This window comes from Telmatherina bonti (genome assembly GCF_933228915.1).
Source record: "Telmatherina bonti genome assembly, chromosome: 15".
NCBI lineage: Eukaryota > Metazoa > Chordata > Actinopteri > Atheriniformes > Telmatherinidae > Telmatherina > Telmatherina bonti.
The window spans coordinates 33452120-33740477 of NC_136613.1; the positions used below are offsets into that span (position 1 = coordinate 33452120).

At 45.4% G+C, this 288358-nt stretch overlaps 7 protein-coding genes across 7 annotated transcripts in view; 2 read left to right on the top strand and 5 right to left on the bottom strand.

Moving 5' to 3' along the window:
• Positions 1-1990: 1990 nt before the first annotated feature.
• gpr39 (G protein-coupled receptor 39) lies at positions 1991-30330 on the top strand (the record flags this gene model as incomplete). Its single annotated transcript, XM_079254777.1, has 2 exons — positions 1991-2756; positions 29831-30330. The coding sequence occupies 2 exons, from the start codon at positions 1991-1993 to the stop codon at positions 30328-30330; spliced, it is 1266 nt and encodes a 421-aa protein (XP_079110903.1).
• A 2441-nt stretch (positions 30331-32771) lies between these two features.
• On the bottom strand, positions 32772-55777 carry LOC306766920 (ly6/PLAUR domain-containing protein 1-like; the record flags this gene model as incomplete). Its single annotated transcript, XM_079254778.1, has 3 exons — positions 32772-33013; positions 55542-55673; positions 55747-55777. 3 exons carry the CDS (start codon positions 55775-55777, stop codon positions 32772-32774), a joined length of 405 nt encoding a protein of 134 aa, XP_079110904.1.
• Positions 55778-58924: 3147 nt separating this feature from the next.
• Positions 58925-201410, bottom strand: LOC306766921 (nck-associated protein 5-like; the record flags this gene model as incomplete). The annotated part of the gene is made up of 15 exons (XM_079254779.1): positions 201350-201410; positions 192288-192378; positions 187667-187822; positions 183121-183189; positions 180485-180523; positions 178995-179114; positions 160698-160877; positions 157710-160591; positions 157310-157424; positions 156205-156280; positions 87646-88032; positions 83141-83243; positions 69843-70040; positions 59431-59559; positions 58925-59240 (listed from the first exon to the last, which is right to left on the bottom strand). Exons 1-15 carry the CDS (start codon positions 201376-201378, stop codon positions 58925-58927), a joined length of 4890 nt encoding a protein of 1629 aa, XP_079110905.1. The 5' UTR covers positions 201379-201410.
• A 30963-nt stretch (positions 201411-232373) lies between these two features.
• Positions 232374-248216, bottom strand: ftcdnl1 (formiminotransferase cyclodeaminase N-terminal like 1). The gene is made up of 5 exons (XM_079254446.1): positions 248084-248216; positions 247828-247923; positions 247400-247555; positions 234262-234450; positions 232374-232821 (listed from the first exon to the last, which is right to left on the bottom strand). The coding sequence occupies exons 1-5, from the start codon at positions 248196-248198 to the stop codon at positions 232388-232390; spliced, it is 990 nt and encodes a 329-aa protein (XP_079110572.1). The 5' UTR covers positions 248199-248216; the 3' UTR covers positions 232374-232387.
• A 5487-nt stretch (positions 248217-253703) lies between these two features.
• On the top strand, positions 253704-266569 carry cUnh2orf69 (chromosome Un C2orf69 homolog). Its single transcript, XM_079254390.1, has 3 exons — positions 253704-254259; positions 257892-258130; positions 266084-266569. The coding sequence occupies exons 1-3, from the start codon at positions 254017-254019 to the stop codon at positions 266559-266561; spliced, it is 960 nt and encodes a 319-aa protein (XP_079110516.1). The 5' UTR covers positions 253704-254016; the 3' UTR covers positions 266562-266569.
• A 3974-nt stretch (positions 266570-270543) lies between these two features.
• On the bottom strand, positions 270544-282602 carry stk17b (serine/threonine kinase 17b (apoptosis-inducing)). The gene is made up of 7 exons (XM_079254389.1): positions 282186-282602; positions 276567-276779; positions 275798-275936; positions 273963-274089; positions 273653-273701; positions 273121-273300; positions 270544-270799 (listed from the first exon to the last, which is right to left on the bottom strand). The coding sequence occupies exons 1-7, from the start codon at positions 282305-282307 to the stop codon at positions 270562-270564; spliced, it is 1068 nt and encodes a 355-aa protein (XP_079110515.1). The 5' UTR covers positions 282308-282602; the 3' UTR covers positions 270544-270561.
• A 5526-nt stretch (positions 282603-288128) lies between these two features.
• The window catches only part of hecw2a (HECT, C2 and WW domain containing E3 ubiquitin protein ligase 2a), a gene marked incomplete at both ends in the record, with an annotated part of 45592 nt that continues 45362 nt past the window's right edge, over positions 288129-288358 (bottom strand). The window contains one exon of the mRNA XM_079254794.1: positions 288129-288240. Within this exon, the coding sequence (XP_079110920.1) occupies positions 288129-288240 (112 nt within the window). The remainder of the gene's footprint in view (positions 288241-288358) is intronic.

Here is a 288358-nt window from a genome sequence, read left to right on the forward strand (position 1 = left end):
CTCTGTTTTCAAGACCTCGTTCGTCTTCAAATACAGAAATGTAGACATGCGCCCCTTGTGGTCACAATTGTGATGGGTCACAGATGTTCTCAGCTCATGATGTCAGTCTACTTACATATGTCCTACATGAGTTACGTAAAACATCCACTGAGTAATCTGAGTCCTTTATGTCCCTTTTCTGACCCACTAAATAGCTGCATTACTTGGACTACGAGCATCGCTACATGCTCTGTTGTGCATTGATTGGTTGAGGAGCCATATGAGCTGGAGGTCCAGCAGCAGGATCTGTGTCATGATAGTGACTGACCATAAAATAATGAAGTTCTTCTACATTTAGGAACTGTTTGAGTCATTTAGCATGGTTCATCATACAGAAGGTTACATTATCATAAACGTATGAAAATGATTATATGTCTGGCAAGATGCAGCATAAAGACATTGCAAATGCACTTTTTGCAGCTAAAAACTTCTAAGTTGACTCCACAAAACTAGAAAAACATCTCTGCTGGTTCAGCTGCTGCCACTGAGTGGTTTCCTGTTTGCAATCTTTTCCCCACCACAACCCCACCGTGTTACTTCTGCCTCATTTCTTCCTAAATGTCTTTCCGGAACTTGTAATACTGTTTCAGTAAACTTGTAAAAGTGTTTTGCATCCATGTAAAGTTGCTTTGTCCTTGGCAAAAGTGGTTTAGCATCGTATTTTGGTTTTGTATAAAAAAAGTTTATATGATGTAAAAGTGCATCACAACAACGTTAAATTGTTGCAGTAGATGTAAATGCTTATTATTATTATTATTATTATTATTATTATTATTATTATTATTATTATTATTATCATTATTATTATTATTATTATTATTATTATTATTATTAATAATAATAATAACAATTTCATTTTAGTTTATTTTATTTTAATGTTAAAAACACGTTATAATTAAAATAAACAAAACAAAGTAAACAAATGCAAAACAAAATTAAAATTAAACAAGTAAAGTGCAATACAAACACTAAGAACAGATAAAACTGGTAAAAATAAAAAGCAATAAATAAGCAGCTGAACAGATGATTTAATAAGGTCAGATGTTGTAGGCAGGTTAGATCAGGTGAGCTTTGAGGTAAAAAGATGTCTTCGCTACATATTGGAAACCCTTTGTTTAGTTTAGTGAAACAAACATGTCTTCATCATCATGAAAATCTTTTTAAAACAACAACTACATTATTAAAATTTCCCTCTGGGGAAAAATAAAGTATTTTCCTTTTATTTTCATTTCTTTTCCTGTAGTACTCCTGGTATAATTACCAGAAACTAAAACTACACTACGCTTGTTGAACCTTTACAACACTTTCATGATCTCATGTTTATTTTTTCTTATTTTTTATTAATCTCTAACACGATGGTCCAACTGGCCTATTAGTATTTTATTTGTCTCTCATTTACAGCCACATCTGTAATCTCTGAAAGAAAATGTGATTGTAAACACGAGGCACATTAGTGCTGATAAGAAGCGAAACCTGGCCTCACTGCTCGCTGCTTGTGGAAGTGTTTAATGTTTAACCGCCCTGCCCACGCAGCAGGGAGGAGGAACTTTGACTTACATGTTGGCGAACACTTTGCTCAGACTGGGGTGAAACCAACTGAATCTGCAGAAGGATCAGTGAGGGCTCTGGAAGATCGCACGTCTCAGGACTGTGAGGAGATGGAGCAGGCGAGGGGCCGCTGGTCTTCTTCATTTGTTCAGACTGTGAGTAAGAAGTCATTGTAGAAAGAGGCGGAACAGGTGATCCTTACTGTGATTGATTTTTCTCATCTGCTGGGACACACCCTTCACATAATCAGGAGCAGTTTGATTCAAAGACAACGTCTCCAGTATAAACAGTAGTCCTGGAATAAACGGCCACCACTGGGTTGGTTGCAGTGTCAGAGACGGTGCTCGGCAGAACTGATAAGACAATCGTTCCCGGAGAAATCTCGACTCACCACTCTGTAACTATGGAGGAGGAAACAGACTGGAGTAAACTTGAACCAAACTATGGCATCAAAATCTTCCTGACCGTTCTCTACAGCCTCATGCTGGTGACTGGGATTGTGGGTAATTCAGTCACTATCAGAGTGACACAAGTGCTAAAGCAAAATGGCTACCTGCAGAAGAATGTGACCGACCACATGGTCAGCCTGGCCTGCTCCGACCTGCTGGTGCTGCTCATCGGCATGCCAGTGGAGCTCTACAGCGCCATCTGGTTCCCCTTCACCTCTGCATCGGGAAACGTTTCCTGCAAGATCTACAACTTCCTGTTTGAGGCTTGCAGTTATGCCACAATCCTCAATGTCGCCACGTTTAGCTACGAGCGCTACGTCGCCATCTGCCACCCTTTCCGATTCAAAGCCTTGGTGGGGAAACGTACATCAGCCCTCATCACCTTTGCGTGGTTGGTGTCCGTGCTCGTTGCCCTACCACTGCTGATTGCCACAGGAACCGAGGGGTACATACCCCTCCGGCAGGACACACCGGTCCAGAATCTGACTTTCTGCACCAATCTGAGGGAGCACTGGGTGATGTACAGGATCAGCCTCTTCACGGCTTTCATCGTCTACATGATTGTGCTGATCTGCGTGGCCTTCATGTGCCGCTCTATGATCTTAGTCCTGAAGAAACCTTTGGGATCCGTAGATAAAGGAATCAATGACACGCTAAGAGCACGCAAGCATGAAAGTTCAACTGCAAAGACAGCAAGAAAGCAGACCATCATATTTCTGGGTAAGTTGGAAACACACACAGTCATGAAAAACCACAAGACACACACAGGCAGGCTTGTTTCAGCCTGAGATGTCTCAGTTTGGGATCTACAGTTTGGGATCTGTCTGATGTAACCAGACCTGTGAGAAGCTGTTTGGAGCCTGATGTTTTTCACTTAAGTCACTTAAGTTGCTTAAATCCACAACTTGAACACTATGCTGTAAGTAGAAGCGATAAAGATAAGTTAAAGTAATACTTTCAGCATCATGAACACTCAGATTGTTGCTGTTATAGAAAGAAACACACAAGCTGTCAGAAATACCTACTATGCTTATGTTTGGTGCTGAAAATGAAGGAATACACCATCCATCTGTAAAACTGTGATGACTGAGGACAGGTGCATGACGATATTCTGATGATAGTACAGAACAAATCTCCTCACCTGAACTGTCTCTGATTTTCTTCTGCTTCATTTTATCAGTTAGTCTTTGCAGAAATAAAGTTCACATGAAGTGTAGAGATACATCTGCATCATGTCAAAGGACATTCACATTCATCCTGAAAGTGCTTGTTTGTTCAGTCAAGCCTGAAACTTTTTTTTATTTGTGTTGTGTCGTCCTCATTTTTATACTCCTCCTATACCAATATTTACACACCTCAGTAACGTTCTCTTTACTATGACTGCAAAAGTATTCAGATGGACCTGGTAGCAGAGATACACTCATTTTATTACAGGGAGGCAATTTTCAAGGTTTAAAAGTTAAACTATCTCAATGCAGTAAGCAGCAGTTGTCTGGACCAGAGTGTCTGGTTGATGTCAGAGGTCAGAGGAGAATGGACAGACTGGTTGGAGATGACAGAAAGACAACAGGAAGTCCAGTAAGCACTGGTTCCAACCAACATGTGCAGAACATCATCTCTGAACCTGTCCAGCCTGGAAGCAGATGGTCTCCAGCAGCAGAAGACCACAGCGGGTTCCCTCCTGTCAGTAAGAACAGGAAACTGAGGCTACAATTCACACAGACTCACCAGAACTGGACAATAGAAGATGGAGAAACGTTGCTGGTCTGATGAGTCTCCAGTTCAGCTCCACATTCACATGGTAGGATCAGAATCTGCTGGAAACATCATGACATCATGGATCCATCCTGCCGTCAGGATCAACGCTTCAGGCTGCTGGTAAAGTTTGGAGGAAGATATTTCCCAACATGACCTGGTTTAACCTCCACAGCCTGCCTGAGTCCTGCTGCTGACCATGTCCATCCCTTTCTGAGCACAGTGCAGCATCTTCTGATGGAAACTTCCAGCAGGATGATGCACCATGTCACAAAGCTCACATCATCTCCACCATGACGATGAGTTCACTGTCCTCCAACGGCCTCCACAGTCACCAGATCTCAGTCCAGCAGAGCAGCTTTGGGATGTGGTGGAACGGGAGATTCTCATCATGATGTGCAGCGACTGTGTGATGCTTCATGTCAACATCGAGCCTCTGAGGAACGTTTCCAACACCATGTTGGATCTCTGACACTCGGAACAGCTGATCCGTACAAACATCTGGAATATAAAAGTTGATGTGAGTCACTGTGAAGGTGTGCACGTTTACAGCTGTTTGAAAGATACTTTTCTATGTTGTGGTCTGTGTGTGTGTGTGTGTGTGTGTGTTTCCAGTCACATAAAAAGTGTATTAAATGGTAGAATGATCCTTTATGTAGTGCTCGAGTTCCTATGGCCAAGTGTTTCACCGTCTGGGATAAATAGTATAAACAATGTTGAGATTTCAGATGTTATTTACTCATATTTATGCAAAACACCAGCAGACTGAGACCCAACAGCAGTATCAACATTCCTGTAACGTCTCTCTTTCAGTGTCGTTCACAAGTACTCACTCAGCTATGACTGGTTAGGAGCCAATAACACATGAATATAAATTAGGTGTGGACATTACAACGCACTGCACATGGCTAGGATTAAAATAATATACATGTTTTATATCCATGGATCCTTGTTACAAAACTTTAACCTGAATCTTTAATTTGAACTTTTTTTTATCTGTTAAAAAGAAAGAAAAAGTTGTTTGTGTGTCTTAAACATGATAATATGAGTCAGTTTGGGAGGGTTTATACACACCATCATCTAATGTTCCTTTTTATTCCTTCTATTGTACACAATCATACGTGGAAGAATAAACTAAGTAAAAACAGATAGAGAGAAACATTAATAATACACTGTAGTGTATTTCAGTAGAATAATTCTTTATTTTCTGGGATGTTTTTAATGGGAGTCAGGAATGAGTGTAGAGGATACACAAGGGCAGAAAAGAGTGTTTGTACTTTACCATAACTGGAAACACGTTACGAGGAGTGGTTTTCTAACAGAAAGACAGAAAATATTGCTGTAATTTGTCATGAAGAATTTCCCTGTGTGACTGATGAGATGAGTGTTTCTTGTGGGAAACATCTGCTTCAGTCTGTCGTCGGATTTTTCTTCAATGACGTCACAGAAACAAATCAGTCTTTGTCTGAATTCAGTGATCAATCACATGTTTGGTCCTTCTTGAGTTCAGTGGAAGCCAAATATTAGCTGTAACAGCAGTCTGAATCACAGTGCTGGAATTTACAGTTTGCTGTTAAAGTTTAGCTCAACGATTCAGCTTATTGGTTTGATCACATCACTGTTTGTTGATGGAGCTGCAAACACAAGAACAGATGTGCTTGTGTCTGACTTTATTTTCTAAACTTTCCTTTGTGACACGTGTAGCCAACTAGTGAAGGCTACATCTATCTATCTGTCTGTCTGTGTATATATATATATATATATATATATATATATATTAAAAATGTGACAATTTTCTAATAATACATGCTGGAACCCACCAGAGTCAGACTCAGACAAGCTCTGCATCTGTCTGCTAAATACACATTGATTTGAATCAAGTGTGTTGCAGCAGGGACTATTGGAAAACTTGCATGACACTGGTCCTCGAGGACCTGGTTTGAGGATCCGTGGTCTACCCCACCCCATGCAACCTTGAGCTAAATTAACATCTTTGCCAGGGGCGGTGCTAGACAGTTTAATCATGGGGGGCTTAGCCCACAGAATAATTCATCATCATAGGGGTGACTCGGCACACCAATAACGTAATAAATAATTTAATCTGCTGGTGTGGTTAAATTCAATATTTGCCTTTACTTATCTTAAAATTAAACTTGCCCATATTTTTTAATAATCGTAACAGTATAATAACAGTATATTAATATGTCCTCATTTTATTGTAGTAATAGATAACCACTAATCTAAAAACTCAGTCTTGGTGTCATCCATCTTAATGAAAGTACACAACTGAGTCCTGTACGCCACCTATGTATTTTGATTTATTGCACAATTATTCCCTATTTGCAATTCAACTTTGCTAAGGAAAACATTAGGAATAAAACTGAGTTGCCTGGGAGGACGTAGGTAGGATGCTGGCCTGACTGTGGCCCTCTTCTGCAGGAGAAGTTTATTAACACAACTGCAGGACCCGGAAACATTGTCTATAAATAAATCCAGAACTAGATAACACCTGTTGTAGCCCAGGACTCATTCATGCTTTGTTCTGGAGTTAAAAACAGAATTTTTACCCCATGGGGTGGTTAGAGCCACATCTGAATCTGTGCATATTGCAGAGGTCTGAAACAACAATACCACCAGGTAATCTTTTTGCCATTACTGTTAGAAGAACAGTTTTAGCATGAATTAAAATCAATTTTGCTCAATCGTCATAAGTTTCACTTCAAAAACACAAGATACGGTGTGTTCTAACATCATGTGACATCCGTTTGAACCCTGTCACACAGATCGATAAACCCAAATCCCTTCTCCTAGGTTGGTGCTTGCTTGAGAACCAGCAATCCAAACCAAGCGGCAATCTCTGGTGGTTAAAAGTGAAGCCTATGCGGAAGTGCCAAATATTACAGTTCCCCCTTCATCCACTAGGGGCTCCAAAACAGAGCAAATCCCCATAGACTCCCATGTTATTTCACAGCAGAAATAAACATGTTTACAGACTGGTACAAAAATCCATTTTAGGTTTAATAGGTCAGGTTTACCTTCATGACAACTTTGGGGGGAGTGAATTTTTTTCTAACTCGCCCGTTTAAAAGTAATTTAATCTCAAAATTGAGCAAATTTAGGGGCGTGTCCTTTTGATTGACAGGTACCCAATCTCAAGTAAGAAGAACGTAGAACAACTGCGGTTTTTAGCTGCTTAACGGCATGACATAGGTTTAGCCCAGTTACCTCCGTTAGCTGGTTAGCTCCTGTTAGCTCTGGGTTAGCTTGGTTAGCTCTTAGCTACAGGCAGGTGGGAGTTCGCTAGATGTCAATCATCCACTCCCACGCTCACAGCCCCCCTCTCAGCTCCACCTCTTTACCCATATTTGTATTTTCCGGGCGAGACGACACGTATGATGCTGTTAAGATGGCGATGGTAGGAACCGTCCATCGGGCTTCAATTCAGCTCCTCGGAAAACCAAAACAAGTCGCTAGCAGCAGGTCTTGTCTGCACCATTTTTTACCAGGTTCCACCACCATCTCTGTGTTTTCCTTCCCATTCGAGCACTGGGATGGACACCCCTGCTCCTGGAGGGCAGAAGTTCTCCCAGTGTTAGGAGTTTCCCTGCTGCAACACTGCTGACTCAAATCAATAGGTAATTAGCACACTGGTGCAGAGTTTGATGTCAGGTTCTGCACTAGTCTGAAAATTAAGTCTGAGACCAGGATGTGCAGCAGGGAAACTCTGAACACTTGCAGGACTGCGACCCTTCAGGACCGGAGTTACCCACGCCTGTTCTGGCATTCCTTTCCCTCCCTGCTGTATCTCCCTGTTTGTGCCAGATTCATATGTCAACCACAGCAAATTATTATTATCCACAGCTATATGACATGATATCAACGTAAAAATGTCTTTAGTTCTCTCACCTGAGCTGTTCTTTTCTTATAGGACAGAGGCAAGGGCGGATTATCCAATGGGCATTATGGGCATGGGCCCAGGGGCCGATGCCCATTGGGGGCCCATGTGGGGCCCACGTAGGGAAAATACCAGCAGTTTGGACATGAAACAAAATGTATATAAAAGCCAAATAGTTACACCACGGTGTCCAGTGTATTGCTACTGGTATCATTGGCTGAGCGATGTTAGAAATGTCGTTTCACAGTGTTTCATTCACAATTTTTACAATGTTATGATGTGGAACGGGGCCCCTGGAACACTCTGGGCCCAGAGACCTGTGTACTTTTAATCCAGCCCTGGACAGAGGTCTTTGTCTATGGTTGCAAATAACTAAAAACGTGCTTACATAGACAGTTTCTCGCTTGGCTGAGACCTGGATGGGACTGTGGATCTACAGTCCTGGTGTCTCAGACTGTAAATCCACAGTCCCATTCTTCCTCGGGGGGTCGGATCTGCAAGCTCTATCTTCTCTAAATGTTTTCATGTCTGATTTACAGAGCTTTTGGCTTGCACTGTTTGCCTTGTGATGTTGTGTTTCTTGCTTTATTTCCTTCAATTCTTTCAAAAAAGCTTTTTCCACCTTTTTTTTTTTGTACCTGCACTGTGTGGTGTTTCTACTCTTCAGAGAGCCACATTTCACACAGTTTGCTTCTAATGATGTTTTTTCTTTTTGTCAACCTGTTTATAATGTGAAGCACTTTGTAAGTCAGGTTGTAAAGAGTGATACAAACAAATTCTACTCAGGCATAAATTACTCCACAACCATATATAATGCTTTTATGTTTTACATTCAATGACTTTCAGAGACCGTTTCAGATGACACCGTTGTGGATTTTATTTCATTATTATTATCAAACTAGTGTTTTTAAAAAAGCTGTAAGATGATTGGGAACTAAACAATCCTGAACTGAGTTTTGAAAGTTTTTCTCACCAAGCAAAAGAAACAAAACTAAAACAGAAAAGGACAAAAACTTGTGTTTCAGTATGAACTGACTACACGAACTGTAAAGCTGTCTGACAACATCGAATATGCAACACAAGTTGACTAAACAGGAAACCAGTCGACTCCCTTAACCCCACCACGAACACATACTCACAATCACAGACTTGATAAACAGCCAAGTTTTACTGTTTGCATGAGACATTAAATTAGATCACTGATTTCAGTGTTTTCACTGGAGTGGACGTGGAAGAGATGACGAGTCTCTGCTGAGGCTGGAAGATTTACAGAGGAGGGGACGGCCGGTGCTGTAATGCAGGGATCCCCAACCCGGGTCCTCAAGGACCGGTGTCCTGCAGGCTTTCCAAGTGTCCCTGCTGCAACACACCTGATTCAAATCAATGTGTATTCAGCAGACATGTGCAGAGCTTGTCTGAGTCTGAGACAGGTGTGTTCCGAGCTGTCCAGGGTGTCCCCCGCCTCTCACCCGATGATTGCTGGGAGAGACTGCAGCTTCCCCACAACCCTTAAAGTATCTGTTTAACATCTGATGCATGTAAACACACGTCATGATCAGAAGAACTATTCGGGATCATGTAACCATGGCTGCTGACATGAACACCCGACAGGCCTTCATGAAGCACATTGACCAGTCTCTTCCTCACAAACCTCCCACCATGACAGCTTTTACCGCTGATCAAACAGATTTAACCTTATTAAAACCTTAAGTAAATATTTAGAGTCTGCATTTTAAGTTGAAAGTTGACAGCGAAGTGATGAGAAATTATTAAAAACATCCAGGATTTAAACCAATGATCCTGCATTTCACAGTGAAGGTCTTCCTCGTCCACCCAGATGCTCCATTTTAACTCAATTTGGTACATTATGTGGGTAGACATTTAATAACTATAATGAGTTCAGATTTATTTGATAAGGTCATGTGAACAACTATTTGTCAAACAGATGTTGTAAAGTTTAAGGATGACTGGATGTGAGAAGAACTCTGCTGATCTGAGGAACGTAAAGGACTTTACCTGGAAAATCCCTCCTTAGTTTTCCACCTTTCAGCTCAGATGCTCTGTAAAATACACTTTGCATTTATCAGCAGACAACTACTGCTGCTTTGCATTTCTACATCTTATCTTTAGCAACACTGTAGTGATACTGCAGCATCGCGGAGAGAGAAAAAAAGTATATTGTTTGAAGGAAAAGTCATTCAAAACAAAATCAGTATGCATTAAACCTGCTGTTTGTTTTGAATCAGGCTTTATTACTTTTTCCACTTCTGTTTATTGGAAGTTTACAGCCTTCAGCGATGCCACCACTATTACCAGCACATGTGAAGTGACTTAGCGGGTTGGAGGTTTACTTGTTAAATCTTTGCAGTAATCACTCCATCATGAAGGTTGTATCTTCCAGGATGAATCCAGACTGCGTTTAGGGAAGGGAACTCTGAAGCAAGCGGCACGGTTTCACACATAAAGGGATACTCATTCATGCAAACAGAGTTTGTGCTAATCTCAGCATGAATGACGTGCCAGACACTTCGTCCTCAAGCTCTTCTAACTAACACACAGAATATTGATGTACACATAAATATTGATGAGGACGGATATAAAATGGATTGTCTTACGGTATGCATGATTTATTTATTGATATCTCAACATGTATTGCACCTTAATCAAAACAATGGAGCCTGGCTAGTGATCATCAAGGTATTTGGAGTCTTATTTTCAATTCTCTAACAACCACCTGTCGCATCTTTATTACCTCGCTCGCTTTTTTCTTCGGCTTAGAATTTCATAACACCTTGAAAATCCAAGCAGCAACGCACCGCAAACAATTTCTTAATAATGAAAAGTTTCACTGGACTGAATATTAACTGGAGGGTTGTGACATTGACAAGCGCGACCATCAGTTTGATATGAAAACGAACCGTGCAGAGACGGAGTTTCACTCTGAGTTTCAGCCACACCGCTCAGCGTGGGGGTTCCTGTCACTGCTAAACCTTGAGCTAACTTTTAATCCTGGTTAGGCTTTGTGACTTTAGAAAGTAATTAAGAGCAGATAGCCTTCTAGTTAAGTTGCCCACACATCACGTTCAGGACAGAAGGTTAATGGCTTTAGATAGTTGTGTCAGTCTCAGGAATCCAGCATTTGTGAAGCGAATATTAATTCTGTTTTTGGCTTTTGGTCGGTGAACGGGGGCTTTTGTCAGCAGTGTGTGATGGGAACACTAAGGGCGGCAAGGTGGAGGCCTAAAGACGGAATAATTGGTCAAGAAGCAGATTTTCATGTTTTTCCTGTTTAACACAAATAATACTGGCTCAGTGTGCGGCAAACTCGGTGTCCCTAAGTAGACCAAATAACTCAGTGAGAACCCTTTAAGCTTTTAAAAAACAATAGAAGTTTTGTTTGATTGGAGCTAGAGCCCTGTTTGTGTTAAGTAACGCCTTTAAAGGACAACAGAAGAACACAGTAAACATGTAAACAATGATGCAGTAGTTGTCTGTAGTGAAGTGACCTGATGTCGCTGGATCTGCTCCACCTTTACCACCACATTCTTACACATTGCAGCTTTTAACTCTGAGAGCAGTGAAGTAAAGCGGATCTTTGATCCTGAAAGATTGCGAAGGAAACGAGAACATTTCAGCTAAAATTCTGATCAGGCTGGTAAACTTATAACAACAGACAAGCTGCTGTGTCACCACAGATCTAATCATTGATCTAAACTGAGGAACTGTCTGCAAAAAACATTTGACTAGCAAAACATCTTTTAATATCCAAAAGTAGTTGTAAAAACCTGCACACTTCTCAATAACTGACATTAACGTTTATATTATAGATGTATGTATGAATTATGGACAAGTCTCGATGGATTTCTTCCTGATAAAGCACCTTCATGTATACTGTTAGCTGCTTCATCAGGATTAGTTAAAAATCCTCTTTTGATGTAAAGTACTGCGTATTAGAGCCATGTACATCCTCACTTTATCAGGTTCACATAGTTCCAGGTTGGTTGGACCCCATTTTTTCCTTTAGAACTGCCTTCATTCTTGGTGTCAAGGTGTTGGGAACGTTCCTCAGAGGTTTTCCTCCATGTTGACATGAAGCATCACACAGTTGCTGCACATCATGATGAGAATCTCCCGTTCCACCACATCCCAAAGCTGCTCTGCTGGATGTAGATCTGGTGACTGTGGAGCCGTTGGAGGACAGTGAACTCATCGTCATGGTGGAGATGATGTGAGCTTTGTGACATGGTGCATCATCCTGCTGGAAGTTTCCATCAGAAGATGCTACACTGTGCTCAGAAAGGGATGGACATGGTCAGCAGCAGGACTCAGGTAGGCTGTGGAGGTTAAACCAGGTCATGTTGGTACTAAGGGGAACAAAGTGGGACCAGAAAACCTCCCCCCACCGTTCCACCAGCAGCAGCCTGAAGCGTTGATCCTGACGGCAGGATGGATCCATGTTGTCATGATGTTTCCAGCAGATTCTGATCCTACCATGTGAATGTGGAGCTGAACTGGAGACTCATCAGACCAGCAACGTTTCTCCATCTTCTATTGTCCAGTTCTGGTGAGTCTGTGTGAATTGTAGCCTCAGTTTCCTGTTCTTACTGACAGGAGGGAACCTGGTGTGGTCTTCTGCTGCTGGAGACCATCTGCTTCCAGGCTGGACGGATTGAGTGTTTAGAGATGATGTTCTGCAGATCTTAGATGGAACCAGTGCTTACTGGTCTTCCTGTTGTCTTTCTATCATCTCCAACCAGTCTGTCCATTCTCCTCTGACATCAACCAGACGTTCTGGTCCAGACAACTGCTGGATATTTTCTCTTCTTCAGACCTTCTCTGTAAACCCTGTAGATGTTTGTGTGTCTAAAATATTCCACATTCAAAGTCACTTTAATCCATTTTCTCAGTCATTGTGATACTCACTCTGAACGTCATTAAATGTCATGTCTACATGTATTGACTTGCTGCCGTGTGATTGGCTAACATGCAGTACAACAGGTGAAGCTAATTAAGTGGCAGATAAGTTTATGTTGCATGTAGAGACTTAGGTCTTTTGACTTAAACAGTCTGGTGAGTAGGAACAGCTTCATTTCCCACAGTTCAACCCCTCTGTACGTTATTTTCCACTATAGATGACGTCTCATCTATAGATGATGTGTGGAATACGCTGCTTTCATTGTGGTGCACTGCGAAAGGAAAAGGACACTCTATATATAACCACATGTATGACTGGATGTATAAATCATACATGATAAGCATCCATTGCTGAAGTACTGCCAGTCTGTTTCTGATGCAAATCAGATGCATTGCTTTAATGTTTGCCTCTTTTTGTTTGTGTTTAGATCAAATTAACCATCTGATTAGATTTAACAGGGAAGAGTGTTCTTGGCTGTGGACTCTCTAAGCTATTCCAGTCAGTAGAACCTGTTTCTCTGCTCCACCTTTCAGGGGTAATAGATCATGAAGTACAGCTACAACCTAATTGCCACCCTCAAACTTCTCTTGTTCGGATCGATGAGGCTTATTTACTGTGTTTGGCTTGAGCCTGGTCGGGAGCTCTAGCTCTGATGGCCTTATTCAAACCCCTTTGCCAACTACATTACTGTGTTATTAGACTCTGAGCAGGTCAGTGACTGCACCTCATCCCCTTCTTTGTGCCTCCTTGGAGTCATTATTGCCTCTGAGTGACAGCTGTATAGTTGAAGATGATCTCCAGAGCCCTGTGGCCGTGTGTCAGCTGAAGGCAAGCCGAAGGCAAGCTAAAGGCTAGCCTTCCGATGAGTGATAGCAGCTCAATAAGAGAGCCATATGGGAGGTAAACCTGCACATGGCTGAAAAGGCAACAGCTGGATGCTTTGTCATCACAGTGTGGGCATCTCAACAACTCATCATCAATCGGACCTTCATGGTATTGTTAAGGTCTGTGTCGATGCATGGTGGTGGTAGAATGGTGTTATGGAGACGTTGCTTAGAAGCAGGAACAGAGAAACTGGTCATAACTGAGAGATGGATGAAATCACTTGAGGAGCTTGGCCAGAGCTTGCCCCAGAGTGCCGAGACCGTAGTCTGAGACAGTCTTCTACTTGTCATTACAACAGTGACTCATAGTAAGCAGCTTCAGTCCTGGAGCTGTTTCAGGGAAAGTGGGGTAAGCGTACTGTCAATAAAAATAAACAAACGTGAGTAAAATCACCTGTAAAAAGATCATTGCATATCATATTTGTGAGAAAATAATTTTATAACAAGAAAGCAACAATACACAACTTTATAATCATATACCTGTCAAGTTCTGGCTTTTAAAATAAGGGAGGTTCTCTGGCAAGGGTTGTGGTGGAAGTAGGAGAGGTGTCGGTCACCAGTTCCTGTCCAGATCGTCTGGGGTGTGTGTGGTTCTTTGCATGTGCGAAATGGAAGTTATATGGTTTCTGCATGCTTATTCTTCGCAGGGGTGGGGGGGTTTGTCTCGTCATATTGGTGTATTTTCTCCCCAAATCATAATCCGGGAGATTTACGGAAAAATAACAATCCGGGAAAGGCAGGTAAAAAATGGCATTTTTCCATCCAAAACGGCATATTGACAGGTATGTAACCCTGAAACTCTGCTTCTGACTCATTTTAATAGCACAGTAACATTTTTCAGGAGCAGAGGTGGCAATTCCTGCTCCAGCAAGTCAAAGTCCAGTCCGGCAGCTGTTCTGACCAGTCACCAAACCAGCTGAACTTAATGAGCAGAGTTTATTTGCCAAGTAAGCAAGCCTGTTAGTGAAAACACTTGTTCTAAATGTACAGGTAGATCCAAAACCATGGCAGGACTTTTACTTTATGGACCAGGAATTGCCACCTCTGCTCAGGAGCTTTGCCCTGCAACATCACAAGAATGAGAAACCACAATTCACAAGTTTTTTCCAGCCCGTAGAATCCCATTATAGCAGCATTTCACCATACAGCACCATGTCAAATGCTACAAACTGGATATAAACACCCTGGCTGTTTCTGACGCGCACTGTGGATGATTCTACAAGATGACACTATCAGAAGATGAGAGGAAGAGAGAGAGAGAGAAATGAAGGAAGGAAAAGACAAGGGTGAACATCAGACTGACTTTTACTGGTTGGAGAGAGCTCCGAGAAGAGACAAGATGTAGGACAGATGCTGAGCAGTTGAGCTGTTGTTAGGCGGTGCCATGGAGGGAAAATTTCCCAAAATTTAGTAATGTTGTTTAAGAGAATACAAACTTACGGTGAAGTTTTACAGTCATGGTTTATTCATTACGAGTACAACACGCCTGAGTCCCGAGTGGAACAATGGAGAGGGAGATTAATGGACTTCACAAACTGCATTTAAAGTCTGCTTGACTTAATGTTGACAAGATGGAGAACGTTAATGCAGATATGGAACAAAATTTATTTAATGTACTTCATTTAAATAGTTGAGTTTCATGCGAGGATGCCTTTGGGAACTGATGGTAACTTTGCTGATTCAAATGAACGTCCGTCTTGAAGCTTTTATCAGGTTCTGCAGAAGTCTCATTGTTTATACTAGAAAAATGTATAAAACGTATCAAGCCTTGGTGTCCTTGGTGACTGAGACTGAATTAACCCGGTTTCTTGCCTAATCTTGACATTTTCAAACTAATGCAATTGTTAAAAATAGGAATGTTTGTTTATTTGCAACATTGTAAGAATCTCAGTGTATAATATCAATAATCTACCAAACTTTCTTTTTCTAATTAATGAACTTTATATTAGATGATTTTATTCAACTAATAAAGTTTATCCATTCATTATTTTAGAAATGATTCATCCATTCACGCAAAGTTTCAAGTGACATAAATTCTGTGTCATGAAAATATCTTTTTAAAAAAAAAAAAAAAATCATACTCACAGTGAAGAAACCAGAACGGTCAAATTTGACGTTTTTAGGCTGTAACCTTGTCATGGATGGAAAAAGTCCAAATCAGAAGGATAAACACATGAAACCAAACCAAACTCATTACTGAGTGTTCTTAGTTTATTGCTACACACACAAAGCTTTTTACTTTCTCCAAACAAGCGGACTTGTTAATTCAGGATGTTGCTGAGAGTGAAGCGGCAGGTACTAGAGAGAGGAAATAGGCTTGGAGAAGCTCTTTAGTGTCCTGTGGGATGCAGCACTGCCGAGTTGTATCCTCCTCATATCCACTGTTAAAAGCAAGGGATAAGAGTATTAGTGGGCCCACGTGGACCATGCCATTTTTCCTGAGGATAAATATTTTCTGTTTTAGCATTGCTCTCATGTTGTCATAATGTTGTGATGAATTATGGCAGCGATATTAAATTTATTGTAGTTAAAGCACCAAGTAGGCCAGTCCAGTGATAGAAAAATATCCTATAAATGACAAAAAAACAATCAGCATTTTCTCTTTACTTTAGCAAAAACAACACTATAGCAACAATAGCATTTAATAAACTATCCTTTCATAAACATATTAGAAAGCTTGAATTTTCTTGATTAAAAAAATAGAAAATTTAACAATACTTTGCCTCATGTACGCGTGCTGTGTGACTTACTTAAAAGGTTCTAACATGACACAAAATATTTAATCCCATGTATCTAGAACTGAAGGTTTCTGTCCTTCACTTTGTCATTAGAAAAATAAGTTTTACATGAACACACATGTACACATCTGCATAGTAACCCTGAGCACCTGCGCTCGCCTCATCATACAAACTGAAGTTAAATCTGTTTCAAAAGGCAGGATTATTACACTGCTTTTTAATTATGTTTACACAAAACTAAAACTTCAATGGACAAACTAGGATTTAAAGCTTCTTTTATAAAAAGAAATATCTGTTAATACTTCTACGTAGTTTTGGATTGGACCCTCTGGCAGCCGGATGTTTGACGCCTCTGAAAGATCACGTTACCTTCCAACATTAGCTGCATTAGCTATGTTCAATCCAGGTTTTTATTATTTAATATTAACTGAACGTTTAATCCCTGAACAAACACTGGCTAACAGAAAGGAGATAAGAGGAAATAACAAAGATTTACAAGCGGTTGTTCATTCACTGTGAGATATTAACTACACACACTCACACACACCCTGTTCAGTGTTAGCTAACATCATGTTAGCTAGCATAGCAACGTACACATGCAGTAACTTTTCCATTCAGTGTTCAGTAACTTAGAAAAGCACATTCACACACTTGTCATCAGTTTGTCTGTCATGTCTTTACTTTGCAGAATAGCTGTGTCCATTGTAGTTTTATTTATTTGCTTTTTTTATTTGGTTTAATTATTTAATTATAGTTGTGGTGAGGGCTAGCTAGGTGACCTCACAGTCTGTGGTTTAAGTTCTGCTCCCCTTTGCTGATGCGGCCCCCGAGGCAGTGATGTTTGCTCTCTTAGGACCGGTCCCAAGCCCGGATAAACACTGAGGGTTGTGTCAGGAAGGGCATCTGGAGTAAAACCTGTACAGCCGAGCAAACAGGGTTTCTATACCGGCTCAGTAGTTGGAAGTTGATTATTCACTGTGGCAACCTCGAGGGGGGCAAAGCCAGAATATTATTATTATTATTATTATTATTATTATTATTATTATTATTATTATTATTAATAATAATAATAATAATAATAATAATAATAATAATAATAATAATAAAGGCATCTTTAAAAACCTTTAGATACAGAACAGTCAGGTCTACCACCTGAGCCACTGCCACCCCACAATGACAAGAAGAAGATTCATAAATTCATAAATGTTATTGAGGTAAATTCATTTAGAATTAAATTTCCAAATTGGGAAGTAAAACAAAGCTGGAAAGAAGTCTTTATGTGTGTGCTGAGTGTTTAATTACACACACACACACACACACACACACACACACACACATTTTCTAAATGAATCTTTCTTTCTGAATTAATCATGAAAGTAACTTTTGAACAACTGCAGCACCAAAAACCACATTTATTCATTCATGACTTATTGTCTAAACTAGTCATAAAACCGCAGCAGTAAAAATGAGTTATGTTCATATTCAGATTCCCTCTGCCTTTGATGATAAAACAAACTGTGAGTGAAGAAAGAAAGTCCTTCACCGAAGCCAGAAGGCACTGGAACGTTATCAGTGGACAAAGGTAACAGATGGCCGACTGCACTCATGAAAAAACAAGCCTGGCCCCGGTAAACCTCCTCTGTGATCCATCATTAAGTGTAGACCCGGGGGACAAGCAGTTCTATAACATGTTAAATTATGCCATAGTGATATGGTAATGAGCACTCATTCAGTGGAACCACTTCGACTGAAAATCTCCACAAACAAAAGTATAAAAGGCAGTTTTCACTCAGAGAAAGTTCAAAGTTTTTAAATCTGGTTTTTAGAAAAGCAGATGAAAAAATGGGGAGAAGGTTGGATGTGTTTCTGAACCAAAAACACAACCCAGAACCTGGACAGAAAACCACCATCAGAACCAGAACCAGGATAGAAAACCTCAGTCAGAACCAGAACCAGGATAGAGAACCTCAATCAGAACCAGAACCAGGACAGAACACCTCTATCAGAACCAGAACCAGGATAGAGAACCTCAATCAGAACCAGAACCAGGACAGAACACCTCTATCAGAACCAGAACCAGGAATGAAAACCTCCACCAGAACCAGAACCAGGATGGAAAACCACCATCAGAACCAGAACCAGGATAAAGCCAGAACCTCCTTATGTGGCACTACAGAGATAATGGTCCCATTTCTCCTTCCATGGATCCTAAACATGCTTGTGTTTGTGACAGGGTGGGAGTAACAAGGCTACCCAGCAACTGGATTTCAGAGAGGAGCTTTCACAAACTCTGGGTTGAATCAGAACTCTGAGGACCGGTTCAGAGCTGTCAGACTGGGTTTTTGCTTTCAGAACAACCAGTAACAACCAGTTTATTTAAGCAACTCTGGGTTGAGCGTCGATGTAAAGACTCCATCAGTCGAACACAGAAAAGTAGCTGCATAAAACATTTCTTTTGTTCCTCACGGCAACTAATCAATAGGCTCATGCGCACCCGGAGCAAAAAGTATTCTGTTTAACTGTACTACACATACACTTACTTTATACTAAACCTGAGGAAGTATGCTGAAGGTGGCAGATCGCTGTGTGGTCCAGGTGTGTGTAAAGACGACTGAGCAGCTGGTACATGGTCTAACCAGTACTTTTTATGTACTGTAATTTCTTTACTTTAGGATAGTATAGTGAAATATATTTGGCTTGTTTTAAAATTAATTGAAAACATTAATACTATATAATGCTTATACATTATACTTTTTACTTGTGCTACAAAGTACTAATACTTAGGATGTCTTGATCTGAGTACGCAGCATGATGTCTGTTTGCAGACGGCCATGCATCAGTGAGAAAAGGATGAGATGTGTTCCACTGTGAATAATCTGAGTCTGTGATTTCCAGTAATGATACTGGTTTAATGACTAAACATCTCCAGTTATCCCAACATTCCACTAACCGTCATTATTCCTCCACTTGCTGCGAAGGAGGAAATCTTTCTGTTTCTACTCGACAAACCCGTAAACGGCTCGGTCTGGGAAGCTTTTAACACACCAGCTGTAACGACTTCACCGCTCATGTTACAAAGCTTTCAGTCAAAGTATTTAGTAAAAGTCTTCTGGGTTTAAGTTGTCATGAGGAAAACCTGAACCAGTCAGACAGTCCATCTATTCATTATCTAATCTTGCTTTACTGCTTCACTATTTTATTTGATCTATTTTAAAAACAGTAAAAACAATCCAAAACAAAAAAAAACCAAGCAGCTGCTGCGACTGACAGGTGACCCGTCCATGATGTACCCTGCCTCTCGCCTGCTACTTGCTGGGATGGTCTGCAGTTCCCCGGCCACCCTGACCCTAATGAGACATAAAAGACGACTGAATGAAAATGCAACTGATGCCAAAATTGCTGTCCTGTAAAAACTCCACAGCTGGTTCTGTGGGTGTGAATCTTTCCGTGTGACCGTTTCTGGGAACATCCTCATCCCACCAGATCAATGAAATTCTCGCTGAATTATGTATTCATTGTGGTGTTGCTCAAGATGTTGATCTTTTATTTTCACGTCTTTCAGCACTCAGAGGTTCTTACTAGATTTATAATCTCACATTTATATCATGTGATTTATCAGGGATTATTATGTCCAAAAGAATAGCAATGAAAATATAAAGTTATAATTAAATGACAGCATTACAGTGTATATTTAATAACCAGGGCTGCTGTTAGTGTTTGGGACGTCTGCTGGCCGAGGTGCTTTCTATACCCCTGTAGACCTCTTGCCGACTGTAGGAGCAGGAGGTTTATATGACTGCTTCTCTATCTCACTGTGAGCAGCTTCACGTCTGTTTATCAGTTCAGCATGTGATGTTGCAACAACGTAAACTGGACGCTAAAGGCCACTGCGTGTGTTTATCTTGTCACACTAATTAATGAGATGTTTTTTTCCAAAGTACTTAGAGTGATGAGTAAACAGACACAGACTGGCTATAAGACTGAGTCTGCAACAGACTTCAGGTCAGTTTAGAGGTCGGTGATCCACTAAACAGCTGAGATGCAGAGCTCAGCGCCGTCAAAGTTAAAAAAAATCTGTCTGGAAATCCATACTGGTCTTACCCACTATGACTATATTTGATTCTTAGTCTCCAAACCGAGCATGAACAGCTGACTGCAGGTCTGCTCATAAGCGCGCAGCACATTGGACCATAACTGAAGTCTGAGACCAAGATACAAGAACTGGTTTATCCTTTTCTGGGTTAAGTTTGAAGGAAATGTACTGCAGTGTCCTGAGCTAACACAGCCGCAAAGGCTCATGGGTATGGAGGTTATAATTCATGCTTTTATTCATGGTTAGGTTCATACTTGTTTCTGCTTTCAGTTTCTGGGAGATTGTACTTGGAGAGATGTCCCCTTCAGCTGTTCTGTAAAAATAAATGATTCTTGAACTAAACCATCTTTTTGTGGTTGAGCTGTTCAGTACAGCAAAACACCATGAAAAAACCATGAAAAAGTGTTTGTGTTTTTAGGTTTTATTGGACAATATTAATAATAAGAGCAAATATCTTTTTTTAACAAATGGTTGAGATCATATAGAAGCAATAGTTAGACAGAGTATTGGAATTACAATCACTTACTTATGGCATTACATTACCAAGTGGTAGAGATGGCTCAAGTAAGTTAATTTACACTATTTTTTAATAAGATTAATTAAAGTCACTGACAAATTTGCTCTTCAAAATAGCTCTTATAAAATCTTATAAATAAAATGCTAAGGGATCAGACTGATTGTTAGGAAAACAGAAACTCTTACAAACACCAGTTTCAAAATTTACATGCAGCTCTCACAACATCAGAGGTCAAATTTTAATAGAACATACTTTACACTCCATGAACACACACCATCTCTTGTTACAGGAAGAGGAGAGTCTTTTGTAATGACATAAGGACACAAGTTGCATTTCTGAAGTCTTTCCCCACAGACCACAATTACGGAAAACAATCTTTATATTCTAAAGGTTTTCTATTTGTACAAAAAAATCTGCCATAAAATATTTGGCTTTGAATGGAGCAACTTGAATGTATCTCCATCCATCTATCCATCCATCCATAAATCCATCTATCTTCTGCTGCTTATCCGGGGTCGGGTCGCGGGGGCAGCAGCCTAAGCAGGGAAGCCCAGACTTCCCTCTCCCCAGCCACATTTGCCAACTCTGGGGGATCCTGAGGCGTTCCCAGGCCAGCCAAGATAATCCCTCCAGCGTGTCCTGGTCTTCCCCGGGGTCTCCTCCCAGAGGGACGTGCCCGGAACAACTCACCAGGGAAGTCCAGGAGGCATCCTGACCAGATGCCCGACCCACCTCAACTGGTTCCTCTCGATGCGGAGGAGCAGCGGCTCTACTCTGATCTACTCCCGGATGACCGAGCTCCTCACCCTATCTCTAAGGGTGAGCCCGGCCACCCTGCGGAGGAAGCTCATTTCAGCTGCCTGTATACGAGATCTCGTTCTTTTGGTCACGACCCACAGCTTATGACCATAGGTGAGGGTAGGAACGTAGATCGACTGGTAAATCCAGTCTGCCAGTCCAGAGGGACTGTCCCCGATGTCCACGCGATGCTGCAGAGGTGTGTCAGCCAGGACAGCCCCACAGCATCTAGAGCCTTCAGGAACTCCGGGCGGATCTCCACCCCCGGGGCCTTGCCACCAAGGAGCTCTTGACCACTTCAGCGACCTCAGAACCAGACATGGGAGAGTCCACCCCCGAGTCCACCAGCTCTGCTTCCTCATCAGAAGACGTGTTGGTAGGATTGAGGAGGTCTTCGAAGTATTCCTTCCACCGACCCACTACGTCCTGAGTTGAGGTCAGCAGCTCCCAACCTCCACTGTACACAGTGTTGATGGAGCACTGCTTCCCCTTTCTGAGCTGCTGGATGGTGGACCAGAATCTCCTCGAAGCCGTCTGGAAGTCTTTCTCCATGGCCTCGCCAAACTCCTCCCATGCCCGAGTTTTTGCCTCTGCGACAGCCGAAGCTGCATGCCGCTTAGCCCGCCGGTACCCATCAGCTGCCTCCAGAGTCCCACAGGCCAAGAAGGCCCGATAGGACTCCTTCTTCAGCTTGACGGCATCCCTCACTGTTGGTGTCCACCAACGAGTCCTGGGATTACCGCCACGACAGGCACCAACGACCTTACAGCCACAGCTCCGGCCGGCCGCCTCAGCAATAGAGGCACGGAACACAGCCCATTCGGACTCAATGTCCCCCGCCTCACATGTTCGAAGCTCTGCTGAAGGTGGGAGTTGAAGCTCGCTCTGCCGGGGGACTCAGCCAGACGTTCCCAGCAGACCCTTGCAACATGTTTGGGCCTGCCAGCTCTGACCGGCTTCCTCCCCCACCACCTGAGCCAACTCACCACCAGGTGGTGATCAGTTGAAGTTCCTCCCCCCTCTTCACCCGAGTGTCCAAGGCATGTGGCCGCAGGTCCGACGATACGACTACAAAATCGATCATCGAACTGCGGCCCAGGGAGTCCTGATGCCAGGTGTACATATAAGTTCCCTGGCAGAACAAGGGAGTCCCCAGAGGGAGCATCCTCCAACCCTCCCTCCAAGGACTCCAGAAAGAGTGGGTACTCTGAGCTGCTGTTTGGTGCATAAGCACAGACAACAGTCAGAGCCTGTCCCCCCAGCCGGAGGCAGAGGGAAGCAGCTCAGCCTACCTGAGTCCTGCTGCTGACCATGTCCATCCCTTTCTGAGCACAGTGCAGCATCTTCTGATGGAAACTTCCAGCAGGATGATGCACCATGTCACAAAGCTCACATCATCTCCACCATGACGATGAGTTCACTGTCCTCCAACGGCCTCCACAGTCACCAGATCTCAGTCCAGCAGAGCAGCTTTGGGATGTGGTGGAACGGGAGATTCTCATCATGATGAGCAGCAACTGTGTGATGCTTCATGTCAACATCGAGCCTCTGAGGAACGTTTCCAACATCTTGTTGGATCTATTTCATACAGAATGAATGCAGTTCTGAAGGGAAAAGGAGGTCTGATCTGGTACTAGCTATGTGGACCCGATGAAGTGGCTGGTAAGTGTATAATAAAGATTTTAGTAGGGTTTTTTCTATTCAGAAGTTGATTCAGTTGAAGCAGTGATTCAGTTTAATCTGCTCTCTGCTGCTGAGCAACAAGAAACTAAGAGTTTAAATCAAACTCTCTCCAATTAGAACAATGACAGACAATTAATTGTTCCAATATCCTGCTTTAATTGCGCTCTAATTAGTAAATACTTTTGTTTTGCTCCAGGCAAGAAACCATGTGCTCTGGCAGAGAGTGTGTGTGTCAAAGAAATCCCTGATGAGACTGTTGGCTTAGACTGCAGTTTCAGGAAGTCGAGCATGGCAAAGTAATAACAGTATTAAAGATTTATCACCAAAATATGAGGGCTCAGATACATATGAATGGAAGTGACATACTTTCATATCTTCAGCTGCATGCAAACTATCCTGCAGGGACTTTGCTGATCTGAGCTGAGTCAGGGCAATTTTCCACACAAACACTTAGACAGTGATCAACGGGCCAAAGTGTCGGGTAGAACAGAAAGAAAAAAAATCATCTTTTATAGGGAGACGAAGCATCTGCATCTGCTGCTTGATCAGAGAATGAGCACAAGCAGTTTGACCAGCCTTGTAGGATGCAGTATCATTTACAACCCGTATCACTTCTCTGAACAGCTCCAGAGCAAACGGCCAAAATGCATCAGTGTTTAAAAGAACTGCTCCACTAGAGTGTATGATACTGATATTAGCTTCATTTGGGAAGTTGTTATCATTTGTAAAAATGGCAGAATAAAGAATAGCAAATCTCTGCCACATGGGGTTAAAGGAGGACAGTAGAGGCTTTAGACGCTGCAATGTTTCCTCCATTAGAGGAGAAACCCACACACCCCTAACCCCAACAAAGAACCCCCCAAAATAAATATAAATAAATAATAAATAATAGAATAAAGTGGTTCCACATACTACCAATGTGTCTGGATTTCTGTTAATATAGAGGTCCACCTAAGAACAGGAAACTGAGGCTTCAAGTTGGACTCACCAGAACTGGACAATAGAAGATGGAGAAACGTTGCTGGTCTGATGAGTCTCCAGTTCAGCTCCACATTCACATGGTAGGATCAGAATCTGCTGGAAACATCATGACAACATGGATCCAGGATCCAACATGGATCCAGGATCCAACAAGGATCCAGGATCCAACATGGATCCAGGATCAACGCTTCAGGCGGCTGCTGGTGGAATGGTCGGGGGGGGGCACAGTGTAGCATCTTCTGATGGAAACTTCCAACAGGATGATGCACTGTGTTGCTTTCTTCATCTGACTGCTACACTAGCACTCAGTGCACGATATAATAAGTGTTTAAAATGAAACCTAAACATGAGAAGACATGTTGCTTTACTGCTGAGGATATTCATACTTTTCAGCCTCATCATTATACAATCAAATTTGCTGTCGATTTATTTGGTTTATATACATGTTGAAGTACAAAACTGAGGTTTAGGTCGAAGCTACGCCCACTGTCTACACCTGAACGGACATAGGATGCTCAACATGCTAGCAACATATACATATGAAGCAATTCCACTGTCTTTCCACCGTGCCATGGTCAGGATTGGAACCAGTTTTTTCTGTATTTAGTCAGATTAGTTACTGACACAACAAACTTTTCTGCATTTAGGTTGTGTTTTATTAGAAATAACCACTGATTTTAGAGAGTTTGACCATGATGAGCCCATGAAGTTTTTCATCCGACTGCAGCAGCTCCATCATCATTTGTTAATAACTGCAACAATTTTATGTTACATAACAAGAAATGAAGGCTTAGGAGGAAAATGGGATGAAGATGTATTATTTTCCCAGATTTTTCAGTGCTGTCTGGAGATGGCAGCTTTATACCTACATTGATTTTTAGGAATTCAACGATAAAAATTTTGAAATCTGTCTGATTTTAATTGTTGAGCCCTGATTTTATCATTATAATTTTGGTAATAATTTATGGAAAAGCAGTTTCTGATTGTCCCAATATTTTTGCTTGAGCTCTAAACATTCCTGAAGACCATTTTCCATGAAGAGAATCTGCATTTCTGCTCTACAGCTCATTATTCCTGTGATTGCATTGAACGGTTATCAAACAGAGAGAATGAACTAAAGCACATTTAAAATCAGGATTTTCTATTCTAATAATACATTCTTTCATCAATTTAATTGCCTGTGGAGTTTTACACAGCATCTTGCTGACCAGTAGGTGTTCATATGATGTAAAATAATGTGGTGTGGAAAAGACATTGGTCCATCCAATCTGCTCCCATCCTGAGCTCAGTCTGCACCGGTCTCATTCTGTTTCTGCTTTCTTGTTTCTGTTTTGTTTTCTTTCGTGGTGCATTTATATTCCACCGTCGTTCTTCTCTTTATTTTATCTTCTTCTCTTCATGACTCATTTTCATCTCAATTTTCTCTCAATTTTCACACACTTTATCTGGCTTTCCACTTCAAATCTTGCCCCTTTCTCCTACCAGGGAGCATAACTCACATTGTTTTCACCTTGTGGCTGTGTGTGTGTGTGTCTACTGAGTTTTGTTAAATGCTCAGACCTTCATCTTCACACAGGCAACCTTGGCATGATAAGTAGCTGTAATGAGACCCAAAGGCAACTCATTTCAACTCAAAGCATCACGTCTGATCTGGTGTCCTGGTTAGTGTTGCAGGTATTGAAGGCTAGAGCGGAGACCCTGGTTCAGGTTGAAGTACCAGTTCAGGTTTTAGTTTGCCTTTCCACTCTAAACTTAAGGGTGCATTCACATCAGGATAGTCCGCCAGACTCTGTCCGGTTGGGGACTCGGCTCAGCTGTAGGGGGGTGTATCCATGAGGACTGAGATCGTGTTCATGCTGCACTTTGGTTAAACCAGTCAAACCATTAGAATAATATATCCCCATTCCCACCAGAGGTAGCGCTGCACTAGTATTTAGCAGAAGAGAGGACAAGACCCACATGAAGAAGAAAACTCTGTTTCCTCCACCTGTTAGTTAAATATGGAGACGAAACTATGGCTGTTTTGGGTTTTTATTGTGTCTTATGCAAGTATCCAGCAGAAATCCACTGCAACAATGGACGCAGTATGAACACCAGACGAGGCAGAGGACCCTTAACACCGTTGCTACATATTTACCCACAATGCAATGCTACGCCACATGCAGGAAGTGACTTCTTTTTATAGTCTTTCTTTGTTCTGAATCAGAATTCATTTGGCGTGTTCACATTTCCCCAAACAAAGCGGACTCTCCGAATAACGGACTCGGATTCGGATCAAAAAGGCTGATGTGAACGTGTCCTAAAACAACAGCAGCAGAAATCATGTTTGCATTTACTTTTTACTGTGTACTACACCTGCTTTCTCAACTATTTGGTATTTTACTGAAATGTAAGTACTATTTATATCCTTTCAGTCCGACCGATGTATGAGCTTGGATTTACACCATATTGCCAAAGATATAGGGACACTCCTCTCCAGATGATTTCATCCAGGCACTCCAGTCACATCCATTAGTTTAGTGTTGAGGAACTTGACTGACCCGCCAGAGTCTTGAGCTCAACCTGATGCGTTTGGAACGAATCAGAGCAGAAACAGTGAAGCAGGCCATCTCATCCAATGCCAGTGTCTGACTCCAAAAGAATGGTCCTAAAGGGAACATCAGTTTATATATAATTGTCTCCTGGTGAAATATGTAAAAAAAAAAAAAAAAAAAAAGAATATTTGCTTGTTACAGCGTCATTATGCTTCACGCATCATATACGTTTTTGTGTAGTTTGGGGATATATGATACATAGAAGTGACCTTGCAATGTTTGTCCAGGTGGTTTGCGTAGGAAGGGAGGGATGAAGTCTCCTGGATTCTCAAGAGCAGGAGTGGGCAACTCTGGTCATCGAGGGCCCCTGTCCTGCAGCTGTTAGGAGCTTCGCTGCTGCAACACACCTGACTCACATCAGACTTAATTAGCAGACTTGTACAGAGCTTGAAGTTTGCTAATTAACCTCTGATTTGCATCAGGTGTGTTGCAGCAGGCGAACGCCTGACACTTGCAGGGCTGAGTTTCCCACTGTCGCCACTGAACGGCTGTTCAGAATGACCTCGCTCAATGATTCAACACTGATTCAACTTTTTTGAGTGGTGGGAAAAACATCTGACGTTCATCCTCACCAGCTCTCCAAGTTGCAGGAAGTAATTTTGATGTATAATTTGTTTACACTGGCTTTTTATACTCAATGATAAGTTGACATTTTTATCAGATTTTATTTTCATTGTTTTTTTAGTTGTAGTATTTTACATTTTAATTGTCCTCTTGTATGTTTTTTATTCTGTTTTTAGTTTTAACCCCCACAATGTGGCACTTTGTTTAATGCTCTTGTTTTTAAAGTGTGTTATGAATAAAATTTCATTAAATAGCATAAAAACCTTTAGAACACATGTGACCATCAGTGACACAATGGTTTCTGTGGTAAATGTAAAACTTTTGAGCAGTTGCAGCTTTTAAACTCTATTTTCTGACTTGTTTTCATGGCACACTGATTTCATAATGTACATTGTTATCCTGCAGCATACGGAGGCCAAGAAACTAGACTTCCCTACCAGGGATCATCCTGTAATAGATGTGTTTCGCTACTATGTCACACACTATCTACTGGTAACACTGGTCGTTTTGAATGGTGCACCATGGCTGATTTTTGAAGGGTGAACTCAAAACTAACCTTTATCAGCTGGAGAGAGCTCAGAGAAAAGACAGGATGCAAGATGGATGCTGAATAAGTGGAATCAAAGTGGAAAAGTCTGCAAAAGTTCCCTCGTGTTGCTTCAGCATCAAAGCATATGAGGATCAAATTTGGGTTTTTCCAGAGTGCAGCCACACAGTGCTTTACTGAAGTCCAACATGTTTGAAGTGCTGTTTTTCCACCAGATCTGTTCTTCACTTCTTGTTGTGTAAAAGCCATTTGAGGAAAAACAAACCTGCGATGATGTGCTTTGTGACTGTGCTAGGTAACGGCGTGCTCTGGGGCTGATCTTTCCTGACAGCAATTAGGTTCCAATCACATCAGCCGGCTGATAACCCGGGCAACAGTAACACTGTGTTTACACATGCTGGGATATGTTGTCCACTGCATTGTGAAGAGTGAGGGGTGAGAGGAAAAGAACAAAACAACATCTGCACTTTTAAAGAACCTGCAGAATTGTTGATGAGAGTCCACAATGATTGGAGTTTCAGCATTTACAGCATTTTATTCTGAAAGTGTACAACACATTTATCAAGCTGTGATTAAAAAAATGTGCTTTTCAGTTTGTCTTTTTCAGCCAGCAGATCTCTTAAAAGCATATCTCTTAAAATAACTGATGTTTCAGCCTGGTTGAATGCTTCTTCTGAACAGTATGATCAATGTTCACTTTTTACCAGCATTCGTTGGTCTTTCAGGCCATAAAATAAAGTCAATAAACCAAATAAAACCCCAGAAAATGGGACTAAGTGCATAGAAATCTACAGACTTACTAAAAATCATGACGTTTGTGTTGTCATTTGTTTTTCTGCGTACTCTTTCCCCCTGTAAGGAGGCTGGCATGGCGGCAGACATGAACACTTGGCTTTCAGACTGATAGTAGCAACTAAATCTTACCTTTATGTTTTGTATGTGCTCGTCACTAAAAACAAATACCAGTAAGTACATTTATCTCTAAATGTAAACAAACATAAAGAGCCTCTGTTTAACCTTTGGATGGATAACTGTTTCAGCCTCTCCTGGACACAGAGTTGTAAATAAACGTGTTTGCAGCTGTGTTTCTCAGCAGGAAGAGTTGTCAGAAGGCAGTTAGTGTGTGTGCGAGGTGGAGCTGTGTGGTCTCAGTGTAATTCCGATTAGCTACACTGCAGGGAAACTGATGAACACCAGATTAAAGAATGAGGATGTGCAAGTCTCTACAAACATTAAATAAATGACATGGATGTGCTGGCAGCTTTAGCTTCATGAATGTACAGAAGAACAATACAAAACACACAGCTTAACATGTTAGTGTCATGTCATGCCATGAAGAAGTTATCTTCAATTTTTCTGCAGCAGAAGTCTTTTCAGTATGAACTAATACATTTATCTGTTATTATAAAGTAAGTGATGCTTTAACATATGAGCAGCTACTAAACCTGAGCAATATTCAGAGTGGAGTGTTTTAAATGGATTTTTTTTTTTTTAATCATAATAACAACAATAAATACAAAAGAACTTGGTTAAATGTGTGTTATAGTCCATGTTATAGTCTATGTGCATCTAGCTATCTATCTACTGTATTATACTCCAGATCCCAAGTTTAATCGAAGTGTTTGTCTCATTAGGATGTCTGAAAATCATGTTAACTTGAGAAAATGGGCATATTTTTATAGGTTTAATGTTTATTCTGTCCGGAGATGCATGCATGGTAATTATGTTCAGTGTACACTGGTGCATTCTGATCTAAGTCTGTATCTGTCATCTAATTAAACGGTTTCTTAGCCTTTTTAAATAATTTGGTGTGTTTCTGGCATTTCACAGGTCTCATTGTGGGATCGTTGACAGTGTGCTGGTTTCCCAACCAGATTCGTCGTCTTATGATGGCTGCTGTTCCCAAGTCCGAGTGGAGCTCTTCCTACTTCTGGAGCTACGTCATTCTCCATCCTGTGGCTGACACCTTCTTCTACGTCAGCTCTGTCCTCAACCCTTTCCTCTACAACCTCTCATCCAGACAGTTCAGGGAGGTGTTTGTCCAAGTGTTGCGGTGCCATCTCACCATCGAACACGCCAACAAGCGAACTCTGCAGAACTCCCACCCTGCCTCTGAACGCTCGCTTCGGCCTTTACTGCTGAAGTCACTGCATCGCCACAGGACAAACCGTTCCACTTTCACACAAGAGAAAGCACCCCCCTCCTTGACAACGTTTCAGCCGCAAAGTGATTCAGGAATAGCTCTGAATACTCCGTCCGTCAGTCACACAGAAGAGCAGGATATAGTCATCAAAATACAGAGAAATGTGCCATCGGAGACTGAAATATAGTGTGCTGTTTATTTTAAAGCAACAGTTATTAGTTACAACAAAGTCGCTGAAACTGCTTTGTAAATACTATTTTGTGTTGTGCCATCACAAAATATACATCATAGTTATTCACAGTGAACACATTACAAGTTGCTCTCATTTCAGACAGATAATTATTTGAGAGGTTCCTGCAATACAAAGCTTGGTGGAAGAGTTTTAACTGTCTTCAAGTCATAAAACAGTTATCTCAAAGGTTAAATGTTATGTTACAATATGAACCCCCTAAAGTTAAGGATGCACAGTGGAGTGTTTGACTATTGGCTGTTTCAGTGGCTGTGCAGTGTTTCTATCTTGTGTTTTATCATGAAGCTCCAAGAAACGTCGCTTAGTTTCTGGTAGAGTGGCCACAGCTGAAACCTAAGGTCATATGATAATCACTGGCCCCAAATAAATAACTTTATCTCTAAATATAGTAAACAAGCTGCAGTAAAACTATATCAAAGAAACATACTGAAGAAGCACAAACTTTAACTAATTAAACAGGGAAAAGGCTACCATTGAGAAATGGAGCTAGCTATTGCTAGCTAGCTCCCAGCTGGACAACTAAGTTATGCAATGACTGGTTCCTCCATATTTAGACAAATTTGTCTGCAAACACATCATTTGGTTGAGGAATAGTTGTTAGTTACAATATTTAAGAAGTGAAAAAGAACTGGTCTGTATTAAACAAACATAACTGAGGAACTAGTTATAGCTAGCTTTCAGCTGCAGACAGCTAGCTTAGCTAGCTGCTGACATGCGTAAAACTGGAAGCAGTGCAGTAAATTTCATTTGAACCTACAAGGAAAGTGTGAACCATCATCTTTGAGGAGGATCATTGGTGACAGTGAATTATAAATCTTAAAAGAAAATCCAAACTAAAACAAAGCAACATTAAAACACAAAAGTATGAGGAGTTCTACACCAACAATGTGAAAATAAACTCAAGGTATTTGAGCTGCATGGCTAAGAAAACTGCTCATCAGTGTGCATGTGGCTCTTAATCAAAGCTAAAAGTGGTTCTGTGTGTGTCTGTGTGTGTGTAAGTTTGTTTACAAGACATTTACACAGTAATAATGTACAGCAGTTACTTATCTTTTCACATAAGTCTCTTCAACAACATCTGAGTACTGCTTGAAAAGAGCGTAATTTCCACCATAATAGCTGCTCTTTGGAAATGGGCAGAAAATGGACACGTTTGCTCTTCGTGTCATATTTCTATCACTGGTGACTGAAACTGAAGCTGATAAACAACTTCTGCAACCATACAATGAGCATCAATTACAGTCCAAATAACAACTTATTTCTAATCTGTTTTTTTCTTGAGATTACTGTGGAAGTTGATTTATGTGGGTTTACAAATACCCCACATTTCTTTCCTAGTTTTATCTGTTTAGCTCACCAGTAATCTGCCCAGTTCTTGTCAAGATGAAGAAAGTCATCCCTATGAGTACAGACATCACTGCAGTCAGTAAACAGAAGCAGCACAATCAGCTCTGTGTTAACTGCATTCACTTATTTATTTCAAATTGACAACTTGATGAGATTATTTGGCACTGGAAGAAATAAAACAACATAGAGCTGTGCTGAAGTGTATTTTTTACCAGAACTGTGATGAACTAATGGTGTTAGCAAAGAGGCAGTTGTGCCACGTTGGGAACTGATTGGACCGCATCTCTCCATCCTCACGACTTTGAACTCCCATGTTGAGCCTGGATTACTCTGAATTGATGGAAGCTCCATGTTTCCCTTTTTTCTTAGGAAGCTGCGTCAGATCTTTAAGGTGGTGACAGAGTAAAAAAACACGATCCTTTCCTTCTGCAAACTGGTGTAATTCCAGTCATGACAGGACAGCGTACTGAACAGCCAGAAGGATAAACAAGCTCCTATAACTCTCTGAACATTTGCACAAACAGTGTAATGACAAATGAAGAAAGTCTTTTGTTCTTTTCCACCCTAAAATAACTAAACATGCCATTTTCTTTCCTAATCTATAAAGCTGTAAACCAACTGAAAAATAAACAATAAACCAGATAATAGTATTAATACAGTAAAATATTTGTATTTGAAGATATTTTCTCTTCTTATTTTTCTTTAGTGATTTTGGGAGGTGACTAAATAAGACCTGGGGGTCAGTAATTACTGTAAAATCCACTTTAAGCTACCGTCTTACACCTAATCTCACCCAGCTACATCTACGGTGGCACCATCACCTGATGAATGATGATACTATGTTCCTGTTTCAGTTTGAACTCCAGAGGCAATGTGCAATAAAAAGCCAAAAACTCAAACACAGACACTGCCTAAAGCTTGTTCACAAATTTACATTTGAAAGCATAACTCTCCGCTGACACAGTTCGGGTTGTGACTGTCTCAGTTTGTGAACATTTTCTGGACACGTCGTCACTCGTTGAGGTGGTCTGTCAGCACAGGATAGAGGACAGCAGGAGGAGGGTGTGCAGAAAGAACCCAGGAAGCTGCAGAGTGTGCAGGTTGATTGCAGAGGATGGCTGGGGTCGTCTCTTCTGCCGCGGCCCATTACACAGCGGTGTGTTGCAGCAGGTGATGCACACTGAGTGGAGCTTGCCGGTGCAGAACTGTTGGTAGCCAGAGGAGGCGATAAGACAGGCTCCTGACGAGGCGCAGGACTTACGGTAGAGTATCCCTGCAGTTAGAAATGGACGCATTAGGATTGTAATGAGACAACGGGCTGAAAGGTGTGTGTGTGTGTGAGAATGTGTGTGTTCATGTGGGAGAGGGATCAGGGAGAGAAACAGATGGGAGTGTGTAATATGCGATAAAGAGGCTCTTCTTCTTCATCTTTTGGACCTGAACTTGAAGGAAAGCATGATTTCACATGTTTTAAAAACTGCTTTAATTTCCTCCGTGCAGCAAGTCGTTACAGTTATCTGGTATTTGTGCTTCGCAGGTCAGAGGAAGGATTAAGAGAAACACAGTTTGTCCATGCATGAGGAATATTATGGTACCAGCACGCAGTTTTCTGGCAGCCCTGCGCTCTATGAGCATGTAGTTAATGATGCGCAGCAACAAGTGAGTCAGACGACGGTAAATCTAAATCTACGCATATAATTCTACATAACGGTGTAAATGTACATTATGTAGTTTCTCATTAAAGCCTGACGATGCATCGGATCAATGAGGCAGCAGCTTGTGACCTAAGCTAAGCTGCATTTTGAAAGAAAGACTTTTCCAATCCAACTGAACACCTAATATTAATAAAATATTAAATTGTACATGTAATTTTATAAAGATATTTGTATGTTAACGTGTAACTTTAGCTATAAAACTTCCTCTGTGCTTTGATATGCTAGTGGACGTTAAAACAAACCCAGGGCCAGATGTGTTTGTAATTTACGTTGTTTATAATTATTTGCAAATGAGGCTTTTTTTAGGTTTCTTAAGGCCACGTGATGAACTAGCTCATCAGTTTACTATGCGTCATCTGTACTTTTGTTTTATTCTTCACACAAGGCAGCGTACTTTACAACCATGTTGCAGTTAAGCAGGGTTGTGTTGCATCAATCAGCCATGGTGTGAAGAGCAACTCCATCAGGGAAACTTTTATTTAAAAATAATTACAGTAAAACATCACATAAAAACACAAATGATTACCACAAGACGTAGTCTCTGAAAAAAGGTGGTAAATGTTTACAGAAACCAACAGATTTCTGCCTTTTAGACCCCTTGAAGACCATATATTTATTAAAATAGGCAATAAACATCAACAGCGCACTGACATATTCTGTCACACGGATGACTGAAATCAGCTTCATGTCAAGATGCCACCTGTTTGTTTAAAACCATGTAAACAGGCTGAAATGAGGACGTCCACCAGCAAGAGAAGAGCGTCTCCTTCTGAGTGTAATCAACAGTGGTGTGGTGGTGGCGCTGGTTCAAACGTGGCAGGTTTAAACGATGGTGACAGCGGTGACCCTGAGCAAAGCCCCCAACAAATCCAACCCGGCAGCCAACTGCTCCTCATGTAAACGTATGGAAGCAGTTTCCCAGCTGGCATTAATGCAGCTTTTCTTTACTTTCAACCAGCTTCCAGCGACGGACTGGCGACCTACCTAGTGTGTACGATGCCTGATGGGGCTCCAGCTTCCCTGTGACTTTAACTGGACTTAAGAAAATGGATGGATGGATGGATAGTCCCAACGTCTTTCTGGTTCTGTTCTTACTGTCAGAGTAAATGCAGTTTACAGCAAAGATTGCACCCAATCAGCATGGAAGATGTCTGCTACTGCACTGTGCGGCGCTGCCAGATGAGACGGCGCTAAAATGCAATCTCCTCCTCAGTCACTTCATCAGAGCAACCAGAGGTTGTCCTTCTAATGACCCTTGTTTCAGCCGTATTCATCAGCTGCACAGCTGTCCGCTAATGACCAGTTTGTTCGCTTATCGTTCTCACAACCTCTTTTTGCACTTAATTTATCGAGCCCCACCCTCCCGTAACAACGGCGAGCTCCATCTTTCCAAACAGTTCTGAATGTCTGAAACCTTTAGAAGACCAACCCATCCCTGAAAAAGTAAATCTCTCCAGTTCCAGTAAGTGCACAAGCTTCTCCAAACTCTTCTGAAAGGCGTTGCCAGAGTTTGTCCATTTCCAGCAACTATTACACACATAAATAATAAAGTCTATCCAGTTGGTGGAAAACTTTGACAGGATTATTTATCCACATATTTTACACTCCACACATGGTTTATGCTGAAGCAGCTTGGAGTTTGTCTCAGGTTGTTTGGAAGATGCCTGGAGGGAGTCTTTAACATTTGGATGACATTTTATTTCATGGGCACATAACCTTCCAATAACCCATAAACTATTTAACTTTTTCCCAACGGAAGTCAACACCCAGAGAACTGCAGACTCATTTAGGTCTGTATCCTCGCTTATCATGCATACTGCTAATCCTGGCAGAGGTTCCAGAAGATGTGGAGTAATTCTAAAGAAACATGGTGAAAAAAAAGACAACGTCCTGGCTTCTCTTAAGGTCTGCATTAAAACCCCTGAAAGTCTGGCACTGCTGAAGAGTTCTGCCCAGATGGGACAAAGATTAGTAGCAGGATATCAAAAAGGCAAAAAAGGAAACAAATGTCGACATTTATCCATTTTCGTAACTGGCTGTTGCAACAAAGTGTCACCAGGAAGCTGGCGTCTATCCCAGCAATCATCAAGCGAGAAGCAGGTACACCTGGACAGGTCAAAAGTCCTTCACAGGTCCAACACAGAGAGACAAACAACCATTCACGTCCACACTCACTTCTATTTAGAGTAACTAAACAATCTAACATGCATGTTTTGGACGGTGGGAGGAAGCCGGAGTCAAATCTAGAGAAAAATCCTAAAACGTCCCATAAGAAATGTTGGCTTTTTCAACATATTGGACAGTCAAACATTGGGTTATTCTGAAAAATGTGCAGTACTTAAATACTTGTACATGTAAACAATGCGGTGGTTTACAAACATCAATAAACATTTTATTACCAACATACAAAAGATGATGAAACCGAGACATTTTACCACTTCATGGAAAACAGAAGCTGGTTTTAAATCTGACCAACAGAGCTTCACCAGTCTGAGACAAACTGGGTCTGAAAATGATGGAACAATTCCAGAGAAGAGATCCTCGATGTAAACAGCAAAGACATTTCCAGTGTATAGTTTCATAATGGAGTTTCTGTGTGCATGGGACCAGAAAGGAGGTCTAAACTGGTGATGTTGGGGTTCTCAGGCATTAAAAACAACTTTATGCTTTGCTGGAAACCAGTGCATGGACTCGGGGAGACTTCCAGAAATCACTGAACTCAGTTCACCCTGAAATCCACACATGCAGGTTGAAGCTTCCTTATTATACATTGTTTAACAATTTAATCTGGGTGTTAAAAGTCCAACAATATTGTTTTCAAAATGTTTTCCCCCAAATTCAGCCTTGGTCCTTCATTTCAGCCTGCAGTGAGCTCTATGGAGAGCAGGCTGTTCCTGTGTCCGAACCTTCACATGTCCGTGAGGGGTGCCGGTCCACATCCACCCCACACCGCTCTCGAGGAGAAGCTGCAGCTTTCGCCGGCGTCTGTTCGGTGATTTTAGAGAGCATGCTCAGCTAGCTGGGGGTGCGGGTCAACAGACGTGTCCACTCCCGGGATGAGAAGTTATTTCCTTTCATATATATATATATATATATATATATATATATATATATATATATATATATATATATATATATATATATAAAGATGTGACAATGTTCGAATAATACATGCTGGAACCCACCAGAGTCAGACTCAGACAAGCTCTGCATCTGTCTGCTAAATACACATTGATTTGAATCAAAAAATCAAATTCACTTTATTTATCCGTTAGGAACTTCATTTGACACCAATTGACAATAATTGACACCAATATGTCATACACAGTCATAAATATAACGGTCTGCAATAGCCATCAACCATTTAACAGACGGATAGAGGTGGGAAGGAAGGTGGAAGTGGCCCTCTTTGTTCTCAGAGGGAGGGACCTGTACCTGCGCCCTGAAGGTAACAGGGTGTAGTGAGAGTGCAGGGTGTGCGAGGGGTCAGTGGAGATCTGGGTGCCTTTTCTCAAGACTCTGGTGTTATAGATGGTACTGAGTGACTGCTGCTCCTGACCTATGATTTTACTACTGATTTTAACAATCTTATTGAGCATGTTGTGATGAGTGAGAGTGAGTAAACCAAACCAGGCAGTGATGTTGAATGTGAGAATGGATTCAATGAAACATTTATAGAAGGCAGTGAGAATGGACTGGTGAACCTGAAGTTTGCGGAGCTTACGGAGAAAGAAGAGGCGCTGTTGACATTTTGAAAAGATCTGTTCAGTGTTGAGTTGGAATGTGAGTTTATGGTCAATTATGGAGCCAAGATATTTGTATGAATGAACCTTTTCAATTATTTCATAGTTTACTGTGAGTGAGGAGGTGGAACACTGGCCATGGTGGAAATAAATGACCATTTCTTTGGTCTTGGATACATTTAGATCCAGACAGTTGTCCTTACACCACAGTGAGAATGAGTCCAGTTCTGATTGCAGAAGTTTATCGGTATTTGTGGTGTCAATGATCACGGTGTCATCTGAGTACTTGATATATGTTATTCCTGGGGTTGAGCTCCTACAGTCATTTGTGTATAGTGTGAAGAGAAGTGGAGAGATGACTGAACCTTGAGGAGAACCGGTAGATATTGTCCTGGCAGTACTGAGGTGACCATTCACCCTGACCCTCTGATCCCTCCTGGAGAGAAAGGAGAGGACCCAGAGGATGAGGTGGGGGTTGGCATCCATCCGGAGCAGCTTACGTCCCACGAGGTGTGGTTGCACGGTGTTAAATGCACTTGAGAAATCCACAAAAACCAACCTGACATGGGACTTGGGCTTCTCCAGGTGGGTGATGGCACCATGCAGCAAGGTGAGCACAGCATCATCCACCCCTCTGCGCGTCTGGTACGCAAACTGCAGTGGGTCGGAGAGCATCCCCACATCAGCCTGCAGCTGGGCCATGACGAGCCTCTCAAAGCTCTTCATGACCAGAGATGTTAAAGCCACAGGCCGATAGTCGTTGTTGGTGCTGGGATTGCTCTTCTTTGCCACAGGGCAGATGATGGAGGACTTCCAGATGGAGGGGACGATGTGCTCAGCCAGGGAACGGTTGAACAGTGAGCAGAAGACACCAGCCAGCTGACTGCTGCAAACCTTCAGCAGGCGCCCGCAGACCTGGTCTGGTCCAGGAGCCTTGTTGGGTTTAATCCTCTTCAGAGTGCGCTCCACATCCACAGGCAGCAGCTGCAGGTTCTCAGTGGGCTGAAGCCTGGAGACGAGCTCTGCAGAGAGCTCCTCCCTCTCCTGGGTGTAATCACACTGGTCGAACCTGCAGTAGAAGGTGTTTAGATCTTCAGCCATGTGGACACACTCCTCTGCTGAGAGCCCAGACAAGGCAGAGATGGAGGGGAGGCCAGCCAGGGTTTTAACGCCCTGCCAGGCATTTCTGGGCTTACCGTTGTTGAAAAGCCTTTCAACCCTGTCTTTATAAGCTCTCTGTGCTGTTTTAATCTCTTTATTCAATCTATTTTGAATGAGTTTGCCTTCAACTTTATTTCCTGAATTAAATGCTATTTTCTTCTCATTTAAATCATCTCATTTGAATCAAGTGTGTTGCAGCAGGGACTATTGGAAAACTTGCATGACACTGGTCCTCGAGGACCTGGTTTGAGGATCCGTGGTCTACCCCACCCCATGCAACCTTGAGCTAAATTAACATCTTTGCCAGGGGCGGTGCTAGACAGTTTAATCATCGGGGGGCTTAGCCCACAGAATAATTCATCATCATAGGGGTGACTCGGCACACCAATAACGTAATAAATAATTTAATCTGCTGGTGTGGTTAAATTCAATATTTGCCTTTACTTATCTTAAAATTAAACTTGCCCATATTTTTTAATAATCATAACAGTATAATAATAGTATATTAATATGTCCTCATTTTATTGTAGTAATAGATAACCACTAATCTAAAAACTCAGTCTTGGTGTCATCCATCTTAATGAAAGTACACAACTGAGTCCTGTACGCCACCTATGTATTTTGATTTATTGCACAATTATTCCCTATTTGCAATTCAACTTTGCTAAGGAAAACATTAGGAATAAAACTGAGTTGCCTGGGAGGACGTAGGTAGGATGCTGGCCTGACTGTGGCCCTCTTCTGCAGGAGAAGTTTATTAACACAACTGCAGGACCCGGAAACATTGTCTATAAATAAATCCAGAACTAGATAACACCTGTTGTAGCCCAGGACTCATTCATGCTTTGTTCTGGAGTTAAAAACAGAATTTTTACCCCATGGGGTGGTTAGAGCCACATCTGAATCTGTGCATATTGCAGAGGTCTGAAACAACAATACCACCAGGTAATCTTTTTGCCATTACTGTTAGAAGAACAGTTTTAGCATGAATTAAAATCAATTTTGCTCAATCGTCATAAGTTTCACTTCAAAAACACAAGATACGGTGTGTTCTAACATCATGTGACATCCGTTTGAACCCTGTCACACAGATCGATAAACCCAAATCCCTTCTCCTAGGTTGGTGCTTGCTTGAGAACCAGCAATCCAAACCACTTGCAGGACTGCGACCCTTCAGGACCGGAGTTACCCACGCCTGTTCTGGCATTCCTTTCCCTCCCTGCTGTATCTCCCTGTTTGTGCCAGATTCATATGTCAACCACAGCAAATTATTATTATCCACAGCTATATGACATGATATCAACGTAAAAATGTCTTTAGTTCTCTCACCTGAGCTGTTCTTTTCTTATAGGACGGAGGCAAGGGCGGATTATCCAATGGGCATTATGGGCATGGGCCCAGGGGCCGATGCCCATTGGGGGCCCATGTGGGGCCCACGTAGGGAAAATACCAGCAGTTTGGACATGAAACAAAATGTATATAAAAGCCAGGTAGGTACATCTTCTCCATCTTCTATTGTCCAGTTCTGGTGAGTCTGTGTGAATTGTAGCCTCAGTTTCCTGTTCTTACTGACAGGAGGGAACCCGCTGTGGTCTTCTACTGCTGGAGACCATCTGCTGTGAGTTGGCAAATGTGGCTGGGGAGAGGGAAGTCTGGGCTTCCCTGCTTAGGCTGCTGCCCCCGCGACCCGACCCCGGATAAGCGGCAGAAGATGGATGGATGGATGGATGGTATTCTAATATGCAAGGCCAGAAGGGCAAGAAATAATCAAGCATTTTTCACAAACCCCTTCATTCATGTTGTATTGATCCTCTCAGATCAGCCTCTGCCAGAAACAAGCGGACAGAGAAAGCTCCGCCCTCTGTCCTGCCTGCGGCTGCGTCTGATTGGTCAACTGCTAGCAGTAGTTATACTGAGCAGTGAAGGTTGGTGTGGCTTTCCTCTTGTGAACGACCACAACCTTAGAGGAGATGACCAATCACTGAGTCCCTCCCACGGGACGTCACTAAAATTGTGAAGTAGAAAAAACTTTCTTAAACCAAAGGTTTCTGTTGCCATGGAAACCAAACGTAGACAGTGCTGGAAAACTCAAACATGCGTTTAGGTGATAAAAAAAAAAAACGGCACCGCTCATATGTCTGATGAGTATTCAACGCTATAACACTGCAGAAAGCTCAAAAAACTAGAATTAGCATCATAGAGCCGCTTTAAAAAGATCCTCTCGGTGGTGTAGGTGACTTTAACATAGACGCATGGGACATGCTTGCACAGTTTACTATCCATCTAAATCCATTTAAGTAGGCCATTAAATTACATGACACTTTTTTATAGGAACTGGCAGGAAGAAATTATTTGCATAAATGTTCCAAAGGACAGAATCAGGACATAAAGCAGTAAAAATGGGCAGAGACTTAAAAAGCTTTAAAAGCAGCTAAACCGTGACCTCAGGTCAAGATCAACTAAAGTAGTCAAAGGGAAGTGAGCGGGTGATCCTCTTTCAGGGCTGTGGGGCAGCTCCAAGTGCTCGGGAGTTTGACCAAAATGATAAATTACTGTGCTGTTAATGGCAAGACTGGGAGATAACCACATTTTCAACTGATGGGAACATTACTGCAGCAGACTGGCTAAGAACAGACCATTGTGCTCATGACCCTGAATATGTGTTTGTCTGCAGAACTTATCAGGACCTGTCAGGATTCTGACGCATCTTGATCCACCTGTTGCTCTTTTGGTTACAGTCTCTGACAGTGGTTCTCAGATTGTTTAACATCAAGTACCATCTCGGAAAATCACTCTGATCCACGAATTATTAAAGAAAGAAGCCAAATTTTTCACATGCAGTATTTTACTCTACAGACAGAAGCACTTCTCTAAGTCTTTAATTTTATTTGACTTTTTATTTAGTTATTTTATCTATGATAAAGAAGTATTTATAAAATAATACATTTCATTTTTACATGATAGAAATGTTCTATAAAAACAGGCTTGTATAATGTTCTTATTCTAATGGTATTTACATGTACGTGTATATATGTAAGGCTGCGCATCGTGGTGTGCTAGACCCCGCGTTGTGCATTATAACCGTCCAATTAATGGATCCCAGTTGTTTAATCCAATTATACCATGGTCCCACACAGTGAACATTTTATAATAAATGTTTATTTATCTAAAGATGCTATACTATACAAACTATTTTATGTTGTCGATGTGCTTTTTATGCTAAGCAACCACAGTCAAGCTACAGCACATTTCTATAATTCACCGGTTAAATGCCAGCTGATCTGAACCAGCTGATTAATGCGTTGCTATGGTGACGCCTGTAACGGAGGGATATTACAGTGATTTAACATGCTGACTACATGTGCGTATACACAAAAATAATGCAGCCAGTTTAAGAATGATCACTGACCATGGTATAAGACATTTTATCCCATATGTCTGTATGCTTCAGTGAATGGCAGTGTGTTGGGTGACTCTCCTAATGTCCACTTAAGCGACAAAATTGCAAATACACCATCCTGACTTGAATACTAGAAAACAGCTTTTAAATAAGTGTCCACTGTTGTAGACATGATGCATTAAAGGGTTAAATCAGGCTCTCAAAGTACCACCTTTATGACAGACCCTTTGTTTATCAGACACACTTCACACAGACATTTGTTAGTTCCAGTATAAATATGTTGTGATGACAGCTTTCCTTGTAAAAGTTTGATCATGCGACATCTTCCCAGCAGCATTACATGAGTTTTCCATGGTTTACTTCGACAACCATAAAAAACAAGGATGATGGTGTGGATTTGATAATAATATGAACATATATATATATATTATGTATTACCCAACTTCATTTAACAGTTGATTAATAATGGAAAATTGTTCCGCACACCACTGGGAGTTCTGGTTGCCTATCATGATTTGGAGTTTGTTTTGTCTTTTTAGTTCCGGTTTCATGTTTTATTAAGTAGTTTTTCTTGTTTGGTTCCCTCATGTCTTGGTTCCTGTTTTGCCTTCCCGTTCATTTCGTTCACCTGGACTCTATTAGTTTATTTAAAAACACCTTTGTCTTGCTCTGTTTCCCAGTATTTATACCCCTGTTCCCACTTGCTGGTTCATTGTGTTGCATTAGCTTATCTGTAGCTTCCTCTTTTGTCTCCATCCTGTTTTCTGTTTAGTTTGAAGATTAAAACCTTCTTCCTGCATTTGGGTCCACACCTCCACAAACCTTGACAGTTACCACCCAGTAAACACGTCTATAAGTGACGTCTAACTCAGTGTCATCTTTTCAGTTTTACTGTCTTTGTTTCACACATTGTTAATGTGGCAGCGCAACGAAAGGCTCATGCTGTTGCTTCTGGACATCATTTACAAAGACTAGCTGTTTAATCCACGTCCACGCGACAGATACATCTGCTTCTTCCTGTGCCACCATGGCCATCCATCCATCCTCCCAATCACACCGCTCCAGGTCTCTGAAGCGTCCCAGCAGAATGAGGGAGTCCCTGGAGGCAGTGCCCTCCAACACTTCATCCAAGGACTCCAGAAAGCCTGGGTACTCTAAGCTGCTGTTTGTTGCATAAGCACCACCCGAAGGCGGAGGATGACTACACCCTCATCCATTGGTGTGAACCCCAAAGAACAGGCACTGATAAGCCTGCTGGGCGCCTCTCACTGAGTCCCTCCAGAGAAGAAGAGGGTCCAACCACTCATTATTGGTAACTTATTTGTTGTATCGGATGAAACTGAAGAGAAGCCTACAACTCAGTACAATCCAGAATCTATGGGACATCGCTGCATACTTTGCCAGAAACCAAGAGAAATCGCTTAAATGGCTTGCAGCTCTTCAAAATGTGTCTCCCTGTATTCAGAGCTGCAACATAAAAGATCTGCTTTGAGTTAAACCTCAGGAGATGGACGACTGAAACATCATAAAACACAAGAAGTCAATAAAACACATTTCCCTGCTGAGAATGAAAATATACTTAAAAGTGGAACTATTATGTGCATTTCAGGCTAATTTATTTTTATTTCTGAGCCCAGAAGGGCTGGGATTGATGGAGTTATTGTCACAAATGGCTTTATTTACTTCAGACCGACCCTCTCCGTAGGCTGTCAGATCAGCCTGCGGGCAAAACGAGTGGATTAAGACTCTTCCGCATTAAGCCCCGCCTCCCGCCACTGCACTACATCGGGAGCGCGCACCGCACCTGCTTTCACCGTCATTGTAACGTCTCATAAACAGAAGGATTAGGCTAATATGAACTCAATAAAAAAAAAAAAAACTACAATGTCAACACATAGCATCCAGCCCTACATGTTGGAACCTGAATCAGAGCCTGAAAACGAAGTGGAAAACAGCAACCCACAGCAACGAATGCAGCAGGATGTCTCTCTTTGGTAAACTCACCAGCCATCGTTGGAAATAACTTTATCCCACGTTTTCCACCCGCCTGATGTATTTGTACATGCCCTTGTTAACCAGTAGAAGGTAACCAATCACCGAACCTTATCCCCCGGGACGTCACAAGGATTTCCAAGTAGAAAAAACTCTCTAAAACGATGCGTTTTTTGTCACCATGGAAACCGAACGGAGAGCGTGCTGGAACTCAAACTAAAACTCAAACATGTGTTTAGGTGATAAGAAACAGTGCCGTTCACATGTCTGATGAGGATTCAACACTGTAACACTGTAGAAAGCTCAGAAAACTCCAAATACCATCATAGCACCCCTTCAAAATCTAACCATGTGGTTTCAATAAACTCTTGTCTTTGAACAGTGAGCATCCATCACATCCTGCGTCAGTTTCTGTAATTAACCAAATGAATGTAAATGACTGACAAACCTCACTCTCATTTTCTTTTTCCTGATACAGTGAATTAACCTCTTAGAATAGCAAAAGTTAATTTAGATAAGCTGTGACCTCGGGGAGACACGGCTGCGGTTGTCCATTCTGTGTTGCTCTCGTATCTAGATTGAAGACTGAAAAAGGGTAATTTTTTCTTCTATATTCTGCATTGTCTGAAAAAAATGTGTATTAATCTGAAATAACAAGTTAAATACATGGCGTGTGATCCAAACTCGATTCTGAGGGATTCTGTCTGGAGCTGCTTCTGGACTGCAGACGGCATCATTATTCCTTCCTGTAGCCAAATGTCCCATCGTGCCGCTGTCTGAGTTTCACTTTCACAAACAAGATGAGGGATAAAATTAGAAAAATAAGAACGAGAGAACTAGCGGACAATCTGATCACAGCCAAGGTGAGCATTTCTCCTTTTAAAACAGATGAAACTATTTGTATGACAGGAAGGCCAAAGTACCCTGCTTTTTGTTGTAATTAATATGCTTCTGACCAGTGGTGTAGTCCAGGTTGCGTGGGTATACGGAGTATTCCTGCTGCTAAACTCCCTGTGATGCAGCTTATACAATTACAAACCCAGTAGAGTATGAGTACCACATGTACCTGCATCACCCAGCAGCTCAGGTTAGCCTTAACCAGTTAGCCATCAGCTGCGTTAACTTTAGCCTAAACATAGACATAATAAAACTATATGTCTATGAGCCTGTCTCTCACCAGTCTGTGTCCCAGGACTGGTTTAGTCATTTCATAACTCTTCCTCCCTGAAACTGAAGAGCAGAAACTGTGACAAGGAGCAGATATACTGATGGATTTTTGGGGTAAACTAAATAGAGTTTTACTTGTCACTTTTTCTGAAACAGCGTTTTTCTGGGCGACTTTTTTCTGTTTCGTGAAAAAAAAGGTAAAAAAAAAATTGGGAGTATACCCACTTCTTGAGGGTCCACTACACCATGGCCACTTCTACATCTATGTACTTAGACATTTCCTAAAAAAGGGCATCAGTTCATTCAGAAAATAAATCCAAACCAGAATTCTTCTAGCAGATCTGATGTGAGAAGAGCTGCTGAAGCTGTGTTTGAAAGCAGGGACAGGTCCCATGTCATGGAGCCAGTTTATGTTTTATCTGCAGAGGATTTTACTGTAAACCAAATTCTCCCACAAAAGGAGGCTTATTAAAACTTTAAATAAGAGAAACATTCTGCCAATTATTGTCATAAATCAAAGCAAAAATCTTTTGTGATTGGAACCACTAAAGTTTAGTGTGTAGTCCTAATCAGACCTCTCACACACACGTTTTAACGGTAACCTTTCTAATGAAGACAGAAACTATTCAGTAGGAGAGTCGCCTGATAAACAATACATGCAAACTATATATCGTGACTGTTAACATTCGTTTTAGTAACATGTTGAGAGGAAAGGCCTGTTTGTGCTTCATGCAGAAGGAAGACAAAGCATCCAGACGTCTCTTTCAGGGAAGACCTTGCAGGTTCCACCATGCTGGACCACATCCTGCATCATCCCAGCAGCATGGTGGAACAGGAGAACTGGTCTGCTGCAGTCCAGTTCCACCAGTACCAAACATCTGGAGCATCATGGAAGCAGCTGGAATCCTGCATCAGACCAGAACGGGACGACATTCCTCTCCTGAAACTCCAGCAGCTGCTCTCCTCACTTCCCAGATGTTTCCAGATGTTAGAAGAAGAGGAGATGCTAACGATGCTAAACATCGTCCTGGAACGACTTTTTACAGACGTGTTGCTGCTTCAGATTCACAATCAGCTCAGATTTTCCATGAAATGATTAAATGTCTCAGTTTTAATGTCTGACATGATGTTTATGTTCTACTGGGAATAAAATGTGACTCATGAAATTTGTAAATCCTGGAATTATGTTTTCATTTACATTGCAGCGGTGTTGTATTAAAATAATGTGTAGTTTGGTAACTGCCAAAAAAAGGAAGAAGCTAAAACAAACCATGAAAAGATGAGACATGAGTTTTAAAAGTTTATACAGAAGAACTCTCATTTGTCTTGTAGTTTCCAAATTTCACTTGCTGGACTCGTTAGACTAGAGACCTTGCTAGCTTTTAGGTCATAAATCTGAAGCTTGGCAGTGGGTGAAACTGGTGACCTTCAGGATATGACAAGTTTTTAGTGAACCATCACTGGTACAGTGGGTGAAACACCAGCTTAGGGAGCTGATAATGCTTTTTGTTTCCACATTTATTCACTGAGCAACTGCAAATATCCATTACTGCTTTCAGAACTGCTCAGAAACAGAGTTACTCGTGCAAACAACAACAATCTGCATTGTTGCAGACACACGCGTCACAAAGCTACTGTGTACAAAGAAAAGTAATTAGCGAAATTAGCATTGGGCGCTAATGGGACTTGTGTTTACATCATTTCCTTTTTAGATCTTGCCAGCATAAATTTTCTGCCTCATTTGGTATTTTACCACAATCTACTCTAACAAACCTTCCAACCAACTTTTGTCTTCTACTACAATTTCTCAGAGAATAATGGAAAGTGAAGCACACTCGCTGCTTGTGTCTATATGGACTCTGTGGATTAATAAGGCTGTCCACCCTGGTAGTAAGTTCTAGTTGGATCTTCTCTCAACTTTTAGGCAAATAAGGATATAATAGGATTGCATAACACTTTTTAGATGAAGACTAATCTCTGAACAAGAAGAAAGAAAATCGCTGCATAAAGGATGTGCTTCTGCACCTCTGTCTCTCTGCATTGCAGAGTTGTATGCAAAGTTACAGGCTTGTCCAGACAATCGCAGGATACTTAGTGCGAATCATTGAGCTTGACTGATTTTATTCTTATTGCTGAAGCACACTGCAATGAAGAGGCCGGGCATGTGTGAACGTATCTACTGCATTTCAAACTGCTTTAAGGCGCGGCCAGTTGAATTTAGAAGTCGTCGTTTTATGCAGAGCAGCAGTAATGATAATAGATAAAGGCTTGGATGTGCATGAGCATTCATGCAGAAATTTTCTTATTAAAGAGCTGTCGACACTACAGTGGGGTGCGCCTGCCCTTTGAATTGGGATCCACTTTTCTGAAGACAGGACCCTATTGAGTTTGCTCATCAGCAAGAAAAGGAGAGCGAGAGAGAAGAGACAGAAAGACAGAATTTAACAGGAGAAAAAGAGAAAACAGCCCTTCAACTGGGTGTATAAATGAAGGAGTCTTTACACAGGACAAATGACCTTTAGTGCCTGGTTAATAACAATTCATTCATTCATTCATTTTCCGAACTGCTTATTCCAATTCAGGGTCGCGGGGAAGCTGGAGCCTATCCCAGCTGGCTTTGGGCGACAGGCAGGGTACACCCTGGACAGCTCGCCAGTCCATCGCAGGGCCACACAGAGAGACGAACAACCACACTCACGCTCACACTCACTCCTAGGGGCAATTTAGAGTGACCAATTAACCTAACATGCATGTCTTTGGTTAATAACAAGATGGAGTAAAACACAGCAACGCCATGTTTTTCCACCAGTAACGAAGAAGCAACACGCTGACGCCCACCTAGCTCAAGAACCCAGACTAATTAATACCTTCAACCAGCGGTGCCCGGAATATGAATATTTAGTAAATAATCATTTAACCGCCTAAAACACTCACAGGTTTCACTTACAGCAAATATAACATGAGAATGAGTCTGAAAAGAGCAAAACATTGAAGCACAATGACGTCCACATGCAATGGGTTTCTAGATGGGATAATGGTGAATGAACAGAGATTTCCTCTGTGAACGCCTTGATGGGAAACCATTTCATATCTGTGTGCACAGTGAGTCATCTGAAGAGTGATAACAACCATTCGACTGAACCATTCTGCACCATGTTAGAGGTGCGACAGGACAAAGAACATCCATCATTACTGTTGGTGCAAAATTCATCCTCTGCACCTTCATTCAGGAAAATGAACTTTAATTATGATATCAATTAATTAGAAATTTAAAAATAAAACACAAAAGGTTTGAGAACTTTTGCACGGCGCCCACTCTGGAGCAGAACCAGCGTGAATGGCGCCGTTTAACCCCCCCAGTTTGACACCACTGCATGTAAGACGGCAGAAATCTGCATTTCATTCAATCAGTTGAATGAAATGCAGAGATAATTTCCACTCATGCTCTCCGTCTTTGACATGTCTACATGCAATAAGAAGAAACAAACGCGGCGGTGTGATTGGAGGCTGGCTTGATTCTCTGGGCTGAGAGTTTACATCTGTAGCTGTGGTAACAGAAAACACTAAACGTAGCATTCTCATTAATTGTTTTGCTCTCCTCTAAGTCATAAAGAGCGATGCGGTGCATTGTTTGTTTGTTGCTGGTGGATGCAGGGCTTTTATTAAAGTTTCAGCCGGCTGAGCAAACTGCTGGCAGTAAAGGCCTTCAGTCACCAACACCGTGTGCTCAGTCATGTTTCAATGTTGTGCAGACTTTACAAGTGAACATTTCCACCTATTTCATTCATAATCCTGGGAATAATTGAGCTGTACACTGACAACGACATCATGGAGCCTGTTGGATGAGATCAGAGGAGAATATTTTATTGTGTGGATGTGGATTACCCTGCCCGCCGTCTGCCTGGTTTTAATTCAAATTGTGCATCTCAAAGCAGCCCTATCGAACACACAGATTTTCTGTCACTTCTTATTTAAAGAAGAAATAATTATTATATTGATCTGTAAAAAATTCTTTTAAGTTTAAGTGTTTTAAAGGGATGGAGTCGTTCAACTGAACAGATTTAATAGTAATCAAATGTATTTCGGACTTTGAGACAAGTTTGTTTAATGTGGCTAGATTCTTGTTGACATGGAAACGTCATTACCCATGATGCATTGGACTGAGACACCCCCCCCCCCCCCACCACCACCACCAACACACACACACACACACACACACACACGGCTTGGTTGGAAAAGGGTTACGTTCAGAAGCAAAACTAACAGTAAGAGCGTCAAGGTTTGTGTCTTTTTGGCTTCGGTTTCATGTTTTATTTTGTAGTTTTCCCAGTTTAGTTCCCTCTTGTCTTGTTTCCTGTGTTGCCTGCTGTTGATTAGGTACACCTGGACTCAATCCATCCAACCTGTGTCTTTTTCTGTTTCTCAGTATTTGTAGTGCTTGGTTTCTGTTCCCACTTGCTGCTTCATTGTGTTTGCTTCAATGTGTTAGTTTGTCTATCATCGTCTGTGTGTTCTCCGTTCTGTTCCACTTGGTTTAAAGATTAAACCTTTTCCTGCATTTGGTCTTCCTCCTGCCTCTCTGTCCTGCAACTGGTTCCCCACACCACCGACAACCAGCCCGACTGGACCCAGTGGACAATGGAATGACTATTCTGGAGTATTGGTGCAGAGAAGCTGCATAGAACCTCCCAACTTATTACGGTCCACGTCATGGGCGTGGTCTCCTGCTCCACGGCCCACTTCGTGGGCGTGGTCTCCTGCTCCACGGTCCACTTCGTGGGTGTGGTCTCCTGCTCCACGGTCCACGTCATGGGGGTGGTCTCCTGCTCCACGGTCCACTTCGTGGGTGTGGTCTCCTGCTCCACGGTCCACGTCATGGGCGTGGTCTCCTGCTCCACGGTCCACGTCATGGGCGTGGTCTCCTGCTCCACGGTCCACGTCATGGGCGTGGTCTCCTGGTCCACGGTCCACGTCATGGGCGTGGTCTCCTGGTCCACGGTCCACGTCATGGGCGTGGTCTCCTGGTCCACGGTCCACGTCATGGGCGTCGCCACCTGCTCCACGGTCCACGTCATGGGCGTGGTCTCCTGCTCCATGGTCCACGTCATGGGTGTGGTCTCCTGCTCTACGGTCCACGTCATGGGTGTCGCCACCTGCTCCATGGTCCACGTCATGGGCGTGGTCACCTGCTCTACGGTCCACGTCATGGGCGTCGCCACCTGCTCCACGGTCCACGTCATGGGCGTGGTCTCCTGCTCCACGGTCCACGTCATGGGCGTGGTCTCCTGCTCTACGGTCCACGTCATGGGTGTCGCCACCTGCTCCATGGTCCACGTCATGGGCGTGGTCACCTGCTCTACGGTCCACGTCATGGGCGTCGCCACCTGCTCCACGGTCCACGTCATGGGCGTGGTCTCCTGCTCCACGGTCCACGTCATGGGCGTGGTCTCCTGCTCTACTGTCCACGTCATGGGCGTCGCCACCTGCTCCATGGTCCACGTCATGGGCGTGGTCTCCTGCTCTACGGTCCACGTCATGGGCGTCGCCACCTGCTCCACGGTCCACGTCATGGGGGTGGTCTCTTGGTCCACGGTCCACGTCATGGGCGTGGTCTCCTGCTCCACGTCATGGGCGTGGTCTCCTGCTCCACGGTCCACTTCATGGGCGTGGTCTCCTGCTCCACGGTCCACGTCATGGGCGTGGTCTCCTGCTCTACGGTCCACGTCATGGGCGTCGCCACCTGCTCCACGGTCCACGTCATGGGCGTGGTCTCCTGCTCCACGGTCCACGTCATGGGCGTCGCCACCTGCTCCACGGTCCACGTCATGGGCGTCGCCACCTGCTCCACGGTCCACGTCATGCACGTGGTCTCCTGCTCTACGGTCCACGTCATGGGCATGGTCTCCTGCTCCACGGTCCACGTCATGGGCGTGGTCTCCTGGTCCACGGTCCACGTCATGGGCTTCGCCACCTGCTCGACGGTCCACCTCATGCACGTGGTCTCCTGCTCTACGGTCCACGTCATGGGAATGGTCTCCTGGTCCACGGTCCACGTCATGGGCGTCGCCACCTGCTCGACGGTCCACCCCATGCACGTGGTCTCCTGCTCTACGGTCCACGTCATGGGCGTGGTCTCCTGCTCTACGGTCCACGTCATGTGCGTCGCCACCTGCTCCACGGTCCACGTCATGTGCGTCGCCACCTGCTCCACGGTCCACGTCATGGGCGTGGTCTCCTGCTCCACGGTCCACGTCAGGGCCGTGGTCTCCTGCTCCACGGTCCACGTCCATGGGCATGGTCTCCTGCTCCACGGTCCACATCATGGGCATCGTCTCCTGCTCTACGGTCCACATCATGGGCGTGGTCTCCTGGTCCACGGTCCACGTCATGGGCCACCTGCTCCACGGTCCACGTCATGCACGTGGTCTCCTGCTCTACGGTCCACGTCATGGGCATGGTCTCCTGCTCCACGGTCCACGTCATGGGCGTGGTCTCCTGCTCCACGGTCCACTTCGTGGGCATGGTCTCCTGCTCTACGGTCCACGTCATGGGCGTGGTCTCCTGCTCTACGGTCCACGTCATGGGCGTCGCCACCTGCTCCACGGTCCACGTCATGGGCGTGGTCTCCTGCTCTATGGTCCACTTCATGGGCGTGGTCTCCTGCTCCACGGTCCACGTCATGGGCGTGGTCTCCTGCTCCACGGTCCACGTCATGCACGTGGTCTCCTGCTCTACGGTCCACGTCATGGGCGTGGTCTCCTGGTCCACGGTCCACGTCATGGGCGTCGCCACCTGCTCCACGGTCCACGTCATGCACGTGGTCTCCTGCTCTACGGTCCACGTCATGGGCATGGTCTCCTGGTCCACGGTCCACGTCATGGGCGTGGTCTCCTGCTCCACGGTCCACTTCGTGGGCATGGTCTCCTGCTCTACGGTCCACGTCATGGGCGTGGTCTCCTGGTCCACGGTCCACGTCATGCACGTGGTCTCCTGCTCTACGGTCCACGTCATGGGCATGGTCTCCTGCTCCACGGTCCACGTCATGGGCGTGGTCTCCTGGTCCACGGTCCACGTCATGGGCTTCGCCACCTGCTCCACGGTCCACGTCATGCACGTGGTCTCCTGCTCTACGGTCCACGTCATGGGAATGGTCTCCTGGTCCACGGTCCACGTCATGGGCGTCGCCACCTGCTCGACGGTCCACCCCATGCACGTGGTCTCCTGCTCTACGGTCCACGTCATGGGTGTGGTCTCCTGCTCTACGGTCCACGTCATGTGCGTCGCCACCTGCTCCACGGTCCACGTCATGTGCGTCGCCACCTGCTCCACGGTCCACGTCATGGGCGTGGTCACCTGCTCCACGGTCCACGTCAGGGCCGTGGTCTCCTGCTCCACGGTCCACGTCCATGGGCGTGGTCTCCTGCTCTACGGTCCACGTCATGTGCGTCGCCACCTGCTCCACGGTCCACGTCATGGGCGTGGTCTCCTGCTCCACGGTCCACGTCAGGGCCGTGGTCTCCTGCTCCACGGTCCACATCATGGGCATCGTCTCCTGCTCTACGGTCCACATCATGGGCGTGGTCTCCTGGTCCACGGTCCACGTCATGCACGTGGTCTCCTGCTCTACGGTCCACATCATGGGCGTGGTCTCCTGGTCCACGGTCCACGTCATGGGCCACCTGCTCCACGGTCCACGTCATGCACGTGGTCTCCTGCTCTACGGTCCACGTCATGGGCATGGTCTCCTGCTCCACGGTCCACGTCATGGGCGTGGTCTCCTGCTCCACGGTCCACTTCGTGGGCATGGTCTCCTGCTCTACGGTCCACGTCATGGGCGTGGTCTCCTGCTCTACGGTCCACGTCATGGGCGTCGCCACCTGCTCCACGGTCCACGTCATGGGCGTGGTCTCCTGCTCTATGGTCCACTTCATGGGCGTGGTCTCCTGCTCCACGGTCCACGTCATGGGCGTGGTCTCCTGCTCCACGGTCCACGTCATGCACGTGGTCTCCTGCTCTACGGTCCACGTCATGGGCGTGGTCTCCTGGTCCACGGTCCACGTCATGGGCGTCGCCACCTGCTCCACGGTCCACGTCATGCACGTGGTCTCCTGCTCTACGGTCCACGTCATGGGCGTGGTCTCCTGGTCCACGGTCCACGTCATGGGCGTGGTCTCCTGCTCCACGTCATGGGCGTGGTCTCCTGCTCCACAGTCCACGTCATGGGCGTGGTCTCCTGCTCTACGGTCCACGTCATGGGCGTGGTCTCCTGCTCCACGGTCCACTTCGTGGGCGTGGTCTCCTGCTCTACGGTCCACTTCGTGGGCGTGGTCTCCTGCTCCAGTGTCGCCACCAAGTCAATGGCCCACGCCAGCGGAGTCCTGTCCTGGTCCATACCTGCATCTGAGGGGGTCCCAGAAAAGGACGCTCCTCCTCTGACCCCTGTGCCCGAGGGGGTCATGCCTCCCGGTCCTCCAGACCTGCTGCTGCCGTTGCCTCTGGGCCGTCCCCCTGAGCTGGGCCCTCTGGACTCTAGTCTCGGTCTCTGGACTTTGCATGGTTACAGGCTGCAGCTCACACTTCCCTGACTGTTAGGAAAACCATTTGGTGACACTTTCATAATTCATCCGAAGATTAAAATAAAGTAAAATTAAATAAAAATTAACCATGATTATATCATTATGAAGGAATGTGCACTTTATTTTGTGGTCACAGACTCATTGTCGTTTCCCGTGCATCACTATGGCAACAAACGGAGTCTCATTAGCACACATGGGGTGTCGCAATTACTTAACTTCACAATTAGTTAAATAAACACCATGATTAATTTAATATCAATATCATCACTTCTAAAGAAGATCAGAACAATCACCAGCATTTTAAATCAAAGTAAAGATAAATGAGAAATACTGGATGTTGGGTTTATTGTTTACTGTGCAGAGCGGTTTTGTCTAAATGTGACATTTTGGTAACTTTGCATTGATTCTGTAAGATTTTGTTATGTTGGCACCAACATATTAAAATAAAATAAGTGTTCAGTTTAATTTTATACATTTCTAGTGATTGGAAATGACTGTGGAGTGATAATGATAATGATAAAATTGGTGTTTCTCTGATAATCGTGTCTATACAAGCTATGATGGCAACATTCCTGCTTCGAACCGAGTATCCGGATGAGAAGAAAGAAGCGACTTTAAACATGACATGGTCTGAGTATTTCACAAACTGCTGATTGACTGGGATTTTCGCACAACCATCTCCAGGGTTTACAGAGAAGCTCTAAAAAAGAGAAAATAACCAGTTGATGTCAGAGGAGAATGGACAGACTGGTTGGAGATGACAGAAAGACAACAGGAAGACCAGTAAGCACTGGTTCCATCTAAGATCTGCAGAACATCATCTCTGAACACGCAACCCGTCCAGCCTGGAAGCAGATGTTCTCCAGCAGCAGAAGACCACAGCGGGTTCCCTCCTGTCAGTAAGAACAGGAAACTGAGGCTACAATTCACACAGACTCACCAGAACTGGACAATAGAAGATGGAGAAACGTTGCTGGTCTGATGAGTCTCCAGTTCAGCTCCACATTCACATGGTAGGATCAGAATCTGCTGGAAACATCATGACAACATGGATCCATCCTGCCGTCAGGATCAACGCTTCAGGCTGCTGCTGGTGGAATGGTGGGGGGAGGTTTTCTGGTCCCACTTTGGTCCTCTTAGTACCAACATGACCTGGTTTAACCTCCACAGCCTACCTGAGTCCTGCTGCTGATCATGTCCATCCCTTTCTGAGCACAGTGCAGCATCTTCTGATGGAAACTTCCAGCAGGATGATGCACCATGTCACAAAGCTCACATCATCTCCACCATGACGATGAGTTCACTGTCCTCCAACGGCTCCACAGTCACCAGATCTCAGTCCAGCAGAGCAGCTTTGGGATGTGGTGGAACGGGAGATTCTCATCATGATGAGCAGCAACTGTGTGATGCTTCATGTCAACATGGAGGAAAACCTCTGAGGAGTGTTTCCAACACCTTGTTGGATCTATGAGACCAAGACTTAAAGCAGTTCTGAAAGGGTTCGACCTGGTACTGGCAACGTGAATCTGATGAACCGGCTGGTGAGTGACACAATCTGGAAAATCTCCCTCTGAGATGAAAATATATTTCATATCCATCAGCGCGATCTGACATGCTGACCTACAGACCCTGCGGTGCGTTGGCGACCCTGGCTCTTCTGGCTCTGATCGCCACCAGCTGAGCACCCTGAAGAGGTCTTTTTCTTTGAGCTGTTTTACATAAAGCATGCCAGAAATATCAACAGATTTTCCTGACATCATCTCACAACTCCCAACATTTCCACCAGCTGAGGAGAGAATGACTGTGTGAGCAGTAACCAATGCAAACAAACTGATCCTGCTCAGGAAGAGGCAGCAACTTCCCACAAAAGCTGCCACTTCAGGATTAAGATTTATTCCTCATTACAGTAAAAAGTACTTTTACATTTCTGATTGAGGTGCCAGAATAAGACGTCAGCGCTCTGTGAAGCAGAATCTCATGATGTTTTTGCAGTTTTACGGACACACACCAGCAGGTGGAAGAGCCACGCTCCACAAGGATGACTTACCATTATCCTTCACTAAAACCTCCTTCTGGCACATGTTCTGCATGTTGACGGTGCAGTTGACGATGAACTCCGGCGTGGAGCAGTCATGTGTCATCTCCTCACACTGGTAACACTGAATCTGAAGAGCCAACCCTGCAACACACACACACACACACACATTCAGTCCAGTCTCATCACGTCACCTCCACCTCCACCGTCACCCCACCTGCGGCCACAACACTTCTTTTCCTTTCCATGCTGATTTCTGTCTATAGGAAATGACAGTGAATGATCCATCTGACTGTTAAACGGAGAAAACTCCGACACGACTTCGTCTGACTCAACCGCTTTGAATCAATGTGACAGACGTGTCCCTTTATTTTAATCATGTCTCACAACGACAGCTCATATTTGTGTATTTCTGTTTATAGATGCCCCCCCTTTACCGATGTCCTTTATTTACGAAGAAGCCAAAAGAGTTTTCTGAACCCCTGAAATACACTGCAGAGTATCAGCATCTACATGTTAGTGTGCTCTGTCACCGCATGCAGAACACGGATCACTTTCTATCGTCTGTACTACAGCTTCAAACTTTCAGGCTTTCAGGCTTTTCATAACTTATAATACTCTGCAGGACGTCAGGCTCATTTATTATGCAACACATTATCTAACCTTGTATTGTGCTTTCGATGAACCGCTACCGTTCAGTCATCTGATGCTAACCGATTACTTTATTACCTCCACCAGTTTGCAGTTGTTAATCTGGTCGTTTTAAACACATCCCGTTTATGTTTGGAGTACAGTAAACGGTAGCTTTCTGTTCTTCTTGCACCAGGTCTCAGTTGTTGAATCTGGTTGAATTCTCGTCTATCCTGTCCTGCTTTGTCAACTTGCCGGTTCTAGTACTTTATTAATCCTGCGTTTGGTTTATTAATATCAAGTCTTCATTAAATCTGCTTGATAGTCTTCAGTAGGAGTTGGAAAATCGCATCGAAAAATTGAAAATTGGGATTTTTTTGCTTCACAATTTTAAAATTGATTTTTTGTTAAAAAAAATCTTTTTTTCAAATAAAATAATAATCATTCATAATTATTTTCTAATATTTAATGGATTATTTTATTATATACAAATAAAAATAATCCCTTAAAATTTTTTTTTGGGTCAATTTTATTAATCTTTTTACTTGTCTTCTTTGGCATTATAGCAGCAGAATGATGGTCTGGCTGCTGTGTTGTTTTCTCCTGACTGAAATAAAGAAAAATGACATGGGAAAAAGTTTTATACATTTATTTTGTTTTTAATCTACAATAATCAGCAATATTGAAGAATTGTGAGGATCACAATTTAAATCGAATCGGCACTCAAAAAATTGAAATCGAATCGAAACGGGACAAAAGTGTCACAGCTCCAGTCTTCAGCCAACAGTCCTGCATCATCCGGTTCTCCCGGCTCATAACAAATTGGTTTTATGTAGAAATGCCTGAAGTCCAATTAAAAAACTCTGGAATAAATAATAAACACTAATAATTTCCATGTAATCCATGAACATGGAAAAACAGGGACTGTTTGGACAAACTATGGATGAAATCTGGATGCTGAGGAGAGATGTCTGGTTTAGTATCACGTTCAATGATTTATATTTATCTTATTATATAGAGATGCACCGATCCTCTTTTTGGGAGTTCTGATCCGATACAGATATCTGAAACTTGAATATCAGCCGATACCAGATGTGTTTATGTGAACATTATTGTGACTATATATCTGTTATAACTGTGTAATATTTCATCAGGTTGTAATAAATGACCCATCCTTTCTGAAGTTACCTCACTAATACAAATATAATAACCTTACAGAACAATTTCAACAGGTTTTATTCTGATTTGGCACATTTTGTCTAAATACAACTATAAATGTGTGGTTTTGGAACAAAGATCTGGCTTTTAGTTTAAAACAAAAAATGTCACATTTTAACATTCAAGACATTTATTTCTTTTAAAACATATCCGAAGCATTTCATCAAACACATCTGCGCTGGCTTGACTAGTATGGTATCAATATCGGTTGTGGTATCGGTACACTTTTATTAATACCAAGTACAAGGACACAAGCTTGGTATTGAGCCGATACCAATGCATCCCTACTTATTATATGGATTTATTTTTTTACCACAAACACCAGTTTAAAAACCATTAGCGATGCTGAGAACATTGTGCAGTTGTAAACTGTTTCAGGAGGGACCTTATTCACTGCTGCACCACCAAACATGCAGCAGAGCAGCTGTTATTGGAGGCGATGAGCAGTGAAAATGAGTGACAGACGGTCATGTTTTAGCAGACGATGAAGTTGAAAATGACTCAAAGGCAAAAGAATCTGCTTCTGTTTGCTCTGAAAAGTGGGACGTGGACCAAACAGACAGACATTGTGGGAAACACGATCAGTTTGGGAATGAAACTAAGATCAGCATCCTTCCAAACATCTGGAGAATGATGCCACTTGGTGGAGCGTTTGTGATGTGAATGAAGATGAACAACCACACCAGTCCATTCAGCCCAACAGCTGCTTCGAAAGGAGAACTCAGAGCTGTGATCCGGACTCTGGAAATAAAATGTTTTTCTGTTTTTATTGTCTGAAGTTCTCATGACAATAAAATAGTTCGCAGATCTGCAGTCATTCGTCTCTGTAAGCCAACAGTCAGTCATGCATAAAGCATTCAGAGAAAACACACCGATACTGAGAAAAATACTTCAGTTTCTACTTGCAGTCATGCTGCCTTGTTGCTCCTCCCAGGTTTCAGCATCTCTGCTGTTCACTACAAAGTTGGTCCAAGTGTTCACTTTCTGTGTTTGCTTAATGTGCAGCTCCATGATGATCTGATTCACACAGTCTGTAAAAACTGGATCTGAACTCAAACATCAGAAGACTGGAGGGACGTGCACGCCCAAGCTGCTGCTCGACCTCATTAAACCACTAAAAATCTACTGAGAGAGTTTTATTCCTCCGGCAGAGTTAAGCAGACTAGTGGGAATCATGTTGACATCCTATTTAGAACATAAAACACATTTCATCTCCTGATACTCAGAAAATGTTTAAAGTAACAGAAACTCAGAGATTTAAGGCTGTTTTCATATTTCTGGATACACAGAAAATGTTTAAAATAACATTAAATCTTAATATTTCTGGATTTTTACTGTAATTTCAGGATTTTAATCCTTCTGTTGGTTCAGATAAACCTGACCAGCTTACTTACAGAGAATTTACCACTCCAGCACCTGGATGTGGAATAAAATCTGGTTGTTGCTTTGCGCTCTCCATCAAGGCCCCGCGCGCAGCAGCGCACAGCCACGCGGACTAAAACAAAGCTACGTTTCTGTGTACTTGTGTGAAAGTTAATCCAAATAGTTTAAACATCCCCAATCTGCTGAAAGAAGCGCAGCTGGATGCGCGCGGATCCCTCCGAGCTGTGCGCGCGGAACCCCCCCTGCAGAAAGCATCCCGCACCTGCGCGCGCCTGGAGCCAAACTGCAGCGCGTGCAGGTGGCGGAACATGAAGCTGGGGTCCATACCTGAGCTGAAGCAGGACAGGAGCAGAGCGGAGACCGCAAACAGCCGCATCCTCCGCTCCCTGGGACCGCGAGGTGCACACGCGCGCGGCGGCCGGCAGCCTGGCATGCTGAGCTCGCTCACACCTCCTGCGACTCCTCACCTCCTCGCTCCAGCTGACGCACGCGTGCGTGCGCGGACAGGCTGCGATCTGAGGAAAGTTGAAGGTGGCAGCTTCCATCCATCCATCTGCTGTGATGCGGAGACTGCTGCAGCTTCCTGATCACTTCCATCAATCCCACAACATCTGGCTGCTCTCACACTGCTCAGGAAATCCCGCCGGCGCGTGCAACACGCGTTTCTTACAGGAGGAAGAAACCTCTCTGAGAGCTCAGTGCACTGTCAGCCTCCACGCAGAGCTGACTGTCTCTGGGCTGAGACGCCTTAGTTTGCACCCCCAGCTGCACCGTGAGGGGTTTTAATGTTGTGGCTGATCTGTGAAAAGAGAGAAACTGGCGGGAACAGAATGTTGTGGGAATCCTGCGTGAAGCATCAGCAAACCATGAAACTGCATATCAGGACATTTTAATATGACAATAATCCTGATTTAAGATTTAATAATGATTAAAAGGTAAAAGGGATAAATATGACTTACATGCGGATCCAGATATGAATATTTTATCAGGAACTTATACTGTACCATCTTGCAATCACATGAAAGAAACACAGTTCAATCATCCTTTAGATGCTCTGTTCCAGGGGGAACTCCGGTCCTGAGTGCCACAATCCTGCAAATGTTAGGAGTTTCTCTGCTGCAACACACCTGGCACACATCAGACCAAATCAGCAGAATTGTGCAGAACTTGACATCAAACTCTGTACAAGTCGGCTGATTAGCCATTGGTTTGAATCAGGTGCGTTGCAGCAGGGAAACTCCTAACATTTGCAGGACTGTGGCACTCGAGGACCGGAGTTGCCGACCCATGTTCTACTCCATCACAGTTATGTTCTTTTTCAACTCTCCATATGATCAGTTATTTCATTATCTGTCAGCTCTTGAGCATACTTCTCCAGTTATAGCACTCACAGAAACTTGGCTTACAGAAAACATCAGCAGCTTCCTCAGTACAATTCAGCTCACTCCTATAAAGGCAACAAAGTTGGGGGTGGTTTATCATTTTTTCTCCATCATGCTGATTTCATTCATTCATCATCCTTAGTCCAATGAAGAGTCGCGGGGAAGCTGGAGCCTATCCCAGCAGTGTTTGGGCGAAAGGCAGGGTACACCCTGGACAGCTCGCCAGTCCATTACAGGGCCACACAGAGAGGAACAACCACTCACACTCACTCTTATAATCTGACAACCCTGGGGGCAATTTGGAGTAATTAATTAACCTAACATGCATGTCTTTGGATGGTGGGAGGAAGCAGCACATGGGAAGAACCATAGACCGTATATGAAAGATGGATGGAGCGTCTGGCGGTTAAAAGTGAAGCCTATGCGGAAGTGCATAAAACTGCAGTTCCCCCTTCATCCACTAGGGGCTGCAAAACAGAGCAAATCCCCATAGACTCCCATGTTAAAAAGACCAACTTCACGGCAGAAATAAACATGTTTACAGCAGAAATAAACACGTTTACAGCAGAAATAAACATGTTTACTTCTGCTGTATATATGTTTACAGCATATATATATATATATATATATATATATATATATATATATATATATATATATATATATATATATATATATATATATATATATATATATATATATATGTGTGTGTGTGTGTGTGTGTGTGTGTGTGTGTGTACAGTCTTTGGGAAGAACATGTAAACTCCACACAGAAAGGCCACGGTCCAAGCCACGCCCCAGTTGAGGATTGGATTGAACCAATGACCTTCTTACTAAGGTCCACTATTCTAGCCACTCTGCCACCTTGCACCATGATTATGAATTCAAAATAAGACAAGATTTACATCTGAATTCAGAAACTGTGGATGTTGAATCAATTTTCATAGAAATGCTTGTTGAAGCCAAAAAGATTATTATTGGTTGTGTAGATCGTCCACCAAACACTGTAAATAGTGAATTCAATGATTGTGTGGTTAATGCTATGGATGTTATTAATAAGGAGAGGAAATTGTTGTTTATCATGGGGGATTTTAATATTGATCTCCTCAAGATGGAAACTCATTTAGAAACAAAAGACTTTTCAAGACTTTCTTAAAGATGTTTCTGGCCATTTTCCGATATTTCAATTTACTAAGCTGAATGTAAAATTTAGCAAGCAACAAAGACATAAATCAGCTCATTGTAATTTCAATAAACATAACATTTCAAAGTTTAAGAAACGTGTTGAGGAAACTTCCTGGAGTGAAGTACATAAATGTTTATATGCTAAATCAGCTTACCAGAGTTTTTCTCACTCTCTGAACACAGAGTTCAATAAATGTTTTCCACTTGTGTTATCTGCTAGACCAAAATGTGATGGAGAGAACAGCACACAGAACCTTGGTTTACCATAGGACTATACAAATCGTTCAAGAAAAAAAAAAACAAATTAAACAAGAAATATTTGTCATCACCTATACCAGGGGTGTCCAAAGTCGGTCCTCGAGGGCCGCTGTCCTGCAGGTTTCCCATGTATTCCTGTTCCAACACATCTAGCTTCCACTAAATAGATCAAACAGCCAATGACGTGCACAACTGATTAAGCTCTACTACTAATTAATTTGAATCAGGTGTGTCTGAGCAGGGATACATAGAAAACCTGCAGGATTCTGGCCCTAGAGGACCGGAGCTGGACACCTCTGACCTATACCTTTAACTCTAGCTTTATGTAAAAATTACAAAAATAGATTGCAATAACCTTTTAAAATGGGTAAAAAGAACTATTATTCACAACAACTAAAGAAAATCGCCAAATATCATCAAACAATCTTAAGATTTTAAGTCAGTTGTTGCAAAAAACAAAGAAAAAGTTGAGTTTTCTTCAACCTTTTCTGATAGCGATGAAACATATTCCAATCCATATGATATGGCATGTAAATTTCATGAATATTTAGTAAACATTGGTTCTTCACTTGCAAAAAAAGATTCCCAATGTAGATGTAATCCCACTAATTATATTCCTGGTTTCCACTCATGTCTAACTTTACTAAACCTGAACCAGAGGAAATCAGAACTAATTGCAAGATTAAACAATACTGCACTGGGACACGACAAAATACGTGCTTTTCTTATCAAAGAAGTTAAAGAGTGTCTCCCAGATCCTTTAACTAATCTTGAACTGAATAATATATTATACACACATCGGTATTCTTCCTATACGGCCCTGCTCCAGCTTGTAAACTAAATCATATCAGCACAAGAACACAATGAATATAAGTTTTTTTTTTTTTTTGGATCTGTCAAAAGCATTTGACTCTGTAAATTATATTTTGCAATCAAAATGAGATAAATATGGTTTTGAAGGCCATGTTCTGGCTAGGTGATCACCTAAATAATAGACAGCAAAATTGTGTTTCTTGTAAAGCTACCATTCTATGTGGGGTCCCTCAAGGTTCGATTCTTGGACCATCTTCTTATTTATGTTAATGATTTGGCTAATGTATCTCAAGATATTCTACCCATTCTTTTTGCAGAATGTACTAATTTATTGATATCAAATAAAAGCTTTGATTGTTTAATAAATGAAGAAATAAACAAGGGTCTTAAGGATTCCTGTAACTGGTTTAAAATTAATAATCTGTCTTTGAATGTAAAGAAATCTAATTTTATGATCTTCAGTGGCAAGAGAAAATATAATGTAGGAAGTGCCTCCCTACTTGTTGATGAAAATGCGGTTAAGTGGGCACAAGTTGGAAAATTTCTAGGAAATCACATATTAACCACGTTTACATAAAGATCATGAAATCATCTGGTATTGTAACTTTTTAAATATGTCTTGTCTTATGACCTCATATTATAGTATTATTTTCCATATTAGCTACTGTAATGTTGTATGGGGTTCTACCTACTTTACTAACCTGAAGAAAATGTATACTTTACAAAAAAGATTAGTCACATTCTGAAATGCATGTGTTCGTTCTTCGCCTATATTTTTATAAACTTAACCTATTAAAAAGTTATGACGTGAACACAATTCAAATTAAAAAAAGTAGATTTAGGAGAGATATTTTACCCAGGTGTTACACACACTCCTCACACACTCACACTTCTTGTTGTTGTCTTTTTTCTCTCTTCTTACATCCATTGTTTTTATATTGTGGAAATAAAATTAAATAAATAGAAAAAAGAACACAAACATTTCATTGAGGAATTTTAATAGAAATGGTAATACATACATAAACTATATCAATTCACCATTTTAATGATGGTTACGAGCCACTTTGAAGCTGTTCAGTAGTGGGAAGTTGTGCTGTTGCCTAATTTTCAGTCAGAAACAAATTCAGGGCAACAATCAAATAAATATTAAAGTGAGTTAGGTAATACACAACAGCAATACATTTCATTAATTTGCTTCTGATGTGGTAAAACCCAGAGCCACAGCGACCAGCTGCAACTGCATGAATGTGTGTGTGACAAAGTATAAAAGCAGCAATAAAAGTTAAACACTGCTGATACTGAGGTGGTCTGAGGGTCCCGTCAAAACTAATTCTGCTCGAGGCCCCATAAAAGCTCCAGCCAACCCTGGAAACTGTGACAGGAACAAAAAAAGCTTTGGGATTTGAGGGAACAGCGGCAATAAAGAGACGCTGTTTGTTTGCTTTGGCAGGAAACTGTAGCAGTTTGTCTGATGTGGTCTGTACTGAGTCTGACAACAGCCAATCATTCATTTTTAATGTTTGTTTTGCCTCATTTATTTATTCTGAGATCATTAAACTGAGAAACATTTTAGTTTAGCTTGTTGTCTCCAGAAATCAGCCTGTTTGTCTGTAAATAACAGCCTGCTATTACTGCTCGTCAGAAGATGATAAGCTTTGTTTTCTACAGCTCATATCATGACAAACCGATGTGGTCACATCTCATGTTCAGGGTTCATTGTCTCGAGTCATATTTGTGTTATTTTATTACCTGATGTCATGGTTTCAGGTTGGTGTGTTGTCATTGCCATGTCTTGGTATGGATTAATTTCCTGCGTCCCGCCTTCCTCCTGCCTCACAGGGTCCCGCGCCGCGCTCCAACCTGACCCCTGAACTCTAACAAAGACCTCTTTGTATGTAAGTTTTATTTATAATGCACATTTAAACACAGTATAAACTGACCAAAGTTTACAGAGTTAAAAATACCATAAAGGAAAGAAAAAGAGCAAAGCAAAAACAACAACAACAAAAAAACTACATGTGATTAATGTGTGGAGAAGGTCAGCGAGGAGAGGGGACGTCTTTGCTTTATTGTAGTTTTTTTTTCTGTTTTGTTGCGATGATTAAACCATGATCTCCTTTTTGTTTTGTCAGCATAATTAAGTTGTTGTTGTTGTTTACCTCTCGGCTCGTCCCTCTGAAGGGGTCGCCACAGCGGATCATTACACAGATCATTTACGCCGGATGTTCTTGATGACACTACTGTCTGCGTTCACTTGTAACTAACTTGTGATTATCCAAGTAACCCAGTTGTTTAATCAAAATGCACATTTTTACAGCCGTGCTGAGTTTCTTAGACGTTTTCATCTCCATCATCCTTTTGAACGGAAAAATGGGACAATCCGAGATGTTGTTCTCTAGGAAATCACCTTCATGTCACTCCTTCTGCTGGTTTTGTTGGAACAAAGTGTGGCTGCTACCACAAAAGTTATCTTTGACTAATAAGGTAAAGGACATTTCATACAAACTATTGCACAGGTTTTATCCAACAAATCGTCACTTTCACAGATTTAGAGATGATATAAGTACTAACAGCTCCTTTGGTGACGTCCAAAGAGAAACCATCCAACCATCTTCTGCCGCTTATCCGGGGTCGGGTCGCGGGGGCAGCAGGCTCAGCAGGGAAGCCCAGACTTCCCTCTCCCCAGCCACATTTGCCAACTCTGCGGGGGGGATCCCGAGGCGTTCCCAGGCCAGCCGAGAGATATAATCCCTCCAGCGTGTCCTGGGTCTTCCCCGGGGTCTCCTCCCAGAGGGACGTGCCAGGAACACCTCACCAGGGAGGTCCAGGAGGCATCCTGACCAGATGCCCGAGCCACCTCAACTGGTTCCTCTCGATGCGGAGGAGCAGCGGCTCTACTCTGATCTCCTCCCGGATGACCGAGCTCCTCACCCTATCTCTAAGGGAGAGCCCGGCCACCCTGCGGAGGAAACTCATTTCAGCTGCCTGTATACGAGTTCTCGTTCTTTCGGTCACGACCCACAGCTCATGACCATAGGTGAGGGTAGGAACGTCGATCGACTGGTAAATCGAGAGCTTCACCTTCTGGCTCAGCTCCTTCTTCACCACGACAGACCGGTGCAGAGTCCGCATTACTGCAGACGCCGCACCGATCCGTCTGTCGATCTTGCGCTCCATCCTTCCCTCACTCGTGAACAAGACCCCGAGATATTTAAACTCCTCCACTTGAGGCAGGACCTGACTCCCGACCCGGAGAGGGCAATCCACCCTATTCCGGCTGAGGACCATGGTCTCAGATTTGGAGGTGCTGATTCTCATCCCAGCCGCTTCACACTCGGCCGCGAATCGCTCAAGCGAGAGCTGGAGATCACGGCCAGATGAAGCCAACAGGACCACGTCATCTGCAAAAAGCAGGGACCCAATCCTGAGGCCACCAAGTCGGATCCCCTCAACACCTCGGCTGCGCCTAGAAATTCTGTCCATATAAGTTATGAACAGAATCGGTGATAAAGGGCAGCCTTGGCGGAGTCCAACCCTCACCGGAAACGAATCCGACTTACTACCGGTAATGTGGACCAAGCTCTGACACCTGTCGTACAGGGACCAGACAGCCCTTACAAGGGGGTCCGGTACCCCATACTCCCGGAGTATCCCCCACAGGAGCGGGGGCTCCTGTGGGGGGACACGGTCGAATGCCTTCTCCAGGTCCACAAAACACATGTAGACTGGTTGGGCAAACTCCCATGCCCCCTCCAGGACCCCAGAGAGGGTATAGAGCTGGTCCACTGTTCCGCGACCAGGATGAAAACCACACTGCTCCTCCTCAATCCGGGATTCGACTATCCGGCGGACCCTCCTCTCCAGGACCCCTGAATAGACCTTACCAGGGAGGCTGAGGAGTGTGATTCCCCTGTAATTGAAACACACCCTCCGGTCCCCCTTCTTAAAAAGGGGGACCACCACCCCAGTCTGCCAATCCAGCGGTATTGCCCCCGATGTCCACGCAATGCTGCAGAGGCGTGTCAGCCAGGACAGCCCCACAGCATCCAGAGCCTTAAGGAACTCCGGGCGGATCTCATCCACCCCCGGGGCCTTGCCGCCAAGGAGCTTTTTGACCACCTCGGCGACTTCAGCCCCAGAGATAGGAGAGTCCACCCCTGAGTCCACCAGCTCTGCTCCCTCATGGGAAGACGTGTTGGTAGGATTGAGGAGGTCTTCGAAGTATTCCCTCCACCGACCCACAACGTCCTGAGTTGAGGTCAGCAGCTCCCCATCTCCACTGTACACAGTGTTGATGGAGCACTGCTTCCTCCCCCGAGCCGCCGGATGGTGGACCAGAATCTCCTGGAATTCGTCCTGCAGCGTCGTCTTCCAGCTTCGTCCCGCAGACTCAGCATCATCAGCTTGGTTTAGTCAGAGGCTGATATCTGCCTGTGATTTACTGTGCTAATCAACTCAATGGAACTTGTTTAATTACACATTAAGAATCCATTACATAAGATGATTCTACTTTGGTTGAACTTTAGATTAGCAGTCGTTTATGCTTCGTTTTAATCAATGAGAAGATTTGCACCAGCAAGGAAGAAGCTTTTTCACAGCAGAATGAGAAGTTCAGGAAGTCTCACCTCGCTGTGACGATAAAAAAACCTGCCAATGATTTAAAGGAAATGATGTTTTCCTTCATCTACTTCAGCTTCATTTTGTCATCCTTCCCTCCTTTGTCAGGGGTCAGATACTGGTTCCTCACCATTACAGCCACTGGCATGACGACATGACTGCTGACACACTGGGAAGCTTTACGGGAAGCTTTTTAGATCAATGCTGATCAATCTATCAGATTCTGCATCATCAGTCAGAAGCATAAATAAATAAAATGTCCAGACATTCAGTTTTCCACTGAAACAAAAACCTCTTTCCTCCCTGGGAAATGTGAGTGAACTGATGCTTACATAAAAAGGAAGTTATTACATCATTAAACAGTCAGGTTTTTAATGAAAGTGCACAAGGTGCCACGCTTCCGCAGAGGCTCTGCGCTCTCCTGAAATATTACAGTTTACAACATGGACTGGCTGAACCGAGTCCAAGCTGGACACATTTGTTCTGACGTTGAGCTGATGGGACGCTCACACAAATTATTACATAAGAAAATGTCAGAAGAGTCACTGATTCAGATGCACCATCTTAAAAGTTGTAAGTTAATGTTTATTTTCAAGGCAAAAATCACATAAATGCTTCATGATGAAACACAAAAATACAAAGAATCTAGAAAAATAAAGGTGAAAGCAGGTTAAAAGATGTGTTTTAGCTGCTTTTAAAAGAGACAGATGTCAGGAGTTCCAGAGGAAAGGAGCTGCTGCTGCAAACGCTCTTCACCTTTCAGCTTCACACCCAGCAGAGCCTGGTCGCGGGATCTCAGGGTCCTGCTGGGAATGTAGGGCTGTCGAGGGTCTCTGGTATGATCTGGTGTCACATACAACCTCATATGTTAAAGCAGAATGTTAAAATGCACTTTGTGACAGATGGGAAGCTGGATGAGTCGTGAGGTGACCGGAGGGAAATTTGGAGGATTTTGTGAGCAGCGTTCAGGACGACCGGAGTCGGTCACATAGAATCATAATCAGATTAAAAAATGGAAACAATTTCTTTACTTTTTTTGTTTCACACCTTAATTAATAAAGTAAAATGAGTTTTAGTGTAGTTATTGATTACATTTATTGTTTGGAGAAGTTGGCACGGCATATACAAGTTAATGGTACAAGTTTCAGCTGGCTAGGAGTCTTTGTTTTTCAGTCGGATTCCAGTCTTGATATGGCACTGGGAGATGGATCTGGACTGCTGACCAGCCAGTCAAGCGACCAGTTGTGCATCACAGTGTTGGAGATTATGGTCTGGTGTCATCCTGCTTTAATAAACACTGACCTCTCGAGGGGAAAAAAGCTGCTTTTAGAGAGGCATGTGTGTGAAAGTTGCAGTTTAAATGACACGCAGGAAGTTGTCCATTTGACCGAGGCGCCATCATACCAGCACAGGCTGGGAGGATAAATACATATAATAATTAAATAACGTTCAATAAAAGTAGGGAGTCAAACGCTGCGCAGGGTGTCTGTTGTTTATAGTACAGGATAGATGGATTTTTTACTTTATCAGCATCAAAAGAAAAGTCAAACTTTTTTTGTCCATGAAAAATGGCCACCCGCCCAGTTCATGTCTACAACCAGGTTTGTAGGGAAGTAGTAGGACACAGCCTGGACAGGTATGGAAACACCTGAAGCTTCACCGACTTGTTCTATAAAGTTCATTCATCTCTGAGTTACGAGATATTTTCATTTTAAAAAGCAAAATTCTGTGATAATGATCACATATCTAAACAAGTGATGAAGTAACAAACGATAAAGACTCGGCTGTATTCTGACTTGGAACATTCTGTAGTTTAGGAGGCAGTAAGTGAATAATAAGCTTCATTAGTGTGTGAATACGGAGAGGATATGTACCTGAAACAAACTGAACTGCTGTTATCTTGCACTGGATTTGCTTTTAGTGGAGTTTTAGAGGATGTCAAAGCTTCACGGCTGAGTTTTGGCACATTGGTGCCTGAAAATGAAGGTTAACTAAATAGCCATTCATCCTGTCTCTACTCTGAGAGCTCTCTGGCCAGTAAAAGTCAGTCTGATGTTGCCTTATCTCTTGCTCTGTCGCTTCCTCTCTTTTCTTCTTTTCCTCTGCTGATGTCCTGATGTGTTTCTTTGATGAATCAGCCATGTTGCTAGCATGACGCGGTGTTGCAGCTGTCACTCCAGCTGAGACTAAAAGTTGCAAAGTGGAGTTGCTCAGCCTTAGCATGCAGCAGTTCAATGTCAGCTTCAAGAATGGATTTAAAGTATGTCAGAGTGCCGTCAAAATGAGTCCGAAGGGATGATGTGTTGCTTTATATCCACTGCGGTGCAGTTATGGTCGTTTCTCCCAGTTTTAGGAGATTTTAGTTTCACACAACCTGTTTTCTGCTTTTAATGTCAGCAAGATCTCATGTCTCATGTCGTTTAATCCAAATATTGTCACATATTTTCCAAATCCATCGCTGTGGAAACAACTTTTTATTTGACTGAAACTCAAACCTTGTTACAACTAAATGAAATAAGAACAAAGATCAATCAAAACAACTTTTCATTGTTATAAAACTACTTTTCTGTTCCTTTAACTATCCACTTTGACCAGCTGAGGGTTGTGTGGAGGACTGGAGGTTAACCCAACTCCTACGGGAGGAAACCAGTATACCTGTCTACATAAAACCCTCCGGCTGGGAGGAAGCCTTGTCCCATGAGGAGACCAACCACCTCACCAATGTGCAGCCTCCTATGGCATGACTTCAGATGGGCAGACGACTCGAGGCTGATTCCAGGAATGGCTTCTTAGCAGAGTCCAAACGATGAAGTCCAGTCAGAACCACTGGGAGCTGTCCAGCTGGTGGTCTGGCACAGACTGGCTGGAGCGACTGGGTTGTAATCTGGAGGGTGTGATGAGGTGATAAGACACAGGTGTGCCGTCGGTGTAGCCGCAGGCAGGGAGGGAGGAGAAGCCGAGCAGGAGTGCAGGGAACGCCAGGGAGGCAGGTCGTTTCCTGACTGAAACTGTCCCAGCGTCTCTGCTGTGGAGAACATGGACGTGGCACATCAGGGAGTTAAATTAGATGCCAGAATGACAGAAGTGAAGCTAAAGCTCTTGGTTTGAGAGCAGCTCAGAGGAAAAGGGTGAATCCTGTAAGGTCATGCCCTCCTTCACATCCAGTCACAGATGCAATGATGTCAGCACCAGCACAGATATTTAAAGCAAATTATTTTACACCTTTAAAGCAAAATATGATCCTTACATCATCACTTTTACAATCACTTGACAATTCTGCTTATTTCTTTACAGGAGTGACGATACAGACAACCAGTCATCAGCTTTTCCAGCCAGTCCTCACAAGGCATCAGTCAGCCTGTAATGAGTTACCCTGAGGAGCCTTAATACAGCCACACACGGAGTTCTGGACAAATGACCAGTTTATTGGTGGAGGAGTATGAACAGAAGATCAGTCCGGGGGAATGGTCTGCAGAAGAAACCAGGCAACAGCTGGGAGGTAAACAGGATGGCAAAATACTCGTCCAGGCAACGACAAGGCTCAGAGATCCAAAGACAGGCAGGGTCGGTAACCAGAAGATCCGAAAAGTTGCGGTGTCCGTCGGGGGCAAGGCAAGGAGGGTAATCCAGGGGCATGAAGCAGAAGGTCGGCAACTGAGGATCAATCCGTAGAACGCTGGAACAAAACTAGACATAGGTCTGATTATTATCTGGCAGAGAAGGAGGGATTGGAGGGAGCTTAAGTAGGCAGTGAGAGAAAATGAAACCAGGTGAACTGAATGAGGTAGCAGAGGCAATTAGGAAGCCAGCAGGTGGATCGAGTAATCAATGATGAGCGCCAGGAGATCAGGGTGGCAAAAACATGACACAGCCCACGTTTCTGGCTGTCTCAGTCTGTGGTGGTTCGTCAATGCCTCATGCAGGTCTCCACTTCTTCCATCAACCTTCCTCAGCTCATATGTTCCTCTGATGTATCAGCATCACACATTTAATGCTTCTCAGTCTTCAGGCACATTCCAGAGAATCATCTCAGCTTTTTTCTCACAGCTCTTCTCTGTCACGTTGACTCCTTCTGTTTCTGCCCGAAACATCAGACTTCTTCTCAACAACCTGCTTCTGAAAGCTGCTGGTGGGTAAATCCAATGTGTTGTTTAAGCAACATTCATCCATACAGGAAATATAAAATGGAACAAATCAGTTCCAGATATATCTGTAAATACATCTGGTTCATTATCAGACTCTTATAATAAACATGAGTATGTTGCTCTGACTGCAGGAGGCTGAAGACTCTCTGCATGTTGCAGAAGATGTGCAGTGTTTTCTGTTCAGCTGAGAGAAGCTCCAGAAGAGTCTAAAAAGTCTCGGAGCCGGCCTTCTTTCCAGTGGTTTTAATCATCTCTGCATACTGTGGGAAAGAAAAACATGGAGAGGAAATGTGATGCAGCACCGAAGGTTTCTGGTAAAGATGCTGCATTTCCATCTCATCATGTGGATTATGTAAAAATCTGTTGATCTGAAATTACATGTGATGAAGATCGTCGTTCAGAGTGCAGAACTCAGCGTCATGGTGAAGAAAGCAGAAGGAGATGATGATCCTGCTGGAAGCAGCAATACTCAGCTGTGCTGGTCATGTCAGTTGTCACCATGTCATGGTGGGAAATACCTCCAACACCGTTCCACCAGCAGCAGCCTGAAGCGTTGATCCTGACGGCAGGATGGATCCATGTTGTCATGATGTTTCCAGCAGATTCTGATCCTACCATGTGAATGTGGAGCTGAACTGGAGACTCATCAGACCAGCAACGTTTCTCCATCTTCTATTGTCCAGTTCTGGTGAGTCTGTGTGAATTGTAGCCTCAGTTTCCTGTTCTTACTGACAGGAGGGAACCCGCTGTGGTCTTCTGCTGCTGGAGACCATCTGCTTCCAGGCTGGACGGGTTCAGACATGATGTTCTGCAGATCCTGGTTGCAGCGTTGTGTCCAAAGCACTTAAAGATCATGGAACGGGTTCATTTTTCTGTGAGCCCTGAAGTGAACATATTTGCAAATAAAAGAACATGAACTTAAACTGGTTCAGATTGTGTAACATTCTGCAACAGTTCGTTTTGAACCCGGAAATAACAAAGTTGGGTGCCTGCTTCTCATCATAACGTGTAAAAACAGAAACACAGACCACCGAACACGGGAGGCAAAACAACGCGCGTCATCGGGACAGGACAAGGTAACGAGCATGCTCAGAACGACCGAAGTTAACTTAGAGCAACTTAACTTAGTAATTGTGAGCCTCTGTAGACGTCAGATGGTCAGAAGAATAATGTTTGTAGAGAAGTTCTTATCTACTTCAAAGTGTCTCTGTAATGCAAACATCTAGCGGACATTCACCCCCTGCTGGAGATTGGCATCGAAAACATCACTCTGGGGGTCGTACACCAAGAACTGTGATGATGATGTTCCCAGAGGGGGGTTGGGGGAAGAAGAGTATATAAGAGTCATTCTAAGCTGATTTTTAGTTCACCTTGTCCACTGGCTTGGGCCACTTTCGCTACGTTTACATGGGAGTTTTAATTCCCGTTTAATTCTAAATAAAAGTCCACTTTAAACTGATTAAAACCGACCATGTAAACACTTAATGCCTAATGCTAATTTCTATTCAGAATTAAACTTAATTCCGATGTAAGTGTCTGGTTTATTCACATTTTAATTCTGAACTATTTAATTCCTCCGTCATGTAAACCATTCTGGTCGTTCTGAGCATGCTCGTTACCTCGTCCTGTCCCGATGACGCGCGTTGTTTTACCTCCCGTGTTCGGTGCTCTATCTTTCTTCTCCTTCTCAGTTGCTGCAGAAAGTGAAGTAGTCTGCTGGTGTTGAGCTGCTACTTCACATTTATAATAAAAATAAACTGGTTCTTATTATGTAGTTTTTACAAGTTACGACTGAAAAGACGAGAAGCAGGGAGCCAACTTTGTTTATTTCCGGCATACGTAAGATAAGAGAAACTTTATTTATATAGCGCTTTTCATAGACACAAGGTCACAAAGTGCTTCACAACAAGAAAAACATAGAAAACCTGCAACGTCACGTGCCCCTCTGTCCAATCAGAACCCTTCCCAACCCGCCGCTCTGAAGAGGAATTAAGTCAGGACGTGTTTCATGTAAACCTTCATTCAGAATGATCTTCTCGTAGGAGAATACGTTAATTCTGAATTAATAAATTCCAAATTAAAAAACATCATGTAACCGCAGCTTTTGTCTGCTGGCTTGTGTGAAATCCTTGCTAGTAAAACTTTTGTACCTTCTCGCTGATCTGAGCGTCTGTCGTTCATCGGGAGATTTTTCTCCGACAGAGATTCACCTTCGCCTGCTTCAGTCCACTCACTACCAAGCGGTACAACACCAGCCAAATACACACATGGTTCTACTGACACACATCAGACGTAATTAGCAGACATTTGCAGAGCTTGACATCAAACTATTCGCACTAGTCTGCGAATTACCCGTTGATTTGAGTCAGGTGTGTTGCAGCAGGGAAACTCCTAACATGGACTGCAGCCGTCGAGGACCGGAGGTACCTACCCCTGTTGTAAAGATGAAATCCCTGCAGACTGGAAGAAGACGCCGCTCGCCGTGCCCTGAACCTGGTTACTTCAGGATTCTCCTTCACTGAATAAACATTTGTTCTTTCTTTACTTACCTGCTGTCTGTTCCTTCCAGTCGTCCCACTAACCCCATCAGACTGGGCGGCTCCGCCTCACGCATGAAATCTCATCTGGAGCCAAAGTCACACACAACACACCACAATGCAGTATATGTACTGAAATAGTTTATTTTTCTTTCTTTGACATAAAGCCAAGTAAACAACTCTGCAGAAGTGACTGTCACACAGGAACATCACTGTAATTATTGGTTTCTGAAAACAAAGAAAACATTAGGAGGGAGTGTTACTGTAACAGTGAGACACATCTTGTGCAATAAATGTTAAACTACGCTCATAAGTGCCGAGTCCAAACAGACAACATAAGATTACATGTTAGAAAAATACAAAGCTCTGGAGAGTGATGTTCTCGGTTACATGCCGTGCTCCGTCTACCCGTATCCGCCAGGCGTCCGCTACATATGTCACTTATTACACACGTGTTGCTACTGATGTGAACACAGCTGCACGTTTCCAAACACCTCCTTCAGCATAAACATGGTGCAGAAAACAAATGATTTGTGTCACATGGCGGTGTTTCATGGAGAAACTGTAAACTCTTTCCAGTGTGAAGGACTATGGCTGTGACAAGTCTGATATGTAGGTTCAGTTGCATTCACGTTGTTTCTCTTTTATTCTTCTTTTAGCTCAGAGGAGTGTTTGGCAAGATGCATTTTGGCAAATATTTACACATGAAAAGCAGGGAGAGGACGGGGACAGGGGAAGCTGCTAAAACTGTTAAACATGTCAGAGTGCAACCATTACACCAAAAACAGGAATATAAAGAACACAGCATACATAATAAAGAGATCAAGTGACTGAGGTGAGATATCTTACAGCTAATGATCAACAAGAACTGACAAGAGGAGTGAAAGCTACTCTAAACTGGAACCAGTACGCTGACAACTGGCACATTCACTGCGTTTAATGAAGTCCTTATACATAATAAAAGTGAGGTTTTCTCATTAAATCCACAGCATCTATCAGAGACAATGAATAATATTTCCCTGAGCTAGTAAAACCATGTCCACTACGTGCCAACTAGGTGTCTTTTTAAACTAAAGTTACATGCAAACGAATCAGCGCCTTGTCTCGATGTCATCGCTGTGAAACACATAGAAGTGAAAAAAAGCTTCATTTTAATGTGAGATATGTCTGAAAAATGCACACAAAGCAGTGAGAGCTCCTAAATATCTAACAGAGATTCAAGATTTCTTTGTTGGAATAAAGGTCTTCATATGATGGACATCAGAATCATACATATGTGTGGTTATTATAAGTCCCAAGGTGCTAGCATGCAAGTAGATATCAACACTGACGATAATAGTAAAGAGGATCTGAAACATGAAAGAGTCCCTCTGCCCCGCCAGGCAGAGCTCTAGCCAGGAGTTAGAGCTGTACAGAAGATCCTTTTTCTCTGATCTGTAGAGTTCCCATCTGATATGTTGCTCAAAAATATATTACTGACTTACTTTGCCCTTCATTAAATCTAGATTACAATTAGATCTTTAAACAAATGTTAATCAGCATAGTGAGAAACTGCAAATAATCAGCTTCTGCAGGATTTTCTGTCATGTTAGTGATGCTACGCTGCAGCAGTGACCACAGCTGGTGCCATTCTGAAGGTCTGCTCAGGAGGTGTTTGTATTGTTTAATATTAATCTATTCATATAAGACTGAATATTTTTGTCTCAGATGACTATCAGAGATAATCCAGGCTGCTTTATTCATTACAGAAGACAAATATTTTGCTTAACAGAGTTAAAATATGTCTTTTAGGTTAGGGTTAGGTGTCTGGAAGTAAAAAGTAGACAAAATCACTGGAAGCAGTTTTAACCAAGTGTCGCTTCACTGCTAGAAACCTCCTGCTTTGAAAGGCTGAAGACGTTCTGTGTGGAGTTCCACAGGTTCCACACATGTACCAGCAGAACACGCTGAACATGCTGAGTTCATGTTCTGCTTGGACATGCGTGGAACCTCCTGGTTCTCTGCCTTCTTCCTGCAGTCCAGAAACATGCATTTTAGCAGGTGACTATGAAGGGTTGCTTGTATCGCTGCGTTGTCCCAGTAACGGCCAGGTGACCTGATCAGACTGCGTCCTGCCAGGAGAAGCTGAAGACCCCTCCGTGACTCTGCGCTGGAATAAGTGGGTACGATGAAGAGATGAAGTGCTTCTGCTCATTGCTTTGAGCAACCCAGACAGCAGACATATTTGTGCCTAATCCAGGCTATTTTTGGTACCTATGTCTCAGTTACGTTGGGCGTTGGGAAGTGTTGTGTGGGCGAGATGTGCTCCAGATGTCACTGGCTGGCCGAGTCGTCAGTTACAACAAGCGGCAACCTCCAGCTGTCAAAAGTGAAGCCTATGCGGATGTGCATAAAACTGCAGTTCTCCCTTCATCCACTAGGGGCTGCAAAAACAGAGCAAATCCCCATAGACTCCCATGTTAAAAAGACCAACTTCACAGCAGAAATAAACATGTTTACAGGAGGAATAAACATGTTTACAGACTGGTTCAAAATCCATTTTCGGTTTAATAGGTCAGGTTTACCTTCATGACAACTGTGGGGGGAGTGAATTTTTTTCTAACTCGCCCGTTTAAAAGTAATTTAATCTCGAAATTCGGCATATTAAGTGGCGTGTCCTTTTGATTGACAGGTACTCGATCTCCCGCTTTGAGTAAAAATGTAGAACAACCCTAACCCTAGCCCGTTAGCTGGTTAGCTCCTGTTATCTCCGGGTTAGCTCGGTTAGCTCTTAGCTATAAGCAGCTCAGAGTTCGCTTGATGTCAATCATCCACCATGACGCTCACAGCCCCCCTCTCAGCTCCACCTCTTTGCCCATATTCGTATTTTCCAGGTGAGATGGCACGCATCCCCCTGCCAAGATGGCGATGGTAGGAACCGCCCACCGAGCTTCAGTTCAGCTCTTCAGAAACCTACGGGTGATGTCACGGAGGCTCCGCCCAGCTCTTTATATACAGTCTAAGGCTACAACAAGTGATAACAGCCACATATGACATCAAACCCTGCACAAGCCTGCTCATTAGCCATTGATTTGAATCAGGTGTGTTGCAGCAGAGAAACTCCTAACATTTGCAGGACTGCGGCACTCAAGGACTGGAGTTGCCAACCCCCGATCTACAACAACACCACCACCAAGCTCATGCAGTCCTGGGGTTTCTGTTTTTACTTTGTGTCAGTTTTCTGACCACCATGTGTCCAAAGGGGAGACAGCAGGATATCCAACATGTCCCTCTACAACACGTCCCACGTCACGTCCTGTCTGGTTCACTGGAGGGTCGGTTTGCTTTCACACTGGACACAAACCACTCCACAGTTCACCTGCAAGTGAACCGAGGCCCCTGTTTTAAGCAGACCAGATTTGCATGTTTGGTCCGAACGTGTACAAAGTAGTGAGAACACAAACTGAACTATCTGCGGAACCGGACCTGGGCTCGTTCAAAGCGGAAACTGATTAAAGTTTTTATTAACCTGCAGGGACAGGACCAAAATGTTGTTTGTATGTTCAACCCCCTCCCAACTGGTTGCAGGCAGTTGAATTCTTTGACATGTCTGGTGAAAACTGACATTTAGTTGGGTAAACGTCAGAGTGCAAGCGAACGCAGCACATAATGTACTCAGAGAGCATGTTTCCTTTCTGTTGCATAAAACATGGCAGAGAGAGGAAAGTGTCTTTATAACATAAAGATGAAATTAAATGTCCAGTAAAGTAAAATTATGATGGATTGCAGGTCATGAGGCTTCATGATTTGGGGAAAAAAATGCTATTTAGGGTTTTAAAACAGGACTTTGGTATAGTCAGAAAAATGCTTATGGAAGTTTTAACCAGTGAACTGAGCAGAATGCAGGTGATCAGTGTCACCATGACACCATATTTCATCATGACTTTTTTCTTTGTTACTCCTACATCAATACAATCACATTCTTGATCATAATGCACCATCTGCATACAGAGCATCACCTTGGTAACTGCGACCATAAAATGATAAAGAGCCACTGTGCAAATTTAATAATTAACTCTGATAAAACTCCTGATTGAGCTCAAAGCTGTTGGTTTACCTAAAACCAATCTCAACTCTTTGACTAGTAGAGATTAGTGGCATTCAGGGAAATCTTAAAAAAAGCTAAAAACAATCATTGATGACAAACACCACGACTGTTTACTTTTATAGATTTAGCCTTACTTTACACTGCATATGGCCTTTTAAGTCGTAATAATCACATAATTACTTTATTTTTAAGGCTTTGCATGCCATTTACATGTCCCACACCGTCCAGCACAATGATCAGTGTCTTCTAAAAGCATCCCTGGTCACTTGTGCATGACCCCAAAAGCTAGTAGTTTTGCTGTAGTTGTCAGAACTCTTATGGTTAATATGTATGAGTATTTTGTCCTGTGTATTGATGGTAAGTCACATGGTGATAGTAAACATGTTACAGTAACTACACATGTTGCAGATAAGCGAGAAAATGCGAGAAATGATGTGCTACCATGATAGGTTTAGCTAGCATTGCATTAGGTATGATAAGTTTAGCTAGCATTGCATTAGCTATGATAAGTTTAGCTAGCATTGCATTAGCTTGGTAACTAGGAAACTAATTAATGTATGTTCTGCAGAACACGTTGCCTCATGAAGAGGGAAAAAACTGGACCATATGTGCGTGTGTGTGTGTGTGTGTGTGTGTGTGTGTGTAGGTGGGACATTCAGAGATTCAATCTGCTTCTAACAGCTAATGCCAACATGTTGCAGACCTCCAGAATGGCTGCCAGAGGGTTAGCTGCGACACCTGAAAGACTTTCTGCATGTTCACACACTATACTGTGCCCTGGTGGAAGCCAACGATGGCGAACGCTGCTGTGGTCCAGCTCCAAGTGTTTCACGCCGACACACACACACACACTGTTCAAAGGGTGGGATTTCAGGGATCTTCCACATGTGGTAGCGTGTAAATCCCAACCAGCAGCTGTGCCTCGCCTCAGGTCGAGTCGTTCAGCTTCAGGCTCTCTGAAACGGAAGATGCAGAGCAGAGTGAGACACCGCAGCACACACACGACACACACAAGCAACACTTTCACTTGTTTTCTTTAACAAATCCTGTATTTCACTCATTTCTGGCCAACAAAACTGAAGCCAGCTAAGTTAGTTTAAAACTGAAGCGGTGGTGAACACATTTTAAACTGGGAGAACTGAACTATGAACTGGTTCATGAGAAGCCACAACACCGGCTAACTGGGATTTCTCTCCAGTTATCTGATTATTCAGCCGACCTCAGTCTTTATTTATTTATCTCAACGACTACCAGTCAGAAATATCTCATGTAAGATTGTATACTAAAGGAGTGTAGCTGCTGGCAGAAATGGCTGGAAGACAACGAGGCTTCGTGAGCAGTAGATGGATAAAGTAAAGAGCATTCCAAACTCTTTCTCTTTTAGTGGTTTTACTGGTTTCGACATTGTCATGCTGATAAAGGCCAAGATCTACTCTGATAATGCACAAAATACTATTTCATGCCTTTCAAATTGTGTCTTCTTTATTAATCGTTTAAAGGATTTCTCACACTTGTGGGATTTATTTGAATGGCACTGATGAGCTTTTGCTTCTGCAGCTGTTAGCTGAAGCAGTTAAGCTAGCAGAGGCAGTATAGTACTTTTCCTTGTTGCAACTGAAAAAAGAAAAAAATTATGTCTTTTCCAGACATCAAGAAGCAAAATGCCTAAATGAACTATGTAGATCTGGTTCTTTGTTACTTTGTGTGCTATGTGTTTGATGCTTTTTTCTGCTTGAATGGTTCATTGAAGCTTAAACAAAGAAAGAAATAAAAAAATGTTTAATTTCTCTGAAAACTGTCAGATACAAGGACTGAAAAATGAGTGAAGATTGTCCAAGAAAAACTCTGAAATTACTTCATAAAGTTGGAGAATTAAACTTAAAATCACAGAAAAAGATAGTTAATGGAAAGTCCAGCTGCTGTGAAGCAAAAAATAAAGATATTAGACGTGAGCAAAGCGTTGCATTTTCTGTTGTTCAGCCGGTCATCTGGGATGCTGAGCCTCTTCCAGGTGGGTCGACGTGTTCTTTTGGGCCAATGAAGCTTATTTACTCGTTTACTGGTCCATCAAGTTCCCCCCAGCTACCAGCGGAGATCAGATATCTAAACACCACTGCCTTTCATAACCCTGACACCTGAGTAATTCATTAATCCAAATGTTCAGCGCAGAACTCTGACAGCTGATGATGATGATGATGATGATGATGATGATGATGTTAGAAGCTGTGGTTCTGCTTTTGGACCAAAATGCAATAGCTACTATTGTTCTGGTGTTTATGGACAATATCCAGTAATAAAACACTTTCAGAAGAGTGTTTATATAAATTTCTGTCGATATGTTATACTGATGCAGCTGTTTGTGTTTTTATCATACAATCCAGTAATTCTAGGTCTGACTGTATTATTACGTTTTTAAAAATGCTCTATGATTATCTGAACCTGGCTGAGGCAACATCTCCAGAGTAGAAGAGACACGCAGAAACTGTTACACTTTGTTCATGCTGGATACTACAATCCAGAACAGGAACATTCTGGATACTACCATCCAGAACAGGAACAACATTCTGGATACTACCATCCAGAACAGGAACAACATTCTGGATACTACCATCCAGAACAGGAACATTCTGGATACTACCATCCAGAACAGGAACAACATTCTGGATACTACCATCCAGAACAGGAACAACATTCTGGATACTACCATCCAGAACAGGAACATTCTGGATACTACCATCCAGAACAGGAACAACATTCTGGATACTACCATCCAGAACAGGAACATTCTGGATACTACCATCCAGAACAGGAACATTCTGGATACTACCATCCAGAACAGGAACATTCTGGATACTACCATCCAGAACAGGAACATTCTGGATACTACCATCCAGAACAGGAACAACATTCTGGATACTACCATCCAGAACAGGAACATTCTGGATACTACCATCCAGAACAGGAACATTCTGGATACTACCATCCAGAACAGGAACATTCTGGATACTACCATCCAGAACAGGAACAACATTCTGGATACTACCATCCAGAACAGGAACATTCTGGATACTACCATCAGGAACAGAAAAAACATTCTGGATGCTACCATCCAGAACAGGAACATTCTGGATACCACCATCCAGAACAGGAACATTCTGGATACTACCATCCAGAACAGGAACAACATTCTGGATACTACCATCCAGAACAGGAACAACATTCTGGATGCTACCATCCAGAACAGGAACATTCTGGATGCTACCATCCAGAACAGGAACAACATTCTGGATACTACCATCCAGAACAGGAACAACATTCTGGATACTACCATCCAGAACAGGAACATTCTGGATACTACCATCCAGAACAGGAACATTCTGGATACTACCATCCAGAACAGGAACAACATTCTGGATACTACCATCCAGAACAGGAACATTCTGGATACTACCATCTGGAACAGAAAAAACATTCTGGATGCTACCATCCAGAACAGGAACATTCTGGATACTACCATCCAGAACAGGAACATTCTGGATACTACCATCCGGAACAGGAACATTCTGGATACTACCATCTGGAACAGAAAAAACATTCTGGATGCTACCATCCAGAACAGGAACATTCTGGATGCTACCATCCAGAACAGGAACAACATTCTGGATACTACCATCCAGAACAGGAACATTCTGGATACTACCATCTGGAACAGAAAAAACATTCCGGATACTACCATCCAGAACAGGAACAACATTCTGGATGCTACCATCCAGAACAGGATCGTTCTGGATACTACCATCCAAAACAGGAACATTCTGGATACTACCATCCAGAACAGGAACATTCTGGATACTACCATCTGGAACAGAAAAAACATTCTGGATGCTACCATCCAGAACAGGAACATTCTGGATGCTACCATCCAGAACAGGAACAACATTCTGGATGCTACCATCCAGAACAGGAACATTCTGAATACTACCATCCAAAACAGGAACATTCTGGATACTACCATCCAGAACAGGAACAACATTCTGGATACTACCATCCAGAACAGGATCATTCTGGATACTACCATCCAGAACAGGAACAACATTCTGGATACTACCATCCAGAACAGGAACAACATTCTGGATACTACCATCCAGAACAGGAACATTCTGGATACTACCATCCAGAACAGGAACAACATTCTGGATGCTACCATCCAGAACAGGAACATTCTGAATACTACCATCCAAAACAGGAACATTCTGGATACTACCATCCAGAACAGGAACAACATTCTGGATACTACCATCCAGAACAGGAACAACATTCTGGATACTACCATCCAGAACAGGATCATTCTGGATACTACCATCCAGAACAGGAACAACATTCTGGATACTACCATCCAGAACAGGAACATTCTGGATACTACTATCCAGAACAGGAACAACATTCTGGATACTACCATCCAGAACAGGATCATTCTGGATACTACCATCTGGAACAGGAACATTCTGAATACTACCATCCAGAACAGGAACAACATTGATTGATGATGTGTGAGTGAGTCCAGATGTTGATGCTACGGACAATTTTTGTCCTTGATTGTAGCTGCTTTTCATTAACCCACTGGAATATCTTAAAACCTACTACACACATCAACATACACACATATTCTTCCTCCAATTCCAGAATCAGTGTGCTGTAGTGAGGTCCAACCATAATTTGTTCCTTGCTGCAGGTTTGTCTTTGTCAGATGTTTAGTTCCTACCAGGAAAACTGTTTTCTGCTCAGTGAGGATGGATATTTCATAGAGATGGATTTTATTTTTCTTTTTTGCTTCACGGAGTGTAAAACTTGTGTGTGATGCAGCTTCATCAGGTCTGAGAGTTCCTACAAAGACGACTAAACGTTCACAGAATCTAAACTTCTGAGAAAATCCAATTTTATATATAAAAAAACTCAGTTACTTATCAGTGTGAGTAAAACAACGTTTTAATGTTTTTTAATGTTTTTTAACATTTTAATTTAAAACAACGTCTGTTTTCCTGAACTCACATCCTTGTAATTCTTTAGCTACTTGGAAACTTGTCTGTATGCTTGTGAAAGCAGTCTGAATCTGCTCTCCACCTCATTCCAGCGTCTGTTTATGGTTAAACAGCCAAAGAAAGATAAGAATTTAGTGGTTGTGTTTTCTGCTGTATTAATGCCTCTTGTTGTATGTATATTCTTTTAAAGTAAAGTGTAAATTGAAGTCTATTATTTGCTTTTAAATGGAGCCACAGTTAACGGGGAAATACATCTTTGGGACGAGCTTGTTGAGTTTATATCAGATTATAATGAAAGAGTTTCTATATGTGCTGACTTCTTACAGTTGGCAAGCTGAAGCCTTGTCTGTTCTTTCTGTTGGCCTGCAGTAGCTTGCGTGTTCGGTTTGATTTGAGTCAACATCTCTGATTCCATTCCACCTAAAAAACAAGATAAAGAAGTAGAAAATTAGACTTATTTCCTGCTAAATCCGACTTCCTTCTCCCTCCCTTTGAGACTAAAATGTGGCGAAAGATCCACAGTGGAAACTGCAGGAGCTACAGGAGCTGCAGGACCTGCAGGAGCTGCAGGAGCTGCAGAAGCTGCAGGAGCTACAGGAGCTGCAGGAGCTACAGGAGCTGTAGGAGCTACAGGAGCTGCAGAAGCTACAGCTAATATCCCAACTTTCAGCAGTTCAACTACTGGACCACCGAACTCATGTTCAGAGTTTAGAGTGTTTGAATAAACCAAAATAAGAACAAACCTGATTTTACTGGTCAGACTGGAGGCCAGTTTGGCCATTAGAAGTCGTCAGGATCTCTGAATTGAGTTTATCCAAGATAAAACTTTCCCTACAGCTGCAGCAAAACCTTTACAGACAGCTGGGAGCCTATACATCAGGAACATCCAGCGCCTTTTTCAGGAGTTTTTAATGCATAAAGATTCAGATTGTTGTGACCCTAACCCCAAAGTCGTTCTCATCTACGCTGAGACAGAATGCTGTTAAACTGTTGCTGCACAAGCAGCCAAAAGTCGGCCTTGAAACGAGTTTGCAGCTGTCAGTCAAAGCAATCAGTCGTCATCTCAGCAGACAAGATCAATGATGACGGGCCAGAAGTGTGTGCCTACATGAGTGTTTCTCTTGGGGCACAATGTGTGTTTAGCATTCTGAGCAGGTCATGTCTACAAGGTGTCCAATAAGAGAGCTATCAGAGCAGCAATACATGCCCTGTCAGTTGGAACGAGTCCAGATGTGATCAGATCAGAGTTAGAGGAGGCGTAAACGGTCGCATCATTTTCATGTTATGGCTGCACGTCCTTCCTCCACACCATGACATGCACAGCTGCAGTCATAACATGATACAGGACTGCTTATTAGTGCACTGTTTTAACAGTAACAATAGAAAATACATGAATAAATAAAGAAAAACACACTTTTAAGCTACTGTTTCATAATAAAAGAATAAAATACTTTGTCAAAGTTCAGTTTGAATATTAAAACACGACCAAAGCCATTCAGCAGGTGATAAATATATTTATGGACGAAGCGGTTAGGGTTATGAATGAATGAATGAATATATTTATATATTGGAAGAGACTCATAGAGGTTGAAATGTGTTTAGAATAAATCTGATTTCTCAGATCTTTGGCCACATGGTCTGGATGCGTCCACACACACCGAGGGTAGGGCTGGGTTCGGAAACCAGATCATACGTGATTATCAGCCACTGGTTTGACCTTTCAAAGCCTCAACTGGGAGATGTTGGGAACAGATGTGCTACGAACCATCTTCATTTATTCTCCACCAGTAACACACACGCTGATACACACCTCCTGCCTAGACACACACACACACACACACACACACACACACACGTTGCATCTGGTGCCGGAAGTGACGCCGTCTGCACACTCAGCATGCGAGACGGAACCAAAGTCCAGATTTTACTGTTTTTATTTTCATATGAAACAACAGATTTTACATCCTGCTACACTGACCTTTGACCTGAACTTGTTGCATTTTTCTGTAAAGGAGCTGACTTTTGGTTTGAATTGGCGCTAAATGCAAAAATGCTTGAAATTAATCAAAATTTCTGTTCCACGGAGTTTTACTCCCCACAAATCCAGGTTTATTACTGTTTACTGTTTATTTCTGACCCTCGTTAGCTGCAGCTCGTCGCTGCTGCTGTTGATCTCGCTACGGTCCAACCACACAGAACCTATACCAATAATGTGAAATATATCAAAAAACCATCAACGTAAACTCCTTCACACACACACACACACACACACACACACACACACACACACACACACACACACACACACACACACACACACGAACACAACCAGTAAAATAACCAACAGAAGCATGTGTTGTAGACAGAGGTGGAAATTAAGGAATTGTAGGCATGAAAGCGTGTAGGCATGAACACGCTTTCATGCCTACACGCCCTACTGCCTGCACTACTACACGCCTACATGCCTACACGCCTACACACCTGCACACCTACATGCCTGCACACCTACACACCTGCACACCTACATGCCTGCACACCTACACGCTTTCATGCCTACACGCCCTACTGCCTGCACTACTACACGCCTACATGCCTACACGCCTACACACCTGCACACCTACACGCCTGCATGCCTACACGCCTGCACACCTGCACGCCTACACACCTGCATACCTACATACCTACATGCCTGCACGCCTGCAGGCGTGTACACCTACACGTCTACACACCTGCACACCTACATGCCTACACGCCTACACACCTGCATGCCTACACGCCTGCACGCCTACACACCTGCATGCCTACAGGCCCTACTGCCTACACTACTACACGCCTGCACGCCTACACACCTGCATACCTACATGCCTACACGCCTACACGCCTTCATGCCTGCACGCCCTACTGCCTACACTACTACACGCCTACACGCCTGCACGCCTACACACCTGCATACCTACATGCCTACACGCCTGCACACCTACACGCCTGCACACCAACACACCTGCACACCTGTACACCTACACGCCTACACACCTGCACACCTACATGCCTACACGCCTACACACCTGCACGCCTACACGCCTGCAGGCGTGTACACCTACACACCTACACACCTGCATACCTACATGCCTACACGCCTGCACGCCTACACGCCTACACACCTGCATACCTGCATGCCTACACACCTGCATACCTGCACGCCTACACTACTACACGCCTGCACGCCTACACACCTGCATACCTACATGCCTACACGCCTGCACACCTACACGCCTGCACGCCTACACGCCTTCATGCCTACACGCCCTACTGCCTACACTACTACACGCCTACACACCTGCACGCCTACACGCCTTCATGCCTACACACCTGCATGCCTACACTACTACACACCTACACGCCTACACGCCTGCACGCCTACACACCTGCATACCTACATGCCTACACGCCTACACACCTGCACGCCTACACAACTACACGCCTGCACGCCTACACACCTGCACGCCTACACGCCTTCATGCCTACACGCCCTACTGCCTACACTACTACACGCCTACACACCTGCACGCCTACACGCCTTCATGCCTACACGCCCTACTGCCTACACTACTACACGCCTACACACCTACACGCCTACACGCCTGCACGCCTGCACGCCTACACACCTGCACGCCTACACAACTACACGCCTGCACACCTGCACGCCTACATGCCTACACGCCCTACTGCCTACAATACTACACACCTACATGCCTACACGCCCTACTGCCTACAATACTACACACCTACATGCCTACACGCCTGCACACCTGCACGCCTACACGCCTTCATGCCTACATGCCCTACTGCCTACACTACTACACGCCTACACGCCTACACGCCTGCACACCTACACACCTGCATGCCTACACGCCTGCACACCTACACGCCTGCACACCTACACACCTGCATGCCTACACGCCTGCACACCTGCACGCCTACACGCGTGTACACCTACACACCTACACACCTGCACACCTACATGCCTACACGCCTACACACCTGCACGCCTACACGCCTAAACGCCTGCACGCCTACACACCTGCATACCTACATTCCTACATGCCTGCACACCTGCATGCCTACACGCCTACACACCTGCATACCTGCATACCTACACGCCTACACACCTGCACACCTGCACACCTGCACACCTACACGCCTGCACACCTACACGCCTGCATGCCTACACGCCTGCACACCTGCACGCCTACACGCCTACACACCTGCATACCTACACACCTGCACACCTACACGCCTGCACACCTACACGCCTGCATGCCTACACGCCTGCACACCTGCACGCCTACACGCCTACACACCTGCATACCTACATACCTACATGCCTGCACGCCTGCAGGCGTGTACACCTACACGTCTACACACCTGCACACCTACATGCCTACACGCCTACACGCCTGCATGCCTACAGGCCCTACTGCCTACACTACTACACGCCTACACGCCTGCACGCCTACACACCTGCATACCTACATGCCTACACGCCTACATGCCTGCACGCCTACACATCTTCACGCCTACACACCTGCACACCTGTATGTAGAGCAGCCCATAGGAAAGTTCTCTGACTCTGAGTCTCCCCAGAACTTGAAAAGCCTGAGAACAACGCGCCAGCAGCAGGATTCCATTTGAACAAATACAAGAAACCTTTAAAAAAAAAAAACGCGTTATTTAATCTCACAAAAGCTGAGAGGTTAAGTGAGTTAACACGACTATCGTTGCAACTGCAGCAGCCTGTGGTCAAAGTGGAAGTGTACCATACCTGGTGGCGGTCTGGGCAGCCTGCTCTGGGTATCACCCCTACTGGCAGAGGTCAGGATGGGTTCAGACGGGGGTTGGATGGGCTGGAGGAAGGCCACAGTGGGGAAAGGCACTGATGGGATATGGGTCATGGAGGAGTCGGACAGGGAGTTCGGCACCCCTGCGTGACAGCTGTCCTTAAAGCCGGATGGTATTCTCCACCGGGGTAATGGGGAAGGAGACATGTCCTCGCTGGAGGAACCAGGAACACTGGGAGGACTGAGGGACTGTTCTGGGGTTGAGGAGGATTTGGGGAGGAGGTGCAGAATGGAGGAGAAGAAGGAACAGGATTCTGGGAGAGGAATGGTCCCGATTCCACTGTCCAATGTTCGCATCTTGCAGCCGGAGCCTGCGGCACAAGGAGAACAGCTGAAGTGGTTCAGGCAGCAGGAGGGAAGGGGACAACAGGAATGAAACAACAGGACAAACATGGCTGAAGTGGTGATACGGTACCTTCACAACAGTAATACAGCCGTTATTGACTGATGCAAGCCAAGCTAACTTTGTGTCTCTGAGGGAAATCTGAGAAGCTGACAGTCACTTACATGCTGGAAATGATAAGTGAGAATGTAAAATGATAAGTCATCACTGTTCCATGAGGACAGCTTTATCAGGCGTTAGTCCTGATCCACATGTTCCTCTCTTTCTGACGTAATGCAGTTTCTCTCTGCAAAAAAACTTGCAAAGGCTTTTTTTGTTGCAGCCACGTTAAAACACAATGATTTTAAGAGAAAAAAGTTTCAGTACAATCCAGTGACGTACTTATCAGACTGGACGAGCCAACTGATCCAAATAAAGCCCACTTGAACCACTGCTTTGTATTGCAGATGTTTGATGGCTGTGTGACTGCTTGCATGCATCGGCCACATTGGGAAAATGAAATGTACATAATGGCTTCGTGTATGGCGTGAAATCCAGACAAACTGCTGTGTGTTTAGTCTGTAATCAGCTCACCGCAGATGTTAATGCTGGAATATGGAAACCTACCTACACTGCAACTCTGTGTGTCCCAGATAGCGTTTATATTCTGTTTTTACACTGCAATACTGTGATGTTACACTCAGCAGCTGTTTTATCACGTCCACCTGTTCAACTGCTTGTTAATGCAAATATCTAATCAGCCAATCACACGGCAGCAGCTCATTGCATTTAATCATGTAGACGTGGTGAAGACGACCTGCTGAAGTTCAATCTGAGCACCAGAACGACTATTTACTGGGATTTTCACAAACAAACCATCTCCAGGGTTTACAGAGGTCTGGAGAGGAGAAAATATCCAGTTGTTGATGTCAGAGGAGAATGGACAGACTGGTTGGAGATGACAGAAAGACAACAGGAAGACCAGTAAGCACTGGTTCCAACCAGGATATGGAGAACGTCATCTCTGAACACACAACATGTCCAGCCTGGAAATCTTCTCATCAACTCAGTTAAATTCTGAGCATGCAGGAGTAAGCAGAACCTCCAGCTGGACCAGAACCAGCAAGCAGAACCTCCAGCAGTATCAGAAACCAGGAAGCAGAACCTCCAGCTGGACCAGAACCAGCAAGCAGAACCTCCAGCAGGATCAGAAACCAGGAAGCAGAACCTCCAGCTGGACCAGAACCAGCAAGCAGAACCTCCAGCAGGATCAGAAACCAGGAAGCAGAACCTCCAGCTGGACCAGAACCAGCAAGCAGAACCTCCAGCAGGATCAGAAACCAGGAAGCAGAACCTCCAGCTGGACCAGAACCAGTAAGCAGAACCTCCAGCTGGACCAGAACCAGCAAGCAGAACCTCCAGCTGGACCAGAACCAGCAAGCAGAACCTCCAGAAGGATCAGAAACCAGGAAGCAGAACCTCCAGCTGGACCAGAACCAGCAAGCAGAACCTCCAGCAGGATCAGAAACCAGGAAGCAGAACCTCCAGCTGAACCAGAACCAGTAAGCAGAACCTCCAGCTGGACCAGAACCAGCAAGCAGAACCTCCAGCAGGAACAGAAACCAGGAAGCAGAACCTCCAGCTGGACCAGAACCAGCAAGCAGAACCTCCAGCAGGATCAGAAACCAGGAAGCAGAACCTCCAGCTGGACCAGAACCAGCGAGCAGAACCTCCAGCAGGATCAGAAACCAGGAAGCAGAACCTCCAGCTGGACCAGAACCAGGAAGCAGAACCTCCAGCTGGACCAGAACCAGCAAGCAGAACCTCCAGCAGGAACAGAAACCAGGAAGCAGAACCTCCAGCAGGATCAGAACCAGCAAGCAGAACCTCCAGCAGGATCAGAAACCTGGAAGCAGAACCTCCAGCAGGATCAGAAACCAGGAAGCAGAACCTCCAGCAGGAACAGAAACCAGGAAGCAGAACCTCCAGCTGGACCAGAAACCAGCAAGCAGAACCTCCAGCAGGATCAGAAACCACGAAGCAGAACCTCCAGCTGGACCAGAACCAGTAAGCAGAACCTCCATCTGGACCAGAACCAGCAAGCAGAACCTCCAGCAGGAACAGAAACCAGGAAGCAGAACCTCCAGCTGGACCAGAACCAGTAAGCAGAACCTCCAGCTGGACCAGAACCAGCAAGCAGAACCTCCAGAAGGATCAGAAACCAGGAAGCAGAACCTCCAGCTGGACCAGAACCAGCAAGCAGAACCTCCAGCAGGATCAGAAACCAGGAAGCAGAACCTCCAGCAGGACCAGAACCAGCAAGCAGAACCTCCAGCAGGATCAGAAACCAGGAATAAAAACCTCCAGCAGGATCAGAAACCAGGAAGCAGAACCTCCAGCTGGACCAGAACCAGCAAGCAGAACCTCCAGCAGGATCAGAAACCAGGAAGCAGAACCTCCAGCTGGACCAGAACCAGCAAGCAGAACCTCCAGCAGGATCAGAAACCAGGAAGCAGAACCTCCAGCTGGACCAGAACCTGCAAGCAGAACCTACAGCAGGATCAGAAACCAGGAAGCAGAACCTCCAGCTGGACCAGAACCAGCAAGCAGAACCTCCAGCAGGATCAGAAACCAGGAAGCAGAACCTCCAGCTGGACCAGAACCAGCAAGCAGAACCTCCAGCAGGATCAGAAACCAGGAAGCAGAACCTCCAGCTGGACCAGAACCAGTAAGCAGAACCTCCAGCTGGACCAGAACCAGCAAGCAGAACCTCCAGCAGGATCAGAAACCAGGAAGCAGAACCTCCAGCTGGACCAGAACCAGTAAGCAGAACCTCCAGCTGGACCAGAACCAGCAAGCAGAACCTCCAGCTGGACCAGAACCAGCAAGCAGAACCTCCAGAAGGATCAGAAACCAGGAAGCAGAACCTCCAGCTGGACCAGAACCAGCAAGCAGAACCTCCAGCAGGATCAGAAACCAGGAAGCAGAACCTCCAGCTGAACCAGAACCAGTAAGCAGAACCTCCAGCTGGACCAGAACCAGCAAGCAGAACCTCCAGCAGGAACAGAAACCAGGAAGCAGAACCTCCAGCTGGACCAGAACCAGCAAGCAGAACCTCCAGCAGGATCAGAAACCAGGAAGCAGAACCTCCAGCTGGACCAGAACCAGCAAGCAGAACCTCCAGCAGGATCAGAAACCAGGAAGCAGAACCTCCAGCTGGACCAGAACCAGCAAGCAGAACCTCCAGCAGGATCAGAAACCAGGAAGCAGAACCTCCAGCTGGACCAGAACCAGCAAGCAGAACCTCCAGCAGGATCAGAAACCAGCAAGCAGAACCTCCAGCTGGACCAGAACCAGCAAGCAGAACCTCCAGCAGGATCAGAAACCAGGAAGCAGAACCTCCAGCTGGACCAGAAACCAGGAAGCAGAACCTCCAGCAGGATCAGAAACCAGGAAGCAGAACCTCCAGTTGGAACAGAAACCAGCAAGCAAAACCTCCAGCTGGACCAGAACCACCAAGCAGAACCTCCAGCAGGATCAGAAACCAGGAAGCAGAACCTCCAGCTGGACCAGAACCAGCAAGCAGAACCTCCAGCAGGATCAGAAACCAGGAAGCAGAACCTCCAGCTGGACCAGAACCTGCAAGCAAAACCTACAGCAGGATCAGAAACCAGGAAGCAGAACCTCCAGCAGGATCAGAAACCAGGAAGCAGAACCTCCAGATGGACCAGAACCAGCAAGCAGAACCTCCAGCAGGATCAGAAACCAGGAAGCAGAACCTCCAGCAGGATCAGAAACCAGCAAGCAGAACCTCCAGCAGGACCAGAACCAGCAAGCAGAACCTCCAGCAGGATCAGAAACCAGGAAGCAGAACCTCCAGCTGGACCAGAACCTGCAAGCAGAACCTCCAGCAGGATCAGAAACCAGCAAGCAGAACTTCCAGCAGGATCAGAAACCAGCAAGCAGAACCTCCAGCTGGACCAGAACCACCAAGCAGAACCTCCAGCAGGATCAGAAAAAAGGAAGCAGAACCTCCAGCTGGACCAGAACCAGCAAGCAGAACCTCCAGCAGGATCAGAAACCAGCAAGCAGAACCTCCAGCAGGATCAGAAACCAGGAAGCAGAACCTCCAGCTGGACCAGAACCTGCAAGCAGAACCTCCAGCAGGATAAGAAACCAGGAAGCAGAACCTCCAGCTGGACCAGAACCAGCAAGCAGAACCTCCAGCACGATCAGAAACCAGGAAGCAGAACCTCCAGCAGGATCAGAACCAGCAAGCAGAACCTCCAGCTGGACCAGAACCAGCAAGCAGAACCTCCAGCAGGATCAGAGACCAGGAAGCAGAACCTCCAGCAGGATCAGAAACCAGGAAGCAGAACCTCCAGCAGGATCAGGACCAGGAATAAAAACCTCCAGCAGGACCAGGACCAGGAAACAAAACCTCCAGCAGGACCAGGACCAGGAATAAAAACCTCCAGCAGGACCAGGACCAGGAATAAAAACCTCCAGCAGGACCAGGACCAGGAAACAAAACCTCCAGCAGGACCAGGACCAGGAATAAAAACCTCCAGCAGGATCAGGACCAGGAAACAAAACCTCCAGCAGGATCAGAACCAGGAATAAAAACCTCCAGCAAGACCAGGACCAGGAAACAAAACCTCCAGCAGGATCAGGACCAGGTAACAAAACCTCCAACAGGATCAGAACCAGGAAACAAAACCTCCAGCAGGACCAGGACCAGGAAACAAAACCTCCAGCAGGACCAGGAAACAAAACCTCCAGCAGGACCAGGACCAGGAAACAAAACCTCCAGCAGGATCAGGACCAGGTAACAAAACCTCCAACAGGATCAGAACCAGGAAACAAAACCTCCAGCAGGACCAGGACCAGGAAACAAAACCTCCAGCAGGACCAGAAACCAGGAAGCAGAACCTCCAGCAGGACCAGAACCAGCAAGCAGAACCTCCAGAAGGATCAGAAACCAGCAAGCAGAACCTCCAGCAGGATCAGAAACCAGGAAGCAGAACCTCCAGCTGGACCAGAACCACCAAGCAGAACCTCCAGCAGGATCAGAAACCAGCAAGCAGAACCTCCAGCAGGATCAGAAACCAGCAAGCAGAACCTCCAGCTGGACCAGAACCACCAAGCAGAACCTCCAGCAGGATCAGAAACCAGCAAGCAGAACCTCCAGCTGGACCAGAACCACCAAGCAGAACCTCCAGCAGGATCAGAAACCAGGAAGCAGAACCTCCAGCTGGACCAGAACCAGCAAGCAGAACCTCCAGCAGGATAAGAAACCAGGAAGCAGAACCTCCAGCAGGATCAGAAACCAGGAAGCAGAACCTCCAGCTGGACCAGAACCTGCAAGCAGAACCTCCAGCAGGATCAGAAACCATGAAGCAGAACCTCCAGCTGGACCAGAACCAGCAAGCAGAACTTCCAGCACGATCAGAAACCAGCAAGCAGAACCTCCAGGTGGACCAGAACCAGCAAGCAGAACCTCCAGCTGGACCAGAACCACCAAGCAGAACCTCCAGCAGGATCAGAAACCAGCAAGCAGAACCTCCAGCAGGATCAGAAACCAGGAAGCAGAACCTCCAGCTGGACCAGAACCACCAAGCAGAACCTCCAGCAGGATCAGAAACCAGGAAGCAGAACCTCCAGCAGGACCAGGACCAGGAATAAAAACCTCCAGCAGGACCAGGACCAGGAAACAAAACCTCCAGCAGGACCAGGACCAGGAAACAAAACCTCCAGCAGGACCAGGACCAGGAAACAAAACCTCCAGCAGGACCAGGACCAGGAAACAAAACCTCCAGCAGGACCAGGACCAGGAAGCAGAACCTCCAGCAGGACCAGGACCAGGAAACAAAACCTCCAGCAGGACCAGGACCAGGAAACAAAACCTCCAATAGGACCAGGACCAGGAAACAAAACCTCCAGCAGGATCAGAACCAGGAAACAAAACCTCCAGCAGGACCAGGACCAGGAATAAAAACCTCCAGCAGGACCAGGACCAGGAAACAAAACCTCCAGCAGGACCAGGACCAGGAATAAAAACCTCCAGCAGGATCAGAACCAGGAAACAAAACCTCCAGCAGGACCAGGACCAGGAATAAAAACCTCCAGCAGGACCAGGACCAGGAAACAAAACCTCCAGCAAGACCAGGACCAGGAAACAAAACCTCCAGCAGGATCAGAACCAGGAAACAAAACCTCCAGCAGGACCAGGACTAGGAATAAAAACCTCCAGCAGGACCAGGACCAGGAAACAAAACCTCCAGCAGGACCAGGACCAGGAAACAAAACCTCCAGCAGGATCAGAACCAGGAAACAAAACCTCCAGCAAGACCAGGACCAGGAAACAAAACCTCCAGCAGGATCAGGACCAGGAAACAAAACCTCCAGCAGGACCAGGACTAGGAATAAAAACCTCAAGCAGGATCAGAACCAGGAAACAAAACCTCCAGCAAGACCAGGACCAGGAAACAAAACCTCCAGCAGGATCAGGACCAGGAAACAAAACGTCCAGCAGGACCAGGACCAGGAAACAAAACCTCCAGCAGGATCAGGACCAGGTAACAAAACCTCCAGCAGGACCAGGACCAGGAAACAAAACCTCCAGCAGGACCAAGACCAGGAAACAAAACCTCCAGCAAGACCAGAAACCAGGAAGCAGAACCTCCAGCAGGACCAGAAACCAGGAAGCAGAACCTCCAGCAGGACCAGGACCAAGAATAAAAACCTCCAGCAGGACCAGGACCAGGAAACAAAACCTCCAGCAAGACCAGGACCAGGAAACAAAACCTCCAGCAGGACCAGAACCAGGAAATAAAACCTCCAGCAGGACCAGGACCAGGAAACAAAACCTCCAGCAGGACCAGGACCAGGACACAAAACCTCCAGCAGGACCAGGACCAGGAAACAAAACCTCCAGCAGGACCAGGACCAGGAAACAAAACCTCCAGCAGGATCAGAACCAGGAAACAAAACCTCCAGCAGGATCAGAACCAGGAAACAAAACCTCCAGCAGGATCAGGACCAAGAAACAAAACCTCCAGCAGGACCAGGAAACAAAACCTCCAGCAGGACCAGGACCAGGAAACAAAACCTCCAGCAGGACCAGGACCAGGAAACAAAACCTCCAGCAGGACCAGGACCAGGAAGCAGAACCTCCAGCAGGACCAGGACCAGGAAAAAAAACCTCCAGCAGGACCAGGACCAGGAAAAAAAACCTCCAGCAGGATCAGAACCAGGAAACAAAACCTCCAGCAGGACCAGGACAAGTAAAAAAAACCTCCAGCAGGACCAGGACCAGGAAACAAAACCTCCAGCAGGATCAGAGCCAGGAAACAAAACCTCCAGCAGGACCAGGACCAGGAAACAAAACCTCCAGCAGGACCAGGACCAGGAAACAAAACCTCCAGCAGGACCAGAACCAGGAAACAAAACCTCCAGCAGGACCAGGACTAGGAATAAAAACCTCCAGCAGGATCAGAACCAGGAAACAAAACCTCCAGCAGGACCAGGACTAGGAATAAAAACCTCCAGCAGGACCAGGACTAGGAAACAAAACCTCCAGCAGGACCAGGACCAGGAAACAAAACCTCCAGCAGGACCAGGACCAGGAAACAAAACCTCCAGCAGGACCAGGACCAGGAAACAAAACCTCCAGCAAGACCAGGACCAGGAAACAAAACCTCCAGCAGGACCAGAACCAGGAAACAAAACCTCCAGCAGGACCAGGACCAGGAATAAAAACCTCCAGCAGGACCAGGACCAGGGAACAAAACCTCCAGCAGGACCAGGAATCAGAACCTCCAGCAGGACCAGGACCAGGAAACAAAACCTCCAGCAGGACCAGGACCAGGAAACAATACCTCCAGCAGGACCAGAACCAGGAAACAAAACCTCCAGCAGGATCAGAACCAGGAAACAAAACCTCCAGCAGGACCAGGACTAGGAATAAAAACCTCCAGCAGGACCAGAACCAGGAAACAAAACCTCCAGCAGGACCAGGACTAGGAATAAAAACCTCCAGCAGGATCAGAACCAGGAAACAAAACCTCCAGCAGGACCAGGAAACAAAACCTCCAGCAGGATCAGAACCAGGAAACAAAACCTCCAGCAGGATCAGGACCAGGAAACAAAACCTCCAGCAGGACCAGGAAACAAAACCTCCAGCAGGATCAGAACCAGGAAACAAAACCTCCAGCAGGATCAGGACCAGGAAACAAAACCTCCAGCAGGACCAGGAAACAAAACCTCCAGCAGGATCAGAACCAGGAAACAAAACCTCCAGCAGGACCAGGAAACAAAACCTCCAGCAGGATCAGAACCAGGAAACAAAACCTCCAGCAGGATCAGGACCAGGAAACAAAACCTCCAGCAGGACCAGGACTAGGAAACAAAACCTCCAGCAGGACCAGGACCAGGAAACAAAACCTCCAGCAGGACCAGGACCAGGAAACAAAACCTCCAGCAGGACCAGGACCAGGAAACAAAACCTCCAGCAAGACCAGGACCAGGAATAAAAACCTCCAGCAGGACCAGAACCAGGAAACAAAACCTCCAGCAGGACCAGGACCAGGAAACAAAACCTCCAGCAGGACCAGGACCAGGAAAAAAAACCTCCAGCAGGACCAGGACCAGGAATAAAAACCTCCAGCAGGACCAGGACCAGGAAACAAAACCTCCAGCAAGACCAGGACCAGGAAGCAAAACTTCCAGCAGGACCAGAACCAGGAAACAAAACCTCCAGCAGGACCAGAACCAGGAATAAAAACCTCCAGCAGGACCAGGACCAGGAAACAAAACCTCCAGCAGGACCAGGAATCAGAACCTCCAGCAGGGCCAGTACTAGGAAACAAAACCTCCAGCAGGACCAGGACCAGGGAACCAAACATCCAGCAGGACCAGGACCAGGAAACAAAACCTCCAGCAGGACCAGGATTGGAATAAAAACCTCCAGCAGGACCAGAACCAGGAAACAAAACCTCCAGCAGGACCAGGACTAGGAATAAAAACCTCCGGCAGGACCAGAACCAGGAAACAAAACCTCCAGCAGGACCAGAAACCAGGAAACAAAACCTCCAGCAGGACCAGGACCAGGAAACAAAACCTCCAGCAGGACCAGAACCAGGAAATAAAACCTCCAGCAGGCCCAGGACTAGGAATAAAAACCTCCAGCAGGACCAGGACCAGGAAACAAAACCTCCAGCAGGATCAGAACCAGGAAACAAAACCTCAAGCAGGATCAGGACCAGGAAACAAAACCTCCAGCAGGACCAGGACTAGGAAACAAAACCTCCAGCAGGACCAGGACCAGGAAACAAAACCTCCAGCAGGACCAGGACCAGGAAACAAAACCTCCAGCAGGATCAGAACCAGGAAACAAAACCTCCAGCAGGATCAGGACCAGGAAACAAAACCTCCAGCAGGACCAGGACTAGGAAACAAAACCTCCAGCAGGACCAGGACCAGGAAACAAAACCTCCAGCAGGACCAGGACCAGGAAACAAAACCTCCAGCAAGACCAGAAACCAGGAAGCAGAACCTCCAGCAGGACCAGAAACCAGGAAGCAGAACCTCCAGCAGGACCAAGACCAGGAATAAAAACCTCCAGCAGGATCAGAACCAGGAAACAAAACCTCCAGCAGGACCAGGACCAGGAAAAAAAACCTCCAGCAAGACCAGGACCAGGAAACCAAACCTCCAGCAGGACCAGAACCAGGAATAAAAACCTCCAGCAGGACCAGGACCAGGAATAAAAACCTCCAGCAGGACCAGGACCAGGAATAAAAACCTCCAGCAGGACCAGGACCAGGAATAAAAACCTCCAGCAGGACCAGGACCAGGAAACAAAACCTCCAGCAGGACCAGGACTAGGAAACAAAACATCCAGCAGGACCAGAACCAGGAAACAAAACCTCCAGCAGGACCAGGACCAGGAATAAAAACCTCCAGAGGGATCAGGACCAGGAAACAAAACCTCCAGCAGGACCAGGACCAGGAAACAAAACCTCCAGCAGGACCAGGTCCAGGAAACAAAACCTCCAGCAGGACCAGGACCAGGAATAAAAACCTCCAGCAGGACCAGGACCAGGAAACAAAACCTCCAGCAGGACCAGGATCAGGAATAAAAACCTCCAGCAGGAACAGGACCAGGAAACAAAACCTCCAGCAGGACCAGGACCAGGAATAAAAACCTCCAGAGGGATCAGGACCAGGAAACAAAACCTCCAGCAGGACCAGGACCAGGAAACAAAACCTCCAGCAGGACCAGGTCCAGGAAACAAAACCTCCAGCAGGACCAGGACCAGGAAAGAAAACCTCCAGCAGGATCAGGACCAGGAAACAAAACCTCCAGCAGGACCAGGACTAGGAATAAAAACCTCAAGCAGGATCAGAACCAGGAAACAAAACCTCCAGCAAGACCAGGACCAGGAAACAAAACCTCCAGCAGGATCAGGACCAGGAAACAAAACGTCCAGCAGGACCAGGACCAGGAAACAAAACCTCCAGCAGGATCAGGACCAGGTAACAAAACCTCCAGCAGGACCAGGACCAGGAAACAAAACCTCCAGCAGGACCAAGACCAGGAAACAAAACCTCCAGCAAGACCAGAAACCAGGAAGCAGAACCTCCAGCAGGACCAGAAACCAGGAAGCAGAACCTCCAGCAGGACCAGGACCAAGAATAAAAACCTCCAGCAGGACCAGGACCAGGAAACAAAACCTCCAGCAAGACCAGGACCAGGAAACAAAACCTCCAGCAGGACCAGAACCAGGAAACAAAACCTCCAGCAGGACCAGGACCAGGACACAAAACCTCCAGCAGGACCAGGACCAGGAAACAAAACCTCCAGCAGGACCAGGACCAGGAAACAAAACCTCCAGCAGGATCAGAACCAGGAAACAAAACCTCCAGCAGGATCAGAACCAGGAAACAAAACCTCCAGCAGGATCAGGACCAAGAAACAAAACCTCCAGCAGGACCAGGAAACAAAACCTCCAGCAGGACCAGGACCAGGAAACAAAACCTCCAGCAGGACCAGGACCAGGAAACAAAACCTCCAGCAGGACCAGGACCAGGAAGCAGAACCTCCAGCAGGACCAGGACCAGGAAAAAAAACCTCCAGCAGGACCAGGACCAGGAAAAAAAACCTCCAGCAGGATCAGAACCAGGAAACAAAACCTCCAGCAGGACCAGGACAAGTAAACAAAACCTCCAGCAGGACCAGGACCAGGAAACAAAACCTCCAGCAGGATCAGAGCCAGGAAACAAAACCTCCAGCAGGACCAGGACCAGGAAACAAAACCTCCAGCAGGACCAGGACCAGGAAACAAAACCTCCAGCAGGACCAGAACCAGGAAACAAAACCTCCAGCAGGACCAGGACTAGGAATAAAAACCTCCAGCAGGATCAGAACCAGGAAACAAAACCTCCAGCAGGACCAGGACTAGGAATAAAAACCTCCAGCAGGACCAGGACTAGGAAACAAAACCTCCAGCAGGACCAGGACCAGGAAACAAAACCTCCAGCAGGACCAGGACCAGGAAACAAAACCTCCAGCAGGACCAGGACCAGGAAACAAAACCTCCAGCAAGACCAGGACCAGGAAACAAAACCTCCAGCAGGACCAGAACCAGGAAACAAAACCTCCAGCAGGACCAGGACTAGGAATAAAAACCTCCAGCAGGACCAGGACCAGGGAACAAAACCTCCAGCAGGACCAGGAATCAGAACCTCCAGCAGGACCAGGACCAGGAAACAAAACCTCCAGCAGGACCAGGACCAGGAAACAAAACCTCCAGCAGGACCAGAACCAGGAAACAAAACCTCCAGCAGGATCAGAACCAGGAAACAAAACCTCCAGCAGGACCAGGACTAGGAATAAAAACCTCCAGCAGGACCAGAACCAGGAAACAAAACCTCCAGCAGGACCAGGACTAGGAATAAAAACCTCCAGCAGGATCAGAACCAGGAAACAAAACCTCCAGCAGGACCAGGAAACAAAACCTCCAGCAGGATCAGAACCAGGAAACAAAACCTCCAGCAGGATCAGGACCAGGAAACAAAACCTCCAGCTGGACCAGGAAACAAAACCTCCAGCAGGATCAGAACCAGGAAACAAAACCTCCAGCAGGATCAGGACCAGGAAACAAAACCTCCAGCAGGACCAGGAAACAAAACCTCCAGCAGGATCAGAACCAGGAAACAAAACCTCCAGCAGGACCAGGAAACAAAACCTCCAGCAGGATCAGAACCAGGAAACAAAACCTCCAGCAGGATCAGGACCAGGAAACAAAACCTCCAGCAGGACCAGGACTAGGAAACAAAACCTCCAGCAGGACCAGGACCAGGAAACAAAACCTCCAGCAGGACCAGGACCAGGAAACAAAACCTCCAGCAGGACCAGGACCAGGAAACAAAACCTCCAGCAAGACCAGGACCAGGAATAAAAACCTCCAGCAGGACCAGAACCAGGAAACAAAACCTCCAGCAGGACCAGGACCAGGAAACAAAACCTCCAGCAGGACCAGGACCAGGAAACAAAACCTCCAGCAGGACCAGGACCAGGAATAAAAACCTCCAGCAGGACCAGGACCAGGAAACAAAACCTCCAGCAAGACCAGGACCAGGAAGCAAAACTTCCAGCAGGACCAGAACCAGGAAACAAAACCTCCAGCAGGACCAGAACCAGGAATAAAAACCTCCAGCAGGACCAGGACCAGGAAACAAAACCTCCAGCAGGACCAGGAATCAGAACCTCCAGCAGGGCCAGTACTAGGAAACAAAACCTCCAGCAGGACCAGGACCAGGGAACCAAACATCCAGCAGGACCAGGACCAGGAAACAAAACCTCCAGCAGGACCAGGATTGGAATAAAAACCTCCAGCAGGACCAGAACCAGGAAACAAAACCTCCAGCAGGACCAGGACTAGGAATAAAAACCTCCAGCAGGACCAGAACCAGGAAACAAAACCTCCAGCAGGACCAGAAACCAGGAAACAAAACCTCCAGCAGGACCAGGACCAGGAAACAAAACCTCCAGCAGGACCAGGACCAGGAAATAAAACCTCCAGCAGGACCAGGACTAGGAATAAAAACCTCCAGCAGGACCAGGACCAGGAAACAAAACCTCCAGCAGGATCAGAACCAGGAAACAAAACCTCAAGCAGGATCAGGACCAGGAAACAAAACCTCCAGCAGGACCAGGACTAGGAAACAAAACCTCCAGCAGGACCAGGAAACAAAACCTCCAGCAGGATCAGAACCAGGAAACAAAACCTCCAGCAGGATCAGGACCAGGAAACAAAACCTCCAGCAGGACCAGGACTAGGAAACAAAACCTCCAGCAGGACCAGGACCAGGAAACAAAACCTCCAGCAGGACCAGGACCAGGAAACAAAACCTCCAGCAGGACCAGGACCAGGAAACAAAACCTCCAGCAAGACCAGGACCAGGAATAAAAACCTCCAGCAGGACCAGAACCAGGAAACAAAACCTCCAGCAGGACCAGGACCAGGAAACAAAACCTCCAGCAGGACCAGGACCAGGAAACAAAACCTCCAGCAGGACCAGGACCAGGAATAAAAACCTCCAGCAGGACCAGGACCAGGAAACAAAACCTCCAGCAAGACCAGGACCAGGAAGCAAAACTTCCAGCAGGACCAGAACCAGGAAACAAAACCTCCAGCAGGACCAGAACCAGGAATAAAAACCTCCAGCAGGACCAGGACCAGGAAACAAAACCTCCAGCAGGACCAGGAATCAGAACCTCCAGCAGGGCCAGTACTAGGAAACAAAACCTCCAGCAGGACCAGGACCAGGGAACCAAACATCCAGCAGGACCAGGACCAGGAAACAAAACCTCCAGCAGGACCAGGATTGGAATAAAAACCTCCAGCAGGACCAGAACCAGGAAACAAAACCTCCAGCAGGACCAGGACTAGGAATAAAAACCTCCAGCAGGACCAGAACCAGGAAACAAAACCTCCAGCAGGACCAGAAACCAGGAAACAAAACCTCCAGCAGGACCAGGACCAGGAAACAAAACCTCCAGCAGGACCAGGACCAGGAAATAAAACCTCCAGCAGGACCAGGACTAGGAATAAAAACCTCCAGCAGGACCAGGACCAGGAAACAAAACCTCCAGCAGGATCAGAACCAGGAAACAAAACCTCAAGCAGGATCAGGACCAGGAAACAAAACCTCCAGCAGGACCAGGACTAGGAAACAAAACCTCCAGCAGGACCAGGACCAGGAAACAAAACCTCCAGCAGGACCAGGACCAGGAAACAAAACCTCCAGCAGGATCAGAACCAGGAAACAAAACCTCCAGCAGGATCAGGACCAGGAAACAAAACCTCCAGCAGGACCAGGACTAGGAAACAAAACCTCCAGCAGGACCAGGACCAGGAAACAAAACCTCCAGCAGGACCAGGACCAGGAAACAAAACCTCCAGCAAGACCAGAAACCAGGAAGCAGAACCTCCAGCAGGACCAGAAACCAGGAAGCAGAACCTCCAGCAGGACCAAGACCAGGAATAAAAACCTCCAGCAGGATCAGAACCAGGAAACAAAACCTCCAGCAGGACCAGGACCAGGAAAAAAAACCTCCAGCAAGACCAGGACCAGGAAACCAAACCTCCAGCAGGACCAGAACCAGGAATAAAAACCTCCAGCAGGACCAGGACCAGGAATAAAAACCTCCAGCAGGACCAGGACCAGGAATAAAAACCTCCAGCAGGACCAGGACCAGGAATAAAAACCTCCAGCAGGACCAGGACCAGGAAACAAAACCTCCAGCAGGACCAGGACTAGGAAACAAAACATCCAGCAGGACCAGAACCAGGAAACAAAACCTCCAGCAGGACCAGGACCAGGAATAAAAACCTCCAGAGGGATCAGGACCAGGAAACAAAACCTCCAGCAGGACCAGGACCAGGAAACAAAACCTCCAGCAGGACCAGGTCAAGGAAACAAAACCTCCAGCAGGACCAGGACCAGGAATAAAAACCTCCAGCAGGACCAGGACCAGGAAACAAAACCTCCAGCAGGACCAGGATCAGGAATAAAAACCTCCAGCAGGAACAGGACCAGGAAACAAAACCTCCAGCAGGACCAGGACCAGGAATAAAAACCTCCAGAGGGATCAGGACCAGGAAACAAAACCTCCAGCAGGACCAGGACCAGGAAACAAAACCTCCAGCAGGACCAGGTCCAGGAAACAAAACCTCCAGCAGGACCAAGACCAGGAAACAAAACCTCCAGCAGGACCAGGACCAGGAAACAAAACCTCCAGCAGGACCAGGACCAGGAAACAAAACCTCCAGCAGGACCAGGACCAGGAAACAAAACCTCCAGCAGGACCAGGACCAGGAATAAAAACCTCCAGCAGGACCAGGACCAGGAAACAAAACCTCCAGGAGGACCAGGACCAGGAAACAAAACCTCCAGCAAGACCAGGACCAGGAAATAAAACCTCCAGCAGGACCAGGACCAGGAAACAAAACCTCCAGCAAGACCAGGACCAGGAAACAAAACCTCCAGCAGGACCAGAAACCAGGAAACAAAACCTCCAGCAGGACCAGAAACCAGGAAACAAAACCTCCAGCAGGACCAGGACCAGGAAACAAAACCTCCAGCAGGACCAGGACCAGGAAACAAAACCTCCAGCAGGACCAGGACCAGGAAACAAAACCTCCAGCAGGACCAGGACCAGGAAACAAAACCTCCAGCAGGACCAGGACCAGGAAACAAAACCTCCAGCAAGACCAGGACCAGGAAACAAAACCTCCAGCAGGACCAGGACCAGGAAACAAAACCTCCAGCAGGACCAGGACCAGGAAACAAAACCTCCAGCAGGACCAGGACCAGGAAACAAAACCTCCAGCAAGACCAGGACCAGGAATAAAAACCTCCAGCAGGACCAGGACCAGGAAACAAAACCTCCAGCAAGACCAGGACCAGGAAACAAAACCTCCAGCAGGACCAGGACCAGGAATAAAAACTTCCAGCAGGACCAGAAACCAGGAAACAAAACCTCCAGCAGGACCAGGAAGCAGAACCTCCAGCAGGACCAGGACCAGGAAACAAAAGCTCCAGCAAGACCAGGACCAGGAATAAAAACCTCCAGCAGGACCAGAACTAGGAAACAAAACCTCCAGCAGGACCAGGACCAGGAAACAAAACCTCCAGCAGGACCAGGACCAGGAAACAAAACCTCCAGCAGGACCAGGACCAGGAAACAAAACCTCCAGCAGGACCAGGACCAGGAATAAAAACCTCCAGCAGGACCAGGACCAGGAAACAAAACCTCCAGCAGGACCAGGACCAGGAAACAAAACCTCCAGCAAGACCAGGACCAGGAAATAAAACCTCCAGCAGGACCAGGACCAGGAAACAAAACCTCCAGCAAGACCAGGACCAGGAAACAAAACCTCCAGCAGGACCAGAAACCAGGAAACAAAACCTCCAGCAGGACCAGAAACCAGGAAACAAAACCTCCAGCAAGACCAGGACCAGGAAACAAAACCTCCAGCAGGACCAGAACCAGGAAACAAAACCTCCAGCAGGACCAGAACCAGGAAACAAAACCTCCAGCAGGACCAGGACTAGGAATAAAAACCTCCAGCAGGATCAGAACCAGGAAACAAAACCTCCAGCAGGACCAGGACCAGGAAATGAAACCTCCAGCAGGATCAGAACCAGGAAACAAAACCTCCAGCAGGATCAGGACCAGGAAACAAAACCTCCAGCAGGACCAGGACTAGGAAACAAAACCTCCAGCAGGACCAGGACCAGGAAACAAAACCTCCAGCAGGACCAGGACCAGGAAACAAAACCTCCAGCAGGACCAGGACCAGGAAACAAAACCTCCAGCAAGACCAGGACCAGGAATAAAAACCTCCAGCAGGACCAGGACCAGGAAACAAAACCTCCAGCAAGACCAGGACCAGGAAACAAAACCTCCAGCAGGACCAGGACCAGGAATAAAAACTTCCAGCAGGACCAGAAACCAGGAAACAAAACCTCCAGCAGGACCAGGAAGCAGAACCTCCAGCAGGACCAGGACCAGGAAACAAAAGCTCCAGCAAGACCAGGACCAGGAATTAAAACCTCCAGCAGGACCAGAAACAGGAAACAAAACCTCCAGCAGGACCAGGACCAGGAAACAAAACCTCCAGCAGGACCAGGACTAGGAATAAAAACCTCCAGCAGGATCAGAACCAGGAAACAAAACCTCCAGCAGGACCAGGACTAGGAATAAAAACCTCCAGCAGGACCAGGACTAGGAAACAAAACCTCCAGCAGGACCAGGACCAGGAAACAAAACCTCCAGCAGGACCAGGACCAGGAAACAAAACCTCCAGCAGGACCAGGACCAGGAAACAAAACCTCCAGCAGGACCAGGACCAGGAAACAAAACCTCCAGCAGGACCAGGACCAGGAAACAAAACCTCCAGCAGGACCAGGACCAGGAAACAAAACCTCCAACAAGACCAGGACCAGGAAACAAAACCTCCAGCAGGACCAGAACCAGGAAACAAAACCTCCAGCAGGACCAGGACCAGGAATAAAAACCTCCAGCAGGACCAGGACCAGGGAACAAAACCTCCAGCAGGACCAGGAATCAGAACCTCCAGCAGGACCAGGACCAGGAAACAAAACCTCCAGCAGGACCAGGACCAGGAAACAAAACCTCCAGCAGGACCAGAACCAGGAAACAAAACCTCCAGCAGGATCAGAACCAGGACACAAAACCTCCAGCAGGACCAGGACTAGGAATAAAAACCTCCAGCAGGACCAGAACCAGGAAACAAAACCTCCAGCAGGACCAGGACTAGGAATAAAAACCTCCAGCAGGACCAGGACCAGGAAACAAAACATCCAGCAGGACCAGAACCAGGAAACAAAACCTCCAGCAGGACCAGGACTAGGAATAAAAACCTCCAGCAGGACCAGGACTAGGAATGAAAACCTCCAGCAGGACCAGAACCAGGAAACAAAACCTCCAGCAGGACCAGAAACCAGGAAACAAAACCTCCAGCAGGATCAGGACCAGGAAACAAAACCTCCAGCAGGACCAGGACCAGGAAACAAAACCTCCAGCAGGACCAGGATCAGGAATAAAAACCTCCAGCAGGACCAGGACCAGGAAACAAAACCTCCAGCAGGACCAGGACCAGGAAACAAAACCTCCAGCAAGACCAGGACCAGGAATAAAAACCTCCAGAGGGATCAGGACCAGGAAACAAAACCTCCAGCAGGACCAGGACCAGGAAACAAAACCTCCAGCAGGACCAGGTCCAGGAAACAAAACCTCCAGCAGGACCAAGACCAGGAAACAAAACCTCCAGCAGGACCAGGACCAGGAAACAAAACCTCCAGCAGGACCAGGACCAGGAAACAAAACCTCCAGCAGGACCAGGACCAGGAAACAAAACCTCCAGCAGGACCAGGACCAGGAAACAAAACCTCCAGCAGGACCAGGACCAGGAATAAAAACCTCCAGCAGGACCAGGACCAGGAAACAAAACCTCCAGCAGGACCAGGACCAGGAAACAAAACCTCCAGCAAGACCAGGACCAGGAAATAAAACCTCCAGCAGGACCAGGACCAGGAAACAAAACCTCCAGCAAGACCAGGACCAGGAAACAAAACCTCCAGCAGGACCAGAAACCAGGAAACAAAACCTCCAGCAGGACCAGAAACCAGGAAACAAAACCTCCAGCAAGACCAGGACCAGGAAACAAAACCTCCAGCAGGACCAGAACCAGGAAACAAAACCTCCAGCAGGACCAGAACCAGGAAACAAAACCTCCAGCAGGACCAGGACCAGGAATAAAAACCTCCAGCAGGATCAGAACCAGGAAACAAAACCTCCAGCAGGACCAGGACCAGGAAACAAAACCTCCAGCAGGACCAGGACCAGGAATAAAAACCTCCAGCAGGATCAGAACCAGGAAACAAAACCTCCAGCAGGACCAGGACCAGGAAACAAAACCTCCAGCAGGATCAGAACCAGGAAACAAAACCTCCAGCAGGATCAGGACCAGGAAACAAAACCTCCAGCAGGACCAGGACTAGGAAACAAAACCTCCAGCAGGACCAGGACCAGGAAACAAAACCTCCAGCAGGACCAGAACCAGGAAACAAAACCTCCAGCAGGACCAGAACCAGGAAACAAAACCTCCAGCAGGACCAGGACTAGGAATAAAAACCTCCAGCAGGATCAGAACCAGGAAACAAAACCTCCAGCAGGACCAGGACCAGGAAATGAAACCTCCAGCAGGATCAGAACCAGGAAACAAAACCTCCAGCAGGATCAGGACCAGGAAACAAAACCTCCAGCAGGACCAGGACTAGGAAACAAAACCTCCAGCAGGACCAGGACCAGGAAACAAAACCTCCAGCAGGACCAGGACCAGGAAACAAAACCTCCAGCAGGACCAGGACCAGGAAACAAAACCTCCAGCAAGACCAGGACCAGGAATAAAAACCTCCAGCAGGACCAGGACCAGGAAACAAAACCTCCAGCAAGACCAGGACCAGGAAACAAAACCTCCAGCAGGACCAGGACCAGGAATAAAAACTTCCAGCAGGACCAGAAACCAGGAAACAAAACCTCCAGCAGGACCAGGAAGCAGAACCTCCAGCAGGACCAGGACCAGGAAACAAAAGCTCCAGCAAGACCAGGACCAGGAATTAAAACCTCCAGCAGGACCAGAAACAGGAAACAAAACCTCCAGCAGGACCAGGACCAGGAAACAAAACCTCCAGCAGGACCAGGACTAGGAATAAAAACCTCCAGCAGGATCAGAACCAGGAAACAAAACCTCCAGCAGGACCAGGACTAGGAATAAAAACCTCCAGCAGGACCAGGACTAGGAAACAAAACCTCCAGCAGGACCAGGACCAGGAAACAAAACCTCCAGCAGGACCAGGACCAGGAAACAAAACCTCCAGCAGGACCAGGACCAGGAAACAAAACCTCCAGCAGGACCAGGACCAGGAAACAAAACCTCCAGCAGGACCAGGACCAGGAAACAAAACCTCCAGCAGGACCAGGACCAGGAAACAAAACCTCCAACAAGACCAAGGACCAGGAAACAAAACCTCCAGCAGGACCAAAACCAGGAAACAAAACCTCCAGCAGGACCAGGACCAGGAATAAAAACCTCCAGCAGGACCAGGACCAGGGAACAAAACCTCCAGCAGGACCAGGAATCAGAACCTCCAGCAGGACCAGGACCAGGAAACAAAACCTCCAGCAGGACCAGGACCAGGAAACAAAACCTCCAGCAGGACCAGAACCAGGAAACTAAACCTCCAGCAGGATCAGAACCAGGAAACAAAACCTCCAGCAGGACCAGGACTAGGAATAAAAACCTCCAGCAGGACCAGAACCAGGAAACAAAACCTCCAGCAGGACCAGGACTAGGAATAAAAACCTCCAGCAGGACCAGGACCAGGAAACAAAACATCCAGCAGGACCAGAACCAGGAAACAAAACCTCCAGCAGGACCAGGACTAGGAATAAAAACCTCCAGCAGGACCAGGACTAGGAATGAAAACCTCCAGCAGGACCAGAACCAGGAAACAAAACCTCCAGCAGGACCAGAAACCAGGAAACAAAACCTCCAGCAGGATCAGGACCAGGAAACAAAACCTCCAGCAGGACCAGGACCAGGAAACAAAACCTCCAGCAGGACCAGGATCAGGAATAAAAACCTCCAGCAGGACCAGGACCAGGAAACAAAACCTCCAGCAGGACCAGGACCAGGAAACAAAACCTCCAGCAAGACCAGGACCAGGAATAAAAACCTCCAGAGGGATCAGGACCAGGAAACAAAACCTCCAGCAGGACCAGGACCAGGAAACAAAACCTCCAGCAGGACCAGGTCCAGGAAACAAAACCTCCAGCAGGACCAAGACCAGGAAACAAAACCTCCAGCAGGACCAGGACCAGGAAACAAAACCTCCAGCAGGACCAGGACCAGGAAACAAAACCTCCAGCAGGACCAGGACCAGGAAACAAAACCTCCAGCAGGACCAGGACCAGGAATAAAAACCTCCAGCAGGACCAGGACCAGGAAACAAAACCTCCAGCAGGACCAGGACCAGGAAACAAAACCTCCAGCAAGACCAGGACCAGGAAATAAAACCTCCAGCAGGACCAGGACCAGGAAACAAAACCTCCAGCAAGACCAGGACCAGGAAACAAAACCTCCAGCAGGACCAGAAACCAGGAAACAAAACCTCCAGCAGGACCAGAAACCAGGAAACAAAACCTCCAGCAAGACCAGGACCAGGAAACAAAACCTCCAGCAGGACCAGAACCAGGAAACAAAACCTCCAGCAGGACCGGGACCAGGAATAAAAACCTCCAGCAGGACCAGGACCAGGAAACAAAACCTCCAGCAGGACCAGGACCAGGAAACAAAACCTCCAGCAAGACCAGGACCAGGAAATAAAACCTCCAGCAGGACCAGGACCAGGAAACAAAACCTCCAGCAAGACCAGGACCAGGAAACAAAACCTCCAGCAGGACCAGAAACCAGGAAACAAAACCTCCAGCAGGACCAGAAACCAGGAAACAAAACCTCCAGCAAGACCAGGACCAGGAAACAAAACCTCCAGCAGGACCAGAACCAGGAAACAAAACCTCCAGCAGGACCAGAACCAGGAAACAAAACCTCCAGCAGGACCAGGACCAGGAATAAAAACCTCCAGCAGGATCAGAACCAGGAAACAAAACCTCCAGCAGGACCAGGACCAGGAATAAAAACCTCCAGCAGGACCAGGACCAGGGAACAAAACCTCCAGCAGGACCAGGAATCAGAACCTCCAGCAGGACCAGGACCAGGAAACAAAACCTCCAGCAGGACCAGGACCAGGAAACAAAACCTCCAGCAGGACCAGGACCAGGAAACAAAACCTCCAGCAGGACCAGGATCAGGAATAAAAACCTCCAGCAGGACCAGGACCAGGAAACAAAACCTCCAGCAGGACCAGGACCAGGAAACAAAACCTCCAGCAAGACCAGGACCAGGAATAAAAACCTCCAGAGGGATCAGGACCAGGAAACAAAACCTCCAGCAGGACCAGGACCAGGAAACAAAACCTCCAGCAGGACCAGGTCCAGGAAACAAAACCTCCAGCAGGACCAAGACCAGGAAACAAAACCTCCAGCAGGACCAGGACCAGGAAACAAAACCTCCAGCAGGACCAGGACCAGGAAACAAAACCTCCAGCAGGACCAGGACCAGGAAACAAAACCTCCAGCAGGACCAGGACCAGGAATAAAAACCTCCAGCAGGACCAGGACCAGGAAACAAAACCTCCAGCAGGACCAGGACCAGGAAACAAAACCTCCAGCAAGACCAGGACCAGGAAATAAAACCTCCAGCAGGACCAGGACCAGGAAACAAAACCTCCAGCAAGACCAGGACCAGGAAACAAAACCTCCAGCAGGACCAGAAACCAGGAAACAAAACCTCCAGCAGGACCAGAAACCAGGAAACAAAACCTCCAGCAAGACCAGGACCAGGAAACAAAACCTCCAGCAGGACCAGAACCAGGAAACAAAACCTCCAGCAGGACCGGGACCAGGAATAAAAACCTCCAGCAGGACCAGGACCAGGAAACAAAACCTCCAGCAGGACCAGGACCAGGAAACAAAACCTCCAGCAAGACCAGGACCAGGAAATAAAACCTCCAGCAGGACCAGGACCAGGAAACAAAACCTCCAGCAAGACCAGGACCAGGAAACAAAACCTCCAGCAGGACCAGAAACCAGGAAACAAAACCTCCAGCAGGACCAGAAACCAGGAAACAAAACCTCCAGCAAGACCAGGACCAGGAAACAAAACCTCCAGCAGGACCAGAACCAGGAAACAAAACCTCCAGCAGGACCAGAACCAGGAAACAAAACCTCCAGCAGGACCAGGACCAGGAATAAAAACCTCCAGCAGGATCAGAACCAGGAAACAAAACCTCCAGCAGGACCAGGACCAGGAAACAAAACCTCCAGCAGGACCAGGACCAGGAATAAAAACCTCCAGCAGGATCAGAACCAGGAAACAAAACCTCCAGCAGGACCAGGACCAGGAAACAAAACCTCCAGCAGGATCAGAACCAGGAAACAAAACCTCCAGCAGGATCAGGACCAGGAAACAAAACCTCCAGCAGGACCAGGACTAGGAAACAAAACCTCCAGCAGGACCAGGACCAGGAAACAAAACCTCCAGCAGGACCAGGACCAGGAATAAAAACCTCCAGCAGGATCAGAACCAGGAAACAAAACCTCCAGCAGGACCAGGACCAGGAAACAAAACCTCCAGCAGGATCAGAACCAGGAAACAAAACCTCCAGCAGGATCAGGACCAGGAAACAAAACCTCCAGCAGGACCAGGACTAGGAAACAAAACCTCCAGCAGGACCAGGACCAGGAAACAAAACCTCCAGCAGGACCAGGACCAGGAAACAAAACCTCCAGCAGGACCAGGACCAGGAAACAAAACCTCCAGCAAGACCAGGACCAGGAATAAAAACCTCCAGCAGGACCAGGACCAGGAAACAAAACCTCCAGCAAGACCAGGACCAGGAAACAAAACCTCCAGCAGGACCAGGACCAGGAATAAAAACTTCCAGCAGGACCAGAAACCAGGAAACAAAACCTCCAGCAGGACCAGGAAGCAGAACCTCCAGCAGGACCAGGACCAGGAAACAAAAGCTCCAGCAAGACCAGGACCAGGAATAAAAACCTCCAGCAGGACCAGAACCAGGAAACAAAACCTCCAGCAGGACCAGGACCAGGAAACAAAACCTCCAGCAGGACCAGGACTAGGAATAAAAACCTCCAGCAGGATCAGAACCAGGAAACAAAACCTCCAGCAGGACCAGGACTAGGAATAAAAACCTCCAGCAGGACCAGGACTAGGAAACAAAACCTCCAGCAGGAGCAGGACCAGGAAACAAAACCTCCAGCAGGACCAGGACCAGGAAACAAAACCTCCAGCAGGACCAGGACCAGGAAACAAAACCTCCAACAAGACCAGGACCAGGAAACAAAACCTCCAGCAGGACCAGAACCAGGAAACAAAACCTCCAGCAGGACCAGGACCAGGAAACAAAACCTCCAGCAGGACCAGGACCAGGGAACAAAACCTCCAGCAGGACCAGGAATCAGAACCTCCAGCAGGACCAGGACCAGGAAACAAAACCTCCAGCAGGACCAGGACCAGGAAACAAAACCTCCAGCAGGACCAGAACCAGGAAACAAAACCTCCAGCAGGATCAGAACCAGGAAACAAAACCTCCAGCAGGACAAGGACTAGGAATAAAAACCTCCAGCAGGACCAGAACCAGGAAACAAAACCTCCAGCAGGACCAGGACTAGGAATAAAAACTTCCAGCAGGATCAGAACCAGGAAACAAAACCTCCAGCAGGACCAGGAAACAAAACCTCCAGCAGGATCAGGACCAGGAAACAAAACCTCCAGCAGGATCAGGACCAGGAAACAAAACCTCCAGCAGGACCAGGACTAGGAAACAAAACCTCCAGCAGGACCAGGACCAGGAAACAAAACCTCCAGCAGGACCAGGACCAGGAAACAAAACCTCCAGCAGGACCAGGACCAGGAAACAAAACCTCCAGCAAGACCAGGACAAGGAATAAAAACCTCCAGCAGGACCAGAACCAGGAAACAAAACCTCCAGCAGGACCAGGACCAGGAAACAAAACCTCCAGCAGGACCAGGACCAGGAAACAAAACCTCCAGCAGGACCAGGACCAGGAAACAAAACCTCCAGCAGGACCAGGACCAGGAAACAAAACCTCCAGCAAGACCAGGACCAGGATTAAAAACCTCCAGCAGGACCAGGACCAGGAAACAAAACCTCCAGCAAGACCAGGACCAGGAAGCAAAACCTCCAGCAGGACCAGAACCAGGAAACAAAACCTCCAGCAGGACCAGAACCAGGAATAAAAACCTCCAGCAGGACCAGGACCAGGAAACAAAACCTCCAGCAGGACCAGGAATAAAAACCTCCAGCAGGACCAGGACCAGGAAACAAAACCTCCAGCAGGATCAGAACCAGGAAACAAAACCTCAAGCAGGATCAGGACCAGGAAACAAAACCTCCAGCAGGACCAGGACTAGGAATAAAAACCTCCAGCAGGACCAGGACCAGGAAACAAAACCTGCAGCAGGACCAGGACCAGGAAACAAAACCTCCAGCAGGATCAGAACCAGGAAACAAAACCTCCAGCAGGATCAGGACCAGGAAACAAAACCTCCAGCAGGACCAGGACTAGGAAACAAAACCTCCAGCAGGACCAGGACCAGGAAACAAAACCTCCAGCAGGACCAGGACCAGGAAACAAAACCTCCAGCAGGACCAGGACCAGGAAACAAAAGCTCCAGAAAGACCAGGACTAGGAATAAAAACCTCCAGCAGGATCAGAACCAGGAAACAAAACCTCCAGCAGGACCAGGACTAGGAATAAAAACCTCCAGCAGGACCAGGACTAGGAAACAAAACCTCCAGCAGGACCAGGACCAGGAAACAAAACCTCCAGCAGGACCAGGACCAGGAAACAAAACCTCCAGCAGGACCAGGACCAGGAAACAAAACCTCCAACAAGACCAGGACCAGGAAACAAAACCTCCAGCAGGACCAGAACCAGGAAACAAAACCTCCAGCAGGACCAGGACCAGGAATAAAAACCTCCAGCAGGACCAGGACCAGGGAACAAAACCTCCAGCAGGACCAGGAATGAGAACCTCCAGCAGGACCAGGACCAGGAAACAAAACCTCCAGCAGGACCCGGACCAGGAAACAAAACCTCCAGCAGGACCAGAACCAGGAAACAAAACCTCCAGCAGGATCAGAACCAGGAAACAAAACCTCCAGCAGGACCAGGACTAGGAATAAAAACCTCCAGCAGGACCAGAACCAGGAAACAAAACCTCCAGCAGGACCAGGACTAGGAATAAAAACCTCCAGCAGGACCAGGACCAGGAAACAAAACATCCAGCAGGACCAGAACCAGGAAACAAAACCTCCAGCAGGACCAGGACCAGGAAACAAAACCTCCAGCAGGACCAGGACTAGGAATGAAAACCTCCAGCAGGACCAGAACCAGGAAACAAAACCTCCAGCAGGACCAGAAACCAGGAAACAAAACCTCCAGCAGGATCAGGACCAGGAAACAAAACCTCCAGCAGGACCAGGACCAGGAAACAAAACCTCCAGCAGGACCAGGACCAGGAAACAAAACCTCCAGCAGGACCAGGACCAGGAATAAAAACCTCCAGAGGGATCAGGACCAGGAAACAAAACCTCCAGCAGGACCAGGACCAGGAAACAAAACCTCCAGCAGGACCAGGTCCAGGAAACAAAACCTCCAGCAGGACCAAGACCAGGAAACAAAACCTCCAGCAGGACCAGGACCAGGAAACAAAACCTCCAGCAGGACCAGGACCAGGAAACAAAACCTCCAGCAGGACCAGGACCAGGAAACAAAACCTCCAGCAGGACCAGGACCAGGAAACAAAACCTCCAGCAGGACCAGGACCAGGAATAAAAACCTCCAGCAGGACCAGGACCAGGAAACAAAACCTCCAGCAGGACCAGGACCAGGAAACAAAACCTCCAGCAAGACCAGGACCAGGAAATAAAACCTCCAGCAGGATCAGGACCAGGAAACAAAACCTCCAGCAAGACCAGGACCAGGAAACAAAACCTCCAGCAGGACCAGAAACCAGGAAACAAAACCTCCAGCAGGACCAGGACCAGGAAACAAAACCTCCAGCAGGACCAGGACCAGGAAACAAAACCTCCAGCAGGACCAGGACCAGGAAACAAAACCTCCAGCAGGACCAGGACCAGGAAACAAAACCTCCAGCAGGACCAGGACCAGGAATAAAAACCTCCAGCAGGACCAGGACCAGGAAACAAAACCTCCAGCAGGACCAGGACCAGGAAACAAAACCTCCAGCAAGACCAGGACCAGGAAATAAAACCTCCAGCAGGACCAGCACCAGGAAACAAAACCTCCAGCAAGACCAGGACCAGGAAACAAAACCTCCAGCAGGACCAGAAACCAGGAAACAAAACCTCCAGCAGGACCAGAAACCAGGAAACAAAACCTCCAGCAAGACCAGGACCAGGAAACAAAACCTCCAGCAGGACCAGAACCAGGAAACAAAACCTCCAGCAGGACCAGAACCAGGAAACAAAACCTCCAGCAGGATCAGGACCAGGAATAAAAACCTCCAGCAGGATCAGAACCAGGAAACAAAACCTCCAGCAGGACCAGGACCAGGAAACAAAACCTCCAGCAGGACCAGGACCAGGAATAAAAACCTCCAGCAGGATCAGAACCAGGAAACAAAACCTCCAGCAGGACCAGGACCAGGAAACAAAACCTCCAGCAGGACCAGAACCAGGGAACAAAACCTCCAGCAAGACCAGGACCAGGAATAAAAACCTCCAGCAGGACCAGGACCAGGAAACAAAACCTCCAGCAAGACCAGGACCAGGAAACAAAACCTCCAGCAGGACCAGGACCAGGAATAAAAACTTCCAGCAGGACCAGAAACCAGGAAACAAAACCTCCAGCAGGACCAGGACCAGGAAACAAAACCTCCAGCAAGACCAGGACCAGGAAATAAAACCTCCAGCAGGACCAGGACCAGGAAACAAAACCTCCAGCAAGACCAGGACCAGGAATAAAAACCTCCAGCAGGATCAGAACCAGGAAACAAAACCTCCAGCAGGACCAGGACCAGGAAACAAAACCTCCAGCAGGACCAGGACCAGGAATAAAAACCTCCAGCAGGATCAGAACCAGGAAACAAAACCTCCAGCAGGACCAGGACCAGGAAACAAAACCTCCAGCAGGACCAGAACCAGGGAACAAAACCTCCAGCAAGACCAGGACCAGGAATAAAAACCTCCAGCAGGACCAGGACCAGGAAACAAAACCTCCAGCAAGACCAGGACCAGGAAACAAAACCTCCAGCAGGACCAGGACCAGGAAAAAAAACTTCCAGCAGGACCAGAAACCAGGAAACAAAACCTCCAGCAGGACCAGGAAGCAGAACCTCCAGCAGGACCAGGACCAGGAAACAAAAGCTCCAGCAAGACCAGGACCAGGAATAAAAACCTCCAGCAGGACCAGAACCAGTAAAACAAAACCTCCAGCACGACCAGGACCAGGAAACAAAACCTCCAGCAGGACCAGGACTAGGAATAAAAACCTCCAGCAGGATCAGAACCAGGAAACAAAACCTCCAGCAGGACCAGGACCAGGAAACAAAACCTCCAGCAGGACCAGGACCAGGAAACAAAACCTCCAGCAGGACCAGGACCAGGAAACAAAACCTCCAGCAGGACCAGGACCAGGAATAAAAACCTCCAGCAGGATCAGAACCAGGAAACAAAACCTCCAGCAGGATCAGGACCAGGAAACAAAACCTCCAGCAGGACCAGGACTAGGAAACAAAACCTCCAGCAGGACAAGGACCAGGAAACAAAACCTCCAGCAGGACCAGGACCAGGAAACAAAACCTCCAGCAGGACCAGGACCAGGAAACAAAACCTCCAGCAAGACCAGGACCAGGAATAAAAACCTCCAGCAGGACCAGGACCAGGAAACAAAACCTCCAGCAAGACCAGGACCAGGAAACAAAACCTCCAGCAGGACCAGGACCAGGAATAAAAACTTCCAGCAGGACCAGAAACCAGGAAACAAAACCTCCAGCAGGACCAGGAAGCAGAACCTCCAGCAGGACCAGGACCAGGAAACAAAAGCTCCAGCAAGACCAGGACCAGGAATAAAAACCTCCAGCAGGACCAGAACCAGGAAACAAAACCTCCAGCACGACCAGGACCAGGAAACAAAACCTCCAGCAGGACCAGGACTAGGAATAAAAACCTCCAGCAGGATCAGAACCAGGAAACAAAACCTCCAGCAGGACCAGGACTAGGAATAAAAACCTCCAGCAGGACCAGGACTAGGAAACAAAACCTCCAGCAGGACCAGGACCAGGTAACAAAACCTCCAGCAGGACCAGGACCAGGAAACAAAACCTCCAGCAGGACCAGGACCAGGAAACAAAACCTCCAACAAGACCAGGACCAGGAAACAAAACCTCCAGCAGGACCAGAACCAGGAAACAAAACCTCCAGCAGGACCAGGACCAGGAATAAAAACCTCCAGCAGGACCAGGACCAGGGAACAAAACCTCCAGCAGGACCAGGAATCAGAACCTCCAGCAGGACCAGGACCAGGAAACAAAACCTCCAGCAGGACCAGGACCAGGAAACAAAACCTCCAGCAGGACCAGAACCAGGAAACAAAACCTCCAGCAGGATCAGAACCAGGAAACAAAACCTCCAGCAGGACCAGGACTAGGAATAAAAACCTCCAGCAGGACCAGAACCAGGAAACAAAACCTCCAGCAGGACCAGGACTAGGAATAAAAACCTCCAGCAGGATCAGAACCAGGAAACAAAACCTCCAGCAGGACCAGGAAACAAAACCTCCAGCAGGATCAGAACCAGGAAACAAAACCTCCAGCAGGATCAGGACCAGGAAACAAAACCTCCAGCAGGACCAGGACTAGGAAACAAAACCTCCAGCAGGACCAGGACCAGGAAACAAAACCTCCAGCAGGACCAGGACCAGGAAACAAAACCTCCAGCAGGACCAGGACCAGGAAACAAAACCTCCAGCAAGACCAGGACAAGGAATAAAAACCTCCAGCAGGACCAGAACCAGGAAACAAAACCTCCAGCAGGACCAGGACCAGGAAACAAAACCTCCAGCAGGACCAGGACCAGGAAACAAAACCTCCAGCAGGACCAGGACCAGGAATAAAAACCTCCAGCAGGACCAGGACCAGGAAACAAAACCTCCAGCAAGACCAGGACCAGGAATAAAAACCTCCAGCAGGACCAGGACCAGGAAACAAAACCTCCAGCAAGACCAGGACCAGGAAGCAAAACCTCCAGCAGGACCAGAACCAGGAAACAAAACCTCCAGCAGGACCAGAACCAGGAATAAAAACCTCCAGCAGGACCAGGACCAGGAAACAAAACCTCCAGCAGGACCAGGAATAAAAACCTCCAGCAGGACCAGGACCAGGAAACAAAACCTCCAGCAGGATCAGAACCAGGAAACAAAACCTCAAGCAGGATAAGGACCAGGAAACAAAACCTCCAGCAGGACCAGGACTAGGAAACAAAACCTCCAGCAGGACCAGGACCAGGAAACAAAACCTCCAGCAGGACCAGGACCAGGAAACAAAACCTCCAGCAGGATCAGAACCAGGGAACAAAACCTCCAGCAGGATCAGGACCAGGAAACAAAACCTCCAGCAGGACCAGGACTAGGAAACAAAACCTCCAGCAGGACCAGGACCAGGAAACAAAACCTCCAGCAGGACCAGGACCAGGAAACAAAACCTCCAGCAGGACCAGGACCAGGAAACAAAAGCTCCAGCAAGACCAGGACTAGGAATAAAAACCTCCAGCAGGACCAGAACCAGGAAACAAAACCTCCAGCAGGACCAGGACTAGGAATAAAAACCTCCAGCAGGACCAGGACTAGGAAACAAAACCTCCAGCAGGACCAGGACCAGGAAACAAAACCTCCAGCAAGACCAGAAACCAGGAAGCAGAACCTCCAGCAGGACCAGAAACCAGGAAGCAGAACCTCCAGCAGGACCAAGACCAGGAATAAAAACCTCCAGCAGGATCAGAACCAGGAAACAAAACCTCCAGCAGTACCAGGACCAGGAAACAAAAGCTCCAGCAAGACCAGGACCAGGAATAAAAACCTCCAGCAGGACCAGAACCAGGAAACAAAACCTCCAGCAGGACCAGGACCAGGAAACAAAACCTCCAGCAGGACCAGGACCAGGAAACAAAACCTCCAGCAGGACCAGGACCAGGAAACAAAACCTCCAGCAAGACCAGAAACCAGGAAGCAGAACCTCCAGCAGGACCAGAAACCAGGAAGCAGAACCTCCAGCAGGACCAAGACCAGGAATAAAAACCTCCAGCAGGATCAGGACCAGGAAAAAAAACCTCCAGCAAGACCAGGACCAGGAAACCAAACCTCCAGCAGGACCAGGACCAGGAATAAAAACCTCCAGCAGGACCAGGACCAGGAATAAAAACCTCCAGCAGGACCAGGACCAGGAAACAAAACCTCCAGCAGGACCAGGACTAGGAAACAAAACATCCAGCAGGACCAGAACCAGGAAACAAAACCTCCAGCAGGACCAGGACCAGGAATAAAAACCTCCAGCAGGACCAGGACCAGGAAACAAAACATCCAGCAGGACCAGAACCAGGAAACAAAACCTCCAGCAGGACCAGAACCAGGGAACAAAACCTCCAGCAGGACCAGGACCAGGAAACAAAACCTCCAGCAGGACCAGGACCAGGAAACAAAACCTCCAGCAGGACCAGGACCAGGAAACAAAACCTCCAGCAGGACCAGGACCAGGAAAAAAAACTTCCAGCAGGACCAGGACCAGGAAACAAAACCTCCAGCAGGACCAGGACCAGGAAACAAAACCTCCAGCAAGACCAGGACCAGGAAATAAAACCTCCAGCAGGACCAGGACCAGGAAACAAAACCTCCAGCAAGACCAGGACCAGGAAACAAAACCTCCAGCAGGACCAGAAACCAGGAAACAAAACCTCCAGCAGGACCAGAAACCAGGAAACAAAACCTCCAGCAAGACCAGGACCAGGAAACAAAACCTCCAGCAGGACCAGAACCAGGAAACAAAACCTCCAGCAGGACCAGAACCAGGAAACAAAACCTCCAGCAGGACCAGGACCAGGAATAAAAACCTCCAGCAGGATCAGAACCAGGAAACAAAACCTCCAGCAGGACCAGGACCAGGAAACAAAACCTCCAGCAGGACCAGAACCAGGGAACAAAACCTCCAGCAAGACCAGGACCAGGAAACAAAACCTCCAGCAGGACCAGGACCAGGAAACAAAACCTCCAGCAGGATCAGAACCAGGAAACAAAACCTCCAGCAGGATCAGGACCAGGAAACAAAACCTCCAGCAGGACCAGGACTAGGAAACAAAACCTCCAGCAGGACCAGGACCAGGAAACAAAACCTCCAGCAGGACCAGAACCAGGAAACAAAACCTCCAGCAGGACCAGAACCAGGAAACAAAACCTCCAGCAGGACCAGGACTAGGAATAAAAACCTCCAGCAGGATCAGAACCAGGAAACAAAACCTCCAGCAGGACCAGGACCAGGAAATGAAACCTCCAGCAGGATCAGAACCAGGAAACAAAACCTCCAGCAGGATCAGGACCAGGAAACAAAACCTCCAGCAGGACCAGGACTAGGAAACAAAACCTCCAGCAGGACCAGGACCAGGAAACAAAACCTCCAGCAGGACCAGGACCAGGAAACAAAACCTCCAGCAGGACCAGGACCAGGAAACAAAACCTCCAGCAAGACCAGGACCAGGAATAAAAACCTCCAGCAGGACCAGGACCAGGAAACAAAACCTCCAGCAAGACCAGGACCAGGAAACAAAACCTCCAGCAGGACCAGGACCAGGAATAAAAACTTCCAGCAGGACCAGAAACCAGGAAACAAAACCTCCAGCAGGACCAGGAAGCAGAACCTCCAGCAGGACCAGGACCAGGAAACAAAAGCTCCAGCAAGACCAGGACCAGGAATTAAAACCTCCAGCAGGACCAGAAACAGGAAACAAAACCTCCAGCAGGACCAGGACCAGGAAACAAAACCTCCAGCAGGACCAGGACTAGGAATAAAAACCTCCAGCAGGATCAGAACCAGGAAACAAAACCTCCAGCAGGACCAGGACTAGGAATAAAAACCTCCAGCAGGACCAGGACTAGGAAACAAAACCTCCAGCAGGACCAGGACCAGGAAACAAAACCTCCAGCAGGACCAGGACCAGGAAACAAAACCTCCAGCAGGACCAGGACCAGGAAACAAAACCTCCAGCAGGACCAGGACCAGGAAACAAAACCTCCAGCAGGACCAGGACCAGGAAACAAAACCTCCAGCAGGACCAGGACCAGGAAACAAAACCTCCAACAAGACCAAGGACCAGGAAACAAAACCTCCAGCAGGACCAGAACCAGGAAACAAAACCTCCAGCAGGACCAGGACCAGGAATAAAAACCTCCAGCAGGACCAGGACCAGGGAACAAAACCTCCAGCAGGACCAGGAATCAGAACCTCCAGCAGGACCAGGACCAGGAAACAAAACCTCCAGCAGGACCAGGACCAGGAAACAAAACCTCCAGCAGGACCAGAACCAGGAAACTAAACCTCCAGCAGGATCAGAACCAGGAAACAAAACCTCCAGCAGGACCAGGACTAGGAATAAAAACCTCCAGCAGGACCAGAACCAGGAAACAAAACCTCCAGCAGGACCAGGACTAGGAATAAAAACCTCCAGCAGGACCAGGACCAGGAAACAAAACATCCAGCAGGACCAGAACCAGGAAACAAAACCTCCAGCAGGACCAGGACTAGGAATAAAAACCTCCAGCAGGACCAGGACTAGGAATGAAAACCTCCAGCAGGACCAGAACCAGGAAACAAAACCTCCAGCAGGACCAGAAACCAGGAAACAAAACCTCCAGCAGGATCAGGACCAGGAAACAAAACCTCCAGCAGGACCAGGACCAGGAAACAAAACCTCCAGCAGGACCAGGATCAGGAATAAAAACCTCCAGCAGGACCAGGACCAGGAAACAAAACCTCCAGCAGGACCAGGACCAGGAAACAAAACCTCCAGCAAGACCAGGACCAGGAATAAAAACCTCCAGAGGGATCAGGACCAGGAAACAAAACCTCCAGCAGGACCAGGACCAGGAAACAAAACCTCCAGCAGGACCAGGTCCAGGAAACAAAACCTCCAGCAGGACCAAGACCAGGAAACAAAACCTCCAGCAGGACCAGGACCAGGAAACAAAACCTCCAGCAGGACCAGGACCAGGAAACAAAACCTCCAGCAGGACCAGGACCAGGAAACAAAACCTCCAGCAGGACCAGGACCAGGAATAAAAACCTCCAGCAGGACCAGGACCAGGAAACAAAACCTCCAGCAGGACCAGGACCAGGAAACAAAACCTCCAGCAAGACCAGGACCAGGAAATAAAACCTCCAGCAGGACCAGGACCAGGAAACAAAACCTCCAGCAAGACCAGGACCAGGAAACAAAACCTCCAGCAGGACCAGAAACCAGGAAACAAAACCTCCAGCAGGACCAGAAACCAGGAAACAAAACCTCCAGCAAGACCAGGACCAGGAAACAAAACCTCCAGCAGGACCAGAACCAGGAAACAAAACCTCCAGCAGGACCGGGACCAGGAATAAAAACCTCCAGCAGGACCAGGACCAGGAAACAAAACCTCCAGCAGGACCAGGACCAGGAAACAAAACCTCCAGCAAGACCAGGACCAGGAAATAAAACCTCCAGCAGGACCAGGACCAGGAAACAAAACCTCCAGCAAGACCAGGACCAGGAAACAAAACCTCCAGCAGGACCAGAAACCAGGAAACAAAACCTCCAGCAGGACCAGAAACCAGGAAACAAAACCTCCAGCAAGACCAGGACCAGGAAACAAAACCTCCAGCAGGACCAGAACCAGGAAACAAAACCTCCAGCAGGACCAGAACCAGGAAACAAAACCTCCAGCAGGACCAGGACCAGGAATAAAAACCTCCAGCAGGATCAGAACCAGGAAACAAAACCTCCAGCAGGACCAGGACCAGGAAACAAAACCTCCAGCAGGACCAGGACCAGGAATAAAAACCTCCAGCAGGATCAGAACCAGGAAACAAAACCTCCAGCAGGACCAGGACCAGGAAACAAAACCTCCAGCAGGATCAGAACCAGGAAACAAAACCTCCAGCAGGATCAGGACCAGGAAACAAAACCTCCAGCAGGACCAGGACTAGGAAACAAAACCTCCAGCAGGACCAGGACCAGGAAACAAAACCTCCAGCAGGACCAGGACCAGGAATAAAAACCTCCAGCAGGATCAGAACCAGGAAACAAAACCTCCAGCAGGACCAGGACCAGGAAACAAAACCTCCAGCAGGATCAGAACCAGGAAACAAAACCTCCAGCAGGATCAGGACCAGGAAACAAAACCTCCAGCAGGACCAGGACTAGGAAACAAAACCTCCAGCAGGACCAGGACCAGGAAACAAAACCTCCAGCAGGACCAGGACCAGGAAACAAAACCTCCAGCAGGACCAGGACCAGGAAACAAAACCTCCAGCAAGACCAGGACCAGGAATAAAAACCTCCAGCAGGACCAGGACCAGGAAACAAAACCTCCAGCAAGACCAGGACCAGGAAACAAAACCTCCAGCAGGACCAGGACCAGGAATAAAAACTTCCAGCAGGACCAGAAACCAGGAAACAAAACCTCCAACAGGACCAGGAAGCAGAACCTCCAGCAGGACCAGGACCAGGAAACAAAAGCTCCAGCAAGACCAGGACCAGGAATAAAAACCTCCAGCAGGACCAGAACCAGGAAACAAAACCTCCAGCAGGACCAGGACCAGGAAACAAAACCTCCAGCAGGACCAGGACTAGGAATAAAAACCTCCAGCAGGATCAGAACCAGGAAACAAAACCTCCAGCAGGACCAGGACTAGGAATAAAAACCTCCAGCAGGACCAGGACTAGGAAACAAAACCTCCAGCAGGAGCAGGACCAGGAAACAAAACCTCCAGCAGGACCAGGACCAGGAAACAAAACCTCCAGCAGGACCAGGACCAGGAAACAAAACCTCCAACAAGACCAGGACCAGGAAACAAAACCTCCAGCAGGACCAGAACCAGGAAACAAAACCTCCAGCAGGACCAGGACCAGGAAACAAAACCTCCAGCAGGACCAGGACCAGGGAACAAAACCTCCAGCAGGACCAGGAATCAGAACCTCCAGCAGGACCAGGACCAGGAAACAAAACCTCCAGCAGGACCAGGACCAGGAAACAAAACCTCCAGCAGGACCAGAACCAGGAAACAAAACCTCCAGCAGGATCAGAACCAGGAAACAAAACCTCCAGCAGGACAAGGACTAGGAATAAAAACCTCCAGCAGGACCAGAACCAGGAAACAAAACCTCCAGCAGGACCAGGACTAGGAATAAAAACTTCCAGCAGGATCAGAACCAGGAAACAAAACCTCCAGCAGGACCAGGAAACAAAACCTCCAGCAGGATCAGGACCAGGAAACAAAACCTCCAGCAGGATCAGGACCAGGAAACAAAACCTCCAGCAGGACCAGGACTAGGAAACAAAACCTCCAGCAGGACCAGGACCAGGAAACAAAACCTCCAGCAGGACCAGGACCAGGAAACAAAACCTCCAGCAGGACCAGGACCAGGAAACAAAACCTCCAGCAAGACCAGGACAAGGAATAAAAACCTCCAGCAGGACCAGAACCAGGAAACAAAACCTCCAGCAGGACCAGGACCAGGAAACAAAACCTCCAGCAGGACCAGGACCAGGAAACAAAACCTCCAGCAGGACCAGGACCAGGAAACAAAACCTCCAGCAGGACCAGGACCAGGAAACAAAACCTCCAGCAAGACCAGGACCAGGATTAAAAACCTCCAGCAGGACCAGGACCAGGAAACAAAACCTCCAGCAAGACCAGGACCAGGAAGCAAAACCTCCAGCAGGACCAGGAATAAAAACCTCCAGCAGGACCAGGACCAGGAAACAAAACCTCCAGCAGGATCAGAACCAGGAAACAAAACCTCAAGCAGGATCAGGACCAGGAAACAAAACCTCCAGCAGGACCAGGACTAGGAATAAAAACCTCCAGCAGGACCAGGACCAGGAAACAAAACCTGCAGCAGGACCAGGACCAGGAAACAAAACCTCCAGCAGGATCAGAACCAGGAAACAAAACCTCCAGCAGGATCAGGACCAGGAAACAAAACCTCCAGCAGGACCAGGACTAGGAAACAAAACCTCCAGCAGGACCAGGACCAGGAAACAAAACCTCCAGCAGGACCAGGACCAGGAAACAAAACCTCCAGCAGGACCAGGACCAGGAAACAAAAGCTCCAGAAAGACCAGGACTAGGAATAAAAACCTCCAGCAGGATCAGAACCAGGAAACAAAACCTCCAGCAGGACCAGGACTAGGAATAAAAACCTCCAGCAGGACCAGGACTAGGAAACAAAACCTCCAGCAGGACCAGGACCAGGAAACAAAACCTCCAGCAGGACCAGGACCAGGAAACAAAACCTCCAGCAGGACCAGGACCAGGAAACAAAACCTCCAACAAGACCAGGACCAGGAAACAAAACCTCCAGCAGGACCAGAACCAGGAAACAAAACCTCCAGCAGGACCAGGACCAGGAATAAAAACCTCCAGCAGGACCAGGACCAGGGAACAAAACCTCCAGCAGGACCAGGAATGAGAACCTCCAGCAGGACCAGGACCAGGAAACAAAACCTCCAGCAGGACCCGGACCAGGAAACAAAACCTCCAGCAGGACCAGAACCAGGAAACAAAACCTCCAGCAGGATCAGAACCAGGAAACAAAACCTCCAGCAGGACCAGGACTAGGAATAAAAACCTCCAGCAGGACCAGAACCAGGAAACAAAACCTCCAGCAGGACCAGGACTAGGAATAAAAACCTCCAGCAGGACCAGGACCAGGAAACAAAACATCCAGCAGGACCAGAACCAGGAAACAAAACCTCCAGCAGGACCAGGACCAGGAAACAAAACCTCCAGCAGGACCAGGACTAGGAATGAAAACCTCCAGCAGGACCAGAACCAGGAAACAAAACCTCCAGCAGGACCAGAAACCAGGAAACAAAACCTCCAGCAGGATCAGGACCAGGAAACAAAACCTCCAGCAGGACCAGGACCAGGAAACAAAACCTCCAGCAGGACCAGGACCAGGAAACAAAACCTCCAGCAGGACCAGGACCAGGAATAAAAACCTCCAGAGGGATCAGGACCAGGAAACAAAACCTCCAGCAGGACCAGGACCAGGAAACAAAACCTCCAGCAGGACCAGGTCCAGGAAACAAAACCTCCAGCAGGACCAAGACCAGGAAACAAAACCTCCAGCAGGACCAGGACCAGGAAACAAAACCTCCAGCAGGACCAGGACCAGGAAACAAAACCTCCAGCAGGACCAGGACCAGGAAACAAAACCTCCAGCAGGACCAGGACCAGGAAACAAAACCTCCAGCAGGACCAGGACCAGGAATAAAAACCTCCAGCAGGACCAGGACCAGGAAACAAAACCTCCAGCAGGACCAGGACCAGGAAACAAAACCTCCAGCAAGACCAGGACCAGGAAATAAAACCTCCAGCAGGATCAGGACCAGGAAACAAAACCTCCAGCAAGACCAGGACCAGGAAACAAAACCTCCAGCAGGACCAGAAACCAGGAAACAAAACCTCCAGCAGGACCAGGACCAGGAAACAAAACCTCCAGCAGGACCAGGACCAGGAAACAAAACCTCCAGCAGGACCAGGACCAGGAAACAAAACCTCCAGCAGGACCAGGACCAGGAAACAAAACCTCCAGCAGGACCAGGACCAGGAATAAAAACCTCCAGCAGGACCAGGACCAGGAAACAAAACCTCCAGCAGGACCAGGACCAGGAAACAAAACCTCCAGCAAGACCAGGACCAGGAAATAAAACCTCCAGCAGGACCAGCACCAGGAAACAAAACCTCCAGCAAGACCAGGACCAGGAAACAAAACCTCCAGCAGGACCAGAAACCAGGAAACAAAACCTCCAGCAGGACCAGAAACCAGGAAACAAAACCTCCAGCAAGACCAGGACCAGGAAACAAAACCTCCAGCAGGACCAGAACCAGGAAACAAAACCTCCAGCAGGACCAGAACCAGGAAACAAAACCTCCAGCAGGATCAGGACCAGGAATAAAAACCTCCAGCAGGATCAGAACCAGGAAACAAAACCTCCAGCAGGACCAGGACCAGGAAACAAAACCTCCAGCAGGACCAGGACCAGGAATAAAAACCTCCAGCAGGATCAGAACCAGGAAACAAAACCTCCAGCAGGACCAGGACCAGGAAACAAAACCTCCAGCAGGACCAGAACCAGGGAACAAAACCTCCAGCAAGACCAGGACCAGGAATAAAAACCTCCAGCAGGACCAGGACCAGGAAACAAAACCTCCAGCAAGACCAGGACCAGGAAACAAAACCTCCAGCAGGACCAGGACCAGGAATAAAAACTTCCAGCAGGACCAGAAACCAGGAAACAAAACCTCCAGCAGGACCAGGACCAGGAAACAAAACCTCCAGCAAGACCAGGACCAGGAAATAAAACCTCCAGCAGGACCAGGACCAGGAAACAAAACCTCCAGCAAGACCAGGACCAGGAATAAAAACCTCCAGCAGGATCAGAACCAGGAAACAAAACCTCCAGCAGGACCAGGACCAGGAAACAAAACCTCCAGCAGGACCAGGACCAGGAATAAAAACCTCCAGCAGGATCAGAACCAGGAAACAAAACCTCCAGCAGGACCAGGACCAGGAAACAAAACCTCCAGCAGGACCAGAACCAGGGAACAAAACCTCCAGCAAGACCAGGACCAGGAATAAAAACCTCCAGCAGGACCAGGACCAGGAAACAAAACCTCCAGCAAGACCAGGACCAGGAAACAAAACCTCCAGCAGGACCAGGACCAGGAAAAAAAACTTCCAGCAGGACCAGAAACCAGGAAACAAAACCTCCAGCAGGACCAGGAAGCAGAACCTCCAGCAGGACCAGGACCAGGAAACAAAAGCTCCAGCAAGACCAGGACCAGGAATAAAAACCTCCAGCAGGACCAGAACCAGTAAAACAAAACCTCCAGCACGACCAGGACCAGGAAACAAAACCTCCAGCAGGACCAGGACTAGGAATAAAAACCTCCAGCAGGATCAGAACCAGGAAACAAAACCTCCAGCAGGACCAGGACCAGGAAACAAAACCTCCAGCAGGACCAGGACCAGGAAACAAAACCTCCAGCAGGACCAGGACCAGGAAACAAAACCTCCAGCAGGACCAGGACCAGGAATAAAAACCTCCAGCAGGATCAGAACCAGGAAACAAAACCTCCAGCAGGATCAGGACCAGGAAACAAAACCTCCAGCAGGACCAGGACTAGGAAACAAAACCTCCAGCAGGACAAGGACCAGGAAACAAAACCTCCAGCAGGACCAGGACCAGGAAACAAAACCTCCAGCAGGACCAGGACCAGGAAACAAAACCTCCAGCAAGACCAGGACCAGGAATAAAAACCTCCAGCAGGACCAGGACCAGGAAACAAAACCTCCAGCAAGACCAGGACCAGGAAACAAAACCTCCAGCAGGACCAGGACCAGGAATAAAAACTTCCAGCAGGACCAGAAACCAGGAAACAAAACCTCCAGCAGGACCAGGAAGCAGAACCTCCAGCAGGACCAGGACCAGGAAACAAAAGCTCCAGCAAGACCAGGACCAGGAATAAAAACCTCCAGCAGGACCAGAACCAGGAAACAAAACCTCCAGCACGACCAGGACCAGGAAACAAAACCTCCAGCAGGACCAGGACTAGGAATAAAAACCTCCAGCAGGATCAGAACCAGGAAACAAAACCTCCAGCAGGACCAGGACTAGGAATAAAAACCTCCAGCAGGACCAGGACTAGGAAACAAAACCTCCAGCAGGACCAGGACCAGGTAACAAAACCTCCAGCAGGACCAGGACCAGGAAACAAAACCTCCAGCAGGACCAGGACCAGGAAACAAAACCTCCAACAAGACCAGGACCAGGAAACAAAACCTCCAGCAGGACCAGAACCAGGAAACAAAACCTCCAGCAGGACCAGGACCAGGAATAAAAACCTCCAGCAGGACCAGGACCAGGGAACAAAACCTCCAGCAGGACCAGGAATCAGAACCTCCAGCAGGACCAGGACCAGGAAACAAAACCTCCAGCAGGACCAGGACCAGGAAACAAAACCTCCAGCAGGACCAGAACCAGGAAACAAAACCTCCAGCAGGATCAGAACCAGGAAACAAAACCTCCAGCAGGACCAGGACTAGGAATAAAAACCTCCAGCAGGACCAGAACCAGGAAACAAAACCTCCAGCAGGACCAGGACTAGGAATAAAAACCTCCAGCAGGATCAGAACCAGGAAACAAAACCTCCAGCAGGACCAGGAAACAAAACCTCCAGCAGGATCAGAACCAGGAAACAAAACCTCCAGCAGGATCAGGACCAGGAAACAAAACCTCCAGCAGGACCAGGACTAGGAAACAAAACCTCCAGCAGGACCAGGACCAGGAAACAAAACCTCCAGCAGGACCAGGACCAGGAAACAAAACCTCCAGCAGGACCAGGACCAGGAAACAAAACCTCCAGCAAGACCAGGACAAGGAATAAAAACCTCCAGCAGGACCAGAACCAGGAAACAAAACCTCCAGCAGGACCAGGACCAGGAAACAAAACCTCCAGCAGGACCAGGACCAGGAAACAAAACCTCCAGCAGGACCAGGACCAGGAATAAAAACCTCCAGCAGGACCAGGACCAGGAAACAAAACCTCCAGCAAGACCAGGACCAGGAATAAAAACCTCCAGCAGGACCAGGACCAGGAAACAAAACCTCCAGCAAGACCAGGACCAGGAAGCAAAACCTCCAGCAGGACCAGAACCAGGAAACAAAACCTCCAGCAGGACCAGAACCAGGAATAAAAACCTCCAGCAGGACCAGGACCAGGAAACAAAACCTCCAGCAGGACCAGGAATAAAAACCTCCAGCAGGACCAGGACCAGGAAACAAAACCTCCAGCAGGATCAGAACCAGGAAACAAAACCTCAAGCAGGATAAGGACCAGGAAACAAAACCTCCAGCAGGACCAGGACTAGGAAACAAAACCTCCAGCAGGACCAGGACCAGGAAACAAAACCTCCAGCAGGACCAGGACCAGGAAACAAAACCTCCAGCAGGATCAGAACCAGGGAACAAAACCTCCAGCAGGATCAGGACCAGGAAACAAAACCTCCAGCAGGACCAGGACTAGGAAACAAAACCTCCAGCAGGACCAGGACCAGGAAACAAAACCTCCAGCAGGACCAGGACCAGGAAACAAAACCTCCAGCAGGACCAGGACCAGGAAACAAAAGCTCCAGCAAGACCAGGACTAGGAATAAAAACCTCCAGCAGGACCAGAACCAGGAAACAAAACCTCCAGCAGGACCAGGACTAGGAATAAAAACCTCCAGCAGGACCAGGACTAGGAAACAAAACCTCCAGCAGGACCAGGACCAGGAAACAAAACCTCCAGCAAGACCAGAAACCAGGAAGCAGAACCTCCAGCAGGACCAGAAACCAGGAAGCAGAACCTCCAGCAGGACCAAGACCAGGAATAAAAACCTCCAGCAGGATCAGAACCAGGAAACAAAACCTCCAGCAGTACCAGGACCAGGAAACAAAAGCTCCAGCAAGACCAGGACCAGGAATAAAAACCTCCAGCAGGACCAGAACCAGGAAACAAAACCTCCAGCAGGACCAGGACCAGGAAACAAAACCTCCAGCAGGACCAGGACCAGGAAACAAAACCTCCAGCAGGACCAGGACCAGGAAACAAAACCTCCAGCAAGACCAGAAACCAGGAAGCAGAACCTCCAGCAGGACCAGAAACCAGGAAGCAGAACCTCCAGCAGGACCAAGACCAGGAATAAAAACCTCCAGCAGGATCAGGACCAGGAAAAAAAACCTCCAGCAAGACCAGGACCAGGAAACCAAACCTCCAGCAGGACCAGGACCAGGAATAAAAACCTCCAGCAGGACCAGGACCAGGAATAAAAACCTCCAGCAGGACCAGGACCAGGAAACAAAACCTCCAGCAGGACCAGGACTAGGAAACAAAACATCCAGCAGGACCAGAACCAGGAAACAAAACCTCCAGCAGGACCAGGACCAGGAATAAAAACCTCCAGCAGGACCAGGACCAGGAAACAAAACATCCAGCAGGACCAGAACCAGGAAACAAAACCTCCAGCAGGACCAGGACCAGGAAACAAAACCTCCAGCAGGACCAGGACTAGGAATGAAAACCTCCAGCAGGACCAGAACCAGGAAACAAAACCTCCAGCAGGACCAGAAACCAGGAAACAAAACCTCCAGCAGGATCAGGACCAGGAAACAAAACCTCCAGCAGGACCAGGACCAGGAAACAAAACCTCCAGCAGGACCAGGATCAGGAATAAAAACCTCCAGCAGGACCAGGACCAGGAAACAAAACCTCCAGCAGGACCAGGACCAGGAAACAAAACCTCCAGCAGGACCAGGACCAGGAATAAAAACCTCCAGAGGGATCAGGACCAGGAAACAAAACCTCCAGCAGGACCAGGACCAGGAAACAAAACCTCCAGCAGGACCAGGTCCAGGAAACAAAACCTCCAGCAGGACCAAGACCAGGAAACAAAACCTCCAGCAGGACCAGGACCAGGAAACAAAACCTCCAGCAGGACCAGGACCAGGAAACAAAACCTCCAGCAGGACCAGGACCAGGAAACAAAACCTCCAGCAGGACCAGGACCAGGAAACAAAACCTCCAGCAGGACCAGGACCAGGAATAAAAACCTCCAGCAGGACCAGGACCAGGAAACAAAACCTCCAGCAGGACCAGGACCAGGAAACAAAACCTCCAGCAGGACCAGGACCAGGAATAAAAATCTCCAGCAGGACCAGGACCAGGAAACAAAACCTCCAGCAAGACCAGGACCAGGAAACAAAACCTCCAGCAGGACCAGAACCAGGAAACAAAACCTCCAGCAGGATCAGGACCAGGAATAAAAACCTCCAGCAGGATCAGAACCAGGAAACAAAACCTCCAGCAGGACCAGGACCAGGAAACAAAACCTCCAGCAGGACCAGGACCAGGAATAAAAACCTCCAGCAGGATCAGAACCAGGAAACAAAACCTCCAGCAGGACCAGGACCAGGAAACAAAACCTCCAGCAGGACCAGAACCAGGGAACAAAACCTCCAGCAAGACCAGGACCAGGAATAAAAACCTCCAGCAGGACCAGGACCAGGAAACAAAACCTCCAGCAAGACCAGGACCAGGAAACAAAACCTCCAGCAGGACCAGGACCAGGAATAAAAACTTCCAGCAGGACCAGAAACCAGGAAACAAAACCTCCAGCAGGACCAGGACCAGGAAACAAAACCTCCAGCAAGACCAGGACCAGGAAATAAAACCTCCAGCAGGACCAGGACCAGGAAACAAAACCTCCAGCAAGACCAGGACCAGGAATAAAAACCTCCAGCAGGATCAGAACCAGGAAACAAAACCTCCAGCAGGACCAGGACCAGGAAACAAAACCTCCAGCAGGACCAGGACCAGGAATAAAAACCTCCAGCAGGATCAGAACCAGGAAACAAAACCTCCAGCAGGACCAGGACCAGGAAACAAAACCTCCAGCAGGACCAGAACCAGGGAACAAAACCTCCAGCAAGACCAGGACCAGGAATAAAAACCTCCAGCAGGACCAGGACCAGGAAACAAAACCTCCAGCAAGACCAGGACCAGGAAACAAAACCTCCAGCAGGACCAGGACCAGGAAAAAAAACTTCCAGCAGGACCAGAAACCAGGAAACAAAACCTCCAGCAGGACCAGGAAGCAGAACCTCCAGCAGGACCAGGACCAGGAAACAAAAGCTCCAGCAAGACCAGGACCAGGAATAAAAACCTCCAGCAGGACCAGAACCAGTAAAACAAAACCTCCAGCACGACCAGGACCAGGAAACAAAACCTCCAGCAGGACCAGGACTAGGAATAAAAACCTCCAGCAGGATCAGAACCAGGAAACAAAACCTCCAGCAGGACCAGGACCAGGAAACAAAACCTCCAGCAGGACCAGGACCAGGAAACAAAACCTCCAGCAGGACCAGGACCAGGAAACAAAACCTCCAGCAGGACCAGGACCAGGAATAAAAACCTCCAGCAGGATCAGAACCAGGAAACAAAACCTCCAGCAGGATCAGGACCAGGAAACAAAACCTCCAGCAGGACCAGGACTAGGAAACAAAACCTCCAGCAGGACAAGGACCAGGAAACAAAACCTCCAGCAGGACCAGGACCAGGAAACAAAACCTCCAGCAGGACCAGGACCAGGAAACAAAACCTCCAGCAAGACCAGGACCAGGAATAAAAACCTCCAGCAGGACCAGGACCAGGAAACAAAACCTCCAGCAAGACCAGGACCAGGAAACAAAACCTCCAGCAGGACCAGGACCAGGAATAAAAACTTCCAGCAGGACCAGAAACCAGGAAACAAAACCTCCAGCAGGACCAGGAAGCAGAACCTCCAGCAGGACCAGGACCAGGAAACAAAAGCTCCAGCAAGACCAGGACCAGGAATAAAAACCTCCAGCAGGACCAGAACCAGGAAACAAAACCTCCAGCACGACCAGGACCAGGAAACAAAACCTCCAGCAGGACCAGGACTAGGAATAAAAACCTCCAGCAGGATCAGAACCAGGAAACAAAACCTCCAGCAGGACCAGGACTAGGAATAAAAACCTCCAGCAGGACCAGGACTAGGAAACAAAACCTCCAGCAGGACCAGGACCAGGTAACAAAACCTCCAGCAGGACCAGGACCAGGAAACAAAACCTCCAGCAGGACCAGGACCAGGAAACAAAACCTCCAACAAGACCAGGACCAGGAAACAAAACCTCCAGCAGGACCAGAACCAGGAAACAAAACCTCCAGCAGGACCAGGACCAGGAATAAAAACCTCCAGCAGGACCAGGACCAGGGAACAAAACCTCCAGCAGGACCAGGAATCAGAACCTCCAGCAGGACCAGGACCAGGAAACAAAACCTCCAGCAGGACCAGGACCAGGAAACAAAACCTCCAGCAGGACCAGAACCAGGAAACAAAACCTCCAGCAGGATCAGAACCAGGAAACAAAACCTCCAGCAGGACCAGGACTAGGAATAAAAACCTCCAGCAGGACCAGAACCAGGAAACAAAACCTCCAGCAGGACCAGGACTAGGAATAAAAACCTCCAGCAGGATCAGAACCAGGAAACAAAACCTCCAGCAGGACCAGGAAACAAAACCTCCAGCAGGATCAGAACCAGGAAACAAAACCTCCAGCAGGATCAGGACCAGGAAACAAAACCTCCAGCAGGACCAGGACTAGGAAACAAAACCTCCAGCAGGACCAGGACCAGGAAACAAAACCTCCAGCAGGACCAGGACCAGGAAACAAAACCTCCAGCAGGACCAGGACCAGGAAACAAAACCTCCAGCAAGACCAGGACAAGGAATAAAAACCTCCAGCAGGACCAGAACCAGGAAACAAAACCTCCAGCAGGACCAGGACCAGGAAACAAAACCTCCAGCAGGACCAGGACCAGGAAACAAAACCTCCAGCAGGACCAGGACCAGGAATAAAAACCTCCAGCAGGACCAGGACCAGGAAACAAAACCTCCAGCAAGACCAGGACCAGGAATAAAAACCTCCAGCAGGACCAGGACCAGGAAACAAAACCTCCAGCAAGACCAGGACCAGGAAGCAAAACCTCCAGCAGGACCAGAACCAGGAAACAAAACCTCCAGCAGGACCAGAACCAGGAATAAAAACCTCCAGCAGGACCAGGACCAGGAAACAAAACCTCCAGCAGGACCAGGAATAAAAACCTCCAGCAGGACCAGGACCAGGAAACAAAACCTCCAGCAGGATCAGGACCAGGAAACAAAACCTCCAGCAGGACCAGGACTAGGAAACAAAACCTCCAGCAGGACCAGGACCAGGAAACAAAACCTCCAGCAGGACCAGGACCAGGAAACAAAACCTCCAGCAGGACCAGGACCAGGAAACAAAACCTCCAGCAGGACCAGGACCAGGAAACAAAACCTCCAGCAGGATCAGAACCAGGGAACAAAACCTCCAGCAGGATCAGGACCAGGAAACAAAACCTCCAGCAGGACCAGGACTAGGAAACAAAACCTCCAGCAGGACCAGGACCAGGAAACAAAACCTCCAGCAGGACCAGGACCAGGAAACAAAACCTCCAGCAGGACCAGGACCAGGAAACAAAAGCTCCAGCAAGACCAGGACTAGGAATAAAAACCTCCAGCAGGACCAGAACCAGGAAACAAAACCTCCAGCAGGACCAGGACTAGGAATAAAAACCTCCAGCAGGACCAGGACTAGGAAACAAAACCTCCAGCAGGACCAGGACCAGGAAACAAAACCTCCAGCAAGACCAGAAACCAGGAAGCAGAACCTCCAGCAGGACCAGAAACCAGGAAGCAGAACCTCCAGCAGGACCAAGACCAGGAATAAAAACCTCCAGCAGGATCAGAACCAGGAAACAAAACCTCCAGCAGTACCAGGACCAGGAAACAAAAGCTCCAGCAAGACCAGGACCAGGAATAAAAACCTCCAGCAGGACCAGAACCAGGAAACAAAACCTCCAGCAGGACCAGGACCAGGAAACAAAACCTCCAGCAGGACCAGGACCAGGAAACAAAACCTCCAGCAGGACCAGGACCAGGAAACAAAACCTCCAGCAAGACCAGAAACCAGGAAGCAGAACCTCCAGCAGGACCAGAAACCAGGAAGCAGAACCTCCAGCAGGACCAAGACCAGGAATAAAAACCTCCAGCAGGATCAGGACCAGGAAAAAAAACCTCCAGCAAGACCAGGACCAGGAAACCAAACCTCCAGCAGGACCAGGACCAGGAATAAAAACCTCCAGCAGGACCAGGACCAGGAATAAAAACCTCCAGCAGGACCAGGACCAGGAAACAAAACCTCCAGCAGGACCAGGACTAGGAAACAAAACATCCAGCAGGACCAGAACCAGGAAACAAAACCTCCAGCAGGACCAGGACCAGGAATAAAAACCTCCAGCAGGACCAGGACCAGGAAACAAAACATCCAGCAGGACCAGAACCAGGAAACAAAACCTCCAGCAGGACCAGGACCAGGAAACAAAACCTCCAGCAGGACCAGGACTAGGAATGAAAACCTCCAGCAGGACCAGAACCAGGAAACAATACCTCCAGCAGGACCAGAAACCAGGAAACAAAACCTCCAGCAGGATCAGGACCAGGAAACAAAACCTCCAGCAGGACCAGGACCAGGAAACAAAACCTCCAGCAGGACCAGGATCAGGAATAAAAACCTCCAGCAGGACCAGGACCAGGAAACAAAACCTCCAGCAGGACCAGGACCAGGAAACAAAACCTCCAGCAGGACCAGGACCAGGAATAAAAACCTCCAGAGGGATCAGGACCAGGAAACAAAACCTCCAGCAGGACCAGGACCAGGAAACAAAACCTCCAGCAGGACCAGGTCCAGGAAACAAAACCTCCAGCAGGACCAAGACCAGGAAACAAAACCTCCAGCAGGACCAGGACCAGGAAACAAAACCTCCAGCAGGACCAGGACCAGGAAACAAAACCTCCAGCAGGACCAGGACCAGGAAACAAAACCTCCAGCAGGACCAGGACCAGGAAACAAAACCTCCAGCAAGACCAGGACCAGGAATAAAAACCTCCAGCAGGACCAGGACCAGGAAACAAAACCTCCAGCAGGACCAGGACCAGGAAACAAAACCTCCAGCAGGACCAGGACCAGGAATAAAAATCTCCAGCAGGACCAGGACCAGGAAACAAAACCTCCAGCAAGACCAGGACCAGGAAACAAAACCTCCAGAAGGACCAGAAACCAGGAAACAAAACCTCCAGCAGGACCAGAAACCAGGAAACAAAACCTCCAGCAAGACCAGGACCAGGAAACAAAACCTCCAGCAGGACCAGAACCAGGAAACAAAACCTCCAGCAGGACCAGAACCAGGAAACAAAACCTCCAGCAGGACCAGGACTAGGAATAAAAACCTCCAGCAGGATCAGAACCAGGAAACAAAACCTCCAGCAGGACCAGGACCAGGAAACAAAACCTCCAGCAGGATTAGAACCAGGAAACAAAACCTCCAGCAGGATCAGGACCAGGAAACAAAACCTCCAGCAGGACCAGGACTAGGAAACAAAACCTCCAGCAGGACCAGGACCAGGAAACAAAACCTCCAGCAATACCAGGACCAGGAAACAAAACCTCCAGCAGGACCAGGACCAGGAAACAAAACCTCCAGCAAGACCAGGACTAGGAATAAAAACCTCCAGCAGGACCAGGACCAGGAAACAAAACCTCCAGCAAGACCAGGACCAGGAAACAAAACCTCCAGCAGGACCAGGACCAGGAATAAAAACTTCCAGCAGGACCAGAAACCAGGAAACAAAACCTCCAGCAGTACCAGGAAGCAGAACCTCCAGCAGGACCAGGACCTGGAAACAAAACCTCCAGCAGGACCAGGACCAGGAAACAAAACCTCCAGCAGGACCAGGACCAGGAAACCAAACCTCCAGCAGGATCAGAACCAGGAAACAAAACCTCCAGCAGGACCAGGACTAGGAATAAAAACCTCCAGCAGGACCAGAACCAGGAAACAAAACCTCCAGCAGGACCAGGAAGCAGAACCTCCAGCAGGACCAGGACCAGGAAACAAAACCTCCAGCAGGACCAGGACCAGGAAACAAAACCTCCAGCAGGACCAGGAAACAAAACCTCCAGCAGGACCAGGACCAGGAATAAAAACCTCCAGCAGGACCAGAACCAGGAAACAAAACCTCCAGCAGGACCAGGACTAGGAATAAAAACCTCCAGCAGGACCAGAACCAGGAAACAAAACCTCCAGCAGGACCAGAAACCAGGAAACAAAACCTCCAGCAGGACCAGGACCAGGAAACAAAACCTCCAGCAGGATCAGAGCCAGGAAACAAAACCTCCAGCAGGACCAGGACCAGGAAACAAAACCTCCAGCAGGATCAGGACCAGGAAACAAAACCTCCAGAAGGACCAGGACCAGGAAACAAAACCTTCAGCAAGACCAGAAACCAGCAAGCAAAATCTCTAGTAGGACAATAAACCAGGAAACAAAACCTCCAGCAAGACCAGGACCAGGAAACAAAACCTCCAGCAGGACCAGGACCAGGAATAAAAACCTCCAGCAGGACCAGGACCAGGAAACAAAACCTCCAGCAAGACCAGGACCAGGAAAAAAAACCTCCAGCAGGACCAGGACCAGCAAACAAAACCTCCAGCAGGACCAGGACCAGGAAACAAAACCTCCAGCAGGACCAGGACTAGGAATAAAAACTTCCAGCAGGACCAGGACCAGGAAACAAAACCTCCAGCAAGACCAGGACCAGGAAACAAAACCTCCAGCAGGATCAGAACCAGGAAACAAAACCTCCAGCAGGACCAGGACTAGGAATAAAAACCTCCAGCAGGACCAGAACCAGGAAACAAAACCTCCAGAAGGACCAGGAAGCAGAACCTCCAGCAGGACCAGGACCAGGAAACAAAACCTCCAGCAGGACCAGGACCAGGAAACAAAACCTCCAGCAGGACCAGGACCAGGAAACAAAACCTCCAGCAGGATCAGAACCAGGAAACAAAACCTCCAGCAGGACCAGGACTAGGAATAAAAACCTCCAGCAGGACCAGAACCAGGAAACAAAACCTCCAGCAGGACCAGGACCAGGAAACAAAACCTCCAGCAGGACCAGGACTAGGAAACAAAACCTCCAGCAGGACCAGAACCAGGAAACAAAACCTCCAGCAGGACCAGAAACCAGGAAACAAAACCTCCAGCAGGACCAGGACCAGGAAACAAAACCTCCAGCAGGATCAGAACCAGGAAACAAAACCTCCAGCAGGACCAGGACCAGGAAACAAAACCTCCAGCAGGACCAGGACTAGGAATAAAAACCTCCAGCAGGACCAGAACCAGGAAACAAAACCTCCAGCAGGACCAGGACCAGGAAACAAAACCTCCAGCAGGACCAGGACTAGGAAACAAAACCTCCAGCAGGACCAGAACCAGGAAACAAAACCTCCAGCAGGACCAGAAACCAGGAAACAAAACCTCCAGCAGGACCAGGACCAGGAAACAAAACCTCCAGCAGGATCAGAACCAGGAAACAAAACTTCCAGCAGGACCAGGACCAGGAAACAAAACCTCCAGCAAGAGCAGAAACCAGGAAGCAGAACCTCCAGCAGGACCAGGACCAGGAAAAAAAACCTCCAGCAAGACCAGGACCAGGAAAAAAAACCTCCAGCAGGACCAGGACCAGGAAACAAAACCTCCAGCAGGACCAGGACCAGGAAACAAAACCTCCAGCAGGACCAGGACCAGGAAACAAAACCTCCAGCAGGATCAGAACCAGGAAACAAAACTTCCAGCAGGACCAGGACCAGGAAACAAAACCTCCAGCAGGATCAGAACCAGGAAACAAAACCTCCAGCAGGACCAGGACCAGGAATAAAAACCTCCAGCAGGACCAGGACCAGGAAACAAAACCTCCAGCAGGACCAGGACCAGGAAACAAAACCTCCAGCAGGACCAGGACCAGGAAACAAAACCTCCAGCAGGACCAGGTCCAGGAAACAAAACCTCCAGCAGGACCAGGACCAGGAAACAAAACCTCCAGCAGGACCAGGACCAGGAAACAAAACATCCAGTAGGACCAGAACCAGGAAACAAAACCTCCAGCAGCACCAGGAGCAGGAATAAAAACCTCCAGCAGGACCAGGACCAGGAAACAAAACCTCCAGCAGGACCAGGACTAGGAAACAAAACATCCAGCAGGACCAGAACCAGGAAACAAAACCTCCAGCAGGATCAGGACCAGGAATAAAAACCTCCAGCAGGACCAGGACCAGGAAACAAAACATCCAGCAGGACCAGGACCAGGAATAAAAACCTCCAGCAGGACCAGGACCAGGAATAAAAACCTCCAGCAGGACCAAGACCAGGAAACAAAACCTCCAGCAGGACCAGGACCAGGAATAAAAACCTCCAGCAGGACCAGGACCAGGAAACAAAACATCCAGTAGGACCAGAACCAGGAAACAAAACCTCCAGCAGGACCAGGACCAGGAATAAAAACCTCCAGCAGGACCAGGACCAGGAAACAAAACATCCAGCAGGACCAGGACCAGGAAACAAAACCTCCAGCAGGACCAGGACCAGGAAACAAAACCTCCAGCAGGACCAGGACCAGGAAACAAACCTCCAGCAGGACCAGAACCAGGAAAAAAAACCTCCAGCAGGACCAGGACCAGGAAACAAAACCTCCAGCAGGACCAGGACTAGGAATGAAAACCTCCAGCAGGACAAGAACCAGGAAACAAAACCTCCAGCAGGACCAGGACCAGGAAACAAACCTCCAGCAGGACCAGAACCAGGAAAAAAAACCTCCAGCAGGACCAGGACCAGGAAACAAAACCTCCAGCAGGACCAGGACTAGGAATGAAAACCTCCAGCAGGACAAGAACCAGGAAACAAAACCTCCAGCAGGACCAGAAACCAGGAAAAAAAACCTCCAGCAGGACCAGGACCAGGAAACAAAACCTCCAGCAGGACCAGGACCAGGAAACAAAACCTCCAGCAGGATCAGAACCAGGAAACAAAACTTCCAGCAGGACCAGGACCAGGAAACAAAACCTCCAGCAAGAGCAGAAACCAGGAAGCAGAACCTCCAGCAGGACCAGGACCAGGAAAAAAAACCTCCAGCAAGACCAGGACCAGGAAAAAAAACCTCCAGCAGGACCAGGACCAGGAAACAAAACCTCCAGCAGGACCAGGACCAGGAAACAAAACCTCCAGCAGGACCAGGACCAGGAAACAAAACCTCCAGCAGGATCAGAACCAGGAAACAAAACTTCCAGCAGGACCAGGACCAGGAAACAAAACCTCCAGCAGGATCAGAACCAGGAAACAAAACCTCCAGCAGGACCAGGACCAGGAATAAAAACCTCCAGCAGGACCAGGACCAGGAAACAAAACCTCCAGCAGGACCAGGACCAGGAAACAAAACCTCCAGCAGGACCAGGACCAGGAAACAAAACCTCCAGCAGGACCAGGTCCAGGAAACAAAACCTCCAGCAGGACCAGGACCAGGAAACAAAACCTCCAGCAGGACCAGGACCAGGAAACAAAACATCCAGTAGGACCAGAACCAGGAAACAAAACCTCCAGCAGCACCAGGAGCAGGAATAAAAACCTCCAGCAGGACCAGGACCAGGAAACAAAACCTCCAGCAGGACCAGGACTAGGAAACAAAACATCCAGCAGGACCAGAACCAGGAAACAAAACCTCCAGCAGGATCAGGACCAGGAATAAAAACCTCCAGCAGGACCAGGACCAGGAAACAAAACATCCAGCAGGACCAGGACCAGGAATAAAAACCTCCAGCAGGACCAGGACCAGGAATAAAAACCTCCAGCAGGACCAAGACCAGGAAACAAAACCTCCAGCAGGACCAGGACCAGGAATAAAAACCTCCAGCAGGACCAGGACCAGGAAACAAAACATCCAGTAGGACCAGAACCAGGAAACAAAACCTCCAGCAGGACCAGGACCAGGAATAAAAACCTCCAGCAGGACCAGGACCAGGAAACAAAACATCCAGCAGGACCAGGACCAGGAAACAAAACCTCCAGCAGGACCAGGACCAGGAAACAAAACCTCCAGCAGGACCAGGACCAGGAAACAAACCTCCAGCAGGACCAGAACCAGGAAAAAAAACCTCCAGCAGGACCAGGACCAGGAAACAAAACCTCCAGCAGGACCAGGACTAGGAATGAAAACCTCCAGCAGGACAAGAACCAGGAAACAAAACCTCCAGCAGGACCAGAAACCAGGAAACAAAACCTCCAGCAGGATCAGGACCAGGAAACAAAACTTCCAGCAGGACCAGGACCAGGAAACAAAACCTCCAGCAAGAGCAGAAACCAGGAAGCAGAACCTCCAGCAGGACCAGGACCAGGAAAAAAAACCTCCAGCAAGACCAGGACCAGGAAAAAAAACCTCCAGCAGGACCAGGACCAGGAAACAAAACCTCCAGCAGGACCAGGACCAGGAAACAAAACCTCCAGCAGGACCAGGACCAGGAAACAAAACCTCCAGCAGGATCAGAACCAGGAAACAAAACTTCCAGCAGGACCAGGACCAGGAAACAAAACCTCCAGCAGGATCAGAACCAGGAAACAAAACCTCCAGCAGGACCAGGACCAGGAATAAAAACCTCCAGCAGGACCAGGACCAGGAAACAAAACCTCCAGCAGGACCAGGACCAGGAAACAAAACCTCCAGCAGGACCAGGACCAGGAAACAAAACCTCCAGCAGGATCAGAACCAGGAAACAAAACTTCCAGCAGGACCAGGACCAGGAAACAAAACCTCCAGCAGGACCAGGACCAGGAAACAAAACCTCCAGCAGGACCAGGACCAGGAAACAAAACCTCCAGCAGGATCAGAACCAGGAAACAAAACTTCCAGCAGGACCAGGACCAGGAAACAAAACCTCCAGCAGGATCAGAACCAGGAAACAAAACCTCCAGCAGGACCAGGACCAGGAATAAAAACCTCCAGCAGGACCAGGACCAGGAAACAAAACCTCCAGCAGGACCAGGACCAGGAAACAAAACCTCCAGCAGGACCAGGACCAGGAAACAAAACCTCCAGCAGGACCAGGTCCAGGAAACAAAACCTCCAGCAGGACCAGGACCAGGAAACAAAACCTCCAGCAGGACCAGGACCAGGAAACAAAACATCCAGTAGGACCAGAACCAGGAAACAAAACCTCCAGCAGCACCAGGAGCAGGAATAAAAACCTCCAGCAGGACCAGGACCAGGAAACAAAACCTCCAGCAGGACCAGGACTAGGAAACAAAACATCCAGCAGGACCAGAACCAGGAAACAAAACCTCCAGCAGGATCAGGACCAGGAATAAAAACCTCCAGCAGGACCAGGACCAGGAAACAAAACATCCAGCAGGACCAGGACCAGGAATAAAAACCTCCAGCAGGACCAGGACCAGGAATAAAAACCTCCAGCAGGACCAAGACCAGGAAACAAAACCTCCAGCAGGACCAGGACCAGGAATAAAAACCTCCAGCAGGACCAGGACCAGGAAACAAAACATCCAGTAGGACCAGAACCAGGAAACAAAACCTCCAGCAGGACCAGGACCAGGAATAAAAACCTCCAGCAGGACCAGGACCAGGAAACAAAACATCCAGCAGGACCAGGACCAGGAAACAAAACCTCCAGCAGGACCAGGACCAGGAAACAAAACCTCCAGCAGGACCAGGACCAGGAAACAAACCTCCAGCAGGACCAGAACCAGGAAAAAAAACCTCCAGCAGGACCAGGAAACAAAACCTCCAGCAGGACCAGGACTAGGAATGAAAACCTCCAGCAGGACAAGAACCAGGAAACAAAACCTCCAGCAGGACCAGAAACCAGGAAACAAAACCTCCAGCAGGATCAGGACCAGGAAACAAAACCTCCAGCAGGACCAGGACCAGGAAACAAAACCTCCAGCAGGACCAGGACCAGGAATAAAAACCTCCAGCAGGACCAGGACCAGGAAACAAAACCTCCAGCAGGACCAGGACCAGGAAACAAAACCTCCAGCAGGACCAGGACCAGGAATAAAAACCTCCAGAGGGATCAGGACCAGGAAACAAAACCTCCAGCAGGACCAGGACCAGGAAACAAAACCTCCAGCAGGACCAGGTCCAGGAAATTAAACCTCCAGCAGGACCAAGACCAGGAAACAAAACCTCCAGCAGGACCAGGACCAGGAAACAAAACCTCCAGCAGGACCAGGACCAGGAAACAAAACCTCCAGCAGGACCAGGACCAGGAAACAAAACCTCCAGCAGGACCAGGACCAGGAAACAAAACCTCCAGCAGGACCAGGACCAGGAATAAAAACCTCCAGCAGGACCAGGACCAGGAAACAAAACCTCCAGCAGGACCAGGACCAGGAATAAAAATCTCCGGCAGGACCAGGACCAGGAAACAAAACCTCCAGCAAGACCAGGACCAGGAAACAAAACCTCCAGCAGGACCAGAAACCTGGAAACAAAACCTCCAGCAGGACCCGGACCAGGAAACAGAACCTCCAGCAGGACCAGAACCAGGAAACAAAACCTCCAGCAGGACCAGAACCAGGAAACAAAACCTCCAGCAGGACCAGGACTAGGAATAAAAACCTCCAGCAGGATCAGAACCAGGAAACAAAACCTCCAGCAGGACCAGGACCAGGAAACCAAACCTCCAGCAAGATCAGAACCAGGAAACAAAACCTCCAGCAGGATCAGGACCAGGAATAAAAACCTCCAGCAGGACCAGGACTAGGAAACAAAACCTCCAGCAGGACCAGGACCAGGAAACAAAACCTCCAGCAGGACCAGGACCAGGAAACAAAACCTCCAGCAGGACCAGGACCAGGAATAAAAACCTCCAGCAGGACCAGGACCAGGAAACAAAACCTCCAGCAAGACCAGGACCAGGAAACAAAACCTCCAGCAGGACCAGGACCAGGAATAAAAACCTCCAGCAGGACCAGGACCAGGAAACAAAACCTCCAGCAAGACCAGGACCAGGAAACAAAACCTCCAGCAAGACCAGGACCAGGAATAAAAACCTCCAGCAGGACCAGGACCAGGAAACAAAACCTCCAGCAAGACCAGGACCAGGAAACAAAACCTCCAGCAGGACCAGGACCAGGAAACAAAACCTCCAGCAAGACCAGGACCAGGAAACAAAACCTCCAGCAGGACCAGGAATAAAAACTTCCAGCAGGACCAGAAACCAGGAAACAAAACCTCCAGCAGGACCAGGAAGCAGAACCTCCAGCAGGACCAGGACAAGGAAACAAAACCTCCAGCAGGACCAGGACCAGGAAACAAAACCTCCAGCAGGACCAGGACCAGGAAACAAAACCTCCAGCAGGATCAGAACCAGGAAACAAAACCTCCAGCAGGACCAGGACTAGGAATAAAAACCTCCAGCAGGACCAGAACCAGGAAACAAAACCTCCAGCAGGACCAGGAAGCAGAACCTCCAGCAGGACCAGGACCAGGAAACAAAACCTCCAGCAGGACCAGGACCAGGAAACAAAACCTCCAGCAGGACCAGGACTAGGAATAAAAACCTCCAGCAGGACCAGAACCAGGAAACAAAACCTCCAGCAGGACCAGGACTAGGAATAAAAACCTCCAGCAGGACCAGAACCAGGAAACAAAACCTCCAGCAGGACCAGAAACCAGGAAACAAAACCTCCAGCAGGACCAGGACCAGGAAACAAAACCTCCAGCAGGATCAGAGCCAGGAAACAAAACCTCCAGCAGGACCAGGACCAGGAAACAAAACCTCCAGCAGGATCAGGACCAGGAAACAAAACCTCCAGCAGGATCAGGACCAGGAAACAAAACCTCCAGCAGGACCAGGACAAGGAAACAAAACCTCCAGCAGGACCAGGACCAGGAAACAAAACCTCCAGCAGGACCAGGACCAGGAATAAAAACCTCCAGCAGGACCAGGACCAGGAAACAAACCTCCAGCAGGACCAGAACCAGGAAAAAAAACCTCCAGCAGGACCAGGACCAGGAATAAAAACCTCCAGCAGGACCAGGACCAGGAAACAAAACCTCCAGCAGGACCAGGACAAGGAATGAAAACCTCCAGCAGGACAAGAACCAGGAAACAAAACCTCCAGCAGGACCAGAAACCAGGAAACAAAACCTCCAGCAGGATCAGGACCAGGAAACAAAACCTCCAGCAGGACCAGGACCAGGAAACAAAACCTCCAGCAGGACCAGGACCAGGAATAAAAACCTCCAGCAGGACCAGGACCAGGAAACAAAACCTCCAGCAGGACCAGGACCAGGAAACAAAACCTCCAGCAGGACCAGGACCAGGAATAAAAACCTCCAGAGGGATCAGGACCAGGAAACAAAACCTCCAGCAGGACCAGGACCAGGAAACAAAACCTCCAGCAGGACCAGGTCCAGGAAATTAAACCTCCAGCAGGACCAAGACCAGGAAACAAAACCTCCAGCAGGACCAGGACCAGGAAACAAAACCTCCAGCAGGACCAGGACCAGGAAACAAAACCTCCAGCAGGACCAGGACCAGGAAACAAAACCTCCAGCAGGACCAGGACCAGGAAACAAAACCTCCAGCAGGACCAGGACCAGGAATAAAAACCTCCAGCAGGACCAGGACCAGGAAACAAAACCTCCAGCAGGACCAGGACCAGGAAACAAAACCTCCAGCAGGACCAGGACCAGGAATAAAAATCTCCGGCAGGACCAGGACCAGGAAACAAAACCTCCAGCAAGACCAGGACCAGGAAACAAAACCTCCAGCAGGACCAGAAACCTGGAAACAAAACCTCCAGCAGGACCCGGACCAGGAAACAGAACCTCCAGCAGGACCAGAACCAGGAAACAAAACCTCCAGCAGGACCAGAACCAGGAAACAAAACCTCCAGCAGGACCAGGACTAGGAATAAAAACCTCCAGCAGGATCAGAACCAGGAAACAAAACCTCCAGCAGGACCAGGACCAGGAAACCAAACCTCCAGCAAGATCAGAACCAGGAAACAAAACCTCCAGCAGGATCAGGACCAGGAAACAAAACCTCCAGCAGGACCAGGACTAGGAAACAAAACCTCCAGCAGGACCAGGACCAGGAAACAAAACCTCCAGCAGGACCAGGACCAGGAAACAAAACCTCCAGCAGGACCAGGACCAGGAATAAAAACCTCCAGCAGGACCAGGACCAGGAAACAAAACCTCCAGCAAGACCAGGACCAGGAAACAAAACCTCCAGCAGGACCAGGACCAGGAATAAAAACCTCCAGCAGGACCAGGACCAGGAAACAAAACCTCCAGCAAGACCAGGACCAGGAAACAAAACCTCCAGCAAGACCAGGACCAGGAATAAAAACCTCCAGCAGGACCAGGACCAGGAAACAAAACCTCCAGCAAGACCAGGACCAGGAAACAAAACCTCCAGCAGGACCAGGACCAGGAAACAAAACCTCCAGCAAGACCAGGACCAGGAAACAAAACCTCCAGCAGGACCAGGAATAAAAACTTCCAGCAGGACCAGAAACCAGGAAACAAAACCTCCAGCAGGACCAGGAAGCAGAACCTCCAGCAGGACCAGGACCAGGAAACAAAACCTCCAGCAGGACCAGGACCAGGAAACAAAACCTCCAGCAGGATCAGAACCAGGAAACAAAACCTCCAGCAGGACCAGGACTAGGAATAAAAACCTCCAGCAGGACCAGAACCAGGAAACAAAACCTCCAGCAGGACCAGGAAGCAGAACCTCCAGCAGGACCAGGACCAGGAAACAAAACCTCCAGCAGGACCAGGACCAGGAAACAAAACCTCCAGCAGGACCAGGAAACAAAACCTCCAGCAGGACCAGGACTAGGAATAAAAACCTCCAGCAGGACCAGAACCAGGAATAAAAACCTCCAGCAGGACCAGAACCAGGAAACAAAACCTCCAGCAGGACCAGGACTAGGAATAAAAACCTCCAGCAGGACCAGAACCAGGAAACAAAACCTCCAGCAGGACCAGAAACCAGGAAACAAAACCTCCAGCAGGACCAGGACCAGGAAACAAAACCTCCAGCAGGATCAGAGCCAGGAAACAAAACCTCCAGCAGGACCAGGACCAGGAAACAAAACCTCCAGCAGGATCAGGACCAGGAAACAAAACCTCCAGCAGGATCAGGACCAGGAAACAAAACCTCCAGCAGGACCAGGACAAGGAAACAAAACCTCCAGCAGGACCAGGACCAGGAAACAAAACCTCCAGCAGGATCAGAACCAGGAAACAAAACCTCCAGCAGGACCAGGACTAGGAATAAAAACCTCCAGCAGGACCAGAACCAGGAAACAAAACCTCCAGCAGGACCAGGAAGCAGAACCTCCAGCAGGACCAGGACCAGGAAACAAAACCTCCAGCAGGACCAGGACCAGGAAACAAAAGCTCCAGCAGGGCCAGGACCAGGAAACAAAACCTTCAGCAAGACCAGAAACCAGCAAGCAAAATCTCTAGTAGGACAAGAAACCAGGAAACAAAACCTCCAGCAGGACCAGGACCAGGAAACAAAACCTCCAGCAGGACCAGGACCAGGAAACAAAACCTCCAGCAGGACCAGGACCAGGAATAAAAACCTCCAGCAGGACCAGGACCAGGAAACAAAACCTCCAGCAAGACCAGGACCAGGAAACAAAACCTCCAGCAGGACCAGGACCAGGAAACAAAACCTCCAGCAGGACCAGGACCAGGAAACAAAACCTCCAGCAGGACCAGGACCAGGAAACAAAACCTCCAGCAGGATCAGAACCAGGAAACAAAACCTCCAGCAGGACCAGGACTAGGAATAAAAACCTCCAGCAGGACCAGAACCAGGAAACAAAACCTCCAGCAGGACCAGGAAGCAAAACCTCCAGCAGGACCAGGACCAGGAAACAAAACCTCCAGCAGGACCAGGACCAGGAAACAAAACCTCCAGCAGGACCAGGACCAGGAAACAACACCTCCAGCAGGATCAGAACCAGGAAACAAAACCTCCAGCAGGACCAGGACTAGGAATAAAAACCTCCAGCAGGACCAGAACCAGGAAACAAAACCTCCAGCAGGACCAGGACCAGGAAACAAAACCTCCAGCAGGACCAGGACTAGGAAACAAAACCTCCAGCAGGACCAGAACCAGGAAACAAAACCTCCAGCAGGACCAGAAACCAGGAAACAAAACCTCCAGCAGGACCAGGACCAGGAAACAAAACCTCCAGCAGGATCAGAACCAGGAAACAAAACCTCCAGCAGGACCAGGACCAGGAAACAAAACCTCCAGCAGGACCAGGACCAGGAAACAATACCTTCAGCAAGACCAGAAACCAGCAAGCAAAATCTCCAGTAGGACAAGAAACCAGGAATAAAACCTACAGCAAGACCAGAAACCAGGAAGCAGAACCTCCAGCAGGACCAGAAACCAGGAAGCAGAACCTCCAGCTGGACCAGGAAGCAGAACCTCCAGCAGGACCAGGACCAGGAAACAAAACCTCCAGCAGGACCAGGACCAGGAAACAAAACCTCCAGCAGGACCAGGACCAGGAAACAAAACCTCCAGCAGGATCAGAACCAGGAAACAAAACCTCCAGCAGGACCAGGACTAGGAATAAAAACCTCCAGCAGGACCAGAACCAGGAAACAAAACCTCCAGCAGGACCAGGACCAGGAAACAAAACCTCCAGCAGGACCAGGACTAGGAAACAAAACCTCCAGCAGGACCAGAACCAGGAAACAAAACCTCCAGCAGGACCAGAAACCAGGAAACAAAACCTCCAGCAGGACCAGGACCAGGAAACAAAACCTCCAGCAGGATCAGAACCAGGAAACAAAACCTCCAGCAGGATCAGGACCAGGAAACAAAACCTCCAGCAGGACCAGGACCAGGAAACAAAACCTCTAGCAGGACCAGGACCAGGAAACAAAAGCTCCAGCAGGGCCAGGACCAGGAAACAATACCTTCAGCAAGACCAGAAACCAGCAAGCAAAATCTCCAGTAGGACAAGAAACCAGGAATAAAACCTACAGCAAGACCAGAAACCAGGAAGCAGAACCTCCAGCAGGACCAGAAACCAGGAAGCAGAACCTCCAACAGGACCCTCTGTAAGTAAGATGTATTCGTGGGATGAGCTGCAGAGTTGAGTTTGTGGGTTGGGCTAGTGAAAATCTTCTCTGCCAGACAACTTATTCACCGGTTGACTCTCAATTTTAAATTCCTGGTGCCCAGGAGCTGACATCCAGGAGGCTGGTTAGCAGGACCTGGGTGTGTGGACTCCGCTACGTTAGTAAGTTGGTGGTTGGTTGGTTGAATGGTTGGTTGGTTGGTTAGTTCTCCAAGCGGGCCATGTTTGGTTCATTGGGACAGGGCCCATGCCACATGGCACCTTCAGGAGCCAGCCTGGCCACCACATAACAAGAGCTGCCAGAGACCGATGGGGAGAGGGCCTGTACGGTTCATGGGAAGGCTTCTACACATGTCCTGGCAAAGCATGCAGGACCATTTGGCCAACAGCTCCCGACCCAGACCATCCACAACAGACCGCATAATCTCTGGTCTCATACAGCTGCCAGGAAGCCTGCCAGGACTCCCCTTCACCATCATGTCTCTGTCGGCTTGTGTTGGGACCTGGACGTGTGACGGGACGTTATGTTTAGTAATGACTTCAGATTCTGTCTACACCGGATGGATCGTAGAGTCAAAGTGGGAGGAGATGTGGAAAACACTACGCTGAGGGGAGGCAGTGTGACGGAGTTGGGCAGCGTTCCTCTCACTGAAAAAACAAAGCTTGTCATGATTGGAGCAAATTTCCATATCTCTACAGTCTGAGACCAAACTCTGTCCCAACACTGGCCCCCACAGAGCTGGTTTATCAGAGACTACCTCCATAGGATGGATAACCCGCCTGCAGTCATGATCTCAACCCCATTGGATACTTGTGGGAACATCTTGGGATGATGTTGGTACCAGACCAACCAGCATCCTGTTGAAGACCAGCATGCGAAGGAGGTACCTGGTTCTTCGACAAGTCAAGTTCAGGTCTTTAAGGACCGCAAACCTGCAGGTTTTGTTGTTTCTCTGCTCCAACACACCTGAGTCAAATCAAATGGATCCAACGGCTTCTTGTCAACTTCTTCACAACAATCCATTGATTTTTCTCTGCCTGTCTCTGTGAAGGTAACTTCCATCTGTGTATTGCTGCAGTGATTAAAGTACTTTCCTGCAGATTTAGCAACAGCTAATTTGACTAAATAAATAAAGTCAACTGCAGCGAGTTCTCTTACGTTCCTGCGCCACCACAAGTATAATCGGATTCTGTGGGAGACGCTGCTCTCTGAAATGGATGATTTATGCTTGCTGAGATGTATCTGTTTGTGCAGCTCTCAGACCCGTGAAGGATTTACAGAATTCAACAAACACAGAGGCTGTACAGACATTTTTCCTTGCAGTCCTGATAAAAATCCCGAGACGGCATGAATCTACAGACAGAAATGCCACATGTGGGTCGAGTGTGGAACGGTGGGAAGTAGGCTGGAACTGGAAAAGAGAGTCCAATCCAATCCAATCCAGTTTATTTATAAAGCACCGTTAAAAACAACAAAGTTGACCAAAGTGCTGTACAGAAGAAACAATAAAACATACATATTTACATCATAATTGGAGCATCAGCACATTGTTAATAGTAAAACAACCCTTTAAATTAGTAAAACGCCAAAGAGAAAAAATGAGTCTTCAGACAAGACTTAAAAACAAGAAGCGATTCAGCCTGTCTAATGTACAGGGGCAGCTTATTCCACAACTTGGGACCAATAACAGAAAAAGCTCGGTCACCTCTCAGTTTACGCTTCGTCTTAGGAACCACAAGCAGAAGTTGATCTGTGGACCTCAGAGAGCGTGTAGGGGAATACCTCACCAGCAGGTCTGACAGGTAGCGAGGGGCCAGACCGTTCAGGCATTTAAAAACAAATAAAAGAATCTTAAAATCAATTCTGTAACGGACAGGGAGCCAGTGAAGGGAAGACAAAATTGGTAAAACATGGTCAGACTTTCGAGATCCAGTTAAAAGACGCGCTGCAGCGTTCTGCACCAGCTGCAGCCGTGCGAGAGAGGACTGACTGATCCCACAGTACAGGGCGTTACAATAGTCAAGCCGTGTGGTTACAAAAGCATGGATCAAAATTTCAAAATCATGTCGTGAGAGTGAGGACCTTATTTTTGCAAGCTGTCTCAGGTGGAAAAAACTTGCTTTCACCACAGCACTAATTTGTTTGTCCAATTTAAGTTCCTGATCCATTTTCACACCAAGATTGCAGACAGTAGGCTTAACAAACTGTGACAAGGATCCAAGGTTAACTGAGACAGCATCACCAACACTGCTAGGTCCAAGAAGAAGAACCTCTGTTTTTTTTATCATTAAAATGCAAAAAATTTGTTGACATCCAAATTTTAATTTCATCAGTGCACTTTAAGAGTTCAGTGGCACTGAAGCTTTCTTGACGTTTGAGGGGAATGTAAATTTGGCTATCATCAGCATAAAGATGAAAAGACACACCAAGCCTTCGGAGAATAGACCCCAGCGGCAACAGATACAATGAAAAAAGGAGCGGACCAAGGATTGATCCTTGTGGCACGCCACAATTCAAGGGGGCCGAGGTTGAAGCAAAGTCACCCAATCTCACACAAAAACTCCTATCTGCTAAGTAGGAACGGAACCACTCCAAGGCAGCCCCGTGAATGCCCACTGTGTTCTCGAGTCGGCACAGTAGGATTTCATGATCCACTGTGTCGAACGCAGCGGTCAGATCTAACAAAACCAGTGCAACAGTATGACCAGAGTCAGTATACATCAAAATGTCATTAAAGACTTTAAGTAGAGCAGACTCTGTGCTGTGCAAATTTTTAAAACCAGACTGAAAAACTTCAGGGATCTCATGTGCATCCAGAAATGCCTTCAATTGACAAAATACAATTTTCTCTAGTATTTTGGACAGGAATGGAAGCTTAGAAATTGGACGAAAGTTTGAAGGATCATTGTTATCAAGGCCAGACTTTTTTATTAATGGCTGAACAACAGCGTGCTTAAAGCATTTTGGCACCACTCCTTTTACCAAGCTTCCATTCACAAGATGTACAACAAAGGGTGCTATGGTTGGAAACACCTCTTTAAAGAGGCGCGGAGGAATGGAATCATCAGGTGAGCCCGCAGGCTTCATTCCACTAACAACATTCTCCAAAGTAGAGAGAGTCACAGGCTCCAACTGAGAGAATAAGGCAGTGCATGTGACAGAGTCAGACAGACAGACAGATTGAGGGGAAATAAGAGCCCTTGTGGTTACAACCTTATTCACAAAAAAGTTCAAAAAGTTCTCACACACTTTATGTGAGGCTTCAAGGCTGTCAGATTGGGGGACATTAAGAGAAGCATTCACCAAATTAAAGAGAGCACGTGGGTTGTGCCTGTTAGCAGTAACCATATCAGAAAAATATTTTGACTTGGCTAATTTTACACATTTCTGATATCTGTGCAGACTGGCCTTTAACATTTGAAAAGAAATTTGCAACTTATCCTTTTTCCACTTGCGCTCAGCCCTCCAACACTCACGTCTCGCAGCGCGAGTGGACTCATTTAACCAAGGCTCAGATTTAGGCTTTGCCCGCCTAGCTTTTAGCGGAGCCACACTGTCCAAAATAAACACACAGAGCGAATCAAGACGAATTGCGAACTCATCAACGTCACAATCAGGGCTCAAAAAATCACTAGATAAAATGGACTGGTTAAAGGCAGTGGAGAACTGAGCCGCAGTGGACGAGTTAACGACACGACAGAGGCGCGCAGGAGCGCACGGTTTATCTGCGTTGCACAGGAAAGGCACATTAAATAAAATCGGCATATGATCTGAAAACACAGCATCACAAACTTCCAGGTCACATATTGAAAGGCCGTACGACAATACAATATCTAATGTGTGTCCGTGTTCCTGCGTAGGTCCGGAGACAGACTGCACAAGGTTAAAAGTCTCGATAAGGTCCAAAAAGTCTTTCGCCATAGGCTTATCAGTGCAGCACACATGAATATTAGTCACCAGCAATCAGTATGCGGTCATATTTGGGCAATATCTCTGCTAAGAAGCGTGAAAAATCACTGATAAAGTCTTTATTGTACTTGGGTGGCCTGTAAACAACAGCGCACAACACAGGAGGATCAGCGGCCAGAACAAACGCATTCATTTCAAAGCTCGACGCAGACAGATCACAAATGAACGGTGTGCATTTAAATTTGTTCTTAAAAACAGTCGCTACTCCCCCGCCACGACCTGACAATCTTGGCGTAGAAATATAGGAATAGTCGACAGGCAACAGTTCAGAGAAGGCATTTGACTCACCAACGCCGAGCCAAGTTTCAGTTACGCACAGGAAATCCAGCTCATGGCTCACAACAAAATGGCTGTGAAGTGGCCAACGCACCATGCTTACACCGCGCCTGCACCGCGCCTGCACAGCGTATCGCTGCTGGTCTGGTTGATTTTCCAAGTAAAACCCTGCATGTCCAGACTTTTGCATTTTGTCAGAAAACATCAAGATTTCCTCATTACTGGCGACACCAGCACCATGTCATCAGTTGAGAGAGTCGCAAATGTTGACGCCAAACAAACTAGCAATGACATGGACTCATAACAAAAACAAAAACAACATCTTTCCACTTAAGAGCTACTGATATTTTCACCACTTCAAGCAAACCAGACAAACAAGGTGCCATGTGAAGGCAGAAGCTCTGCAGGTTATCCCTGTGGGACACAAACTCTGCGAGTTAAAAGCCAAAGACTAGAAAAGGAAAAAAAAAGTCACATGAGCAAATAGTCTCTTGATTCTAACACCTCTGTACTAATTTCACATCTCAGCTTTCTTCTGAGACCAAAATTATTCATGAAACCCTTGTACTTCATATATTTGAGGCAAGTCATTTCAGACAGGACACAGAAAAAACTGGAAAAGCACTCCGAGAGCGCAAACCTCCGCCAAGGCCTTAAAAAGTTCCTGGATCCAAACAGTGATCCGAATCACCACATAAATTTAATCAATTTCTCCTTTTCACATTTCCAACAAGTCCTGAACATTTCATGAAGATCCGTCCATGACTTTTTGAGTTACGTTGCACACAGACAGACAAACAAACAAACAGATTAACAAAAACATAACCTCCTAATGAAGGTAGGTAATAATGAAGAAGTTGAACGTAGAGTCAGAGATGTTTTAAAATCCCCTTCACACCCTGAGAGAACCTGTCCCCTGTGAAAAAAAAACACCATCCAACCATCTTTACTGACCAGTTATCGTAGATTGGATAGTGATGTCTCCATCAAACTCAACTGCTGTGCCAAATTTTCCCCATCTCGTGGAGAACAAACTGCTCACTCTCAGAGACTTGGTGTACTTGTAAAGGCAACGATGCGAGAGCCAAAGCTTGGTTAGCTTCATCAGTTAACATGCTACATCAAAATATGGTATACACGGTCGTGAGCCCTCAGCAGCCAACACTGAGCTTATCTATACTTTAGAGGTGTGTTTTTGGGGTAGGGGTTAGAGGGGTGAGGCGATGCGGTTGGACCAATGCATTGTGCATTTGCCAAAATGTAGATTGCTTAAACTGTTTTTTAGGATCTCCTACCCTACCTTTAAAGTATCATAGAGAATAATAAACTTTAAATTTACCCATGTTGCAATTAAGTGGCTTGAGTACTTTCTAACATTTTCAGCAAAATAAAGTTTAACTAGAGATTACTACTAGATTCACCGGCAGTGTGTACTGCCAAATAATCTAAATATTCTGCCCCGCCCCTTGTGTTTGCCTTCCTGTGTGCCACTGAGTGAAATTCCTGATCTAATAAAATTAGGCTTAAAATGTCATGTAAACGTTATGTAGTTACAAACCTCTGCAGGGAGGCAACTGTCATGGGTTTCACCGCTTGTAAAACAGTTAAAACAAATTCACTAAATATTCACAAAACATGGGAAGAGGGGAGTTACGGACCCTGATGAGAAAAGCGGTTTAACCTCACTGGATGAGATTCACATGCAAATCTTTGGTGCATGGATATGTGAAGATGAGGGGTCAAGCCTACATTCAGTATCCCCACTGGAGCAACATCTGCATAATGTAGATTTCTGGTGAAATGGTTCCTTTTTAGCCCAATGCAAACTGCCATGTTGCACAAAAATCCGATGCAGAGGCAGAGCAGACAAAAAAAACCAAAAAAAAAACCAAAACATAAAAATGATGGAGAAAATGCACACACTGATGAAACTCAGCATTTTGCATGTTTGTTGACTGCATGTTGCATATCGTTATGTTTGTGACTTACACATCTGTGTCATATTTGGTCTTCACTTCTTTCTGCAAACTGTAAAATGGTAAGCACAGATAAAACCTTAATGCCGGCACGATCCAAAACTTCTGCAGTGCCAACTAATTTATCATTTGTTTTTTCTTTTTGATTATCAAACATGATGTTCAAGGGTGATCAAGTCCTGTTTTTGTTGGGGGTGCAGTGCAAGGCACATGAAAAAAGAAAGAAATCTGACCTATAACAGCGTCCTGGGGAGGGCTCTTCACTGTGGATCCATTTTCACCATCAGCTCTTCGGTTCATCATCTGCATCTTTGCATTTTTGTAAAAGTAAAAGAATATAAGTTACCATCAACTTTTTTCACATTGTTCTAGTTCAGTACAATTAACTAAAAGGGTTCATTATTCCAAACTTTCTTTTAGGAGTTTATATATGTGATGAGCCAAATCAGACTTGATAATTAAAGGAAAAATGACAGAAGAACAGCTGAAAGGGTCCCAGGATGCATGCGACATCATCAGAAACACTGTAGTGGTCCGGCACAGAAACAACAAACATATCTGTGAAATATAACTTCCATAATCTACAGACAACAAGGACACATGAAGACACTCATTCCTGCCATTCATTTTCACATGTTCTTCATTTTATTTCTGCTTTTGGATTTAAAAGGTGCCTTTGTCTTTTAAAGCTGGGGTAGGTAGTCTTGCTCAGAGATATTTTTATTTACTCTGGGTGAAGTGGTTCCTCATTCTGATAGTAGTCTATACATTCTGTAATCATGAACAATAAGAAATATAGTTAGACCCCTCAGTTTACTGTAAATCTGTAAAAACTCTGACCAATCCAAACATTCGGACCCAAATGGAGTTGTTCATTTCTTTTATTTTGTAAGCTTCTTCTCCCGGCTCCCCTCCTCCCCCTCCAGCAGCACATACCTGATCGCCACACCCTGCATATAAACAGCGTGTTAGGATGAAAATACAAAATAGAGAAGAAGAAACTCGGAAGGCAAACATGGCTGAGAAAATGCAGGAAGGATTTCCCGACCCGGCTCGGTTTATTTGCCTCCTCCTGCTAAACAGCCGAGAAAGAGAAAATCGTTGGTGGAAAAAGCTGCGAATAAAAAAGCCTCGGATCACGCAAGGAGCAGAACCAGAGGGGGAGGAGCCAAGACAGGGGGAGGAGCCAAGACAGGGTGCTACTTTCACATCTTGCTAGCTCCCCAACATTATCTACCCCAGCTTTAATTAGTGTGAATTTTTTTTATTCAAACTAAATTAGGTGAAAAATGTACTTCCTAACTAGATTAAACAAAAAGATCCTGGAATGAATGGTACCTTTGGGTCTCCTAAGACGTTACCGTGTCCTTGTATGTCACTGAGGGACATCCCTGGGCAGGGCATTGAGATGCATGCCCGCACTGCATCATGAGACTCTCTTCTCCCCACAGAGCTGAAAGAAAACAGTTTTTCAACAACGACACAGTAATCCTGCGATAATGAACCAAGATGCTTAGAGTGAGTCAGCCAGTAAATTGCTCTCCTATCTATTGAAACGTAGCTGTGATCCTTTGTGTGACATATGTCTCAGCAAGCCTTGTGGCTTTAGAGACTGATAAATCTAAGACAAGTTGATAAATATAACCTGTGTGACCCGAGAAAAGTAAATCTATACATAAATACTGAGCAGTAGCTGTAGCTTTGAGTGCACAGAATTAGAAGATGCTGTATTTCTTACCAGTCTTTTCCATCACTTTTTCTTCTGTCTCTCTTTTTGTCAGACTTTGTATTCTTTCCTCCAAGGAGAGAAGTTATCTTCTGCTCCCGTTTGTCTTCCTTCACTTTTGGTGGATCTGTCTTTTTGGTGCTAGGGGCTGGAAGCTTACTTTTACGAAAACCAAACCAACTAGCTAGACTTGAACCTGACTTTTGCTTCACTTCATTGGTTCTCTCTTGTTCCTGAGACTTGTGCAAGTTCTCCTCAATTCCAAGCATCACCTTCTCTTCTATTGTGGTTATAGTGCTTTGTCTCTCTGGTTCTTCAGAGACTGGCTCCCCAAAAGCACTGGAAAACTGTTGTTCAATCTGGAGCCGCCTAGCCTGTTCTCGCTGGAGTTTAAGACTTTGAAGTCTTTCGCTGGAAGAACCTAAATGTGAGGGAACAGCCAGTCCCTCTTCAATCAGGAAGTTGTTTAAAAGGGATCGGTTCATGGGGCAATGGTAGCTACTGGAGCAACTCATACTACCAGGAAGAACATCACCAAGAGAATTTAAAGAGCTCCCCGAGTGTGTTTTGATCTGGGTGCGGACCTTTCCAGATCTGTTGAAGCTTGGTCTGTCCATATAGCGTGCGCCAAAGCTTTGACTACGAGCCTTGGCTCCATTCATGCCCAGTACTGGTTTGAGAAGAGGTCTGGTTGACACAGACACAGAGCGCTTAAACAGCCAGCCTTCTTCATCAAATCCCCAGTCCAACAGCACACCGCTAGGCTGGACAGGCTCAGAGTCCAGGGAGTTACAGCGGGTCTCGATCTTCCTGCGGGAATTGTCCTGCATGCCACATTCATGCGTCATCTGAGGATCACATGTAAAAGTCTGTAAGGTCTGAGCACTTTTTGCATCATCTCTTTTCTGTCTTCCAAAAATGAGAAAGGTGTTTGTGTCCTGTCCAATAATAGCTTCGTGAGATTTAGCACTTACAGGAAGTGTCCTTTTTATAGCTCTTGAGGTGGAAGTTTGGGGATTATTGGCAATGCTACGGTAGTAAACATTAGAATATGCTGTTGGCAAGACTTCTGACAGTTTTGGTTCACTGACACTCTGTTGGGATCTTTGCAGGACGTTCTGACCTGACAGCACAGAGGGAGCTCCTGTTTCATTGAGGCATGTGGCAGTTCTGTCCGAAGACAACTGGACTGACTCAGAGGCTTCATGAATAGGATCAGGTGGTATTTTTGATGAGTGGGCATGGTAGCTTTTGGGAGGCATGTCTTGACCTTCAGCACCAATTTGGGGGACTATATGTTGATGCTCTTTTATGATGTTGGACTGATTAGTTTGTGAGACAGAAAACAGCTCATTTGATTGGGTTTTGGTCAAAGCTGAAGTCGGTTTCCCAGAGACAGAGCTTTGAGCCTGATTTCCTGATTTTAGTTCTTTGTGTACGCTATCAGAGTGGGGTCTCAGTAGGAGAGAAGTAGTTCGGCCTGGAGGTAGTGGTGGAGATGGGGACCTTCGGTCTGCTTGGGCATTATCACAGTGCTGATCTTGGCGTCGCTGTTTTCTTGGGGAGCAGGGTAAGTTATCATAAATGCTCTCCTCCACAGAATCACTGCTTGACAGTCGGGAGATTGGTAAGGATGACTTTATGGGGCTTTTTGGAGATTCATTGATGCCTGGGGACTTCAGTATTTTCGTATTTTTCACAGGGGATCCAAGAGGAGACCGCTGTTGAACATTTTCAAGAGACTTGGAGCCTGTCGAAACTACAACGTCTTCATCTTTCTCAGCTTTAGATTTTGTGTCCTTGCTTGGACCGTATGTTTTATTGAGGTTTGTGTTTGTTCTTTTGCTAGAAACGCTGTGCCCTGAGGGGTTTGGGTTTGACTGTCCTCTGGACCTCTGGCCCTTAATGAGCTTTTGGTGCAGAGGAGAATGTGTTTGCTTCGGTTGCTCTTGTCCTCCATCTGCACTCTTGCTGCGCAGGATAAAAGCTTTCCTTGCTGAGTCACATAGTTGGGGTTTTGGTTTCCTCTGTGGAGATTCTGACATGGCATGATCCTTACTCTCACTGCCAGCATGATTTGCATGGTTTCTGATGTAAGGAACCTCCATTGAGGAGCTGCGTTGTCTGGCTTCATTCATACAACTTAGAGCTCTTGTTGCAGTACGTTGAAGGGATGAACTTGTATTGTTTGTCCCTTGCTCAGTTTGCCTAATGGCGATTCTGCCCTGTTGTCTTTTGTTGTAATCAAGTCTGGATTTGCGGTCCGTAGACTGTTCCTGGTTATTGTTTCTGTCACTGAACTTTAAGCTTGAGACTTTGTGCTTTTCCTGTGAGCCTTTGTTTATATCTTCGAGATGTGTAAGGCTATCAGTTGGGCTCACCCCAGGTTTAACAGTGGGGCTCTCCAAAAATAAGAAGTTTTCTGAGTCAGGTGAAGGGAAGAGACCAGAATTCCCTGACAGGTTTGTAGAGTCCTTGTGAACATTTTTCTCATCATCCTCAATAACATCCAGTTTTTCCAAACAAAGATGCTCCTTTGCTAGTTGCTCACTGGATTCCCTATCACCTAATTTAGATGATTCATCATCCGGATCATCAGAGTCCAGGGAGCTAACCAAATTTTCAGCCTTGAATGGTTTACTTGTAGAGGCTACTTGCTTGTCTGCAGTTTGTTTTATGCCAAAAGAATATATGCCCTCATTTGAGGTCAAACAGTCATTGCAGTGTGATACAGATGGAAGTGAAGATGCATCCTTGGAGTTGTGCATTTGAAGGCGCTTCAAGCCTTTTAAAATGTGGCCCTCCTTCCATCCCAGGTCTGTTTGCTCAGTAGGTGCAGAATGATTGCTGGAGACTGAGCCTGTGCTCATCCTTTTGTCTCGGCTTGTGGCACACTGCATAACAACAGTTATTTACAATTATTGAAATGCCATTTATACAATGTGTCTATGATTTACTTTTAAACAGAATTAAATCCAACAGAAAACATATGAAACGCACCTGCTTGGAGAAACCCCGTCCTTCTGCCCAAGTGTGGGAGCCACTGGAAAATTCACTGCAAGCACTGGATAGAGACAGCTCACTGCCACTGCCACTTCCACTGCTGCGTGGGCACGTGAGGCTCAGTAGGCTGGGCCATCTTCCTGCAGGAATACCCGCTTTTCCATTTCTTTGGACCTCCTGAAAAATATGTAATGGGAATGGCATCTGATTATACAATAATACAGTTAAAAAGATCGTAGACGGTGGCGTAGTGGTTAGCACTTTGGTCTTGCAGCAATAAGGTTGCAGGTTTGAGCATCGGTTGGGGGGAGCTTTGAAAAGTGCTCTTCTGTGTGGAGTTTGCATGTTTTCCCTAAATGTGGGTTCTGTCCAGGTACTCTGGCCTTTCTCAACCACAAAACATGCATGTTAGGTTAATTGATCACTTATCACATGCAAGTCCCTTCGGATAAAAGCATCTGCCAAACGACTGTAGACATTATTTTGCTAATATGAGACATTTTTAAAGATCATGCCATTTATTTACCATTGCAGACAAGTATTGAAATCATTGTTTGTATTCACAGCAGCATCTTAATGTTTGTTAATCCTCTTGACATCATAATCGATGGATTCACTTTGAGGTCTGAAGCATATACACAGCCTACGAGAATACCTCCTGCCTCTCTATTTGTCACTGCCAAAGATCTCACAAAATCAATAAGGCATGTACAAAGCTGCCTCTTTCCATTAAAAAGCTCACTGAGAAATGGAAGGACTTTTTCTACTCTGATTGCTTGACACTTCCTTCAAATGCAGGTTTACAATGATCAGAGTACAAGCTGGGGAGGGATTTGTTGTTAAAATGCCTATACTCTGGCCTGAAGGTGGATTTCTGTTTGCACATGAAGCCTGTTTGAGTTTCAGCTGTTAATTCACACTTAAAATATACCTGAGCAAGGTGATGATGCTCAGGCTGGTCAGAGACTTTTACCTGTCACATGTTCCTCTGAACTCATTCATGATACCTTATTTAAGGTTGGAGTCTGTTTATTATGAGGTTTATTTGGTAAACAAAGTCAGTTATGTTAATCAGATGACTTGGTAAAACTCAACATCACTCACAATTAGTATTAAATTAGCTTAAAACCTACAGCCAGTGTTTGATTTTACACTAGAACAAGTTATCAGGGGTAGTTTATCAGAGATAGTTCAAAATAAACCCACTGGTACCAGATGCCCAATGGCTGGTACACAAATACACACACAAAACATTAATTTTGGACCAGTTGCCAATGCAATTTATCTTTGAAGCCTTATCGTACTCCAGTGACAGATGATATTGCAATAAAAATAGTCTTGTTACATCAGCAACTGTAATAGTAGTCCAGTAAAATACTTGGTCCAGACCAAGTTTTTTATCCTCAAAAACCTCTTTTAGGCAAACACTGCAGGATTTTAAGGCTCACATAACAACAAATACTTCACAGAAAAAAGACCAAAGATTATGATGGTAAACAAAGACACAAAACACAAACTTCACAGGATCTGTGCAGCTGGGGAATATTGGTTGGTTTCTGTCTCCCAGTGGATTACTTTTCACCGGGAGGTTGCTCTTGCTTGTTCTTCAGGTTTGTTAGGTTAGCAGAGTGAGAGGTTTCATTACCCAGATAGATGTATAGATACTAGGGTTTAAAAAGATTTTTGCATAGGTTGGAAGTATTAACTCAAGGGCTTTACTTAAGTAAAAGTGTAAAAGTGCTGCTTTCAAAACGAGTTAAACTATAAAAGTAAATATGAGAACTAAAATTGCCATTGAAGACAGAAGCGTCGGCGTTACCAAAAGTGCACAACCCCACACCCCAAATAAAACATTATTCTAAAGGTGGGATGTCATAAGCTACTTGTTCTTTTGAGTTTCTGCAACAGACATCTTTATACTGGATTACATATATCTGTTATGTCCTTGCTGGACTGTGTTACAATTTGTGTCATGCACAAGTCTGATGAATCATCTAAAAACCAATACTATGTTCATACTTCTTATCCACTCAAATTCAGTCTGTCAATAAGGCACAATTTAGCGCGAAGGGGCGTAAAAACCAGCTACAATTAAATAAGAAGAACAAAGCCATTTTTAAATTGTAGGGTGTACAAAAATAAAGATGTTTTCATTAAAATGTGAGAAAAAGTAAAAAGTAAGCTAGTATGATACGTGGCGATACAATATGTAACATTATGATACGCAGCGATACGATACCCAGCGATACGATACCCAGCGATACGATACGCAGCGATACGATACGCAGCGATACGATACCCAGCGATACGATACGCAGCGATACGATACGCAGCGACACGATACGCAGCGATACGATACGCAGCGACAGGATGCGCAGCGACGCGATGCGCAGCGACGCGATGCGCAGCGACGCGATGCGCAGCGACGCGGTGCGCATCGACGCGATGTGCAGCGATAATGTCATGATGTGTGTTTTGTATCTTAGTTTCTCGTTTTCTGGATCAGTTTGTAGTTTTCCCCTGCTTAGTTCCCTGGTCTTGTTTCCTGTGTAGCCTTTGCTCCTGTTAGATTCACCTGGTATCATTAGTTTCATCCATTTCACCTGTCTTGTTCTGTTTCAGTATTTATACCCCTTGGTTTCTGTTCCCAGTTGCTGGGCCATTGTTTTGTGTTTAGTCCTGTCCTCCTGTGTCTGGATACCCTCAGTTTGTTTTTTTGGGGATTAAAAACGCCTTTTTTCCTGCATCTTTGGTCCTTGTTTCCTGCATTTGGGTCCTCACCTCCACGCCACCATGACAGATACGATAACGTAACACTACAACAATATGTAACGATACAATATGTAACGATACAATACAAAATAATACAATAGGATATGATAAACTTTATTGTCCGCATAAAGAAATTGACGTGTACTGTTAGACTTGACAACATTTTTGCACCACTCATCAGATTGGGCCCAAACAAAAAGATCTTCATTTACTCATTCACAAACAACAGCTGCAGCAGAAGACTAAAGTGTGGACCCTGTCAGAAAGGTAACAGCATGTGTTCTAGAGGTTGCTGGGCTCAGAATGGCCCCTTCTTTCTCTTGTCATTTGCATTCATCCTGCCTTGCTTCCAGGTGATTCCCTTCATTCTTACATCAGATCAGACTGGGAGTTCAGTCTCCGGCCAGCCTGACCTGATAATTCTGTTAAAAGTTGCAATAAGAAGCACATTCCCCATCATCCACTTGTTTGTTTATTCATGGGTTCATCAGTCAGCCTAACAAAAGTCTACTAAAACACTCCACCATTCGTTCGTTCGTTCGTTTGTTCATTCATTTATTCATCCATTATCCTAACCACTTAGTCCGATGAAGGGTTGCGGGGAAGCTGGAGCCTATCCCAGCAGTCTTTGGGCAAAAGGCAGGGTACACCCTGGACAGTAACAGTCCATCGCAGACACTCCACCAGTCCACATAATTATTTCTACATATAGCTTCATAGGTCACAGTGATCTCAGGACAATTTATTCACAACAGTTACAGCAGAATGGCATTTAACCAGTAGAGAAGTGATTTTACTGGGATGCAACCATTTTCCTGGAGAAACTGGTAAAAACCAAACAAAAAAAGACCAGCTTAGTGTTGATCAGGGAACTGGACACTTAGAACTATGGTGAGGAAGCAGATGAGGAGAAACCTACAGACAACCTTAAACATCCCATCTACAACATCCTGACAGAGAAGCAGCTGCAGTAAGAGGCTGATCTGTGCAGACTGGGGGTTCAGGAAAACCACTATCCCCACCACTGTCATACTTTTTAACAGATTTTTAACAGGGACCTCCCCCCAGTATGCATTGTTTAACACATCTGTAAAAACCATTAAATTAATCTGAAAGTGTTTGTGAAGTGAAATGCTGGCTTAGCAGGACTGTTGTTGGATTCAAACACACACTTATTTCCGACAACACCGTGTATAGAAGAAAGCTGAGCGCCTTACTTGCACCTGCTGGCATTGTTCACAGTACCAGGTATGCAATTTGCATGAATGTCTTTTCTAATCAAAGGGACCCAAAGGAGTCAAGTGTTGTGACCCCATTTAAAAACACATCGACAGTTTGCACAGCTGTCATATCAGCCCCCGTTCAAAGTCATTAGTCATCTGTTGGCAATAATTAATGGGAAATGGAAATAATTGCATTGGGGAGCTGGGGACTGTGCTGATTTGGTCCTTTCATTGATATTCACCTATTATTTGATTATTCGTAACCAGCCTTTATTTCACGAACATGCTGCTGCAGATTAATCTGGGAACTAATTACAGTCAGCATTTTGAAGCCTATCTAAGATTTGCAAAACGTTATGCAGTTTAACAAACCCTCCAATAAGACTGCGCTTAAAGTCAAGGACAACCTGCAAGACCGAGGAGGATGTTATTCTTCTTGATGTACATTGTGAAGTCTGGTATGAAATTCCATCCATCCATCCATCCATCTTCTGCTGCTTATCCGGGGTCGGGTCGCGGGGGCAGCAGCCTAAGCAGGGAAGCCCAGACTTCCCTCTCCCCAGCCACATTTGCCAACTCTGCGGGGGGGATCCCGAGGTGTTCCCAGGCCAGCAGAGAGATATAATCCCTCCAGCGTGTCCTGGGTCTTCCCCGGGGTCTCCTCCCAGAGGGACGTGCCTGGAACACCTCACCAGGGAGGTCCAGGAGGCATCCTGACCAGATGCCCGAGCCACCTCAACTGGTTCCTCTCCATGCGGAGGAGCAGCGGCTCTACTCTGATCTCCTCCTGGATGACCGAGCTCCTCACCCTATCTCTAAGGGTGAGCCCGGCCACCCTGCAGAGGAAACTCATTTCAGCCGCCTGTATACGAGATCTCGTTCTTTCGGTCACGACCCACAGCTCATGACCATAGGTGAGGGTAGGAACGTAGATCGACTGGTAAATCGAGAGCTTCACCTTCTGGCTCAGCTCCTTCTTCACCACGACAGACCGGCGCAGAGCCCGCATTACTGCAGACGCCGCACCGATCCGTCTGTCGATCTCACGCTCCATCCTTCCCTCACTCGTGAACAAGACTCCGAGATATTTAAACTCCTCCACTTGAGGCAGGACCTGACCCCCGACCTGGAGAGGGCAATCCACCCTATTCCGGCTGAGGACCATGGTCTCAGATTTGGAGGTGCTGATTCTCATCCCAGCCGCTTCACAATCGGCCGCGAATCGCTCAAGCGAGAGCTGGAGATCACGACCAGATGAAGCCATCAGGACCACGTCATCCGCAAAAAGCAGGGACCCAATCCTGAGGCCACCAAGCCGGATCCCCTCAACACCTCGGCTGCCCCTAGAAATTCTGTCCATATACGTTATGAACAGAATCGGTGATAAAGGGCAGCCTTGGCGGAGTCCAACCCTCACTGGAAACTAATCCGACTTACTACCGGCAATGCGGACCAAGCTCTGACACCTGTCGTACAGGGACCGGACAGCTCGTACAAGGGGGTCCGGTACCCCATACTCCCGGAGTACCCCCCACCAGAGCCCCCGGGGGACACAGTCGAATGCCTTCTCCAGGTCCACAAAACACATGTAGACTGGTTGGGCAAACTCCCATGCCCCCTTCCAGGACCCCAGAGAGGGTATTGAGCTGGTCCACTGTTCCGCGACCAGGACGAAAACCACACTGCTCCTCCTCAATCCGGGATTCGACTATCCGGCGGACCCTCCTCTCCAGGACCCCTGAATAGACCTTACCAGGGAGGCTGGTATGAAATTGTTATTGTGAATGATTTTTTTTTGTCTTTTTTAATCTAACTCATGTTTAGTTCAAGCATGCAAGATATTTGTAGGAAATGGAGGAAGAAAGAGGATGAGTCCATCGCTGAAACTCTGTGATTCTTTGTTTCTATTCCCATTTACCCTCTTCTTCATCAGAGATTTCCGTATGAAAGCACCGTTTGCAACACAACTAAATGGCATAATAATGAAAGCAGGCAGAGAAGAGGTGTAATTTCATTAATTATAAGACTGAGATACTGTTCAGTGATACAGCTCAAGGAAATTGGTTTTATTTATTTATGAAGAGATGAAGCAGAAATCCTGATGAGCCACAGCAACCACCGCTCAACGTAACTTAACCTGAAACAGCGGCGTCTCTGCATGGCGGCATGAAGGACGTTGCGTAAAGTGCGCGACGTGTTTATAAGCGTGACACACAACCTGTGTAGAAAACACAACATTGCAGAAACACTGTTCCTCATCTTGCTTTTCAGCTTCTTTTGTGTTCAGGTCTCGGCTATTAACTCTGTCCAGTTAACCTTGGACAAAATGGTCACACACACAGTTTTATTTGCGAGAGGAAAACTGAGGGTTGAGTGGCTTCTTAAGCCAGCTGGGTCATTTAATTCTGAGTAAATGTAGCTCACAGAGGATTAAATAGCGCAGGATGCGGAGGCTGCTTTTCAGAAGATTAAGACACACCTGGTGCAGGTTTTTATTCAGCAGAAAACTTAGGATGAGTTCAAACAAACTACAGCACAACATTTGTTTGTAATAAGCGCCAGGCTGTCCAGTATAGCAGAGGAATTTAGACCTTCTAATGTGTTTGGACACCACTGAGTATCTGGAGCTCAGAGGAATTAAGTGCCTCACTAGTTCAGTAAAGTTGATGCACACGACAACGCCTCCTCCGGTCTCTTCGGACCGTCAGAAACCAGAAACCAGTTTGTGTTTTACAGGCTTAAGTAACAGACTCCTTTCTGCTTCAGCAGCATGATCAACAGATTATTTATACAGAAGCACAATGTTACATTTCAGAATCTGATCTAAAGTCATCCATGCATCGCCGACAGGGAAGTAAAGAGTGTGGATCCGCTCAGCTGCTCCTCAGACTTAAAATACTTAACATCTTCACTGTTCTCACCTCATTTCCAGTCACATGCACCAGTTTCCACTCGTCTCATCAACGTCCTGCTTGCACTTCAGGCTCTTCTCAATACGCCCTTATTTCACAGCTTCCTGCCTTTTTTTCCAGCAAGCTGGCTCTACTTTGTGCTGCTTTTTATGCATAATAAAGGTGACTTGTCACTGGGGCTTTTCTCTCGATTCGATTTTTAACCATTATTTTGGGTGGCGATTCGATTTAAAGGCAGAGTATGTAAGATTTCAAGGCAATTCTTTCTACCACCAGCTGGCAAACACCAGGTTGTGAGCAAAACCACAAAACTGCTACCTCCACAAAAGACCACAGGTTGGCAGTAATGAGCAAAACTCACCCCTCACCCCTCCTCCTTGCCAGCTCCAATGAGGGCAGGAATCGCTTGTGAGCTCAGAGCCGCTCTGCAATAAATGGGCTTATACTCCCCCTACTGGTGGAAAAAAAGCACTTTTTTTTTTACTGGTCAGAAAACATTCAAGAAGGGTCTTTGTCATTAATTAAACTTGTAATTTAATAACACATCAAATATGGACAGACTGGAACCTACATGTTTAAAAAACCATCTAATTATGATTGTAGTTATTTTTTTAGTTAATTTAATTTGAAAATATTGAAAATCTTACATACTCTACCTTTAAATTGTGATTCCTCAGTATTGAAGATTTTTATTTTGCTTTTTAAACAGCAGACCGTGTGAAAAAGTTGCATGATGACCAAGTTTACAGACGATATCACGAGCCAGATTTTCAAATAAAAAAAAAAAAAATCAACTGTGTGTCAGTTTTTAAGATTTCTTCAGCAGCAATAAATCTGAACCAGCTGATCGATCTTATACTCTTGTTTCAGAAGCTTTAACTGCATGTAAAAGTTCTGTTTTGAGTGTCTGTTATCTTCCTGCTGCGCTACATTTAGCTGTTAGCTCTGCATTTACCTCAGGATGGCGTCCTGCTAGGTGTGCAGTAACGCTAGTCGTGTTACCACAGTACGACACATGTGCATTACAGAGTAAACATGTCCAGCTCTGCTTTTCCCTTCCCAGCAAAAAACCCAAAATGTGTCGACACTTTGGACTCAAAATGTGATGGTTGATGCAGGTTGTCCGTCATTCTCCGTCCTCTGTTTACGTGTTTTCTAAAACGGACATAAGGTCACGTTACTAGACAGTCAAAGAGAAACGTTTCGCCCCCTGCTGGAGAAAAGTGGTAACATCTTCTCCATCTGGCATCTAAACATAGAAACATTTAAAATTAAAATATAAATCGATTTTTGACCAAAAAAAATTGATTTTTTGTAAAACAAAAAAAAGTTTTTTTTTAAATGTATCTGATTTTTTCTCCCACCTCTACTTGTCTCAGAGGAAAACATTTCTCTCCCACAAAAAAAAAAAAACACTTTAAACTCTTTATATGTGGAGATTCTGATAGTTTTCAAGACTTACATTTATAATATTTATTATTGGGTGTCCGGTAACAAAGTTACAACACTGCTGGTTCCATTTAAAATATTAGAGTTTTCTCTGTGAGAAAACTTTCATCTAGCGATAAAAAAAAATGCTTTTCCACTGCGGAGAACAGAAGCCAACAACATCCACTTCATCCCTGTTTATGACAGTTTGTCAGCTTTACATTTAGAGGACAGACCAGCATGATCCATTTTATCCACCACAGTTGTTGCATCTGACGTCCTGGTCCACGCTCCTTTAACCAGTCAACTGGGATTTATTAGCAGGACTGGACCAATTCACTGCATAATCAATCCATCTCCATGTAACACGAGCCAATTTAATTAGGTTTTATAAATGTTCTAAGATGATGATTTTTTATTGTAATTAAAAGACAGAAACACAGCTGTAACTTTGGTCACTTGAGTGAGTTTGTTCTCCTCGTGTGTGTGTGTGTGTGTGTGTGTGTGTGTGTGTGGATCCTCTCCATGTTGGGTTAACTGGTCACTCTAAAGCACTGTTTCTCACCTGAGGGCACGCGTACCCCTGGGGATACTTCAAGGCATTCCAGGGGGTAGGTGAAAGTTTTTTCTAAAAATTATATACTTCTTTATGTTTTCTTTAAAACATCCTTATATGAAATAATATAAATGTAATATCATATAAATATATAATATATTCCAATAAATGTAAATATACATTCATAAACTGAATTTACATTTAGATTTACACCATTTCATTCCTCCCAAAAATCCCACATTTCGACGTAAATTGAACCCCACTGTCACCATGACAACGCAAACAATGGAGTCCTGGATAGTAGAGATGTGCAAAACACAATTAAAGTTTAAAAGGCCAAACACAAATGATAAAAAGCTGTATTTCATGTTTTTTTCTGAACCAAAAGTACTTTGTGCTGGTTAGAGGGTACTTGGATGGTATAATATTTTACAAGGAGTACTGTGTTGCAAAAAGGTTGAGAACCGCTGAGTGTGTGTACGTTTGTCTCTGTGTTGGCCCGGTGATGGCCAGGTGACCTGTCCAGGGTGTACCTGCTTCTCACCTGTTAACTGCTGGGATGGACTCCAGCTGCAACACTAAACTGGACTAAATGGTATGAACCAACAATGAATGAAAGATCTGCTTGATTCGAGACGTTCCAACCTGAGTTCCTGTAAAGATCTAAGGCATAACCTGGACGCAGCTTTAACCTAAATGAAGAGTCGCATCAAAATGCAGAGGGATTAAAAACAATGCACGTGTTTTGTGTCTGCTTGTAAACAAGGTCTGAGAAAAGTTTCATCATCTGCACCGACATGGGAGGATCTGCTGCATCCAGCTGCTTCCAGCCCAATAATTCATAAGCACACAGACTGAGAAACAAGACGAGGTTGGCGAGAAACTGGAAGAAAAGGTCCATTATTTGTTTTTGTTTACATTTAAAACCTCCTGCAGTTTAATGTGAACAAATGAAATGTCCATGCATGAGAAGCTTTGCTTCAGCTCGTCCAAATGTGGAGATGTTTGTTTTTTTGTTTGTTTTTCAGCAGATAACGGCACTCTTTCTATACAGGGCAGGGTGTGTGTAGGCATTCACACCTACACGTGTCTATCAGGCTCTGAGTGTGTGTGAATGGGTGAATGTGACGTGTAAAGTGCTTTGGGAGGAGGAAATGACTGGAAAAGACTCATAGAAGTAAAAGTCCACTGATCCGCTTCTGGTTACGCTGCGACAAGCTCTTCCTAGTATCACTGACTTTTCCACCTCCAGACATCAAATTCCAGCTTTTCTTTAGAAAATGATAAAGTTTTATCCTGGTCAGGTGGTCAGACACCCATAAGTTGGTTCTACTTTTCTTCCAGCCCGTCTGACAGTAGAATAACCAGCAGTTCTTTCTGTTGTCGCCTCCATGAGAGGAAAACACTCTGAGCCAGTAAACCTTACTGGGAACAGGCGTGTTGTCATGGCGATTAGAAAGCCCAACAAGCACATCTTCCAGTGAAAAAACTTCTCAGTAATTCATACATAATCCTCTCTGTGTTATCAGACTCCCAGTAAAACCAGTGAAACCCTTCCCACACATCCTCTCTGATCACACGTCATTATTCCTGTAACTGACGGGGACAGCGGCGCGTTGCATCTCCACACTCCTGGACGTTTTACTCTCTCTGGAAATACAGAAAGCAGAAGCAGTGTGCGAAACTATGTGCCGCCTCCAACAGCTACTAATACAATCAGCTCCCTGCAGGCCTGAGGAAGACTGTTGACCTGCTGCCGTGTTGCTGAAGTCCGTCGGCGTTCCTGCTCCGCTTCCTGCAGCTCCAACAGCAACATTTCAGCCAAGCTGAGGTGTGCTTTTGCAACATCTTCTTTTCTTTTTCAGGCATTTTAAATCTGAAACTGTGTTCAGGATCATGATCTGTTATTTAATACTAAACCAGGGAACCTGTTTTTGTTTTCTTGCAGGTTTTTTCTGAGAAAGGGTCTAATTCCAACAGATTTTGGTACATTTTGGGAAAGATCTGGCAGGAATTGTGGACGCAGGAATTTTTAAAAAGATTCTCCACACCATGGTGGAAAAGTGCTGCGTGGCGGATATCTGGGCTATCTGAGTGCTTTTCTAGACAGTATAGTATTTATAAAATAAAAAAGCTATTACAATACCATGATGATGAGTTGTGTTATTTATCTCTGATGTTTTATACCTCAGTGCCTAAAGGTTTGATACACATCTAGAATTGTGTTTGTTATGTAACGCTTTTGCATGATCAGTGCTTTATAAATAAAGCTTCATCTGATCAGATCAAGCTGATCAAACTTCAGACAAAAATCATTTAATGCACCAAAGTTCTTTAAATTTGCCTGACAGATGTAAACACATGAATGGATCTTACGGTCAGAGGTTGCTTCACGCCTGCTTGTGACTCAAACACACACGGAAATAAAATTCCAGATTTGTCGACACTTTCAAAGCCAACAAAGTATTTTTTCATTTATTATTTTGAACGTTTTCAGCAGCAGATTTTCATTCCTAGTTTTTTTGTCCGGCTAATTCACGCGTCAATCAGAACCACGAAGCTTGTAGGAGTTTAGCGATCCAACGCAGCAGGAAATCACATGAGATATGGTTTTCAGGACAATTACAACAATAATACTCTCAATTCAGAACTAAATTATTTACACACTGCATCTTTTGTTTATGAGCTTCTGGAGACGAATACAACAACAGTTTCATTCGGGCTTGTTTGTGTTGTTGTTTACTACTGATGGAGCCTCCGGGCTCAAATCAGCAGCTGCCACATCAGGTTTTCCCTCATCATCAACATTTTCCATCTTATTAATATAGTAAAAACACATTTTTACCAATATGACTACCCACATCAACAAACCGATGGCAAAACAGTTTAATTATTAGGAAACATTAAATATAAGATCTTGTTTAAAGTAAGGAAAGAGTTCAACCAGGTAGAAAAGCAGAAACTTAAACTCATCAAATAATTATATTAATTCATGCTCAGTTCTAAATCAAACAAATAAAATGTATTTAAAGAACTATTTTAAAACAACTGAGGTTGTACAACATCAGTCACCCCGAAAGAAGAACACGAGTATGGTTAGTAAAGCCAAGAAATCAGAAATAGAAAAGAAAATCAAGATTTAAAACAAGAAAGTAAAAGCAGAAAAGTAACTGACAGTGAAGTGAAACCAGTGAAAAAATGGGAGGAATGGGATCCTTCATACTGGTTGTGGAGTTCAGGAGCCGCCGGGACTAAGTGCAGGTGATCAGCAGATCTGAGGGATCTGGACGGCACGCACATAAAGACAGATAAACAGGTTTCTACCATTTACAGGTCAACAAAGAAACATTAAAATCTGCTCTAAAACCACCAGGAAGCCGATGGAGAGAAGCAAGCTGAGGTTGATGTTCATGCTGCCTGTCCGTGTTAAAAGGCAAGCAGCAGCGCTCTGCAGCAGTTACAGCTTAACCTCCACACGCCTGACGAACACCAGCAGTTACAGACTTACAGTAATCTGGAGACGCAGTCATGATGCAACCTTTCAAAGTCATTCAGAGTTAAAAAGGATTTTACTTTGGTTAAAAACCTCGGCGTAAAATACGACCTCTTCCCCACCGAACCGCACCGATCTGCTCCCTGCAAACACCTGAGCTCTAGAGAGCAGAAAACTGACCAGTGAACTGAACAATAAGACGTTGTCTACGCAGGTCTAAAACTTCTCAGAAGCAGATGCCGCTGATTCACTTGGTCTCAGGAGCTCCTCTCTCCTAACCGAGAGTTCGAGCTAGACCTTTACAGAAAAGGTTAAAGATAAAAGACAGCATGTTTGGCTCTGCTAAGCTGGCAGCATACTTAATGACCTGGTCGGGGAATAGTTAGACTATCCGCTGCGGAGAACGGCAGCACACAGCGCGGCAGTCACGCAATTAGTTCCATATCTACTGCAAATGATCAAGTCAGTGTGTGATGGCAAACTGGTCCCTCGATGGGGTGGGTTTATGTGGGGAAGTGATTCCCGCTGCCATTCCTGGAATAAAGACGTTCAGAAGGAACGCTGCGTGGTTCTGCATGGCGAGGACACTTGTGAGTCTTCAGGTATTGACAACCTTTAAATCTCATTTGTAAATACTTTATAAGACATAAATAGTACACACTTTAGATGAGCCCACACCTCAGGGCCGGATTAAAAGTGCACAGGTCCCTGGGCCCAGTGTTCCAGGGGCCCCCTTTCCCATCGCAACATTGGGAAAATTGTGTATGATACACTGTGAGACGACATTTCTAACATCTCTCAGCCAATGGTACCAGTAGCAACACACTGGATACTGTGGTTTAACTATCTGGCTTTTATGTTTCCCCCAAATGGGCCCCAAATGGGCCCCAAATGGGCGTGGGCGCCACATGGGCCTGTGCCTATAATGCCCAGTGGATAATATGGCCTTGCTCACACCATATATTTAATAAATAAGTAATAAGTGCTTTGTAACTACCTACAATAATGAATTCCTGTATTAATAACTGCTTATAAGACATTAGTTGGAAAATAATTTTTCTGAGTTTGTATAGAATATTTATTAAGATATTTACTAGCCACTAACACACACCCTAACCCTGTAAGTACAAGAATACATAAAAATATGTCATAATTTGTTGATAAAGGATGTAATACTAGATTTTGAATCCATAATATACAGTAAGAAAAAAATCATTAAATATTTTGTAGATAAGCTTATTAATAAAGAGTACAACATTAAGAAATGCCTTTATAAAAAAATCTACCAATGAGTAATAATGTTGGAATATTGCTTTACAAATTATTAATTCAGGAATTTTGAGCTCTTTTACTGAGTAAAACATCAACCAATTGTTCTTATAAACCATACATAAATTAGTTTTACTCTCAGAAATATGCTTTGTAAATGATGAATTCAGTATTTATGAATGATTAGCCAATGCTTAACAATTGCTACAAAGTTTAGATATTACAAAGTTTTACCAATGACTTTTCTTTTAAATGAAAAACAACTTCATGCACTACAAAAAGAATTTAGATGGGACATAAAAGCACAGAAGAAGTTACAGCAACATCCTCAGTTTCGAGCTATTTATAAGAAATCGATCACTTTACTGTTTCTATGGACTGAGGAAGCACAGCTCTGACTTATCGGACTGATTTATCCGTTCATTAGAACGAAGCGTGACTATCTGAGAGGCCAGAGAAGGTCGATAAGTTTTATCTAAATGTGTCCAACATTAGGACAGAATGAGATTTCCAATGCAAGCAGACAAAATGAGGAGCTTCCTCTGCACGCCGTCTGGGCTCTTACTTAGAGATAAGATGAGAGGCTTGGTCATCCAGGAGGAGGTGGGAGTAGTCCTGCTGCTCCTCAACATGAGAGGAGCCAAAGAGGCTCAGGGCATCTGGTTTGGACGCCTCCTGGAGGCCTCCCTGGTGGGGTGCTCTGTGCACCGGGGGTCGGCCCCAGCGACTGTGTACCTCTGCTGGCCTGGAACTGCCTCGTTATTTCTATACAGAATCGGGCAGAGTCGGGCTTTCCTGCTTAAGCTGCTACTGGTGTGACCACAACTTGGGTAAGTGGTAGATGGATGAACTGGTGCTTCTATAGACAGTTGTCCAGTTAATGGCATCAGTGATGGTGGTGCATTCATCACACCAGGATAGTCCGCTACTGCTGGGTTCTTGGTTCAGATGGGGGGTGCAACACTCTTCCTGACAGAGTTTGTGTTCCCACTGCACTACTCAAACAAACCAGTTTAAACAACGTATTCCACTGCCAGCTAGTGCCGCCGCAGCATCAGCGCCGCTGCTGCATCAGCGCCACCGCTGCATCAGCGCTCTGGAAGGTTTGCACACACAGGTTCATATATATGTGATATACGATCATCTGGTAAAGTGCAAGGTGTGTTTTCTTGCTCTTCTGCTTGAGTTCAGCTACGTTCTATCCAAGCGACAACCTTCGGTCGTTAAAAGTGAAGCCTGTTTAGAAGTGCATAAACCTGCAGTTCCCCCCTTCCTCCACTAGGGCAAAACACAGCAAATCCCCATAGATTCCCATATTAAAAAGACCAACTTCACAGCAGAAATAAACATGTTTACAGCCTGGTTCAAAATCCATTTTAGGTTTAATAGGTCAGGTTTACCTTCATGACAACTGTGGGGAGAGTGAATTTTTTTCTAACTCCTCCAATTAGAAGTAATTTAATCTCAAAGTTCGACATATTTAGGGGCGTGTCCTTTTGATTGACAGGTACCCAATCTCCCGCTTCAAGTAGGAAGAACGTAGAACAACCGCGGTTTTTAGCCGGTTAACAACGTGACTTAGCTTTAGCCCGCTTACCTCCGTTAGCTGGTTAGCTCCTGTTATCTCTGGGTTAGCTCGGTTAGCTCTTAGCTACAGAAAGCTCGGAGTTCGCATGATGTCAATCATCCACCATGACGCTCACAGCCCCCCTCTCAGCTCCACCTCTTTGCCCATATTTGTATATTTCGAGTGAGACGACACGCATGCCCCTGCCAAGATTGTGATGGTAGGAACCGCCCACCGAGCTTCAATTCAGCTCTTCAGAAACCTACGGGTGACGTCACGGAGGCTACGCCCATCTTTTTAAATACAGTCTATGGTTTTGCTCCTGGGATGAAGAAGAAGACGGTTGCTTGTTGACTGTTGTCAGGACAACTTCTGTTTCCTCCACGATGAATCACAACACAGAGCTGCATCAGATCCTCATTATCTTGAGTTGATCTTATTTCTGTCATATTTTCTACAGAGACCTGTCCAGGAAGTACCCGCCCAATGATTGCTGGGATAAAATCCAGCTCCCGTGACCCAGAACTGGACTAAGCAGTTAAGAAAATGGTTCTTCCATGTCTGACTGTGAGACTGTTGTCCTGATAAGAGCACGTGTGTATACTTTGTGTTATACACACTAAACCCACACGTTCTTTGCTTTATAGTATGCTTGCTGTCTTTGGTCCACTTTAAGTGGACCAGGATCAGCATTTGTAGGTGGACTCAGTCTGCTTCTTTCATCGGGATCAGAGTTTGTTTGCATATTCCCTCTTCTGCAAACACGGTGGACTTTCCAATCAAACAGACTTGAATCAGAAGTGCTGGTGTGAATGTGCACTAACACACATGCAGCTGCACTGCAGAAAAGATCGGCCGTCTTCTGTCTCTGCTGATAAACTCGCTTTGCCCTGAAGGATCTGACGGTTTGCAAACCTACCTGTAAGTTCCAGCATCCTGGTCAGATGGGTTTTGTTTATCTCAGCTGCTCCGGTTTGATTTGCTTCAGCACACACGAGATGTCTGCGTACAGAAGACGCTAACTCTGTAAACACGATTACTGCAGCTGGTTTTCCATTTGCCAGTCTGTGCATCTTAATGGAAAACAGTCAATGACAAGATGTTCATGATGTTTACAATGTAGGTGTGTGTTTTATTCACATATTCCCCTCTGAAAAGTCAGATTACCAGAGTCCACTAACTGTCCTGACTTCGTCTAGCATGACTTTGCTGAACCTGCTCCGTTCTGCCCTTTAAAGGTCAGATATGAACATCTGTCAACAAACAATTCATTTTGTAAAAATATAAATGAATGAAGATGTTTGCTTGTGTGACTGTAAAAACCAAGAATATTAGTTTTGTCTGTTTGATGCCCTGAAGAGGCTCGTTGCCTCGAATTGCGTCAGTGTTACTGATTTACATGTCGGGCGTACAAAATGTCTTTCCATGGATTTTCCTGTAGTAACAAATCACTGCTCTGAAATGTACGTTTCAGGTTTAAGACACTGTCAAAACAGAAACGGGCAGGTGAAAACGCTGCGTCAGGGCCATGGTGATGTAAGGACGAGTTGCTGGACAGACTGAAAGCAAGAGTCAGCCCAAGTCAATAATCCAACAGCCGGATCCGAAGGAACCGCTGGCAGAAACTGTTCAACAAAAACTCATCAACGATCTGCGACCAAACCAGGCAGCTTGTAACAGTTTCTCCCGGTGAAGCCAGAGAAAACTGAGCTCTTATGTCTCATCTTCTCTTTCCAAAATATGTTTATAGCTATAAAACTGGTCCAGACTGCACAGTGATGCAGCAACGTGCATGCATCGCCTGAACAAAGAAGCTTGGATTATAACAGACGGCTGTGGAAAGGATGCTGTAACTACATAATGCAACCTTAAAAACAAACAGGTGAGTCAGTCATTCATACACTAGAGAAGCAAGGTTTAACTCCTGGTGAAATGATGACAACATGAAACCTAACCCAACATTTAACAAGGTTTTTCCAGCAGAAAGACATCATGTTGCTGGTCTCTTCCGTCCTGTTAGGACTAAAAGAAGTTCATGTCTGGCACCGCTATTCCCTGGGTTCAGATTTGCTAGTTATAAATTTTCCTCAGGGATAAATAGAGTTTTTCATTTTTTTCATTTTGTTTCAAGATGTTTAACTGAGCCCTGCGATGGACTGGTGAGCTGTCCAGGATGTACCCTGCCTTTCGCCCAAAGACTGCTGGGATATGCTCCAGCTTCCTCGCGACCCTTCATCAGACTAAGCGGTTAGGATGATGAATGAATGAACCTTTGCCTGATGATAAGAAGGTATGTCCTCTGACCTCTCCACCCCAACCAGTCGAGGCAGATGGCTGCCCTCCCTGAGCCGGGTTCTGCCGGAGGTTTTCTTCCTGTTAAAGGGGAGTTTTTTTCCTTCCCACTGTCACCGCGTGCAGCTCAGGATGGAGGATTGGATCCAAGTCATGACTCGATGCAATCAGTTGGTTTCTATTATAGGATATGTATGAATTGGCTTGAAATGATGTGCATGTAAAGTTCCCAGTGACAACATTGTTTTGAAGTGGCGCTATACAAATAAAGCTGAACTGAATTGAAAAACATGCAGCAGTGGGAGTTTTTCAGTGTAAAATAGTGATAAATATGAACTTTAAATGCTACAGCAGGACCTACAGAATTAGTTAACATGATATTAGCATACTGATCCAGTCATCTCGCCATGGGTCAGAGCATTCCAGGCCAGCGCTGTCGAGCATTTCTGCACCAACCATTTCCAGCTGCACTCAGATGAGAGCTCTCTCTCTACAAGGTGATAATTTGACGGGCTGGGGGAGGTTAGCGATGGTTGTGCCTGTTTGATGAGCTAAAATGCAACTAAATATGCAACTGCGACACAAACTCTGTAAATAAAACAGGGAAGGGATTCTAGTCCCACTATGAAAGTGTACATCTCCTAAGATAAAAGTAAACACATTTCTTCTTCTGTGGTCCTTTTGAAGGCTTCTAACCCTCAGAAGTTCAGCACTGCTCATGCAAAATTCAGACCGCCTTGAAGCAGGCTTGTCGGCGTATCTCCTGCATCATGAGCTCGTACCTGGGACACGGGAACCGTGGATGTCTTGACACGTTGTTGAAACAGAACGCTCAGTATTCGGTTTTGTTGCTCCAAGTCAAACACACGAGTCCGCAACTTCACACATTCCTCTTTCAAGTCCTGCAAGTGGAGGAAAAACAGGCTGAGAGGCAGGTGTGATGGGATGTTTCATGTGTAGCAGACATGAATTTAACAAGACAAAGACATGGCAGAGTTAGCCCAGCTCTGGGTCTGATGCCTTCAACCATGAAAGTTGATGTTGAGGTATTTTTGTCACTTTGATTCCTCCTTTAACCATCTGGGAACTGAGAACTGATGCTTTATGATGCTCAGAACAGTTTCAGAAGGAGAGAGATCTGCCATCTCATCGACACCCTCTCCAGCCAGGACATACTCTGCTCATCAGTTCAACGGTAGAAGAAGAAAGTCTTCACCTGGAATGTCACTGAATATTCAGCATCTGTTACTGGGCTCTGCTTAACTCAGATTGAGCTGATCTGGGATCTGTTAATGAGACCGGTCACTCATAGACCGGGGATTTTGAGACTCATTTTATTTCCTTTTAGGTTTAGGTTTAGGTTTAGGTTTAGGTGTAGGTGTAGGTTTAGGTGTAGGTGTAGGTGTAGGTTTAGGTTTAGGTGTAGGTTTAGGTGTAGGTGTAGGTTTAGGTTTAGGTTTAGGTGTAGGTGTAGGTTTAGGTGTAGGTGTAGGTGTAGGTTTAGGTTTAGGTGTAGGTGTAGGTGTAAGTGTAGGTTTAGGTTTAGGTTTAGGTGTAGGTTTAGGTTTAGGTGTAGGTGTAGGTTTAGGTGTAGGTGTAGGTTTAGGTGTAGGTGTAGGTGTAGGTTTAGGTGTAGGTGTAGGTGTAGGTGTAGGTTTAGGTGTAGGTGTAGGTGTAAGTGTAAGTGTAGGTGTAGGTTTAGGTTTAGGTTTAGGTGTAGGTTTAGGTGTAGGTTTAGGTTTAGGTGTAGGTTTAGGTTTAGGTTTAGGCAGACTCTATTCATCCCTGAGGAAAAATTCAGGTTCAGGAACATCTATATGACACATTTTGCTGTGAGTTGAAATTCAACGGGATGTTAATGGTCTTAAGTTGTGAACCATTAACCACACTTACTAATTCGAAACATTTCCATAATTTTGGTTGATAAGCCTTTTATACTCAATCATGACACCCTTACCTTCTATCTATTAATCTCCTGATTATAAACTCTTGAAGAACATGTTATAGTCTTGTATTTTCTACTATTTTTGCCTCTTCCATTGTTTCTTTTATTAAGCTGTTGGCATCACTTTTCTTAATTGATATTTTGTAAATGAACTAAATGAAATTAGTCAGTGCAGACAAATGTCTGTCCAGATTACAGGTCTAACTCTCCAACTTTTCTGGGGTTTTGTTACTTCAAAGAACTCAGTGTAAAATATTGGCATTAATATGTTGATGACATTCTTCACATCTCTGATGAGAACAGCTGACTGCAGAGACAAAGACAAACCTTCTGCAGGAGGAGGGCCTGGACCACCTGGTTCGCCACCTGTACAGAAAGGACAAAGCTGATTATTTGTGAGTGAGGATTCAGGATTTGTCTGCTGCTTTGAAATGCAACAACATGATGGGAAATGAAAGTGACCCAGAGCAAACAGCATCAATGAAAACTTAGAGGCATGTTAGATACTGAGTAGAAATTGACAGCACATTGCATCACAGTGTTTGGTTGGGAGAAATCCCCTTTGTTGCCTAAGTTACTGCACTTCTTACTTTATGTCTAGGGTTTATATGTGAGGAGTTTTTCTTTTGGCATCGTGTTGTTTTCATGCTGGGATGTAACTGTGATCAGAAGGACCTTTCTACGCTGCTTCTCTGTGAATCTTTACACAAAGAAAAAAAGATTTATTTTGGGAGATGGACAGTTTGTAAAAAGCACACACTCATCATGAAATGCTTTATTTCCAGTTTATTATGATTTCTGAAGACGAAGCATACATTATATCCAGAGACTGGAATAATAAACATGTTTGTGCCTCAGAATGGTTCCTCTCCACCCCTTTCATCTCTCTATCATAATGTCTCGCCTCAGCTCGTTCAGACCACCATAGGGAGCCTCATGAATACTTCGCCAACCCCCCTGAAAATGTTCATGTGCATGATAAGACTGTAAAGCAGAGGAGAAATTAATCCCGATGCAGAAACTCTGAGATTTGTCCTCTGCGAGAATGTTCTAAGTCCTCATGGGTAGATCTCTCCATGGTAACAACTTCACTAGTTTATGCTGCTGAAAAATAGCGGCAGAGTTTTGGAGAGACGGAGAGACTTTTTTGTTATGAGGTGAAAACGAAGAGAAAAGAGACAACTTATGTGTGATGGCTGCAAATCTGCACTGCCTCCTCTTCATCCTCTGTATGATGTCACTTATTACATTCCTTATTTATACTTCATGAGGTTTTAGATTGACTCTGTGGCTCTGCCAGAATATTTCCAGCAGCAGGAATGCGTCTCATTAGAGCACAGCCCAACACGAAGGCGCTATATAGGTTATTTTTACACATCTCCAAAAGGTACAACTGTGACAATCCACCGATGGCACACAGATGTTTTGTAGGGGAGCATCCTTGCCATGTGATGGAAAGATGACCCATGTATGTTCTAACATTTAAAGCATGGTCAAAGCCATTTATTTCCAACGACTCAGTTTGACCATTTGAATGCAGGAGAACGAGCCCTTAAAACATGCAAATAAACCTGGAACAGTAAAGTTTCACTGCGGTGAGTCTCAGACGTTGTTTGAGTTGTTATTTTGTCCTTTATGCTCCAGATTGCTCGAAGCTTATCAGGTCCTGCAGAAAGAGAAATGAGTTTCCAACCTTTCTTTGAGGAACATTGTTTTCAAACACTTCCGCCATTTTCTCATATTTTGGTTGATAAACCAAACATCCTTCTCATCCTTGCTCCTCGCAGACTCAGCTTTTCATGTAAGCTGCTTTTATAACGACAGTCACTGGCTGAAAATAATATCTTTATTGGGGGTTTTTTCTTATTAAATTTCTCCCGTGCCTCATATTCAATGTTCTGTTGTTAGATTAGATTGTCTGTTACCAGATAAACTACTGTAAAATAAAACAAACACATCCACGTTCTGAAGGGAAAAGGGTCCAACCAACCCAGTACTAGCAAGGTGGGCCTGATAAGGTGGACAGTGAGTTTTTATGAAGATAAAATCCTTAAATATTTATTTATCATCACCTGCAATCAACGATACATCAGAGCCACAGCTTCCAGTGAATGCTGACATCATTACTGATACATACAGGTATACATACAGTTTTATTTTAGCCACAGTATCTGTGGTCGGGTCGTGGCGATAGCAGGCGTAGAGATTGTAGTATCTTAGCCTGTCAGTACCCATCAGCTGCCTCCAGAGTCCCACAGGCCAAGAAGGCCCGATAGGACTCCTTCTTCTGCTTGACGGCATCCCTCACTGCTGGTGTCCACCACCGAGTCCTGGGATTACCGCCACGACAGGCACCGACGACCTTACAGCCACAGCTCCGGCTGACCGCCTCAGCATTAGAGGCACAGAACACAGCCCATTCGGACTCAATGTCCCCCGCCTCACTCGGGACATGTTCGAAGCTCTGCTGAAGGTGGGAGTTGAAGCTCGCTCTGACGGGGGACTCAGCCAGACGTTCCCAGCAGACCCTCACAACACGTCTGACCTGACCGATCTTACCGGCCTCCTCCCCCACCATCTGAGCCAACTCACCACCAGGTGGTGATCAGTTTACAGACGATTTATGACGAGCACAGAAGTCCAGCAACAAAACACCCCTCAGGTTCAGACTGAAGAGGCATTCCTGCCAATCACTCCCCTCCAGGTCCTCCTGCCATTGTCCAGGAGAGCGTTAAAGTCCCCCAGCAGAACAAGGGAGTCCCCAGAAGGAGCACCCTCCAGCACTCCCTCCAAGGACTCCAGAAAGGATGGGTACTCTAAACTGCTGTTCGGTGCAGAAGCACAGGCAACAGTTCCATCCCCCCACCCAAAGGCGGAGGGACGCTACCCTCTCGTCCACCAGAGTAATCCCAAACGTTGTACAAAAACTGAAATGTTAGATGCTTGTTTAAAAAAAGACTCACCTCGTCCAAACAGCGTTCATACTGTTTTCTCTGGTTGTCGTTTTCTATTGACAGAGCAGAGTTCTCCGCCTGCAGAGACAAATCACACACAGGAATGATAGAAGTAACGACAATTATGCTCCAGTCATGGAAGAAGGGCGTTCAGAGAAAACGTTTCTACAACTGAGACTCAGACAAATACACTGGGGAGGGACAGTACGAGGCATCCAAACTCCATCCTGCAGACTTTCACTGCATCTTTAAAGCTCAGTTGAGTAAAAGTTATAATTCAATTACCGACCAAATCTTTCCCAGACACGAGACACAGACTGTTCTTCAAACTCAGGGGGGAGACGTTCCACCAAAGAGATGAACCCTAAAGGTTCAGCTACCTGAGAGAGAGCCGTTTCAAAGCTAAACTCGCCCTCCATAGCTGCACCAAACCAATGCAGAGGAAATCTCCACGGTGTTTTAACTTACTTACAGAACTGAACCTCTGAAATTATCCTAATTAATAAGTCATGAGGGTAGAAATTGCACTGATTTAATCTGTTTTCTGAGGCACAAATATTTAAAAAGCAGATGGGTCAGCAGTGTTGCAGAGATGTCAGAGGCATTCTGGTTTTAAAACTGAACTTCAAGGGTTTCAGCTTTATTTGATGCATGAAAAGTCAGAGTTTTCCATGGTTGTTTGAATTACATCATTAATACAAACTTAATTAACACGGCTTGTAAAGTGTAAATGAAGAAAATTTTAAGACATAAATGGCTTTTGAAACCAGTGTAATTGCTTTGTTTTTGACAGATTACATCTCCATAAAGGATTCTGCAAGTCCAATGAAACTAAACGCAATCATGCAACTCATCATTGTTTTTACCGTTCTCATCTGATCAGTCACCATTTTACCTGTCAGACAGAAAGTTACTGCCTGGAGGGTTCGGCAGTACATCTTCAGTCATAACGCACAGGATTGTTTTCCTCTATAAATTATACAGAAGCCATCCAACTGTGCCATAATAACTGGAAAATAGCTTAAAAACTAAGTAGAAAACCATCTAATGTTTCAGCAGTTTGCTATTAAAGTTTAATTTAAAGTATGAATTAAGTGAAGTCAGCCACCGTAAAAACTACAAAATACACCCTGATTTACTGATTAGGGTCATAAAAGTGGGAAGGAAAATGGATGTCATTTAAAGCAGCACATTATCCAAAAGATCATCACTAATGACAGACGGGCTGAGTACCATACTGCAGAGCTACCATAGAAAAGGAAACTTTGCTGGAATATGACCAGTCATTTCCATAAATCTAACAAGCATCTGTGCTGGTAATGATGTGAACGGAAGAAACGCAACATTGGGCTTCAGATGCACAGTCTGCTGCTGATTATCACTCCTAATATTACAAATCTCACTGTTTATTTACTGTTTGGTCGCATTAATGAGGATCATTGCTTGGTTTCTGTCTGTTCTTTACTTACACTCTTGTCCCTTTACGTCACAGCAAACAGCAACTTTGGAAATGAAAACACGGTATCAACACATTTTAGGAAAATGGCCACATTGCTGCTTATTTTACATACAACAAAGATGTTTGTGGAGGATGAACGGAGTTTCATTCACATCAGCCTTTCTGATCCGAATCCGTTTGCTGGGAAAGTCGCTTTGTTTGGGGAAATGTGAACACGCCACATGAATTCTGATTCGGACCAAGAAACGACTCGGTCCGCCTACAATCGCAGGTCTCAGCCCGTTTCAAGCCCGTTCCAAGCGGACCAAATACAGGAAGTGGACTACAAAAGAAAAAGTCCCTTCCTGCATGTGGAGTAGTATTGCATTGTGGGTAAATCCATAGCGATGGTGTTAAGGGTCCTCTGCCTCGTCTGGTGTTCATACTGCGTCCATTGTTGCAGTGGATTTCTGCAGTATACTTGCATAAGACACAATAAAAACCCAAAACAGCCTTAGTTTGGTCTCCATGTTTAACTGGGAGGTGGAGTTTTCTTCTTCACGCCGGTCTTGTCCTCTCTTCTGCTAAATACTAGTGCAGCGCCACTTCTGGTGGGAATGGGGATATATTATTGTAATGGTTTGACTGGTTTGACCAAAGTGCAGCAGGAACACGATCTCAGTCCGCATGGATACACCCCCCTACAACTGAGCCGAGTCTAGCGGACTGTCCTGATGTTCATGCAGCCCAGGAACCCAGTTTGCCTGCCAGCTCAACATCTGTTAGTTTTTCTTGTTCTGTGGTTAAAGTTTGAACATCAGTAGCTCATAACTGGCAGTTTTCTGTAACCAAACTTAGCAGGAAAAGTCAGGATATTTGGTGGATTATTTCATATAAAAAACCTGATCTTTTTAGCACATGTGATTCAGATTAGCAGAAGTTCTTGGTGATAAATCGTATACTTAAGGAAAGCCTGTTCTCCCGTGTCCTGCTTTGGCTGCTGCAGGGCTGACAGATAGTGGACAACAAACACCCAGAAGCTTTCATGGAACAAAACCAAATGTGCAAAACGTAAATAAATCAGGATAATTAGTTTTTGTTGTAATAAAACCTCTGGGTTGTAAATCTGTTGGAAAATGCGTTTTTCACTTTTAAACAGAGCTTCGTTTACTGTAGGCAAAGTTTTTCATGGCACAACCCACATGCTAATTTCTGCAGCTCGTCCAACCACAGTGTTCATCCATCTATCAACATTACAGCAGCCAAAAGAGGACTTGTATTTAGTCTGAACTTTATTTTTGCCCACAATGGATAAGTCAAATTCCGGCAAAATGGATTCTGTCATGACTGATATCTTGTGAATGTTAAAAGCATCCAGATGAATCCTGTTAAGAGTGCTTTTAAAAACAGCTCAGGTTTAGCTAATCTACTCCTGATGAGCCAATAATCTTTCCAAATGACTTTACTGATCATATTTGTTCAAATTGAATTATTAAAATCTATGTAGGCTAATGTGTAATTTGTCAACATGAATAAATGTAACCAGCAGGCAAAGCAGTGAAATCTGTATTTTAGTGTATTTTTCTTTGAACCCTTGCTTTACACCAGCGAGAAGTCCCATTAGTGATGGTCACATCCCACCAGATGGTACGGTAAGGCCTTTTTCATCGTCAGATGGAGAGGAGCATCAGAGGGGCATAGTGCATTCACTGGAACAGCAGCTGTAAATGTTAACCATCCTGTCAGCCTTTAATTATCACTTCCAGGATATAAATAACTCCTTTTCTTGTACATTTTCCATGCCCTTAGGACACCTCTTCAACATGATGGGGTGCCCTTTTCTCTAATACTCTAAAATGGATAAAAACATGAGAAAAATGTTTGTACTTGTTTGTCATTTGTAAAATTAAGTTCAAATTAAATACAGTGTTAAATCTGAGGTTTTATGATGTTAAAGAGCTTTTAAGTACACTTAAACAAAACACTTTGGTTATTACATCCAATATTACTGGCGTGAGATTTATTTTATGCCTATAGATTTCCTTAATAATTTAAAACAGCCTCACCGTCAGCTATGAGATTATAATTTTTGCACCAGAAAAACTACATTGATAAAAAAAAAAAAAAAAAAAAAAAAAAAAAAAAAAATTGCTTTCTACTTCCAGCAGAAACCTCCAGCGGTTAAATAAAGCCAATATGCAACAACTGCAGTTCTGCCCTAATCCACCAGGGGCTCAAAGAGGGAGTTAATCCCCAAATTCGATGTTAAAAAGACCAACTTCACAGTAGAAATAAACATGTTTGCAGCCTGGCTAAAAAAGAAAAAAAAAAACTTTTATTATTTAAAAGGTAAGTTTACCTTCATGACAACTGTAGGCAAGTGATGGTTTTTATAACTCATCCATTTATATGTTGTTCAATCTTGAAATTCGTCATGATTAGGGGTATGTCATTTACACAGGTACCAAATATCAGGCTGCAAGAATGCAGAATGTTGCATAACCACAGTTTTTAGCTAGCCAACAGCGGGACTTAGCTTCAGCCTGCCTACTGCAGTTAGCTGGTTAGCTCCCATTAGCTACTGGTTAGCTCAGTTAGCTCTTAGCTACAGGCAGGTGGGATTTTGATAGATGTCAATCATCCACCCCAACGTTCATAGCCCCCCTCTCACCGCTACCTCTTTGCTATTTTTGTGTTTTTGAGTGACGGCACATGTGGGTGATGTTGAAGAGGCTCCGCCCATCTTTTATATACAGTCTATGGCAGGGGTGTCAAACTGCAGTCCTGGAGGGCCAGTAACCTGCAGGTTTTTACTGTCCCCATGCTCCAACACACACCTGACCGACAACAAAACAGGTTGACAAGAAGCTGCTGGATCCATTTGATTTGAATCAGCTGTGTTGGTGGAGGGAAACAACAAAAACCTGCCGGATTCCGGCCCTCAAGGACTGGATTCTGACACCCCTGGTCTATGGTCTTGTGTGTCTCTTGACTTGTGTACTTTCGACAGGAGTATCTTTAGTAAATTCATCAACCTGACATTTCCGGTATGCAGGGTTAGTGCGTGTGGGAGGTGCTGTAGGAGGGGTGAGAGGTGGATCGTGCCGTTCGCCTTACCTCCAGTGCTCTGAGGCGCTCAAGCAGGGGATTGCTGTCCTGAGAGTTTTCCTCGGATCCACCGCCAGCCTCGGGCAGTGCAGGAGACTGGGCTGCTGGGTCTGTGGGACCCTCCAGACTGTCTTGCTGCTTCCACATTTCCTCAAGGAGTTTATCCTGAAATGCATAACAAAGATACAAGCCTTGAAGTCACATGGAAATGAAAACTTAATTATCCAGGTTCTGGTTCTCTGGTTCTAACAGTGAATTCTAACAAACAACATGCTACTAGACATGTTTCCCAGTCCTGGTCCTGCAACCCCCTGTCCTGCCAGCTTTAGATGTTTCCACCTCCATCAGGCCCGATTTAAACTAGCTGAACTGCTCATCAAGTTCTTTCGAAGTCTTAATGAGCCATGCGTTTCAGCCAGGTGTGTTAAAGTACATAAACATCTCCAACATGCAGGGCGGTGGTCCGTGAGGACCAGCACTGACAAACAGATCTAAAACATAAATGAAGGGACTGCTTCATATTTTGAATCTATAATGGCTTTCACCTGGATGACAAACTGAACTGGAAATGCGACTCTGACTGTCTGCAAGGCTTCAGAGGAAGTCCTGAAACCCCCAAAGCACATGTTGGGTATCTTCTGTAAGTCTGTTGTAGAGGCTGTAACACCAAACACTCATCTAGACTATAATCAGGTCTGATGACTCCATCACTGTTGGACTCATCATGGCGGTGCATCACCAAACAGGGATGAGGTCCAGAGACTGACAGCCTTGTGTTCATTGAACAACCTGCGCCCTAACACCAGTAAAAACCAAAGACCACTTTATATAAATGGGGTGTGTCGAGAAAGTGAAGTTATTGAAGTTTGTTATTGTGCTCTTATGTTGGTGTCTGTCTTAGTCAGATAATGAGACATCCACAGTGAAGAGGACACATCAGACAGAGTTCTCTGGAGGAGCAACATGGAAAAGAAGCTTCTTGTTTCATTTTACTGGGCAACAGCTGAGACGGTTCTGACATGCTGCAGGTTGGTGTGGAAGCCAGGCTGCTCCACTGCAGATAAAGTCTCCTCAGAGAGTCAAGGAGGCGACTGGGAAAAACATCAGTTGCCAGTATCTGACACTGCTGCCTCCCAATATATCTCAGCAGAAAACAGACTGTTATCACAGACCGCCATCACCCCGGTGGGCAGGTACAGCGCAGAACTGCTTCTTCCCACAAGTCATGAATGTTCTCAACTACTTGATATGGAGGCTTTAAAACTCTTGTTGATGTACCCATGTTCTATACTGAGGTGTACTGTTCAATACTGGTCTATAAAGTTATATACTGTACTATACTGTTTTATACTACTCCATCCATCCAACCATCTTCTGCCGCTTATCCAGGGTCGGGTCATGGGGGCAGCAGCCTAAGCAGGGAAGCCCAGACTTCCCTCTCCCCAGCCACATTTGCCAACTTGCGGGGGGGATCCCGAGGCGTTCCCAGGCCAGCCGAGAGATATAATCCCTCCAGCGTGTCCTGGGTCTTCCCCGGGGTCTCCTCCCAGAGGGACGTGCCAGGAACACCTCACCAGGGAGGTCCAGGAGGCATCCTGACCAGATGCCCGAGCCACCTCAACTGGTTCCTCTCGATGCGGAGGAGCAACGGCTCTACTCTGTTCTCCTCCCGGATGACTGAGCTCCTCACCCTATCTCTAAGGGTGAGCCCGGCCACCCTGCGAAGGAAACTCATTTCAGCCGCCTGTATACGAGATCTCGTTCTTTCGGTCACGACCCACAGCTCATGACCATAGGTGAGGGTAGGAACGTAGATCGACTGGTAAATCGAGAGCTTCGCCTTCTGGCTCAGCTCCTTCTTCACCACGACAGACCGGCGCAGAGCCCGCATTACTGCAGACGCCGCACCGATCCGTCTGTCGATCTCGTGCTCCATCCTTCCCTCACTCGTGAACAAGACCCCAAGATATTTAAACTCCTCCACTTGAGGCAGGACCTCACTCCCGACCCGGAGAGGGCAATCCACCCTATTCCGGCTGAGGACCATGGTCTCAGATTTGGAGGTGCTGATTCTCATCCCAGCCGCTTCACACTCGGCCGCGAATCGCTCAAGCGAGAGCTGGAGATTACGACCAGATGAAGCCAACAGGACCACATCATCCGCAAAAAGCAGGGACCCAATCCTGAGGCCACCAAGTCGGATCCCCTCAACACCTCGGCTGCACCTAGAAATTCTGTCCATATAAGTTATGAACAGAATCGGTGATAAAGGGCAGCCTTGGCGGAGTCCAACCCTCACCGGAAACGAATCCGACTTACTACCGGCGATGCGGACCAAGCTCTGACACCTGTCATACAGAGACCGGACAGCCCGTACAAGGGGGTACGGTACTCCATACTCCCGGAGTACCCCCCACAGGAGCCCCCGGGGGACATGGTTGAATGCCTTCTCCAAGTCCACAAAACACATGTAGACTGGTTGGGCAAACTCCCATGCCCCTTCCAGGACCCCAAAGAGGGTATAGAGCTGGTCCACTGTTCCGCGACCAGGACGAAAACCACACTGCTCCTCCTCAATCCGGGATTCGACTATCCGGCGGACCCTCCTCTCCAGGACCCCTGAATAGACCTTACCAGGGAGGCTGAGGAGTGTGATTCCCCTGTAATTGGAACACACCCTCCGGTCCCCCTTCTTAAAAAGGGGGACCACCACCCCAGTTATACTACTCTATACTGTTATATACTGTTCTATGCTGTTATATATTGTTCTTTACTGTTCTATTGTACACTATACTTTTGTATACTGTTATACTACTCTGTGCTGTACTATACTATTCTATACTGTTCAATACTGTTTTATACAACTTTATACTGTTTAATCTACTCTGTACTGTTCTATACTGTTTTATACCACCCTATACTGTTCTGTACAACTCTACATTGTTCTATACAGTTCTATACTACTCTATATTGTACTATACTGTACTATAATGTTTATACTACTCTATACTACTCTATACTGTTTTATTCATTCATTCATTCATTTTCTAAACCGCTTTATCCAATTCAGGGTCGCAGGGAAGCTGGAGCCTATCCCAGGCGGCTTTGGGCGAAAGGCAGGGTACACATCAACAGCTCCCCAGTCCATCGCAGGGCCACTCAGAGACAAACAACCACTCACGCTCACTCCTAGGGGTAACCAATTAACCTAACTAGTTAGGGTAACCTAACTAACCTAGCTAGGGTAACCTAACTAACCTAATTAAGCTTGGACGGTGGGAGGAAGCCGGAGTACCCGGAGAGAACCCACGCATACACGGGAGAACATGCAAATTCCACAAAGAAAGGCCACAGTGCTAACCACTATGCCACCGTGCAGCATATGCATAGTATGTTTTATACTACTCTATACTTTTCTATACTACTCTATACTATTGTATACTACTCTATACTGTTCTATACTGTTTTATCACACTCTATACTGTTTTATACTAACCTATAATGTTCTATACTACTCTATACTATTGTATACTACTCTATACTGTTCTATACAGTTTTATCACACTCTGTACTGTTTTATACTAATCTATAATGTTCTATACTACTCTATACAACTCTATACTGTTCTATACTGTTTTATCACACTCTATACTGTTTTATACTAATCTATAATGTTCTATACTACTCTATACAACTCTATACTGTTCTATACTGTTTTATCACACTCTATACTGTTTTATACTAATCTATAATGTTCTATACTACTCTATACTGTTCTATACAGTTTTATCACACTCTATACTGTTTTATACTAATCTATAATGTTCTATACAACTCTATACTGTTCTATACTGTTTTATCACACTCTATACTGTTTTATACTAATCTATAATGTTCTATACTACTCTATACTACTCTATACTCTTCTATACTGTTTTATCACACTCTATACTGTTTTATACTAATCTATAATGTTCTATACTACTCTATACTGTTCTATACTGTTTTATCACACTCTATACTGTTTTATACTAATCTATAATGTTCTATACTACTCTATACTACTCTATACTCTTCTATACTGTTTTATCACATTCTATACTGTTTTATACTAATCTATAATGTTCTATACTACTCTACACATTCATAGTTAAAAACAACAAAGTTGCTCTTAATCTTATAGTTTACCTGACAGAAAAGCTATTTAAATTAATATTCAATCAACTCAACATAATGTACAACTCCCTCAGCTCATTTCCACCCGCACCTCGATGCCCAGCTGATATCCTGGTCCTACGTTTATTTTACATGGATTCACAATCAGATTCCAGATCCATTGATAGTGAATCCACAGTGTCTTGGCTATAATGTGGCGTTTGTTGCATGTTTGTTCTCTTGCAGTGATGAAAAGTTGTTCCTGTTCTGGACGGTAGTATCCAGAATGTTGCCAGGATCCAGATCTATCTTTGATATCTTGTAAAACCTGTTAGGAACTAAAACTGGATTTTCATATCATTTTTGGTGATAAAAATGACCAAAATTTCATTTAATAAGAGGAAAAACAACCATGTGAATGTTTTTATCATAAAACCTCTAATCATAAAGGACTTAAATTGGTGACTGGTGATACCTTGTATGCTTTCATTAAGTCCAGTGGGTCCACTTTGGGCCCTTCCAGTGAGTCCTGGTTCTGTAGTAGTGTTCGCACCGTCTCCTCCATGCTGTGGTTGAGGAGAAAACAAGAAAACTGGTTAGTGTGAAGATACTACATTGAGTAGATGTTTATAAAGTATATGTGTACAACAGAAACTAAAGTATTTGACACAGCTAAAAAGAAAAACAAACTGTTACCTGAAGAACTGCAACAAATACATCTCATTAGACTATGTCTGTCATCAGGCCCTCTACACAAGCCTCCTCCTACTCAGTGGGGGAGGTGGTGGTGGTGGGGGAAGGGGGGGGGGGGGGTCTAAGAGCTACAGACATGGAAGGAGGAAGGAAGTAGAAGATGAACGAAGTGATACATGAGAAGAGGTGAAAGTGACGTTTGGTGAAAAGTCTGATGACGTCCTCGCACTGCTTTGCGTCTTTTACGTTGCCATGGATGTTAAAGTCTGTCCATCCACTAGTAGGCAGTGCTGAGCTCACAGTTCATTTCCACGTATCGACACTGGTTGGCGGCAGTAGACACGCTCACACAAACCCTTTTCAAATGATCCCACCATGTCTACACCTGTTGATGTTGCTGTTCTCCTCAACTTCTTCTCCTGGGGCATTTTATTTGGTGGTTTCTGCATTGTCTCCTTCCTGTTCCTCTTAGAGGGTTAAGGTCTTAAATGTGTTTCTTGGGTACCTCAAACCCTTCCCTACAAAATTATATTTAACATGTCAGTCTTCAAAAGAAAAATTCAGAGTTTTCATCATTTGTTTAGTGAGTCTGAAAAGCTTGTCTATTTTTGTAACATCAATACCGCTGGATAATTTGTCATGTCTCTGAAAATCCAAAGGGTCAAAACATTTCAAATGGTGGGTTTACCTTTTTATCCCAATAAAAGGTACGCCTAAAATATGTATATTCAATTTTCTAATTCAAATCAATAGCTTGTCAATGTTTAGTTTATTTTCTAACTTTCTATCTGAACGTAACATCCATAACGCTGGAATTGCCCTTCTTCTTCTTCTTCTTCTTCTTATGTCTCAGCTGTAAAACTCAACACTACCACCATGCGCACCAGTTGGGATTGCTCTATTCTCTGTGTCAAATGACGGATAGCTAACCTCCTTGAAAAAGGACCAAGTTTGCACGCAACTGATGCAGGACATTGAGAAACTGTCCATCGTTTGCATATCCAGGGTGACTTGCTGAAGTTCAAACTAAGCATCAGAATGCGTAGGAAAGAAGACTTAACATAGCATGGTCTGAGTATTTACTGGGATTTTCACACACAACCATTAGTAGCATTTACAGAGAAGGTCCGGAGAAGAGAACACATCCAGCAAGCAGCAGCTGTCTGGACCAGAATGTCTCGTTTAGGTCTGAACACACAACATGTCCAGCAGCAGAAGACCACAGCGGGTTCCCTCCTGTCAGTAAGAACAGGAAACTGAGGCTACAATCCACACAGACTCACCAGAACTGGACAAAAGAAGATGGAGAAACTGGTCTGATGAGTCTCCATTTCAGCGCCACATTCACATGGTAGGATTAGAATCTGGTCTGAATAAAAGTCTGAATAAAGTCTAAATGATGTGGTAGAAATTAGCTTAAATGTTGTTGCTGCCTACAAGATAAACTATGCATGTACTGAAACAAGATATTCAGTGTAACACAGCGCCTTAAAGTATCAGCTCATTGCATTATACAACCTACAAAGAAGAATCTGAGAGCTGCAGAACCTTCTGCATGGAGAGCTGTGGGCTTTGAATTTAAAGCGAGCAGAGCCAAACAAGCCCAGAAAGTCCTTCATACTTGGATCTCTGTCAGTAAGACTGTAAAATCTGCACCTCTGGATGAATATTAGGCTGCATCATTTCAATGTATTAACTATTCTCCTTTACTTTAAAGCTAAACGAGCACAGAAATATGTAAAAAGCACAATACAAAGCAATGAACACAAGCTTTACTGGTTAAACTGGAATTTTCCATTTAAAGGCCGCTGTTTACTTTCTGTTCACATATCAGACACCTTGAGAAAAAGATTCCAGTCTGCTGCTTATTATATTAAGAACAAGACTCCCCTCCTGCTTGCATTTGGGTCGCTGAGTAAATTTCCCTTCATGTCACCGTTTATGCAGACAGTGAGTGGAGTAGTTAATGTTGTCTGCAGCACCGTGTCATTTTTCTGCTCCAGTACATTCAGTAATGCGGTTTGCAGATAGAAAGCAAAAGGTGCTGAACAGAGTCCCAAAACATTGTCTAACTTTATGATTCTGTACACATCGCCATAGGAGTTAACCTGAAGTGTTCAGCGTTCACTAAATGCAGCTAGCTTTGTTTCTTTTCAGACAATACATCAGGTAGTGAAACATTTCTTCATCTCACACAGTCCAAACAGCTCAGATAGGCTTCATAACTCCTGCAGTCCTGGTTTCTATGAAGCAGGGATTAAAATAACTTAAGAACATTTTAGTAATGGCACTTAAAGAGATTTGAACATTTAATCTGCCGCCAATGCAAGCATTTTATCTTAAGGTTTCTATAAATAAACATGAGGAAGACTGTGGTTGTTGGGCCTTAAAATCTCTGTGAAGAACTGGTACTCTTCCTCTTATCAGAGCTGTTTCTGAGAGAATGTGTGTCTGTAGACCCAGAATCTGCAGGTTCACACCTGAAGTTCTGTTTCCTTACAAACCAACAAGTATGACGATCAGAAAGTGAATATAAAAGCTAAAACACATCATTATTTTAATACAGTCCAACTGCCATCTTAATGTTGAAAATCAAAGTTTTACTGCAATGATTTAAAAATAATCGGACACTTTTTAGCGCAACAATCTGAAAAGTATAGACTTGCAATCTAAGCTAGCTAGTAGCAAATAGCCTAGCTTAGACTGTCAGAAATAAGCTAACAGTTTGACTCACATTTAGCTGAATAAAACAAAAGCATCAAACAAACAAATGCTCTCTTTTCTCTCCACCTCCTGCTCAGCCACCAGCCATGCTGACCGCAGAAATGTTTGCATCCTTTTTTTTCCGAAAAGGTTGCTACCATCAGTAATCAGTTCTCTGAGCCTGACCAGCTCAGTCCACCACATCCAGCTAGCGGTGCTTCATTTTGCTCCTTCCGCACTCTGAATGAGAATGAAGTCCTAAAACTTCTACAAAACTCTAAACCCACTGCCTGTGCACTTGATCCAGTACCTACCGACATCCTGCAGAGAATTTCTCCTACGATCAAAGCTGCAGTGACCCATATTATCAACTCCTCTCTTGAATCTGGGGTCTTTCCCTCTGTCTTCAAGCAAGCTCGGATCACCCCGCTGCTGAAGAAACCCACACTCGACCCAGTCCAGGTTGAAAACTACCGGCCGATCTCGCTGGTGCCTTTCTTATCTAAACTGCTAGAGCGTTCTGTCTTCAGCCAAATCTCGCAATTCCTCCATGATGAAAACCTTTTTGATCCATATCAGTCTGGCTTTAGGCAAGGCCATTCCACTGAAACTGCTCTCCTGTCTGTTACTGATTCCCTCCGGCTTGCCAGATCCACTGGTCAATCCTCAGTCCTGGTCCTGCTGGACCAGATCCACTGGTCAATCCTCAGTCCTGGTCCTGCTGGACCAGATCCACTGGTCAATCCTCAGTCCTGGTCCTGCTGGACCAGATCCACTGGTCAATCCTCAGACCTGGTCCTGCTGGACCTGTCTGCTGCTTTTGACACAGTGAACCATCAGATTCTCCTCTCCACACTCTCTGGGCTTGGCATCTCTGGATCTGTCCTCTCCTGGTTCTCGTCCTACCTCTCAGGAAGATCCTTCAGGGTATCCTGGCGAGGAGAAGTGTCCAGCTCACATGAGTTGAAAACAGGGGTGCCTCAAGAGTCGGTGCTCGGCCCTCTTCTCTTCTCACTATACACCTCCTCACTTGTTGCAGTCATATGTTCTCACGGCTTCTCCTATCACTGTTATGCTGATGACACTCAGCTTTTCCTCTCCTTTCCTCCGGATGACACAACCGTCTCAATGAGAATATCAGCTTGCCTTGCTGATATCTCGTAATGGATGAAGGCTCGCCACCTTCAGCTCAATCTGTCCAAGACAGAGCTCATTGTCTGCCCAGCCAATCCTTCCCTACATCCACAATTAAGTGTGAAGCTTGCCTCTGTCACACTTGTTCCTACGTCTGCTGCCTGGAATCTCGGTGTCATGGTGGATGACCAGCTGACCTTTAAGGTCCATGTTGCCTCGGTTGCCCGTACCTGCCGATATGTTCTCCGCTGCTAATCGCTCTTCACTGGCTTCCAGTTGCAGCACGCATCAAATTCAAAGCCTTGCTTCTGGCTGACAAAACAATAACTCAAACGGCTCCCGTCTACCTTCACACCCTAATCCAGGCCTACACTCCCTCTCGACAGCTGCGTTCCACCAGTGAAAGACGCCTCATGTTACCACCACAACATGGGACTAAATCACCAGCCAGACTCTTTTCCTCTGTTGTGCCACAATGGTGGAATGATCTCCCAAACTCTGTCCACTCCGTAGAGTCCCTGTCTACTTTTAAGAGCAAGCTGAAGACTCAGTTCTTCAAGGAGAACTTCAACACTTAGTTTAGCTGTATTTGTTGGAAAGTTGGAGAACTTAGCCCAGTTCTTTGCAACAAACTTTATGGTATTGATTCTTTGTATGATAACATAGGTGATATTGTGGGGTGGGAAGGGAGTAAACAACAACAAAAAAAAGCCCGTAGCACCTCATGGAATGATCTGCGTCCAACTGGACAGTCCACTAGCATCTTCCTATGATGTCTTCTACTGTTTGATTTTGTGCTTGTGTTGTTCTCACTCATATCTAAGTCGCTTTGGATAAAAGCGTCTGCTAAATGCAAGGCGAATTAGGCTTGTAGGCTTTAGTTTTCCTTTACGCAATGTAACATTTATGTGATATTGTCTAAAGGGCTGAATATATTACAGAAATATGTAAACAGTTACAGTGGAATCATTGGGAAATTTACATTGTACCATAAATATAGCCTGATACTCAGATCATACAGTGTCTCTAACTTGAAAAATCTGCATAAATAGCTTGTTGCTTGTGTAAAAGTAACAATAACTATTTCAGTTTTGCAGTGGCATAATGGTATAAACAAATCCATTTTATTTCCTTAACATGATTGTTTGTTTCTGGATCATAACCTCCATATGAAGGTAAAATGTTTTCAGCTTTCTGATCTTTTCTGTCTTTTCTTTCCAGATCACCATGATGTGTGATCAATAAATCATTTCAACCGGTTTCTGCTTTTTAGTCTCAAACTCACAACGAAACTGGACAACTCCAACCAGACATTTATATTTTTCACTGGGTTTGATCAGTGTAAGGCCAGATTGTGGGGAGCTTGAGCTGGGTTAGCTCATTTATTGAATTTCCCTTTGGGGATTAATAAAGTATTTTTCATTTCATTTCACACGAAGATTTTGGTTAAATGCCAAAACCTCACAGATCTTACAGACATTATCATGATGAGAAAACATGCATCTACAGTTTACAGCCCTCCATTGACCTTGTGCATCGGCTTTTCTTCCTGCTGCTGTTCTGTGACATTTCGCCATCAGCTACACTTTCTGCAGCGCACGCCTCACTCATCATGTATAACAATGCATGAATGAACGGCCTAGTTTCCATTTAAGTAGAAACGTGACCCCTTTCACTGCTCTAGCTCTTTATGTGGAGCACAGAGGCACCATTTCTCAGTAAAAAGTTATTTATGTAAAATATCAACCTAAATGTTTGTCTAAGGATAAAATCCTTTATTAGCTTTGATGTCTTTTATGGATGAAAAATAAAATATTTCATACAGTTGGATAATCATCTGAGGCTTTTTCATCATTCAAGTTGTTTTATAAATTAAATATAAACTCACTCACATGCTTTTGGAGACCAGTAAATAAGTATTTAAGTTATTTTTAAAGGCTGCTTTGGCTTTTTATATAAAAAAACACAAGTTATATTTTACAACTTTATGAAAGCATCTTGTTTATTAGACTCTTTAGCTACATTTCTGACTGCATGTGTTAATGAGAAAGGAGGCAGAAATCGAATATTAGATGAAATATTGAGCTGTAGATCAGAGCAGCAGATGCTATTGAACTCTGATGACGAGGCGACGCGTAGCCTAACAGTTGGCAGGACATTAAGCTTCATCATTATTTCTGTTCGTCACAAGCAGGAAGGGGAGCTCAGGGACACAGAAGTGTCCTTGCAATGCAGAAGACATGTCATAGCAAGTGTCTTAGTCTCATGCCTCAGAAAAGCTGTTAATAAAACTACATATTATCCCAGTTTGTCTTTCCAGCAGACGGTTTGTAAGGATGTAAAAGATTGTAGAGGAGGAATGTAAAATCAGCTTTAAGAGTAACTAGAGATTCCACAGTGATCTGGACAGATTAGGCACAGAAATGTGGAAAACTGGGGGAACAAACCAGAAAAACCTGGTCCAGTCTGAAATAAAGAATTCTAACAAAGCAGATGTGTTTAACTAAGCAGCTACACTGATTACACTGTGGTGATAATAACAGATACAGATACAGATAATAACTCTGTAGCCTCATTTACACTGGCACTAAACAAATGATGAAGTTAAAAAAATGTCCTTTCATGAGCACTAATCTCATGTTTCTCATTACATTTAGCAGCTGAAGTTGAGCTAGTTTTGTTAGGAATAAACTTTGCATCAACACTGGAGTTATTTTGCAAACTTGTGAAGTTTTACTAAACGTCTAAACATGAACAGAAACAGCGACTTAATGCGGAGCTTCGAGTTAAACGGCGATGTAACAAAGACTCAGGCTTTCCAACAACGGATAATAAAACACCATCTGGTGAAAAATCATTTCATTACGCTTTCTGCAAAGTTAGGCTGAAACTAAACAGGTGATTGTTTGTTAATTTATCATGTTATAACAGCAAGTTGAAGTGTGGACTCGTCAAACAGCAACTGTCTAGACCAACTGGAGTCCAGACCAACTGGAGTCCAGACCAACTGGAGTCCAGACCAACTGGAGGCCAGACCAGCTGGAGTCCAGACCAACTGGAGGCCAGACCAGCTGGAGGCCAGACCAGCTGGAGTCCAGACCAGCTGGAGGCCAGACCAACTGGAGTCCAGACCAGCTGGAGGCCAGACCAGCTGGAGTCCAGACCAGCTGGAGTCCAGACCAACTGGAGGCCAGACCAGCTGGAGTCCAGACCAGCTGGAGGCCAGACCAACTGGAGTCCAGACCAGCTGGAGGCCAGACCAGCTGGAGTCCAGACCAGCTGGAGTCCAGACCAACTGGAGGCCAGACCAGCTGGAGGCCAGACCAGCTGGAGTCCAGACCAGCTGGAGGCCAGACCAACTGGAGTCCAGACCAGCTGGAGGCCAGACCAGCTGGAGGCCAGACCAACTGGAGTCCAGACCAACTGGAGTCCGGACCAGCTGGAGGCCAGACCAGCTGGAGTCCAGACCAGCTGGAGTCCAGACCAACTGGAGTCCGGACCAGCTGGAGTCCGGACCAGCTGGAGGCCGGACCAGCTGGAGGCCAGACCAGCTGGAGTCCAGACCAGCTGGAGTCCAGACCAGCTGGAGTCCAGACCAACTGGAGTCCAGACCAACTGGAGGCCAGACCAGCTGGAGTCCAGACCAGCTGGAGTCCAGACCAGCTGGAGGCCAGACCAGCTGGAGTCCAGACCAACTGGAGTCCAGACCAACTGGAGTCCAGACCAGCTGGAGTCCAGACCAGCTGGAGTCCAGACCAACTGGAGTCCAGACCAACTGGAGTCCAGACCAGCTGGAGTCCAGACCAACTGGAGTCCAGACCAACTGGAGTCCAGACCAGCTGGAATTCAGACCAACTGGAGTCCAGACCAACTGGAGTCCAGACCAACTGTTGTCCAGACCAACTGGAGTCCAGACCAACTGGAGTCCAGACCAACCGGAGTCCAGACCAACTGGAGTCCAGACCAGCTGGAATTCAGACCAACTGGAGTCCAGACCAACTGGAGTCCAGACCAACCGGAGTCCAGACCAACTGGAGTCCAGACCAGCTGGAATTCAGACCAACTGGAGTCCAGACCAACTGTTGTCCAGACCAACTGGAGTCCAGACCAACTGGAGTCCAGACCAGCTGGAGTCCAGACCAACTGGAGTCCAGACGAGCTGATGTGAGTCCAGAATCACCTGATGTAGTGTATCCTACATGTGGTGACATTCTTTACACAATGTTGGTCTTTAATGCGGTGCTGCCTGAAGGATCGAAAGTCACGTTGATGTAATGCTGAAAAATGACGAGAAAATAAAGTTTTAAACAATTTTTTTTTGTTTGTTTGTAGTCAGCAAAAATCAGGAATATGGAAGAATCGTGAGAATCACAATTTGAATTAAATCTGCACCCAAAACAATCAGAAGTAGAATCAAATCGTCACAGCCCTAATAAATATCTTTATTTTTATCTTAAAGCGTTTCATTAATTGGCTGCAGTCAGGGTGTGAAAGGAGGCAAAGCCACATGATGAGAACATGGAAAACATCTTCCACTCTCTCTACCTTCCAGCTGTCGGACTACTTCCGACTCCACGCGGTTGGGAACGTGGCTGTGGAGCAGAGAGAATTGGTAAACACACTTGTGCAGCTGTATGTTTGTGTTCTACGAGTGTGAGGCCACCATATGTGAATTAAGTGTTTCGTGTGTTGGCTGTCATCTGACATGAGACACACTTTGCTTACTTTCTGTAAGCTTATTAAAGCGTACTTAAACCTAACTTTGTGCCCAAAGGAAGAATCCATCAGATTCTCCTTCTGTGGGTTTTCCTTCTTTACTAAAAGCAAGTTAGAAATAATCCACTCAGCTGGATCCATTTTTTACAAAAATAATAAAATATTTTTTCTGTATGAAAGTTGAGCACTAAAAGCTGAAATATTTTGGTTTATTCCCCTGAAGACAGGTTTCATTCCCTGTACATGCTGCTTCAGTTTGCAGTGGGGTTGTTGGTGTGATGGAGATGCTACCTGGAGAAGTGCTGCTGCAGTGTCACCATCTGCCGCCCACCCCGCTGAGACTCCAGCCTCTCCCTTCGCTCCACACTCGGCTGCTGTTGCCTCTTCAGCTGGGGATTATAACCACGGATCAGACTTGGCGGCGTAGCTGCAGGGCAGAGAAGTAAACAGTTAAGTTTGTTACTAATCTTGCAAAACATAATCCCAATTAAGATTTCAATGTTATGGTGCATCTGTTCACCAGCCGCCCTTTTCTCCCTCTAAAGGCCCCGTGTGACTGTAGAGAGTTGTTTGGAAGGATTAGGATCAGTTTGCTGCCTCCTCACCTCTCCGACTGTGCTTCTGAATTAGTGCCCACATCCTGTTAGCCCTGCGCCCATCAGCATGCAGGCTAGACAAGCTGCCTTCTCATGACACTTTATGCATGTGAATCTAAAAGAAGAGCCATGTTCAGAGGAATTCAACTGCTGCAACCCTTTTGGGTTCTTAAAGTAAATACCGACGACATGACCAACGAGTCTGATACACTGGTTATTAATAAACTTCCATGTTATCACTTTGAACTTGTTCTATTTGCATCTGGATGAGTTTTTTTTTGTACTATTTTTGCCTGGATTTCTCCCAGAACAGCGATATCTCACCATGAGCAGCACAATCTATCATTTGATCATCGTCATGGCAATGTGTGCAGTGTCACAATCATAGACTGTATATAAAAGATGGGCGGAGCCTCCATGACGTCGCCCGTAGGTTTCTGAAGAGCTGAATTGAAGCTCGGTGGGCGGTTCCTACCATCACCATCTTGGCAGGGGCATGTGTGTCGTCTCACTCGAAATATACAAATATTGGCAAATAGGTGGAGCTGAGAGGGGGCTGTGAGCGTCATGGTGGATGATTGACATCAAGCGAACTCCGAGCTTTCTGTAGCTAAGAGCTAACCAAGCTAACCCAGAGATAACAGGAGCTAACCAGCTAACGGAGGTAAGCGGGCTAAAGCTAAGTCACGTTGCTAACCGGCTAAAAACCACGGTTGTTCTACGTTCTTCTGACTTGAAGCGGGAGATTGGGTACCTGTCAATCAAAAGGACACGCCCCTAAATATGCTGAATTTCGAGATCAAATTACTTTTAAACGGGCGAGCTAGAAAAAAATTCACCCCCCCCACAGTTGTCATGAAGGCAAACCTGACCTATTAAACCTAAAATGGATTTTTGAACCAGGCTGTAAACATGTTTATTTCTGCTGTAAACATGTTTATTTCTGCCGTGAAGTTGGTCTTTTTAACATGGGAGTCTATGGGGATTTGCTCTGTTTTGCCCTAGTGGATGAAGGGGGAACTGCAGTTTTATGCACTTCGCATCGGCTTCACTTTTAACCGCCGGAGGTTGCCGCTTGGTCACAATACACATCCTGCGATGTAGGAGGCAAATGGACTTGATGTTCTCATCAGTCTCTATGGTACCTGACGCTCAGGTTACTTGATTTGAGCCAGTAAACAAACCTTTAAGGTAAAACACAATAGATCTTTGAACATTATAAAACATGTAATCATGAGCTGGCACAATAAAAGCAGGCCGTGAAGACAAGCAGAATGACTTAAATACAGACAGAAACCGTGCTGGTAGCGTCAACAGAAGGAGGGGAGATCAGTGCAGGGTCATTGTCAACAAGATGGCAGCTGCCCAAGCAGTTCCTGTATTGTTTCATGTCATAACACACATCGCAGGGCTAGAAAAATCCATAATCGTTCAGTCCAAACCGTTCCTCGCTTCACCCTTCACATCATGTGCAGCACATTGTAACAGTCGTAATTGTGGAATGACCCTTTAAGAACACTTTGCCTGTCCACTACTGGTGATGTCATCGGACAGCGCCTAGCAGATTGGGACGTCGGCTTGTGGAGAATGGATGGACATTTTCTCTAGAAGAACGCTCGTTTTGGTTCCCGATCTCATGGTAATGGGTGGGTTGTGTAGCTTCTGTGTTATTCATGTATGATAAGGCAGTAGCCGTCCAACCGGGCTTTATAAGGTTGGTAAGTTTAATAAACGAAGAGCGCTGTGGAAATCCAGTACCAGTGTGTTCGTGAGTTACTTATTGTCACGTTTTTTCTGCATAGCTACCAGGTTAGCTTACCACCCACACACAACCCGTCAGCATTACAACATGAAGCATGGACACGTGTAGCTTTGCTGTAAGGAACATGCCTTCTTAAAACTACACCACTGTTTAACATGATAACAGCTTAAATATGGTCTCATGGCAAATTCTTAGTGTCCATTGGTCGGCGGTCCGAGTCCTGCTCCCCTACGCTGCTGCAGACCCGACTGATAGCCGGTCCCAAGCCCAGATAAAGGTTGTGCCAGTTTGCCTGAGCGATGATTCGCTGTGGCGACCCCTTCAGAGGGACAAGCCGAAAGGGGGACAGCGACAACATTACGTTGGTTTGTTCTTCTTCACATGATCCACGCGATGCTGTGTGTCACATCCAACCATCTCCAGTTCCTCTTTCTCCAAAGACATCGTTCCAGCAGACTTGTGGTTTGGGTAGAAAGGGTGACTACACACGTTATCGTCAAATTCTCCTCCAACCCGATGACTGGAGCCAGGTGAAACAGCTGAAACCTGCGGGACGGGGACCCTGAAGACCCAATCCAGACAGCCATGTTGCAGACAAATACTCGTCATTTAAAGAGTTGATTTTTCTCAGCGGTGCTGAGAAGGTTCTAGGTTCTTCCAGAGAGGTTCTCCAGATGTAAAGGCAGCTTTTCAGCATCCTCCTGTGCTTTCCAGGCTGACATTTCACACCATTTATCTAGTTAAGATTCACTGAGTCATCATATATCTTTCACATAGCTCATAATATTTCATATGAAAACTAGAAAAGCAGAGATCACAAACCTCTGGCGAAGGCCACAGTTCTAAAAATGTTCCTGGAGCCAAACAGTGATCCGAATCACCACCAAAATTAATTCAGTTTTTCATTTTCACATTTCCAACAACTCCTGAAAAATTCATGGAAACCCTTCCATAACGTTTTGAGTTATCTTGAACACAAACAGACAGATGAACACCAGATAAAACAACCTCCTTGGCAGAGGTAATAAATGCTGAAGAAGAAGAAGACAGAGAAAAAACAGGCTAATCTGTTGGTTAAAGGGAAACAATTCCTGTTTAAAACAACCTCCCAGGCGGAGGTAACAATGCTGGTCACAGAAATGTGAATCCAAAGGAACTCTCGAAGGTGTACAGAGAGTCAACGCTGCCCTCTTCTGGTTTCTACTGATCATTACTTCACCTTTTAGAGCTGCATGTTGATCATAAGATGTCTGTGTGAGGTGTCACAGTAGGAACAGAAACAGATAAACTTCCATCTTAGGTGGTTTTATACATGTAATATTTCATGTAATGTATTCAAGATGAACCAAAAGACACAGTAAAGCATCTCTGGAGGTCAAAATGCAATAAAAAAAAAAAAAAACTCAAAAGATGCATAAATCAGTGGCAGTGATGTTTCTTTTCATTAGCAGCTGCTAATCTTCTATATATATTTCTACATTCAGGCAGACAAATACCTGTACACATACACATAAATACACATAAATACATTACATTAACTCATGCAAACCACATACATTCTTTAGTGACATATATTTTGATACGTGTCCATGCATAAATATGGACTTCTAGCTATAAAGTGCTTTTTCAGTCATGTGACTCAAAGCACTCCTATCCATTCCTGCATGCACACTCACACACATAAATGCACAAGCTTTAGTATAAAACAGGAGAGTCCATGTCTAAACTCAAATATATATATATATATATAGATGTACATCCATTATCCTTATCATCATCATGACATTGCATGGTGTTAAACCAGGGTTAGGTTTACTTGCCATTACAGCTTATAGAAACACCAAAGAAGAAAAACTATGTGAAGGGATGAAAAATGAATACATGTACAACTGTACTTATGTATACACAAGTAAAATACCTTCAATAAAGTTTAAAATGTTTTCCTGAAATGTTTCTGAGAATATGAGAAGAACTAAAATGAGATTAAAAAAAAAAACGTTTCACAAAAAAAATGTTGCTACGAAAAGAAGGAGACCCTCTCCAGAGTTCTGCTGGACCGTCTTCTGGAACATTTGTTGTCATTGTGTCGATAATCTCGTGCAACATCACATAATTAGAGTCAGACTGCTGTGCAAAGACTTCTGCACCGCGTCCCAAAGATTCCCAACGGGGTTCAGGTCTGGAATCTGTGATGGAAAATCCACGTCTCCTGTTCCCTGAACCACTCTTCCTCAATCTGAGCCGTGAGAAAACTGATGCAGCAGCTCCAGACCATAGACGCCCCCTGAGACCAGTACAGCAGGCTCTCAGCAGGATGTCTGCATCCCCTCATCTTCCTCTCTTCTTACTCTGATGCTTCATCATTCTGGAACAGAATCAGTCCGGGTTCAGACCACATGACCTTCTTCCAGCTCCAGAGTCCAGTCTTTACGCTCTTTTTCCAGTTAACATCTGGAGGCTTTTCCTCCAGTTTACTTCACTGATTAGTGGTTTTCTTCTGGCTGCCCAGCAGTTCATTCCCAATCCCTTCAGTTCTCTTTGCATCATACTGAATGGAAATGCTCATACTTTCTCTCTTAAACACAGTCCTGAGTTCTACTGTTGCTTTGCTTCCGCTTTTATTCCTCAAACATTTCAGTGATCGCAGATCGGAATCATTTAGGAATTTTCTGACCACATTTCTCCCTGAAAGAAACCATCTTTCCAGGTTATAGTAATGTGTGGGAGAGTTTTAACACAGCTTTAGTATTTTTTACGTCTCCCTACGGGTTTTCTGATGCCGACGACCAGACGCTTGTTCAACAGACCAACATCTTCTCCAGGATGTGTCTCTCCACATGGTTGTTTATAAAGAAATGAGAAACCACTCACTGCATCATCAGCAGTAACTATCCAACGGGAGGCTCCTATTTGTTTATTAAATCCAGGTGATGATTTTTCAGGGGGGATTGACATTGTAAACAGGTGTGTAGACACCATAGACTGTATATAAAGAGATGGCCGTAGCCTCCGTGACATCACCCGTAGGTTTCTGAAGAGCTGAATTGAAGCTTGGTGGGCGGTTCCTACCATCACCATCTTGGCAGGGGCATGCGTGTCGTCACCCCAGGAAAATACAAATATGGGCAAAGAGGTGGAGCTGAGAGGGGGGCTGTGAGCGTCATGATGGATGATTGACATCAAGCGAACTCCGAGCTGCTTATAGCTAAGAGCTAACCGAGCTAACCAGGAGATAACAGGAGCTAACCAGCTAACGGAGGTAAGCGGGCTAAAGCTAAGTCACGTTGTTAACCGGCTAAAAACCACGGTTGTTCTACGTTCTTCTGACTTGAAGCAGGAGATCGGGCACCTGTCAATCAAAAGGATTGCACCCCTAAATATGACGAACTTCAAGATTAAAATACTTTTAAATGGGCGAGCTAGAAAAAAAATCACTCCCCCCACAGTTGTCATGAAGGTAAACCTGTCCTATTAAACCTAAAATGGATTTTTGTACCAGGCTGTAAATATGTTTATTCCTGCTGTAAACATGTTTATTTCTGCTGTAAACATGTTTATTCCTGCAGTAAACATGTTTATTTCTGCTGTAAACATGTTTATTTCTGCTGTAAAGTTGGTCTTTTTAACATGGGAGTCTATGGGGATTCGTTCTGTTTGCAGCCCCTAGTGGATGAAGGGAGAACTGCAGTTTACCCTTCCGCATAGGATTCACATGCACACACACATGTATTTGCATAGACATATCCTCATACTCATATGCACACATCATAACTAGATTCTGCTGCCACAGTGTAACTTTACGTCATTGATAACATTTCTACACTGATCCATTCCAGCTTTCAGCTTTAGCTAATGGGAAATTACTCTCTGCTCTGTACTTACTGGTGTACATTTATACTGAAATTGAGGCTTTGTGAAGTATCAGAGAGGTTTCTGTAACTGCTGGCATGAATGAGTTGTCATAATAACCTGCCTTGAACTGATAGCCTGAGTAGAAGCCATGTTTCATCATTTACCTATCCTTCCACTGGGGGGAGGGGGGGGGTGGGGGGGGGGGGGGTGTCATGTTTAAGGGTCATGATTTTAGTTACATGTGTTGTTGATGGGAGAGGCAAACAGTGTTTCTACTGAACGATTCATGTTGTGACGCCGTTGATGGACTTTGTTATGATATTAACAACAGAAAAATAATAAACACCAACTTGATCTCACAACAACGGAGACGAGTGATCACTGATGTGGAAATACAGGCAGTAAGTCTTTGACAACCAGTAGCGCGTTGTTGATGTAAAACGCTACAACCTGTTTGACTTATTGATCATTGTGATGACATACGTTGCAGCATCACACCTGCTGCTTGGTTTTGTAGTAACTGAGCTGTCTCGAGTTTCCATTGATGTTCTGAACCAGATAAACACACAGTACTTCAGGTTAGAAACAACTGGATTATTTCCTTACATTACATTTATTGGTAGACAAATGTTTTTTCTTCTCATGGCAGATATCAGTCCTTCATGTAATTTTATCAACAAGTTGATTTGTTGTCATTAGGAGTTTGGTTCCATGTACTTATTGTGTACTTTCAGGTTTACTTTTGGATTCAGGCAGATATTTTCATTTAAGCCAGTTGTCAGGTTACGTTAGGAACAAGTTGATTACCTTCCACACGCTTCGTAACTTTAAACTCATCGTGTAATACGTTGTTTAGCTGAGTAGCTGTGGGTGCAGAGAAACATGGCGGTGTTCTGGTAAATCCTTTGTAAAAACTCAGCAACGTGAGGAACTCCACCTGACATCAGCACAACATCCACTGCTGTGATCTGTGGGTCAAAAAGTTTTTAATCCGAGACGAGGCTGATTGTTCTACTCCGTAATTTTCTTAACGATAATTTACGGTAACTAAGAAATTAAGCATCACCGCTACGATGGTCTACCTGTCATCAGACAGTGTTAACCAGTTACCCCCAGTCAGAACTGTGGACCATAACCTCATCACAGTGAAATGACTTGAGAGCAAACAAGAAGAGCAGAAAGGCTTCATGCGTGGAGAAAAATGCAGCTTTATCAGGGACAGCTTCTATTTTTAGAATGTAAAAAGCTACAGAATTACTGCTAGATGGAGATTTGATCCTCTTTTCTCTTCCAGAATAGACATTTCCAGTCGTTTTCCCCCATTAGAGCGGAAAAATGTGGAACTGATGAAGTAAATGCTGACGTCTAACATTCAGGTATCTTGTTATAATCCAGTGTTAGAAATGTGGCTTTTCTATGATCAGAAACAGCCAAAGTTCACCGCAGCAGGCTTTTAACGTTTACATAAAGGTTGTAACAGGATTAACAGCTCTGTTTTCCTCTTTTCTTCCTGCATCAGGGACAACATGAAGATGTTCCTCAGCAGACTGCCAGTAGATGGAGTTCTTCCTTCATTTCCGTAGGACGTCTCTAACACACATCTCTATCTCCCCTCGGCTCCATCTGGCAGATTAATCATCAATCTAAACTAAATCTGTTTCATTCAAATCAGAAAACATACTGAAAAGGTTTTGCCTCAAAGTTTTGGTTTTTAATTATTTATTTTTGTGCAAAAAAATTTCCCATGTGGATGTTTTGTGAAACCGCTTCATAAAGTCAATAGTTCACTTGGAAACACATGAAATGCTGCTGCTGTTGGGATATTTTTGGTTCAATGTGGAGGTCTGGAAACAGCAAATAATTTCACGTCACATTAAACAAATGGCACAAATGCTGAGACGATCCGCTGTAAACGTGCGTCACTACGGCTCATTATGCGGCAGGATCGCTATTCTTGGGTTAGATCTGCTGTTAATACACTTGGTGACACGCAGTTCTTTGGACATGATCTCACCATGAGCAGCAAAGGCCCTTTATGTGTTTTTATTCTTTCTTTACAGTGATAAGTTTCATCTATTCATGCAGCTCGATGGCAGTCAAAGACAAGCAGGGTTTAGTCTCTGGGACTCAGTTGACCATTTGGGCCGATTGTTCCACTTCATCTGGGCATCATTTTGGATGTTTGAGCAGATGGAACATTTTTGTAAAAAAGTCTAAACATGAAATAAAACAGGAAAATAATCACCATGAGTCGCTGAAGGTAAAATACAGACATAAAAATTTGCTTCACAAACTGAGATCCGTAGGTTTATTTCTGCTTTTTAGGGTTAAATGTTTTGATCAACTTTAAAACTATTAAATATGAAACAACTTTGAGGATTTTAACCCTTTAAGTTAACGTCAGACGTTGTAACTTTGTTTTCTTTGTAACGTAAAGAGAAAGCAGGAAGGAGATCACTTCAGAGGAAACACTCAAGTGCACCTTGGCTGTCCTGGTTCTGGTCTACCTCACTGACTCTTGCCTTATATGGGCATGCTTCCTGCTCACTGCAATTATCATCAAGCAACTCAATGCACCTCACCTGTTCCACTCCCCTCTTAAACACCATGCAACCCTCAGCTCTCTGCCAGATTATCTGCAAGCCAATCCTAACTCCTGTCTCTAGCCTGGTTTTTGTAGCTGCTTTCTGCCTCTGGGATTTCTCAGACCTGCTCAGGACATGGATCCCCCCCCCACACACACATTCCAGATGTTTCTCCAACTCACACGTGAATGAATCTCGAGATTAGTACAATTTTTCTTGAGCATATTAAATGACTTCTAGACCAGACCACGTTAGCCTCCGGTCCTCTCTGTTTGGCACTTTTCCTGGCGTTTCCCCATTCCCGGAGTTTCGACACAATCATCGTTATTAAATATATTCTTGTCAGTCCATTTGTCACCGGCCCTTGTTAGAGTCCAACATTCACCAGCCGTTACATTGGCAAAGAATTGTCTGGTTGGTCTGGCGGAAGAACAGTGTGCATGTTTGCTTCAGTGTTATCAAAGATTACAGCAGTGTATTGGAAGTGGACATTTTTGTCTTTAATGACTTAAGAGGGTTGTAAAATTTACATAACTCAGTTATTTTCAGTTCTTTTCGTCACACAAAACAATCTATCGTGTGTTTAAAAGAATATGCAGCGTAATGAGACGCACAGACAACCAACTAAAACTTGATCAAATCAAACTTTATTTCTAACTTTATTACTGTGGCGTCCAGCGGGACGTTTTGAAGAATTAATGGAGGCTCATTTAGTCAAACTACTTATGTTTACTGTAGGCCGTAACCACACCAAAATACCAGCCACAACCACCAGATACTCTGTTCTCTCCGCCACAGTCCTGCACCAGCACGCATCCTCCTTAAGAACCCCCCCCCCCCCCATCTTGCTCTCCCCACTTCTTTCACCTTGGAACCACATCTTTGACTTAACCCCACACAAGCAGCATCGCAGCCTGTTGACCAGATATTTAAACAGTCAAACTTGGCCAGAACATAAATCTAGGATCGCTGCAATACAATAAAATGTAGCACAAACACGGCACGGCACGGCACGGCACGGCATGGCAGGACTGTCCAGCAGACTGTAAGTTGTAAAATAAAATCAGTGTGTGTGCAGATCTGCTGGCCGTTGTGTAATTATTACATCACTAAAAGAGTCTGTCCTAAAGGACCATTCCACAATGCGACTGTCAAATCCTGCAGGTATTTTATGCAGGTCTGAATAAAGTTGAAACTTAAGTCCAGATGTTAGCAGGTGCTTCTTTCTCCAGGACATCAGGGCTAAATATATCCTGTATGCAAGTCTTCTTATGTTGCTGAGCTGTAGTGTGGAAGTCTAGAGGGAGAACCTATAACAGCAACCTGGAACCAGTATTTACTCTGCCAACGAGAGCTGTCAGAAAAGTAAACAATGTAGCTCCTAGGGAGCAACAAACACACTATTTTTCAAGCAAATACACAACTGAAGATAATGGTCCTGGTAAACTGAAAGCACCTCATGTTGAAATCAGGAAACAGTTTACTTCTAGGAAACATGAAAAACCTGGAGATTATAATCTGAACGTTAGAGAATCATTGTGTTTGTTCCACAGAGGAGGGTGTGTAGGCTGCGTTTGTGTTCTGGATTAAGTTAAAGCAAAGCGCAAATATAAATTAATTCTCAAAACGAAACAAACTTCCTGGTGGAGGACGAATCGTTCTGATGGAGGACTGGCTCTAAAGGAGCTGTGTGTTAATGTCGGCATGAAGGTGTGCTCATAGCGGCTGGTACGGAGAATAACAATGCATTAAACTAATATAGTTGGCTGTGCTGATCATGTGTCTTCACTTCTTCATGCTCTTTTGCAGACTTTTGTCTGGTCTCTTTTATTTTGTTTTGTTTTCTTTTATTTCTGTTCGCAGTTAAAGTAAAAGAAAATAAAAGAAAAAACAGATCTAAACCTCCACTTTTACTGTTTCATAAAATACAGATGAAGTAAGCAGATCCATAGTTCAGTAAAAGTCATGACTAAAACTGCACGTGTGCACGAGAACAGCAACGTTATTTCCAGCAGGGTGGTGCAGACATGAAAGACGGCGTACAGACAGGAGTTACAGGTACAGTAAATGTAACATTAACTGGATGCCACCAGAACACGACAAAGTTTCATTGGAATCTATGAAATGGCGTCCATGATGGCAACTGTGTCACGGAGGATCTGTGGATTTTCAGACTCGGACTTCCTGTGTGAAACCTGCTTCGGACCCCGGACCAGTTACGGATGCTGATCTGGATCATGTATCTCTGTCTGCTCCGGCTTCTGGACCTGGCTAAACGTAATGCTGTAAGGATCTGGATCTCGTCTTGGGTTTGACCTCTGTTCTCTCTCCTCGGACACTGCTGAGTCTTTACCCCTACATCGGTCATTATTATGTTTAATCTCTGCACATCTCCCTGCCACCAGTCTGAACTTCACCCATCATTCCCATCATTTCCAGTGCCGCTCGCCTCCAGACTCAACTACTCACCTGTTCTGGCTGAAAATACGCTTCCTGTTGCAATCCATACCTGCTTCCTCACAACACATCTCTACACAACAGTCCCTGCAGAATTTGATGGAAATTTAATCTGATTGAAGACTTCACTAAACTTTGGAGAAAATAACTGGATTTAAGAGCGACTGGTAGAGAACCAGTAACTCCTGCTTAGGGTGCATTCCCACCAGTCCTGAATCAAATCCCAGTTCCTTTCCTCAGAAAGCATGCTTCATTTGGGGAGATGTGAGCGCACAACCAAACCGACACAGATCAAAGAAGCAAAAGGCAAAAAAAACGTAACGCCAGACCTCCTAAGATCCCAGTTTGCGAAAAGTAATTCCCATGTGCAATCTGCGTCTCCTTGCTTTGTTTCGATGTCTCCTTCATGTGTTACGCACACAGACTGCACGTCCTTTTGAAACGTGTTAAAAATAGACAAAGTTTCTATCAGGAACATTGATCTCAGGTTTGATATCAAATCCACTTTATTTATAAAGCATATTTTAAAAAACAGAACGTCTCCAAAGTCAAATCACAGTCAAGGCACAGTCAAATATCACAAAATAAAAATAAAATAAAATAATGATGTCATTAAAATAATAAGAAGAGGTAAAACATTTTAAAACTAATAAATACCCAATTAAATAACTAAAAAGAACAAATAAAACAAGTAAAAGACGCAGCGGACCACACAACTCATGCAGCGTTAAAAGCCAAAGAATAAAAGTGGGCCTTTAGACGAGACTTGAAGCGCTCCACTGTGGGGGCAGCTCGGACACGGAGGGGCAGAGCCTTCCAGAGTCTTGGACCGACTACGAAGCATATCCTGTCCCCTCTAGTCTTAAACCTCGTCTTAGGCACCACAAGCTGGGACTGGCCCTGAGACAAGCTGGGACTGGCCCTGAGACAAGCTGGGAACTGGCCCTGAGACAAGCTGGGACTGGCCCTGAGACAAGCCGGGAACTGGCCCTGAGACAAGCTGGGACTGGCCCTGAGACAAGCCGGGAACTGGCCCTGAGACAAGCTGGGACTGGCCCTGAGACAAGCTGGGAACTGGCCCTGAGACAAGCCGGGAACTGGCCCTGAGACAAGCCAGGAACTGGCCCTGAGACAAGCCGGGAACTGGCCCTGAGACAAGCTGGGACTGGCCCTGAGACAAGCCGGGAACTGGCCCTGAGACAAGCTGGGACTGGCCCTGAGACAAGCCGGGAACTGGCCCTGAGACAAGCCGGGAACTGGTCCTGAGACAAGCTGGGAACTGGCCCTGAGACAAGCTGGGACTGGCCCTGAGACAAGCTGGGACTGGCCCTGAGACAAGCTGGGAACTGGCCCTGAGACAAGCTGGGACTGGCCCTGAGACAAGCCGGGAACTGGCCCTGAGACAAGCTGGGACTGGCCCTGAGACAAGCCGGGAACTGGCCCTGAGACAAGCTGGGACTGGCCCTGAGACAAGCTGGGACTGGCCCTGAGACAAGCTGGGAACAGGCCCTGAGACAAGCTGGGACTGGCCCTGAGACAAGCTGGGACTGGCCCTGAGACAAGCCGGGAACTGGCCCTGAGACAAGCCGGGAACAGGCCCTGAGACAAGCTGGGACTGGCCCTGAGACAAGCTGGGACTGGCCCTGAGACAAGCTGGGACTGACCCTGAGACAAGCTGGGACTGGCCCTGAGACAAGCTGGGAACTGGCCCTGAGACAAGCTGGGACTGGCCCTGAGACAAGCTGGGACTGGCCCTGAGACAAGCCGGGAACTGGCCCTGAGACAAGCCGGGGACTGGCCCTGAGACAAGCCGGGAACTGGCCCTGAGACAAGCTGGGACTGGCCCTGAGACAAGCCGGGAACTGGCCCTGAGACAAGCTGGGACTGGCCCTGAGACAAGCTGGGAACTGGCCCTGAGACAAGCTGGGACTGGCCCTGAGACAAGCTGGGACTGGCCCTGAGACAAGCCGGGAACTGGCCCTGAGACAAGCTGGGACTGGCCCTGAGACAAGCCGGGAACTGGCCCTGAGACAAGCTGGGACTGGCCCTGAGACAAGCCGGGAACTGGCCCTGAGACAAGCTGGGACTGGCCCTGAGACAAGCCGGGAACTGGCCCTGAGACAAGCTGGGACTGGCCCTGAGACAAGCTGGGACTGGCCCTGAGACAAGCTGGGAACAGGCCCTGAGACAAGCTGGGACTGGCCCTGAGACAAGCCGGGAACTGGCCCTGAGACAAGCTGGGACTGGCCCTGAGACAAGCTGGGACTGGCCCTGAGACAAGCTGGGACTGACCCTGAGACAAGCTGGGACTGGCCCTGAGACAAGCTGGGACTGGCCCTGAGACAAGCTGGGACTGGCCCTGAGACCTCAACGCGCGCACTGGGGTGTAAATTTGGTGGCATTCGATAATGTATTGGGGGGCCGGTCCATCGAAAGCTTTAAAAACAGACAATAAGATCTTCTATTCTAAAAATCTATTCTAAAACTACAGGCAGCCAGTGGAGAGAAGCTAAAATCGGGGTGATGCGTTCATGTTTTCTGGTTGTACATCAGAATTCTGGACTGACTGCAAACATGAAAGTGTGTGTTACATTCTGTTAAAAATGGCTTGATTGTTGTTTCATGTTTCTAGTTGCAGTTTCATTAGCTAAATCATTAGCACCTGTGATCCACAGGGTGAGTCTATAAGGCCCCTTGGTTTATCTCTCTCTCTCTTCATACAGCTGGAGCACTACCATATAGTAAAGCCTCCATTTTCTTGTCCTTATTTTTTTGTTTTTTCTTTCCTTTGATAATAAAACAGTGGTCGCAAATCTCATCCCTAGTGTGGTGTCCATTATTATGCTGCTTGAGCCAGCCATTACAGTGCATGTTGGCTGATGCCTGCATAGAGACTGTTGCTGATAGATCACATTGCAGCTGAATGAATGACTGAAAATATCTTTTTTTTTTTCCTCCCAAAACAGGTGAAATAGTGTGTGAACCACAGACTGTATATAGAAAGATGGACGGAGCCTCCGTGACGTCACCCGTAGGTTTCTGAAGAGCTGAATTGAAGCTCGGTGGGCGGTTCCTACCATCGCCATCTTGGCAGCGTTGTGCGTGTCGTCTCGCCTGGAAAATACAAATATGGGCAAAGAGGGGGGGCTGCGAGGGGGGCTGTGAGCGTCATGGTGGATGATTGACATCAAGCGAACTCAGAGCTTTCTGTAGCTAAGAGCTAAACGAGCTAACCTGGACATAACAGGAGCTAACCAGCTAATGGAGGTAAGCGGGCTAAAGCTAAGTCACGTTGTTAACCGGCTAAAAACCGCGGTTGTTCTACGTTCTTCTGACTTGAAGCGGGAGATTGGGTACCTGTCAATCAAAAGGACATGGCCCTCAATATGCAGAATTTGGAGATTAAATTACTTTTAAACGGGCGAGTTGGAAAAAAATTCACTCCCCCCACAGTTGTCATGAAGGTAAACCTGACCTATTAAACCTAAAGGGGATTTTTGAACCAGGCTGTAAACATGTTTATTTCTGCTGTTAACATGTTTATACCTGCTGTAAACGTGTTTATTTCTGTGGTGAAGTTGGTCTTTTTAACATGGGAGTCTATGTGGATTTGCTCTGTTTTGCAGCCCCTAGTGGATGAAGGGGGAACTGCAGTTTTATGCACTTCGCATAGGCTTCACATTTAACCGCCAGAGGCTTCGTCCATCTTTCATATACAGTCTATGGTATGAACGCCCCATATTGCATATTCATTGTGGCAGACGTACTAACTGGAGGCAGATGCGGTATTTTGCACCTTTGAAAGACACAACCCTCATTGTGCACTCTTAGTGGAGCATGTGCAGTGAACATTTAGTAGGTCTGGTCCATAGTGTGTTCCAGTTGTGTCATACTTCCAAGCAACAAGAGTAGCATCGTCATGAGCTGATTGGTGTTCCACCACAGCAACTCTAAAATAAAGTGGAAACCCTCCAAAACAGTCAGTTTCTGAGCATCTACAATTTTTCTCCACCGAACTAGACAATCACAAGCTGTTCCTCTGCACCATGAGAATACCCGATGGTGATGATTAATATCCTAATCATATTGATGTGACATTTCATCCATCCATCTTAACATGGTACTTATCAACAACAAATATTGCTACTTACACTAGAGACTATATAACTTCATCAGACAGAAATTTAAAGAAAACAAAGGCAGGTGCAACCATCTTGAAATCTTTGGGTTGTCTACAAGTTAAATGTTTTTCATTCAGAAAAATGAGGTCACTTTGTCCTTTCCAGCAATAATTCCTACAGAAAACAACCTCAGAGGGTAACTGGAACGCACTAATAGTTCTGTTCGCTTCAGGTGAACCAAATGCAGACAGTGGACTACAGTGCAAACGGCATCAAAGGTAAATACAACCAAAACATCCATGCATGTAGGATGAACGCTGGCAGAAATGACCCACAGTCATACGTGGAAGATGAAAGTTCTGATAGATGTATGAGGAACCACTGAGATCTGATGCAGCTCCAATTTTACTCTGATGTAGTGGAAACAGGAGTTGTTTCCCTTTAACCAACAGATTAGCCAGTTTTTTCTCTGTCTTCTTCCTCAGCATTTATTAGCTCTACCGAGGAGGTTCTGTTTTTACCGGCGTTTATCTGTCTTTGTGTTTGTCTGTTTGTGTTCAAGATAACTCAAAAAGGTTACGGACGGATTTTCATTAAATTTTCAGGAGTTGTTGCAAATGTGAAAAGGAAGAGCTGATTAAATTTTGGTGGTGATCCTGATCACCGTTTGGATCCAGGACTGTTTTTAAAGGATTCTTTAACATTGTGAGATAGGGACATTTACAACATTGGTGCACGTCTCCAAGGAAAATGGTAGGAGGACTGGGACAAGCTTCCGACAGGTTGTAAAATATACCGAAAACTGATCCAGGTAAAGGAATCACTCCGGATGCTATGATCCAGAATAAGAAAAAATAGGGGTCCCTTTAGGATTATCATAGGAAGAGAAGAAATAATTGCAATATGAGGAAAAGTGAGGTCCTCGGCGGAGGTTTGAACTCTCCGAGAGCTTTTCTAGTTCTTCATGTAATTTCTTTTATTTATCTAGAAAACGTTTGTTTATGGATAAAAGCTGTAAATGTGAGGTAGATGTCAGCTCTAATGTGGGGTTAGTAATGTCAGGCAATGCGCATCAGATGACATTAATAACCTCACATTAGAGCTATCACTTCACCTCTCGCATGCCACAACGTGCCCCCCAAGCCGTCGCTCCTCTGCTTCACCAAACAATTGGCATTTAGTTTATTTTTCAGTGAAAATGAGTAATGGGAGAAAAAAACCTCATAGCCAGCGTGTATTTACTTGGAGGCGTCTCAGAGAGGAAAGCTCTCCAGTGTAAATAATGTAATTACATGCCTTCCTTTTGGGTGGGAGGGTGGCTGGGTAATTTGGTGTAATCAAGGCAGCCATTCAGCCTGTGGCATTTTGATGTTGGATGGAATTAGGACATAACCTCATCCAGACTTTGCCCCCTGGGTATTTCACAAATACACACTTCTCCCTCAAATCACATCCGGCTGATATGGTGGCCCGCCGGGCTCATGACTGTACCAGCTCTCGCTTTTAGAATGACTTGACTTTTGATATTTGACTTGGTACAAAATAGACTGAGTGTTTTACTGGCTTTATTAGATCTCATTTTTAGCCTGTATTTTCACGCCTTTTCCATCAGGTTGAAGCAAGCTGTGTCATTTACACACACAACCTATCTCGAGTTTCCGTCATCAGTAACATTTAGCCTTAGTTTGTGTATTTCTTTACAAATGACTTGCAAATACTCAGTAGGGGTGTGCCTTGGCAAGGATCTGGCGATACGATATGACAATGCAATACATATCATGATTCATATAGGGGGTGGGAAAATCGAATCGAAAAATTGAATATCCTGATTTTTTTGCTTCATAATTTTAAAATCAATTTTTTTGTTAAAAAAAATCTATTTTTCTTTTTTCAAATAAATATAAATTATCCATTATAAAATTTTAGTTATTTTTATTGTTTTATTGATCTTTTTACTTGTCTTCTTGGGCATTATAGCAGCAGAATGATTGTCTGGCTACTGTGTTGTTTTTTCCTCATTGAAATCAAGAAAGATGACTAGCAAAAAATAAGTTTCATACATATTTTTTTTTGTTTGTTTTTTATCCACAAAAATCAACAATATTGAAGAATTGTGAGAATGGCAATTTAAATTGAATTGGCACCCAAAAAATCGGAATCGGGACAAAAGCATATCTTCCCAGCCCTGATACATATCACAATACGATACACTGCAATACTATAAGACAATATATTGCATTTTTTTAAAACTAGAATTTAATTGTAAGAAAACTATTAAAGCAGAATAAAAACTTAAAGGTGCTGCGAGCTTGACATCAACTTAGTGAATAAGAACAGGATCTACACTTATCTTTATGTAAATTATTAATAAAGGCATTAAAATCTGCCTCATCAGAAAAGATCTGTTTTCATGAGAAAATCCATACAGTGCTTTTCAATATTCTCACATAAAATATTTACATATTTTGATATATTGATATTTTCTTACACCATTAACACTCAGTACACACACACTGTCTTTGAGTTTCTATGCTTTTTACTTCTCTTCTTGGGCAGCAGTATGATGGTCCGGCTTCTGTGTTGTTTTTTCCTGATTTAAGAAAAATGATGAGCAAAAAAAGTTGTGTACATTTTTTTGTTGTTGTTTTTAGCTTTTTGTTGTTTTCGAAACATTTTGTTGTTTCGAACCTTTCAGCTAAGCTTTGCAGCAAATGAGGAGAGTCAGTTCCCATTGGAGAGAACTAAATCTTCAGCTTCTCATGAGCTTGAATGCAGACAGGAAGCAGAAATGCTCTCTGATGGGCAGACAATGCAGCCAATCATATGTGAGGTGTTGTTATTTATTTATTTATTTATTTATTTATTTAATAGAGACTAAAGAAAAGTTAATTACCAACATAGAAACCTTTAAAATTTACTAAATGAGGTCAGATGTAATAAACACATGTGTTTTGGTTAGCTAATCCCACCATCACATTCTCTATCTCATTAGGTTAGGAGGAAAAGGAATCCACCATAATCAATACAGAGCATATTATGAGCAGCCAGCAAATTTCCCAGACAACCTTTTGTATCACACCCAATGAATTTTCCAGAAAATAAAAGAAATATCTAGATAATAAAACAAATAACTTGCCACTCACAAGCTCATCTAATTACAGTCAGTATCCGAGAGGATTTTAATCCATCTGCTAAACATGGAAATTTTATGCATCTCTTTATCCTTTCATTTTATAAATAGCTTGTAACTGGGATATTTTTGGCACAAAGCTATTTTTTATGCATCCTTCATTCTGCAAAGGTTCTAATGTTGATACCAATCTGTCGCTCTCGGCCTCTCATCTGATGCTGCTGAAAAGTTCAGCCTTTAAAGAAGAGCTATTTATGACAGACTATTTTTTATTTAACGGTTATTTATTTCTGGAATGATTCAGCTTGAAATGTGCTCTCAGTCAGCTAAACTTCACTGCATGTACACATCAGGCTTACCAGCAATCCGGCAATCATTAAGTTTAATTTAAAGTAATCACTGCTTAATCTTGTGCTAGTCTATTTCTATGGAAAAAATCCCTTAAACTGTGTTTAGACTGTTTTACTGAGCATAGCTGTGCTGAATAAGGAATTAGTAAAACCGAATACTTTATCTCAGACACCAAAGGGTCATTTAAAGCCTTACATATATTTGCTGGAGCTGTTGTTTGTGTTTACTTGGAGCAGTAAGACTAAAACTGATGCAGCTGTAGAGTTAAACCATCATAAATTAAATTATTTCAATTGGACACGTGTTTGTCAAATTGTTCCATGGTAAAAAGCCTTTCTGAGAGGATAATGGCCAACACTGAAGCTGTGTGAAAATGTGCACGCTAACGCAGCAGTGAAGATGACCTAGCCTAACCGTTTGGGGCTCAGGGTACTATCAATTGACAGAAACACTATTAGTACAATCTGACAACATCACAACTCCAGACAAAAAGCTATTTTAGCATGTTTTTCACACACAACCATGTAAATGACAGCAAAGGATCCAAGCAAGCTAGCTGACATCCGACAGAATGCTAATGACCGTGCGAAAGCTAACATGCTAGTAGAGACACATCAGGTAAACATAAAAAACTGATTAAAATGGTGTGTTTGGCTTGTTAAAAACAATGATTCTCCATATCTTACTCATTCTCAATCAACTTTAAGACATTTCATTTGGTTTTAGCTTGATGTGTTGTTTGCCTTGCTGTTAGCTTGTTGCTAACACCTTCCTTCACTTTTTAAGAGGTAGTGACTAAGCTTTTACTACAAAACTTTTTCCTTAAGCAGTGTTAGATCATCTTCAAATCACAAGTCATAATTCTTAAGATTTTAAAGTGATTTTATATGCATTTTTACTGACTGTTTCAGGTTTAAGCACCACAATAAAACCATTTTCCTCCATAAGGTTTTTTTTTTCCCAGAACAGCCTCAGTTGTCATTTTTTTGTCAGATTATGAGGCTAAAATTATGTAAAATTAATGTATCAATCGACAGAGCAGCATAAAGGCAAACTACAACAAAAACAGAAATTATTACTGACAATGTGTAGAAAATAACACACAGATCAACAGTGAATAAGTCGTTTCTCATCTATCATTCACTCTAGAAATTCACTCGTGAGAAGCAAACCAGAGTAGATCTGATAGAACTTTATAGTTTGTTTTTATAGTTTTTGAGATCCAATCAGCTTTCCGTCAAGAGTTGAAGAGGAAATGAGGAGGATACAGGGCAGGAGTGAGGCAGAGAGAAAAATGGTGGAAATTCAAACCATTTCCTCCAAATGTGGAAACAACGTCAGAGAGACATGGCTGCCTGAACCCAGCTCGGGCTTTAATGTGTCTGTACGCTGCGTTATGAGCAGGTAAGAAGAGATGAGGAAAATCAGCTAAAAGCTAAATGGTGGTGGGATTGTAGAGTTTCTTAACCACCACTGCTGCCATCAATGGCATGAGAAGATCTACACACATGGAACAGTTAGCTGTGAATTTTCCGCCATTTTATTTACCCACTTGTGTTACACTGGTTTGTATCATACCAGGTACCACTGAGGACACAGCCTGTGACGTCATCAGCTCCGTCGTTGCTAGGCTACAAACACAGAATCCTAACACGTTTCTTGTCATCTCTGGAGACTTCATCGTCTCCCTCTCTGCAACTTTACCCATATTCCAACCAGTTGTCATCTGCTCCATCAGAAAAAATGGACTTATTTTATGAAAAGTGTTAAAAAAAAAAAAGAAAGTATACATTTCCTCCCTCCTGCCTCCTTTAGGAAATTTAAACCATAATCTGGTTCCTCTCACCTTCGTCAAACCAAACGTTCAGCAGCAACCAGGCATCACACCGACTATTAACACCTGGTCTGATGAAGCTGAAGATGCTCTGAGAGGAGGCATTGAGACTAGAAAGTCTTCTGTGGACCACATGGAGATGCATGACTGACTGCGTGACAGATTGTATCAACTTCTGTGTGAACAGCATCGTCCCAATAAGAACAGCGCAGTGCTTCCGCAGTACCAAACCCTGGACCTCCAGAGACCTGAAAAAGCTGTTAAACATCAAAAAGCTTTCAGGGAGGGAGACGGAGGTATTGACGACAACACGAAAACAACTTAAAACAAAGATTAAGAAGTGCAGGAGAAAGGAAAAGTTAGAAAGCATCTCTGGCAGAAGAACATGAAGAATGTGTGGCTTCAACTTAAAGGGGGATCAGACTGATGGAGGTCTGGACAGTAGCATGTTCAGCAGGTTCGGTTCACCTCCTGCCTCCTTCCCAACAGAACACACATCCTCCATGAGCCCACAGCTTTCCTGTCACACCTCCACTCTGTCACCCTGCAGCTCAGCCCTGAACACAGACTCATCTCAGTCAGAGACTTCTTCACCTCTATAGCAAGATTTAAACATACCAGAGATCCATCCCGCCAGCAGCATCGCCATGTGGAACAAGACACTGTGTTCTTCAGCTTTAAATTATTTATAATTGTTTCAAAACAAAGAAAACTGAAGCAGAAGTACTGAGCTGAAAGTGTTCTGTGTGATAAACTAAACACTCTTTTCATTTCTCGCTGATCTTGTTTTCAGGAGGAAAATATTGGCATTGAAACAAACACATCACAGAAGCTGATTACAAATTTACACTTTTGCCTCCAGCATTCCTTTGTTTGTTATTTCCAGTTATTTACACAACTATTTACCTACTTTCCTCACAAAACCAACTCTAACTCAGCTGCTTTTGGCACCACTGCATCAAAACCACCTCCTTGGCTTAATTCAGGCCAGACATGACCAGTATTTCTGTCTGTTCAAAGACCTTTCTGCTCAGTCGTTGATGTTTGGCTGCTCCTGACTGGATATTATCATCACTTTAAGCTATCTGAATGGTGGGAAGTTTAACACCACATGGCTTTATCATTATTTTCAAGAGGTTTCTTAACAACATCCCTGTTTTTTATGAATAATGGGGTTATTAAGGACCAGTGTGGATTTACTACAGTCTCTGAATGAACACAACTTTTGAATTTGTGGCTGGATTGTAAAGCTCCTAGAGGAGATCTAAATACCTGGAAAACTTATATAGATCACCTAAAGGGTACGTTATCCATCACAATTTACTTCACAGCGTTACACACTACCATTGCTGAGAAACTGTGGTCAACACAAGCGATCGTGCTCGGCGATAACCGCGATCTCTCTGGGTTTTAAGGGTTAACTCCGGAATATACAAGATTATGTATTCTGCATTAAATATGGATTAGATGCAGACAATGGCTCTGCTCTGAGCTGGTGAGTCTGCTTGTGTTGAAAGGCTTCCCATACATCGCGCCAGGTCAACCATGCTGCAGTAATAATACTTATCAGACATGTTTTCTCCATGAATGAGGGAAATGAACTGAACGTGATGAGAAGGTGCATGTAGGTGGACATGCATGTGAATGTGTGCCTCGTGTGAATGAGGCTCAGTATAACACCAGATAAATTAGGACTATTTTTTACAAACTGTCAGTCATGTCAGTGACGTGAGCGCATCAGTGTGACAGATCAGTGTGTGGCGAGCTACGCCATGAGGGACAGGGTCTCTGTTGTTCACTTTTCAGTCAGACTCATTCACAGCTGTTTCTTCTGCCTTCACGCTTCTTAAAATCACCGGTTCACTCTCGGAGCTGGAGTTTTGCCATCGAGTTAAGAGGCTACGGAGCCACAAAAGCTTATATAACCAGTTTATTTCACCACTTTTGTTTTTTTCACTGCCATCGTCCCTAAACAACAGAAGCAGACTCTGCTTCTTAAAGAGGCTGAGATCCTCAGTGTTTCATGTGCAATCAGCTTCTGCTGCATCAGCAGCATCAGCACCAGAGACTGAGAGAGAAAGCAGGTTCTGTGTTGGAGCTGCTGGCGCTGACTGTCCGGGACAGAACGCTGCACAAGCTGCTGAACATGATTCTTCACATCCTGTCCACAGCGCAGTGAAGGAACAACAGACTGTGTTCCAACACAAGACAGAAAGGTACCAGAGACCCCTCCTGCAGGCAGCGACCTCCATCCGTTTTCATTTCACCTACATGACCAAACTTTAGCAGGCAAACAAACGAGACTGTGAGGCTCTGGTGGCGTAGAGTAAAAACCAGATGAGCTGAGAGGTGAAGAAATGATAACCTCGGCACCAGAGGCGTATAATCCAGACACTATACAGTAAAAGTATTGTCCGGTTCCCAACCAGTAACTAAACCAGGTGAATGTAATCAGATTAGATTAGGTTGATCCAGAAACATGGCAGGACTTCTACTTTACACACCTCTGCTCGGCACACAGGGAAGGAAATCTGTTTGGTGATGTTGGTGTAATGTTACACATGGCTGCAGAGCATGATGGTCATCTTTACATGGAGGTATGACTGTGTGGGTAGAGCAGATCCAACATGTCGCTGTAACATTCTCCTGTTGGTGTTCAGATGTTTGGAGACCAAAGTGTCGCCAGGTTGGCTTGTAACAGACATATTACTGACATGTGATGGTTAATATTAGAAGATGTTATCCACCGATACAGACAGTCAGTTGATCGCATATCCATCCTGCAGGATGACAGCAGTCTCCACCACAGAGCCTGGATCATCTCAGAGGACCTGCTGGATGAGGACCAATGAGTCCAGACCTCAGCCCCCCCCCCCACCACCAGGACAACTGTGGACCAGTTTGGCTGCGATATGCGACAGTGAGCCACATAACATCTCTGGTGGACCCCCAACAGCTGTTATCTCATAAAAGTGGAAGAGTGAAGTCATCCAGTCCACAAAGAAACTGAAAACCAGGTGAAACTAATGAGTGAATACTAAGGACACATTTTTGTGGACACCACCCACACGTGTAGCTGTGTTGGACCTTCCACAGAAGAAAGACCCCGACGAGGTCCAGTACCACTGATCCGGGGACTGGTTTGTGTGTCGCACCGTCCTGCAGCACCATCACTGAGACGGCAGTTCCTAATCACCTTTCTGACAGAAAACCAGCAATGACCACTGAAACAGCTTGAAACTAACTAGATTACTAACAACTAAATAATTACTTAAGTTTTTAAAAACAAACTGGAAACAGGCCTGAAGAAAAGCGATGCTGAGACCAAGTTTCCTGACACGATGCAGCCCTTTTCACTCCACAGCGACTGGACATTTCGCTGCACCTTGCACAGCAAAGTGTCCCCCGGTGTGGGACCAGCAGGATTTATGTTGTCCAGATGTCAACATTTTAGTAATAATTTGACCCCCACGAAACAAACCATCGTCAGTTCCCCCTGATGGTCTCATGATCCTGTAATTCACTGCTTAGTCCAATCAAGGCTCTCCAGGAAGCTGGAGTCTATCCCAGCAAGCACTGGTTGAGAGGCAGGTAGACCTGGACAGGTCACCAGTCCATCACAGAGACACAATCCCATCATTTAATTCTAAAATACCAGGATTTGCTGCATCTACCTGCAACGGGAAACCAGTTGAATCCAGTTGGATCCAGTACAAAATGTTAAATATAACTTTTCTACTGAATGAAAAAGTGTTTTAATGTGAGACTGAAATATTTTAATGGAAGTCAGAGGGGGCAGTTTGACCAGAAAGGCCGCCAGAGGAAGAATCTGATACAACATGAAAGTATTAATGACAACAAACCAGCTGACTGATCATGTCCAGGGCTCCTATCTTCACCAACATCCCTTCATCCCAATGTTTATTTCATAAAACATATTTAATGTTGTGGGAGGATCAAACCGTGGTCTTTCTGCGTAGAGTTTGTATGTTCTCCCCGTGTATGTGTGGGTTCTCTCCGGGTTCTTCAGCCATCCAAAAAGATGGATATTAGGTTGATTGGTTACTTTAAATTGTCCCTAGGACTGAGAGTGTGTTTGTGTGGTTGTTTGTCTCTCTGTGTGGCCCAGTGATGGACTGGTGACTTGTCCAGGTGTACCTGCCTCTCACCCAGTGACTGCTGGGAAAAGCTCCAGCTTCCCACACCATCAACTGGACTGAACAGTTAAGAAAATGGAACGATGCAGATTTAATGCTTTGTTTTGTTAGAAATAAATTATTATAAATGAAAGAATGAATAATTCAAATAATTAAACTGTCATTTAAAGGGTTAAATGTCTCAAAATGATTGAATGTTTGGTGTTTTTGAGCAGGTCTGAAGGCGTTATAGTGATTTAGGAGTGTTTAGTATGGTGCATCAGGTTTCTGACATCACATAAAAATACTGATGGAATTAAATCTGTTTAATTGCTAATTGTGATTTATGCAAGATGCAAGCAAAAATCCATTTGTAATGACAAAGGCCATATAACAAATATTTTAAATGGGCATTTCAGTGGTAAAAATCCTGAAATGTTTGATATTTTTTTTTAGCAGATGTTTGTTAATCATTTGTGATCATTGGATTGTGATATTGTATATCATTTGTGATACAAATGATATACAATATATATGTATGTATATATATATATACATATATATATATATATATATATATATATATATATATATACATATATATATATATATATATATATATATATATATATATATATATACATATATATATATATATATATATATATATATATATATATATACATATATATATATATATATATATATATATATATACATATATATATATATATATATATATATATATATATATATATACATATATATATATATATATATATATATATATATATATATATATATATATATATATATATATATATATATATATATATATATATATATATATATATATATATATATATATGAGTGTATGCAAGTGTGAGAAGTAATGACCAAAAAGAACAGGAAGTAAAGAAAGAATAAAAAGGGGAAATAAACCCCTAAAAACTACCAATAAAAACAGCAAATGACAAAAAAAATCTCATTTCAAATTAAACTAAAAACAGAGAATAATACGTGATGGTGTTTCCAATGTGTTCAGCTCACTTTGTGACTTCTGCAGTTTAATGTAAGAAGTTAAAAAGACAGAAGTAATGCTGTTTTTTATGCACATGCACGGATGTAAAAGACAAAAGAAATTAGATAAACGGGTCTAAATATACAAAGGCATGAGGAAAAATCTAGCATGTTATCGGATAATGTGATAACAGCATATCAGACTGTCTGCATGATCAACTGAATAATCTGATTACTCCAGAAATCAGGTAATAATTAGATATTAGGTGACCATGTAAACAAGCTGGTTTCTCACCAGTGGTTTATAAGACTTACCAGTAGAAAGCCCATATAACAGGGGGAAGTGACTGAACAAGTTTTAACTGAGGTTTCAATAAATCCACTGGAATAAAAATGTCTTCCTCTGGTCTTCAGCCTTATTTGGCTGTTTCCGATGGGGGAAAACCCCCGACCAGCCTAAAGTCAGCCCCCTGCCCACGCCAACATGTGACACAGGATACTGTAGTTGATCTTTGGCAACCAGTTGACCTCTGATCTCTGGCTTCACCCAGTCCACCCACTACAGGATGTGCAGATCTTTTGCCAGTAAAAATGCTGAAATAAATTAAATTAGACCCCAATCTGGTGACCTGATCTGAACCCCACTGACCAGACAAAGGGAAGGATTTTAGTCAGACATGACCAGAGCCTGGATCATGTCATCTCTCCCAGTATGAAGAGCCCAGTTTTCCCATTCAGCCACCAATTAGAATGAAGCTTTCAGAATGAAATGATTTATTCAGGTCTTCTCTATCTGTGCCATCCTGGTCTAAACCCCCTCTGAGAGGGAAGCATGTTTACTTGTTGATCACCAGACATCTCCCCAGTCATACATTATACATGCATGCAGCCAGCACGGCGCGTGCGTGCGTGCGTGCGTCATGGCATCTAGTTATCATCCCAGTCCCTGCTGAGGGCTGCTTAAAACCTCATGCAGGTCAGAGCACTGCGTCCTTACCCTGCAGGTCGCTGCGCGCGCCCGCGCCCACGCACACTGGTGTCCGCGGAGTCAGCAGGCGGGGATGTGCAGCATGCCGCGTCCACGTCACGCCTGCCGACCACCCCAGGAGCCGCGCACAGCAAAGAGCCACGACTCCACGATGTGGGTCAGCGCTGCAGGAGTCATGTTCACGTGGAAAAGGTTGCAGGGGCGCGTGCAGACATCACAGGCCCGCGTGGATCCTCGCGTCCTGCATCCCCCGCATCCAGATGCAGAGAATTCCTCCAGCTGGAGACAATCCACGAGCTTCCAAACGCGACAGCGTCCTCCTTCAGTGAGATGCAGCTTTTCCTGCACGAAGCATCTCCGCCTCGGTGTCTCCTCCCCCCTCTCCCCCCTCTCTCCCCCCTCTGCCCAAGTCACCGCTCTATCGCTCTATTTCTGTCTTTTCTGATGCTCTCCCATCCTTCCACTCCACTGCTCTCTCTCTCTCAGCTGGGTCTCGGTCCTCTGTGCCCAGAGGATGCTGAACATGTGTTCAGGGTGGGGGTTGGGGACTGCTGACTTCATAGGTGGCACGCGCACTTCTCCCACTGATAGGTTAGGGAGGACGTGGACCTGGAAGCACTGAGGGGAGAAAATCAGCCTGGACTCACGTCTCTGCTGTGTTTCAATCCGACACGCACAGAAATGTATGAGGAAGCAGTCAGAGCTGCAAGAGGAGAATGGGAGGAGGGGGGGAGGAAGGGGAGGGAGGGGGTGTCTACATGTTTTATTATAAAACAAAACAAAAATCCTGTCATATTACAGAGCAGCCCTGCAGGAACGACAGGAAGAGAAAAAAACAACCCTGCAGGCTCCGAAATAATAAGCAGCACAAGAGAGATGCTGTCCTTGCTTCACTGCAAACAGACAACACACACATTTCTTTACATTGTACAGAAGGGGATGGGGGAGATGTGGGAGGCAGAAAGAGTGTAAGGGGGGAAGAATGGACAAACAGTGAAAGGATGGGAGGAGGGGGGGGGGGGGGGGGGGGGCAGAGAAAAGCAGCAAGAGAGGAAGAAAGAGAGTGTGATAGAGAACAGAGAGCTTTGGAATATTTATAGAAAGCTGGAGGAGAGAAATAAGCTCCATTTCTCTGCTCTGACACACACTTGCATCCTGGATGGTGGGCTTTCTGGCTGATGGGGGGGGCGGTTGTGGTGCAGCCAGCATGCGGTGGAGCTGCTGCAGAAGCATGCAGAACATGGGTCTTCCTTCCATCTGCACAGTAAACTCAGCATCAAGAGGCTTGAGTGGGAAAGTGTCTCCTGAATGGATGATGATGACTGGGAAGTGCACTTCATCATTGAAACGATGGCCTCATGACCGTCATAAGAAACATACCCAGCAAGGCTTGCTGCTTCTTCATTTAAACATAAAAATGAGCCCACATGAAGTCGTTGGTTTCCTGGGAAGTGAATGTTTGCTGAGGAACAATCAGGCGAGTCAAACTGGATTTTAAACATGCGACTCTGCTTAAGAATCTAAAAACGTGCGTGCGTGGAGAGCAGGATACCTCTGGGCTAATGCTGTGACCTAGATTAGGCCTTGATGCACCCAGGCCTGGCAGGCTGAGTGTATGAGTGTGTGTGTGTGCCAGCTATAGAGTAAAATGCGTATGCATGTGTGTCAGGAAGCACAAGAGAAGAAGAAGGAGGGATGAATACAATGCAGCCATGACATGAAGCTAAATGGGTGCACTGCTTGCGTCTCTGAGGCTCAGCTGCATGACATACAAAGAGGCGAATGTTCACTCAGAAAGCTGGCTTATCCACCAGAGGTGCACACACACACACACACACACACACACACACACACACACACACACACACACACACACACACACACATGAATTTTGCACCGTTTCTACCTCAAACGTCAAATGCGGAGCCTCTGATGTCACAGCACCAATCAGGAACATTTCAGATGCTACACGTGTGTGTGTGTGTGTGTGTGAAGCTGAACAGATTAGCGCCAGTCAGTGAATTTTTTCTCCATATGGTGTGAAATTAGCATCATCCTAAAACACTGTAGTTACTGTTAATCCAATCCTTATAATATACATATACTTCCGGTCATTACCACGACTCCCGTCCACACCTCACACTCGTTAAATGTGCCACTATTTAATGGCTTTTATGTGAGAAATGAGAGGAATTATGACACCATGGTTAACTCCTGACCACTACTCATCCCACACACAGTTATGAAATGGTTAATCCTGTGCAACATAAGCGCACACACCCTGTGTAGAGATGTAAAAACTGACTGGAGCATGTCAGAGGAAAGTGCTGAGTGTCTCGGTGAGGTTCAGCACGTGAAGTTGGGATAAAAATAGCTGCGCCTCACACAGATGGTGACTCTCCCACAGAGTCCTGCAAGCTCCGGCTGATGGTGGAGAACGATGGGAAAATGTCATCAGCAGGGCTCATCAGTAAACACAGGCGTCCCGTTTGCTCCAAACAGGAAGTGGCACACATGAGGAGGCCCCGCAGCTGTCAGCTTTTCGGGATGATAGCTGGAAATGTTCTGTCAGAAAGACAAGTGAAGATTCGCCCTCAAGTTCCCAAGCCAACGAGGATGATGTTTTATTGCTGTATCACTTATTCAGCACTGAATTTCTGTAACTAAGGCATAAAATCACTCTGCATCAGGTGACCTACATGAATGTTTCAACTAAATATCATTTTGAATTTTAATCAATGCAGTCTCATTTTATTGACCTTTTATCAATATGCAAAAAAAAAAAAAATAGAACACGGCTACACTCATCCATTTCACCAGAAAATTTGTTGTCTGACTGATGAACTTTTTACTAAGATTGTGGCAACAGCAGTCACAGCGGTGTGGTGGTCAGCTGACTGGTTCAGGCCTCCGCCGGTTCAGACGGGTGGAGTTGTGTTCTCTCCAGGTACTTTGGCCTCTTCACCATTCAGAAACATGCATGTCAGGTTAGCTGGTTAGCTCTTTGGTGACCTCTTGCCAGCTTCCCTGTGACAGCTTTATTTGTGTGGTAATGGTGTTTCTTTTGTGTTTTTTAGCTGTTGCAGGAAGTGGCTGCTGTGATTGGCTCTGTTTGCCTAATTTGAAGTACCTGAAGCCTGAGATATAAAAACTCGAGCATTCCAGGTGGTCCTCTCTACTCTCTTCCCTTAGGACTTGCTTTACTTGTGGCTTGGTTGACAGTAACACCTTGCACTCTTCAATTTTTACATTACTGATTATACTGACCATCCACACTCCGATTTGTTTGACTGTACATTATTTTTGCTTTCATAAACCTTTTTCATTGTTTTTTTGTGTTTGGATGGATGGATGGATGTATGAATGGATAGATGGATGGATGGATGGATGGATGGATAAATGGGTTGATGGATGGATGGATGGATGAATGGATAGATGGACAAATGGATGGATGAATGGATGGATGGGTGGATGGATAAATGGGTTGATGGATGGATGGATGGATGAATGGATGGATGGATGGGTTGATGGATGGATGGATGGATGGATGAATGGATGGATGGATGAATAGATGGATGGATGGATGAATAGATGGATGGATGGATGGATGGATGGATGGATGGATAAATGGGTTGATGGATTGATGGATGGATGGATAGATGGGTTGATGGATGGATGTATGAATGGATAGATGGATGGATGGATGGATAGATGGACGGATGGATGGATGAATGGATGAATGGATGGATGGGTGGATGGATAAATGGGTTGATGGATGGATAGATGGATAGATGGATGTTTGGATGGATGAATAAATGGATGGATGGATAAATGGGTTGATGGATGGATGGATGGATGATGGATGGATGGATGGATGGGTGAATAAATGGGTTATAAATGGACAACAATAAACTGGACTGCATCTTGGGGAAAAACCTGACATGGCTTCATTGTTAACTGTTGCTGAATTAAACTGAAATTAAAAGAAAAGCCTTTCCTTGTCTGTTCCTCATAAGATTTGCTGTCTTGTCTCTGGTCTCCTTTCTGCTGTCTTTACATCTGTTAACAGCTACAGCAGTTCACTCTGGGTCTCACCATCTTGTTTTTTCATCTCCGCTCGGTTCCTTTTTAGAACATATGGTGAACAATCAACCAAACACTGGATGTTGCATCAACACAACGCTGCAGCCAAGCAGGATCAGTACACTGGTGGCAGTTTCCATCCCTCAACAGAGCAAATATTGCCTTTATTTCTCCAGTGTCGTAATAAGTTTGTAGCTTATCCTGTCATGTCGGATAACAAGGAAGTCTAAATATTTTTTAAGTAAATACTGCCTGCATTTTTATTAAAATTATTAGCAGCCACATGAGCTGCAATTAAAACTGTACAATGAATAATACTGCTGTAAGAGTGCTGTGAAATGAGTGTAACAAACACTCCTTTTAGAGGATAACTCATGTCGAAGATATTGACTTTGTTCTGGCGAGGATTCGTGCTCACATACGGATTCTGTGCTGCTCTTTCCAGAACTCACCGATCCCTTGAGACAGTGCAAACTCTGCTAAGCCCCTGCACTCCAGGGGGGTAAACCCCACCAGAGCGGTGCCCTTCATGCCCACCCCCTTGGTCTCTGCCAGCTCTGTGACCCGGGCCGTGATGAGGGAAGCTGGAACATGACAGTACGGCTGACCATCGATGCTGAAACATGGCCATGGTTCGCTGGCCAGGTGACGGGGTGGGTCCCCCTTCACGCTCTCCACATTGCAAGCAATTTCAACGGCTCCTTCATGTGGCAATGCCAACACCTGAACTCCAGGAAGGCCCCCGGGGGTGGACTCTCTGATTGCCTGGGCAATGCTGCTTCCTAAGGTGATGTCCTGGGTGTCAATAGTGACGTTGCAGTTCATGACGTATGGACTGGCCCCAACACCTGTAAATAGGACACATTAGTTTGTGGCAGTCTGTCTGAGTCCTGCTCCTCAGGACGCCATCCCCTGCATGTTTTGGAGGCAAGCCTAATTTATCTCACCTGAACAAAATGAATGACTCATTAACAGGCGGCAAAGAACTTGATGAGGAAGTTTGTGAATCTGGAAGAACGGTCTTCAACCATGTCTACAAGAAGAAAATGACGTTTTCTTCTTGGGGCCTCAAGAACATAAAGAGTTCTCGCTTCTTGAGGATGAAGCAGGCTGTAGACACGTTCAGACACCGACACACCTGATTCATGAACTTCCTCATGGGGGAGAACACTTTTCCAGTGTTCTTCTAATGGCACAGATGAGGCTTGTGGCAAGATCTGAACCAGTCCCGTGGTACAACTGGGCCGTGAGGGTTGAGGCGTTAATTAGTGACGTCATTCCTCTGAACTTATACAAGCCTCGATGCATCCTTCAAGAAATGACCTCCTGGATTCCTCATTACACGCTCCCAGTCGTCGACACAGTGCATCCCGGAATTAGCTCTGATAGAAAGCGTGTCACTAAGGTGCGTTTCCATTACACTCAGAATTGTGCTAAAACTAAATATCGCAATAAAAAAATGGAAACGGAAACACCCATATTTTGTAAAAAGTGTTAAAAATTGCTAAAAAGTTTTTATTTTCTCATGAGGTGGTTTTTCAGATGTGTGGATGCAGAAATATATCGCAGACGTGTAAAGGGAAACATTTTTTTCACCTTTACGTGTTCTCGGATGTGACGTGGAGGGTAGTGACCAGTTCATTTCTGGTAAAGATGGCGCGGTGTGGCGCAAACAGCAAATTTCAGAGTTTTAGAAAAGAAAATGAGGGAGAAAAGTTTCGAAAAGTAGCAAATTCTCTGCAGCAAGTTGAAAACCACACAAAATAATGTGGCTAGCTTACATCAGCCTAAAATCCCGCAAAATCTCGTCACCCAAATGAGATTTAACGAGAACTGAGGCTGATGCGCTTAACGCTGTTCGATGGAAACATCTGCAAATCTCAATTTCGCAAACATCCAATACAATACGGTGGCAGCTCTGGCACCAGGAGAATGAACTCTCAGATTCTTAGACGTAATAAATAATGTTCCTCATCTCAATGACAACGTGTTTGATTTCTCAGATATGACATGAAACGCAGACATGCTTCCCATTGGTTTGTTGAAGGTTTGTTGGAGTGCGATAGCATTTATTTAGCCTGAGTTTACATTCCTATAAAGAAACAGCATCAGTACCAGACTGAAGACGCTGTCTGATGCTGCTGTAGGCAAGCCAATCACTCTGTAGATGTTAAAGAGTGGTTAAACAATTCTCAGTGATTTTTATAAGGCATTATTTGCTTGAAAAGCGTAACATATCAGGTTCTCCAAAACAATCTACCTGTCTGCAGACGTTCTTGCAAGCTCACCTGTAAGGCCGTAGTGTCTCTGTGGTGTTGACCCCATGTCGGGCCTGATAGCCTGCAGGTCTGCAGTCTTCTTGAACCAACCCATCTCCCTCCTCCTGTGCGCCAGCCCACGCTGCAAAGGGGAGTCTGCCCAGCCAAAGAGGAACGCACTGGTCCCTGGGACTCTCTCTGTAAGTCCCCGAGCCACAGCTGAGCCACAAAAAGATCCCAGACGTGTTAGAGCTAACCAACAAATAGAGCGAATGTTATCACGTGCACATCAGAAGCAATAAGACTGCGAGAGACCCAGCACACCTGGGGATGTCAGTCAGACGGATGAGTACGAACACATGGACAGCTTATCACATGCATGTGTGCATACAGTTCTTTAACTGTGCCTGCCAATTACCACTCTGCTCTACCACCAATCTCACCAAGCTGATGAGTTTACAGAGTGCACTGTTAGGCGACATGCTGAGTTACTGCTCATTATCAGCTGGGCATGTGTCTGCCAAGTCAACTGTTAATGTGTCAGACTAATCAACACACAGCAAAAGCCAACGTCACATCCTCCTCCACCAGAGTATTCCTCACAACTCCATAACTGAGCTCACAGCTTTACATACAACACACAGTCAGGTGAAAAATACAGCACAACTTTCTAACTTTCTCGCTTCAGTCTGAAGAACACTGATCCTGAAATCTTATGCTGCATTCAGGGGTGGTTTTGTAAACTTCAGCTGTGCTGTTCTGGTTGGAAACAACAGGTTTTCTATCAACAGCGCAACTGTTTCTGCAGTTTTTCTGAGCTTTGCATGATCCGTCTACTACTGGGAAGACTTGCAGAATGTTTCCACTTGTTGATAATCTTTAACTCTGTAAAATGATGGACTCGAGATGATTTGGAAACGACCTCATCGCCTTTCCCAGGTTAATGGGTTGCAACGGTTACTTCTCTAAGATCAATGATGATGTCTTTCCTTCTGGCATTGTGTCAAAAAGAGCAAACTAGCGAAACTTTTGCTTCTAGAGGGATTCATACTGAAAGATCTTATGCAACAAACCGAAAGTCTCTACAAGTATCTGAACACACAGAAAAGCAAGTGAAGACATTACTCTCATCACATCATGATTAAAAAATCTCTCGTTCCACCACATTGTGATGAGAATCTCCTGTTCCACCTAATCATGATGAGAATCTCCCGTTCCACCTCATCATGATGAGAATCTCCTGTTCCACCTCATCATGATGAGAATCTCCCGTTCCACCTCATCATGATGAGAATCTCCCGTTCCACCACATCATGATGAGAATCTCCCGTTCCACCACATCATGATGAGAATCTCCCGTTCCACCTCATCATGATGAGAATCTCCCGTTCCACCTCATCATGATGACAATCTCCCGTTCCACCACATCATGATGAGAATCTCCCGTTCCACCTCATCATGATGAGAATCTCCTGTTCCACCTCATCATGATGAGAATCTCCCGTTCCACCACATCGTGATGAGAATCTCCCGTTCCACCTCATCGTGATGAGAATCTCCCGTTCCACCTCATCGTGATGAGAATCTCCCGTTCCACCTCATCGTGATGAGAATCTCCCGTTCCACCTCATCGTGATGAGAATCTCCCGTTCCACCACATCGTGATGAGAATCTCCCGTTCCACCTCATCGTGATGAGAATCTCCCGTTCCACCTCATCGTGATGAGAATCTCCCGTTCCACCTCATCGTGATGAGAATCTCCCGTTCCACCTCATCATGATGAGAATCTCCAGTTCCACCACATCATGATGAGAATCTCCCGTTCCACCTCATCATGATGAGAATCTCCCGTTCCACCTCATCATGATGAGAATCTCCCGTTCCACCACATCATGATGAGAATCTCCCGTTCCACCACATCATGATGAGAATCTCCCGTTCCACCTCATCATGATGAGAATCTCCCGTTCCACCACATCATGATGAGAATCTCCAGTTCCACCACATCATGATGAGAATCTCCCGTTCCACCTCATCATGATGAGAATCTCCCGTTCCACCTCATCATGATGAGAATCTCCAGTTCCACCACATCATGATGAGAATCTCCCGTTCCACCTCATCATGATGAGAATCTCCCGTTCCACCTCATCATGATGAGAATCTCCCGTTCCACCACATCATGATGAGAATCTCCAGTTCCACCACATCATGATGAGAATCTCCAGTTCCACCACATCATGATGAGAATCTCCCGTTCCACCTCATCATGATGAGAATCTCCCGTTCCACCACATCATGATGAGAATCTCCAGTTCCACCACATCATGATGAGAATCTCCCGTTCCACCTCATCATGATGAGAATCTCCCGTTCCACCACATCATGATGAGAATCTCCCGTTCCACCTCATCATGATGAGAATCTCCCGTTCCACCACATCATGATGAGAATCTCCAGTTCCACCACATCATGATGAGAATCTCCCGTTCCACCTCATCATGATGAGAATCTCCCGTTCCACCTCATCATGATGAGAATCTCCAGTTCCACCACATCATGATGAGAATCTCCCGTTCCACCTCATCATGATGAGAATCTCCCGTTCCACCTCATCATGATGAGAATCTCCCGTTCCACCACATCATGATGAGAATCTCCAGTTCCACCTCATCATGATGAGAATCTCCCGTTCCACCTCATCATGATGAGAATCTCCCGTTCCACCTCATCATGATGAGAATCTCCCGTTCCACCACATCATGATGAGAATCTCCCGTTCCACCACATCATGATGAGAATCTCCCGTTCCACCTCATCATGATGAGAATCTCCCGTTCCACCTCATCATGATGAGAATCTCCCGTTCCACCTCATCATGATGAGAATCTCCCGTTCCACCTCATCATGATGAGAATCTCCCGTTCCACCTCATCATGATGAGAATCTCCCGTTCCACCTCATGATGAGAATCTCCCGTTCCACCTCATGATGAGAATCTCCCGTTCCACCTCATCATGATGAGAATCTCCCGTTCCACCACATCATGATGAGAATCTCCAGTTCCACCACATCATGATGAGAATCTCCCGTTCCACCTCATCATGATGAGAATCTCCCGTTCCACCACATCATGATGAGAATCTCCAGTTCCACCACATCATGATGAGAATCTCCCGTTCCACCTCATCATGATGAGAATCTCCCGTTCCACCTCATCATGATGAGAATCTCCAGTTCCACCACATCATGATGAGAATCTCCAGTTCCACCACATCATGATGAGAATCTCCAGTTCCACCACATCATGATGAGAATCTCCCGTTCCACCTCATCATGATGAGAATCTCCCGTTCCACCACATCATGATGAGAATCTCCAGTTCCACCACATCATGATGAGAATCTCCCGTTCCACCTCATCATGATGAGAATCTCCCGTTCCACCACATCATGATGAGAATCTCCCGTTCCACCTCATCATGATGAGAATCTCCCGTTCCACCACATCATGATGAGAATCTCCAGTTCCACCACATCATGATGAGAATCTCCCGTTCCACCTCATCATGATGAGAATCTCCCGTTCCACCTCATCATGATGAGAATCTCCAGTTCCACCACATCATGATGAGAATCTCCCGTTCCACCTCATCATGATGAGAATCTCCCGTTCCACCTCATCATGATGAGAATCTCCCGTTCCACCACATCATGATGAGAATCTCCCGTTCCACCACATCATGATGAGAATCTCCCGTTCCACCTCATCATGATGAGAATCTCCCGTTCCACCACATCATGATGAGAATCTCCAGTTCCACCACATCATGATGAGAATCTCCCGTTCCACCTCATCATGATGAGAATCTCCCGTTCCACCTCATCATGATGAGAATCTCCCGTTCCACCTCATCATGATGAGAATCTCCCGTTCCACCTCATCATGATGAGAATCTCCAGTTCCACCACATCATGATGAGAATCTCCCGTTCCACCTCATGATGAGAATCTCCCGTTCCACCTCATCATGATGAGAATCTCCCGTTCCACCTCATCATGATGAGAATCTCCCGTTCCACCTCATCATGATGAGAATCTCCCGTTCCACCTCATGATGAGAATCTCCCGTTCCACCTCATCATGATGAGAATCTCCCGTTCCACCACATCATGATGAGAATCTCCCGTTCCACCTCATCATGATGAGAATCTCCCGTTCCACCACATCATGATGAGAATCTCCAGTTCCACCACATCATGATGAGAATCTCCCGTTCCACCTCATCATGATGAGAATCTCCCGTTCCACCTCATCATGATGAGAATCTCCAGTTCCACCACATCATGATGAGAATCTCCCGTTCCACCTCATCATGATGAGAATCTCCCGTTCCACCTCATCATGATGAGAATCTCCCGTTCCACCACATCATGATGAGAATCTCCAGTTCCACCTCATCATGATGAGAATCTCCCGTTCCACCTCATCATGATGAGAATCTCCCGTTCCACCTCATCATGATGAGAATCTCCCGTTCCACCACATCATGATGAGAATCTCCAGTTCCACCACATCATGATGAGAATCTCCCGTTCCACCTCATCATGATGAGAATCTCCCGTTCCACCTCATCATGATGAGAATCTCCCGTTCCACCTCATCATGATAAGAATCTCCCGTTCCACCTCATCATGATGAGAATCTCCCGTTCCACCTCATCATGATGAGAATCTCCCGTTCCACCTCATCATGATGAGAATCTCCCGTTCCACCTCATGATGAGAATCTCCCGTTCCACCTCATGATGAGAATCTCCCGTTCCACCTCATCATGATGAGAATCTCCCGTTCCACCACATCATGATGAGAATCTCCAGTTCCACCACATCATGATGAGAATCTCCCGTTCCACCTCATCATGATGAGAATCTCCCGTTCCACCACATCATGATGAGAATCTCCAGTTCCACCACATCATGATGAGAATCTCCCGTTCCACCTCATCATGATGAGAATCTCCCGTTCCACCTCATCATGATGAGAATCTCCAGTTCCACCACATCATGATGAGAATCTCCAGTTCCACCACATCATGATGAGAATCTCCAGTTCCACCTCATCATGATGAGAATCTCCCGTTCCACCTCATCATGATGAGAATCTCCCGTTCCACCACATAATGATGAGAATCTCCAGTTCCACCACATCATGATGAGAATCTCCCGTTCCACCTCATCATGATGAGAATCTCCCGTTCCACCACATCATGATGAGAATCTCCCGTTCCACCTCATCATGATGAGAATCTCCCGTTCCACCACATCATGATGAGAATCTCCAGTTCCACCACATCATGATGAGAATCTCCCGTTCCACCTCATCATGATGAGAATCTCCAGTTCCACCACATCATGATGAGAATCTCCCGTTCCACCTCATCATGATGAGAATCTCCCGTTCCACCTCATCATGATGAGAATCTCCCGTTCCACCTCATCATGATGAGAATCTCCAGTTCCACCACATCATGATGAGAATCTCCCGTTCCACCTCATGATGAGAATCTCCCGTTCCACCTCATCATGATGAGAATCTCCCGTTCCACCTCATCATGATGAGAATCTCCCGTTCCACCTCATCATGATGAGAATCTCCCGTTCCACCTCATGATGAGAATCTCCCGTTCCACCTCATCATGATGAGAATCTCCCGTTCCACCACATCATGATGAGAATCTCCCGTTCCACCTCATCATGATGAGAATCTCCCGTTCCACCACATCATGATGAGAATCTCCAGTTCCACCACATCATGATGAGAATCTCCCGTTCCACCTCATCATGATGAGAATCTCCCGTTCCACCTCATCATGATGAGAATCTCCAGTTCCACCACATCATGATGAGAATCTCCCGTTCCACCTCATCATGATGAGAATCTCCCGTTCCACCTCATCATGATGAGAATCTCCCGTTCCACCACATCATGATGAGAATCTCCAGTTCCACCTCATCATGATGAGAATCTCCCGTTCCACCTCATCATGATGAGAATCTCCCGTTCCACCTCATCATGATGAGAATCTCCCGTTCCACCACATCATGATGAGAATCTCCAGTTCCACCACATCATGATGAGAATCTCCCGTTCCACCTCATCATGATGAGAATCTCCCGTTCCACCTCATCATGATGAGAATCTCCCGTTCCACCTCATCATGATAAGAATCTCCCGTTCCACCTCATCATGATGAGAATCTCCCGTTCCACCTCATCATGATGAGAATCTCCCGTTCCACCTCATCATGATGAGAATCTCCCGTTCCACCTCATGATGAGAATCTCCCGTTCCACCTCATGATGAGAATCTCCCGTTCCACCTCATCATGATGAGAATCTCCCGTTCCACCACATCATGATGAGAATCTCCAGTTCCACCACATCATGATGAGAATCTCCCGTTCCACCTCATCATGATGAGAATCTCCCGTTCCACCACATCATGATGAGAATCTCCAGTTCCACCACATCATGATGAGAATCTCCCGTTCCACCTCATCATGATGAGAATCTCCCGTTCCACCTCATCATGATGAGAATCTCCAGTTCCACCACATCATGATGAGAATCTCCAGTTCCACCACATCATGATGAGAATCTCCAGTTCCACCTCATCATGATGAGAATCTCCCGTTCCACCTCATCATGATGAGAATCTCCCGTTCCACCACATAATGATGAGAATCTCCAGTTCCACCACATCATGATGAGAATCTCCCGTTCCACCTCATCATGATGAGAATCTCCCGTTCCACCACATCATGATGAGAATCTCCCGTTCCACCTCATCATGATGAGAATCTCCCGTTCCACCACATCATGATGAGAATCTCCAGTTCCACCACATCATGATGAGAATCTCCCGTTCCACCTCATCATGATGAGAATCTCCAGTTCCACCACATCATGATGAGAATCTCCCGTTCCACCTCATCATGATGAGAATCTCCCGTTCCACCTCATCATGATGAGAATCTCCCGTTCCACCACATCATGATGAGAATCTCCAGTTCCACCACATCATGATGAGAATCTCCCGTTCCACCTCATCATGATGAGAATCTCCCGTTCCACCACATCATGATGAGAATCTCCAGTTCCACCACATCATGATGAGAATCTCCAGTTCCACCTCATCATGATGAGAATCTCCCGTTCCACCTCATCATGATGAGAATCTCCCGTTCCACCTCATCATGATGAGAATCTCCCGTTCCACCTCATCATGATGAGAATCTCCCGTTCCACCTCATCATGATGAGAATCTCCAGTTCCACCACATCATGATGAGAATCTCCAGTTCCACCACATCATGATGAGAATCTCCAGTTCCACCTCATCATGATGAGAATCTCCCGTTCCACCTCATCATGATGAGAATCTCCCGTTCCACCTCATCATGATGAGAATCTCCCGTTCCACCTCATCATGATGAGAATCTCCCGTTCCACCTCATCATGATGAGAATCTCCCGTTCCACCTCATCATGATGAGAATCTCCCGTTCCACCTCATCATGATGAGAATCTCCCGTTCCACCTCATCATGATGAGAATCTCCCGTTCCACCTCATCATGATGAGAATCTCCAGTTCCACCTCATCATGATGAGAATCTCCCGTTCCACCTCATGATAAGAATCTCCCGTTCCACCTCATGATAAGAATCTCCAGTTCCACCTCATCATGATGAGAATCTCCCGTTCCACCTCATCATGATGAGAATCTCCCGTTCCACCTCATGATGAGAATCTCCCGTTCCACCTCATGATGAGAATCTCCCGTTCCACCTCATCATGATGAGAATCTCCCGTTCCACCACATCATGATGAGAATCTCCAGTTCCACCACATCATGATGAGAATCTCCCGTTCCACCTCATCATGATGAGAATCTCCCGTTCCACCACATCATGATGAGAATCTCCAGTTCCACCACATCATGATGAGAATCTCCCGTTCCACCTCATCATGATGAGAATCTCCCGTTCCACCTCATCATGATGAGAATCTCCAGTTCCACCACATCATGATGAGAATCTCCAGTTCCACCACATCATGATGAGAATCTCCAGTTCCACCACATCATGATGAGAATCTCCCGTTCCACCTCATCATGATGAGAATCTCCCGTTCCACCACATCATGATGAGAATCTCCAGTTCCACCACATCATGATGAGAATCTCCCGTTCCACCTCATCATGATGAGAATCTCCCGTTCCACCACATCATGATGAGAATCTCCCGTTCCACCTCATCATGATGAGAATCTCCCGTTCCACCACATCATGATGAGAATCTCCAGTTCCACCACATCATGATGAGAATCTCCCGTTCCACCTCATCATGATGAGAATCTCCCGTTCCACCTCATCATGATGAGAATCTCCAGTTCCACCACATCATGATGAGAATCTCCCGTTCCACCTCATCATGATGAGAATCTCCCGTTCCACCTCATCATGATGAGAATCTCCCGTTCCACCACATCATGATGAGAATCTCCAGTTCCACCACATCATGATGAGAATCTCCCGTTCCACCTCATCATGATGAGAATCTCCCGTTCCACCACATCATGATGAGAATCTCCAGTTCCACCACATCATGATGAGAATCTCCCGTTCCACCTCATCATGATGAGAATCTCCCGTTCCACCTCATCATGATGAGAATCTCCCGTTCCACCTCATCATGATGAGAATCTCCCGTTCCACCTCATCATGATGAGAATCTCCCGTTCCACCTCATCATGATGAGAATCTCCAGTTCCACCACATCATGATGAGAATCTCCCGTTCCACCTCATGATGAGAATCTCCCGTTCCACCTCATCATGATGAGAATCTCCCGTTCCACCTCATCATGATGAGAATCTCCAGTTCCACCACATCATGATGAGAATCTCCTGTTCCACCTCATCATGATGAGAATCTCCCGTTCCACCTCATGATGATGAGAATCTCCCGTTCCACCTCATCATGATGAGAATCTCCCGTTCCACCTCATCACCATGAGAATCTCCCGTTCCACCTCATCATGATGAGAATCTCCCGTTCCACCTCATCATGATGAGAATCTCCCGTTCCACCTCATCATGATGAGAATCTCCCGTTCCACCTCATCATGATGAGAATCTCCTGTTCCACCTCATCATGATGAGAATCTCCAGTTCCACCTCATCATGATGAGAATCTCCCGTTCCACCTCATGATGAGAATCTCCCGTTCCACCTCATCATGATGAGAATCTCCCGTTCCACCTCATCATGATGAGAATCTCCCGTTCCACCTCATCACCATGAGAATCTCCCGTTCCACCATATCGTGATGAGAATCTGCCATTCCACCATGTCATGATGAGAATCTCCCGTTCCACCATGTCATGATGAGAATCTCCCGTTCTGCCATGTCATGATGAGAATCTCCCGTTCTGCCATGTCATGATGAGAATCTCCCGTTCCGCCTCATCATGATGAGAATCTCCCGTTTCACCTCATCATGATGAGAATCTCCCGTTCCACCATGTCATGATGAGAATCTCCCGTTCTGCCATGTCATGATGAGAATCTCCCGTTCCGCCTCATCATGATGAGAATCTCCCGTTCCACCTCATGATGAGAATCTCCCGTTTCACCTCATGATGAGAATCTCCCGTTTCACCTCATCATGATGAGAATCTCCCGTTTCACCTCATCATGATGAGAATCTCCCGTTCCACCTCATCATGATGAGAATCTCCCGTTCCACCACATCACGATGAGAATCTCCCGTTCCACCTCATCATGATGAGAATCTCCCGTTCCACCACATCATGATGAGAATCTCCCGTTCCGCCTGATCATGATGAGAATCTCCCGTTCCGCCTCATCATGATGAGAATCTCCCGTTCCGCCTCATCATGATGAGAATCTCCTGTTCCACCACATCACCATGAGAATCTCCCGTTCCACCTCATCATGATGAGAATCTCCCGTTCCACCTCATCACCATGAGAATCTCCCGTTCCACCTCATCATGATGAGAATCTCCCGCTCCGCCTAATCATGATGAGAATCTCCCGTTCCACCTCATCACCATGAGAATCTCCCGCTCCTCCTAATCATGATGAGAATCTCCCGTTCCACCTCATCATGATGAGAATCTCCCGTTTTGCAACATCGTGATGAGAATCTCCCGTTCCACCTCATCACCATGAGAATCTCCCGTTCCGCCTAATTATGATGAGAATCTCCCGTTCCACCTCATCATGATGAGAATCTCCCGTTTTGCAACATCGTGATGAGAATCTCCCGTTCCACCTCATCACCATGAGAATCTCCCGTTCCACCTCATCACCATGAGAATCTCCCGTTCCACCTCATCACGATGAGAATCTCCCGTTCCACCACATCATGATGTGAATCTCCCGTTCCACCTCATCACCATGAGAATCTCCCGTTCCACCTCATCATGATGAGAATCTCCTGTTCCACCTCATCACCATGAGAATCTCCCGTTCCACCTCATCATGATGAGAATCTCCCGTTCCACCTCATCACCATGAGAATCTCCCGTTCCACCTCATCACCATGAGAATCTCCCGTTCCACCTCATCATGATGAGAATCTCCCATTCCACCTCATCACCATGAGAATCTCCCGTTCCACCTCATCACCATGAGAATCTCCCGTTCCACCTCATCACCATGAGAATCTCCCGTTCCACCTCATCACCATGAGAATCTCCCGTTCCACCTCATCGTGATGAGAATCTCCCGTTCCACCTCATCATGATGAGAATCTCCCGTTCCACCTCATCACCATGAGAATCTCCCGTTCCACCTCATCATGATGAGAATCTCCCGTTCCACCTCATCACCATGAGAATCTCCCGTTCCACCTCATCACCATGAGAATCTCCCGTTCCACCTCATCACTATGAGAATCTCCCGTTCCACCTCATCACCATGAGAATCTCCCGTTCCACCTCATCACTATGAGAATCTCCCGTTCCACCTCATCACCATGAGAATCTCCCGTTCCACCTCATCACCATGAGAATCTCCCGTTCCACCTCATCACCATGAGAATCTCCCGTTCCACCTCATCACCATGAGAATCTCCCGTTCCACCTCATCACCATGAGAATCTCCCGTTCCACCTCATCACCATGAGAATCTCCCGTTCCACCTCATCACCATGAGAATCTCCCGTTCCACCTCATCACCATGAGAATCTCCCGTTCCACCTCATCACCATGAGAATCTCCCGTTCCACCTCATCACCATGAGAATCTCCCGTTCCACCTCATCACCATGAGAATCTCCCGTTCCACCTCATCACCATGAGAATCTCCCGTTCCACCTCATCACTATGAGAATCTCCCGTTCCACCTCATCACCATGAGAATCTCCCGTTCCACCTCATCACCATGAGAATCTCCCGTTCCACCACATCATGATGAGAATCTCCCGTTCCACCTCATCACCATGAGAATCTCCCGTTCCACCTCATCACCATGAGAATCTCCCGTTCCACCTCATCACCATGAGAATCTCCCGTTCCACCTCATCACCATGAGAATCTACCGTTCCACCTCATCACCATGAGAATCCAGGAAGATCCAAGCCTTTGCAAGTGCAGAAAACCGGAATCTTCCGAATCGAACTGGCTAACATATTGGGGGAATCTCACTCCTTTCCAACCCAGAGCACAGAGGAACAGAATTATGTAGACACCATCAGAATGATGAAGGGCAGGCGGAGGTGCCTTGATGAACAGGAGGAAACATGTTACACACCTGCACAGGTGTGCAGATAGTGAGGACATTTGCTGCATATAATGGCACTAAATGAGAAGGTGTTACGTCCACCAGAGACAAGTGTATCCCCGACCTCAAACTGTTGTCTGATGAGATGTGCTGACACCATCAAACACCTGCGGAGGCTCTTCTGTATTTCTGGCATTGGTAATGACCATCCTGTGTCCATCAATTTTTTTTTACATATTACAACATTGTCTATTAGAATTTCTACCTAATATTCCAGAGATTTCCTCTTTTTGCCTTTTTCCCTGCTAAGCCGTCATGGAAATGAGAAAGATTAATATTTATCAGGGCGTTCACCTGACCTTCTACAGCCAAACTGTGGGTGTGACCAAACCCTAACCCTCACATGTGCAAAATCAGTGTGCTTTACAAATGCACACCGTTTAATGAATCAGGAGGTTTCTCTATCTCCTTTTCCCTATGTGTGCCACCTGTAGTCATCGTTGCTATGCACAGTTTTACAAATAAGACTCTTGGAGATGATGTGAGCTTTGTGACATGGCGCATCATGCATGCTACACTGTGCTCATAAAGGGATGGACATGGTCAGCAGCAGGACTCAGGTAGGCTGTGCTGATTAAACCATGTCATACTGGTACTAAGGGGACCAAAGTGGGACAGGCAAGCTAGGATGGATCCATGTTGTCATGATGTTTCCAGTAGATTCTGATCCTACCATGTGAATGTGGAGCTGAACTGGAGACTCATCCGACCAGCAACAGTTGTCAATCTGAAAACCAGTAGTTATTCAACTTCCTGTTGTCTTTCTACCAACCAGTCTGCCCATTCTCCTCTGACCTCTGACATCAACCAGACATTCTGGTCCAGACAACTGCTGGATATTTTCTCTTCTTCAGACCTTCTATGTAAACCCTGGAGATGGTTGTGTGTGAAAATCCCAGTCGGTCATCAGTTTCTAGAATACTCAGACCATAAGACTTGCTTTAAATCTCCTTTCTTATTTATTCTGATGCTCAGTTTGAACTTCAGCAAGTCGTCTTCATCATGTCTACATGACTAAATGTGTTAATCTGCTGCCGTGTGATTGGCTGATTAGATATCTGACCAGCTGATCAGGTGGACATGGTTCACTGAGTGGATTAATAGATAATCAGGAAATTGCAAGCAGCTCAGTTTTTACCAAAAAAAAAAAATGTTTAAGCTGCGTCAGACTTGTCTAAACTGGATTTTTCCACTCGTCTCTGTTTAGAACATAAACACAACACACACGTGACTTAATGAGGAGCTTCATATAATAATCAGGCAGCATTAGTTATTTCAGAGTGCATTTAAACATCTCACCTCGCGCCACGCGAGCACAGTCCTGCACTCCCACCTCCTCCCCCAGCGGGTAGATGGGTATGAGATCAACGGCGCCCATGCATGGGTGGACGCCTGCGTGGGCTTGCATGTCGATCAGCCCACACGCCTTCTCACATGCAGACAGAACAGCTTCTCCTGGAATGGATGAGAAACAACATGCAGCATATTGTGACAGCAGAACTCAGTGGGGGTGGGCAGATGGATGACAGAAACGCCATGCTGGGACGACCGCAGACAAGTCGTCCACGAGATAAAATATTCACTTGAGAAATGTTCCCTTTCTGGTTTCTGTGCTAAACTCCGTGACAAAGCTTATTAAAGGATTTTCCTCGTGAGGATTGGAGCGTGGGGACTGCATCCCTGCAGCAGCACTGCAAGCCGATTCTCCCCCATGAGTGGAAACTTACCGATGGAGTGGATACTGGACACGATGGTGATGACGGAGCGGTTGTAGTCGTGATCATTAAAGATGTTCAACACCGTGGCTCCCTCCCGTTTCACACCTGTGGAGTCATTTCACATCTTTACACTGGTTAGAAATATTTCAGAGTGTAGCTGTCGTGTTTAGATGTGATGCCATCACGCAGGACAAAAGTACATCTGAATAATTCTCCAGACTTCATGGTGAAGCTGAAGTTTCTACTGTCTGTCTGTCCAGCTGACCTTCGGTGTTGTACAAGGCTGCCTTGGCCACAGTCTCCACCAGGTCCTTCCTGCGAGCCTCAGAAACGTTGAGAAGACATGCCACCAGGTGTCTGCCGAAGCTCCCTGAAGCCATCTTCCTGCAGGAGAAATCAAATTACAGTAAATTACTGAAATGCATGAAAATGAGAAATTTTGTAGCAATAAACATGAAGTGAATTTAACTTTTTAGATGTAAAGTTTTATTTTTAAAGGAATAAAATGTAGTTAAGTGTTGTGCCAAAGTCTTGTGAACTTGTGTTTCCAAGTCATCTTTTAAAGTTTTATATTCTCAGTCTAAGATTTCCAAGCTGCCTTTGAAGGCATCAGGCTTCCTGTCATCAGTCCTTCCACCTGCGAATTCCAGATTAAATCCATCCCCATCACGCTGTTCATTTCCTCCCTTCTGCTTTTACAGACCCTTGTTTCCGTCCCTGGATCACTGAGCCCATCTGCACCGTCGTGTCGTGACATAAATCGTCCAAAATGTCACAAGATTTACTTCCATCCTGTGTTGCATTTATTTTTCACCAACATCTTACTGATGCTGGGAGAGTCTGACCACTGTGCGAAGCCTACCGCACCACATCCCAGAGGTTCTCATTAAGGATCAGGTCTGGACTCTGTGATGACTAATCCATGTTAGAGCTGGGCGATTAATCGGATTTTAATCTCAGTACGATCTGGGTTTCCATCGATGATAAAAATAAAAGGGTGTGATTATTTTCCTCTCTGCAGTTTCCTCTCCTGCTGTCTTCAGCTGCTAATCGAGCGTCTCTGGCGTTGCAGCGCTGTGCTGTAAACTCCTCCCACAGCCGCTTTGCTTTCATTCAGACACTGTTGCCAACTTGGAGACTTTCTCACTAAATCTGGAGACTTTTTTTGTTAAAAGCAACAAATCTAGCAGCTTTTACTGGAGTTATTAGAGACTTTTCTGGTGTTTTGGCGACTGACTTGAAGGCACATATTGTTCTGCAGTTACTGTAAGGAAGGAGCAGCGGGAGCCTCTCCCGTCCTAAAGCACTCCCAGGGGGCCAGTCTCAGTCGGCTCCACCTGCAGGTCAATGTAGAATAACTGCAGTAGGTTGTGGAAGTTCACCTAAACATAGTTTATACCATTGTCACTGACAACTGGCTGCATTATTTTCCTATACATAGTTCGGCCAGTTAAACACTGTAACATCCCTCCGTTACGGGGCGTTACCATAGCAACACGTTAACCAGCTGGTTCAGATCAGCCGTCTTTTAACAGGTGGATGAGAGAAACGCGCTGCAGCCTGACAGCGGTTGTTTGGTATAAAACGTAAAATAGTTCCTATATAAGCGGTAAAAGTGGATTAAACAACTTGGAACCATACATTAAACGCTTATAATGCACGACACGGAGTCTAGAACACCACGACGCGCAGCGTTGTTTATAAATACTGGATAATCGTTAAATAATCGAGATCTCAGTTTCAGTCAAAATAGTCGTGATTATAATTTTCGTCATAATCGAGCAGCCCTAGTCCATGTGTGAAGATGACGTCTCCCTGAACCACTCTTTCACAATTTGAGCCCCACGGTGTCATCTTGGAATACGGCCATGCCGTCAAGCAAGATGAAACAACATGTTCATTCAGTAAATTCAGGAAGCAGCAGACCACGTTCTCTGGACTCATACTGTCTCTGAACCTGGACCTGGACCTGGACCTGGACCTGGACCTGGACCTGGACCTGGACCTGAACCTGGACCTGGACCTATAACCTGGACCTGAACCTAGACCTGAACCTGGACCTGAATCTGAACCTGAACCTATAACCTGAACCTGAACCTAGACCTGAACCTAGACCTGAACCTGGACCTGAATCTGAACCTGAACCTGGACCTGGACCTGGACCTGGACCTGGTCCATCACCTGGAACATCACGCTGTTCAATTCCTCCCTTCTGCTTTTCTGGACCTATAACCTGGACCTGAACCTAGACCAGAACCTATACCTGAACCTGGACCTGAACCTGGACCTGGACCTGGACCTGGACCTATAACCTGGACCTGAACCTAGACCTGAACCTAGACCTGAACCTGGACCTGAATCTGAACCTGGACCTGGACCTGGACCTGGACCTGGACCTGAACCTGGACCTGAACCTAGACCAGAACTTATACCTGAACCTGGACCTGAACCTGGACCTGGACCTGGACCTGGACCTGGACCTGGACCTGGACCTGAACCTGAACCTAGACCAGAACCTATACCTGAACCTGGACCTGAACCTGGACCTGAAAAAAAGCCCCCCCCCCGCGGGCTTGTACATTAGACACCAAGCAGGATGTCTGCCAGACTTCATCTGACTCTCTTCTCACCCCGATGCTCCATCACTCTGGAACAGAGTCCATCTGGACTCATCAGACCACATGACCTTCTTCCAGCTCCAGAGTCCAGTCTGCTCCCCAGTAAACAGAAGTCTTTTTCTCCAGTCAACCTCTCTGATCACTGGTTTTCTTCTGGCTCCAGAGCTGATCAGGCCATTGGGTTCACATGGTAATGTTCTCACTTTCACTATTAACCAGACCTGAGTTCTACTGTCGTTTTTCTTCCATTGGATTTCACCAAACATTTACATGATCACCATCCTTCAACATGTTTTTCTGACCACATTTCTCCCTGGAAGACGATGCTTCCCCACCATCCCTCTAGTTATCAGTGCTGTGTTGGACAGTGTTTGACCCACTGTTAGTAGCTTCTGCATCTCTGTGGATATTTTTTCTGCTTGATGCCAATAATTTGACCCTTCTTCAACAGACTAACATCTTTTCCACAACCACAAGATGTGTCTTTTTATGTACACACTTTCCACTGCTTCAATAATCTTGCAGTTTGCAGCAAGCTACTGATAAACCAAAGTGCTTTACGAAGAGAAAAATAAAGGTAGAAGTCATCATGAATAAACAAGTTTAAAGTTTGGATTGGGACCAAGTTCATGATGAGACATATGTAGGAGCCCCGCCACACTCATGAACAATTAGCATCTCTGGTAAATAAGATGGAGCCAGGCCATTAAGAGCTCCAAAAACACACATTACAAGCTTCAAATCAATTCTAAAATAGACGGGGGGAGTAAAGGACAGGAGTGATGTGCTCTCAGAGCCAGTTAAAAGCCGGGCCGCTGCACTTTGCACCAGCTGAAGGCGGCTAATGGAAGACTGGCAGACACCAACATACAGTATGATACAGTCATGCGCTATTTAGATTATGGATAGATTTTTCAAGGTTGCAACGGTTCAGAAAGCTTTTAACTTTGGCCAGAAACCATCTGAAAAACGTTTTTCATGAAGCCTATATCGAACCCGTAGACACCTTATCGCGGCTGTGACCCTCCATTAACCACTTCATCCTTCTTATATAGGAGCGCTCTAACAGTAAGAACTAGAAAAGCACTCGGAGACCTGGAACCTGGAGAGGAACGTTATGAGTGATGAGGCCAGATTCTGCCTCGGGGTCATGAGGACAAAGTGTGGAGGGGATGTGGCGAACGCTGCTGACTGCTGCAGCGACGGGGCGACAACTGTTGGTGGCAGCAGTGTGATGGTGTGGGGCAGCATCGCTGGAAACACAAGACATGTTCTCTTTGAAAGAAATCTCACTGCAGAGAGATGTGGAGATTCAGCAACCAGAGATGATCCCATACGTCCATAGTGTGGAGCAGAAACGTGGCCATTGTGACAAAATGTGTTTAATTTCAAATTAAATGGGCATTGGGATAGTGACATCTAGTGGCCAAAAAACAGACTGCAACCAGCTGAATCCCCATCTCTATCTAAGCACACAGTCGTGATACGACTGAAGGAAATACACGAGGCTGAAGTTAGCTTCCGATTCGAAGCTTCCGATTCGCAATATGTGTAAAGGGCAATTCCACTGAATTTTTCGGAAACAACACCACATTAGACCAGGTCCTGACAAAAAACTATAACACTTAGACTCTTCAAACCTGGGCTATAATATTCCACATATTATGCAGATTCAGTAAAACATAGTGTCTGATTTGTGAAACCTTTATTCTATTTGTGAAAATGCATATAAGGCTCATTTCATGACATTTTTGGCATCTGGACCACATTAGACCAGGTCCTGACAAAAAACTACAACACTTACACTCTTCAAACCTGGGCTAAAATATCCTAAATAATATGCAGATTCAATAAAACATAGTGTCTGATTTGTGAAACCTTTATTCTATTTGTGAAAATGCAAATAAGGCTCATTTAATGACATTTTTGGAATCTGGACCACATTAGACCAGGTCCTGACAAAAAACTACAACACTTACACTCTTCAAACCTGGGCTAAAATATCCTAAATAATATGCAGATTCAATAAAACATAGTGTCTGATTTGTGAAACCTTTATTCTATTTGTGAAAATGCAAATAAGGCTCATTTAATGACATTTTTGGAATCTGGACAACATTAGACCAGGTCCTGACAATGTGGTCCAGATGCCAAAAATGTCATTAAATGAGCCTTATTTGCATTTTCACAAATAGAATAAAGGTTTCACAAATCAGATACTATGTTTTATTGAATCTGCATAGTATGTGGAATATTTTAGCCCAGGTTTGAAGAGTCTAAGTGTTATAGTTTTTTGTCAGGACCTGGTCTAATGTGGTGTTGTTTCCGAAAAATTCAGTGGAATTGCCCTTTACACATATTGCGAATCGGAAGCTGCGAATCGGAAGCTAACTTCAGCCTCGTAGGAAATACTACCTTTACACATCATGCCATCTGTGCTTTGTGGAGCTTATTTTACAAAATAAACAGAAAACCACTTTCCATCTTTTAAGCAACACTGTGGTAATAAGTTGCAAAAATGTGAAAAAAGTTTATGTTGGCTTGGTTACCTGTTTGCAGATGCAGATGAAGGGATTCTCCTTCTATCCAATAAACCACTTCAGCCTGTTAGAATAGTCTCTGTGGGGTCGAGTCGCTTTATTTCAGTCCTAATAATAACAACTAAAGATATAGAACTCGTCCAAAGTCCAACCTGGAGTAAACTAACTGCTGCCTTTATCAGTTGCATGTGAGTGAAAAACGTGGCAGAAGTTATGCAGTCAGTGAAAGCGATGTCAACAGGCAGCATTGCTGAATGAGTCCAAATGTTGGAGGCAACGAAAAGAAAACATGTTATGTATTCTAAATCTCCAGATGTGCACTAATTATGAAAGATTTGTCAATCCTGTCATGTCCTGAGGACAAACTCCAAAACACAAAGATTTACATTCTGTGGCTAAAGTTTAGAGTTAGTCAGAGATGATTCAAGATAGTTCCCTGCTGCTGTTTCCTCATAATGGCGATTTAAGAAAAGCATCAAAATTGATACCTGAATCGGACAAACATTTTTATTAATAATAATAATAATAATAATAATTTATATATTGTTATATCAAATAAGCATATAGCACATTTCTTTTGTATTTACATTCTTTGTCATCGACTCAACAGCCGTGTGACTGACAAAACAAAACCGGAAGTACTTGGGGTTATATTATCTTGCCAGCTTTGACGTACACTGACGTAAACGCACTGACGCAGACATGCGTACAAGGGAAAACTAAGACAAGCACATATCGGCCTGGATGTCTGCAGTCGGTAGGTGTGGATGTCTTTTTTTGACAAACGGCGCCTCTTCGTGGCCATAAACTGCCACAATAAAATAAAGATATATAATTTGCATCAGTTAGTCACAATGTGAGACGGATAAAGACAGACCTGCGTGCAGCTCTTAGGTAAAATATAATTGCGCACATGAAGCTCTTGTTTAATCTGTAACTACCGCACAGCTTTGCGGCAGCCAGGTGACCGCAGCAGCAGCAGCATGGGATGATTGCGCAGAGGAGAAAAAACGCCAAATCATTTCCCTAATTTAGAGTCCATGCTAATCTCCCGGACGGCTGCGGTGGGCTTTGCTTTAATATCAGGGGCTAAAACCATGAGCTCGGTGGCAGCCACGACCTCCTGGGAGCTGCAGGGCTCCGGGAGGAAGCTGCAGAAGCTGCTGGGGGTTCCCGGCCACGGTCCGAACCGTGTCAACGACCTGCTGCTCCTGTGGCCACAAGCTGAGGGCAACTGGGAGAACTGGAACAAGCACGTCGTGTTTTTCCACGGAGACATCCAGGTAAGCATGACTTTAGTGAGGCCGTAAACGCACCACATGGATGTTTATCTGCATCTGCATTGTTGTGCACATGTGTCAGTGAATGCATCATTTTTTTAAAACTTTAAAATGTCATGTTTATTAGATTCAGGTTGTATCAGACTTTTCCACGTTTCTTTTAAAGGCGGTGGCAGCGTGGACTGTCTGGTTTGTATAAATAAAAAGAAAAAGGATTTAGAAAATTACAAAAAAAAAAAAATTCTTTAAACAAAAAAATAGAATAAAAGTGGATCGTTATATATTTGTTCCAGCTTACAAAAACAACAACAAAAAACGCCTGAAAGTGGTAAAAAAAAAAAAAAAAAAATTCATCCTGTCTCACACCACCTGACACTGATTTCCAACAACACAAAACACACACACCACCACCACGTGACATAAATTACCTGTCTTCCCTCACCCTTCTCACACTCAACAAAAAGCTAATAACAGACTTTAAATAAAAATCTATCTGTTTAATATAACCTAAAACACTAAAATATAATACTAAAAATAACTTCCATAACAGCCAATTCTCACAGAAGAAAACAAAAACACATAAATGGCCTCTACGCAGGCTTGATGTGAGTCAGTTTTATTGACATGTGGTCAAAGGAGACATCAGCTGTTTCTAACACTGCAAACCAACAAGTTCAATGTTCCACATGTTTATTGTTTTACTGTTTAATGACTGTAGACGGCCCACACTGCTGCTATGTTCTGCAATCCTGCTAAACATGTTTAAGAGTGTTAAAGCTGTGTAAAAGATGCTTTAACTGCTCCTCAAATCAATGCAAAACCAGCCACAGACTCCAGCAACCGTCTGGACATGGCTCTGGGTGGCAGGCTTGCACGGCACAGCTTCCAGTAACACATCTTTACACATGAAGAGGGCACTGGTTACACTGGGATGGAGACGACAGAGCAAAGTGTTACGGACAGATGAGACTGAGTTAAAGAAATTTGGTTCAAATAGATTTTTTTGCTCCTGGCAGCTCGCTTCCTCGCTGAGGTGTGTCTGGGGGCCGACGTGTCTCTGGGGGCCGACGTGTGTCTGGGGGCCGACGTGTCTCTGGGGGCCGACGTGTCTCTGGGGGCCGACGTGTCTCTGGGGGCCGACGTGTCTCTGGGGGCCGACGTGTGTCGGGGCCGACGTGTCTCAGGGCACTGGAAGTGGAGACCAGGTTGTGGGCTGATAATCGTGTCAATAACCAGTCAGTCTTGTGACCTTTTCCTCCGAAGGGAACTGTTCCCTTCTGTGTTGACCCGGCAGAGGAAGGTGGCTTTACGGCTCTCAGATCGTCGTTAAGCTACAGAGGGACGTTGTAGGAACTTATAAAAACTCGTTGTGAGACGGTCAAAGTTTGAAGAGCCATAATTAAAGCCATAAGGTTGTTTTAAGGAGTCAGATCTAAACATTTCAACCTTCATTAAAGTCGTTTCTTTCAGTTGCATCTCTGTGCTACAAACCTCAAACCTTTGTGCACATTCGTACTTTTGAGACGTTTTTAAAAGAAATGGAACTTAAAATCAATAAAAAGTTAAAAGTCTGCTGTTAACATGCAGGGAAAGATCTGTTTAAACATTAGGAGAGTCATATAATGTGTAGTCCAGTAACCGGTGTTTTCCCAGAGCGAGGTGGACCACCACTTTGCTTCGTTGCCAGTTCCTCGCTGCCGGCCGTGTGATGCAGGAAGATACCACTATGTGGTGATAACATCACCATATACTGTTCTCCATCCAGCGCCCGGCCGCTGTTATCTGTTTAATGGAGACCTCTAAGTTCCAGACTGACCTCTACGGGTGCCGTAAACCTGAAAGCATCTTGAAGGAAAGAAGAGAAAACCTTCTAATTTAATATGACTGTGAGCAGCTTCTTCCTTCCCAACCAGCTGTTTCAGCAAACAGCTCGTGTTTTAATCAGAACTATGAAATCAGATGAAAATAGAGCCTTCAGTAGAGCTCATTTCCCCGACAGTACCGCTTGGCAAAGTGTCTTTCCACTGATCAATACGCTGATATTTATATCTGGATTATATATAAGATAGATATAGATAGATATATTTATATAGATATACATATCTATCTTATTTTCTGTTTATCAGCATGCTGGTACTTTGCATACGGACGCACCGATCCTCTTTCTGGGAGTTCTGATCCGATACGACATCTGAAACTTGAATATCTACTGATACCAATATCTGTCGATACCAGATGTGTTTATATGAACATTATTATGGTTATTACTGCTGTTATAACTGTGTAAGATGTCATTAGGTTGTAATAAATGACCCATCCTTTCTGAAGTTACCTCACCAATACAGATATAATAACATTACAGATCTAACAATTTCAACAGGTTTTATTCTGATTTGGCACATTTTACCTAAATACAACTATAAATGTGTGGTTTTGAAACAAAGATCTGGCTTTTAGTGGAAAAAATGTCACATTTGAACTTTAAAGGCATTTATTTCTTTTAAAACTCGTCCGAAGCATTTCATCAACCACATCTGTGCTGGCTTGACTGGTGTGGTATCGGTACATTTTTATTAATACCAAGTAGGAGTACACACACTTGGTACTGAGCCGATACCGGTATCGGTATCATCCCTAGCTTTGCACATATTTAATCTCACAATGTGGAAACTTGTTATCTGGAGTGTGAAAATGCTGATTTATTTGTTTTAGACTAAGTTTCGTAAAACATGCTGACTCGCTGTGGCGCCGCCTTCAGAGGGACAAACCCGAAGCGAAGCATCAACACATCCTTCCCGGTCGGATCAGGCCTCATCTCCACCTCTCCTTTCTGCTACAAATCATTCTGGCTTCACCAGAAACTTCTCTAATATCACTTTATTCTCTGTGTGGATCTACCCCGAGAGGCTTTGCCTCTCTGAAATGCTCCTTTCACACCCCGTCATGTTACTGACAGCCTAGTTATCTGTCAAATGCTCCCCCACTTTACTTTGTATTATCCACTTTTCCAGCCTTTTGTCACTTTGTTCCAGCTTGACGACATTTTTTTAGTCACTGCTTTTTGTTTTTGTCCCGACTTTTCAGGACGTAGGGGTGGAAATGCACGTCTTTTCCCCCATAACAGACTTTCTGGGTGAATGTGGATTTCAGACGAGCTTCTGGAGGCTGAAAGTCATGTGAAGCCTCAGCTTCCGTCATGTGGAAGCATCAGCTACTCGTACTGCTGCATAGCTTCACCGCCCTCCTTTCTGATCATTGTCCTGCAGTTCATTAGGCAGCGTTAACATTCCCACGGCGTATTTCCCAGGAGACCCTGCTCCGCTCAGGCTGCTCTGACTGTGACGTTTGCATGTAAATAAAATGAATCGGGTCATTGTGTTGAGTCAGGCGGCGCTCTGAGGAGACGCGGTGATGAAACTAGTTAAGTGGGTCAGAGATGCAGAGTTCTGTTTACAGACTGTAGATGTTCTCCCCGCGGCTGGGATGGAGGAAACATTTGGCTCTAAGATGGATGAAAACATATAAATTACTAATAAATATAAATGTTAAAGTGTTCTGCTTCTTACTTATCTGGAGTAAACAGTCAGTTTCTGTCATGGCAGCGTGTAAAACGTTCTGTACTCTGTTTGGTGCAGAACTTCCAGGAGGAGATGGCTCTGCAGCCGGAGGCAGCCCAGTGGGTGTCCTGGAGTCTGGAGCAGGTGGCGCTCATCCTCGGCCAGCGCTTCCCGGACAGCCACGTCTGGGTGGTGAGAGCCTCTCGCATGTATCTGCACAAGTTCAGCTGCTACCACAACTTCGTGGAGAGCAACATGTTTGGCGCCCCGGAGCACAGCCCATACTCCGCCAGCGTCGGAGCGTTTCACCACCTCAGGTTGGTCCCGTCTCCGACTGGAACAGATTGGAGTTCTCAGACTTGGTCCATCTCGCTCCACATGGAGGAGATCCGGCTGGTTATGAAGGTGGTGCTGCGTCAGACGGAGGCACGTTGGTGGTGCGGTGGTCATTACTGTAGCCTCGCAGCCAGATGGTCGCTCTGAGGCGTCAGGGCTGAGGGGAGGTCTGAACCTTCCTGCGATGGACGGCCGACCGGTCCAGGGTGTCCCCGCCTCCCGCCTAATGATCGCTGTGAATGAACGAGCTTCATAAAAGCGTTTGGCACCAGAACGGATGTTTAAACTTCTTCTCTCAGGACGACAACGTCCTGCAAAGCCAGTCTGAGATTACTGAGATTATTCTGAGATCACTTTGAACAGTTTGGATCCGGCCCTTTATATGACACATAAACAGCAAAATGTTTTAGACATGCTCCTCCTCCGAAGCACCCGAGTCAGATCATTGAACTTCCTCATCAAGTTCTTGGCAGCCTGTTAACGAGTCTTTATTTCATTAAGGTGTGTTAAAGTAGGGATGTCTACAAAACATGCAGGGAAGGAGTCCAGAGGACCAGATTCGAGACACCCTGGATTAAGATGACCGGACATATCTATCAATACATTAATTTTCCATCATTTTGGTTTGATCTTACAACTGAGGCTGTTCTGAACGATCCTGTCTGCATGTTGACTGGAAGGAGTTCAGCTGAAGCCCAGATGGACCAATAATATAATCATAAATGTTTGTTGCTTTTCAGGGTTAAAAGCAGAGATGTGATGCTGGGATCTGTGATCATGTGATCAGATCATGTGATCAGATCATGTGATAACCCAAACTAGGTCACCTGGAGCGCTGCTGTCGGCTTGACTCGAGTTCAGATTGAACTGTTTCATTTCATTTTGTTTCTTTAGGGATGCAGCAATCCACTTTTGTGGGAGAATTTACAGATACCAGATGTGTTTATGTGAACATTATTATGGTTATTACTGCTGTTATAACTGTTTAAGATTTCATGAGGTTGTAATAAGTTATCCTTTCTGAAGTTACCTCACCAATACAAATATAATAACATTACAGATCTAACAATTTCAACACGTTTTATTCTGATTTGACACATTTTACCTAAATACAACTATAAATGTGTGGTTTTGGAACAAAGATCTGGCTTTTAGTGCCGTGTTCCTCATCGCATGCGGCTCACTGACTCTTAACTTGCGGCTCGTGAAGCAGCCTCTGGCTGTCTGAAAATGCATCTAAACAAGTCATAATGATCCTCAACGGTGCAGTTCTCTCCACAAACAAGAGCTGCAGGCTGCTTGCAGAAACTCTGCTGTCCAAACGGCCCTAACTGACCCTGTCAGAGTTGCCAGGTTTGGCTGATTTCAGCTGCACCGAACTCCACCAAAGAGCTGCTCCGTCGGTAGCTCTGTATATATAATGAAAAAGAAACGCCCACATTCTGGAGGCTTTATTGTATTTTCACCACATACTGTTGCATAAGAACGCCGTTACTTTAGTAAGGCTGTGACGATATGCTTTTGTCTCTATCCGATTCCGATTTTTTGGGTGCCAATTTGATTAAAATTGCGATTCTTAAAATTCTTCGATATTGTTGATTTTTTTTTTTTTTTTTTTTTTTTGTAGTTTGAAGTTTTAGGAAACTTTTGTGAGTAATTTTTCTTGATTTCAGTTCAGGGAAAACAACCCAGTAGCCAGACTATCATTCTGCTGCTATAATGACCAAGAAGACAAGTAAAAAGATAAAAAAAAAAAACAATAAAAATGACTAATTTTATAGTGGATTAACTTTATTTGGAAAAAAAAAAAAAAAAAAAAAAAAAAAAATTTTTTCATTGTAAAACAATTTTTTTTCCATTTGATTTTCCCACCCCCAATATTTAGGATAACGATTTCTTGCTAAAAAGCTGAATGTTACTGATTTGGCAACATAGCAGGATACGTAGCGTGGGAACGCTTTTTTTTTTGTCTTAGTATACTGAGTGCAGCTCTTGTTGAATTAACAGGGTGGATCATCATTATAGTGGAAAAAAATGTCACATTTTAACTTTAAAGGCATTTATTTCTTTTAAAACACGTCTGAAGCATCAAACACATCTGCACTGGCATGACTAGTGTGATATCGGTACACTTTTATTAATACCAAGTATGAGGACACACGCTTGGTATTAAGCCGACACTGATACTGGTATCAGAGCATCCCTAATCTTTTTTAATCTGATGTTGATAAACCATAAAAAAACAGGAGATATCATCTTAAATGTGATCATAAAAATGATCTGTAATGATCCTTCCTGTTAAAAGGAAGCAGTTCCCGCGCAGCCGGGAGCCAAGGCGGGCTGGACGACGGTCAGGCGGAAGCGTAGCCCCAAACCAAAACCCACTGGCCACCACCGACCTGTTCACATTTCTAACAGATTTTCCCCGCTCGGTGACACACCCGCTGAGGCAGAAACCCTGATTATAGGTAGTTCCATAGTCAGAAACGTGGCTCTAGAGACACCGGGGACCATAGTCAAATGCATTCCTGGGGCCAGAGCGGGCCACGTCGAATCGTATTTGAAACTGCTGGCTAAGGCTAAACGTAAATACCGTAAGATTGTAATTCACGTCGGCGGTAACGACACCCGGTTACGCCAATCGGAGGTCACTAAAATTAATGTTGCTTTGGTGTGTAACTTTGCCAAGAGCATGTCGGACTCCGTAGTTTTCTCTGGTCCCTTGCCAAATTTAATCAGCGATGACATGTTTAGCCGCATGTCATCCTTCAACCGCTGGTTGTCTAGGTGGTGTCCCGATAACAACGTGGGTTTTATAGATAATTGGAGCGCTTTTTGGGGAAAGCCTGGTCTTATTAGGAGAGATGGCATCCATCCCACATTGGATGGAGCCGCTCTCTTATCTAGCAATATGGACTCTTTTATTAGTCAGCTAAATTGACAACTCAGGGTTGGGACCAGGAGGCAGAATTGTAGTCCTACACACTTTTCTGCAGCTTCCCACCTGCCGCCGCCCACCCAAAACCCCATTCCGACCTTATACAACTTCCCAGCAGTAAGAATTAAACAACACAAAAACACTTCTGGGGTTAATCGTGAAAACCTCATAAAAATAAAAACAATGGATCTAATAAAATCTGAAAATAAGACAATAAAGTGTGGCCTACTGAATATTAGATCCCTCCCAAATAAGTCTTTATTAGTCAATGACTTGATAGGTGATCACCACATTGATTTATTCTGTCTTACGGAAACCTGGTTACAGCAAGAGGATTATGTTAGTATTAAAGAAGCTACGCCAGCTAACTATTTAAACTTTCACATTCCTAGAACTACAGGCAGAGGAGGAGGTGTTGCAGCTATTTTTCAGTCAGAATTTTTAATTAATCCTAAGCACAAAACGAACTATAAATCCTTGGAATTCCTGACATTATATTTATCTCATCCAAAATGGAATTCAGAGAAACCGCTCCTTTTAGCATTAGTGTATCGCCCACCTGGACCTTACTCCGAGTTTCTGACCGAATTCTCTGATCTCTTGTCTGAGTTAGTGCTGACTACTGATAGTCATTGTACTAGGTGATTTTAATATTCATGTTGACGATAAAAATGATAGTTTAAACATTTCCTTTAGCTCTATTCTAAACTCAATTGGGTTTTCACAAAATGTCAATGGAGCCACTCACTCTCATGGTCATACTCTTGATCTGGTTCTAACATATGGTATTGAGACTGATAAGCTCAAAGTATTTCCTCAAAACCCTGTCTTGTCCGATCACTTCTTGTTAACCTTTGAATTCACTTTATTTGATTACTCACTGACCAAAAATAAATTCTACTATAGTAGATGTTTATCAGACAATAATATTACAAAATTTAAACAATCAATTGAATCAATTTTTTCACCTCTACCATGTGTTAGCATGACTGAGAGTCCCCCTTTAAGCCTTACTCCTGCTCAGATTGATCAACATGCTGGTACTATAACAGCTTCAATGCGTACAACCTTGGATAATGTTGCTCCCCTAAAGAAGAAGAAATTAGGTAAGATTATGAAGGCTCCCTGGTTTAATTCCCAGCTTCGAGCTCTAAAACAGGCATCAAGGCGTTTGGAAAACAGATGGCGTTCATCAGGACTAGAGGAGTCTCACTTAACCTGGAAAGAAAGTTTAATTGTATACAAAAAAGCCTTACGTACGGCAAGAACAGCTTATTATTCATCATTGATAGAGGAAAACAAAAACAACCCTCGGTTTCTTTTCAGCACTGTAGCTAGGCTTACTAGGAGCCAGAGCGCTGTGGAGCCATGTATTCCTTTCTCACTTAGCTGTGATGATTTCATGTATTTTTTCAGGAATAAAATTGACACTATTAGAGATCAAATTCACAATACTCTTCCTTCTACCTATAATGTTGAGCCTGTTGTGGTCTCCGAAGCATCCTTAGAACCAGGATCTGACTTGTGTCTAAATAGTTTCTGTCCTGTCCAACCCTCTGAATTAACTAAAATAATAGCTTCATCTAAACCATCCACCTGTATCTTAGACCCTCTCCCAACGAGCCTCTTTAAGGACATTTTCCCTTTAATTAATACATCACTACTAAATCTTATCAATATGTCTTTAGTGACAGGATATGTACCACAGTCATTTAAAACTGCTGTAATCAAGCCTTTACTTAAAAAGCAATCTCTGGATCCAGAGGTGATAGCAAATTATAGACCTATATCTAACCTCCCGTTTATGTCCAAAATTCTGGAGAAAATAGTTTCAGCTCAGCTTCATGCCCACCTGAGCAGAAATAATTTATGCGAGGAGTTTCAGTCAGGATTTAGAGCTCATCATAGCACTGAGACAGCATTGGTGAAAGTTACTAATGACCTTCTTATGGCCTCAGACAAAGGACTTGTGTCCGTACTTATCTTGCTTGATCTTAGTGCTGCATTTGATACAGTCGATCATAACATTCTGTTACAAAGACTAGAACAGGTGCTATAGGTTTAGACTGCTGAGGGACATTTCCTGATACACTGAGCTTCTTTCTTTTTCTCTTTACCCCCCCCCCCCCCCCCCCCCCCTATAAAACGTGGGTTTTATAGATAATTGGAGCGCTTTTTGGGGAAAGCCTGGTCTTATTAGGAGAGATGGCATCCATCCCACATTGGATGGAGCCGCTCTCTTATCTAGCAATATGGACTCTTTTATTAGTCAGCTAAATTGACAACTCAGGGTTGGGACCAGGAGGCAGAATTGTAGTCCTACACACTTTTCTGCAGCTTCCCACCTGCCGCCGCCCACCCAAAACCCCATTCCGACCTTATACAACTTCCCAGCAGTAAGAATTAAACAACACAAAAACACTTCTGGGGTTAATCGTGAAAACCTCATAAAAATAAAAACAATGGATCTAATAAAATCTGAAAATAAGACAATAAAGTGTGGCCTACTGAATATTAGATCCCTCCCAAATAAGTCTTTATTAGTCAATGACTTGATAGGTGATCACCACATTGATTTATTCTGTCTTACGGAAACCTGGTTACAGCAAGAGGATTATGTTAGTATTAAAGAAGCTACGCCAGCTAACTATTTAAACTTTCACATTCCTAGAACTACAGGCAGAGGAGGAGGTGTTGCAGCTATTTTTCAGTCAGAATTTTTAATTAATCCTAAGCACAAAACGAACTATAAATCCTTGGAATTCCTGACATTATATTTATCTCATCCAAAATGGAATTCAGAGAAACCGCTCCTTTTAGCATTAGTGTATCGCCCACCTGGACCTTACTCCGAGTTTCTGACCGAATTCTCTGATCTCTTGTCTGAGTTAGTGCTGACTACTGATAGTCATTGTACTAGGTGATTTTAATATTCATGTTGACGATAAAAATGATAGTTTAAACATTTCCTTTAGCTCTATTCTAAACTCAATTGGGTTTTCACAAAATGTCAATGGAGCCACTCACTCTCATGGTCATACTCTTGATCTGGTTCTAACATATGGTATTGAGACTGATAAGCTCAAAGTATTTCCTCAAAACCCTGTCTTGTCCGATCACTTCTTGTTAACCTTTGAATTCACTTTATTTGATTACTCACTGACCAAAAATAAATTCTACTATAGTAGATGTTTATCAGACAATAATATTACAAAATTTAAACAATCAATTGAATCAATTTTTTCACCTCTACCATGTGTTAGCATGACTGAGAGTCCCCCTTTAAGCCTTACTCCTGCTCAGATTGATCAACATGCTGGTACTATAACAGCTTCAATGCGTACAACCTTGGATAATGTTGCTCCCCTAAAGAAGAAGAAATTAGGTAAGATTATGAAGGCTCCCTGGTTTAATTCCCAGCTTCGAGCTCTAAAACAGGCATCAAGGCGTTTGGAAAACAGATGGCGTTCATCAGGACTAGAGGAGTCTCACTTAACCTGGAAAGAAAGTTTAATTGTATACAAAAAAGCCTTACGTACGGCAAGAACAGCTTATTATTCATCATTGATAGAGGAAAACAAAAACAACCCTCGGTTTCTTTTCAGCACTGTAGCTAGGCTTACTAGGAGCCAGAGCGCTGTGGAGCCATGTATTCCTTTCTCACTTAGCTGTGATGATTTCATGTATTTTTTCAGGAATAAAATTGACACTATTAGAGATCAAATTCACAATACTCTTCCTTCTACCTATAATGTTGAGCCTGTTGTGGTCTCCGAAGCATCCTTAGAACCAGGATCTGACTTGTGTCTAAATAGTTTCTGTCCTGTCCAACCCTCTGAATTAACTAAAATAATAGCTTCATCTAAACCATCCACCTGTATCTTAGACCCTCTCCCAACGAGCCTCTTTAAGGACATTTTCCCTTTAATTAATACATCACTACTAAATCTTATCAATATGTCTTTAGTGACAGGATATGTACCACAGTCATTTAAAACTGCTGTAATCAAGCCTTTACTTAAAAAGCAATCTCTGGATCCAGAGGTGATAGCAAATTATAGACCTATATCTAACCTCCCGTTTATGTCCAAAATTCTGGAGAAAATAGTTTCAGCTCAGCTTCATGCCCACCTGAGCAGAAATAATTTATGCGAGGAGTTTCAGTCAGGATTTAGAGCTCATCATAGCACTGAGACAGCATTGGTGAAAGTTACTAATGACCTTCTTATGGCCTCAGACAAAGGACTTGTGTCCGTACTTATCTTGCTTGATCTTAGTGCTGCATTTGATACAGTCGATCATAACATTCTGTTACAAAGACTAGAACAGGTGCTATAGGTTTAGACTGCTGAGGGACATTTCCTGATACACTGAGCTTCTTTCTTTTTCTCTTTACCCCCCCCCCCCCCCCCCCCCCCCCCCCCCCATAACAGTGTTGCATCATTAACATGTATGTCTCCTGTCTCAGCAGGTCTCCCTGACTGGGAGTAGCAGTTCCTGTTGTCTGTTGTCTTTCTGTCCTCTTCCCCCCACACAGCAGAGGCAGATGGCTGCCTGTCCTGAGCCGGGTTCTGCCGGAGGTTTCCTTCCTGTTAAAAGGGAGTTTTTTCCTTCCCACTGTCGCCAGTGTGCTTGCTCAGGATGGGAGATTGAGTTGGACTCAACTCAATCTGTTGGTTTCCTTATATAGGCTGTTATGAATTGGCTTTCATTATGTTTTTTTCCTGTCTGTAAAGCGTCTTGAGATGGCATTGCCGTGATTTGACGCTATATAAATAAAGTTGAATTGAATTGTAATTTGCAGATTAATCAGTTATCTGTAAATTCAGCAATATTGGTAAATTCTTTAGTGTGCCACTAGAGGGCGCTCTGACACCACCCGTTTGGGAATGTGGTCGCAGGGAACGCCAGCAGCTGCACATGAGTAAACTTTTAGTTAATTCATATTAGGTTGACATAACGGTGTGTGTGTGTGTGTGTGTTTGTGTCCCTGCAGGGCACTGTTGAGCAAAGGTATGGAGCGAGCCAAGCTGCCATCCCCCCTCCAGCCTCTGGGAGGCGCTGACAGCATCCCCGCTGGCTTTTCCCTGACTCTGGTGGGCTTCAGCAAAGGCTGCGTGGTCCTGAACCAGATGGTGTACGAGCTGCCCGGCGCCCGCGCCGACCCTCACATGTCCGTCTTCATTAAACACATCTCGGACATGTTCTGGCTGGACGGGGGCCATCCGGGGGGCAGCGAGACCTGGGTGACCGACAGGCAGGTGCTGAAGGAGCTCGCCGCCAGCGGGGTGTCCATCCACGCCCACGTGACCCCATACGAGGTGTGCGACCCCATGCGGGGGTGGGTGGGCCGTGAGCACAGACACTTCATCAAGACTCTGGAGGAGTTCGGGGCGTGTCCCAGTAAGAAGCTGCACTTCCAGGAAGAGCCCCCCTCCATTGAGAACCACTTCAGGGTCCTGCAGGAGTTTTGAGCTTCACGGAGGGGTTTAGATAATTTACCTAGTAACGGAGCGTCTGATTGGCCGCTGTTCATAATTTAGGGACTCAGAAAGGAGACCAGGAGTTGGGCGATGGTGCAGCGGTGGAAAAGACAGACACGCCCCCCAGTATCTTCATTTCACATTAAATCCTGTGAAACATTCATGCTAAAACTAATAATGTGGGAGTTTCCCCAACTTTGTTTTGAACGTGATGTTTGTCCAAAGCAGAGAAGTTCTTCAGGTACCCGTCGTCATGTCGACGTGTGAATGTTCGGACGCCAGATTCCACTTCGGCGCCGTCGGTCCATCTGGGACGCCGCGGAGCTCGGAGCTGGTTTCTGGCGTCTGTGCATCACGGCGTGGAGCACGAGACGACAACGAACCAAACGTAGATGTTTTGTCACTGCTACCATGGCAACCATGTGAATCTACTCCTTTTATTCACCTCCGGGTTCATTTTAGGGGGTGTGTCATGAACTTGTTTAGCGATACAACTGCAGTCGGAGTTCCTTGATCCTGATCTGGATCCACATCAGTCAGATCCATTTCTACATTCACACTGTACGTCACAAGGCTCACTTCAGATTTCTGTGGCTTGGTTTCTTCACATTACAGATGAAATGTTCCCTCCGTTAGACTCCCGTTGTCTGTCGCCGCAGCACAAGGCAGACGAAACGCCGCGTCCTCACCGTTTAGACTGATGCACATCCGGCGGTCTTTAGCGTCGCATATGAAGCTAAGAAACCAGTTTTATCTCTCGTTAGTGACACATATGGCTCCGAATCACATCTAATACATGGAAGTTCTCCACGGTGGCAAGGAGGGCGGGGATTCCATCGCTGCCATGGTCTGACCACCCCAACACGACCGTCGGGCCAGTTTACAGCTGGGGCGTCCAACTCTGGTCCTGCAGGCTTTCCATGTATCTCTGCTCCAACACACCTGACTCACTCGCTGTACACAACTTCATTGGTGTTGGATCCATTTAATGGAAGCCATGTGTGTTGGAGCAGGGAAACATGGAGACCCAGCAGGACTTAGGACCCCCCTGGTTTACAGATGCATACGCCTGTCATTCTGATAAACTGGGCTTTAGGAGGCCGTGATGGTCGCGCTGGTTCTACGCTCCAACGTGGCGTGAAGTCCGGTTGCTCCGCCCTCTCTCTCTGATTGGTTTGGGATTGGAGGAATGTGACGCGACCGACTTATTGACGTGTGTCGCAGTCTGGCGTACAGTTGTGCTCATATTTATTCATCCCCGTTCATTAAAGAAGGAAAAAAAAAAAAAGCAGCTGCCTGTAAAATAAGCTGAAATTGACTAAAGTAATAATAAATAAAAAATTTATGAAAATTATTACATTATTTTCTAATTCTGGTTCAATAGTAATTTTTAAAAAAAAAAAAAACATAAGATAATTTATTACATCTTACATCACTCAAAGTAATGTTTAGTTGAACAATCCTTTAATGTTTCCGCTCCAGTCAGGTGTTTTCTGTTCCTCTCAGTCAGACTTCTGCACCTGTTGACAGGTATTTTGTCCCACTGTTCAACAGAAAAGTCTCTAATTTTCAGGACCAATTGTTTTGGGTTTTTTTGTTTTTTTTATTTTATTTTTTCAAGTCAATATAATGAAAAAAGTGTCTTATATTACTAAATTATATTTTTGCACATTTTTAGTTATTGTTCCTTTTTCCAGTCTCCAGTAATTTGAGTGACTGTTGTAATGAAAGGAGATGAATACATACGAGCACAACTGTAGGTGTTATAAACATGTAGTTACATGACTCGCGTCCCAATCCAAGCTTAAAACGCGCCGCTCTGTCCCGACTCTCATCACAACAAGCAGATCTGGGTCAGATGTGGACAGAAATAGTCAGATTTGGGTCGCCCCAGTTTGGCGGTTGCCATGTGTGACTGGTAAAGTGGACTTGTACTGGTGGAGGTAAAGGACTAACGTTAGTGTGTAAACGCCACGTGTTCGTCGTGACATGGCGGCAGTGCTGTGTGCTCTGACATTTCCAGTCTGATCCCAGTAACTCCGATGTGTTTATCTGCATGTTGAGGCTTAAACGGCATCTTTGCACTTCGCCGATGGCTGCTGCTTCTCATCCGGCTGAATGTAACTTCAGAAGCATTCCTGTTTGTTTCCCGCGCTGACGTGCATTTAGGAGCGGGTGCGCCTGCCGTCGCCCTGGTAACCAGTGGCGATGCGTGTCGTGTGGAGAAATAAAGACGCCAGCACGTACTTTCTACAATCTTTAATGAGCTTTTCCAGTTTGTGCTGCTACTTGTTAGCCTGACGTCAGATTATGCGTACAGAATATGTTTTAAGTCATGGAATCAGGAAGCTCATACATTAAAACCTTTATAAAATGCAAAATAAAGACATTTCTCTGCTTGTGCTTGAGGCTGGTTTGACATACAACACAAAGTATCCTTCATGCTCAAACGGAGCAAATGGGAATGTTTATCAGCGGCTGGATGCGTCGGGCAGCGGCACGCCGACCCGCCTGCGTCGGACATGTTCAGCAGCTGGTGACGTGAAAATCTTTTACAGTGTGGTGTTCCAGTTTTCAAGGATGACAGCATGAGGATGACAGCATGGCCGTGGCGGGAGGCACCGTCTCCCGCACAAAGCCCTCTGTGCCCCGCTGGTGACGCCGCCGACACACACACACACACACAATGTGGTCCTGTTTGGCTTGGCACATGGACACGAGAGGAGGAATGTTGCTGGAGGTTAGGAGCGATCGGCGTTGCCGCAGCCGCGCCTTCTGGGAGGCGAGGTTTTGTTTCAGTCCAGTCTTAAACAAAAGGTGCAAATCCCGCGTGTACGTAGCACCTCACGCGTTCATCACGCTTCTCAGGACTAACTCGTCTTTCCTCTATCAGAAATCCCCTCCTACTTTCCTACACATCTAAAAGGAAGAACTGGGACACAACCTCTAAACTGTTCTTTTAAAATCCTACATTTCCGTCTCCGTCATTTCACCTCCTCCCATCTGCCTAAATCCACCCGACGCGCCTCCTTTCCTTTCCTGCATCACTTTCTAGTCCCATCCAAGCAACCCGCCTTCCTACTTCCCATGTAACCCTCTTCACAAAACCACCTCCGCAATCCTCACACTTCTGAAGATACGCCAGCTTATTTACATAAAAATATAAAGTATAAGTCCAGCACATAAATAATTATAATAAGGTTATAAGAATAACATTAAGAAAACAAGACGAGGAGAAGAGTGAGCTGCACACCCTGAGATGAAAACAAGAGGAAGAGATCCCTTCAGGCACCCTGACCCAGGACGATGCGGTAGCTTCATGGCCGACACACTTCCACAAATAGCTCCTCTTTTTGTTTCTCACTTCAACATGCTGCTGAAATAAGTGCTAAAGTCGCCGGGAGCAGCTCGAGGAAATGATTCGAGTAAACGTGCGTGTGGCACGAGGAACAACAAGGCCAGGAATGTCACCGTTTGCGACACGTTAAGACAGAAAGGCTGTTAATGGCGGGGAGACAGGGGTCATCCAGAGCTCAGCTCTCCGTGGCGCTCCAGGAAGTGGAAAGCTGCTGTTAAAGGAATGAAACGGAGCACGACTTGGACACCTGCCTCCTGAAGAGGACATGTTGGCACTTCCTCATCGCAGAGATGCTTCTCACACGTTTCCACTGAGGAACACGCGGCGCGACAGAAGAATGCAGGGGAATCACACACACTTCCTACCTTAAGGCAAAGATTTAAGGAGTATTGCACAGATTTGCCTACAAGTACTACACCTAGCCTTCATCATCAGTACGGGGACGACTTGTTAAACACCTCAGGTTAAAGTTGCTGCATCAGCAGATCATAAAAACGTAGCTATTGTCTTTGGCTTGAGTGGTCCACGTTGCATCGGGTCATTAGCAGATTAGAAGCGCAGCTTGAGTGGCGGCTGGCGGACAGAAGGTTTTCTGGAAGCTTAAAATAATTTAAAACTCAGAGCTGGCTTTTCTCAGAAGTCGCCGTCTCCAGCGGCGGGCGTCTCTTCGTCCAGACGAAACCTTTTTGGATGCGAGTGGCTGCTTTCCAGGAAGTTCTCCTTGTCCTCGTGGTCTTCCAGCGGCGCCGCCCACTTGGTGCCGCAGCTCCTTTCGCGGGAGGTGCGAACGGCGACGGGCTCGGGGCTCAGGCAGAGCTGCTGCTGCCACAGCCAGGGGTGGCTCATGCACTCTGCAGCGCTGGGCCGGTCTCTGAGGTGGGAGCACAACATGGCTGCAGGTTAGTAAACCTTCTGCTGCAGGCCGTCACAATTCATCATCCTTTTACATCACAGTCACCTCTACATGTCGGTCAGTACGCCCCCCCCCCCCCCCCCCCCCAACATAAACAACCTGCCATCATTTCAGTCACTTTGTTGTCGGCAGCGTTCGTCCCGTTTAGCTGCAACTATTTCAACTTTAAACAACCGGGGGACAAATAACTGATCAGCGGCGTCTGGAAGTAAACAAACCCAGTAAAGACGTGAATAATAAATAAATGAATAAAAATAAATTAAGATTTTCATGAAAAAAAATCTTCATAAACAGCTAATTCGAATTAATTAAAGCAATTGCCCAGGCCTAGTTCCGAGTTGTTTAATCCTCTTTTACCGCTTATATAGGAACTATTTTACGTTTTATACCAAACAACTGCTGTCAGGCTGCAGCGCGTTTCTCTCATCCACCTGTTAAAAGACGGCTGATCTGAACCAGCTGGTTAACGCGTTGCTATGGTAACGCCCCGTAACGGAGGGACGTTACAGTGTTTAACTGGCCGAACTATGTATAGGAAAATAATGCAGCCAGTTGTCACTGACAATGGTATAAACTATGTTTAGGTGAACTTCCACAACCTACTGCAGTTATTCTACATTGACCTGCAGCCGGAGCCGACTGAGACTGGCCGCCTGGGAGTGCTTTAGGACGGGAGAGGCTCCCGCTGCTCCTTCCTTACAGTAACTGCAGGACAATATGTGCCTTCAAGTCAGTCGCCAAAACACCAGAAAAGTCTCTAATAATTCCAGTAAAAGCTGCTAGATTTGTCGCTTTTAACAAAAAAAGTCACCAGATTTAGTGAGAAAGTCTCCAAGTTGGCAACAGTGTCTGAATGAAAGCAAAGCGGCTGTGGGAGGAGTTTACAGCACAGCGCTGCAACGCCAGAGACGCTCGATTAGCAGCTGAAGACAGCAGGAGAGGAAACTGCAGAGAGGAAAATAATCACACCCTTTTATTTTTATCATCGTTGGAAACTCAGATCGTAGTTTAGATTAAAATCCACTTTATTGCCCAGCTCTAACAGCTACTGTCGTCAGTAACCCTTTAAACTGCTATAATATATATTATTGAGGAACTGCAGAAATAAACTTGTTGAACTCTCTTCAACGTGGTTTGGGTAAATAACTGCGTCGAGTTTTGACCGTTTCATTGTTGTCGTTAACCATCAGCAGAAACGTTTGCTAGAAAACATCGATTCTTCTTGTTTTCTGAAGGAAATAAAAATGCAGACTTTTTTCTCTTTTGCTTTGTGGGAAGATTCCAGGCGGGGAAACGGTGAGAAATGCTGATGTGTGCTCCATGAGACAGGAAGTCAGAGGCAGGTGTGAAGGAGGGACAAATCCTCCGCAGAGACCACACTCTCAAAAATAGAGGTACAAGATAAGGACATTTCTGTACCTATAGGTACATTTTAAAGAAATGTTCTCTCAAAAGTACAATACTGGTCTTTAAGAGACCAGAAGCACCTTCAGAGTACGAAAAAGGGTTCAAAGTGACAAAGTACAAATTTGTACCATTTCAACCATAAGGGTACCTGCAGCATTGAAAAATGTGATGTTAATGGCTGTAATGTTACAAACTAGAGCAGAGTTGAGTGATGACAGTAGTACTACTTAACAGTCATTTACTACACCAGATAATGAAGGTCAGATGCTGCAAACTAAGTGTATGGCTGGTCAGTATTTTGAGTTTTTGAAGATTATTTCTAGATTAAAGATAAGATAATATTGCTAAGTGGAATGGACCAGGCCTAATCCTGTGGAAACCATAAAAAAAACATAACTTGATAAGGTGAAGTTGAACTTGATAAGGTACAAAAATAGACCAGAACTGAAGGGTACAGAAATGTCTCTCTAAAGAGTACACCCCCAGCGACAAGCATTTGTACCTTTTTAGGTACAAGCTGGTACCTCTATTTTTGAGTGTGCAGACCTCCAGACTACTGAGGCGGTGTGGGAACATCTGGACGGGGAACGGTACGACCGGAACAGAGATGAGCTTTGGAAAGTAGATCTGAAGTATCGTTAAAACTCATTAAAAACAATAAAAACTTCAGATAAAATAAAAACAAGCCATCTAAGAGGGACAACACTCGGGAAAGACGAGTTTCCACACGGCTCTCTGGTGGGAACTCGTCTCAGGCTGCAGGCTGACTCGCCAACCTCTCATTTCAACACGGCGTGCTGCGTCTCCTGGCAACCAGCTGTTTGTACTTTCAGCTGGAGCCCCACGGCGCCAGCGGCGCCGGCTTTACTCACTCGGGAGCTTTGACCAGCAGCTTGCGGATGAAGTCCACGGCCAGCTCGGACACCCTGGAGAAGGCCTCCCTGCTGTAGTCCACATTAACCTGCGACACGTTCAGATACGTTTCCTGCTTGTCGTCCCCAACGAACGGAGACTCGCCCGTCACCAGCATGTAGGCTATGACCCCCACGCTCCTGGAAAACACACACGTCACACACCGTCTGCAACAGCACGAGTAGTCATGGCAACCTTGACTCAGTTCTGTTTTTATTCACAGTTTATCTGTTTTAGGATGATTATTAGTTAGAAACTGCCAATCATCTCTGATTTCCTTCTGCAAAACATTTCAAAGTTCACACAGAAGCAGAAATCTGACAAACACTTTGGTTCGGTGTTCTCGTCTAACTAGAACCAACTCTCATCTGCAGCCGGACCCGGTGGAACCGAAGCCAAGCCGGTGTCGTGGCGTGTTTTAGTGAATGATGCATGTTTGGATCTGAAAGAGCTTCAGGCTGGGGGGTAGAGGGGTCTGCAGGATGGACTCACCACAAGTCGGTCGCTGTTGTGATTGGCTCATAGTTCAGGATTTCTGGAGCTGAACATGAAAAGAAATGAAGAGTCAGCAGGAATACAACACTTAGAGCACCATGTTAACACATCCAGGTTACACACAGAACGGCGCTGCTGCAGCAGAACGCACACGGAAACATCTCACATCTATTTATGACCCGAGCTCTGCAGCATTTATTTCCATCTGAAGTCACTTCCTCAGATGGTGTGTGTGAAATGTCTGTTAAAGCCTCGAGCACATTCCTCTGACTCAGAGGCAAAAAGCAGCAGGAAACGGAGGCCTTACCCACATACTCAGGTGTGCCAACAATCTCTCGCAGCTCCCCGGTCGCGCCCAGCTTGCGTGCCAGGCCAAAGTCTACGATCTTTATGTCTCCTGGAGGAGACAGGCTGGTCAGGAGGATATTCTGAGGCTGAAAGAGGAGGGGAGGGGAGACGCAGCGTGAGCACAGAGGACAACGTCTCCGTCAAATATGGCAGAAAATACAAAGTACTGGAAAGAGATGCAAGAGAATGTCATTTCACAATATGTGATGGTGCTAAACGCTGCGATTAATGCAGCATAAAGATCCCTCAGTACTGCTACTTTCTGTAGGAGATTGGCTGAACAGTGTCTGCGTCATCACACCGTCTGCGCATCACAGCGTCAAAGTGTCTGCGCATCACAGCGTCTGCGCATCACTGCGTCTGCGCATCACTGCATCACTGCGTCTGCGCATCACTGCGTCTGCGCATCACTGCGTCTGCGCATCACTGCGTCTGCGCATCACTGCGTCTGCGCATCACAGCGTCTGCGCATCACTGCGTCTGCGCATCACAGCGTCTGCGCATCACTGCGTCTGCGCATCACAGCGTCTGCTCATCACTGCGTCTGCTCATCACAGCGTCTGCTCATCACAGCGTCTGCTCATCACAGCGTCTGCTCATCACAGCGTCTGCTCATCACAGCGTCTGCGCATCACTGCGTCTGCTCATCACTGCGTCTGCTCATCACTGCGTCTGCGCATCACTGCGTCTGCGCATCACTGCGTCTGCGCATCACTGCGTCTGCGCATCACTGCGTCTGCGCATCACTGCGTCTGCGCATCACTGCATCATCACTGCATCTGCGTGTTGTAGTTTTTGTTGATCAGTGTCATGCAGGTGGTAAAACATGTTTGACAGGGAAAGTCTGGCAGAAGAAGGGTTATTCCCTCCAAACAAACTGTTTAACTCGTCTTTGTCTGATTGATCTGGTCATTGACCCTGAATGTTGACGCGCCTTTGGCGTCTTTATGAGTCGGGTCGCGCTTCCAGCACAATGTGACGAGCAGAACTGTGTTCACTGAATGTTACATTATATGGATGAGACAAAACGAGGACAGTTCAGACATAATCAACTCAGAATGAGGTCGAATCCTTTTTTTAGTCATCAGACTGTGACAGCAGAATACACAGAACAGACTGTAATTTATTTTAATACTGTTCTGTAGTTTCCAGAATGAAGCCGGGTGGAGGTCCTGTAACTTTTTTATTTTCTCTGACTACGCCAGAGTTCCTATGTAGGATTAATTTATCAAGATTTAGTTGGAATAAAACTTTTCGTTGGTTTTTTTTTACTTTGTTTTTATATATTTTTGGTTATTATGGTGGCCATAACTTTATTAACCATATTATTATGGCGGCATCACATTATAAAGTAAATAAAAGGTAAAGACCAGAGTGGAGTTTTCATGTAATTTTACACATTTAGTGTTGAAAAGTGAACTTGTGATTAATGTAAAATTAGGATTTTTTATTGATAATCTGAGAAAATCTGAAATCAAGCAGTTCCTGTTGCTGAATAAACAATCCTGTGATGATGTTGCATCATCCAGAACAGACTGTTCAGTTTGTGTCATATGTAGGAAGTATTTCTGTTGAAATAAGATTTCATGCAGTTTGCATCATAAAGCTCTGCAGCAGCTGTAAGCAGAAGCAGATCGTGGCTTCAGGCTGCGTTACCGCCTGGAATCCCAGTTTAACTGTGTCATGGCAGGAAAGCTGCGCTTTAAGTTCACCGCTGCTCTATGAAAATATCCAGATCTGGAGGCTAAAGCGAGCAAACTCCCTCGGCTGCAGCTATATTTGTGTGACTCAAACCTTCAAGTCCAGGTGGACCAGGCTGCTCTGGTGGAGGTGGTGGACTCCCTCCAGAGTCTGCCGGATCAGACGGGTGATCTGAGCCTCTGGCAGCAGCTCCTCCGGCACACAGTGGTCAAATATCTCTCCACCCGCCGCGCTGCAGAAAGAGGAAATGGATACACACATGGTCACGCAGTGGACTAAAAACGTCCCCCATCCGGTGAGATTCTGGACAGATTCAGGACATCTGGACGCAGCAGACTTTCCATAAAGAAACAGAAACAGAACAGTATTTATGGACTGCAGGGTGGCCTGGTGGTTTCAGAGTCCTCCTCGCAGCCAGAGGGGACGTAGTTGGATTCTGGCAACGGACGAGAACCACCTCCTTCCTGTAAGACGAGCCCTAAAAGTAGGAAATGCAGATTTCTCCGTTTGACCTGCTCTGACATAAAACCGTCCAGTTTTACCAACATGTTCCTACAAATACACCCGTAAACAAGGAGCTCCTCTCTTCTGAAGCGGTTTGTATGTTAATGGCACACATGAGGGTTATTTTCCTACATAGCTTGGCACATAAAGCCAAATGTAAGAGACGTGGAGTCATGACTTCAGGGATTATAACGCACGTGGGCTTTTTAGTCAGACCAATCCTGATAAACCCGTTGAGGCGACTGGCTTTACGCTACAACAGTAAACATGCGGCTCCTTCGGACTGGACAAACAGGACTTTGCCCCCTGTGTCCAGGTGGCTGCCATGGTTAGTGTGATCAGACGGAGGAATACGAACTATTCCAGTATTAAGATGATGTCGTGATCCGTCTCATGGGCGGCGTGCAGGTTGACCACTCGTGCGTTGTTCCGGGCCATCTCCAGGACGGCCATCTCGTGGAGCACCTCCGCCCGGCAGTCGCGCCCTCGCCTCCTCTTCCGTAGGAACTTGGCGGCGAAGACTTTCCCTGTGACTTTCTCCATGCAGCGCTTGACCACAGCAAACTTGCCTCTGGAACCAGAAAATGCAGAGTTTTAGCTGAACTGAACCCAACCATGGCGTTAATGTTTGCAACAAAACCTTCAGATGATGTAAGAGACCTGGAACGCTGCCCAGACTTCATGACATGGCGGATCATAAGGTGCAAGCCCTGCGTGTTATCTAACAGCGGCATGTTTCTGACCGACTGGCGTGGCAATGACTGCGTTACAGAAAGTCTTAGATTGTCACAACACGCATTTATTGGCAGTAAAAGCTCATCATACAGCGGAGGAAGCAGAAAAGCAACAAACAGCGAGGTGTCATATGAACGGCATAGGATGGCGGTCTGTGGTGGAGGCTGACTTCCTTCACTGCGAGCAGACGGGCATTCCTGTTGCTAAGGAAACGCAGTCTTATTCCTGGTGATTTATGTCTTTAAAAGCAAACTTTAATTCCAACTTTTCAACCTGGCTTTTATCTGATATGAAGGTTATTATTTCCTGGTTGTTTAAACTTAATTAACTTGTGTTTTATCAATCATTTCCACCAAATAAACCAAACAGAAAGGAGTCGGTGCATGTTTGGCCAGCAGGTATGGTACTGTGTGTGTACATGTAAGTTTGCATTGAGTAGAGCACACACCCATGTACACACACACACACACACTAATGGGGCTAAAAGTAATGATGACAAGGATGATGGGTCAATTATCTAAAAAGAAAATGGGACAAGCAGCAGCAAACAAAAAGAAAACAGATAAATAAGAAGAAACTAAATATAATAAGGAAACAGAGTCAAGCAGCCAAAAGCCACAGGCTTGTGTAGGACATCGACCCAGTCGCACCACCCAGTCCCACCAATCCAGTCGCACCAACCCAGTCCCACCAATCCAGTCGCACCAACCCAGTCCCACCAACCCAGTCCCACCGACCCAGTCCCACCGACCCAGTCCCACCGACCCAGTCCCACCGATCCAGTCCCACCGACCCAGTCCCACCGATCCAGTCCCACCGATCCAGTCGCACCAATCCAGTCCCACCAACCCAGTCGCACCAATCCAGTCCCACCAACCCAGTCCCACCGATCCAGTCCCACCAACCCAGTCACACCAACCCAGTCACACCAATCCAGTCCCACCAATCCAGTCCCACCGACCCAGTCCCACCGATCCAGTCCCACCAACCCAGTCCCACCAATCCAGTCCCACCAACCCAGTCCCACCAACCCAGTCACACACCAAACAACAACCCAGTCTAAGTCTGTTTAAACTGGTTTCCTTTTTTATTTTACTTATTTCATCAATAGTTTATTCTGACCGACTGTGTTTCCTCAGATCCTCTCTGTGTGTGTGTGTGTGTGTGTGTGTGTGTGTGTGTGTGTGTGTGTGTGTGTGTGTGTGTGTGTGTGTGTGACAGATCATTTTTCCAGGTTTTTTCCAGCCGTTTCCATAAAGCACCTGATGGTTCTGCATAAATAAAGTCATGTGGACTAAAACAGTGGATGAGGATCAGACTGTGAAGGATAGTCGGCAGTGTGCGGCACCGACCAGAAGAAGCTAAATATTCTGTATTTTCTGTGCTCTGGTGCATCACCGTGTACCGGGACGGTGTTCAGCTGAGTGACTGGAGCAGCTGCACCGTGGACGAAGGCTACAGAATACATCTGGCCAGGTCTTCAAGGGTCACACATGCTTCAAAACAATAACATCTTTCCTCAATATTAAATTCCAAGCTGGGTAAAATACACAATACTTCCAAAAGCATCAGGACGTCTGCCTTTACACTCACACTAACTCTAAAAACATCCCGTTCTTCGTCTATCCTCTGCATTACAGCGACAACTCTTCTGGAAGGCTTCCCAACGTTTACATATTCTTCCAGAAGCGCTTTGTGTGGTCCTGATGCAGGAGGAGAAGGCCTTTTGTTCCTTTATTCAGTAGATTCAGCTTATCCAGTCAACAGAAGAGAAGATACCAGATGATGCAGTGAAGAGACACAAAACAGGCTATTTTTACCTACAACGCCACAAATGTGACAAAACCATTAACTACGTCTTTAAGAAGCGACATAAAACTAAACATCCAAACTGTAATAATCTTTATTCCAGACACATCGGTGTATATCAGCAATTCATAAGAAAAAAAAAAACATTCATATATAGACACATAGCCTATATACACACACACATAGTGATAAAAACATCCGTAGAGACAGACATTCATTCCAGTGCTTCATAAAACAGGAGAAGAACCTTCTGTCACTTCATTTTGGTTCAGTCATAACCATTACAGTTACATTTTATGACTTCCTTATACGACTCATAAATCTACACATGAAATTCCTCAGCAGAGCATGAAAGATAGGAACGTCATGCGAGACAAGCATCTGACTCGCACTCGTCCGTCTTAGAAGCAACAACAATATTCTAAAATAAAAACATGCAAATATAAAAGATTATAAACCGACAATCAAATCAGCTGTTTTGCAGATGAAAACATTTCAGCCCCTCTGTGCTGACAGCTAACACCAGACGCCGTCATTGATCTGAACATCAGAATTCAATGACTGGAAGGGGAGCGTCCCAATACTTGTGAATGTGATGTAGACACACACACACACACACACACACACACATACACAGCGGCGTGTGTGTGTGTGTGTGTGTGTGTGTGTATGTATCAGCTGGCGACTGAACGTGTTCTCATTAGTCCGACGGTGTTTTTCAGGAACATTTCTGGGATGACAATCTGTCCAGATCAGACCTGGCAACATGGGACACGTCTGAACCGAAACCAAGATAAGCCGTTCAGAACAACCAGCAGGTTGTGTTACGAAAGAAAAAGGTCAAATCCACCGCCGCGTGGAGTTTGAGCCGCAGCGATGGAAAATAAATCAATATTTCCATCCGCCGCTGCTGGCTGTGACACACATTCTTCCCTTCGTATGGATTTCTGGTTGCGAAACATCCGTGTATGAGAACGGAGGAGGCTTCCATGCTGCCGCAGAACTGATGATTTCTCTCAACAACTAAAGTACAGAAGCTGCTAAAGAAGACGGACATTTCTGTCTGCTTCCGTTAAATATGACATAAATAGGACGTTTGCTTTTTGCATCGCGCCAGCGTGATGAAGCCATTACAGCGACGTGTTTCATGACAGAAAACGGCTTGAGACGCCCCTCGAGGCCCCAGGACAACATGAGGGGCACGAAAATTTGTGGTGCAAAAATAGAGTAAAAAATTTGCTTCACGATTTTAAAATAATTTTTTTTGTTTTAAAAAAAAAAAAAATCCTTTTTTTTTTTTCAAATTAATAAAAATAATCCATTATAAATATAGATAGATATATATACTTTTTTTTTTTTTAAGTTTTTTTCATTTTTCTTGTTTTTATTGATAATTTTACTTGCTTTCTTGGACATTATAGCAGCAGAATGATGGTCTGGCTACTCTGTTGTTTTTACCTCATTGAAATGAAGAATAATGACGAGGAAAAATTAAGTTTTATACTTTTTTTTTTTTTTTTTTTTTTTTTAAATTTACAAAAATCAACAATATCGAAGAATTGTGAGAACCACAATTTAAATCGGCACCCAAAAATTAGAATAAAATCAAATCTGGACAAAAGCATGTCATCACAGAACTAATGAAAATGTTGTTTTAACTCTTAAAATGCCACTGCTGCGCCCACGCACCTTGGCTTATGTGGTCAACAGGTTCTCAGCAAGGCTGCCGTGTAACTCGGGGGGGGGTTCTGATGGAGGGCTTACGCTTGAGGTGATCTACAGAAGTTTTCTGGGAATTTACATCCCATCTAAGAGGTTTACAATCCAGCTGCAACATGTAGTGTTTATCCAGAGACTCTATATGGTAACTCCACTATAACACCATTATTTATCATGAAATCTTTTTTTCCTAACATGTTGTTAAGAGAGCTCTGTTTTGACCTGGAAATTGTGATGAAGCCACTTCCTGCTAAACTTTCCACCAATCATAAAGCTTAGCTTGATGATCAGCAAGGAAAAATAATGGTTCTCTATGGCTAAATAGAGCAATAAGCAATAAGATGAGATGATTTGATACCAAAACCATCTGAGTTATGTTTGTAATAAACTGTCTTTTATGGTTTTTTATGCTTCTGTATCAGTTGATACATTCATTTCACATAATTTTAGTCTGATGAAAAATGTCTGGCTGAGAGTTTTAAGGGTTAACAGACTGATGATATTGTTGGTGCAACATATGTCGTGTCAGTCAGAGACATCCCTTCAATCTACAGCAACATCATTGTGTTGTTTAAAAGCAGTTTGGTGTTGCTTCTCCACGTCGGGAGATGTATTCAGAGGCTAAATAAATAAATGAAACATCCTCATTATGAACATTTAGTAAAAATCCAAACAACAATGCTGCTGGGCAGAAGAGAGGAGAGCTTCAACATTTAAAAGCCTTTTAATTAAAAAGGCTAGAATCATTAGGAATATTTTAAATGATTCATTTTATTAGGTGTCTTTTAAATGTTGAAGCTCTTTCATTGCCTGAACTTACATTTATAATCCCCTCTTCTGTCCATGAGCACCAGTGGTTTGAGCGATACCTGCAGAGCACCTGTCATTTCTCCCTCCAACCCTCTCTTGTGTTCTGTACCATGAATGTGATTCATCATCCAGCGAGATGCTGCATTACCAGCAAGTCGTCTCGTGTTTTACGCTGTAAAAAGTCGCCTTGCAGACTTAAAACAAGTTGCACAGACTGGCACAGACTGGCATCCAATTTCATTACAGTCACTGCCGTTACCAGTTTCCACAAACTACCCAGGAACTGCAGCCAAAATAAACAGCAACAAAGACCTTTCCTTCCTACCATCAAGGTCTCTACTCCATCACTTAAATGTGTTGTACCGTCAACGAAAACGGCTTCAATCTCAGGATCAGTGTGTGTGTTGAAATGTTTCATCTCGCAGCTTCCTGCAAATAAGAAGTTCTTCTTTCAGTATGAGGAGGATTCCTTCCTCCTGCTCAAAGACCTGGGGAGCCGCAGGACTTTAAACACACCTTGGTTTTCTCAGCATATGATCTGCAGCCGTCACACACACACACAGCCCAACAAGACAAACACAATAAAAAGTGTGTGTTTACAAGTTACAAAGTCCAAAAGCTGTCAACATCAACTAATGCACTGAAATAACTCCTATAAACACATCTTAGTTCTGTAAAACACATAAAACTTCCTTTCCATAAAACCAGTGTGTTATCTCTCATGTGAAGCTGTTTACATACCAATAAAACCAGTTTACCGACCCAGTGTGATTTCACATTCAGCCATAAGCTCACTGGTAAATGTGTATTCCAGTGCAGAGCAGAACTGGGCCACTATTAAAGCTCCCAGCGCTTAAACTGGTCTCCTCACAAAGATAAACATCGCTGAACCAGTGTTACTCACCTTCCCAGTTCTCCGGTCACTTCGTACACACTCTCCACCGGCTCCGAGCTCATCAGCGTCTGGATGTCCCCCAGAAGCCCCGCGGGGAGCCCGCTGCGACTGTCCAGCCGCCTCCGGGACATCTTTCTCTCCCGTCGCTACTGGTTCTTCTGCCAGCCAGCCGGCTGAGAGCGGAGCGCTGAAGAGGAGAACTAGCCTGTTAGCAGTTAGCGGCTAACAGCTAGCATCATCATACTAAATCCCAGCGACTCCGGCTGGCAGCTAGCCGCTAAGTTAGCTCCGCAATGTAGCAGGTTTAAAGTAAGTTAAACCGGTTTATCCTCACATAAAACAGATCTAAAAAACAAAACTCTACGCTAACTAGTGATTCCAATGATAATCTCATCCGAGAAGTTGCTGCGAGCTGCAATAACTTAACTTTCCTAGTGAATCAGAAGCTTCTGCGATCATTTCTACGTCCCTCTGACAGTGGACACGTCACTCTGCGGCGCATGCGCACAGATGCTACTGGAAACCCGTCTGTTAAGATGAGGAATTCAGTTATTTCCACGTTTCTGTTTCTGACTCATCGCTTCTCCTGAAGATCTGCTTTGCCGATCCCTCTTCTACATTCTTTGATTATCAGATGTTTGTTTTTATTACTTTATGCGAAGAGACAGAAACTAACAATTACCGAAGAGTATTAGGGCCTCTGAATTAAAAAAAACAAAACAACAAAACATTAATTCTGAGAAAAAAAGTCAGAATTCTGAGATTAAAATCAGAATTCTGAGAAAAATGTAAGAATTCTGATTTAAATGTCAGAATTCTTACTTTAATCTCAGAAGTTTGACTACAAGTTAAGACTACAAGTTTTACACCTGGGTTTTCAGTAGCTGAGTTCCCATTTCATTCTTTCGCAGAATGAAAGCAACATTTGTCAGTTTTGACAAAAACAACTGCAATTTGCAGTCTCTCCATTGAGCTGTGTATAGTGTGTAAGCCTTAGTTCAGAATTGTCAGAATTGCTGCTTATGCAAGGTACGTGGCTACTCAGAATTCTGACTTTAATCTCTGAGATTAGAGTCAAAATTCACAGATTTTTTTTTTTTTTTTTTTATTCAGTGGCCCTAATACTCTTCGGTAAAGAATTACCTGTATTTGTGTATTTTTTATTGGGGGCGTAATTGCAACAACAGTTAAAGGTGTTCATATGCAGCAACACATTTCTGTAATGAAGACTGTGTCTTCAGGCTTAGATGTAAAAACTAAGCCAGGATTCCTGTCTGTTTTCACACAGGTTTAACTGTTTTGTTTTGTTTTACGTTATAAGTAAAAACTCTGGATTTACTGACTTTTGAGACGTAGAATCAAATCATGAGAAACACAGTTGTGGGATTGAGATTAAATGCTCTAAAAGGAAATTAAACTGGTTTAACTCATTTTTCACATATTAGATATTAAATAGGACTTATGGATTCTCATATTTTATAACCTGCTATACCTGCTATAATTTAAACTTAAAATGATTTCTATTGTGGTAATTTCCATTATCTGTTTTTTTTTTTTTTTCCTGACAGAAGTGAGTTTAGTCATGAAATGTGAGATGTAAATTTGTCTGTGGCACACTCAGCTTTGTGGGAACCACAGCAGCATTTTACATATAGTAACATCACAGATGTCTGAGGTGGAAGAACAGCTCTTTAACTGAATGGTCATGTATGGAGAAAATGTGCATCCTCTTTAAATTCTAAGGTTTTACATGTCAGGATCATGTCGTCATCAGCAGGTCTTTAAAGTTGTATAACTACAACACGGCACGATCGAGCACGGTGGTGGAAGGTTGGGCTTGTCACGCAGCCAGAAAACCTGCAGCCGCTGAATGACTCATGAACTCCTCTACGTGAAAACGTGTCTAATGGTGAAAGACTGGTAAAAACTAGTCAAGCATCAGGAAAATAATCCCAAACACAGCAGCAGCTTCACAACAGAATGACAGTTTTCATTCATCTGCTTCTGTTTGGTGTCTGAAACATCTGAGGTTGTATTTGTCCGATGCTGGACGTGGTGAGGGCAACATGGTTGTTTAGATACAAACCTCATTTTTCCTTTATTTCGCCAGAAAAGTTGCTCTAAAATGCAAAATCTCATCTTTCAGGATTTCTGGTCAAGAAGAGATTTACATAGTTTTATAAAACATTTATACCTAACGACAAGAAAAGAACAAAAAGAGGCTGTACTTCCTTTTTTGGCATTAGTGAATACATTTACTGTCCACTTCATCAGGTCCACATAGCCAGAACCAGACTGGACCCTTTTATTCAGAACTGCATGAATTCTTGGTTTCATCATACCAAGCGGACTCTTGACACATGATAAGTTATTAAAACATTTTATGTTGTTGTATATCCACAACTGTCAGCTTTTATTGCAGTAAAGTGTTAGAATGAATAAATGTCATGTGATTCAACTTAAAATGTCCTACATGCATGATCTAATATAAATAATGCATTCATTTTTTTACATTTTCTGTCAGTTTCACCTGAAAGTTGGATATGCAGAACTGTCGATAACTCTGCCTTGAAGAAAGCAGCTGGAGATGATGTGAGCTTTGTGACATGGTGCATCATCCTGCTGGAAGTTTCCATCAGAAGATGCTACACTGTGCTCAGAAAGGGATGGACATGGTCAGCAGCAGGACTCAGGCAGGCTGTGGAGGTTAAACCAGGTCATGGTGGGAAATATCTTCCTCCAAACTTTACCAGCAGCCTGAAGCGTTGATCCTGACGGCAGGATGGATCCATGTTATCATGATGTTTCCAGCAGATTCTGATCCTACCATGTGGATGTGGAGCTGAACTGGAGACTCATCAGACCAGCAACGTTTCTCCATCTTCTATTGTCCAGTTCTGGTGAGTCCAACTTGTAGCCTCAGTTTCCTGTTCTTACTGACAGGAGGGAACCCGCTGTGGTCTTCTGCTGCTGGAGACCATCTGCTTCCAGGCTGGACGGGTTCAGAGATGATGTTCTGCAGATCTTAGATGGAACCGGTGCTGACTGGACTTCCTGTTGTCTTTCTATCATCTCCGACCAGTCTGCCCATTCTCCTCTGACATGAACCAGACGTTCTGGTCTAAAATCCCAGTAAACCCAGCAGCATCTGGTCTTCAGACCAACAACATGCCACATTTAAAGTAACTCAAATCCATTTTCTTCTTTATTCTGATTCTCAGTTAGAGCTTCAGCAAGTCCACTTTACCGTGTCTCCATGGCGACAGAGCTGCTGCCACGTGATTGGCTGATTACATATCTATGTTAACAAGCGTTTGAGCAGGTGGACCTGATGACGTGGACGGTGAACGTACTTTTCTGAAACATATTTCTCCTCACACTAAAAGTGTTGTTTGTGGCTCATCTTTGGAATGGTTTTATTTATAATGTCATATAAGTTTAATGCAATTTTTCATTTACTTCTTCAGTCTGTTTTTTTTAAAAACTATTAGATGCTTAAAAAAAAAAAGATGTTATCTATCAAAGTGGTCCATTTGTTGTCTTTTATTACAATCCTTGGAGTGAAATGGAGACACACATACAGGAGCTTTGCATAGAGTGAAATTCAGAAAAGTGGAGCTGGATTCTGTCAGAAATGTTCTAGAAGAGCTGAGAGGTGCATCTGGCTTCTTCTGGCCGTGAAGCAAAGTCTTACCATTCCTCTGCGCCAGAGAAGCTTCATTTTGGCGAGCTGGCCATGGAGGTGCGCTGTGCATCCTAACACGAAGCGTTGCTGCCCATGCCACTAACCTGCCCATCAAGCAAACATGGAGGGACCTTCTGCAGGAACTTGGCGGTAAATGGGATGTTTTTGTTGGACTGGTGTAGAGAGCACGCCTAATGGTTGACTTTGCAAGCCCCAAACTTTGGTACATTCAGTGCAAAATATATATTTATACACACAACAGGACAGACATACACATACATTTATATACAAAGAGACAATCAGGACTGCACACATGGTACACAGACATGTGCTCTCACATTTCTCTAAATCAAAACAGCCCTATTGATTCATTACTTGATTGTGAGCGATGAACCATAACCATCAACCTATTACTAAGATAGGCAGACACACACACACACACACACACACACACATGTGAAAGTGACAACATTAGAGAAACATGCTGCCGAGATGCTCACCGCCACACTGCTGAAGAGAAAACTGCTTTCACTCACCACTGCCTGCTCTGAAAGCACCGATTCCCTTCGGGTTCTTCCTGTGAGCGTGACACTTCAGGCGTGACGGCGCCAGGTAAGCACAAGGCTGCATGCTTCAGGTGAGCGCCACAACTTAACCAGCTCCCTTTGTTTGGATGGATAGCAATATCCTCATGCAAAAAAGCTAGTAAGGACTGAGTGTTGCACTAGTTCAGCATGCAATATCGAGCTATAACATAACACCACCGAGGAGCTTCTGCCAGGCGCAGCTCACAGAGCCGAGCAGGCGCGTCCTGCATGCATTATTTGGCCTGGAGGGGGTGGGGTGGTGGTGGGGGGGGGGGGGGTCTCAGATACCAACATCTGCCCTTACATCTCATTTCACACAAGACAGTCCCCGAGCATGACGCCAGCCCCGGTGGTTCGACTCCAACAGGTGTCTGTACAGTGGATGTAGTCTCGCATGCACCCGCACAAGATGAGTGTGTGTGTTTTTCTCACATGTATAAAAGGAGTGTGTGAGAGTGACAGGGCTTGTCGGGGTTCGGGAAAGAAATGCTTTGTCACAGAACTGGGATGGACGTCACAAGTTCGATACCCAGCAGCGTCTGGTCAGGTCCTTCAGTAACCCTAACCCTAATCTGAAGCTCCATCAGGCGTCTTTGTTTTCTCTAAAAGCTAAGAGGCACTAAAACCCAATCCAACCAGTAAACCCAGTAAAAGCCTGACTGGTTTCCCTCCAGCTGAGCAGGCTCTCCTCCTCAGCACAGCTGTCACGTTCTGTTCTGTGTATTCCACCTTGTGTTTCCTCTCTGGCGGCTCATACATCCCCTCAGCGGGACGTTCCTCTCCTTCCCTGCACGCTGACGAGCTTCTCCTTCAGACATCCCGAGTGACTCGTCAGAAATGTGTGAAACCTGAATTTCTGTCCAACATGGAGCGAATTGTTCCGTTCCAGCACACACACAGCTACCTGGCTGGCGCCGTAACGTTGTCTCAGTGTGTGTTTTCTGCTATTTTTACGCAGTAGCCACTTTTCTCAGACGTGTCTGTAACTTTGAAGAGTTGAAGGCAACAAACCTGACCAGAACCTGCTATCAGATTTTCTGACACTCATTCAGGATGGAAGGTGTGGAAACAACCAAATGTTCCCTCTAGAACAAGTGGTTTTGTATTTGTGCATGCCAGTGTTTCCCCTTCCTTCCAACAAGCAGCTAGGGAAAGGTCTGAAATGGTCTGAAATGTCCCTTCTGGCATCGGCGGTAGAAAATCTCAGGGGAAACACTCGTCTGCTCCAGGAGTACAAAGGAAATGTCACATTTGTGCAAAAGGTGGTTGGTGTGTGAGGGTACGACATACTGTCCAACACCCGCGGTGAGACAGACACAGTTTCCAGGTCCAGCTGTCTCTGAGGTGCAGGTCAGCTAAAGAGATAAAACACACACACACTCACACACACACAAACACACACGTGGCTCAGTGAACACTGGTTACCATGGAAATAAGAAACAGAACTGTACAGCTTTCTGATTCTCCGTCTTTCTTCCTGGAGGTGTGAAGTGGATCAGCGGCGACGTGCCGAAGGGAAGCAGAGGATGGAGGGAGGCCTGTGCGCCGACAGGCGTAGAGCCGGCGTGAACCAAGTCCAGCAGTCGGGGGGGTAGTTGCCTTATGAGTCTTCCACGTCTCTCCGTAGTGAAACAGCTGTTTAGATTGTTTTCTCTCTCCTGAGGTAAGCTGGTGTTAGAGTTACTCCAAGCCGAACGTGCTCGTCTCCTCCACAGCGGTCACCAGCTTCTCGTAGAGCATGGAGAAGGAGGGGTAGGGTGGGAGGTCCAGGCGATTAAAGCAGGTGTGAGCCCTGCGGGGGAAGCACAGCGACAGGAGGTTAAACAACCTCTCTAATAACACGCTGCTTGTCAGGATGGGGATTTTTTTTTTTTTTTTTTTGTCTTTTCTGTTTTATTTCGTACTTTCCC

Bases quoted from the DNA above. Each gene is read 5' to 3' on its own strand.
- ftcdnl1 (XM_079254446.1), bottom strand. From the start codon at position 248,198: ATGGCTTCAGGGAGCTTCGGCAGACACCTGGTGGCATGTCTTCTCAAC. The intron at 234,451-247,399 runs GTGAGATGTTTA...TTTGTGGCTCAG, and splicing joins CTGTGCTCGCGTGGCGCGAG to CTGTGGCTCGGGGACTTACA. The intron at 232,822-234,261 runs GTGAGCTTGCAA...TCCTATTTACAG, and splicing joins GAGACACTACGGCCTTACAG to GTGTTGGGGCCAGTCCATAC.
- cUnh2orf69 (XM_079254390.1), top strand. From the start codon at position 254,017: ATGCTAATCTCCCGGACGGCTGCGGTGGGCTTTGCTTTAATATCAGGG. The intron at 254,260-257,891 runs GTAAGCATGACT...TGTTTGGTGCAG, and splicing joins TTTTCCACGGAGACATCCAG to AACTTCCAGGAGGAGATGGC. The intron at 258,131-266,083 runs GTTGGTCCCGTC...GTGTCCCTGCAG, and splicing joins GGAGCGTTTCACCACCTCAG to GGCACTGTTGAGCAAAGGTA.
- stk17b (XM_079254389.1), bottom strand. From the start codon at position 282,307: ATGTCCCGGAGGCGGCTGGACAGTCGCAGCGGGCTCCCCGCGGGGCTT. The intron at 275,937-276,566 runs GTTCGTATTCCT...CTCTTTCTGCAG, and splicing joins ATCATCTTAATACTGGAATA to CGCGGCGGGTGGAGAGATAT. The intron at 270,800-273,120 runs GTGAGTAAAGCC...CTCCCACCTCAG, and splicing joins CTGCTGGTCAAAGCTCCCGA to AGACCGGCCCAGCGCTGCAG.